General features: G+C 45.8%; 3 protein-coding genes across 9 annotated transcripts; 1 reads left to right on the forward strand and 2 right to left on the reverse strand.

The window, feature by feature from the left end:
• Nucleotides 1-17,436: 17,436 nt before the first annotated feature.
• On the reverse strand, nt 17,437-151,486 carry RECK (reversion inducing cysteine rich protein with kazal motifs). Its single transcript, XM_078594813.1, has 21 exons — nt 151,338-151,486; nt 126,799-126,857; nt 126,061-126,135; nt 108,463-108,499; nt 83,914-83,999; nt 70,120-70,167; nt 67,499-67,532; nt 66,034-66,231; nt 64,236-64,524; nt 61,693-61,872; nt 60,074-60,286; nt 58,388-58,524; nt 46,213-46,434; nt 45,062-45,247; nt 44,228-44,350; nt 43,831-44,002; nt 42,821-43,016; nt 24,890-25,103; nt 24,387-24,460; nt 23,496-23,651; nt 17,437-21,284 (listed from the first exon to the last, which is right to left on the reverse strand). The coding sequence occupies exons 1-21, from the start codon at nt 151,408-151,410 to the stop codon at nt 21,066-21,068; spliced, it is 2,991 nt and encodes a 996-aa protein (XP_078450939.1). The 5' UTR covers nt 151,411-151,486; the 3' UTR covers nt 17,437-21,065.
• A 12,653-nt stretch (nt 151,487-164,139) lies between these two features.
• On the forward strand, nt 164,140-170,847 carry LOC144719080 (beta-crystallin A2-like). The gene is made up of 4 exons (XM_078594897.1): nt 164,140-164,312; nt 166,379-166,520; nt 167,790-167,932; nt 169,043-170,847. Exons 1-4 carry the CDS (start codon nt 164,140-164,142, stop codon nt 169,188-169,190), a joined length of 606 nt encoding a protein of 201 aa, XP_078451023.1. The 3' UTR covers nt 169,191-170,847.
• Nucleotides 170,544-182,353, reverse strand: GALNT15 (polypeptide N-acetylgalactosaminyltransferase 15). Of its 7 annotated transcripts, none has more exons than XM_078594844.1 (12): nt 182,241-182,353; nt 178,854-178,936; nt 178,349-178,673; nt 176,575-176,744; nt 175,660-175,849; nt 174,830-175,015; nt 174,019-174,136; nt 173,662-173,838; nt 172,744-172,875; nt 172,180-172,293; nt 171,884-172,039; nt 170,544-171,665 (listed from the first exon to the last, which is right to left on the reverse strand). In XM_078594844.1, exons 2-12 carry the CDS (start codon nt 178,864-178,866, stop codon nt 171,531-171,533), a joined length of 1,716 nt encoding a protein of 571 aa, XP_078450970.1. In that variant the 5' UTR covers nt 178,867-178,936; nt 182,241-182,353; the 3' UTR covers nt 170,544-171,530. The 7 variants fall into 7 exon arrangements, with proteins under 7 accessions (XP_078450970.1, XP_078450997.1, XP_078451008.1 ...); XM_078594871.1 differs by having other exon boundaries at nt 178,897-178,936; nt 182,241-182,327; XM_078594882.1 differs by having other exon boundaries at nt 178,897-178,936; nt 182,226-182,309.
• Between the last annotated feature and the right edge of the window lie 20,464 nt (nt 182,354-202,817).

Raw genomic sequence — 202,817 nt, forward strand, 5'->3', positions numbered from 1 at the left:
CGGACTTGGATCTTATGTTTGTTTAGCCGAGAAAACAAGGTAATACCCATCGCTTTCACACTCACATCCGCTGCTGTGTCCTCACCGAACTCCAAACAGATCTTATTTAAAGCTAGCCTATCACTAATCTCGGAGAGAATAAGGTTACTCCGATCTGAACTCGATAATTTAGACAAGACTCTCTTACAAACACATTTAATGTTAACACAAAAAATGTCACCTTCTGATTGGAACCACGTTGATAACATGACTTCTGCTTCTGCTGACTCAATGTCAGCCAAATGCAAAGCTAACCTGATTTCTAAATTCAACCTCCTATCTAAGAAGAAACCAGAGCCACACATCGCAAAGCTGGATGTTAACAAGACCGTGATTAATCAGAGTAACATCCCAATTTCTGACACTCTAAAAACGGTACTGGCTAAAGGACTAAATTTCGACGTCACCCCTAAATATATACCAGTAGAGGATATGATTTCTCAGATTGATGTAGCCCTCAGAGGCATAGGACACATCCATGCGGATGTAGCAAGAGCTGAAATAGCTACTATTATTAAGAATGCTAAGAAACCCACTAGTAACATCAGCAAAAACGAACGCTCTGAACTCGCGGACCTAAAAAAGAGAGATGATATAGTAATCATCTCGGCAGACAAGGGCAATGCCACGGTCATCATGGATAAAGATTCATACAACAACAAAATCCTGGACCTTCTTGATGATGGGAGTTACTCCAAAATTAAAAACGATCCCACTAAAAGCCTAACGACGAAAACCAACAGTATCATCACGAGTTCGACTTCCCTAATCGAACCAAGCAAACGTCCCTCTCTAAAACCATCGGCTGCAAGACCTCCCAGACTCTATGGTCTTCCCAAAATCCATAAGGAAGGCACCCCGCTACGACCCATTGTGTCGACGATAAACTCTCCTACGTACAAACTAGCCCGTTTTCTATCAGATACTCTGCTCCCTTTCACAGGCAAGACCTCTTCGGCAGTACTCAACTCAACCCAATAAGTCTCTATGGTTAAGGACATGGTACTATCTCCTGATGACATCCTCGTCAGCTTTGATGTAGTATCTTTGTTTACCAAAGTCCCAGTACCGGACACCCTAACAATAATTGAGGACTTAGTCCAACATGGATTGAATTCTGATGCACCTGCGCTGGTTAGGCATTGCCTCACCAACACCTATTTTACCTGGAATGGCACCTTCTACAAACAGAATGAGGGTACCCCTATGGGCTCCCCTTTGTCACCAGTTATAGCCAACATGTTCATGTTCATGGAAAAGTTTGAATCAGACGCCATCCAGACATCCACCCTGCGTCCTTCCCTGTGGAAGAGGTATGTGGATGACACTTTCGTCATCTGGCCACATGGCCTCTCAGCATTGAACCACTTCTTGGACCACATCAATTCTAGACACCCATCCATCAGATTCACCATGGAAGTGGAGAAAGACGGTAAACTACCATTCTTGGATATTCTGTTTGAGAGGAGGCCTGACGGATCCTTGGGACATTCTGTCTACAGGAAAGCCACCCACACAGATTCCTACTTGAAACCGGATTCCCACCACCACCCATCTCAAAAGAATTCTCTCATCAAAACGCTATACCACAGAGCCCATGGCATTTCTGACAAACACCACCTGACCGGTGAATTAAGACATGTACATCGGGCCCTCAGGATGAACGGACACTCTGACCGTACTATCCGCCAAGCTGTCCCTCCCACCACACAGAAACAGCCACATGAAACTCCGACCAAAACCATCACGTTACCATACATAGCAGGCGTGACCAAAAAGATCTCCAAAATTCTAAACAAACATAAGATCCAAGTCCGATTCAGTACAGTGCATAAAATCCGTGATCTGATTCCATCTGTGAAGGATGTCGTTCCTGACTTACAGTATCCTGGAGTCTACAAATTGAGTTGCATTTGTGGTGATTGCTACATTGGAGAAACGAAACGTCATGTTTCTGATCGTGTCCGCGAGCACAAGTCAGATCTGAAACACGGCAGAACTGATTCTTCTGCCGTTGCCGATCATTGCTACAACTCGGTGGGCTCTCATGAAATTGTCTTTTCCGAGACCAAGGTTCTCTGCAAACCTCCCGGCTACCATCAAAGGTTTGTACACGAAGCCATACAAATATACAAACACAGACATAATTTCAACCGTGATGAGGGGAAAAAACTTAGTAATCATTGGAAAGATGTTATCAACCACGCAAAAAAGACTTAATTACACTTTTTTGGACCATCTTATCTGACAGGCACTATTTTACTTTACTTTACCGAGTGTTAACATCCCCAGTTATTTTTTAACAGTACTCTCTTCATTGTTCAGCCAGCATTGGTATAAACATGGGCATTTTCGTTCCTTTGTTCTATCATGTGTATCAGACCTCCCCTCCCCCTCTCTGTCCATTGTGTTGGCGTGTGCAGCAACCGCGTCCAAGCCGTCGTCCATTTTTTTTGCCCCCCCCCTCCCCCTCCCGCCCCCCTCCCTCCCGATACGTTCCATTCATTGGCTACCACATTCTGATGAGCTCCCCCCCCCCTCTCCTCCCCCCTTCAACTTGCTTATAAGGGATTACATCTTGAATCATTGCCTCACTTGATGCAGCTAATCTGGCTGTGATGGTCCCACCTGATGACGGAGACTTGTGTTGCCTCCGAAACGTCGTGATTTTTGTTTTATTTTATTTTATTTTCATTAATTTTGATGTTTTACCTACGTGACTTTACCGAAAAAACCTAAGAATATGATTCCTTGCAGTCACGAAAGCTTCAAATCTAGAATATATTCAAGAAGCGCTGCAATTGAACGGTTACAATGATGCACAAATCAAAAGGGCATTGAATGCCAAACCCAAATCAAATAACACGAGCATTGAAATTGCCAAAGTAATTAAAACCATTAAAATACTGTATATTGCAGGAGTAACTGAAAAACTATCCAGATGTATGGACAACAAAACATCCGAGTCTGATTTGGCACAGTACTTAAAATACAGACATTCATATCTGGTGCTATCAAGAGAAGGTGTGTACCGGATTAATTGCACTTGTGGCAAATGCTATGTTGAGCAAACAGGACAAATGATCACCACGAGACTAATAGAACACCAAATAACTATTAAATACTCCCAAATACAACTGTCAGAAGAAGAAGAACACGCGTGCCAACAAGGACTCTCAATTGATTTTGATAATGTTGAAGTTCTGTGCAAAACTAGTTACTACTGGCCAAGACTAATTAGAGAATCTATCGAAATTGAGAGAAATAAAAAATAGTTTTTACCGTTCGGATAACTACAAACTTAGTGCTGCTTGGAAGCGAATCATCAAATAATACATGGTTTCAATGCATGTCTATACAGGTCAGCATACTTCTGTAATAAAGGACTCTGTCAGGCGATGTTGGTCTCCGTTCGTCTTTTATTTAGGTTCTTCCCCGCACCCCACCGGTCTCCTCCACGGACCAGCGTCGTTTCTTCTCGCGTGCCACGCACGCTCTTCTCGCGTGCCCCGCACGCTCCTCTCGCGTGCCCCGCACGCTCTGCTAACCACTCCGCTAGCCCCGTGTGCCCCGCACACTCTGCTAGCTACTCCGCTAGCCCCGTGTGCCCCGCACACTCTGCTAACCACTCCGCTAGCTACGTGTGCCCCGCACAGTCTGGCCGACGTTGTGCCAAGCCCCATCAGCCACGTGGCTGATGGCACGGCGGCCACCCAACGTGGTCTCGCCTCTTCACTCCATCGACTGGCCCTGATCTCTTCCGGACTCCCTCCTATAACCTCTCTCCCACGTGACCCTGACTCCTCCCTTCCGGATCGTCACATCCGGCCTTCCCATTTACGCTCGCATTACATGACCCCCCCCCCCCCGATGAAAAATCCAGCCGTCCCGGCTGCAATAGGATAAAATAATGCGAGCGAAGGCATCACAATCAGGAATCACCCCAGACACAACGGAGAGTATAACAACAAACACAATTAACGAAAGGGAAGGGATCTGGATCCGGTACGGAACACCGGCCCGTCTTCCGCGCAACAAGCAAGAAAGAATTAAGGAATGGAAAGCAATACACAACAACGGTAACCGACATGCAAGAACGGCCAACGCGCATAAACCAGGAATGCGGTGTCTTAGAGCGTGTCCATGTTGCTGGTCCATCCGCCTGGCTCAAGTCCAACTTCAGAGAGCAACTGGTAGAACAGGAGTGACGAACAGACGCTCCACTCCCCCTTCAAGTCCACATCCGGTTAGCACAACCGGTAACACCCAGTGTGGCAGGCGCCGAAGATCTGTGACGAGAAGGAGAAGCCAACCCCCTGAGGCACAACACAACAAAACGCACATCCGCATGTCGTACACGACAGCCACCCGGCCCCAGGGTAGTGGAGATGATCGAAATCCGGCCCACGTAAAGAGAACCCCAATAAATACCCAAAAATAGACGCGATGGATGCCCCAGTATTTACATTTTAACTAAAATATTATTTACACGTGACAACAAAAAATGTCCTGCTCTTGCCCACCAGCAGTCTTCCCTTGAGGACCAGCACAGACATCTCACGTACACAGCATCTACCCACTGTCAATCTCAACAAAGCCCCCAGCCGCACACCCTCGCGTGGAGAGAGCCACGCTCCCCAGCGGTAACATTTAACTCGCCCTCACCCTCACCGTGGTCGTCAAACCACAGCAACGTCCACTGGCCATACACTCGGCCAGTGCAATTTCGGGGACGAGACAATGGCACATCGCAACAACTCAGCCACGCTCCATCCCGTACTATCCCATCACCAATGGACACACCCCAGCATCTTATAGTCTGACGCTTTACAGACAAGGGAAGGTTCATCCCTTGGCAAGGCCAGACCCCATCGACCCCCCACCCCCCCCCCCCCCCCCCCCCCCCCACGGGGCAATGTTCCCTTATACATTCAATAACGTCATAACCCAGAGTGGAACAAGTCCGCGGCCCTTCCCGCAGGAGGACCCGCAAGGGGAATCCCCGCCCCATGGTAGTCAGTCTATCCAAAATGCTAGTGCAATGACAGGCCCCCCCTTAGTCAGACACGGGCCACTATGCTCCTGTCACCCCGATGGGCGCCAACACGCCAGCATTGCGCACAACACGCAATGCACACACACAAGTTAGAGCGCAATACGAGAGTCAAGGGATGATATCCATAACCGCATTCCCGTGGCTCGACGTGTATACTCAAAATGGCGGCGGCACGCGCGAAGCACCCCACCGAGGTTTTCCCCCCGCACGCTCAAAATGGCGGCCCCCTGCGCCACGCGCATCCCCGCGATTTCCCGCGCGCGCACAAAATGGCGGCCCCATGCGCCGAGCGCATCCCCGCGGTTTCCCACGCGCGCTCAAAATGGCGGCCCCATGCGCCACGCGCATCCCCACGATTTCCCGTGCGCGCTCAAAATGGCGGCCCAACGTGCGACCATGTCGCCAATTTTTCCCGTGCGTGCACCCCAGCTGCCCCTCGCTGGGGGTCACAACACACATCCCCTGTCACGTTGTAACAACCCCCCCAACGATACGACGCATAGCCGCAGCTCGCTGCGCACAGCAGTCGTATCGGGGATATTTTTAACCCATAGTTGACCCAGACACATTGCTCACACACAACAACTCGCAATGCAACCCCTGGCCGCATGCAATCAACAGAAAGAGCGACGCCACTTGGCGGAAATTTACGGCCCCATCTCGCAACACTCGCAATTTGCTTTGAACACACACGCAATCTCGTGTGCATGAACACCCATACAACCAACATTTTTGGGTCCCCCACGAATTGACCAATTTCCGAACAGGTACGCACAACTAATAACAATCCCGAACCCAATGGTCAAACAATGCACCGCACTCCGTATTCGTACAGAAAACAGTCTATACAGTACATGCAGTCAGCATATCGCGATTACAAGCGTACATTATGCACAATCGCAAGCAGATCTGCAGGCAGACAACACACCGTTAACCCTGCCGCACCTTGCAGCAACAAATAAAAAATCATCAAATAACCACGTCACACACGGCAACCCACGGGATGGTAACAGCGTGGGACACTCGACGCAACCGAATAAAAAATTAACTTCGCCATCAAGATAACATCTCCATGCCGCAACGCAAAACCACTATTTGACACAGAGCAAAACAAACAGACAGCCCGTCCATACTCACACACACACACAGCCCAACCCGCGCTCCGCACTCTCGAGACATACAAACAATCGCACCCCGGCACAAGCAAGATGGGTGAGGTGTGTGTTAGGGCCGGGTGCATATCGTCACGACTCGCCCGGGGCTGCAGCGAGCAGAGGATGGCAGGGTGGTGACTTGAGACGCCTCGCAGAACTCGGACGGTGAGCGCGGCGTCCTCCCGCGCCTGCTCCGGTGTCTCGCACACGAGCCAGGACGGGGGTACTCCCGCCCCGGCAGCAGCAGCGTCGGCGTCCTCTCCTTGCGGCTCCTTCACGCAAAACAGCTGCTCAGCAGCAGGATGCACACCACGCGGCGCCTCCGAGATGTCAGCGCATGGCCGCCTCTATGCCGCGATGTTCAAGATGGCGGCGGCTTCCCGCCGCGGCGGCGACAAGATGGCGGCGTCCCGCCGTTCATTCCCGACCACACCCAAGATGGCGGCGTCCTGCCGCGTGTCGGAGAGGGCGGGAAGCGTGGGCCAGGCCCCAATGGCGGACGGCTCAGCCCCACTCGAAGGCTCACCGCTTGCAGGCCCGCCGCGTGGCCGATCCGGCATCGTTGCCGGCACCACCAGGGTGACAAAATCCAGCGATTCAAGCTGGACTGCCACGTGGTCGCTGGAGGACGTGCGTCGGTGGCCGTTTCTTCGTCGTCGGAAGACGTAACAAGTGGGTTACGCTTTTTCAAGTTCTCGGCCATCTTCCTCGATGTTATTTTGCCTTGAAAAAGTCCACTTCTGACTCCAATGTAATAAAGGACTCTGTCAGGCGATGTTGGTCTCTGTTCGTCCTTTATTTAGGTTCTTCCCCGCACCCCACCGGTCTCCTCCACGGACCAGCGTCGTCTCCTCTCGCGTGCCACGCACGCTCTTCTTGCGTGCCCCACACGCTCCTCTCGCGTGCCCCGCACGCTCTGCTAGCCACTCCACTAGCCCCGTGTGCCCCGCACACTCTGCTAGCTACTCCGCTAGCCCCGTGTGCCCCGCACACTCTGCAAGTCACTCACTAGCTACGTGTGCCCCGCACACTCTGGCCGACGTTGTGCCAAGCCCCATCAGCCACGTGGCTGATGGCGCGGCGGCCACCCAACGTGGTCCCGCCTCTTCACTCCATCGACTGGCCCTGATCTCTTCCGGGCTCCCTCCTATAACCTCTCTCCCACGTGACCCTGACTCCTCCCTTCCGGATCGTCACATCCGGCCTTCCCATTTACGCTCGCATTACACTTCAATAGCAATTACCGTTAGTACGGCTATTTTAGTACACACAATGGACAAGAAGTACAAGATCAATGGGCTCACATAATGCGCATGCATAATGTACGTTGATTCATTAATCCCCCCACTCCCACTTCGCGCAAGAAGAGCGCACAAGTGTTGTCATCACATCTACGCCTCTATTTAAGGAACGAAACAGGTGGACTTCACAAATCTGGCTATTGCCTGATGAAGCTAGTTGTAATGACTGGCGAAACGTCATACTCAGATTGTAAATGTTGTGGCTTAGCTCTCCAACGAATTTGCATGTTCTGTTTATGTGACAAACCTTGCTAATTGGCTGTGTCGGGTGGTGGCGGGTTTAATGACACATTTATATATTCATACGATCTAACCCAAAACACCTATATTATGAAAGCATACCTATATGAACCCTCTTCTCATTTTAACTACACGTTCACAATGAATATGGTAAATATTCTTATTTTACATAAATATACGTTTTAAGTTTTGTTTTATATTGGTGTAGTGGTATGGCGCTGGCTGCTGGCAGAAAATAGTAACTGCGGTATACGGCAGTACTCACGTCCGCAGGCCACGATATATACGAGAGGGGGACATCTAGGGGAAAGGTCACAGAAGGGGCCCAACGCTAGTAGGTTCCAGAAAGGGGGCGTGGATGAGGCGGAGCAAGGCCACACTGGGAGTATAAGAGGGGCTCCTGAGTGGGACCTTGGGGCTGTTGCTGGAAGTGGGATCCCCGTCGAGCTGCTCAAGATCATCGTCGTCACCATCTCCTCGTCGTCGTCTCTGTCTTCACCATCCCGGGGCGCTGTTAGTCAGACAGCCTACCAACTGTTCTAAGTAGTTCAGCCGACAATAGACGGTCTTAATAATAATACAAGTGTGCACCCACGTAGGGTGTGTGTTATCCCGATTGTGTTTGTTAAATAAAAGAAGTGCCTCCAGTTATTACCGTCTCCGAGTTGAGTCACTACATTGGTATACTCTGTAAAAGATCATCGTAGTGTATTATGTGCACATAACCATGTATATTAATAATAACAATAGCCGTGTTTAGATATACTTGCGTGCGTTTTTAAAAGGTAAGACCTCAAACCTCTGTGGTAGAGACTGTGGAAGTGGTTCTCAAAGTTGAATTCATAACATGGGAAGGTGTTAGCATTGGTTAATTTTTTTCTCAAATGAGGTGCATGGGGAGGAATAAAATGTGTACGAGGCGGCACAGTTTGCCTTCCGAGACCACAATCAAACCAGAACCGCTTAGGGCTTTCTCAACAGACACGCGATCGTATAACAACCATTACTGTGATAATATAATTGTGCTCTATACAATACTAGGATCTTGCACCTGGTAGTCTCCCCACAGGCGAGTTTAAACTTAAGTAGATTCCATGGGAACGATGCGGGGGGGGGGGTGCACTGCGACGCTTTCATTAATTTGTGGCGAGTTTTCTGTGATCATTATGTGGTGTGTGAAGTATGTACATCTATTACAGCCCCTTGTCAGGCCACTACTGGATGAGGTCAGGCCTACGTGGCAGATGCACCGGCTTGGTGGGGGGTCTATAAAATTGCTTGCCAGCGCTATAAGATATTACCCAAGCGATATATTGCTTGTGAATGGTGATTCAACAGCAAGACAGAGAAACTGCTCCAGGGCTGAGATACAGTATTTCTAGATTTGAAGCTTTCGTGACTGCAAGGATTCATATTCTTAGGGTTTTTCTGGTAAAGTCACGTAGGTAAAACATTAAAATTAATAAAAGTAAAATAAAATAAAAATCACGACGTTTCGGAGGCAACACAAGCTTCCGTCTTCAGGTGGAACCGTCACAGCCACGACAGCTGTATCAAGTAAATGAGAGATTGCAGGAGCTACCACTCCGTTTATATAATGGTTGGAGAGGGGGGGAAGGGCCAAGTACAGCACACTTTTTATTCATATGGTAAGGTGAGGCTTAAGAGGGTGAGCCTTTGTTATGGTTTGTGACAACTAAACATGGTAAACATGGTAAACCTGTAATAGTTGTCTGTCAAATAATAAATAAGATTGGTCAAATAAGTGTAGTTAAATCTTTTTTGCATGGTTAATCACATCTTTCCAATGATTACTCAGTTTGTAACCATCATCACGGTTGAAATTATGTCTGTGTTTGTATATTTGTATGGCTTCGTGTACAAACCTTTGATGGTAGCCAGGAGGTTTGCAGAGAACCTTGGTCTCGGAAAAGACAATTTCATGAGAGCCCACCGAGTTGTAGCAATGATCGGCAACGGCCGAAAAATCAGTTCTGCCGTGTTTCAGATCTGACTTGTGCTCGCGGACACGATCAGAAACATGACGTTTCGTTTCTCCAATGTAGCAATCACCACAAATGCAACTCAATTTGTAGACTCCAGGATACTGTAAGTCAGGAACGACATCCTTCACAGATGGAATCAGATCACGGATTTTATGCACTGTACTGAATCGGACTTGGATCTTATGTTTGTTTAGAATTTTGGAGATCTTTTTGGTCACGCCTGCTATGTATGGTAACGTGATAGTTTTGGTCGGAGTTTCATGTGGCTGTTTCTGTGTGGTGGGAGAAACAGCTTGGCGGATAGTGCCGTCAGAGTATCAGTTCATCCTGAAGGCCCGATGTACATGTCTTAATTCACCGGCCAGGTGGTGTTGGTCAGAAATGCCATGGGCTCTGTGGTATAGCGTTTTGATGAGAGAATTCTTTTGAGATGGGTGGTGGTGGGAATCCGGTTTCAAGTAAGAATCTGTGTGGGTGGCTTTCCTGTAGACAGAATGTCCCAAGGATCCGTCAGGCCTCCTCTCAGTTGCATTTGTGGTGATTGCTACATTGGAGAAACGAAACGTCATGTTTCTGATCGTGTCCGCGAGCACAAGTCAGATCTGAAACACGGCAGAACTGATTCTTCGGCCGTTGCCGATCATTGCTACAACTCGGTGGGCTCTCATGAAATTGTCTTTTCCGAGACCAAGGTTCTCTGCAAACCTCCTGGTTACCATCAAAGGTTTGTACACGAAGCCATACAAATATACAAACACAGACATAATTTCAACCGTGATGATGGTTACAAACTGAGTAATCATTGGAAAGATGTGATTAACCATGCAAAAAAGATTTAACTACACTTATTTGACCAATCTTATTTATTATTTGACAGACAACTATTACAGGTTTACCATGTTTACTATGTTTAGTTGTCACAAACCATAACAAAGGCTCACCCTCTTAAGCCTCACCTTACCATATGAATAAAAAGTGTGCTGTTCTTGGCCCTTCCCCCCCCTCTCCAACCATTATATAAACGGAGTGGTAGCTCCTGCAATCTCTCATTTACTTGATACAGCTGTCGTAGCTGTGACGGTTCCACCTGAAGACGGAAGCTTGTGTTGCCTCCGAAACGTCGTGATTTTTTTATTTTACTTTTATTAATTTAAATGTTTTACCTACGTGACTTTACCGACAAAACCTAAGAATATGAGATACAGTATGTCTTTTATAAGTAGCGCACAAACCTCTGGATAAAAGAGCTAAACAGCCCAACATTTTTATACCGCTTTTAAAAGGTATATTTTTTGTTCCTGAATCAAATGTCACAACACGTTACATTCAAACATCCAACTTACACAAATTACCCAATAAAGCAGCGCATTACCATCATCAGCAACAACCATGATCCACTGTTGGATGAGGGCCCACGCTTATCCATCGCCATCATCCCTACATTCTACAATTTTTTTTACACATTTGCCACGAATACAGTTTTATCACATAACATATATAATGAGCCGTAAGGAGAAATTTCCTGGACGTCAACGAATTGTATGCTTTTTTCTGTTAGAAATCGGAGTGGATAACAAATGTCGGTTCATCATTTTTAATAATACATAATTTGTCCTTGCGCATCATTTATAACTACTGTTTCATTACCTACAAGTGACAACACCAAAACACACATTTTTTTCCCTGTCGTTGACAAACATAAAAACAATATCTTAAAAAACCCGGACCTCTGTAATAATCATCTGGGTATTTACTCTTTGGTTCTTTCGGAAAGTCACGTAGAAAGAAAATGAATAAAATAATAGAATACGACGTTTCCATTGCAACACAAACAATCGTCATCAGATAGAACTAAATTTGAGAGAGAGACAAAACACAGACACGGAGACACACAGACAGACACACAAGCAGAGAGACACAACACAGAGACACACAGAGGGAGACACACAACATAGACACAGAGCTTCAAATCCAATCTGGGTATTTGTTTATGAAGCTGGTTTAAAACACAAACAAAATATGACCACACATGCCAATTAATCCGCTCATCCGCTGCCCCCACTCTCCATTCGTTGCCCCCCCCTCTCCCTATTGCTCCCATTGGGGGGATTAATACTGAGTCAATATTTGTTTGAAGCGGACAGACCGGTGGGCTCACAACAGCACACCTGTTTGGCAGGTGCACAGGTGCTGTTTGGCTGTGTCGAGAATGTCAACAATACAAGCAGGTTTCGGTCCCTAAACAAACTGCGGGCCAGATCTCGCCAGGCGTCAAGGGAGACATCAGATATGCTGAATTATTTCCCTTCCTTCCCGTTCAAGAGTGAACGCGTCTCCTGCTGAAATAGCAGTTAGATAACGCTTCTTTGTTTGACCGCGTCCTTGTCGCGCCCCAAGTGAGCTAATTAAATTACACCCTCTTATAATTAAATCCACTGGCCTTTTGTTGATCCACGGCTGAATGAAGGCATCTCCTCCACTATCTACGAAAGCACGCTGATCAGTGCGGAGAGATCGAGGAGAGGTTCAGGTATCACACGCTAATGATATTATTCTTGTCCGAGATTTGAACTCAATTGGTCATGTTCATAACGCAGCGAGTGACTAACTTACCCACTACGTCACCACTCCCTCCCAACTTATTTCATTAAACGCACAGAAATATATGATACAATGTATCCTGCGTTTAATGTGTCGCGGAAACCCGCTGCACGTACATGTGAACCCAATAAAGCGTTACGATTGCTTCCAGAATTCACTGAAGCCATAATTGTGAACTCGCATGGGAAGGCAAGAGGCGCGTTCTGTCCAGGCTGTGTGGATTCGCATCACCTATATTGCCGATTCCTTTCATCTTAGCGAACAAAAGCCACAAATGGAGGGCTTGATATATATTTTTTGTATTACTATTACATTAAGCCGCGTATGGATGATGGTCGATGGCCAAGACTAACGTCGGAGCTGCAGCCAAAAGAGTGGAACGCGCTCTGAGAGGAAGTACACCGCAGGAGATGGAGCGATGAATTCAGTTCCTGCTTATGACGCTTTAGATGTGGACCGTTATATATCGCACGACCGGGAGAGCCGGCGACGCCTTGTGGAGGCGCTTCGTCCAGCAGTGGATTGATCATGTGTGATAATGGTTGTGGTCACTTATGAAAGTTATAACTTAAGCATAGGTGATGTTGTTCTATAGCTCCATGACAGGAGAGGGCATATCTACTCACCGTGCGGGCGCCACGGTGGCGAGATGTTTACTCTCTCGCCTGGTATATAGGGTCATGGGTTTGATCCCGAGAACCTGACGCCTGTATATTTGGAGTTACATGTTCCCCCCGTGGTTGCGTGGATATTTATCCGGGTCCTCCGGTTTTCCCCTTGTCACCGATGTTATCCGCGGCCTTGAATATAACCCAGGTGACCGCGAGGTTTCTAGCCAGGTTTCTAGCGCAGCTGCGCTAACCACTGTCATATCACAGCTCCGCGTCATGAACATATGCATTCATTATTAAAGGCAGCAGTGGGGGGGGGGGGGCGGCAATAGTGGAGGTGGCTTTGTGCGGTTGGCGCAGGTACACGTGCGTCGTATTGATGTGCATGGCGACCTGGCTTAGGGGAGGCGTCACCGCTGCCGGAAGCAGCCAGAGCATCGCTCCGCCCTCCGCTATTTGATCAGAACCCGAACTTCCATTTGGTCATTCGCGTTCATCACCTGGGCGGCCAATGTAGGTTACACACAAAGCCCAGGCGACTTCCTCGCTCTTACATCCAGCCGGCATCGTTATATCACCGACAGTTCTACAGAAACGATGTTAGCTATATATGTATACGATACTTGCAACGGCGTACTTTTACGTCTCGGTTGTGCTGTGTAGCTAGCTGCTCTCCTTTGTGTTTTTCGGGGTTTAACGCATATTGTTCGGGCATGGTGTCCGTCGTTTCGCTCCACGTGTTTTCGCTCCAAGCCTTCACTTCAAATGCTTCTTCTAGCAATTGAAGCTCTCGAAAAATGTGAAACGAAACGTAGGGAAATTATTCCGAAAAAAAGAACAACACGAAAAACACATCGAAGAGAGTGTAGTGGTTCTAAGTTAAAGATTTGAAGAGTGAATGGGTGAGTTCTTCGGGCGCGTTGGGGCTTTTCCTTCCTCTCTCGGGTGGCTCAGAGCCGGTTCTCGCACTCAGATGGGTAAGACGCTTGCTGGTACTTTTACAGCTGCATTATTAGCTGCAACAGAAAGTCGTAGCACCTGCATGTCATCATCATAACCATGACAGTATCATAGATAAATTTGTGAACCGAGTCAGTGCGCACGCTGCTATGTTATTATATATAAAGTATTGTGATTACATTGATATTTACCATTAGACTGGAAAAAAAATCGCAGTGCAGAGTGGGCGAACGTAAGTGCTGAATTCGTTTACACTTTAAGTGTACCTTTAGTGACTTTGAACAGTTTAAAGTTACTCATAATCTCACATATTCGTTGGTCATTAGTTTAGCAGAAACACAATTTGTTTTCCAAGATTCAATGCCACAAACTGGTTTTCGCATCTTCATGTAGAACTCAGGCTATGGCTGGGTTTACTATACCATACGACAAAAGCAGCAGACCTACACATTTGAAATGTGGATTTATATAGCGTCAAAATTAGACATCTCAGGACCGCTGTACAGATATAGTGATCAACAATTCGTGGTGTGTATCTGGTGCTCTGTGTGAAAGTCAAGTGTAAAAGCATTCGCTAGATAAAACGAATTCTTGGAGAAAGAATCAGTCAGTCATAGGCATAAGGAAATACGAAGATCTTCAGTTTTTCCACTACTTATATATGTGTAAATACTTCATCATTGATCTCGGGCATTTGGGGGGGGGGTGAGGCGCCGGGTGGAAGGTGAGAAGCGTGGAACACGAGAGGCTCCCTTACACGGAGGGGGATGTACAGATGAGTAAGGTGACCCGCGGATGAGGTGACCCGCGGATGAGTTGACCCGAGCTGGAGGAGAGAACCTCACGCCTCGTCTGCGTCACGCCGAGCCCGACGCGCAATGCTGGCCGCCGCTGTGCGCGCTTTGTTCGTTCGGCTCGCGTTACGCAGGCGGGGGGGCTCTTCCTCTCTCAGGCTCTCTTCGCGGCCACGTTGGTCCCGAGACGGACGCGCGGACAAGAAAATCTTGCATTTTCCTCATCCTGGATTGAAAACTCATTTCTTTTTAACTGCTTTTTTGTGTTTAGTTTGTTGTCCTTGCCCCGCAACTCCGATTAGCACGGTTGACTACGCACGGCACGAAAGAAGTTCAACATACATATCTACACGACAACATGTACTCCTATCTTGTGACGGGCTGGGGACAGCCAGACATTCGCCTCCTACAATTAACGTGTCCGTGCTGATGAGTCCTGCTGATGAGTCTCTGAAAGGCGAAACCGGTTCGCGGAGTTTACCTCTTCTAAAAATTCTGCTTAACTATCTTCCACAAGGGCGACAGACGGGTGGACTCAAATATAAATTTTCTTTTCAGACGTTCAGATTTGTATTGTTGTTGTTGACCATAGTCCTCCACGATTGCGTATAAGGAATGAGTTGTACAAATTGGCTTGTCAGAGTAATCGTATTATTCATTAATGCACGCGATACATTATGCCGCAAGTTCACATGCAGTGCAGTAATGCATTGCTGCAGGTACATCTGCTAAACCCACATACTGTGTAAAACGTGACCAATCTATTTTCTGCGCACGGTAGTGATTGGGCTACCTTCATTATATTTTTGAAAGTAAATTGTATTTGTTACTGCTTAAAATTTTACGGACATTTCACGCACAAGCCACTCGTTTTTGGTGTTCTGTAACCAGTCATATCGTGGGTTATCTTTATTTAACCAGAGGACATGATACAAGACAAGTAATCTCTACTTTATATAGATAAAGAACACGACTGTTGCCGATTACTCACACACACAATAGCGTATAGGATATTCGCATTTTATACTTAGAAGAATAATCATAAAAGCAGGATTTAAAATTACTCCTCCACGAGGAGGAACACAGCGATGTCCACGTCCTGACACTTTATGGCACGTGAAATTTACTCGGCACTCATCAGCGTGGTGAAATATGCTCAACAACTCTCATGACCGACACCGTGAGGCAGTCCTTCATCCAGCAGTGGTCTCACAGAGATATATTAACCTGCTACACACAGAGTGCGACCTAGTCAGACACATCAGCCGCTGTTTGTTTTGGGGGGATCCTTATTGTGGTAATTTTATTGTGCTAATTTTATTGTGCTGATGATGTATAAACCCGTTTACGGCATACCTATTTTCAAAGCAAACACTGTATCAAAATTAAAAAAGAAATCCTTAATGTATGAAGGGTTATGATTATATTTTGCAATTAGTATGCGCCAAAAGAGTTTGAAATCGGCAGTCTACTTGCTTAAATAACATAATAAACAGCATCTTTGTGGAGAATATCATGTAACAGAATAGTTAAGCAGACAATATATCTTCACATATCCGTCCCTTCACATAAAACATAAACGTATATTTTTTTACACAACCTATTCGTCCCCACGACCTTCTGGGAGTGCATAATTTCAGCAGCACTTGATTCAGCGCAAGCAAACTGGAGCGGTTTTGACAACACAGTGTCTCATCAGCAGTCAGGCTTTCTGAAATCAAAACGATGAACTGCCAGCGTCCGAGTTCAACACAAAATTACATAATACTTCATACATCAATGCAATTTGTAGAGGAAAGTATCTAAATAAATGGCAGTCTCATGTGTCTGTTTTATACGCATGGAGAACGGGTTTGCACTTCAGAGAAAACGTGAAGATGTCACGTGGCTTATGTCATTTCACAAACAAATGCGGTCAAGTTCTTTGTTTTTATTATTTCAGGTCTGATCAAAATGTTGAAACTTAAAATGGAAATGTAACTTGAAGATCATCGTGCAATTCATTGTTTTACTTGCTTTCCACAATGCGTTGTCACCTACTGGACTTGTGTGAAAAAGAGCTTAATAGCTCATCGGATAACTCCAGTATAAAAAGAGATTCTTATTCTGAATTGCAACTTCGTATGCTTCCTTTAGGATTTATATAGTTATGACGTAGTGGGTTGTACACTGCGGTAAAACGGGAGAATTGAGTTTGATTCCTGGCGTCAGTGAAGAATGATAGATCCTGGCATACCACTTCCTCCCCTTTCGCCAACTCGCACTGACCAGCGTGGTGAAGTATGGTCAAACAACCACCACAACCAACAGGATGTGGGGAGGCCTCCATCCACCACCAGACTTGACAAAGGAGTGTACACTATTTTAAATACATTATGTACATGATTATAATTTAGTATACATTACCATGATGATATTTTTGTTTATCTCTGTATGCATACCCCATATCTACCATACAAACGCTTTTCTCATCAAAAATGTGGCTTCTGAAGACCAGTGTCACAGGCATGGAACGAGCAAATGAGCCTTGTATCAACCTATTTTCCAGACTAAGATGCCAATATTAATTATTTAATTTGTTGCAAATATGTGTGAGAAGAGTACAAAGACACGAGTCTCTGCAAGACCACGTTGGTAATATCATGTGAAATAATTATAGGCATGAGATATCAACCCAGCAATATGTTTGTATTTTATTGTGCAAAGTTGTATTAATAATATAAAACAATACAACTATCATTTTATTTAAATATATTGGCACACTTAACCGACGCGGGCTTATTGTGTATAGCACTTATACAACAGCATTTAAAACATCTGCACTTTATAGTGAAAATAACACATTATATTTTGACAAAATATATAAGCATGACAAAAATAAAACAATGCATCGAACACATAAACACAGTGAAGAGAACACAAACAGAACAAGGCATACAGAACTACAGGTAGACACGCGAAGTCCCTGACAAGTCAATAATACTGTGTTTAAGAGGACACGCACTTCACATGCCCCATGTTGCACATTGCTAGGCTTAATGCGCTGAAACAACGGATGCCAATTTGGCGCCGTGAGCCGAAAATAGAGAACCCGGCTTAAAAAGTGTTTGTCTTGGCTGATATCCATTCTCCTTCGTAGACATCTATAGAAACGACGCTATTTATTGTCACGAGTTCAACCAAAACATTTTATACAAATGGCATTTCATAAGCTTTGCTCTTTTGCACCAACACCACTTCAAACGTACGTTAAAGGCTAGTGTTAGTTATTATACAAGACCATTTATAAAGATTTTAAGGTAATTTAATAGATGTGAGCTGCAGTGTGCTTCTTCAAATAAGTATTTGAAAATAAATATTTGAATAAACAAAATGTTAATAAAAAATGCATTTATTTTATGTGGAGAGACAAATGGAGGTTTATTTTCGCTATTGTAGACCCTAATATAACTGTAAATTGAGATCAGCAGATTTAGCTGTTGTGTATATTTTTGTTTACAGTGCTGCTTTGAAAAATACAGCATCCTGAAAGTATACAGCTTTTGAAATAAACTGCCAATGTCTCCGTTACTAACCAAAGGGGGAAGTCGCCAGTTTCTCCACAAGATGTGAAAACTGGTTTTTTATCAACTAAAAATGAATTTGCTTTATGTTTTTTTTTTCCAGAATGCATTACTTCAACGACGGCGCCAATGAAAATGGGGCTTTATCTATATTAGACAGAACATTATTCATTCATTACACAGACCATGACAGTCGTCTCCTGTTCGCAATATTTACATTGACAAGGAAACTGGCGAATGCTCACCAAGCACAACTGCTCTCTTTGGTTCGCCTTGCTTGTCATGAGGTGCATAGATAACGTACTGCAATGCTACTGCGTAGCTTTTGCAATTGCGCTATACAGCTCTCTGATGTGTGGTAATGGGTGTTGTTTGGGATCAGATCCTAATCATCAAAAACCGCCAATATCGAGCGAAACATCAGACATCATACTGAGTAACACGTGGTACAACCCGAAAGCACATCGAAAAACGGACTGCATTGTTATTTCAATCAACATCATGGTGAAATGTGCCATTACACACGTACAATTTTGAAGATGATTGTCCCAAATTTGTCCACACACATGCCCGCTGCATATGTGATGTACATATGTAATGTACACTATATTTTTAAAAAATCAGCATTCGACAAGGGGCATTAACGTGGCGCCTTAATTGTACGACAGCCTGGTACCATGTATTACTTCAATACACGCTCGGTGCATCTCCGCTTACCGGAAAATTAAACCATCACACCTCGCTATGATTGTTTAAAGCGCAACATTCAATTATAGCACATTGGCCGGTGAACAGTGTGTCCAAATCTACTAAATATGCTGTAAAATAAGTTTTCTGGTAAAAAAAACTGGGGTTTAACAGGATACTTATCTACACACTGATTGTCACGCACCGCCTATCCTATGCATTTCAGGTGCTCGCCTTCATGGTGACATTTACAGATAATTGTCATTCACTGTTCAATTGGTGCAGAACAGCATCAATTGCCACACAGGGTTTACTGTCGACAACCAGAAATATAAGCACGTTTTACCACCAACGTGACTTTAGGAGACATTCAACATTCGTAATTTTATATGTTGTACTTTGGAAAACCGACACTGTACAGCCATCACTGCGCTGTCTGTCGTGTGTATGCAACACAAGGGCTAACATATTTTTGTTTTGTTTACATGTTTCGTGGAACTTCCGTCAGGGTCATTTGCAAGCGAGTGGCATTAACTTGTGAGAACAGCATCGCCAGTCTGAGCCGCTGTATTGCTGAATCTCCACTGTTCGTCGTATTACTTGGAATAGCCCTGTCATGCACGATACCCTTCATTAACACACCGTAATTTCCTTCACTGTCTCTTGTTATGCATAGCACGAGACTTAAAATACTAAAATGTTTAATAAAATGTCAAATGTACATTTGTATAGACGTGTAAGTATATAACCCTACATATATTATATGGGTTTTTTTTGGTATCTAAAATGTTTTAAACCGTTACAAAAAAAATAAAGCATTTATTATTGTACACTGCATCCAGTCATCAGAAACATCGTGTTTGTGTTTTCATATGCAAGTTATTGCATCATATATATAAGTAAAGTAAAAATAAAAAGACATTTTGAGAATTTTTGAAGTACAAACTTGAAGGACATCCACTTGGTTTAACCAACTTTACAGAATCAAGCATGAGGTGCCACCTGTATCAAACAAAACCATCAGTAAAAATGCTGTGATAATATTCTCCCTATCAAAGTAAATAATGGCCGATTGAAGAAAATAATGTGAAAAGACAAAATATAAAAATGCGTCAAATAATAAATGAAACATTTTCTTGATGGACTTTTTTTGTAAAATACTAATTTAATTTATTTATATCCTTTGATCATTTCTAAAGTAAGTGCAATGCACACCAAGTTTCATTTTAATTTGATTTGGCACAAATTCTTCTTAGCAACAAGTGCAAATTAGGTTAGCATTTTTTGATATCCCATAATCAGACACTGCAAATATTTTTATTAAGGTTGAATTGTAAATATGTACTGTAAGATAGGAGAAAGGAAATGCATATGAATAGACAAACCACAGGAAATGCAGCTTATTTTCGCTGATAAAGGAAAACACCATTTGCGTGGCAGATATATCAGGAATAACATTGCCTGGCCGATATGAAACTTATACCCAATTGCTCCCACGCTTGATTTAAAAGTGTATAGACATCCCAGATTCTATCCAATTATTGTCCTGTGTAGCTACAAAATAGAATGACCTTCAAAACTAAGTAGAACTGCATCTTGATCACAGAAGGTGTATCATGGGGGTAACGTTTGTTGTCAGAGAGGCCATGCTTTGGCACAATTCACGTATAAGAAAATATCCTTATCTTGTTGACAATAGCCTTTCGCAAGAAACAATTACAACATGATTTACTCACTGCATTTACAATGTCTATTCATCAGTGCTTCCTTATAAGCATGGTTGCATTACTAATAATCGCCACGATATGCCTACATTTATAACACTATTGTTATCTCTTTGAAAATGTTAGAAAGCGATCGACTTGGTGAGCAATATGTGCCATAATGGAATGGATCCATGTTGCCACATCCATATTGCGTACTGCTTAATACACGACAGAGTTAAACCTCGGAAAGAGAAGGTATGGGTGTGGTTCCCGAGGACCTCGGTAAGTTCATAAAAAAATAATGGTCCTCAGCATGATACATTTTTTTGCAACATTCTGCTACCAATTCAGGAGCACAACACCCTGTGACAAGTGACCATGAGCACACCCAGGAGGAGAACAAAGCTAGGGCCTGTGGGAGGAGGGGAGACGCCTGACACGCCACCTGTGGACACGTACACCTGGGCGTTGGTGAGAGCCGAGAGGGGCACATGAGACACCAGCACTGGACTGCCCGAGTTGATGAGCACTGCTATTTTCTCAGCCTCTTTGCTGCATGCTTCAATCTGGAAAGAAAAAATACATACATAGTATAGTTTACATTTTCTTATATAATCACAGTGTTGCAGCATAAAAAAACATTATCTTTCCAATGTAAAATGAAGTCTACATACTGAAACATCCATTCGCCTATGGTACTGTGCAACCACAATTGAACCCACTCTTGATGTAGGCCATGATTTAATCACTCCATCTCCCTCTTTACATCTACACTCTTGTTTTTCATCAGCTGTCTGACTCACTCCAACTAGTTGCGTGTAGGATGATGTCAAGTTCTAGCCTAGGCTTGCAGTGAAAATGCTGTGCTTATTATTGTACACATATATTATTCCAGCCAGGTGGTGCTGTAGTTAAGGTTCGAAGGTTGTGAATTAAAAATCAACAACTGCGGTTTACTCAGCCTGTCACTATGAGACCAATAAAATAAGTGCTGCTTGTGGGAGACCGGCAGTGGTTGCCTTAGAGAGGAACACAGTGCCCACCATATACAGTGAGGGAAAAAAGTATTTGATCCCCTGCTAATTTTGTGCGTTTGCCCACTGACAAATAAATAATCAGTCTATAATTTTAATGGTAGGTCTATTTGAACAGTGAGAAACAGAATAACAACAACAAAATCCAGAAAAACGCATGTCAAAAATGTTATAAATTGATTTGCATTTTAATGAGGGAAATAAGTATTTGACCCCTCTGCAAAACATGACTTAGTACTTGGTGGCAGAACCGTTGTTGGCAATCACAGAGGTCAGACGTTTCTTGTAGTTGGCCACCAGGTTTGCACACATCTCAGGAGGGATTTTGTCCCACTCCTCTTTGCAGATCTTCTCCAAGTCATTAAGGTTTCGAGGCTGACGTTTGGCAACTCGAACCTTCAGCTCCCTCCACAGATTTTCTATGGGATTAAGGTCTGGAGACTGGCTAGGCCACTCCAGGACCTTAATCTGCTTCTTCTTGACCCACTCCTTTGTTGCCTTGGCCGTGTGTTTTGGGGCATTGGCATGCTAGAATACCCATCCACGACCCAATTTCAATGCCCTGGCTGAGGGAAGGAGGTTCTCACCCAAGATTTGACGGTACATGGCCCCGTCCATCGTCCCTTTGATGCGGTGAAGTTGTCCTGTCCCCTTAGCAGAAAAACACGCCCAAAGCATAATGTTTCCACCTCCATGTTTGACGGTGGGGATGGTGTTCTTGGGGTCATAGGCAGCATTCCTCCTCCTCCAAACACGGCGAGTTGAGTTGATGCCAAAGAGCTCCATTTTGGTCTCATCTAACCACAACACTTTCACCCAGTTGTCCTCTGAATCATTCATATGTTCATTGTCAAACTTCAGACGGGCATGTATATGTGCTTTCTTGAGCAGGGGGACCTTGCGGGCGCTGCAGGACTTCAGTCCTTCACGGCGTAGTGTGTTACCAACTGTTTTCTTGGTGACTATGGTCCCAGCTGCCTTGAGATCATTGACAAGATCCTCCCGTGTTGTTCTGGGCTGATTCCTCACCGTTCTCATGATCATTGCAACTCCACGAGGTGAGATCTTGCATGGAGCCCCAAGCCGAGGGAGATTGACAGCACTTTTGTGTTTCTTCCATTTGCGAATAATCGCACCAACTGTTGTCACCTTCTCACAAAGCTGCTTGGCGATGGTCTTGTAGCCCATTGCAGCCTGGCGTAGGTCTACAATCTTGTCCCTGACATCCTTGGAGAGCTCTTTGGTCTTGGCCATGGTGGAGAGTTTGGAATCTGATTGATTGATTACTTCTGTGAACAGGTGTCTTTTATACATGTAACAAGCTGAGATTAGAAACACTCCCTTTAAGAGTGTGCTCCTAATCTCAGCTCGTTACCTGTATAAAAGACACCTGGGAGCCAGAAATCTTTCTGATTGAGAGGGGATCAAATACTTATTTCCCTCATTAAAATGCAAATCAATTTATAACATTTTTGACATGCGTTTTTCTGGATTTTGTTGTTATTATTCTGTCTCTCACTGTTCAAATAAACCTACCATTAAAATTATAGACTGATCATTTCTTTGTCAGTGGGCAAACGTACAAAATCAGCAGGGGATCAAATACTTTTTTCCCTCACTGTAAGTGTTGTATTTCCACCACAAGCTTAGGTGCCACCATTAGATGTAAGCACCGCCCCTATGCTTTGTTTTTTAACGGGGGGAAAAGGACGTGGCGACGTTTTAAAAACATGAGCATCTGACCTGCAAAGCGGTGGGCTTGAGGTCAACAGGAAGCACCAGGATGATGATGTCAGCCTCAATGCTCAGGTAACCGAAGACGTCACACTGTGGCACGGAGACGTGAAGCCGCAGCCCGTGCACGATGTCGCTCACCGTGATTGGGCCACGGTTGGCCGTCTACAAAAAAATGTAAATGCGAAAGACCCAGACACGACAGCTGCCGGTTGAAGTGAAGAAAAACAATGCTCTTTTAAATAAATATATTATGAGCTACAGATTGCACGAAACATTACAAAGAGATATACACATTCGAAGGATATGCTATGAAGAGCGCGTTTTACAAAATCCACTTCTCGTATTTTTCTTCTGCTCAAGACTTTTGTCTCTGCCAATCTATTTTATTTACCAGGTAAAGTCCATTGAGCTATTAGCTCTTTTTCAGCGGCGTCCTGACCACACGAGATAGTTCATCGAAGTGGGTTTTCATATGGGGGAATGTATACTCGCCAAAATAATCGTGAGATGTACGCATTGCATTTAATAACTGCGTTACGTATGAATGGGGTGGAGCGCTGGCATAGTTGTTCGCACACTGCGGTATGAACGCGGTGTCTTGAGTTTAATTCCCGGCCAGGGCAAACATCAGTGGCGAGTGATATCTGCACCAGCCCAGGGCCCCACACTTCACTAACTTGCAATATGTGTATGAGCAGTGTGGTGAAGTATGGTTAAAAAAAGACTTACAACTGACATAGCATGAAGAGCCCCTCATCCAAAAAGTTAATTGACAAGGGGCTGTAGATTTAGATGTTAAAGTGTGAAAGGTGATATATGGCATGACATGAAAAGGTAGACAGACCAGAGAGAAGAAAGTTATCATAAGAGGGAATCTGCGATGATGAAGTTGCTTACTCTGGCCAATATGTCAACCTGCTCCTTACTCCAAAGGATTCTCATCATCCCAGCACATATTGGACAGCAAGCCCCTGTGTGAAACATCGCACGGCATGTGTTACTGGCAAGTACATATCTCTTTCATTTTTCCATCCAGCCTCGCTTGGTCAACGAACCTCCGGCAGCATCAATGTTCACGAATAATGCAAAGATTAGACTTGGTATAATTTCCAGTATTAATCAACTCGATGACAAATAGGGTTGCCACTTGTCCTGGTTTTCCCAGATGTCCTCTTTTTAAGGCCACTGTTGTGAGAAATCCGTAAGTATTCCTGGGACATTGAAAGTCCCGTTTTTTTGTCAGTTACATAATAAATCACTCAAATCAACACATTTACACGTAATTCTGCCCCTGCAGCTGTATTGTAAAATATCTGCTTCTTCCCTTAAATATACCCTGGCTTTGTGCACCTCATAAGGGGTGGCAGCCCAAAGTGCGAGCGCCCACTTTTCCCGCGTACCTGGCGGGGTGATGGGCTTGCAGCTGGCGACGGGGAGAGCCGGGCAGGTGACAGTATCGCATTCGGGCGATGCGACGTGGTGCGACAGCAGCCCCACCGCCTGGCAGGGCCCCGCGTAGTCGACGGCCACGCGCTCCGAGTAGGCCGTGCACACACTCGCGTACGACTCGCCATCGTGCCCACACACCAGCCTTGAGGGCGGCCCACACATGCTCTGCATACGGCGTGCACACGGGCACAATGACAACAAAGGCGAAGGTCCCTGTTTAGCCTTGAACGGTCTGTTAGGGCAAGTGCTATGAAGGGGGTGGGTGGCCGAGACCACACCAGACAATGTCTGTCTCCCAGCGCTGATGTTTACACACCACACCAGGTACTCAATTACGGCTGAGACGACCTAGAGGAGGCCCTGGGACTGGTTCAGATATTCGCCGCTGATATTGGCCGTGGGCAGGAATTGAACTCGGGTCGCCGGGTTCACAGTGCAGCCCGCTAACCATTACACTACCACACGCAAGCACACACATTCATACACTGTACGTACTATTTAATAAGGGGCCGTCCATAAATGACGTCACGCGATTTTGGACGATTTTTGACCCCCCCCCCCCCCCCATTGTCACACGGCGTCACAAAAAGTCAGACCCCCCTCAAATATGACGTCACAAAGCTCTGCCCCCCCCCCACCCAAAAAAAATAAAACATGCTTCAAATCGCTTTAAACTGTTGTCATTGTAGTGCGTATGTCATGTGCCGCTGCACTCTGATGTAGAAGAAAACATTTATTAAAAAGTCTATTTAATTAAGTAGAACGTGTTGTCTATATTTATTTAAAGTTGCGCATTTTTATGTGACGTCACATTTCTCACCCCCCACCCCTCGTCGCACATCGTCACAAATGTCTAACCCCCCCCCCCCCCTAGGTGCGTGACATCATTTATGGACGGCCCCTAAGTGTACAATATGCCGATGACAAAATCGCGCCCAAGCTTGTCAGATCTCGGCAGCTAAATCGGATCATGCCCGGATATTTTCTCCAATGGGTGACCACCGCGAAAAATGTAAGTTGTATGTATGTTAAACTTCTTTCACACCATACGTAGCCAACCATGCTAATCGGAAGTACGGGGGAAGGACAACACACTAAACACAAAAAACAGTGGTAAAGAAATGAGTTTTAAATTTGAGATAGGGTTGTGGCTATGTGGTGGGCAGTAATGAGCAGTGCATCCAAATATATCGTTGTACTGTATGTCTATGTTCCCTCCTCTATGTTCCACCCTACGCGACCCCGAAATGACCAGTGTGGTGAAATAATATAACCTCCACGACCCAGAGAAGTGCATTGACAAAAGGTATGTACATGTGTACAATATGCGCATGCTATAGTGTTACATGTGAATTGTAGCACAAGTCGAAGACGAGGTAGTTGCAGGAGGCACCTTCTTTTATTGTTACACTTTTCCGGCCGTTTACACATAGGATCGTCGCCTCTCTCGCTCACGTTGCCTTACAGCCTGGCCGAGACACAACCCGAACCGCGTTGCACCGACGGCGTCAACAGAGACAGCCAGCAATTATCGAGTGAAGACGACAGCGACGACGAGATGAGTCCACTCCCAGAACCGGCAGCCCAGAGCTCTCGCTCTCTGCTACTTGTATTCTACTCGACATGGCCTGGCTCCGCCCTGGCCGCGCCTTCCTTCTTGAACACACTAGCGGGTTCCAGGGGCTTCCCGATGAGGTCTTCAATGACCCTTGCCCCAGTTCCTCCGCACTGCCGGCACACCCGTGTATACGCTCGACGACATGTACGCTAACTGTCCACTGCAGTTGCCGCGGCTGGACAGCAGTCGGCGCTGTGTCACTACATCACCCCCTTCCATTTAAAAAAAACAGCCGTCCCGGCTGCCAATACAGCAGCCGCAACCGGTGGACAGGCAGAGTAACCCCTAATACAGAGGAACACCCCTAGCATGAAGAAAAAGAGGAGAAAAACATTTTACAGCTGCGACAGAACCGCAGTGCCCCCCGCGAACCAACAGCACACACACAATGCGGCACCCACCCCACGAACCGACAGCACACATACACAACGCGGCACCGTCTCTGCGAACCGACAACACACTCACACACGTGGTGCCCCCCCCCCTACCCCCCCCCACGGACTGGCAACACACCCAACACAACGCGGCACCCCCCCGCGAACCGGCAACACACTCATACAATGGGGCGCCCCCCGCGAACCGACAACACACTCACACAACCCGGCGCCCCCCCCGCAAACCAGCAACACACCCAACACAACCCCTTACACAGGCCCTTACCACCTCCGAATCCCACCGTGCAAGGGAGAGTCTGTCATTACCGGGACATAGCTCGCGTGATCCGGTCGCTAGCACCAGTCACCCCCGTCTCAGCAGGGTCTTGCACTTCGGGGACTCCGAGGGTTGTGGAGAGATGAAGGAGGTCTGCCACACCTGTCCGGATCTGGTCCCCGAGACCTCGCACATGGCAGTCTCAAAAGGCCTCAGAGACCCGGTCTGGTGGGAATTGGGAAGACGATGCCGGTGGGTCGGAGGGCGTCTGTGACACTGCCAACGCCCCGCTGACACCCCGACACTCTATAGCAATGTGGCCCGACCGGCCACACATGAAACACTTGGCCGTGGGTTCCCTGGGCGGGAGGAACTTCCCCCGCCACCGGTCCACCTGCAGGGACCCTCTTGCGTGCGTCCCCCGGCTGCCCAACACCGTCATCATGTCCTCCATCCACCATGCCCAAGCCTCCATCCTTGACCAATGCTGGTGTTCCTCGCCGGCTTGTAATTTTCGGACCACCATTATGGACAAAATCTCTGCGCCGGCGGTGGGGGGCAGGGTGATCCTCAACTCCCGCGCCAGTTCCCTCAGCCTTTCCGCCACCCGAAAGAGGAGCACGCCCTCACCCAAGTGCGGGTATACCTCCCGTCCCAGCGCCAGCAGCGCCACCCGGATGGCGTAGGGTGTCTCGGCCTCCCCTTACTCTCTCTGGAGGAATCTTATGCGAACCTCCCGTGGCAGGTCAAGAGCGGCTCCTTGCAGCACCACCGACCTTCGTGACTTATCCGTGCGTTCCCGCGCTCGCCTCAAAATGGTGCCCGCTGGCTATGGTAGGTGCTCCAAGGGCAAAATGGCGCCCACCATGTGCACGGTCTCCTGTCCGGGCTCCCCCATTCCCACTCCAATGGAAGCTCCAGCCAGGGTTTCCCCATGACTCCTGTCCGCGCCATCGCCTGGGGTGCGCCCTCCGTGGCGGTCCTCCGCCATGCCACATGGTCGACGCGCAACTGCGGAAAATCGCGCCGCTCTCCTCGCAGATGCGTAGCTGCTGTCCCGCAGATGCGTAGCCGCTTTCCCGCAGATGCGTATCCACTCTCCCCGCAGATAAGTAGCCGCTATCCCCGTCCATGCGCAGCGGCTGTCACGCCAATTGGCGGCAGCTCTCCCGCTGCTCCCAAGGCTATAGGAGGGATGACCGCCTCACCGTCCTCATTCCGATGACACTATAGGTGGGTTCCTCTTCGGGGCCTCTTCGGGGCCACTTTGGAACCCCATTTATGACACCAGATGCAGTGTAGCACAAGTCGGAGACGAGGTAGTTGCAGGAGGTACCTTCTTTTATTGTAATACTTTTCTATTGTAACACCTTTCTGGCTGTTCACTCACAGGATCGCCTCCTCTCTCGCTCACGTTGCCATACAGCCCAGCCTAGACACAACCCTAACCGTGTTGCACCAATGGCATCAACCGAGACAGCCAACAACTGTCCGGCAGCACAATTATCGAGCGAAGGTGGCAGCGACGAAGGCGGTGAAGACGACAGCGATGGCGAGACGAGTCCACTGGCAGCCCGGAGCTCTCGCTCTCCGCTGATTTTATTCTACTCGGCGCGGCCAGGGGCTTCCCGATGAGGTCTTACATAACCCTTGCCCCAGTTCCTCCACCTTGCCGGCACACCCGTGATCGACGGTGTGTGCTAACTGTCCACCGCAGTTGCTGCTGCTGGACAGCAGTCGATGCTGTGTCACTACACATTGTACTGACGTAAAAATGTAAATGCATGTATTATATATTTCAGTGGGGGGGGGGGGGGAAATCGATGGTATTTAAACATGTAATACTGCACAGCACAGCTACCACCTTCATTCTATATTCAACTAAATGGAACAGTTTTTTTCATTTATATTACGTTGTATTAATGAAATTAAGATACATAAATAAATGTGTAATTTAAGTCATTAAATTAACATTTGGTGTAATACTTGATTATGATTCTCATGTATACCAAATTTATATGATTTTGAAATAAAATTTATCATTTAACTTCGGACATGCTTGCGGATAAATCAAACGTCTCATGTTGTCTTAACGCATCGTTTTCTCTCTCCTGGTGAAATGAAAATGCATACTTTGCCACAAATTCATTTTGAGGAAAGGGGTCTAAGATGGGTGAACAATTTTCACAATCGTGCACGAGCAAGAAAAACAAGTACAATACAGTAAAACCTTGGATTGCGAGTAACTTGGTCTGCGAGTGTTTAGCAAGACGAGCAAATTTTTTAAATAAATATTCGTTTGATTAACGAGCGAGGTCTTGCAATACGAGTAGTATGTATACGCTTTGTCTGCCGAGCGTCACGTGATCACAAGTGATATACGAGTGCTTTGGATTACAAACACGTTTCCGGAACGAATTATGCTCGCAATCGAAGGTTTTACTGTACGTCAGAATATGTATTAATACCATTTGTCTGGAATATGGTTGGAATAACTATATTGGCAGTGATGTAGGGGCATAAGATGAACATACTGCACCATTGTCACTAATGACAAAGCAAATATTTTTGCGATAACCCTTATTCCTCTGCTTTATCTGCTCTCAACAAAGGACATGAAAGACAGTTTTGTTAGTCATGACAGTGGTGAATTATTATTCCACATCTGAATATACCTTTATATTACACGGTGTGTTTCCAAGCGTATTGTACAATTCACAGAAACCTTTTTACTCGTCGAACTTTATTCACAAAAGTGCAGTCTGCAAGGCACTCCATTTGGCAAAAACAAGCCTTTGGATTTGCAATTAATGCAAGATACATTTTATCTCCAGGATTATTTGATCAAGCTGGCATTAGTAAAAGAGCAGGTGGTTAATTCAAACCCGTTGCCATGCCAGGCATTGGTATCAAGTTTCTTTTCTTTTACAGCTTTGTGTGCCTCTGCTATCTCTGTCACTTGGCAGCTAAGCCTGTCAGGAACACGGAGGGGATAAAAGTGAATTAGGTGCCAGTGGTGTTCTTTTCTGCTAATGTGCAGTCTCCTGTTGCTAAAATTGTAAGCAGCCGCGTTGGCCGTACGTGCACTTTGGTTAAATGAAACAATTGTTTTAAAATACAACCATAAATTGCGCATTCTTAATTGTCTTCACGACCACAATTTTCTACTTAGATTCTACAATTAATTGCTTTTAGTGCAGGAATCATCAATAGCCATGTTTGGTTAATTCAAGAAAAGGTCATTATCAATCCACTGTTGGATGATGGCCTTCCCAAGCAACCATGATATCTCATGGTCCTCATACTCACATAATTACTCAACCAGACAAAACAGAACGGACCTGTATTCTGTTTCTCATGTTTAAGCACTTACTCTTATATACACCTCCAGCAAACATGTTTGTTAGCATGTAGCAGAGGTGTGGACTCGAGTCATGTGACTTGGACTCGAGTCAGACTCGAGTCATGAATTTGATGACTTGCGACTCGACTTGGACTTGCATAACAATGACTTTGTCCCACCTATGAGATGTGGACTCGAGTCATGTGACTTGGACTCGAGTCAGACTCGAGTCATGAATTTGATGACTTGCGACTCGACTTGGACTTGCATAACAATGACTTTGTCCCACCTCTGGCATGTAGTATATATTTTATGTCTCCTCTAACTCCACAAGCAATTTAGAATTAAAAATGTAATTAATGCAATGCACTGTATTTAGAGATAGTATTGTTTAGTATATATTTAATATATGACATGGCAGGTGACCTGAGCACATGTTAAAATGTGCCAAGCAGTATTAATTCACACAACCAAAAGGGGTAAACTTAATTAAAATAAATAAATACATGCATAAGTGTTCGATATAAACTGGTGGAATCTGACCCTGGCACAGTTATGTAATTTGCGTATTTAAAATGACACGACACCATATTAAAATCAAACGGGTAAAGAAATGCAGTACTGTAATGAAATATGCCACAATATCTTTGGCAATTAATAAGTGCTGCACAGAGTTTAAACGCAGATGGACTCTTGTGAACATCATGTGTGGTCTTTATGACGTTTACAATGCAGGAAAATGTCAATCGACTTCATGATCATGTCATGGAAGATATTTCGATTTAAAGCTTTCGTGACTGCAGGGATTCATCTTCTTGGTTCTTTCGGTAAAGTCACGTAGAAGGGAAGTGGATGTCCTAATCAAAAGGAGACCTGATGGTTCAATGAGCCACTCTGTCTACAGGAAAGCCACCCACACGGATGCTTATCTAAAACCGGATTCCCACCACCATCCATCCCAGAAGAATTCCCTCATCAAGACTCTATATCATAGAGCCCAATGCATCTCCGACCATGAACACATTTCCAGTGAACTCAAACACGTACGCCAAGCTCTTAAGGCTAATGGTTACTCCGACTACACAATCCGCAAAGCCATCACTCCAACCATCAAGAAGGATCCTGTTGAGGAGCCTTTCAAGACCATCACCTTACCCTACATTGCTGGGGTCACAAAAAAGATCTCCAAAATCCTGATTAAACACAAGATCCAGGTCCGATTCAACACAGTACATAAAATCCGTGATCTGGTACCGTCTGTAAAAGATGTGATTCCAGACATACAGTACCCTGGCGTCTACAAACTAAGTTGCCTCTGTGGTAGCAGTTACATTGGGGAAACCAAACGACACGTCTCAGACCGCATTCGTGAACATAAAGCTGATCTAAAACACGGTAGGACAAACACCTCAGCCGTGGCAGACCACTGTTACAACTCAGTGGGCTCACATGACATTGACTTCTCCAAGACGGAGGTTCTCTGCAAGCCATCTGGCTATCATGAGAGATTCGTTCATGAGGCGATCCACATATACAAACACAGAGACAATTTTAACCGAGAAGATGGATTCAGGCTTAGCAATCATTGGAAGGACGTAATAAACCATTTCGATACACATTAGGGTGAGTTGAATAATACATAGTGGTTTACAGCAATACAGTATATAATTTAATGTTGGGTTTATCTATGGCAGTATATAGTACTGTATATGCTAAGAGAATAAAGTTTAGATGGAAGTATATTATATACTTCTTACGACGTAGAATTGTAATTTATTATTTGTTGTTAGTAACTCAGCTTATTGTAGAGTATAGTAAGTATCAGTTTATATTTTAGTTTTTTATGTAGTTTTTTACTTTGGTTTTCTACATGGTTGTTTGGTAAATGCAGCTACATATCATTAACATTCCTTTCCTTTATTAACGCTGTTCCTTGCGCCCCCCCGTGGTGCTGTTGATCCTGCATAATGCATGGGCATAATGGGACTTTGAAACCCCTCCGCCAACCTCCTACGCATTGCCCATTGGTATGCTAAATTCCTCTTCATATGCACATTCTTTTGTTAAGGCGCTCCTCCTCGCTACACCTATATAAGCTCCTAGCTTGATAATGTCTCATTCTTCGCCTGAGGACGGCTGCTTGCGTTGTGGCCGAAACGTCGTGAGAATTGTTTTATTATGTTTTATTTTTATTATTTTATTACTTCCCTTCTACGTGACTTTACCGAAAGAACCAAGAAGATCATGGAAGATAGATAAGCAGAACAATGTCTGTCTCCTTCACATATCAAAAAAATCAACACACTCTTCAACAACACTGACTCAAAATTCAAATATATATTATAACATAGGTGACGTTTTGGGAAATGGTCCTTCATAGCACTTCTTCACATTACTGCACATCATATATCAGTGTCTTCACGTAAAATAAAAGTATGTTTTACACAAAGCCTTCTGGGAGTGCAATAATTTCAGCAGCATTGATTCAATACAAGCACGTTTTAGATCAATTGTGACTGTGTCTCATCAGCAGTCAGGCTTGTTTGAAATAATCATATAATCACAACACTAATGATTATTTTGTGTTGTGTATTATATAGTTTACTTCGAACTAAGACTCATATCTTAAGGAGGGGGTCTTTGCATATAACATCTGGCAGTTCACCCACATTGATTTAAGCAAGCCTGCCTATGCTGAGGAGACACTTTGTTAAAACCAGTTCCGACATGCTGATGAGACACTTTATTTAAAAAATCCAAATCAGGTCTGTTTGCAATGAAGTGGTGCATGCTATGAACATGGGCTTTGAGGAACAAGACAAATAATTACACCTGTCAGGAATTAAAGATTTGGTAAACGGATGGACAAAGACTATTGCACTTCAAGGGGAGGATATACAAAAACATAACATGGGTGTTTATAAAACCATTTATGGTTGGGAAACATAATTGTGGAAAAATAATGTAATAAAAAATATATTGTTGAAAGATGCTTTTGAGTTCACTCATTTTGGACTGTCAGCAACTTATTTATATGTATAGGTTTCCAAGAATAATGTACTGGATTTCAGTTGCATAACATATATATACTCCACTTCCTGAACCATCATTGGCTGTTCCTCCCAGCGGCTGTGTCACCTATTAGAATTGCAGGTAAAAAGGACACCGAGCTGAAATACAATTCAAGTTGCTTACACCTTCTGGATTATTATCGAAATGTTTATATTGCTGCCCCCCATGCCTGTCCCACTGCTCAAAAACGTATGTGTGCCAAACAAACATTGGTGGAAGTAGAACTGGAAAACCAAAACCCATTGTTCGCCGCACATAACAAAAGCACATGGATAACTCTTTTTTTGCATGTCAGTTTTAATATTTCATTTACTAACATGACAAAGATGCTCCCGATCCCATCAGACCTCGGAAGCTAAGCAGGCTCTTGAGCCTGTATAACGCTTAGAAGGGCAACCACCATGTTAACAAAAAAACACATTGTAGTGGGCGTTGTGGGCAATAAAGGACAGCGCAGCAAAATTCATTGTTGGTCTGTATTTCCCCAAACTTTATTTGCTTTCTAAGGCCACTGTTGGCAGAAGGGCCTCCACGAGAGTGAACTCTAGAGTGGTATTTGATCTACTCTTCCACATTGACCAGAAATGTTGTAAAACAGGTGGGCGTACCCACACTTTACCCCACCACCACACTTAACTGCTGGGTAGACTCAGGCGGGGGCTGGGATTTGAGACACTTGATTCAACTAGATTGATTCAACAGTCACACCAGAAGGAGGTGGAAATGAACCAGCAACCTCTGTATTGCAAGTACAAGCAAGTATGCTAACTGCCACAACAACGCCATGTTCTAAGAGTACATCTCTAACAGCAACAATAACCATTACCTAATGCCTCCTCCAGTGTATACTCATGTGAGTGCTGCTGTTGCTCTGTGCATTAATTGTGACATCTGGAAACAAGCCTGGGCAGCAGTGTGGGGGCGCACACGTGGCCTTTATTGCTACCCCAACAAAAAAAAGTGTTCTGCCTGCAGGCTAGACGCCTCAACCCCAGCACAGCTGCTTGGCCCTGTGCATTTCCAACGGCTTCTTTTTGTTTAATTAGACATCTCTTGAATCATTTAACAGCTGCGATCATTGAGCAAAGTGGGGTTTCCCTTCAGTAATTATGAAACACACCAAAGTATAAAATTTTGCATTATATATATTTTACTCAAGAACTGCGAGCACATATATGTGGTGATTTGAAGCACTTCCGAATATTAAAACAGGCCAAGGGATTTCATATATTTATGGTTATCGTTGTGAATGGTTTTGATCCCTGACGCACACACCTTTAAAATAAGCATTATTTCATGGGACCTCCTTTGCCAGTACCAAAATATGAGAATAGGTTTTCCCCTTTTTTTCTGGCGACAAATCAGGTGTTAAGATGTTAAAACACCAAACTGAAACCTTTTACAAGGAATCATGTCTGCATTAACCACAATACTTGTGGTCAGAATGCAAACAAAAAAACATACTCTGATAATATATGCATTGTCTTTGAAACTGATTGGTCCACACCAGAGACAGCTTTCTTTTGAGCCTAGTCTCAATGGTGTTAGACCAGAGGATGCCAAAAGGCATACATCACAAAGACAAGCACTATCAGAGTAATGAGAGCTCGGGTTGAGCAGCTCTATCAGAGTAATGAGAGCTCGGGGTGAGCAGCTCACCCTATTCTCATAAGCATTATTGTTTATACAAAATTGAAGTAAATAAAAAATACTCAATATGTGTATTGTGAGCCACCCATTTCTTTGTCTGTTTCTCAGCATGTTTAAAGTACGAAGAAGGACATACATTTTACTCTTAAGTACCACATGGCATGTGCTTTTAAACTAGTCTGCTGTTATTCCATTTATCATTTACACAGAATTTTCGTGAACTATGGATCTGATTAAAGCTTTAGCCATTGATTATATGCCACAGTATACTTCCTTTATGAGCCTACCAGCTGGGTTTAGGAAGTGCAGAGTGGGAATACACTTTAATAAAATGCATGCAAGTCAATGGATTGCAAGTAATGAATTTTCTCATACTTGCAGGGAGAACATCTCAAACTGCACTGGAACTACCTTGAAATGTTCACACAATATCTAAGCTGAACATTACAGAGGTATGAGACCAAAAAATTGTATGTGTGACAACTCTGCAGCCATGATGTGAACCATATGTAGGGCTGTTACGGAGGGGCTGTATGTGTAGGGCTGTATGCATAGGATCACACGGGAAACAAGCACAGTGGGCGGGGCTCCGTGAGTGCACGGGGAGGTGCCCGCAACGACGTCCGCACCGGGCAGCCTGGGGGGTTGCCCGGAGTTGTGATCCTCCGGGGGGTATAAATGGGGATGAGCCGGAGAGCTCGGGGCTCAGTATTAGCTAAGGAGGGAAGACCGAAGATCGTCTAGCTAGAGCCCTGGACTCCCCTGGGACGCCGCCCTTGTCAGGGCCGCGCAGGACCGAGCCAGCGGCGTGGTCCCGAGAACCAGAGCTAGTGCTCTGGGACTCCGGGTACCGTAGCCCGACTTACCAGTGTCGGGACAGACAGCCTCCCCTAGCCCGTTAGTGGAGGACTAGGAGGTAGGTCAGGGGTAGCTAGCAGAGTATCCCCAGCTATCCGGGTGAGGGGGCCGATACACCCTCTAGTATTGTATGTCCACAGTTGTGACTACTTGTACGGAATAAATACGTGTGCCTCACCAACGGTGTCCAAGAGTCATCAACGGTACTTCATCTGGTGTCAGAACAACTACGAACATGGACACGCGCCGGACAGCTCGAGCCGGAGTACCGCAGGTGGAGGACACCGCTGAAATTGTTGAGCCCGAGACGGCTCAACAAGACATCGTGCAGCCGGGGCCGGACGCATTCTTACCGGGCATCAGGATGAAGAGGAGCCGCCATCAGAAGGGCTGAGGCTGGCTCACGCGAGGCTGGCGGAGCTGCTTTACGCCGCTGCCGCCACACTCGAACACATCACGCGGCTGGGGGCTGGTGGACCACCACGGGGCGAGGAGAACCGACGTCCGATGTGCCTTCCCGCCATCTCAACGGATTCAAACTTTGAATCTCCCGCCATCGCCGCAGCAGCTGCTGAGGGCGTGGCCGGCCTGAACCTCGGGTCCAACATCGCTCTCGCTGGGGCTGCCGCGTCACCGCCAGCGGAGGGAGCGTCATCACGGCTGCGACAGGCGATACCATCTGCCGTTCGCGCCGAAGCGCAGCCGAGTTACGGGGACAGCAGCCTGCGAGCTTCCATGGCGACCGCTGCGCTGCACCAACGGCTGCCTCCGCTCAAAGAGTTTGTTGGCGCGGAGGGCGACTGGGGCGGCTTCCAGCGACGCTTCCTCGCCCACCAAGAAATGGCACGCTGGTCGGATGCTGAGGCTCTCTGCGCGCTGCCGGCGCTCCTCGACAGCGATGCACTCGCCGCCCTTACATCGGCGCCGAGGGAGAAGCGCTCCACGCTACAGATGGCGCTGCAGTTGCTGGCCGGGGTCTACGGACCTTCAGCGGAATGCAGGCAGCAGTTTTACGATCGCCACCGGGGTGCAAAGGAGTCGCCCCTGGCGTACAGGACGAGTCTCCTGGCACTGGCGAAGACGGCCTTCCCTCGAATGGACGACGACGGCGTGGACGCCATGGTCACAGAAAAAATCCTCCTGCTGGCAGACGACCTGGACATCGCCGTCGTTGCACAGGAGGACACGGAGATGAGTTCCCTTCAGGCTGCGCGGCTCCTCCACGCCAACCTGCTGTCACAGCGTCGGAAAGCCAGCAGGGCAGCGGCCGGGCGTGTGGTGGCTGCAGCCACCCTCCCGGCGGAGGAGGTTTACGCCGTCGACCGTCGACGGCAGCAGGGGACGGGAGCACGGTCGGGCCAGGATGGGTCGAGCCGCTTCGACCGTCCGTCATCGCCGCCAGCGCTCCCGCGTTGCTTCAACTGCGGCGTCCGGGGCCATGTCGCCTCGGGGTGCCGCTCTCCTCGGCAGCGCGGGACGACGCCTCGACAGGACGCCGGCCCTCCTCCTCCCAAGCTCCATCAACATAATCCGGCGAGTCGCGGCACCCCTCATGTTTGGCCCAAGCACACACTCGTCACACACTCGCACATCGCAACGAACGGGGGGCCGACATTGCGCTGCGACGGGCCAACACGCACCACTATGGGGACTCAAATCGAACCCACGCAGTGGTCCATGTTGGCCCATCGCGTTGTGGCCACGTCGTCGGGGTCGTCGGCCGTGGTGGGACACATTGACGGGGTGGAGGTACGCATCCTGGTCGATACGGGGGCATCGGCGACCATCATTTCCGAACTCATTTACAATATTCTACCTGTCCAGAGCCGTCCTTTACTGCCGGTTAACGTCCCATTCTATGCTGCTAACGGGGGCTCTCTTGGCATCATTGGACAGATTCGAGCGCAAATTTGTATCGGGGATATCAAATTGTCGGGCCCGATTTTTGTTTCCTCCTCGCTGGCGGTTCCGTGCCTGCTGGGGACGGACTTCTTGGGCAAAATGCCGATTCGTATTTTAATAGACCAGGGATGCATTGAGCTCCCGTCGGGACGACGCATGGCGTTCCTGCCTTCCCCTACTGCGGCTCGGACGGCGTTCGTAACAGTACCAACGTTCGTCGTTAAAACAGTTCGTGTGCCGCCGGGAGCTCAAATGTTGGTGCCTCTAAAACTTCGTCGGCCCTTCGCTGAGGGCATTGGGGACCAGGGAATTCTGCTGGGACCATCTAGGGCCGGGGTTAGTGGACCTCATTTGATTCCGGCCCAGACCGTCGTAAGAGGGGACGGGGACCCTTTCATCGCGGTCCTCAATGTGGGGTCGCAGACAGTGGTAGTTCCTCAAGGGACGGTGCTTGCTCACACGACGCCGGTGCCCTGCGAGGAACCTGTTGCGAATCACGTCGGCACTGCTCCCCGGCCGCACCCACATTCGGACAGCGATGGAGGGTGGCTCGATGCGCTTTGTGCGGGATCGACGGACCTGTCAAATTCAGAGCGCCAACAGCTTAGAACGCTACTGCGGGAATTTTCCGACTTTTTCAGTCGGGACAAATACGATTTGGGTTGCACTCATCTGCTGCGTCACCATATTGACACGGGTGACAGTGCGCCAATACGCCAGAATCCGTTTCGGTTAAGTCCCGCCGAAAAGGACCATGTCAAATCGGCTATTGATGACATGTTAGCCGCCGACATCATTTCTCCTTCCACCAGCCCTTGGGGAGCGCCGATCGTCCTGGATAAAAAGCAGGACGGCTCGTTGCGGTTTTGCGTTGATTTTCGGCGCCTTAACAAAATTTCCGTTGCCGACGCATACCCGCTCCCACGGATGGACGAATCGCTGGACGCCTTGGCGGGAGCGCGATTCTTCTCCACACTGGATTTACTTTCGGGATTCTGGCAGCTTCCTCTGGACGATGATTCAAAGCCTAAAACTGCTTTCCGTACACCGCACGGCCTGTTCCAATTCAACCGGTTGCCGATGGGCTTACGCTCAGCGCCGGCAACTTTCCAGCGTTTGATGGAATTGGTTTTGGCTGGATTGCAATGGGAGTCGTGCCTGATTTATTTGGATGACGTTATCGTCTTTAGTAAAACTTTTGACGAACATCTCCAGAGGTTGCGGGCGGTTTTCCTAAAGATGCGGGCTGCCAATTTGAAATTCAAACCCCAAAAATGTCATTTGTTACGCGATTCGGTGCGTTATTTGGGGCACATCGTGGGGCGCTCAGGTATTGCTACCTATCCCGCCAAAACGCAGTGTGTCAGCTTCTGGCCGACTCCCACCTCGGTGGGAGAGGTCAGGAGTTTAATTGGCTTCGCGTCGTATTACCGACGGTTCGTCGCTGATTTTGCGACGATTGCCAAACCCCTACACGCTTTAACATCAAAAGGGGTTCGGTTCCACTGGGGTCAGGAGGAGGAGGCTGCTTTCTGCTCCCTTCGGGACGCCCTGGTAAAAGCTCCTCCCTTGATTTACCCCGATTTTTCGGAACCATTTTTGCTCGACACCGATGCGAGCAACACGGGTATTGGGGGCGTGCTTTCCCAGGTGGTTGACGGCGTGGAACGGGTGGTTGCGTACGGCAGTCGGGTGTTGTCTCCAGCGGAGCAAAGATATTGTGTCACCCGTAGGGAACTGTTGGCAATTGTCTATTTCATCCAACAGTATCGCCCATATCTGTACGGTCGGCATTTCACCGTCCGCACAGATCATGCGGCACTGCAGTACGCCCTGCGAGTTCAACAGCCATCGGGACAATTGTCCCGATGGTTGGAGATCCTCCAGGATTTTGATTTCGAAACCACCTACCGTAAGGGCGTTCGCCACACCAACGCGGACGCTCTGTCGCGCATGCCAACCACCTCCGAATGTGCATGCCTCCTGGGGTCGGGACGTTGCAAGCCAGCAGGGGACATGCCGGTTCCGGTCCTGGCGGCCGCCGCCGATGACGAAACATTGCTTCCAAATTCTATCACACAACAGGGAAAAGATTCCCTGCTGGGTTTGCCCGTTAATGAATGGGGGCGCCTCCAGATGGAGGATACCTCCCTCCTCGCGTCGCGTCGTCGCGCCGGGGAGGCGGGGCGGGGGACAGGTGATGCCAACGCATGGGAAATGCACGCGGGGTTGCTGATGCATTGGGACGGGAAATCCCATCGACACCGGCTGGTGGTCCCTTCTGGGTTACGGGGTAGGGTGGTGTGGGCTGCTCATGAGCGCCTCCTCCACCTGGGTACCCAAAAGACCCTCGCATTGCTCCAGCTTGATTTTTTTTGGCCAGGCATGACGAGGGATGTCGCAGATCTGTTGGCATCATGCCCTCGGTGTGCGCAGCGAAAACCACCAGCACGGGAGTCAAACCCGCCTTTGCAGTCTATCAGAGTCTCCAGAGTGAACGAACTTGTCGCGCTGGATATTCTGGGGCCATTTCCCGCCACCCCTAGGGGCAATAGATATTTGTTGACCGGGGTGGAATACTTTACGCGCTGGCCTATGGCCTGGCCCCTGGCCAACCAGTCGGCAGCAGCCATCGTGGAGGCCTTTGTCCAAGGTTACGTCATGGACAAAGGTGCTCCGGAGCGGCTGCTGACCGACCAGGGAAAACATTTTTCCGGCAAACTCCTCCAACAGGTCTGTGAGCTCCTGGGAACGAAAAAAATTCGTACCTCTCCCTATCACCCGCAAACTGACGGGATGGTCGAGCGTCTGCATCGAACCATCACGTCTATGTTGTCGCAGCAGGTTTCGGACTCACAGACCGATTGGGACTTGCAAATTCAAGGGGTCCTGGCAGCATACAGATTGGCCCCCCATGCTGCGACGGGATTTTCACCCTTCTTCCTCATGTATGGCCGTGAACCTGACCCACCTGTTCGGGCACAGCTGCAGATCCCCGCGCCGCTGGGAAAAACTAAATTGGCCGACCATGTTAAATTTAACCTTGCGAAATTGACTGAGGCACGGGATGCTGCCATGCTGAATTCCGACAGGCGTCAGAAAGCGAATGAGCGCCTCAGACTGGATCGCGCGCACGTGCTACAGTGGAAGCCGGGGGACAGGGCATGGCTGCACTGTCCCCAGGTACCACTCGCGACCTCCTCAAAACTGGTGCGGCCGTGGCGGGGCCCCGTCGAGGTGGTCGAGGTTTTGCGGCCTCAGTGCGTTCGCATCAAATGGGGGAAGCGCCGGTGGTTTGTGCACCCCTCTAGACTGAAACCCTTCGTTGCGGTGCGAGGCCCCACTCCACACACGCGTGGCCAAACATGTGGGGGGTCGGCCGACTCAAAGGGTCCGTCTCTGCTGCTCTCGCCTGACGTGTTGCCGGCTGTCCCGCCCCCAGGTGCACCAGGAATGACGGGCTCCCGCCCAACAACCCCTACGGGGGATGCCGAGGGTCTCGCGACATCAAGCGCAGACTCACTTCGAAATGGACAGCTGCCACCGGATGGTCCGTGTGACGGGCCTGCGGCAAGGACGCGCGCAAGAATGCGCAGACTCTTGTGATGCACAAAAAGACATATTTTTTTTTTCACGTGCATGGTTACTGTGCGCTGCGTCGGTGGTGTGCTCCTGGCACATTGTGCTGTGTTGTGTGTGTGTTGGGGGTTCCTTGCGATTTGTATATACGTTGCTTTTACGGAATTCGTATTTATTTGGGGGGGGTGCGTCGGGTTATTTTCCCTTCGGGGTTTTCTGGTTCTTGTTGTTGTTCTCTTCGCGTTATGGTTGAAAAAATTGAGGCACACGCGGGGCTCAAGGGGTAAATAAACCTTTATTGGAATTGTTGCAGCCGGGACGGCTGCGAGCTGTGCAGGGGGGGTGATGTAGGGCTGTTACGGAGGGGCTGTATGTGTAGGGCTGTATGCATAGGATCACACGGGAAACAAGCACAGTGGGCGGGGCTCCGTGAGTGCACGGGGAGGTGCCCGCAACGACGTCCGCACCGGGCAGCCTGGGGGGTTGCCCGGAGTTGTGATCCTCCGGGGGGTATAAATGGGGATGAGCCGGAGAGCTCGGGGCTCAGTATTAGCTAAGGAGGGAAGACCGAAGATCGTCTAGCTAGAGCCCTGGACTCCCCTGGGACGCCGCCCTTGTCAGGGCCGCGCAGGACTGAGCCAGCGGCGTGGTCCCGTGAACCAGAGATAGTACTCTGGGACTCCGGGTACCGTAGCCCGACTGACCAGTGTCGGGCCAGGAAGCCTCCCCTAGCCCGTTAGTGGAGGACTAGGAGGTAGGTCAGGGGTAGCTAGCAGAGTATCCCCAGCTATCCGGGTGAGGGGGCCGATACCCCCTCTAGTATTGTATGTCCACAGTTGTGACTACTTGTACGGAATAAATACGTGTGCCTCACCAACGGTGTCCAAGAGTCATCGACGGTACTTCACATACACTAATCTGGTCAGGCATGTGAACAATCACTTAATTTAGTTACCATTTTTTTCATCAATTTTATTTTACTAATCCGATTCCAATAGTATTTTGAGTGCCATTGCGCAGAAACCACGTTTTACAAACTACCATTACATCGGCTCACAACCATTTAAAAGTAGACTGGGTGAAAAAGTATCATTCACTCCCAGAAAAATGCGTGTAATTCCTGACACAAGCAACCTGGGAACGTTAGGTCTTGTGTATGCTTTGTGTAAACACGCTGAGGATTCAAACCTGCCAGCGATGGACACTCACTTGGCACGGTCCGGTGTAGGCCAGGGAACGCCCTCGTACGTAGAGGGCACACAGGGACGGGTGCTCCGTGTTGGTGGTGTCGCACGCAGGCTCCTGGGGTTGCCCCTCACAGGCCGGTTGCCGGGAGAGACACTCAAACTGCTCGCAGCTGAACTGCTCTAGCGAGCTCAGGCACACCCTGCGCGTGGGCACGCACCTACAGCGCAAACGTCATACCGGGGAAGCGAAAGGGGACTGATGAAGAAAAGCACCAAGCGCCGCAGTGCAACAATTGACACCAGGATTGTTATGACCTGGTCGATTCAGTCCACCATACTGTGTTCAGCCACAAAACTTCTGGTCCAAGCACCCCTCTGCGTATTCCTCACACTGCTCAACCTTGGAAAATTCCCTCCAATCATCTCTAGTCCAAATCTTATAACCGTGTTCAATTCAACAAACGTGTAGTGGCATAGCACTGGCTGCTGGCAGGAAAGGGGATCTGTGGCGTACGGCAGTCCTGACGTCAGCAGGCCAGGATAGACACGAGAGGTGGATCTAGGAGAATGGTCACAGAAGGGGCACACCAGGAACCCGCTCGTAGGTTCCAGAAAGGGGGCGTGGTCCGGGGCTGACAGTATAAGAGGGGCTCCTGTAGGGGACCTCGGGGCTGTTGTTGGAGTGGGATTCCCATCGTGCTGCTGAAGCCTTCGTCACCGTTCTTCTCATCATCTTCACCATTCTTCTCGTCGTCTTCACCATTCTTCTCGTCGTCATCTCCATCTTCACCATCTCGGGGCGCCGCTAGTCAGGCAACCTACCAACTGTCCTGGCTGAGTAGCGTCGCCGACAATAGATGGACTAATTATTAAGAGTGTTAACCCCGATGGTGCTTGTTAATAAAGAAGTGCCTCCAAGTCTTATCGTCTCCGAGTTTGTTGGCGGTGGCCGCATGGCGATTTTGGGCCTTTAGACCCTTGTGCTTAGCAACTACCAGAGATAGATAGATAAGTAAACAACAAACTTCTCACCGCTGGCCGGACGGGCAGGGGCTGGGGCTGCAGGGGTCGCGGGTAGCACACGTGCCATACTCGATCTCACTGTCCTGAAGGCCGGTGCAGCGGGCAATGCATGCATTGGGGTACGTGCGTCCATTGATGGCGCACACGGGCACAAACTGGTCGGCGCAGTTACACGGCAGGCCTGGGGTGGGGCGGTGGGATGATCGATCACATATTTTACTTGTGCGTGTGCATGTGTGTGTACACCCAACAATCTTTTGTAGGTGAAAAGCACAGGCCTAATTGTATAAAACTGAACTGCAGCATCGCCCCCTACTGGTGATTACATCCGTTTGCCAAACATAGCTCCTTCATGATGAGAATAGCGTGACTAACCGAATGTAGTAGTTATTGTTATTACTGGAACCTGTGAAGCGCCGGCGATCCTCCTCACTGCTCTCTCCACTTAGGCACTGGCGCACGGAACAGCTCAGCTCGCCAGCGAAGCAGGAGCAGACGTTGCAGTCCACTCGGAAGTGTGTGCCGTGGCCTGTGGGGATGCGCGCATGCAGGCAAAAGTCAAGGTCTGGCATATACACACAAAGTTTGCCAATTTATCCTTATAGACCAAAGGGACGAGTGTTTGTTAGCGAGCCCCTCTAAAGATCAGCACAGCACAGAAGATATATGGCCCCTCACAACACCCCGCCCATCCAACTATGCCTCTCAAAATCTGATGCTTCATCAGTATTTTGACCAAATAACCTGGAGAGCACCACATTTAATCAGATCTCAGATGCTAAGCAATGTTTAATATCGTATTTGGATGGATGACCATTTTGCATAACAGGTCTAAAATGATGTGGGGCAGCAGTGGGCATTGCATCAAAATGTATTGTTATTCTGTACTTCTATGCTCTAACATCTACACTACACACCGTCACCAATACAAACTAACCAGACATTATAAAGTATGTTAAAATAACCCTCACAATCCAATGGCACAGGGAGGCAGTTGAATGATAAAAAAGGGCTATAAATTTAGACAAAGGGAGGCCTTGGACAGCTTCAGAAACTACTTGCCACTGAAGTACATAGTGGGAAATCAAACCCAGGCTGCTGTATTTACCACTGTGACATCAAGAAAGTGCTAGGGGAAGCCTTCATCTAGCAGTGGATTGATCATGGTTGATAATGATGATCGTGATGACCAAGGCAGTGTCTCCGTCATGGCAGAGTTCGTTTTGGGGGTCCTGCGTACTCTTGCGCTGTCCCCCGACGATGCAGGAGCGAGTGTCGAGGCAGGGCGTCTCGGCGCAGTCCTCGAGTCGCCCGCTTGTCCCGCACGAGCATAGGCGGTAGCAACCGACCTCACCCGAGGCCACCGGCACCCGCACCATGCTGTCCTTCCGTACAAGGAAGTCAGATGCCTCTCCTAGCTTGCAGCCTATGCACAGGTAGAGGGGGTTGGGGGAGGGGGTTAGACGTGATGAAATGTTTAAATAGGCGGTTAGTGGAGATCACCTTCTGACAAGGAGCTCAGGAACCTATGGTCTATATCAATGGGCCCCAACATTGTGTACAAATGGCATTCGATGACAGATTAAAAAATTACCACTCATTATTTATACGCAATGCCGGTGAAAATTGAGATTCATTTTTGTATTCTGATAAATAATAATTTAGTCATATTATTTGTTTTTTTTACAGGTAAATCTCCGTTCTTTGTCGGCAAATTAACCAGGAGGTGGTTTAACCATGTGTAAAGACAGTACAGGGGACTAGCGGTCACAGGGGATAATGACAGGGGAATTAGCAAAGGAAGAGACTAGGGGCCACAAGGGGTAATGACAGGTTAATTGACATAGTAGGCACGGGGGTAATGACAGGGGAATTAGCATGGGGAGAGACTAGGGGCCATAGGGGGTAATGACAGGTTAAGCGACAGACAGGTGAACGATCTGGAGTCTACGAGAAGGATCGAGAATAGGGGTTGTGGCCAAGTGATAGAAGGGGGCAGGTGGAGATCAGGGACTGAGAGCAATTGAGAGGGTTCGAAAGAAGGGACGTGGCCAAGGGTCAAGGGATGGCCATGCTGGGAATAAAAGGGGTCGAGAGGAGAGGCTCGAGGCTGGTGTTGGAGTCAGGGTCTTCACCTGTCAAGTGAACGTGTCTTCAATAAAGAATGTCTCCTGGAGTCGTTACACGTTTGCGAAAATAAGCATTGAAAATGTGCACGCACAATAGTTGAATTATTTGCTGTTCTTTACTCGTCAAGGGCTCATGACTCAGGTGCCCACTTGACCACAAATGCCTGCAAGTAAACCATTTACTTAATCTTCATTTTATGTAGATTAAAACTGAATCAACCACTCACAGGCCTCATCAGCCACTGTGTCCACAGCCTCTCACCTGGTACGCACAGGTAGGGCAGACAGTCCTGACCCGGCGTGCAGCCCTTGCGGTTCACCTCACACAGGTGACTCGTGGGACACGGGTTGGGGTTGCACGGGTGGACCACCTCCTCAGAGCTGACTCCAGACAAGACCCCACCACTGCCAGACCCCCCCGGCCCCCAACCTTTGCCCCCACCACCACTGCTGCCGCCACCACCGTTGTTGATGGATCCTGGGGCTGCGTGACCACAGCACAAGAAAGCGCACACACGTGCAAAACCACACACACGCACACCGGGCTCACTTGAGACAAGCTTAATTGCAACACACACATCTGGGACACTGTTGTGATGCCACCATGCAAATTATGTATTGCATTGCATTATGTATTGCATTGCTTTCACTACAACACTGCATACAGACCGTGTTGGTACCTGCTTTCACTACAACAGTGCATACCGACTGTGGTGGTACCTGCTATGATTACATCAGTGCATACTGCTGTGGTGGTACCTGCTTTACATACAGCAGTGCATACTGACTATAGTTTACCTGCTATCACTACAGCAGTGCATACCGACTGTGGTGGTACCTACTATGATTACAGCAGTGCATACTGCTGTGGTAGTACCTGCTATGATTACAGCAATGCATACTGACTGTGGTGGTACCTATTCTGTTTACAGCAGTGAATACTGACTGTGGTGGTGCCTGCTGTGATTACAGCAGTGCATACTGACTGGAGTGGTACCTGCTATGATTACAGCAGTGCATAATGACTGTGGTGGAACCTACTTTCACTACGGCAGTGCATACTGACTGGTGATTACCTGCTTTCACTATAACAGTGCATACTGACTGAGGTGGTATCCTGCTATGACTACAGCAGTGCATACTGACTGTGGTAGTACCTGCTTTCACTACAGCAGTGCATACTGAATGTGGTGGCATCCTGCTATGAATACAGCAGTGCATACTGGCTGTGGTGGTACCTGCTAAGAGTACAGCAGTGCATACCGACTTTGGTGGTACCTGCTTTCACTACAGCAGTGTACACTGACTCTATTCTTAGGTTTGTGCGGTAAAGTCACGTAGGTAAAAACATTAAAATTAATAAATGTAAAATAAAATAAAAATCACGACGTTTCGGAGGCAACACAAGCTTCCGTCTTCAGGTGGAACCGTCACAGCCACGACAGCTGTTTACTTGATACAGCTGTCGTGGCTGTGACGGTTCCACCTGAAGACGGAAGCTTGTGTTGCCTCCGAAACGTCGTGATTTTTATTTTATTTTACTTTTCATAATTTTAATGTTTTTACCTACGTGACTTTACCGAAAAAACCTAAGAATATGAATCCTTGCAGTCACGAAAGCTTCAAATCTAGAATTACACTGACTCTGGTGGTACCTGCTTTAACTTCAGCAGTGCATACCGACTGTGGTGGTTCCTGCTATCACTACAGCAGTGCCTACTGACTGTGGTGGTACCTGCTATCACTCTAGCAGTGCATACTGTGGTGGTGTCTGCTATGATTACAGCAGTGCATACAGACTGTGGTGGTACCTGCTATGATTACAGCAGTGAATACTGCTGTTGTGGTACCTACTTTCAATACAGCAGTGAATACTGACTGTGGTGGTACTTGCTATGATTACAGGAGTGCAAACTGACTGTGGTGGTACCTGCTATGATTACAGCGGTGAATGATGACTGCGTTGGTGCCTGCTATGATTACAGCAGTGCATACCGACTGTGGTGGTACCTGCTATGATTACAGCAGTGCACACTGACTGTGGCGGTGCCTGCTATAATTACAGCAGTGCATACTGACTGTGGTGGTACCTGCTTTCATTACAGCAGTGCATACCGACTGTGGTGGTACGTGCTAATACTACAGCAGTGCATTTCAACTGTGGTGGTACCTGCTTTCCCTACAGCAGTACATACCGACTTTGGTGGTCCCTTCTTTCACTACAGCAGTGCATACTGACTGTGGTGGTACCTGCTATGACTACAGCAGTGCATACTGACTGTAGTGGTACCTGCTAAGACTACAGCAGTGCATACCGACTTTGGTGGGACCTGCTTTCACTACAGCAGTGCACACTGACTGTGGTGGAACCTGCTTTAACTTCAGCAGTGCATACCGACTGTGGTGATTACCGTTGTCACTACAGCAGTGCCTACTGTGGTGGTACCTGCTATCACTCCAGCAGTACATACTGTGGTGGTACCTGCTATAATTACAGCAGTGAATACTGACTGCGGTGGTGCCTGCTATGATTGCAGCAGTGAATAATGACTGCGTTGGTGCCTGCTATGATTACAGCAGTGCATACCGACTGTGGTGGTACCTGCTATGATTACAGCAATGCATATCGACTGTGGTGGTACCTGTATGATTGCAGCAGTGCATACTGACTGTGGTGATACCTGCTATCACTACAACAGTGCATACCAACTGTGGTGGTACCTGCTTTCACTACAGCAGTGCATACCGACTATGGTGATCGCTGCTATCACCACAGCAGTGCATACCAACTGTGGTGGTACCAGCTTTCTCTACAGCAGCGTATACAGACTTTGGTGGTACGTGCTTTCACGACAGCAGTGCATTCTGACTGTGGTGAAACCTGCTTTCACTACAGCAGTCCATACTGACTGTGGTGGTACCTGCTATGATTACAGCAGTGCATACTGACTGTGGTGGGACCTGCTATGATTACATCAGTGAAAACAGACTGTGGTGGTACCTGCTATGATTACAGCAGTGCATACCTACTATGGTAGTACCTGCTATGATTACAGCAGTGCATACTGACTGTGGTGGGACCTGCTATGATTACAGCAGTGCATACTGACTGTGGTGGTGCCTGCTATGATTACAGCAGTGCATAGCGACTTTGGTGGTACCTGCTTTCACTACAGCAGTGCATACTGACTGTGGTGGTAATTGATTTTACTACAGCAGTGCATATCCACTGTGATGGTACCTGCTTTCACTACAGCAGTGCATACTGACTGCGGTGGTACCTGCTATGATTACAGCAGTTCATAATGACTGCGGTGGCACCTGCTATGATTACAGCAGTACATACTGACTGTGGTGGTGCTTGCTATGATTACAGCAGTGCATAGCGACTTTGGTGGTATCTGCTTTCACTACAGCAGTGCATATTGACTGTGGTGGTAATTGATTTTACTACAGCAGTGCATATCCACTGTGATGGTACCTGCTTTCACTACAGCAGTGCATACTGACTGCGGTGGTACCTGTTATGATTACAGCAGTGCATACTGACTGTGGTGGTACCTGCTATGATTACAGCAGTGAATACTGATGGTGGTGATACCTGCTATCACTACAACAGTGCATACTGACTGTGGTGGTACCTGATTTCACTACAGCAGTGCATAATGACTGTGGTGAAACCTGCTATCACAAAAGCAGTGCATACCGAATTGGTCGAACCTGCTTTCACGACAGCAGTGCATACCGACTGTGGTGGTGCCTGCTATCACTACAGCAATGCATACTGACCGTGGTGGTACCTGCCATCACCACAGCAGTGCATACCAACTGTGGTAATACCAGCTTTCACTATAGCAGTGCATACCGACTTTGGTGTTACCTGCTATGATTACAGCAGTGCATACTGCTGTTGTGGTACCTACTTTCAATACAGCAGTGAATACTGACTGTGGTGGTACTTGCTATGATTACAGCAGTGCATACTGACTGTGGTGGTACCTGCTATGATTACAGCAGTGAATGATGACTGCGTTGGTGCCTGCTATGATTACAGCAGTGCATACCGACTGTGGTGGTACCTGCTATGATTACAGCAGTGCACACTGACTGTGGCGGTGCCTGCTATGATTACAGCAGTGCATACTGACTGTGGTGGTACCTGCTTTCATTACAGCAGTGCATACCGACTGTGGTGGTACGTGCTAATACTACAGCAGTGCATTTCAACTGTGGTGGTACCTGCTTTCCCTACAGCAGTACATACCGACTTTGGTGGTCCCTTCTTTCACTACAGCAGTGCATACTGACTGTGGTGGTACCTGCTATGACTACAGCAGTGCATACTGACTGTAGTGGTACCTGCTAAGACTACAGCAGTGCATACCGACTTTGGTGGGACCTGCTTTCACTACAGCAGTGCACACTGACTGTGGTGGAACCTGCTTTAACTTCAGCAGTGCATACCGACTGTGGTGATTACCGTTGTCACTACAGCAGTGCCTACTGTGGTGGTACCTGCTATCACTCCAGCAGTACATACTGTGGTGGTACCTGCTATAATTACAGCAGTGAATACTGACTGCGGTGGTGCCTGCTATGATTGCAGCAGTGAATAATGACTGCGTTGGTGCCTGCTATGATTACAGCAGTGCATACCGACTGTGGTGGTACCTGCTATGATTACAGCAATGCATATCGACTGTGGTGGTACCTGTATGATTGCAGCAGTGCATACTGACTGTGGTGATACCTGCTATCACTACAACAGTGCATACCAACTGTGGTGGTACCTGCTTTCACTACAGCAGTGCATACCGACTATGGTGATCGCTGCTATCACCACAGCAGTGCATACCAACTGTGGTGGTACCAGCTTTCTCTACAGCAGCGTATACAGACTTTGGTGGTACGTGCTTTCACGACAGCAGTGCATTCTGACTGTGGTGAAACCTGCTTTCACTACAGCAGTCCATACTGACTGTGGTGGTACCTGCTATGATTACAGCAGTGCATACTGACTGTGGTGGGACCTGCTATGATTACATCAGTGAAAACAGACTGTGGTGGTACCTGCTATGATTACAGCAGTGCATACTGACTATGGTGGCACCTTCTATGATTAAAGCAGTGCATACCTACTATGGTAGTACCTGCTATGATTACAGCAGTGCATACTGACTGTGGTGGGACCTGCTATGATTACAGCAGTGCATACTGACTGTGGTGGTGCCTGCTATGATTACAGCAGTGCATAGCGACTTTGGTGGTACCTGCTTTCACTACAGCAGTGCATACTGACTGTGGTGGTAATTGATTTTACTACAGCAGTGCATATCCACTGTGATGGTACCTGCTTTCACTACAGCAGTGCATACTGACTGCGGTGGTACCTGCTATGATTACAGCAGTTCATAATGACTGCGGTGGCACCTGCTATGATTACAGCAGTACATACTGACTGTGGTGGTGCTTGCTATGATTACAGCAGTGCATAGCGACTTTGGTGGTATCTGCTTTCACTACAGCAGTGCATATTGACTGTGGTGGTAATTGATTTTACTACAGCAGTGCATATCCACTGTGATGGTACCTGCTTTCACTACAGCAGTGCATACTGACTGCGGTGGTACCTGTTATGATTACAGCAGTGCATACTGACTGTGGTGGTAATTGATTTTACTACAGCAGTGCATATCCACTGTGATGGTACCTGCTTTCACTACAGCAGTGCATACTGACTGCGGTGGTACCTGCTATGATAACAGCAGTGCATACTGACTATGGTGGCACCTTCTATGATTAAAGCAGTGCATACCTACTATGGTAGTACCTGCTATGATTACAGCAGTGCATACTGACTGTGGTGGGACCTGCTATGATTACAGCAGTGCATACTGACTGTGGTGGTGCCTGCTATGATTACAGCAGTGCATAGCGACTTTGGTGGTACCTGCTTTCACTACAGCAGTGCATACTGACTGTGGTGGTAATTGATTTTACTACAGCAGTGCATATCCACTGTGATGGTACCTGCTTTCACTACAGCAGTGCATACTGACTGCGGTGGTACCTGCTATGATTACAGCAGTTCATAATGACTGCGGTGGCACCTGCTATGATTACAGCAGTACATACTGACTGTGGTGGTGCTTGCTATGATTACAGCAGTGCATAGCGACTTTGGTGGTATCTGCTTTCACTACAGCAGTGCATATTGACTGTGGTGGTAATTGATTTTACTACAGCAGTGCATATCCACTGTGATGGTACCTGCTTTCACTACAGCAGTGCATACTGACTGCGGTGGTACCTGTTATGATTACAGCAGTGCATACTGACTGTGGTGGTAATTGATTTTACTACAGCAGTGCATATCCACTGTGATGGTACCTGCTTTCACTACAGCAGTGCATACTGACTGCGGTGGTACCTGCTATGATTACAGCAGTGCATACTGACTGTGGTGGCACCTGCTATGATTACAGCAGTACATACTGACTGTGGTGGTGCCTGCTATGATTACAGCAGTGCATAGCGACTTTGGTGGTACTTACTTTCACTACAGCAGTGCATACTGACTGTGGTGGTAATTGATTTTACTACAGCAGTGCATATCCACTGTGATGGTACCTGCTTTCACTACAGCAGTGCATACTGACTGTGGTGGTACCTGCTATGATTACAGCAGTGCATACTGACTGCGGTGGCACCTGCTATGATTACAGCAGTACATACTGACTGTGCTGGTACCTGCTATCACTACAGTAGTACATACTGACTCTATAGCAGTATATATCAAATCTATAGCACAAAGTACTCACCTGGCAGAGTGGCGTGGTGAGGCCTAGTCCCGTGCAGAGCCCCCGGCTTCACCTAGATTGCCCAGCCGGCCGAGGTGGCACCTTGGTAGGCTGGAGGCTGGGCCGCTAACCCCCCCCCCTCCCCCCCCCACGATCCCCCCTGCCCGCGCTACAATAATACTATCTAAGCGCTATAATATTAGTATCTACCGACCCTAAAATAGTAAGTTCACATATTGGGTGGGATGGGGGGGGGGGGAGAAAAGGACATGACACTTTGATGAATTTACCTCAGCGTTGTGTGTATTTTATTGGCATTTTGAACGTGAATGATAAATCCCCCCCCCCCCCCTCCACCGATGACGTGTGTGCATTGCTAGGGGCAACCCCCGGGCAGCTTTAGCGGTGTGAGGAAATAATAAATAAATAAATTTCACTACATTCTTTATTTAACTGCTTTAAAGTTGATGGATGGGAAAACGGAATAGCGCTGGCTCACCACGGGGCTTACGGCGTGGTACCCGGCTACTTTTTCAAAACGTCAACCCCACGGTTTGCCAGCCAAATCCTTCGCAAGTGTGCGTTCACAGACAGACGGACAGACAAAAAATTACGTTGATAGGTAAGATAGTGTGCACCCACGTAGGGTGCGTACAGTCCCCATTGTGTGCAAGAATAAAGAAAGGTGCCTCAAATTATTCCTGTCTCTGAACTGCGTCACTACATATACATAAGTGTCATGAGATGTGGGTTAGGCATATACACCTGATAACGTATTATGGAAGTTTTGTATTGAAGTATTGAATCGAAGGATCATTCATAAGATATACATAATACGAATTATGTAAATTCTCCACGACCAAAATAACATGTTTGTTAAGTACATTTTTTATAATGAAAAATCATTTGGTTAGTGAGGTGAAAATCAGTTTCCATGCAGACTCCATTAACAAGCTATTTCTACGTCTATCGAGTTCCCACACCATCTTGTTGCCAGTGTTATGTAAGGTAACATCGCCACGACCATATGAACCTTATGGCGGTACCCCGGGGTACCATAGCACCCCGGCTCTCGCATAATGTCCGTGATGCAGTCATTTTTAGTCTGTTGATGGTCGGGGATGCAGCAATCGACTCATCTCGAGCTGTACACGATGCACTGGTGCATACGAGCGCTCAGAGTTTCGGCACAATCGTCCTCGCTGCGTTTCGACATCGCGAAGTGGCACTGATTTTGGGTTGATTGGTACCCCAGTCGCGGAGTTAAGTACACCCCTGGAAAAAATAGTGTCCCAGAAATAAAATATTTAATTGCCTCGGCCATTTTGTATTATTTGGTAACCCGGGTTACCGCCAAAAGGATCAAATATCAACCTATCTACGTGATTTTACCGAAAGACCCAAAGAATAAGAAGAGTAAGATCTCCGTCTTTCTCAGTCTCACAATAAAGAATGTTTCCTTGTTTAATGTCGTTCCATTTAAATCGTGTAAAACATTTTTTGTATAGAATGATTCCAGGATATTGTGTACATCCATATGGAGAACAATAGGATGCACGAACACCTGCAAAACTTCATTGTTGGCCTCAATGTCAGGAGTATAACCAGAGCCTGCCCAACCACCTTTGTTTTCCCAGTGGCTCTAATTGCATACTGCAGCAGGAATCCATTTTAAGGATGAGCCGACCTAAAGAAGGCTGTTTCAAAATAATCAAGGCTACAGACGCACATTACACCGGGGGAAATTAAGAATATCTGCGTTCACACAATCTTGAGATGACCTCCGGAGGGAAGGGAGTTTTATATGGGTTATGACATTAGGTGTCAGGATGTCCAGGCAGCCAGAACAAAGGTGCAATTAGGCTGACCAGATCAATGCAAGGGGCGTGATGGGAGGAGGAGCTTTGGGCTTTTGACGTGTCTTAGGGAAGAAGTCCCTATGTACCAATATACGAAAATCATACAAGTTAGTCTTGCTGAGGGGAAACTCCGGGGTATGGTCCTCGCAAACAACCAGAGAGTCGAGTCTTGCTGAGGCAAAGGCTCTGTATTGCTAAGTGTTGAGTTCTGCACTGACAGACTCTGAGTATTGCTGAAAGTTGTATTCTATGTTTTTCCTTATGTTTTGAGCCACTTGCAGAGTCAAGGACTTCGAGAAGTTGTACTGTACTAAACTAAGAGTAGTGAGAAGCTAAGAGGTGTGAGAATGCATTTTCATATAATACTGTGGTCAGCTTAGATATGTGAGACGTTAAGTGGATATTTTAGTTAAATACTAATATCGAGTGTGCATTAAATGTTGTCCAATCTATAGGCTGGGAAAGTTATGTTGTCCAAGTGACTGATATTCTGATAATAAGAGTTTTCTGGAGAGTGAGCGAGGAGCAGTGAGACAACGGCGCACAGCAGGAGACCTCCCGAGAGAGGGGGGGGGGCACCAAGGGTGCTCGCTCGAAGCAGGCAGCTGACAAGGAATAAGAATATGAATCCTTGCAGTCACGAAAGCTTCAAATCTAGAAGGAATAAGGAGCAGCGTGACCACAGAGTACTCCAACTGCTGATCGAGTATGATGCACAGACAACAGTGCGAAGGAGCAACGAGCAGCAGGGCCGCGAGCGCACTACAACTGTGGACCAAGCCTGCCGTTCTACATACACATCGTTGTGGAACTTGAGGTATTGTTCATAAAGGAGAAACATTAACTTTACACTCACTCACTATTGTTAACTGTACCTTTTACAGGTTGTGGGCCAAGAAAAATCTCAGCTTGCATGCCTCACACACCATAACAAGGGCATTGTGCATGGTCGCGTTACCATGAGACAGCCTATTGTTTATTTTCATCACGTGATTGTGAGATCCGATGGTTGACGTTTTCTAACTATTTTATACGCATTTGATGAGAACGCATTCTACGCGAATATTGCCATTTTGAGGTGTTGCCTATTGTCCTGGTTAACCCCGGGATCGTGAAATTTGACCACTGATGCTTTTATGATCATCCAGTACGGATTGATGAGTACGTATATTTTCATGGGCACTGTTGTCGGTATTCTGATGGTAAGAATTTGGTGTTAGAGTAAGTAATATTAAAGTTGCTTAGATTAAAAACAGGTTTCCAAGTGCTTCTTTCCTAGATTCGTGCATTATTGTCGTAACGACCACCATCAATTCCATAGACCCAGCAATCAAATTCACCATGGAAGTAGAAAAGGATGGCATGCTACCCTTCTTGGATGTCTTAATCAAAAAGAGACCAGATGGCTCAATGAGCCACTCTGTCTACAGGAAAGTAACCCATACTGACGCCTACCTAAAACCTGATTCCCACCATCGTCCATCCCAAAAGAATCCCCTCATAAAACGCTACACCAAAAAGCTCAATGTATCTCCGACCATGAACACCTGACCAGTGAACTCAAACACGTACACCAGGCTCTCAAGGCGAATGGATATTTTGACTACACAATCCGCAAAGCCACCACTCCAACCGTGAGGAAGGAGCCATCTGAAGATCCAATCAAAACCGTCACCTTACCTTACATAGCAGGGATAACCAAAAATATTTCCTAAATCTTGAACAAACACAAGATCCAGGTCCGATTTAACACAGTGCATAAAATTCGTGATCTGATCCCATCTGTGAAGGACAAGATTCCTGACATGCAATATCCCGGCGTCTACAAACTAAGTTGTATCTGCGGCAGCAGTTACATTGGGGAAACCAAACAACATGTCTCAGACCGTGTTCGTAAACATAAGGCAAATCTGAAACACGGCAGGACCAATACTTCTGCCGTGGCTGATCATTACTTTAATACGGCTGGCTCACCTAAAATTTATTTCTCTAAGACGATGGTACTTTGCAAGCCGACTGGCTATCAAAAAAGATTCGTTCACAAAGCCATCCATATATACAGACACAGACACAATTTAAACCGAGACGATGGTTTTAAACTCAGCAATCATTGGAAAGATGTCATCAACCACTTTGGGTCATGACATGATTTGTGTTTTCTTGTCCACCTCCACCGTCAGCAGTGTGGGTATGTGGAGTGAGGTGCAATGCTTTGATTGGTGTAGACCTACTGCCAGGGTCGGGGCCCTCTCCTACATTAACATTAGATACCCCGCCCAACTCTAAACCTTTATAAACAGCTTGCCCTCAGAGGCTAACCTCCCTGTTCCTAATGACGACCGCTTGTGTTGCGATCGAGACGTCGTGATATTTTATTATTTTTGTATTCACTTTATTTTAATTTTTATTATTTTGTTATTATTTTTCTATCTATGTGACTTCACCAAAAGAACCATAGAATATACATTTTTATATTTAATTTTAGAAAAAATCACAATATATACAACCGTTAACTGGCTATTTGCCTGGCAATCCGGTCGTCTCTCTTTGTCGAGCCATCATACAATCAGTTGAACTTATATCTGAATTCCAATCATCTGATAAATTATTTACGTTGGGCCACAGTTGCAGAGGTAGAAGGGCTCACAGGTGTCAGAATCATATCGAGCTCCAGCCCACCATGCAGTTCCAGGCAAGAAGAAGGTTGCATGAGGCACTTGGCCTCCCATACTTCACAAATCTGCCACAGCGCTCTCGACATATTTACTAGTGGCTCTAAAGTAATCACCGTTTTCTACAAACATGTATCTCTGGGTTATAGAATAGTCCTTGTGAACTCTTGATCACAATTAACGTGTTGAGAATGGGAGCAACGCAACCCAGACTACATAAAGATGCCTATCTCGATCCTGACAAGATGGCGTCCCCCACCTCTCATGGCCTCTTTCATAACTCCTCTTCTCAAAGACCTCCTCCTGAAAATGCGTTCTACCACTGAAAGATCTCTACCATGTTTGTTTGGAAAATTTCTTCTGAGAGATTTTTTTTTATATATATAACTACCAATATGAACCTAATTCTGAACGCTATGAAATTAAATTGGGCACTACAGATAGAATCAAAGTGAGAAAGACAGGCATACTCGGTGCATTGATCGCGGCATGATAGAATGAATGAGCTATTCGCGTCTCAATGAACGCACACATACAATCACATGCGGCACAGCACATCTGCAGTGCTGTGTTGCATGTGATTGTATGTGTGTTGTTGGTTATGTACGGTACAAAAGAAGTTGAACATACATTCACAGCACGTTTTTATAGACTGCAGGGCTACATAGTACAGCAAAATTCACTGTTGTACTACTCTATGCTCCCACATCTATGCTCCACACCTTCACCAAACTGCATGAATCAGCATACAGAAATATTGGCAGTATGGTGAAATATCCCAAATGATCCGCATGCAATTGGGGACCCTCATCCAGCAGTAGACTAACAAAATGGTACATTTACATATCTTTTATAAAAGTAGGCCACTGGTACCTATTCCCAGTGACACAGCTATTGAATGCATGGGCAGTATAACTTCTGGGATACAGCATGTCAGGGGAAATTTGACAGAAGGGCCAGATTTATTCCTTACACCTAAGCCTATGCCAACACACGCTACGTCACTGCCTATTCTGACCAGTTTATCTTAAGCTTGGTGGTGTAATCGCTGCCCCGTACAAAGAATGCAAGCCACTCGTGACAAGATGCATGCATGTGAAACTTACTAAGGTAGCGTGAGAGAGGGATACATTGTTCCGGCTCATCTGTGGGCGAGAGGATGTCGCAGATTGTGTCAGCCGAGTGTCCGGCAGGAAAGCGGTCCATGTCCCCACACTGCTCCAAGATGTCCACACAGTCAGACCTGTCCATGATCATACACATTTTGCACCTCCGATTAGCATGGTTGACTATGTACGGTGCAAAAGAAGTTCAACATACATACACATAATGACCACATCAGCTACCAGCATGAACATCAATGACAGTACAATGACCAAACACTCAAGATTCTTTTTCTGAAATTGCATCATCATATTTACGTGGCATCTTTAATGACAGAATTGTTTGGAATGTACTACTATAATGAGCCAATAATGTCTGTGTGTCTCGCGTGTGACGTAACTCCATGTCGGCCAGCCCCCCTCCTTAATAATCATGAACAGGTGACGTCCTATAAATAGACCCCCCCCCCCTCATTAATAATCATGAGCGGGTGACGTCACTCCACATGCAGCACCCCCCCCCCCTCATTAATAATCATGAGCAGGTGACGTCACTACACATCGAAGAGCCCCGCTCATTAATAATCATGAAGAGATGACGTCTTCCAAATGGACACCCCCCCCCCGTCATTAATAATAGTTAGCGGGTGACGTCACTCCACATGGGGGGGGCGAGGCGCCTCCTCCCCCTCCTCAGCGTCAACTTACAACCCTCACTATAAAGATAGAACCCTCACTTCACGCGATCTCAATAACGCCATTGAGACAGAGAAGTAAAAAGGACGTCATGATGAACAAGGGATTATCACTTTTAAATGATATAAGTCTGTGTCACCGCGGCCTTACAAATTGTACACAAATTGATGCAATGAATATCACGTCGTGATCTGATTTTCACTTGCAAGTTTCAGATTTACTGAAATACGCCCGTCCTTGGACGGGCAAAAGGCTAGTTTCTAATAACAGTTTAATGTTCGGTGTGTAATCATTCACTCCCCCCAGAGATTCGATGAATTATAAAAATCTGGGGTCATGATTATATCCTAACATTATTATTGTTTAACTCGCTGTCTCTTTGATATTGTTTATCATTTGTTCTGTTTCATTTGCAGTGTCCCGTTTACGATATTAGCAAAAACTAAATGTTTCCATAAACTTGACATTGCATAATTTCTTACATGCACAATTCGACACATGTTTCATGAACATAGAGAACAGATATACATATGTAATGACTTAACACACATTTCTTGAGATGGCACTTTATTAAAGACAAGTTCACTTGACATCAGGCGGAGACCCCACTGCAACGACCCTGCGTCTCCCGCGCATTTCCCTTATATACCAACACGAGGCCACGCCCCCCTTCCCTAACCTTCTCGCTGACTCTGGACACTCGCTCCACTGGCAGACTCTACCGTCCTCTTCCGTTACCTGACTACGCTCCCTTCTCAAACATTCCCGTAGCCATCAGTCTCTTAACACTCACAACTCATACCCCTGTCATTACCTCCCGTGGCCACTAGTACATTCGCACTGTAGTCTGACTCCCCTGTCATTACTTCCCGTGGCCACTAGTCCACTCACACCGCATTACACACATATAAATGAACCAGACAGCTCATCACATTGTTTATTTGGGAAGGAGTGCGTGGCGGTGCTTCCTGTGCCGCCGCAAGAGTTCCCCACCTGCATATGATGGCAACAGGAGAGCTACCGAGGCACGGCTTGACCTGCAACACGCATGCGATGGCCTTCCACGTTTCGGGCTGGCAGCGGCGAATGTCTTTGACGGGAATGATGAGGAAGGGCATCTGGATGGTGCCGCGCTCCCACAGGCGGATGTCATTGAGTGCACCCTGGTCAGCCTGCGCGTTGCATCCACGGAACAGCTCCGTCGGCCTGCCAGGGTCGCACGCCTTTTTCGTGAGAATAATGTATTGCATAGCATGGCTTTTATCTGTAAACCAGTGAGTCAACTAGTTGTCATTTTTTCAGATTATTGCCGATTGGCCTTTGATCAAGTCACCTAGAAGATGCCTGACCTTTTCAAATCTTGAAAGATCAGCAAGGGATTATTTCAGCTGGGAAAGCCTCACTGAAGCTCTTCACTTTTTTCAGGAGGGTCCCGCCAAGTTTTTCACAGTAGGGGGCGATATTTGCTATGTGCAATGCCAATTGAGCAATTTGCAGGTACGTTTTCAAAGTTTACAAATTTGGACCATGATGCCAGGTCACAATGGCCTTCTCTTGCGAATGATATCATGGGATTTTTGAATCAGATGGTATGTATATTTTATGGTTAATGCATCTGCAATAATAACCAGGGTGGCCGCTGCATCCAAACCATTAACCTCTACAACAAGCGGTGAATGCTTTACTGCTGGATCACGTCAGGATGTTTCTTAGGTGGGTGACCAACAGGCACAGCGAGTTGTTATGAGGTCAGAAATTTAGACAATGACAAAATGGAGCGAAAGCGTACAAAATAAGCGTGGAGTGGTAAATGCTTGATACTACACTGAGAGGCAGAGTGGAACAAATTGTTCGGAGAACATACGTGAGTCAGAGACATGACGTTGAGAGATTTAGCCAAAGGAGGCAACACACCGAAAATGACGCACACTACAAACTTTGCAACCTGAGCACGATTGAACCTGGATAGCGCTCGGATATGATGCACGTGCAAAATGTTGCATGTAATGTGCTGAAACTGGATGTATGACAGGTGGAAAAGGGTAATGGTGCAGCCCTGCAATCGCTCGCTCTAGTCGCTACTGGTGGAAGGGCCTCCTTTAGATGGAGCTCGAGAAAGCTCCTGTAGAAGGTATTTTGGCCTACTTTTCCAAACTGACCAGATGTCTTGGAAGAGGTCAAAATGAATACCACTGCATCGCCCCACCACACAACGATCTGCCAATCGACTAACTGTGGTGTATCCATGTATACTATACGTATGACATATATAAATGTAAATGAAAAATTAGGTCCAATTTTGGGAAGCTACAATCAACTTCAAAGTGGATGATAATTACGCACCAGCAATGAATGCACAAGTACTGGGCGTCTGGGAAGCTGCATGGACTGTACGTGCTTATTTAGCAAAGCAAGCACATAAGCCATTGCTAAATCCACCTGTGCATGCCACCTGAGACTGTAAAAATCCGAGATGAAGCTTGTAGCCCCCACAAACAGAAATCATGAACTGCCACTGCCTGCAGTGGTCATATTCCTAGATATAGATCCCACACACAAAAACAACTAACCATTGGGCTGTCTCAGGATTTGCTTTAAGCACACACACACACCTGTTGTTAAAGTTGGTGCAGTAGTTGAGGTCCCGACAGCCCAGCTGGCACGGCTCTCGCACGTCCGCAAGGCAGCCCATCATGGATGGCTCCTGGAGTCGGTACTCACACTCCCGCTCAAACTCCTGCCAGCTCTGGGCACTACCCCAGCTCATGCTGAAGAGTCCAACGCATAGATCCCTGAACCACAGCAAGAGCGACGGGGGGGGGGGGGGTGAGGCGACACACGAATATGCCAGTAGGCAAGGGAGAATGGGCGATCGGCTCAAATATCAAGGCCTTAATTTTTCCGGTATCAGAGGAGAGAACTAGACTGTCTTATACTACTGCTCATTCCCATATTTTTCTCTCCACGTAGAAAATACGCATTTTTTTACGCATTCTATCAGCCACGTGGCCTTCTGCTTTTGTGTTATATGCTACCACGTAGGTTTTTGCGGTTGTGATGTGTAGCTCCCATGTGTTTTCAGGTTGTACCGTGTGTTGTTCGGCACGATGTCCAACAATTCCCTGCACATTCTGGAAACACCTATAAAAGGCTCACAACTCAAAAAACACATTAGAGAGAAAACTGGTCCCATATGCCACTTGGGGTTCAATAATGTGATCTACTGCTGCATTGAGGCGTTGACATGTTTCATAGAATTGGTGGTTGTTGTCATAAACAATGTCACAGAAAGTCAATGTTTTCAATACAGTATTTGTGGAAAGTCAACAGTGCGTGCACCATGAATAAAATTGTTCCTTCTTACAGGATTTTGAAATTTCCACTACTTTGTCAGGACTATCGCTGGAAATAGCAAGCATCTCCATAATGATTTTAGCAGAGCCACCGAAAGGTTTTTGGACGGTCTGAGCAAAATGCCAGATGAGGTGCCCTTTGAGGCTCCCTCTGCCCTAATTGACCCCCCTTGGATTTGAGGCCAAGGTACTAATTTTATTGACCTCCGAAGGATGATGTGCTGATTGAACCCCTAGCTTGTTGGTGCTCTCCCACAGCACGAATCAGCCAGATCATACATCAACGCAGCACTGCACAGAAAAACAAACATTGGTCATGTTCAGTGTGCTGACTAAAAAAGGAAAACCAAACACAAAGAGCAAACAATACGAACTGTACCAGACCACTCTACTGGCTTTCTCTTCCCTTTGCTGTGGGGAAATGGTGCCACCTATTGCCCCAATGTAGAACAAAAACAACAATAACTGCGATATTATCTTCATCAGGTTTACTTTACTGTAGTATAACGCAGTTTTTCCTCATTGCAAGGCTCGCGGGCCACTGGCGACACCCTGGTGACCTTTAGTGCGGCCCCTGACGTGCAGCCCCCCGACAATACACGAATGGTGAAAACACCCCCTTGGCAGGCGGGTGTGGTGACACTCACACTGATGATGTTTTATCGGCGAAGGTGTCCCCCCCTCTCATAAATTAGTGAACAGCACTGGTATAAACGTGTCGAATAATCGCAACGATGCACGTAGCGACTCGTGCTCCTCCCTATTAGAGTGTCACAATTCGGCGGCCGCAATTCAATTCAAGAAGCAATTCCATATATACAACATTGTGGAATTCGTAGCTCTTTTGGTGGCTGCGATGGCCTATCATGTGCAACATATACAGTACGAATAAAACAAAAGAAATTGATTATCACGCACTTTATGCGTAATATATTGTCATATATAAATGGATGCATCGTTACGTACTGTGGGGGGAAATTGTATATCACAAGGAAAACATTGGAAACCCAAAGCAACCCACTTTTCCAATAACCAACATTTGTCACTCCAAATAGAAACGTCTTGAGGTAGTGTTGGTTTTCTCATACGACCAAAATTACCTTCTGATCTCATCAGATATTGGAAGCTAAGTTGGATTGAGCCTGGAGAATCTCTTGGATGGGTAACCACCTTTCAAAAGCAGGTTCCCATCGGCCTGCGGAGCTGCATGGTGGACAGTAGAGGGCAGTGGAAGTCAAATGCCCACTTTCACTAACCTACACTGGCCAGCATGGCACGGTTGACTACGTATGGTGCGAAAGAAGTTCAACATACACACAAAGTGTGGTCTAGACCAAGGGTCGGCAACCTGCAGCTCGGGGGCCACGTGCGGCTCTTTACGGACTGCTTCGTGACGTAATGTAAGAATGTATTCACATGCATTGTGGCTCTTGAAATATTGAGTTTTGTACCGAATTCGATGTTTTTGTTAAATGGCTCTGTTTGATATTTTAGTGGCCGACCCCTGGTATAAACCCACGTGAGCAGCATGGCAAGGAGAGGCCCCATTCACGCAGTGGATTGACAAACGGTGTTGCCGATCACCTTGCACCAAACGGGAACAGCTGCCACGAGGTAGTTGTGGGGGGGGGGGTCCACCTTAACAACCCCACTGCAGGGCATTGGAACGGTTGAGATGAAAAGCGGTGATGCGAGACGCATTGCGTCACTGCCGAGACGCTTTGCGTCACTGCCGAGGCGCTTCGGCGAGCGCTTTTTAGGAACGCAAGTCGGCCCTCGTGAGCTTCACGCGAGCCAACCACCTGCAGTGCGGGGAATTGGCTCGCGAGCAGCACTGCAGCTTGGCTCCATCCAGGCCCGTGGGTGAAGAGGCCGCGTCCTGCGCACCGCCGCCGCCTGAACGCCGCCGGCCGCCCCCCGTGTCGGCGCCCTCCAGAAAGCACTGCCAGAGCGGGTCCTGTGGCAGAGGCTGCCGGCCGCAGCCCTCGATGAGGCCCTCCACCATCTCCTGCTCCGACGCGATGGTGACGAGCACGCGGCGGCATGCCGCCTCGCACTTCGAGTCAGCCGCGCGCTCGCAGCAGTGGAGGCCTTCGTGCGCGCGCACAGTCAACAGCGGTCGTTCGTCATTTACGTTTGTTTAAACACGTAGTAGGCTTTCACGACCAATATCATCCATAATAGTTTTTTTTTGGTGGGGGGGTTAGATCGCATATGTCGCTAAACCCGTCACCACCCGACACAGCCAATTCGTAAGGTTTGTCACGTGAACAGAACTTGCAAATTCGTTACTAGTACAGCACACTGGTGTCTTGGGGAAAAGAACCTTCATTACGGATAATTTACGATTGTGAAGAGGTGCCTTTCGTCCGTAGATGCCCGATGCGCCACTGCGCATGGAAAGCGGGGCATAACCAGAACCTGCAGGGTCAACGGAAATAACTAGGCGGGAGCGGGGGGGGGAGTAAGGCCAATTTTAAAGAAGTGAGTTTTCAAAACCGACTTAAATAGGTCTAAACGACTCTGAATATCTTCTTGGTACATGAAAAGCATTCCAAAGCCTGGGAGCTGCACTGGCAAAAGGGGTGATTACTCCAGGACACGAGCCTTGACCTCGGCATAATTAAAAGGTGATCTTAAAATCTCTGGAGAATAAATATGGATCCGTTTCTGCAAATATTACGGGGCTAACCCATGGGGTGCCTTGTAGGTCAGTAGCAGGATCTTATCGTTCACTTGATACTTGACGGGTAGCCAATACAAAGACCAAGGACCCCCGTAGAGCCGTAGACTGTGGGGGCAAGTGTTGTTAGCGAGCACCTGTGAAGGTCGGCACCAGCACACAAGGGGGTGGGTGACCAGCAACAAACCCGCCCACCTTTGTTTCCACCAGTACTGATGTTTCATATACACGCACCGCATCGGGTACTGAGTTAAGGCTCAATAGACCTAGGGGAGACCCAGGACCGGTTCAGATAATCATCACCGGTGTTGGCCGGGACTGTGAATTGGACTCGTGTTTCCGGGTTCGTAATGCAGCAATTCGACAACACGATGTGTTGGATATTTAACAGGAACTTACTGGCAGAGCTAAATGAGCTGGTTACGCACCCAATGAATGCTTTTCATCGCGGTGTTTTGCTTGCAAAGATAATGCTGTATCACACCGGGCAATCAGGCATTCGTTCGTTATATTCTTCCGTGTGGAAATATGCTCAGGAGCTAAATGGCAATGTCGAGGTCTGATAAGCCACGCGACGAGAGGGCTTCAGGCAGGAGTTAGAGTTCATGTAGTTTTGTTACTCCTCTGAAGGAGCACAGACTGCAGCGGGTCATTATATGGGCCATCGTTTGGGTTACATGGCCACAATCGCACTGTGGCTTGCGTCTTAAATGTTTAATTTTATAAAAGAGACGTGCGCATCGGTCTAATTGTGTTTTGATACGGTTGATGACACACCAGCATCTTTAAGGGATGTCAGAGCCAGTAAGTGTGACGTTTGAAACCCGAATGAGTTGTTTATTCTGGACGTCCGAATTGTTCAATCCCTTTTGCCGGCGTTCATTCATTCCAGGTGGACGGAAGCCATGCGTACTCACTGTCGAGGGGGTTGCGCGCGGGGTAGGACTGTGTGTAGTTGTCGAAGCAGCGCACGACCGCGGGGCTCGCGACACTGCAGTAGTTCTCGACCGTACGGATCTGGTTGGGAGTTGGTGCCGAGTCTGTGCGGAAGATGGCCTGGCAGTACTCCCGGCAGTTGGTGTGGCGCCCCGCGTGGCTGCAGCACAAGGAGCCCACTGCACGCGGAGGAAGCGGCACGCGCGTTTCTTTTATCATAAATCAGAACTGGAGGAATCCGATGAGCTCTGAAGCTCTTTTTTCATAGATGTTTAACTTACGTCTCGTGCAGAATAAGGCTTTACAATTGGCATTGATGTTTCTTGCAGCTGTTTTCTAATGCCGTATGTGTTTTTTTTTTACATAACGCAGGTTTTCCTGGAATAAGATTTGTGGTCTCAATGTGCACAAAGATGGAATGCATCCATATACAATATATTTTATGTACACTACTCATGTTGGGCTACCCTGATTGTGTCTATTGAAATGTGTGTACAGTACTTTCAGTTCTGTGAATTTTACTTTTTCAATTCATTTCCAATCATAGTAATGGATGGAAGTGTTCCTTACACCATATCGGTAAATGGGGTTGTTTAACTATACTTCATTCTGGTGAGTGTGGGTTGGACCGGTTCAAATATCACTCACCACTGATGTTAGCCATGGCGGACAATTGAACTTGAGGTCACGTTCATAGCGCAGTGCATTAACAGCAACAGTAGAACCCCTCTTAACGACCACCGATGTTAATGACTAATCGCTTAACGACGGTCCTCTATAGAGCCCAATGTGTTGTGCCTCAATCGAGCTCAATGTATTCGCTTACCAACCATTCCCCTGTTAACGATGGGCTGTTGTAGGTCCAGTACATATTAATTAATGCATTGATTTACCATGTTTCTTTTAATAATGTGTTTATAATGTTGTTCGTATATTTATGTTGTAATATCCATTGTTTAAATATTATAAAGAACGTTTTTTTGGGTGAAAAGCGTCAATTTCTATGCTATCGGAACGAATTAATCCTTTGACATGTTTTTCCTATACTCGCTTAACGACAAAATCAATTAACGACCGGTTTCGTGGAACCAATTACCGTCGTTAAGATTGATTATTTTCTGTACCTCGCTAATTACTGATTACACTACAAGTATAGTTTTCAATATAATGCTACACTCCTATAATTGCAATATAATCAGTAATCACTGTCAGTTTAGCAATTTTGAAACAATATGCATCTTAAGTTAAGCTTTTTTATAAGGCTTACCCACGATTTTACAGCATTCCCCTAACTTGTCCAGATTCTAACCGCAGGTAATTCATGGAGGATGGGAATGGAAATCTTCCACATACAAAATATAAGAGTATGGTTGATGATGTACATGCATTTACTGCTGCGTTTAAAAGTGAAGAGACATACTCAGATATGTGGTTAGCAGCACTTACTCTCATTGCGATTGACACAGTTGTACAAAGCAGTCTGAAAAAATGAAAAAAGAACATTTTATCAATACAATTATTGCCATTCTAACAATGCTCTGCAACTAAGGAATGTATTGCCCGCTGTATTCCCTAATTTCCAGCTATATTAATAAACTAGTGATACATGCAACTTATCATTAAAATATAACAATTTAAATTATGTTTAACAATAATTGCAGCGTAATTTATGTGATTGGTGTCTTATTATTATAAATGTAACATTCGTTGCAGTGATTATGCATGTTTAATCAAGGTTGTGTCACCTGTCAGAATAAAATGTGTGAAAATACTGGCATGGCGCTCAGAAGTTTAAAAGTGTGTACACTCTTCTTTATGGAAGGTTAACTAATAAACTCCCACAGGCTTTTACGACCAATATTATGATCATGATTGTGTTTTTTTGGGTTAGGCCTTTTAAAGTTGTGTGTCGATCTGAGCTCTTGTTAACCTGATAATGCTGAACATAATCTCCAGCGAAACGTCGTAGCCATTTAAATGTTGTGGTGTTGCTGAAGCAGCAATACATTTGGTACTTTTTTTCATCACGTGACACTTCTATCAGTTGAAAATGTCGGGTGGGGGAGGGCTTACGACACATTTTACACGATCTAATTCAAAAGAAACCAATGATGAATCAAACTCACACAACTTTGATAATTTAACTATTCAGCACTAGTTCTCACCACGAGGTGGCGATACAGCACCAAGACAACCCACAACGTTTTACTTTTGAATGACAAACCGCAATTGTATTGAATCGGCAAGACAATGCCAGCGCTCTACGCTGAATGTCAACATAAATGGCAGAATTTATGTTGACATTATATACAGTACAGTACTTCATGTATATTTATGTATTTTTTTCACTGATAAATGCATTCCAGGATTTCGTCTAAGTAAGCTACAAACATGCGCCTTACATGCAGTACATATGTCTGCCGAAGGCTGTGGTGGAAGGTCCACATTTCTATGGTGGGGTCAAGTCCACACACGAGATGACCTATGTTCACTTCCCACAATGTGGTATCTGTTTCATAATCCTCGAAGTGATTAATGGTCGCCTTGATTCCAAAGGAAATGTTTTGCCACTTCATAAATACATATAAAAAGACATACAATATCTTTCCTTTTTACTGATGCAATACTACAGCATCTCGTATTTTCTTCTTATTCAGGAAAGCTGCTACTGTAAAGCTTAGTGATCCGTTTGCAATTTCCCATGTAATTATTTTCATTATTAAATGCGCGAATAATTAAATTGCAGCAACGACTTAATAGAATACCGAAACAACAGTGACCTTTAAATCAGACGTGCTTATCTGTCACGTGAACCTTATGGCGGGACCCCGGGTCCCATAAGCCCCCGGCTCTCGCATATACATTATATTACAATGGAAACAGAAACTTTGCTCTTTTTCACCAATGGGTTTGAAGGATGGTGGCAAGTGTTGTTAAACTATTCCTTTAAAAGTGAAAACTACTTACCTGCAGTACCTCTATTTAAATACACTATCGAAAAAATAATTCACACCCCTCTGTCAATCATCGTGTTTCTCAGTGTGGATTTGTGAACACACTTTGTAAGCAGTACATAAAATAGTACGCGTTTTCAATGCGCTGTTCATATTCTAACAAGCGTTTATACCAATGTTACTCTACAGAGTAGTGGGTCTCCGCTCCTCTTATCCGCATTGATATGAGCGGTATGTGGGGACTATGGCTTAACCGCAAAAAAAAATATCTGGACAGATGCATACAGACAAGAAAAGTATTTTCAAACAGGAGGAATTAACGGTGCAACACATCTCATCTGTTAAATATCTGCAGGTAATAGGATTGTCATCGATTGATCCTGCTGCAGACATTGGTAGGTCACAAATAATAATGAAGATAAGAGAGCAGTTTTACTGTATTATGCATACAAATAAAGGACTTAAGTCGTGTAGGCAGTTTGAGCAGCTTTGGATACGACTTATGATCCTGCCCATACCCGAGCATGGAGTGCATTCGCTTGTTCAGCTCTTCTGCGCATTCGTCCTCTATGCGCTTGGACGACATTACAACAAAATGATCCGCACCTGGTGGGTCGCGGCGTTTATGTGCGCGGTGGGTCGGAGTCGCCAAAAATAAATAAATTAATTACGATTTTTATTTCCGTTTATTCGGGACCCCGGGGTCCCGCGTTAAGGTTCATATATTAGGGTGCATGTTTATAAAATTCCAAATGCGACAATGCGGTTTGCATTTGTTCGTGCACTCATCGGCGCCAATGGCAAGAGAGAAAACATTGACCTGGAAATTGAGGACATGCATGTGACGTGCACATGCAGCCCTACTGGGAGGAAGGCCAGCTGCACACGATTCAGCCATGGCTTGAATTGGCTGAAAGCAGCAAGAGGGAAATGTTTAGGCTGCAGCTTCCAAATCTGCCATCATCCTCAGTCTACCTCCAGTGTTTTTTAGTCGATGGTCCCTTTGTACTCTGGGCCTTAGGGCCTCGCCTTCACAAATGCAATTAAATAACCTCCTCCCCCCCAGCCCTGGTGCTGACTCTCTACATGCGTTCCCACAGCCTGTATGCACACCTCATACTCTTTCCTGCACTGCGAGCTGATGCCGCTTTTGGCTGATGCCTGCAAGAGACAAAGGGGTCGTGGGTGAGAGACAGCAAAACACTGGCTGATCCATTTATAGACACCCCACTAAAATAACTATGAGACATTGCAGAAAAAATACCGAAAACGTCTCCCACCAATCGAAATACATATTTTAACGCTCTCCTTTAAGATATGGAGCAATCACTTGCACAATATTCAATCAATTGTTGAGAAGAAATTCAGAGGATCGTAAGAAATCAGTGGGGTTTCTATAAATGGTTCAGTCTGTACTTTACCACGAGACAATGCACAATGCAGCACACCCTGCACGTCACATGTAATCACGCGGTACGCAAACACAATTCAATAGTGTCATCTGCACAACACAACAGCAAAACTCTCAATATACCACAGGTAACACGTTTCGCGTCATAATGGACTCAGAAATAAGTGGAGCTTAATGCAATTTTCTAAAGTAGCCATACAAAACACCACAATACATCACTCAGTGGAGCATATCACGGTAATCCACATTTCTACAATACAATACCGCAACGTGCCACAGTATCGCACACCTCACGTGAGAATACCCCAGGCTGGCAGCCAGCACCATTACTGCGCCGTAATTACTTTCCCAACCATATAATGAAAGAGGCAGCCTCATTTATGTATGAGCACATGCATTCGCAGATGTAAGATTGTACCATTGTGCACGTGTCCTTGTTTGAAACCGCATTATTCTAATTGTGTGCAACTGTCTATGTATGCAAATGAAATATAGAAAATGCATAAGTCCCTGAATATAAGCATGTGATTCCCCCACCCCCATATTCCAAAGTATCAATATATTGACCGCTATATTATTATGCTTATTTATACAGGGCAAATCAACTGCACCTGAATTGTGCTCTACTTGAAAGGGTTTATCTGCATTCAGAGGCACACCCAGGGGGGAGAGAATGTTTAGATGGCTGTTGAATGCCATTTACCTTTGTTGTAGATTTCTCGTATATGTGAAATTGTACGTAAATAATGAATAATTGTTCACAATTGGCTGGGTGTGCCACCGTCAACATTGGTTTGTATTCACAATGAATTGACCAGTTTATTGGCATATCTGGTTAATGTGTGCTATCCTTGAAGGTGGAATTTAGGACAAACTGAAACCAGCGGAAAATTACATACACGCTGTGTGCGTGTGTGTGCATGATCCAAATATGTAAATCAGCATTGACAGCCTGAGGCTGCCAGCTTTTTTACACCCAATTCCCACACTCGAACCTAACAAACTGCACACGTCCAAACATTTAAAACACATTTCGCTTAAATGTCCTAATGTGCTAACCATGCGAGTGAGTGAATTCAGGGAACAGCGTCTGCGGGGAGGCGTGACTGCTACCTTCCGGTATCATCTGATGTTTTCCAACCAGCACTTCACTCATGTGAGATAGCACGAGCACATCCGCTGTACACCTTTATAATGGGTGGTGCAAATTATGAATGACACATTGGCCAAATCATGCGCCAAAAGTTAAACATACTCAAGAGTGTGGTTCATTAAATTAATGTCTTGTCTACATACTCTTTGGTTCTTTCGGTAAAGTCACCTAGATAGAAAATTAATAGATCACGACGTTTCGATCACAACACAAGTGACCGTCTTCAGGTGACGTTACCGAAAGAACCAAAGAATATGGATTCCTGCAGTCACGAAAACTTCAAATTAAGTATTGTCTACCTTTGTCACAATGATGAGAATTGTCATGTATTTTCTGGTGTCCATAGCATAGCCTCCACTCCCTTCATTTGTACTTTTGTCAGCACAATTTATATAAACACATGGATACATATTCATGTGGATGAGCATGACGATAAATTAATAATGTATGACACACGCATGGAATAATACAGTCCTGAGTGAAGGATGCATCATAACAAGTATCACTGTCAGGACTAATGAGTATTCAATTAATTACTGATATAATTTGCTTGGATTGTATAAGGATTGTTTCGAAAATTTAGAGGCATCGATTGCACCACATGCCAAAATAAGTTGGTAACATTTAACTGGTATCCTCTGTATCTTTAAAATAATATCTCTCTGTCTAATCTCTTCCAGCTATTTGTCCTTTATTTATTTCCTACCTCTATCATTCTTGTGCGTACTGGTTCTTCCCTCTTAGTATGTCTATATATGTGTCACTGTTTCAAAAACACACACACACACACGTGCGCACACACACAGAAGCTTCAAAGCCTCCCAGGTCCCGGCTTTATCTCAGCAGGATACCCAGGTCTAAAGCGCATACGGGCCCGCTGAGATGTGCGCCGCACCACGGGGGGCCTTTAAACATCCTTCCTTGATGTGCCTCGCTCTCACATGGGCTGCGAGATAATCATGCCGCTCGGCTGCCTCGTACTAGCGCACTATTTAGCAACTGTGAGCCCCTTTCTGTAGCTACTCACCAAGGCATCCTAAATAACACAATGCAACACAATTTGGAATGATATAGTGTCTAAAAACACGGAACATAAACCAGTGGGTATAATATAGATTGAGGCAGCCAATCATAGGCTGAGGGGAAAAACGGGAATTAATAGTAACGGGGAGTCGACAGCATGGATGTTAGGGGGAAGGGAGTTCCAGACTATTGGGGAAGCAGAGTAGAGTGAGCGACCTGCCACTGAGCGAATGTTGACTGGGGGCTTCAACAGAGGCCGTGGCTGCTGGAGCGGAGAGTGTGTGCAGTGGAGCAGAGTGAGATGAGCAGGGTAGAGATGCGCAGGGCTGAGTCGTTGGAGTATCTTGAAGATAGTGACATCTGAAATTTGATCCAAGATTGAATTTGAAGCCATTGGAGGGATTGAAGTATTGGAGGGATGTGGTCTCACTCACAGGTGCGGGTGGAGATCCTAGCAAATGGATTATGCATAATCTTGAGTTTGGAAATGAGGAATTTGTGGAGGCCATAGAGAAGAGAGTTGAGTTACAGTAAGGGAAAAAAGTATTTGATCCCCTGCTGATTTTGTACGTTTACCCACTGACAAAGAAATGATCAGTCTATAATTTTAAGGGTAGGTTTATTTGAACAGTGAGAGACATAATAACAACAACACAATCCAGAAAAACGCATGTAAAAAATGTTATACATTGATTTGCATTTTAAGAGGGAAATAAGTATTTGATCGCCTCTCAATCAAAAAGATTTCTGGCTCCCAGGTGTCTTTTATACAGGTAACGAGCTGAGATTAGGAGCACACTCTTAAAGGGAGTGCTCCTAATCTCAGCTTGTTACCTGGATAAAAGACACCTGTTCACAGAAGCAATCAATCAATCAGATTCCAAACTCTCCACCATGGCCAAGACCAAAGAGCTATCCAAGGATGTCAGAGACAAGATTGTAGACCTACACAAGGCTGGAATGGGCTACAAGACCATCGCCAAGCAGCTTGGTGAGAAGGTGACAACAGTTGGTGCGATTATTCGCAAATAGTAGAAACACAAAAGAACTGTCAATCTCCCTCGGCCTGAGGCTCCATGCAAGATCTCACCTCGTGGAGTTGCAATGATTATGAGAACGGTGAGGAATCAGCCAGGAACTACACGGAAGGATCTTGTCAATGATCTCAAGGCAGCTGGGACCATAGTCACCAAGAAAACAGTTGGTAACACATTACGCCGTGAAGAACTGAAATCCTGCAGCGCCCAAAAGGTCCCCCTGTTCAAGAAAGCACATATACATGCCCATCTGAAGTTTGCCAATGAACATCTGAATGATTCAGAGGACAACTGGGTGAAAGTGTTGTGGTCAGATGAGACCAAAATGGAGCTCTTTGGCATCAACTCGACTCGCCGTGTTTGGAGGAGAAATGCTGCCTATGACCCCAAGAACACCATCCCCACCGTCAAACATGGAGGTGGAAACATTATGCTTTGGGGGTGTTTTTCTGCTAAGGGGACAGGACAACTTCACCACATCAAAGGGACGATGGACGGGGCCATGTACCGTCAAATCTTGGGTGAGAACCTCCTTCCCTCAGCCAGGGCATTGAAAATGGGTCGTGGATGGGTATTCCAGCATGACAATGACCTAAAATACACGGCCAAGGCAACAAAGGAGTGGCTCAAGAAGAAGCACATTAAGGTCCTGGAGTGGCCTAGCCAGTCTCCAGACCTTAATCCCATAAAAAATCTGTGGAGGGAGCTGAAGGTTCGAGTTGCCAAACGTCAGCCTCGAAACCTTAATGACTTGGAGAAGATCTGCAAAGAGGAGTGGGACAAAATCCCTCCTGAGATGTGCGCAAACCTGGTGGCCAACTACAAGAAACGTCTGACCTCTGTGATTGCCAACGAGGGTTTTGCCACCAAGTACTAAGTCATGTTTTGCAGAGTGGTCAAATACTTATTTCCCTCATTAAAATGCAAATCAATTTATAAAATTTTTGACATGCGTTTTTCTGGATTTTGTGTTGTTATTTTATCTCTCACTGTTCAAATAAACCTACCATTAAAATTATAGACTGATAATTTATTTGTCAGTGGGCAAACATACAAAATCAGCAGGGGATCAAATACTTTTTTCCCTCACTGTATAATGTGTTGAAAGCATTCATACGCTTCTCAGGGTCAGTTGGGGTAATGAAATGAAAGAAGTGAAAGTTGTTGCACAGATGGAGGTCCGAGATCCTGTTGATATGTTGACACGTGGAGGAAAATAAACGACAACTCAGGATCAATGATAACACCAAAGTTGTCAGAATTTAAGAGGCTTAGGCTCAAACTGGAGTCTTTCCTGAGAGTGTATTTTTTTCCAATGAGGAGTGCGTCAGTTTTGGCAACATCTAGCTGAAAAAAGTTAGAAGGAAACAAAGATGATATTGTATCAAGGCAGAATGTGCGAGAGGACAGTGAGGTTGAATCCATGTAGTCAGCCGTGATGTAGAGCTGCCTGGGTGTCAGTGGCATATAAATTATGATTAAGAATAAGACTGGAGATGTTGCCAATAGGGAGTAGATTCATTGAGAAGGGCAGGGGCAGAGGATGGAGTGATGTGGGGGTTTTGATAGGAAGACAGTTCTTGCATGGGAAACAGAAGAAGCAGGTTTGAGAAGTAGGTGTGGAACCAGGATAAGTATGTATGTTGAACTTTTTTGCGCCGTACATAACCAACCGTGCCAATCGGAGGATAGAAGTATGCTGGAGAGTATAAGTCTGATTTGGACCTTGCCAGAACTGACTCATCTGATCTTATGTCAGTCTTCCAAAGTGTATTTCAAGTGCAAATGTATTGCATTGTCTCTCATTTCTACAACCAAATAATGTTTTGCTCATTCCAGGGGATGGGGAGATTCTAGAAGAGGTTCCACTCTTCAAGGAAGCGAGATTATTCACAGCGTTGGGGGAGGGGGTGGTGCGGTGAGAACTATAGTGGTAGTGAGATTGCGAGGCCCCATTTTTCGGCACACTTTGATATATTTAATTGGAATGTGGTACGGTCATTGCTACAAATGTTTATTAATTCAGCAGTGCTAATGTTGAGTATTCACACATGTCACTGCATTTTTGTTTAATTGGCTAAATATGCTTTGGAAACATGCGTGATTATGTCCATGCAGTTCAATGAGGCTAATTGAACACTGGAGCCGAAATGTTAACATCAAATAGATACTGTATCTAATGGCGCACAAAGCATGCAACTTTCACATTAAAAAGTGTGAAAAATGTAATATAATTAGCAGTACACAAGTCCATTTGGGTGTTTCAAGTTTGTACACTGCTTAAAGCAAAGTGAACACATGACACAAATACCAATATCTTGATTGTTTTCTTTTTTGGCGTGATATAGCGGTTCGTATGACCATCATGATCCTGCGAAGCACTGTTCGCTTGCCACTTGTCGCAGTTTGGAGGCGGCGCGCTCTATGCACGTGCTGCTAACATTGCGGCCGCTCGTGTGACATGCGCAATTGTGTGGTTTCCAGCCAGCCACCACCAGAAGGCAGACACGTGCGTTACGACATCAAAACAAATTAAAGTTTTCTTGATAAAAAAAAACACATTTAAAATAACGCCGCATTTAAATATATTTCACTGAAATTATGTTCTGTGAAGCTGACTAACATGGATTTCAGTCACCAAGCTACGATCTGGGTGCTCTTTATCAAGACAAGCCAGAGCCAGATGTAAATGGTTGGGAATTTTCAAAAGGCAGGCACCCCTCTTACATTGACAGAGTATAACACTTGAGATGTATAACTTGCCAGAGAAATCACTACAAATTGTGTGTTTCTTCCTTCCTGAACCTGGCACTGTGCCCTCTTCCCCCCACCCTTGACCCACCCCTCATCTTAATCCGACATCACTGAGCCAAAACAAAATCAATGGAAATAAATTCTGTAAATGAGGAGGCAAGAACTTTGTGGGCATCATTAACACTATTTTCATGTCGGATTTTGTGTCATTGTCCATTCATTTGAAGCAAATTAACTCTGAGTAAACCATATCGAATAACACGGCCTGCAACCAAATACATTTCTCAGGGACAAATTAGGAAGAAGGGTATAAAGGTGGAATTTTTGGCATGAGATCAATATGAAAACCTCCCGGCCAGACGGGATGACAAAGGTGCAGGATCTTACATGGGCACACGCACTGGTAAGGGCGGTTGTGCGCATAATTAGAGAGTATTGTCGCTCACATAACAAGGAAACGATTAGTCCCACCTGCGCCAGGCTGCGTATCAGGTTGTAGAGAGGGGTGTAAGGAACCTTGGACCAGAGCCCGGATTAGGGAGCGTGGAAAGTGTGTCCCACACAAAGGACATGTCCAGACAGTGCTAACACCATGACACGAGGAGACAGCATGCAGTGGGACATATTAACTGGTACTGTATAACATTGCTCGTGTAATACGCCTTCGTGGCCTGCTGCTAATAAAGCATGTCTCGGACAGTGCCAGGACGGAAAGCAGGATTTCGTGTTATTGCTCCTTGCTTGATGAAACATTCAGTACTTTACCACTGACGATGTGCAGCAAGTTTTGTGGAATACTATGTGGAACAAGTTATATTATGTTTGCTGTGTTGTCTTGACAATTGACACCACAAATGTGCCTCTCACATCAACATTCGCTGCAGAGATATTGTAGATTGTCTGACCTATAAAAGGCATGTTTTGTCTGTCTGTCTGTCCGTCTATCTGTATGTGTGTCCGCACACTTGCAAAGGATTTAGCTCTCAAACGGTGGGGTTTACATGAAAAAAAATTGCCAGGTATCACGCCGTAAGCCCCGCGGTGGGCAAGCGATAATCGTTTTTCACGTCCCTCAACGTTTAATTAGTTCAATTAGCGATTTGGTGCGATTTTTCTTTAATTCATTATTTATTACGAGCGCTCGACCATACCAACTCACACGCCTTCCGTGGGAGGAACGGCCCCTGCCAAGTCGCACGCGTTCGGTGGTGGTGATGGGGAAATTTTATTTCTCGTTAAAAATGCTATAAAAAAGACAAAACTCTGAGGTCAATCCTTCACAGTGTGATGTCCCCCCCCCCCACGCCGATGCGTGCAGTTACTACTATAGAGTCCGTACATATTAATAGTATAGCGCTTAGATAGTATTATTGTAGCGCGGGTGAGGGGATGGTGGGGGGTTAGCAGCCCAGCCCCCAGCCTGCCAAGGTGCCACCTCGGCCGACTGGGCAATCTAGGCGAGGCCTGGGGCTCTGCACAGGACTAGGCCTCACCATGGCAATGTTAAGTACAATTTTCCTGCTTCTTTCGCTAAACTCACGTTGATAGAAACCTATTATTTAAATAATCACTTTGCAAATATTACATTAATAATGTTTGTGTGTATGCGGACAACTCATATTTATATTCCTTGCTTTTGTTTCGATAAACTCACGTACATAGAAACCTATATTTTTACTTATCACCATGGAAATATTACAATATTTTAGTTTGTGTGCTGACAACTAATATTTCTAAATTTACTTGGTGAATATAAATCTATTTATTATTGTGTAAGTCCTGGTGTGCATATGTGAGTCCATGTGCGTGTCTGCCACGATGTGTGTGTGTACAGTGTGGGAAAAAAGTAATTGATCCCCTGCTGATTTTGAACGTTTGCCCACTGACAAAGAAATGATCAGTCTATAATTTTAATGGTAGGTGTATTTGAACAGTGAGAGACAGAATAACAACAACAAAATAAAAAAAACGCATGTAAAAAATATTATAAATTGATTTGCATTTTAATGAGGGAAATAAGTATTTGACCCCTCTGCAAAACATGACTTAGTACTCGGTGGCAAAACCCTTGTTGGCAATCACAGAGGTCAGACGTTTCTTATAGTTGGCCACCAGGTTTGCACACATCTCAGGAGGGATTTTGTCCCACTCCTCTTTGCAGATCTTCTCCAAGTCATTAAGGTTTCGAGGCTGACGTTTGGCAACTCGAACTTTCAGCTCCCTCCACAGATTTTCTATGGGATTAAGGTCTGGAGACTGGCTAGGCCACTCCAGGACCTTAATGTGCTTCTTCTTGAGCCACTCCTTTGTTGCCTTGGCCGTGTGTTTTGGGTCATTGTCATGCTGGAATACCCATCCACGACCCATTTTCAATGCCCTGACTTAGGGAAGGAGGTTCTCACCCAAGATTTGACGGTACATGGCCCCGCCCATCGACCCTTTGATGTGGTGAAGTTGTCCTGTCCCCTTAGCAGAAAAACACCCCCAAAGCATAATGTTTCCACCTCCATGTTTGACGGTGGGGATGGTGTTCTTGGGATCATAGGCAGCATTCCTCCTCCTCCAAACACGGCGAGTTGAGTTGATCCCAAAGATATCCATTTTGGTCTCATCTGACCACAACACTTTCACCCAGTTGTCCTCTGAATCATTCAGATGTTCATTGGCAAACTTCAGACGGGCATGTATATGTGCTTTCTTGAGCAGGGGGACCTTGCAGGCGCTGCAGGATTTCAGTCCTTCACGGCGTAGTGTGTTACCAACTGTTTTCTTGGTGACTATGGTCCCAGCTGCCTTGAGATCATTGACAAGATCCTCCCGTGTATTTCTCGGCTGATTCCTCACCGTTCTCATGATCATTGCAACTCCACGAGGTGAGATATTGCATGGAGCCCCAGGCTGAGGGAGATTGACAGTTATTTTGTGTTTCTACTATTTGCGAATAATCGCACCAACTGTTGTCACCTTCTCACCAAGCTGCTTGGCGATGGTCTTGTAGCCCATTCCAGCCTTGTGTAGGTCTACAATCTGTCCCTGACATCCTTGGAGAGCTCTTTGGTCTTGGCCATGGTGGAGAGTTTGGAATCTGATTGATTGATTGCTTCTGTGAACAGGTGTCTTTTATATAGGTAACAAGCTGAGATTAGGAGCACTCCCTTTAAGAGTGTGCTCCTAATCTCAGCTCATTACCTGTATAAAAGACACCTGGGAGCCAGAAAACTTTCTGATTGAGAGGGGGTCAAATACTTATTTCCCTCATTAAAATGCAAATCAATTTATAACATTTTTGACATGCGTTTTTCTGGATTTTTGTTGTTGTTATTCTGTCTCTCACTGTTCACATACACCTACCATTAAAATTATAGTCTGATCATTTCTTTGTCAGTGGGCAAACGTACAAAATCAGCAGGGGATCAAATACGTTTTTCCCTCACTGTACGTCCGTGTGTGTGGGGCAGTTGTGGAGAGAGTGGAGAGTTTCCCATACCTGGGCAGTGTGCTCATGACCGGCTCCGGTTTAACAGCAGAGGTCTCACTCCGAATCAGTCAAGCGTCAATATCTTTTCATCGGTTGCGTAACGCTGTGTGGAAGCTACCTGGTCTGTCGCTTCACATGAAGCTTCAGGTCTTCTCGGCCACGGTCATTCCCTCCCTTCTCTACGCTTGCGAAACGGGGACCCCCCTGATGGAGCATCTTCGCCGGTTAGAAACATTTAAGCTGGCCTGCCTAAGATCCATCCTGGGTTTAACCAGGCTGGATTGTGTGAGGAGCTCATACATTCTTGAAAGATCTGGGCAAAGTCCCATCGGTGAGCTCCTCCGGCAGGCAAGGCTGCGTTGACTGGGTCATGTAGCCCGCATGCCCAGCCACCGCATGCCTAAACAGCTTTTGTTTGGCCGGATCGAGGGGGCTAAACGGGTGCGGCACGGGCTAGAGAAAAAATGGAGTGATGTGGTACAAGAGGACGTGGAGCTGAGTGGACTTTCCGACGACTGGTACCAGCGGTGTCAAGATCGGCCTCTGTGGAGGAGGCTCGTGAAGGACGCTCTTTGGGCAATTGGAGGCAGTCGCCCTCCAACAACAACGGAGGGCGGAGGAGCGACACTCACAACAACGAGCAGAGCGCCGGGTGGCTAAAGCACAGCAAGTTGGCACAGTAGGGGGCACAGGTGGTGCATCAGCCAGTCATCTCAGTCATCTCAGTCAGTCGACCCGTGGCACCTGGGTCTGCCCCATGACCTCCTGCCAGCGGGCGTTCAACACTTCACGTGGCCACAAGGTGCACATGGCCTGGCACAAGCGTCGTGGTGACGTCACCTCCACTTAGTGGCGAATGGCGGTTGCTGTTGTTGTGTGTACCAGTCGATGTGTGTGCGAGTCGATGTGTGTGTGCGTGAGTTGATATGTCTGTGTGTCAGTCGATGTGTGTGTGTTAGTCAATGTGTGTGCGTGGTGTGTGTGCGTACACAACTAATATTGAACAAATACGTTACAACTTTTTTAAAATCATAATGTGTGTGTCTAAGTCCATGTGTGCGTGTGAGTCGATGTGCGTGTCTGCGTGGATGTGTGTGTGTGAGTCGATGTGTTTGTGTGTGTGAGTCGATGTGTGTGTGAGAGTCGATGTGTGTGTGCGTGAGTCGATATATGTGTGTGTCAGTCGATGTGTGTGTTTGCGTCAATGTGTGTGTGTGTGTGTGGGGAGCGATAGTGTAGTGTACTCTTTGGTACACTACACTATCGGTAAAGTCACGTAAGTATAAAATAAAATAAATTAAATCACGACGTTTCGATCGCAACACAAGGAATCATCATCAGGTGGGAAAACCACGTGACTTTACCGAAAGAACCAAAGAGTATGGATCCCTGCAGTCACGAAAACTTCAAATCTAGATTGATAGTGTAGCGGTTAGCGCGCTGCGCTATGAAACCGGAAACACGGGTGCGATTCCCGCTCACGGCCAACACCAGTGACGATTATCTGAACCGGTCCTGGGCCTCCCCTAAGTCGACTCAGCCTCAAATGAGTACCTGGTGTGGTGTGTAAACATCACCACTAGGGAGACAAAGGCGATCGGGCGTGGTGCTGGCCACCCACCCACTCGTATACCATTGCGACCTTCATAGGTGCTTGCTACCAGCACTTGCCCCTACAGTCTCTTAAGGCTATGTGGGGGATCTTTGTCTTTTTTTGTGTGTGTGTAAGTGAAATTAAAAAAATTGTGTGTGCGTCTAAATCGATGTGTGTGAGTCGATGTATGTGTGTGTGTGAAAGTCCATGTGTGTGTGTTAGTCCATATGTGTGTGTGTAAGCCCATATGTGTGTGTGATTCGATGTGTGGGTGTGTAAGTATATGTGTGTGAGTCCATGTGTGTGTGAAACTCCATTTGTGTGTATCTCAAGTCGATGTCTGTGTGTGAGTCCATATGTGTGTGTGTGTAGGGCGTTGTGTGTGTAAGTCTATGTATATGTGTGTGAGTCGATGTTGGTGTGTGTAAGTCGATGTGCGTGCGTGGGTCCATGTGTGTGTAAGTCCATGCGTGTGTGTCTTAGCTGATATGTGTGTGTCTACGACCATGTGTGCGAGTGAGTCAATGTGCGTGTCGTTTTAAGTCGATGTGTGTGTGTGAGTCGATGTGTGTGTGTGAGTTGATGTACGTGTGTGTGTAAGTCGATGTGTGTGTGTACGTCCATGTGTGTGTGCAAGTCTATGTGTGTGTGTGGGGGGGGGGGGGGTCTATGTGAGTGTGTGAGTCGATGTGTGTGTGTAAGTCCATATATATATGTGTGTGTGTGTAAGTCTGTGTGTGTGAGTCGCTGTGTGTGTGTGTGTGTGTGCAAGTCGATGTGTGTGTGGGCCGATGTATGTCTGTGTGTAAGTCAATGTGTTTGTGTGTGTCAGTCCATATGTGTGTAGGATGTTGTGTGTGTGAGTCTATGTATGTGTGTGTGAGTCGATGTGTGTGTGTAAGTCGATGTGTGTGCGTGGGTCCATGTGTGTGTGTAAGTACATGTGTGTGTGTCTTAGTCGATATGTGTGTGTATGTCCATATGTGTGTGTAGGTCGTTGTGTGTGTAAACCCATATGTGTGTGTGTGAGTCGATGTGTGTGTGTGTGAGTCACTGTATGTGTGGACGTCGATATGGGTGTGTAACTCCATGTGTGTGTATCTAAAGTCGATGTCTGTGTGTGTGAGTCCATATGTGTGTGTGTAGGGTGTTGTGTGAGTGATTATATGTACGTGTGTGTGTGATGTTTGTGTTGATAAGTCGATGTGTGTGCGTGGGTCCATGTATGTGTGTAAGTCCATGTGTGTGTGTCTTAGTCGATATGTGTGTGTGTAAGTCCATATATGTGTGCAGGTCGATGTGTCGCTGTATGTGTATACGTCGATATGTGTGTGTAACTCCATGTGTGTGTATCTAAAGTAGATGTCAATGTGTGTAAGTCCATATGTGTGTGTAAGTCTATGTGTTTTTGTGTGTGGGTCAATGTCTGTAAGTGTGTGTAAGTCGATGTGTCTGTCTGTCTTTTTCGCCCAGGCAACGCCGGGTACTTCCCGCTAGTTACCAATATAATTGTTTTCAAGAACACAGCATCTGTGTATATATGCTTATTGCATAATTACATGTATGCACAGAAGCTCCAAACTTTTTACACACGTTTGTGTTGTTTAAATGTATGGTTTTCTGGCCTGAATTTGGCTTTGTTAATATTGTTCTGTGGTCGTCCATTAACATGCTAATCTCTCACATTAACATCACCACCTCAGGGCGCTGGCCGTGGAGGCTGCTCAACGATCTTACTTTAACATGCTAATTTTTACTTGGCAGCCCTTTGATTGGTGGAATACCCACCACCGTCGCGGTCGCTGCCCACCACTTACATTGACATTGACTGCTGACATAGGACTACGCCCATTTCAAAACTTTATAAACAGTTTGCCTTTAGAAGCTAACCCCCTCTTCCTGATGACGAACGCTTGTGTTGCGATCGAAACATCGTAGTTTTTTGTTATTTTCTTTGAACCTATCTACGTGACTTTACCGAAAGACCCAAAGAATCTGATACTTTACAATTCATGCAGGTTAAACTATTCAACAATTTTTTTTATTTTACCAGGTAAGGCCTGCTGAGCTATAAAGGTCTTTTTCAGAAGCGACCTGGGCACAAATGATAGCTCAACAAAGTGGCTTATCAAGTGGAAATTGATAGCAGCCAAATACTCTAAGCGCATGTTTCTAAATGGGGTGGGGATCGAACCCACGGCCTCCTGTATACCAGGCGAGGTAGTTAACATTTTGCCACCGTAGTGCCCATTAGCTTATCATCAAATATGAAACTTATTATTTTATTTTACCAAGTAAGGCAAAATGCTGGCGTTACTGGCAATAATCAAGATTTGATTGGTATATTTGGCCTCCTGCATGTTTGGCGATCGAGCTGCGCTGAGGGGGCGCGGTATGAATAATGAATGATCACGACGTAATGATGATGTCGATGTGCATCGTGGGATCCCTTCTTACCTGGCGGCAGGCTCGCCTGCACTCATTAGCGATGGCCAACTCGCAGCATCCTAGCCCCACCCAGCCCTCCGGCTTCCTCTGCACTCCTGGGGGGGAGGCGGCGAGATGGGTGAGGTGGGTGCTGAGCGGTCAGTGGCGAAAAAGGTGATGCGGTAAAACTGTCAAATTCACAAAGTTGATATTTCAGTAAAAGTTTGAGACCATGCCACCCTAATTTCAAGCGATCATGAGAACCAAAACAATGCAATAATTGAACATAATATTGACATATTTTAACATAAATTCACAGCTGGATGGGGGTTGTTTGATCATACTTCACCAAACTGGTTAGTGCAGGCTGTTGAAATGGCTACCTAGGACAAGTTCAGATATAATTTCCCACTATTGTAAATGACTGGGAATCAAACTCAGATTTCCGGGTTCACAGTACAACACGCTAACCACTTCACCACCGCTCACTCCACCCTATACTTTTAAATATATATTTAAATATATTAAGTCATAAAATGCAATTCTATTTAATTTTCACCATAAACATTGATGTATTCAACACGTAAAAGTTTAATGTGCCACATTTTTCCATTAAATTCCCTCAGCAGTCCTAGAATGGCAGATTTTGGCATTCGGGTTTACTGTACGGCATACAATCAAATCACAGAGCAGTGGGAATAGGCAGCATTTCTACCATCTTCAATTTCACACATCAGGATGCTTCCAGGCATTCTTCACACCAAAAAAACCCCATCTCATTTGCGAGGGGTTTCCATCGGTCGTGGAACCCAGCGGGGTCCCTATCCGCTTTAATGGAGGGAGCACATTTTTTAAATGCCAGGCTGCTTGCTGTCTCAGGCAGAACCATATGGCAGGAAGAAATATCATCACTAACAAGGACTCATAATGAGGACATTAATTGGGTTTGAAATCAATTAACAGGCCCTCGGTTCTCACTGCAGGGGCCGCCACTGGGTGCACGCATGCACACCACATAACAATAGGGAAGGTGAAATATAATGGAAATGTGGGTTTTAGGGGGAGCGAATCAGTGCTGGTTCGTAGCAGAAAACCTCCTCCTCCTCTTCATGCGAGGCACATTGGCGTCAACCTCGGTTGTAGTTCGTGCACAATAACAGACTTGGCAACACTGCCGAATTAGGCATCTTGGGAGAGGGGAAAATCATTTAGAAATCGGCACGCGGTGAAAGTGTTTAAAAATCGATAGCCTGCCGCTTGCATCGGTAGGGTGGGCGAGTGTGCATTAATGATTTGCTACGGGCAAGTGTCACCCCTCCATCCCATGCTATCCTGTGTTCCACCAGGTGTAAGTTATCGAATGCATCTAATTGAGTGTGACTTGTCATATTAAGTAGTAAAAGGATATTAAGAAGATACAGAATGCTGAGTGTGTCTTGTCATATTAAGTAGCCAAAGAATATTACGTATCGAATTATGCAGACACACGTCAGTACACTCAGTGTCAATGTAGAGTAAATGCCAGGTATGACAGCGATACAAACTGGCTCACAAACTGAAGTTATTTATAACTGGCCAAATATACCACAGTAATAATCATAATACTAATAACACTGTAATGCGTGCATGTTAGTGCACTCGACTATGTATACCGAGACCTACACTTGATTCCCAGCCACGGATAACATAGGTGGTGAGTGGTATCAACATTTGCATTGGGCCACCCCTTAAAATGCATACCTGGTGTGGGTGTGTAAACATCAGCGCTGGGGAGACAAAGGGTGTTGTGTAGGCCATGCCATCCCCTTATGTGCAGGCCTCAATAGGTAACAGCACTTGCCCCACACGTTTATGAAGGCTGTATGGCCTTGACAAAGCCAGTGCAGACAGGTTTCTCATCTTCTGAGGTCCACCACAGTAATGACAACCATACTGACACCACCAGTGCCCGATACAGCATAACTGTGCTTACTTGTGCATCACATATGGCAGCGTGAAATGTCTTACTTTTCCAGCACCCTTTGTTTCCAAGGTGACAGCTTTCAAACAAAACTGCACATTTTACATTTCCTTGGAAACCAAGTTGAGGAGTAATGAGCCAAGTGGAGCCTATCCAATGGGGAACTTCATTGTGACTTGAGTAGGCGAGCACAGATGGGTGCCGTCTCTTACGCCAGCCCTCATTGCCCTGGTCCCAACGATGCTAATAGCACACACTCTCGCTTTGAATGTCTCAAAGCTTCGGTTATCAACAGCTGCTCTTTCACAACAATGAACAGGTCATACTGGTCGTCAGTTCATTTCAACCTGCGATGTAGAGTGACCTGTGTTAATCCGAAATTAGATTTTCAGATTAAATATTGATTTGCTTCTCAGAGAAACGAATCCAAGTCGATGTGAAACACGGGGAGCTTTCAATTAATTTATAATCATGGATGGAGAATGTCTAATTGCACAGACAAATACCCGACTACAATGATACATGCATTAACGGTCTCGTACAATTGTATCTACTTTGGTGGACTGCTACGACATATATGACTGCTCTGAAATTATATTTTAAAATGTCAACACATTCCAGGGGGGTTGCTTTGACACTTAAAACAAAATATATATTTTTTGCTTTTAATAAGCCATGCTTGAGAGGTTAAAACATTTGGAAGCAATTTTAGTCATCGGGTGCAGAGTGTCAAGATGGTGAACCTTCCCGTGTCACTCTGACTGTAACCCCAGCAGTGCCCTTCCTTTCTGAGAATAAAGCGATACTTTCCGCAGAAAAGTACGAGTGAAAATAGTTTTTGCAAAGTCAACCAGGATGTGCCTGACATCGACTCAAAGCTCGCCTCACACACCCTCTCCTTAGAGCTGTATATCACCCCGATCTCCTCCAGCAAAATTATCAATTCACTTTCCACAGAAACAAGTTAATGTCAATGTGAAATGTGCTCATGATTTGTATTAATTTATAATCACATGGCTAAGTTTGTAACAGCACAGACAAGGAAATGCGCAATAAGCAACACAATGCAATCCTTGGCCAATTCATTTCAAATGGAATTTACTCAACATTACACACGCGAATATATTTGCATCATAATTAAATATCACAACCTCTTCTCAAAAGCTTAAATAAAATACCACACATCCGTGTTCCAGTAAATTATTATTCAAGGATTTAGATCAATCATTAATCAATATTATCTATTAATACATCAATATACTGTGAATTAAAGCATTTCCGTGACAAGATAATCGGTAGAGCTGTGGTTATTTAGTTTTTTTTTAAGTACACTTATTCTTTAACGTTCGCATTTTAGCGTTTCATGTTCAGTTCATGTTTTAGGAACGTTTATTAAAATAATACAGTATAAATCAAAGGACAAAAAAAAATCATTGTACTTGTGCTCCAAATGTTTTTCGGTGCAACCCAACCCAACATCTTTTACTGCTCTAAGTGCTGCATTTACACAAGGGAAAGGGTAACAATGATGTGACATTTGACGAAGACGTGATTGGTATGTGTGCTGCATACAATAGCCATTCGAAAAGGTTATATGCACTTATGTTTGTATGAAGAGTGAAAAAAGAATGGGGTAAAGATCAGTGGCCTGGATAAGCTAAATAGTTATACCCTTACACCACGCACGCTAAATGGCACAATTTCCCCAAAGCGTGCATTTTTTTCGCCTCTGCGTAAATGCATGCCGCATTTGTTGTGGAAAGTAATACATTTTATTATTATTATTATGCTTGTTTACTCAGGAAAGCCTCGCTTAGTCTTATGACTCTTTTTCGGAGGGACCTGTCTAGTTTTTGCAATGGGGGGCGATGTTGCTATGTGTCATTCCAATTTTAGTAATTTGCAGACATTTTTTTCAGAATTTGGATGTTTGGCCAATACCAGTTACATTGTCTGTTTTTTTTTAGCTGTGGAAGGAAAGTGGGGAAACCTGAGGAAAGAAAACACATGCAGAACAGGGTAGAACATGCAAACTCCACACAGAAAGGCACTCGAGTCGGCAACCAAAACCAGGTGTTTATTGCTGTGAGGCACAAGTGTTACCACTGCACCACCCTGCCGCCCATTTATAAAGCATGTATGTAAAATAAACAAAGAAAACCTTTTTTTATTTGAATGATCTGTGTTTTTTTAGTCATAAAAATGTAAACAACAACGTTTAACGAAACCGATCAAAATGGCTTATGGTCCAAGCCTGTTCACCTTAGGACTCAAGGTAACGGAGATCAAATTGAACATTCACCTCTCTACGTCATATATAACTCTTATGTTATAAACAAACGTATGTATACAAGAAACACCATTTTGAGACAGCATAACAGTATTTTGAGAGCTGTTTAACACAGGGCATAGTTTCAGTAGAACCGAAAACACATGGCCCTTTTGGGATACTTGGCAACAATTAACCCAATTGTTAAAAAAAAAACTGAATTGGACACCGACTTTGGGTACCTTTTGGGGCACTTAGCAGCAATTAATCTCATTGTTCAAAACAAAACTGGACACTCAGATTTCAAAGATACGTATGCATTTGTGCTGAGCAACATAAAGTTTTATCCTCCACAAGCAATAAATACGGTCGCTACATCATCACAAACTGACCCTATTTCCTTTCTGACCATGTGGTGGCTAAACATTAAGTATTCATCACTCTGGGCCACCTAACACGTTGACACACTTGAGGCTGCGAATTTATTGGCAAAAGGCCCTGCCGTGCACGGAGGAAGTTTTACCAAGGAGTAACGGATGGCAACAGTAAGGGATGCAATAAGGATTATTTGATGAGATTTTAACTTTCACCATAACCATCATTAGTCTTGATTCGAAGCTTTCGTGACTGCAGCAATTACTCTTTGGTTCTTTCGGTAAAGTCACATAGAAATAAATGTAATAATAATAGAATACGACGTTTCGATTGCAACACAAGCAACCATCATCAGGTACAAATGAATGAGAAAACACACGTAGTAAACTTGGAAATATAATGCAATATAACACAGAGAGTCGGTCAACACAACAGTCAACACCCCACCTGGTTGATTACGTTCTTCCAAAGATTGCTAAATTTGAGAGAGAGAGAAAACATAGACACGGAGACACACAGACAGACACACAAGCAGAGAGAGATTCACACAGAGACAAAGAGAGAGACACACACATTAATTTATTTCTACGTGACTTTACCGAAAGAACCAAAGAGTAATCATCAGTCTCTATAAATCCACTGCGTAATGAAGGCCTCCCCAAGTCATTGCCATATCTCACGATCCTGGAATGTGATACTCCATCGAGCACCTGCATTTCCTTTACAAATGTAAAAATGGTTGACGTCACTAATGCAAGAAGAAAACAGTGACACGACATATACTGTATATTTTACAGTGTGTGTGTGCCCCTTGCGAATATTTATGATGCCAATAAAATACCCATTATATATTTTGAATATTAAAATATACGATAAAAATTGTTATTATGAACCATACAACATTATACTACACAGCATAACAATGATGTTTCTCGTAAAAGCTGCATATATTTAGGATTCCTATATTTTATCCATTATATTACAAAGGAGAGGCCTCTGTATATAAACAGACGTTGTGTGGGAGGCACACTGCTTAAAATTAATCCAGCAGTATTGTTCTGGGTATCCACAAATCACTGACAATTGCAGCTTCTTAGCCACTATCCTGGCAGCCCCGAGGGCTCAGACATAACTTGATGCACCAGTCTTTGGCAGAAGGAACTCGCATGTCATAAGCGGGAGTGTTCACTCCGTTTGAAAGAGGTGAGCTTTGTTGTTATTATTCGTAATTGCAGGTGTGATTCACATGTTACAAACTGGGCAGTTACGCCTGGCGAAGCCGATTTAAACTCCTCTGCCCACAGCACATCACCAGGCAAGACGCATGAAGTGTGAATCTTGCCATATGGGTTCAATCATTTTTTAGCTTATGCTACTTTTAATGCTCACAACGCTTATTTTGTGTTTATTCTTGGGCTCTGGATATTGGGTGAGATTTACATCTTCGCGAAAGGATCTAAACACGTCACCTCGGCGATTTGTCCCCTTTTTCGGTGACAAAGATACCGGCGCATTTTTTTCTTCCAAAATTAGGAAGGAGAGTAACATTGGTACAGCAGCACGTGAAACCAGCCCTTTTGTATCGCACTCCTCAAGCTGAGACTGCCGCTCGCTGAGAGGGAGTTCACTCCAGGGCTCACATTCCCGAAAGAGCACAGCCGGCAGGGATGTGTGGTGTAAGGGATGTGTGTGCAATTCACAATCGCCCCTCCCAGTGATGAGGTGAATGGGCAGCTGAGAGAAAAAGAGAAGTATAACATAGAACATTTTGAATGTGTACTACTGCATAGGTTTTCGCAGTTATGATTTATAACTTTACGATGTGTTTTCAGGTTGTACCGTGTGTTGTTGAGTGATCCTCTCAATGTTTAGGGGGCTTCTTTAGGAAGTGGATTGAGGAGCTCACTTTCTCAATTCAGTTCCTCAAGAATCTCCCAGTGCATGGAGTGAAACGTTAGACATCATGCCAAACAGAGTGCGGTACAACAGGAAAATGCACAGGAGAGTAATTTTTGTATGTCATCAGATGTCCATCAAATAATGTGTTATGGGCAATTGTGCCCAAGTTTTCTACACACACATAAACACAATACTTGAATATAAGTATGTATGGTGCTTACTTTTACAAACAATTGTCGTGGTCCATGATCTAACTGGCAGCCACCATGCCCATATTTGTGGCACTTGAAAATAATTGCGCAAATAAATTAGCAAATGACGCACGCTCGTGCTGCAGCGGCAAAACACTTGCAAAATGTCAATCGTGTGTAATCGTGAGGGAAAAGACAGAGATAAGATATACACATGCAGCAATTTCTACTTTATTGCACGTCAATTGCAGAAAATGGCACTTCTGAATTTGACAATGAAACAGCCCAAGAGATGGGCCCAATACGGGACTCAGCCAGCCACGCTGCCATATCTGCGTGACCTTTCCTGGCCCACTCTCTCCAGGCGGCCCGGGATAAACCCATCAAACATAACCAATAACTCCTTTCCTCTGCTGTGGCGCGCAGCTGGCCTCTTTGTGATCTCTCTCGTACAGCGAGGGATCCGTGGCCTTGCCCCCTCCTCTGCTCCTGCAACCCTCCCCATGACAATCGGTGGCGCTTTATTTGGCCGCTGTCACAAATGCGGTCTAGGTGCGGGGTGCTGAGACGGCGGGCACACACGCAGGGGTCACTCTTATCAGCCTGGGGCCAGACGCGTCGCCGGTTGGCAATCACTGCACGGCATATACCCGGCACCACCGGGCCAGCCTTGAATTATGTATTTTCCACACTGTGTTTTTAGCTGGCACTGTGTTTTCATTTGAGAAGTGTTTTGTGTACAGTTTTTTTGTATCACCTTTATGGCTTAAGATGGCTTGATAATAATTATTTCTTGAATTGATTAAAATGTAAGTAATGTGGCACTTAATGAGTAAATATGTATAGGTTATGCATTTCATTGTTAACAGCAATGTCGAGGCCACAAAATCACGAGAGCATATTGCTGTCCTTTTTGTCAATTTCACAAGTTCTGCACAAAGGAAGGATTCAGTTGAAACAACGGTGCAGGTATATTCAATCTCCTTATCCTCCGCACCTCTGTCCAACCAGAAGTATAAATGGTACAGTGTAGTTATTTGATTGGCGGATTGAGTGTGATGAGATAAACTGTGGATACCCTTTCTTCTTCCAACAAGTCTAACCATCGTAGAAGTTTAGGCCAAAATATGCCCTTCCATAAGCTGCCTCGACAAGATGGGCTCTCTAGAGCTTCATCTAGTGGAGGCCCTTCCATCAGCTGCGACGAGAGCAAATAATATCAGTGCTACACTTTTGTACAAAATACCACAGGTTTATGTAAAAATAACACACAGCACTAGGCCCTTAGTGGTTCCTATCAGCACCCCTTCGTGAGCCTCCCAATTTCATAAGAGTGAACTGTCTGTACTCTAGCTTTGCCATGGAGCATTATTTATTGGAAACAGTAGACTACCCGTGGTGCCAAGTCCCATCGCCAAACTATTTTGATTTAAATTACCGCAGAATGTATCTGCTGCGTGACAGATGGAATCATATCCTCTGACTTGGAAAAAACTTTATTTTTAAAGATCTTGGCAGCATGAAGGGACAGGCACTGTGCGGAAAAAAAGGCTTAACAAAAATAAATAACAAACACGTGTTGGGCGAGATAAACAAAGCAGGACAGTCGTCTAATGTTACGTGCCCTTGCGCACATCACCTTGCGCACAAAGCAGCTGCGCGTGGACTCTAGCGTTATCCATTCGGCTCAAGTTATCACTTCACGATACTTTTTTCTTGTTGCTGGGGACTCCTGAAACGGGACACCGAGGCGGCTGCTGCGATGACTTTTCCGCCCCTGTGGGGACGCCCAGTGAGACTACGTAAGTCATTAGACAAAGTTACTGCATTACTGTGTTATTTACATTCGTTCTGGTAGTCTGCCATTCAAAGTGGGATGACGTTTATTCAAAGTCAAAAGGTGAAAGAGTTCCCTTTACCAAACTGCTGGCGGGTGGCACCAATGTCAATTTAGTAGCCCTGAGCCACTAGATGAGATTTCACATTTCTATGGATGAGGCCAGTCTCTCTAAAGGGCAATCAAGCTTGATATCCATCATAGAGGTTGTTTGGGTAAGATCGCATAGATATAAATGTGTCGTTAAACCCGCCCCCACCTCACACAGCCAATTAGTAAACAAAACATGCCAATTGTCACTAGTTCAGCACACCAGTGTGTTGGAGAGTAAACCCACAACACTAGCATGGTACATAAAGAGAGTAAACCGACAACATTGGCATGGTACATAAAATACAAAAACTAAGATCCCGGTACTAAATATGTTTTACTGAAGATATCAATAGAATGTGTGTGCCGGATTAATTGCTTTTGTGGCAAATGCTATGTTGGTCAGACAGGACGAATGAGCAGCATGGGACAAAAATAACACCAAAGACTGTAATATTTTTGATATTCAGTCAAGAACATCATCTCATGCAGAATTTACTTTTGTCGTCAAGCCAGGAAGTGAATCTAAGGGGCGACTTTTACACAATGTTTTCATTGTTTGATATTCGCAGTACAAACTGTATTTTAATTGGAACTTGTGGATCAGATATCCACATCGCCCGTGGGAAGTCCTGATGCAGTTTATGATCAACTACTGTCACTGGGATAGTCTGAATCCAGAAGGTTCTTCAATCAGGCTCCTGTTTTTGACATCTGAACTGTCCCCATTTGTGTTACAATTTTTTCTTTGGCGTGATTTTAGCCTGGGTGGTGGCAAGCAGTCACCATCTCCGTGGATGGATAGCATCGTATTTTCTCACACCACGATAAAGTGGATCAGTCTCGTGGGCGATCCTCTTCTGACAGAAATGCAGTGAGCGTTTGGTTAGCTTTGAATTGCTAAGATGGAAAGTGCCAGTGTTGAAAATGTTCTTACATCCTTCTTTAAGTTGGTGGTGAGGCTGTCCTCCGTTTCTATGAGTGTTGTTACCTGCGCCACCAACCCAGCTTGCCCGGCGATAAGCCATGGTGTCGAGATGTTAATACCTCGCCTGGCAAACAGGTCATGAGTTCGATCCTGGCTGTGACGCCTGTATATTTGGAGTTTACATGTTCTCCCCGTGGCCGCGTAGATTTTTCTCCGGGTCCTCCGGCTTTTCCCTCAACATTTAGAAATATGCGTGTAGAGTGTTTGGCTGTGATACATTTCCACATGATAAGCCACTTTGTTGAGTTATAATTATTCCAGGCCCAGGGAAATGGCATGCGAACACCCCGCGCTAGGCAGTATCCACGAGGGATTGTCATCGTGAAATGAAGCGCACTTAGCTGGAACACACATACACACATGTATGGACGTCCGCACTGGAAACGTTTCAAAACATGAACGGTTGGAAGTTACAGTTTTCCTGGTAGATTATAAAAATAATCGTAGACATTATGCAGGGACTTCATTGCAGTGGAATTTGTAAGCTATTTGGCATATACAACACGCAAAAACAACAATCCCCCGTATAGCATGTAACAGACTGTTGGGGCACGTTCTGTTAGCGAGCACTTATGAAGGCCGGAACGGTACACGAGGGGGTGGGTGGCGATGTTTACACACCCCACCAGGTACTCATTTGAGGCTGAGTCGACCTCGGGAATGCCCAGCGTCGGTTCATATAAACGTCACTGGTGTTGGCCGTGAGCTGGAATCTAACTGGGGTCGCCGGGTTCGTAGCGCAACGTGATAACCGCTACACTACCACTCCCCCTACGTATACGACCTGCACACACACGCGCTCACATTTATACACGAACGAACACAAATCCGACTGATGTACAGCCAAAGGCCAAGCAGCAAGTATCATTGTGCCGACTCGCTGGTTTTGACTGTTGCCCCGACTTAGGAGCAGACGTTTCCTGCGGGCTGCTCGCAGCTGCCTCGGGCAGCCGAGTGACGCGACCAATCCTCCCTCGGGGCCCTCTGGCACGTGGACACGCAGGCGCCCTATGATGTCAACACCCCGTGACAGCCACCGAGCTAAACCTGAGACAAAGTGTAACCAGATGTGTGTATCATTTATGTTCTGGATTGCAAGTGCAGCGTGCAAACTATTACATTACGGCAGCATTCCGTGAAATGTGTTCATTGATATTAACTTGGGGACTCCTAAATTCTCCAAAATCAAACACGCTGTGTCCGTTTTTTGACTGTAATATTAGATACTGCGCTGACTAAGAGAGTATACAACAACCAATTACATTATAGGTGGCTATATTTTAGAAACACTGGTATCAGTGTGTTAGGTAGCAAATGCATTAGCATATGGAAGTGAGCTTTCAAAATGTCGACACAAAAGTGCGAGGAAACATGAAGGCAAGATATCATTTGGCATGCATACCATGACAAGGCACGTGTGTTCATAAGAAACTGTAGTAAAGGTCATTTCCCCGAGGTCAACCCTGACCAAAGCCAGACTGCGACCACAACTCAAAGTGATGCTGCTTAAATGTAGTATTTATTTGTAAATCTATACCACCGTGCATACCTTTTTTAGCTTTTTACAAGGAGTGAAATGGTGAGTTCTGTGTAACCAAACCCAGGCCACAATCAAATCCCTGTAAGCCCTTTGAGGCTGCGGGGTGCATTCCTCGGGGTGTGTAAATCACGCCTCAAGCCTCACATCTTAGGAGCACACCAGTATCAACGTTTGTGACGAAGCACATATGAGTTCCACATCCCAAAAGGCAGAGGATAAAGGTGCTCACGCCGCTGCTGTCAGAAGGGGCTGCACGAAAGGGAACTCCAGTGAGCCCCTAGATGGTATTTGGCCTACTCTTGCACACTGGCCAGGCCTCTTGTAAGAGGCAGGAGCACTCACACTGTCCTCCACCACACTCGACATGCCAAATTAACTGATTGTGGTGCACCCATTTATACTGCCGGGTGGACAGAGCTCGAAGGGGGCTGGGACCTAAGCAACTCGCCCATTATTTCGACTCCCTTGCCGACAAAACAGACCGGTGCCCTCGATTTCAAATCCAGAGCGCTAACCATTATACCATGGCAGTATCCCACCGGCATGCCCAAGGAGAGTGGGAAATGTCACGAAGATGGCATGGTGCCAGCACGCAGCACCTCACTACAAGCCGGCCCATCGCTCGTCTGTCTAATCGGCAGCGATTGCGGCTATCGACACTCAACCCTTGACAGCTGTCGATTCACACACAGCTATCCAGCCCCGAAAAACTCCATCCTTCCAGTCCTAAAAACACACTCCCTCCAGCTTTCATTTATCCCTGCAGCTGATATTCTTGTTGTCCTTCCCCTGCACCTCCGATTAGCACATTTGACTATGTACGGTGCGAAAGAAGTCCCACATACATACATAAGTGTTACTGTGACTTGGTATACCACCAAATCACCCTGAATGCTCCCTATATTGTTGAATGAATCTCAGAAGCTCAGCAAGTATGATCGTGGTTAATGCTTGGATGAGTGTCTACCAGAGATGCATGAATGGAATTGGCCAAACATCTAAATGCAGGACACCTTCTGGGAAAGAGCCTTGAATCTCAGTGATGCTTTCTTGGGTAAACAATTGTGATGGTGATTATTATTATTTGTTATATTTCATTAAATATCTTGCTAAAAAACTATACTTACTCACACAAGCATGGGATGGCGCACTTCTCCATTAGCACCTGTGAGCCAGCGGTGTACATTCCACATTACTATGGGGAGGGTTAATCTTTGCACAAGATTTCCTACAAAACAGCCCTCATTTTATCAACTCAAAAGAGATTATGGACCAAGTTGAGAACTCAATACCGTAAATGAATTACAGTACTCCATTTCACACCTCCGACTAGCAGCACGATTGGCTACGTACGGTGCAATTGAAGTTCAACATACATATGTAATGAGTCTCGGACAACTTCTTTATCGCCGTTATTTATTTATTAAGGCGCGTCGTGCAGAAAACGTAGTCTCGTATCCTACAGATATTTGGGCTAGGATTAACATACAAATACTTGGGCTAGGATAACAACAGATACTTGGGCTAGGATAAAACACTTGGGCTAGGACAGCACCCAAGTAGCGACGACGCAAAGACAGCGACGGCCCGAAAACAATGACGCCGTGGAGACAGTCCATCCCGATCCCTCGGCATCCCCGAGCTCCCTCGTCTGCCACCTTATATCCCCCCGGCGTGGCCTCGCTCCGCCCCCGGCCACGCCCCCTTTCTCAAATTGTCTCGGCCAATCCCAAACTTCCCCGATAGCTCCCTCCTGTAATTATCCCTCGTGACCACTTGGCCACGCACTTTCCCTGCACCCGCACTGTCTCCACACACGCACTACCTGTCTTTCTCCGCACTGTCCCTACACATACATACATGATGAGGTGGATGGATATGCAGCCATTCACAGGCTGTGGGGATGCACTGGTTCAAACTTGTGCAAATCCATTTGGTCAAGATAATTCCATTAGATTTATTTTTACTCCATTACTGTCAGAGTTGCATTACCTTCTTAAATTGATGCCAATTGCCTTCTTCTTTGGTGGGGAAAAACATCCAGATCTTACCTTGAGACAAATAATGTCTGTTCTACAAGTAAGCACATAAACATATTCATAAGAAAATGCACCTGCTGCTCACAGTTTATTTAGTGAGCGAATGCTTTTACACGTGACTTTTGCACACTGAGAGCACCAGATGCACAAATAAGGGTATCCCAAGGAAAAAACACCTTAGAGACTGGTCAGCAAAATAATCATGCCACCTGATCTGGCCCATGCTTTAGAATCACTCCCACCTAATTTCTAGTGCCATGACCCACTCCTGCATTAAAGTCACCCAATAAAATGGAGCTGTAACCAACACAAGGCAGAGGTCACAGAAGGCTTCCGAATCTACACGAATGTTTATATTCAATAGGGGCATAGGCCACCACCACAATTCCTCATCTCCTGTCGATGGGTAGGCAACCCACAATAGCTTCAGAGCATACTACACCTCCCTCGCAACCATGCTCACACATCCAATTTATTATTTTAATCATAACAAGAATCTTTCCCTACTGTCTGGTATTATCTTGCCCAAGTAGACGACTGTTCACCCTCATGGTGACATCAGCCAGGACCAGTACACCGGATTTTCGGTGTTCTATCGAAGTCCAGGCAGTATTGGTCCAGCTCTGCAGAGAGGAATCGCAGCCTCTCCTCCACATAAAGCATCTTGACATTCCATGTGGCCAGCTGTAGTAAATTTCTGTTGTTTCTGGAGGCCCCCTGAGGGTTGGGTTCAATGGCGGAGCCAGGATTTTCAGGTAGGGGGGCAACCCCTCCAGCAATGAAAAATGATAGAGGAGTTGTTAGTAAGTAAGGACTTGTCCCTTGCTACTTATTCGACGCGTGTGCGGCGATGGCGCAGCCATCGATGAGGGTCGAATTCGAACCGCGTGTGATCGGCATCGCGCTCGCTGAAGGTATGCCTTCAGGGAAGTCGTGTACTGTATACACAACTGCGCACAATTATGTGAGTCACTTATAACTGCTTTGCCGTTACTTATTGCCAATTATGGACTCAGACTATTGACCTATCATCTCATAGAGTCCCTGTCACGTAATAATATGCTACACAGTGGCAGTGGGGCTCGCAAAATGCCGATTTATTACTAATAAACCCCAATATGATCCGATCGAAATTCGGGATTTCAACCTGACGGGATAAGTACATGGGCAGGAGGGGAATTAAATACTAGGGCCACGTGCAGACACAGGGTGGAACATGAAGGTGGAAGTAGAGTCAGGGGTGGCTATTGACCCCACTACTGGCTCAGCCGTGCAAAATGTCATGCAGCCTGGCTGTGGCGGCGCTCTAGCACTAAGCACCAGCGTGCTACTTTGGCAGTATACATATGATGCTCACTGGAGCGCCATATTCCACCAGCATGTTTTATTAATGTACATGAATAACATATGCTGTTGTGTCACCCTCCCGTCTGAGTGTATAGTATTTTTGGTGCCTTTCCCACCCCACGAGACCGTACGAGAATGGAAATGTGCCATGCCAGGATGGCACTCCTGCGCACTGCATCGAATGGCCGGTCAATGAAGAATGTTGCAATATTGTGACTGCATGAGGAGTAAACTTCGAGACAGTTTTCCCCATAGGCGAGACAGTTAGCTTGATGCTAAAGACACGAAGCCAACCACACCTTGGAAAAGCATGCGGCATCCACTGTTTAGTTTTCCTACCCCACTAATGCAAAAAGGCCCTTTGTGGCAAGCTTTCAGCTATTATCTTTTTGTTATCGCCAGTGTTAGCCGTGCTCTCACTGCTACTGGAATTCAGTCCACTTCACAGCTGTGTAAATATCCTGGGAAATTTCTGAGATGGCTTTGGATAATAGTTTAATTTTGCATGCCTGCACGTGCAGTGATCGTCTATTTGAAACATTAGAAATGTTGTTTGTTCCATTTAACAAACTTCTGATTCTGATGCAGAAAGTAGTTATTTCGTTTAAAGTGGGTCAAACCCGCTACAGATAGTAACAGATGTTTTTTTTATGATGTTGCAAAATAATATGTTTTTGTCTCCTATAAACATTTCTGGCATGGCGAAGAAGACATGTGTGTCATGTTTATACTCCTAGCTATGCTTAACTAAATAAGCCAACGTTTTTTTTTTTCTCAGAGCAATTAGGTTAGCAGAAAGTGCCACTAGAAATACAATACTGCAGTACTTTCATTCGCAAGAGTGACATTGTGCAGATTTTATCCACCAAATTTCTTAAAGTCACATGCTTCTATGGTCAGAGAAAAAAATATTTATTTCACACACCTATGTAGGATAATGAAAAGGTGAATATCAACAAATGAACTTTTGTAATGAGGGAATTATTGTACTTTATTCCCATACTTGAGGAAGGTTAACACTGGTTATACGACACACAGCTGTTATGGAATTGCTGCCTCTGGCTGTGTTTGAGGATTTCAAATCACATCTTTGTCAGAGACTCAATTTAATAGTTGTCTAAACCTCTTTTTACCAACCACATGCTTACAAACTGCTCATTCACGCACCACAATCCTTCTGAACATATACCAATGGTTTATACATCTATATTTTTATATGTATATGTTTCAGGGCAAAAAGGCTGGAGTTGAGTGATTTGTAGAAAAGCATCATTTTGAAGAGCAAGCTGGAAGTGCTGAAGAACTCGCAATTGAACAGTAAGTCACACTCAGACTTTTAAATGCACGCATTAAATAAACACTGATGAACGACATCAAGACTACATACGCACTTGCACAATAGATGACGCACGTTAATGTTACAATACTAATTTGATTACCCAAATCGTAACGATGTCCTAATAATTCACTTATCGCCAAGAAAACACCCAACTTTGTTTGTCCGCCACTTTTACGTCTCAGAACAGATTGCGTCAATGTTCATTCCCTATTCATGATAAGCGTCACGGCCGCTCAGCAGAGACGTAGCTAGGATATTTTGCGCCCGGGGACGAACTATAAAATTGGCGCCCCCCCCCCCCCCCCGTTTAATCACATTTTCCTATTACATCGAATAAGGAATAGCAATTAAAATTTTAATGAAACATTGTCTTTAAAGAAGCAAATTTATAGAAATTATATTACATGGCTCACTCAGTCACTGTCGTAGACATAGTCTACAAAAGATTAAATTTTCCTGATTTCACTGTCGCAAACTGTTTTATTCCAATGTTTCTCTTTCAACGCTAAGAAGAGCAAGATCGCTGAGACGATCTTGTCCCATTGAAGCACGCAAATACGACAAAATAAGTTTCAATTTGCTAAACGACCGCTCACAGCTTGCAATTGAAACTGCTATTGTTAATAAAATTTGCAGTGAAATTCGCAAATTCGGAAATATGTCGTCTCCATAAAACACAATAAAACAAAGAAGATCCAAAGGAGTTTCTGGTAGAACTTCATTCCGGTTACTGAACAGCATTTTGCTATCTCCAATTTCTGGAAAAGTTCGTGGCCATTGATGTCGGTGTCATAGAAATTTCCAAAATCTGTGCAATTTCGACGAATTGCATCGACATCTGTGTTGGATAGAAGAGTTTTGACGTCCAGCAGAAATCCTAATTTTGTGTTCAGGCCTTTTAGTCGTAAAAACCGTGTTGACATCTCCTGTTGAAGTCGATAAAATACGCTCTTTATAATGCGCACAATTTCTTCTTCTACCTGCATCTCTTGCCAGTTCTCCTGGCATCTTCCGACGTCGCCTAATTCTTCTGTCCACATCGATCCCTCAGGCTGTGCATCTTGTTTTGGCGTTTTCTACAGCAACTTGGCTCAAATCATCACGAAGCTTGACAAATTCATGCTCCAAAGATTCAATATCAGTTGCTGCTTCCTTGAAATTCATAGTAGGATCCTGTAAGCGCTTCTGAACACGATCAATTTTTTCAAGAATGACATTCCAGAAATGTAATAAAACTATGAAGTTAAAATGTAATACACATGCCTGTAACTGTTCTGCATCACTTCTGGTTTCAGGCGTCATAGTTACGTCCTCCGATAATTTGTCTAGCAGCCCTACTAGTTCATCCAGTCCTTCATAGATAGCTTTAACAGCTTCTGATCGTGCACTCCAGCGTGTTTCAGACTCCCGCTTTACTGTGATGGGCACAGCTTTTTTTAACTCTTCCCAACGAATTGTTGAACGAGAGGAAAACAAATATATACTTTCAACTGTTCCAAAAAATGTGACGACAAGTGGATCCTGTTTAGCTGAGTGTACTCCTGCTAAGTTTAAGCTGTGGTTGTCACAGTTGACAAACAATGCTCTGTGATTTTTGTCACATATTCGTTGTTGACTAAGGCTGAAAGACTGCGCCTGTCTGTTGTTTGGGACGTTCTTCCATGTAAGTTATTAATAGGCGCGCGTACCAAAATCTAATTACATGACATGTAGGCTGTGTGTGGCGGGATATATAAACTTTTAGGTTGAGGTGTAGATTTGCGCAGTAGTTTCAGGCTGCCGCGCCCGCCGCAATAAGTTATAATGTAACGTTGTAAGCCTCATTTTGGCGCCCCTATACCTTGGCGCCCGGGGACATATGTACCCCCCTGCCCCCCCCCTAGCTACGCCTCTGCCGCTCAGAGAACCCCCAAGGCTCCTAGAGACGACGTAACCCTCGTCGAACCACAGTGAAGCAACTGTGACGATCTTCATAATTCACCCGCAACGCTTCTTAAAGTTACGTACTTATCGGGTCTGAAAAAAACTAATTATTACACAACTATGTAGTTGTGTAATAATACTTTTTTTTTGCACGCTTTACTACGATGTTTGTTAAAAATAGGAAAACAATAAATACTTGTTTATGTGACAGTATGATCGGTAATGGGTTGGCTTGATAAGATTAATACTCTTGTTGTTTCTTTAATATTTTCCAGGAGAGAAATAGCTGTTAGCGTGGTTTTTTTTTACAGAGGAACAACTCTGCAGTCATAACTTTGTTTTCAAAAGATGTTTTTGTTGAAAGACGCAAGGACGCAATTAGGCGGAGAAGGAGCAACAGCCGCACCCAAGTAAGCCCCCCCCCCCAACCCGCGCGCACATCTTTGTTTGTGCACGGCCTTGGCAGTTTTTTTTTGTTAAACTGAACTCATTCACAGCTTTTGAGAGTCAGCTCAGGTCTGTGAGGCCACTACTTTTGTCGTAGGCTTGCTTGCGCAGTGCCGTAAGCTTGTTTCCTCTGAACATTTCCTGTAAGGCACTCAGGAGGGATTAAAGGCGCTGCTTTGCTTACTGTCGGAGAGGCCGCAAAAAACACTTTTCCTTTGTTACAACAAAATCTCCAAAAAAGTATCACAGAATGCCGTAAGCAAGCGGAGAATGAGACGCAAGATTGGGAGTAAATGACTTCTCAATATTTATTATGACTCTTCAAGCCAGATTAATTTTAAAATTTCAAGGTGGCCGTTGTGTGTGCGTGGAACGCGTGGGAAAGTTTACAATCACGCTTCCTCTATGAACACCAACGAACCAAAACAAATATTGTTTATATGCGCACGCTTCTTGCTCAGCCTCGCTTTTCAGGAAAGGATAACCGCTAGCACGCAGCAGGCAATCTGGTCTCATTAAAAAAAATGATATTAAAATGTAATACCCACCAGAGGCAGGGGATGCACTAAAGCTGATTTTCTGGCTAAACAACCCATACAATCATAGATTTCCTGTACACTTACATACATTGTTAATTAATAGGGACTGCTCAGCTCCATAGCTCCCAATTAATCTCGAAGATAACCGAGCTGAAACTTCGCATACATTTGTATGTTTTTCACAATTTTATTCAGAATGTGATGTTGGCGTCTTGTCATATGCACAGTGTAGACCTGTGTGTTATGGAATGGCCTGCAGAAAATGACTTCACGAAATTATTTCTGAATCCCATTCAAACGACCCTTTTTCATACGTACAATTGGGGACACACTTTCCGCCATATCCTACTCCACAGAAATATTTGTCATGGCAGTCAAACCAATTTTAAGTTCTTCTCAAAACTCGAATTGAGCAAAATTAAGTGAAAAAACTAATATTACTTTAATGGATTTTTTTGCGTGCAATCTTCGGTGACCAGGCTGAGACGATAAGCTCACAACACTTGAGACCCCAATATTACTCAGGATCTTAGCAGTGCGGCTCAGTGCTCTGATCAATAAGCTATCCCCAACACATCCTGCAACTCTCCTAAGTTTTACAAAAAACACAGTCGCTGCCCGTGCTGTGCAAAAAACTGCGCGAATTCGAGCCACCATCGACGGGTTCTCGATATCGAGCCACTTTCAAGTTTGTGCTCTCCACCTCTCAAGCACAGGAACCTGGCAGCGAGGTCAACAGCCTTTTAATGAAGTGTTGATGCAGCCTCCTCGTAATGGTTTCTCAAAAGAGTCACTATTAAATAAATCGTCCATTGGAAATTCAGTCAGTGTAAGCGAGTGGGTGGAAGAGCACGGAGCGCCAGCAAGGATGCCTCCTTTATCTAATTGCATTCATATGGCCTGTAGCAGATATCCAGATCTTTCTTCACACTTACTGGTGCATATGTACCATGTGCTTTTAGCCTTGGAACTACTTTAAGATAATTCCTTCCTTATAAATTGAACTAATTGTGCATTTATATAGAAACTGTAATGTTTCAGATGATGAATTTTTTTAGGCTTTCAAAAAAATGTTCTCGTCAATTAATAGGTCATCGACAATCAGACCTAGGATCAATGATAACCATAGTTATAACAACATTGTTACATGAATTACAATTTTTATTGGAGCCCAGGTCTATCGGCAGTGACATGTTTTATGAAAATAACTCTCAGAGCACACACTCAACCAAATCTATAAATATGCGTATAAAGAATAATAATGCAATTTCTAACGTGCACATAATTATGCGGATAGAACTGCCCATGGCTCTGAGGCATGGAACCAAGCTGAGTGTCACGTGAAAGCCTGACAAAAGATATGGGGCCTTTAAGTGTCTTGTAAAATTCGGTATAAATTTAATACTGCGAATGTGGAACGGTACAGTGTTCCAGACGGATGGAATTGCCATGGAAAAACGGCGCCTGACAGTCCTGGTCCTTGATACATTGAGGAGGTTGTGTCTCATGTTGCGGAGCATTCTGAATAAACACTGTATAGTAGTTGTTTTTCAGATTCATAGAATTTCTCTGAGACTTATTAAAAAACAAGCTTCATAATGCTGGTCCACAACACGCCTCTCTCCAGTTCTCATATCCTTTTTTTATGCAAAGAAGAGCAAGGCCTACAAAAGGGGGAAGTGCCCCTGACAGAGAGGGCCCGAACGCAACAGGCATCTGCCGCGTTCTTCCTCAAAAGCTTTCTCCGCAAATCCCCGAGGAATATTGTACAATGCCTGGAAAGAGGCTCTGTACAGGCCGCACAGATTTAAGCCAAAGCCAGATGAAAATCACCAGCCACCATTCTAATTCACAGAAACAAAAACAGCTCATTCAAAATATGCCGACAGTACCAGTCAACCCGATTATATTCAAGTAAAAACCAAAACAGTGCATGCTTTGTGTATTATATATATACTCTTACGTTTGATGGAATCAAAAACTATTATTTTGCTAGGTTAAACATCATCTCACAAAAAAACAGAGACAAGCGGTTGAAAGCAGTGGAAAGCTAAAAGCACCCAGGAGAGAGGAGAATTAAGAATTTAACATCAGCAACTCTTGACACCAGGGTCCCCCCCCCCACCTCACACACAGGGGTGGAAGCACACACATTCCCGTCATGCTCCAAACCTTTGCCTGACCCCGCAATTAGAGCAGTGGTCTGTACGTATGTGTTGAACTTCATTCGCACCGTACGTAGCCAAGCGTCCGGTGAGAAAAGAAGTTCAACACACATGGTCTGCCCAACAGCCAGAACAGCAGACAGCAGCAGCAACACATCACGTGCCGTGACTGCTCGCTGTGTTCTGCGAGGAACAGCGCCGACAGAAGATTTTTATCTGTGTGCACAATCAGCACGGCACTGTCTTCAACAATGCGTTCTAATTTGATTCTCTTCGTGTTTTGTTCCCAGAAAAAAACAACGTTCAAGATCTTTTGAAACCAATTGCCTTTTATTTAAGGAATGCATCTCTTTGCAACATCACGGCCACTGTTCGTAGTAACCTTCCTTCTAAGTTATCCAAATAAATAAATAAACGTACACAAAGCCTTGTACAAGATAATAATTTGCGCCAAGAGATGTTTTAAAAACAAAAGGTCAAGCCCCAAAACTTTTTTTAACAGCGTCACCGCTTGAGATTTCCTCAGCCGGCGTTTTGTTATCATCGCCAGTTCTCAATGCCGAATGCCACAAGGTTTGGCTGTCAACACATGCCTCTGGACTCCTGTTTAATTATAGAACAGCAGCGGGCACACACACACACAAGCCCACGGGGATATGACAGGGGTCCGACTAGCCTTGAGAAGCCCTCTGTGGGTCCACTCAGCGGCCTGCAGAAATCTTCAAAAGACTCAATCCATCCCAGCGAAGCCTTTAACACCGACCCCCATAGTCCTCTCCCCCCACCCCCACGCCAACTCTCACTTCATTCCCTGAGTTCCCCAGTCTCCCCACCCCACCTCTCCTCTACTATCACCGTGAACCCACACTCACACCCCCTACTGCCCCCCTTTCTCCAGGCCTCAAAACATTCTCGCCCACAGCCGTCGCTCACTCCCCCGCACGCCCCATCGCAGCTCCCACCCAACCACTGCAATTTGTTCCCCTTTGTGCGGGGCCGGCGGGGGCTGGCAGCCAGGAGCGGGCGACAGGAGACGACGGGATTGTGTGGCACGCCGCGGCGTGACCAATGCACGCCAATTGGCCCCGTGCGCCGCGAGGAGGGCACGCTCTCATTACTCCCATTCGCGTACTGCATACAAGGAATGGAACTCTTTTCTTGAATGACAGTTTTTGGGTTCTAAATAAAAAAAATTGGTCGAGATTTTTCTGTAGAGGTTTGGGGAGGGAGGGATGGATGGAGGGGTCCATTTTTTAAAAAGGCATCCTTTTGAAAGAAATAACGTGCAACTAATTCTGCTTCCTTTCCGTGGCTTCGGCTTATTGCTGGCAGCTGCGTGCATTCCATTTTTTTTAAGTCAGACCAATTCAATTTAGATTCATGTACAATATTGTTTTTACGATGCCTAGAAAATCAATAAGCGCACGAAAAAATCAAACATTTAACTGATTATTAAGGAAAGTTTTGCCAAATATATGATCCAGATTTGAAGCTTTCGTGACTGCAAGGAAATACTCTTAGTTCTTTCGGTAAAGTCACGTAGGTAAAAAATGAAATTGAAATTAATAAAATAAAACAATGAAATCACGACGTTTCGGAGGCAACACAAGTCTCCGTCATCAGGTGGGACCGTCACAGCCAGATTTGCTTCATCAAGTGAGGCCGGGATTCAAGATGCAAGCTCTTAAATACAAGTTAAGGGGGGAGGAGAGGGGGGAAGGAGCTTATCAGAATGTGGTAGCCAATGAATGGAAGGTATCGGGAGGGGGGGGGCGGGGCTAAAAGAAGGATCGAGGTACTCGTGGGCGTCCTCGACGTGGACGTGTTTGTGCGCAAGTCACTGTGGATGCACATGATAGAAAAGAAACGAAAATGCCCATGTTTATACCAGTGTTGGCTGACAATAAAGAGAGTACTGTTAAACGCTGGGGATGTTAACACTCGGTAAAGTAAAATAGTGCCTGTCAGATAAGATGGTCCAAAAATGTGTAGTTAAATCTTTTTTGCATGGTTTATAACATCTTCCCAATGATTACTAAGTTTGTACCCATCATCACGGTTGAAATTATGTCTGTGTTTGTATATCTGAATGGCTTCGTGTACAAACCTTTGATGGTAGCCAGAGGGTTTGCAGAGCACCTTAGTCTCGGAAAAAACAATATCATGAGAGCCCACCACGTTGTAGCAATGATCGGTAACGGCGGAAGACTCAATTTTGCCGTGTTTCAAATCTGACTTGTGCTCGCGGACATGATCAGAGACATGACGTTTCGTTTCCCCAATGTAACAGTCACCACAGCTGCAACTCAGTTTATAGACTCCAGGGTATTGCAAGTCAGGGATGACATCCTTCACAGATGGAATTAGATCACGGATTTTATGTACTGTACTGAATCGGACTTGGATCTTATGTTTGTTTAGAATTTTGGAGATCTTTTTGGTCACGCCTGCTATATATGGTAACGTGATAGTTTTGATCGGAGTTTCAAGTGGCTGTTTCTGTATGGTGGGAGAAACAGCACCATCCGCCAAGCTGTTTATTGTTTTATTTTATTAATTTTAATTTCATTTTTTACCTACGTGACTTTACCGAAAGAACTAAGAGTATATATGATCCAGAAGCAATCGATGCCAGAGACATCGATTTATTTCATTCATGTAGAGATAATTCTTGACAACAGCCGTATGCAATTCAATGGCCATTCTCAGAGGAGGTGACCCATCGGTGTGTACGCTCCTTACTAATAATAAAAGCAAGGCAGTTCCAAGTCTATTAAATGATTGCACAAATATGTTTTGCTCAGTGAATATTTTTTCCACACTGAATTAACACAGCAAACCCCAAGTCGGAGAATCTAGGAGTGGTTTACAATTACTGCAGTGGCTTGTCACATCTAAGTGCTGCTCCTGCAACTTGAATTACAACTTCGAATGGCCCTGAAATGTGGAGGCATTAGCTGCCGCTCACCCACAGTAACGTCTGTGGCAGCACCAGACTGTAAGAAGCTGATCCCTCCGGATTATTGGCTTCACAAAACGTAACATCCTGTCACAAACACTGGGCAACAAATAAACCACGGCAATGGCTAATTCCCACAGGGTAGAGTCATGCACTTGAAGTTTTGCCTGCCCATCTGCTTTGCCTAAGCCCTGCTCTTGGTGTGTGAACTGTGCATGAGCGCATCGTCTCCATTGCGGGTCTCGCGCTCACGCGTCCACCCAGAGCGACCTGTCCATTGGTTTGTGAAATCCGGGGGCTGACAGGTGTAAAATTAACAACGTTACGTTAATTTGAAGTTTATATTTCATGAGACAGAGCTCGTATGCTGTAGCTGTGAGGGTGGGGGGGAAATAGAGAGAAGTGTGACTTACTACTGCGTTAGGTTTTCACGGTGATGCTGTATAGCCGGCTCTGCGATGTGTTTTCAGGTTGTTCTGTCTTGTTGTTTGACAATCTCTTAGAAATTGTCAGATTCATTTCCTGAATAAGCTCTCATCACGTAGAGTGAAATGTAAAATAGAATAGCTGAACTACTTTGAGTGCTTTCAGGGGCATTGGATGAAATTAATTGCCCTCTTGGATAGCTGCGTATGTATGAATATTTTTTTTTATTTCCCAGAAAAAACTCACCAGGCAGCGTGGAATTAATGCAGTCCCAGAATCCAATCTGAAAGAGAACAAAGCACATCAAATCCGTCAATATCAAACCTGTGGTTCTCGGAAAAAAACACTTCACCTTGTTTACAGTACACTTTATCATCATTAAAAATATGCATACAAATGTAGATGCTTAATTTATGCATAGGGAATTTAAGTCTGGCTTAATTGTACAACTCAAACGAGGGTAAATTATATTCACTTAAAACCAAGCTTTGAAATGTTTTAGGCCAATCGACCCATTGCCAATGTAAGATAAACACGAACTGATTGTGTGTTACAATATATCGGGCATACATATCCTGCACCGACACAGGGCTCATGATTAATTGCCATTGCCAACAGACAACGAATGTAGCCACATTCACAATTCACCATTCTGCTGCGGTGATGTACTTCAAGCAATAAAATATCCAGTCGACACTTTTCCGCTGAACTCACTCCCTGGATTAAACCTCCGATGTTTAATCTGCATCTCCCAAAGCTCTTGACTGGATATCAAAACTTCACGTCATGTTGTACAACATTGCTTTTCCTGAGGTAGGTGGGGTGACTCAGACGTCAGAATGCTGAGCTGGCAACGCTGAGACTCTGGGTTCAAATCCAAGCAATCGCCTGTGATTAAACCAGTTTCTCATGTGCAATGAGTTGCAGCCTGGTCATCAATGGCTCCACCAAAAAAAACATGATTCTAAATTTGGTTCTGTGTTTAATTTGGCTAAATTCTAGATCTAGAGATGTATAATATTTGTTTGAATGTTACGTGACAAATATTAGAGAGCAGGTGCTTTCCTCTAAGGTGTCAACCAGAGGTCACTTGAAGGGATCTCAGAGGTAGCTCTGTGATATTCATTTCCTTTGTAAACTTCTAACTTGAAGGGTTGCACTGGTTGGCAAGAGACCCAAATGAGTACTTCATCTAATGACATGACGGCGATAGCGCAATCATGATCAAATGTGGCATATTTTTCAGCGATAAATACCCACATTCCTCCAAACTATTGCACAGAGCTCCCTGTCCTTGGTCACAGAGTCTGCAGGAAAGTCGAAGGCTTGTGGTGCCAACTTAATTTACTGAGGTTCAAAAAGGCAGTGGATTCTGAGCTTGGGAAAGTCATCAAAAGAGAGGTCAAGAGATCACAATGTTCCTCCCGGCCAGTGGGACCCCTTTGATATTGTAAATGCTGTAATGTGTGATACATAGTGCATACTGGCAAAGCCACCAGCCTCTCTTCGTTCTAATGTTCACGAGTTTTGTTTGGCAATGCATGATTCTGCAACGGACTTTTTGTGCGGTAGTGGCTCCTGCATGGGAGGAACAAAGGATCGGTGGAGCCGTGCCTCCGTGAGACTGTACAAACAAAATATAAGCCGTGTTACCACTAGAAAGCTTATTCTGTACAAATTCCCACTTGTTCAAAACACTATGAAAGTGGAGCTAGATTAAACGGACATAGACTCAGATAATAACTTGAGTTCAGGACAAGTAGAGATGCACATTAAGGAAGTTCAACTGGGTGTGACCAGAGCTTGCAACACTGACAAAGTGTACGTATGTGTATTGAACTTGTTTCGCACTGTACGTAGCCGACCGTGATAATCGGAGGTGCAGGACAGGTGTGGAACAAGCAGTGAAGCATGGGCGCATGCATGCTTGGAAATACACTGAGACAAAAAGACAAGGGCATGGATCAAAAAACAAACATTTGTGGCAGTATATTTACTGTTAAGAAACGTAAGTGGGCTTGGGCAGGACACATAACACGAAGGGATGATGACCAATGGGTGGCAACCAAGAGGAGCGAACAAGCCAGAGAGAAGATTCCCACCACAGAGGTGGCATGATGAGATTAGCTCATGTGCAGGGGTGAGATGGATTGTCACATCGCAAGACCACACGATATGGCGATGGTGCGTTGAGGCCTTCATCCAGCAGTGGATTGTCTAATGGCTGAGGATGATGGTGATAAATATAACATGTGACGAATGCCTACTAAACATATCCAATACCCACATTTGCAGCTTCACATGGGAGCCGGGGAAGCGATTTATGATTTGTGACCTTTCACAACCAGTCGCGATAACTTTAGTGTAACAGATTCTTAAAACGTATAATCATTTTATATCGCAGCACAGAGAATACTTCCTTTAAAAAAATGTTGTCCAAACTTTCACCCAAGGCTCTATCGTCGACAAATGTGGTAATGAACCATAGTTTGTGCAGCAGGTGTAGTGATACTAAAAACAATAACTAAAAAAAGTTCAAATGTATTCATTCAACACTAAGAATTTATATATTGTTTTATGTTAAATCATGTAATGGTCATCTGTAAAGTGCAGCTCATTCGTTTTTGTTAATCATATTTGCTGAGCACACACCTACATATCTATAATACAAAGCAACCAGCATTTCAGACCACTAATTATAACACGTGTGTCCCCAATGGCGTGTAAGCCTTTGGGTTATTTGACCATACTTGGGCAGCATAAACGTGAGCTTAAAAACTACAGCACTGGATTAGAGGCCGACCGAAACTAATTTTCTGGTTTCGGCCAAAACCGAAACCAGACCGAAAGTAAAAAAATGACTTTCGGCCGAAACCGAAGCCGAAACCGAAAGTTTAACTACACTTTCGGCCGAGACCGAAACAGAAAGGTATATAACCGAAGTTACCGAACACAAGATATATGAAATATGTCATGATGCAATGCTACTTTAATTAAAAAGATATCTAGAACGAATCATTCAAAGCCTGCAGTAAGAGTCGCTAAATATAAAATCTTTAGGTGTTACTTACTTAGTAATTATATCCAAACAAACGAATGTTGTAGTTAAGAAACAACCGTTTTTCCGCATTCAGCCAGAAAGGCTGCCATCTCTTGACCGGTCGTATATACATTAGCGGACCATGGTTGCGGCTGTAACCTCGCTCCCAAGCTGCTGCTGCTGACGTGTGTGTGTTTGCAGCCTATCGCATAGGATTGCCTAGCGCCGACTGACCGGCCGATAGGCAGAGTGATAGACGTAGCACTTGCGTTATATTCTAAAAAATAGATCTTTGGTTAATGAATGACGACCAAAAGTCAATATCAGTTTCGGCGGAAACCGAAACCAAACCGAAAGTAAAAAATTTACTTTCAGCCGAAACCGAAAGTATGCCGAAAGAGCCCATTTGCCAACTTTCGGCGCCGAAACCGAAACCGAATTTCAGTCGGCCTCTACACTGGATGTTGCCTCTCAATACACATATCTCCGCAGCTGCCGACAACAACCTGGCGTCAGGGGCGGTTTCTTCATTAGGGCGATTGGGCGACGCACCACCAATGTCATTCAACCACAGAGTCACGCTAGCCGTCACTGTGCCTCTGGATATAGTCCAATCAGCGTCATGCTACGTTCTGTGGAGTACCGCCTCTTTTTAGGCGATTTCCCTCCAGCTGAGAATCGCCCCGAGTGGTCCCATAGACTTACATTCAAAGATGTTTTTTTTCGAACGGGGGCGCTGCAATGCATTCTCTATGGCTTCTGGGAGGGCTCGCCCTAACGTGCTTACGTCATCATACGTGCTTACGTCATCATACGTAAGCACGTTTCATCCAACAATAATATTTGTCGCCACCTAGTGGAATCTTTAATAAAAGAAACTTGAGTGGTTTGTTTTAATAGTGAGTTTAGAAACAAACAAGATGTATTGTAAGAGTCACTTTATTTTTCATTAATATTAAAGAAGTGAAGTTGCCTTTACATGCTTAAGCTGTTAATTTATCCATTGCATGGGTGGACCTTATCCTTATCAATCATCCAGACATTTTCCCCCCCTGAGAGATTTTGCAGGAGCCGCCACTGCCTGGCGTGTATGGTGGTCGCCCATTCAAGCACTATCCAGGCTCAACACTGCTTAGCTTACTAGATCTGACGATAACCAGGAGCATTCTGGGTGACTTGGTCATCGAAAATTGTAGCATCGTGTAGAATAAATATTATTTCGGAAGATAGGAAGGTCATAAGAGCTTGCATCAAGCAACAATGGGAATGATTCCAAAGTCGAGCAACACAAGGGAAGGAGAAAAATAAATGTATCCTGCAATACGAATTTAAATTTCGATTTGAAGCTTTCGTGACTGCAGGGATTCATCTTCTTGGTTATTTCGGTAAAGTCACGTAGAAGGGAAGTAATAAAATAATAAAAATAAAACATAATAAAATGAAATAATTCTCACGACGTTTCGGCTACAACGCAAGCAGCCGTCTTCAGGTGAAGAATGAGACACTACCAAGCTAGGAGCTTATATATAAACTGGGTTGGAGGTGGAAGAGCGCCTTAACAAAAAAGAATGTGCATATGAAGAGGAATTTAGCATATTCATGGAAAATGCGTAGGAGGTGGGCGGGGGGGGGGGTTTCAAAGGCATATTATGCCCATGCATTATGCAGGATCAACAGCACCAAGGGGGGGTGCAGGGAGTAGCATTAACAAAGGAAAGGAATGTTATTGATATGTAGCTGCAGTTACTAAACAACCACGTAGAAAACTAAAGTATAAACTACATAAAAACTAAAGTATAAACTGCATAGCACCATCAGTATACTTACTATACTCTACAATAAGCTGAGTTACTAACAGCAAGTAATACATTACAATTCTACGTCGTAAAAATTATATAATATGCTTCCATCTAAACTTTATTCTCTTACATCACACGAGCATATACCGTACTATATACTGCCATAGATAAACCCAACATTAAATTATATACTGTATTACTATAAACCACCCTATACCTTATACATTTCAACATAACACTATGTATTATTCTACCCACCCTAATGTGTATCTGGCTATCATGAGAGATTCGTTCATGAGGCGATCCACATATACAAACACAGAGACAATTTTAACAGAGAAGATGGATTCTGGCTTAGCAATCATTGGAAGGACGTAATAAACCATTTCGATACACATTAGGGTGGGTAGAATAATACATTTACCGAAAGAACCAAGAAGATGAATACGAATTTATTCAACCTGAACAAAGCGCAGCAACTAATATCTTACCTATAAACGTCATTTTTTGTCTGTGTGTCCATCTGTCTGTCTGTCCATCTGTCTGTCTGCGCACACGCGCTTGCGAGGGATTTCGCTCTCAAACGGTGGGGTTTATGTCAAAAAAATGTTGCCAGGCAGTACGCCGTAAGCCCCGCGGTGGGCAAGCGACATGCCGTTTTCCCGTCACTCACAATAAAAATAGTTAAAACTAAGTTTTTTGGCGATTTTCTTTATTTATTTAGTTTTGCCACCTGCCACGGGACAAAGCACGCAATTGCGCATGCGGGAAACACTGACAGGAGTTGCCCCTAGCAACGCACACACGATCGCTAAAAAATATACACACAATGCTGAGGTTCATTCTTCACAGTCTTATGTCCTCTCCCCCCCACCCCAATGTGTGCAGTTACTGATATAAAGTCCGTAGATATTAATATTATAGCGCTTACTTAGCATTATTGCAGCGCGAGTGGGGAAAGCAGCCCAGCCCCCAGCCTGGCAATGTGTCACCTCCTCCGGCTGGGCAATCTAGGTGAGGCCGCGGGCTCTGCACGGGACTAGGCCCCACCACGGCAATGTAAAGTACAATTTTATTTAATCTTTCACTTAGAACTCAGGTTCATTGTTTATTATTATGAAACTAGTAAGTTGGCAAATATTACAATATTAATGTTTGTGTGCAGAAAACGAATGTCATTATGAGGTTGCTAAATATTTCCTTTTTTAGGTGTGTTTTTATGACGCTGCGGCAGTGTACTGCCAGTCTGTGCTGTGGCCTGCTACCTGCTGATAATTAACGTCAGTGCACTGGCACTCTATTATCTACACTGCTGCTTTTGCCCATTATGAGTGTATGCCAGTCTATAATCTGTTGCCTGCTTCTTTATCTCACTCAGTGTACTGACAGCCTTTCATGTCGACTGTATCCTGCTTTTTCAGCTGCTGACCATATTGCCAGCTTTTCATGTGGACTGTAGCAATGTTTATGTCATTGAGTCGGCGTACTGGCAGTCTATAATCTAGACCGTAGCCTGCTTCTCAACTTACCTGTGCGTATTGCTGCTCTTTAATGTACACTTATTTCAGCTTATTTCTTCGATTGCTCACGTCACGCTATTTACTGATACGTAGTACTGCGATGCTGATTAATATGTTATACTGCTAAATACGTTGGACTTTCTTAGCTACAGCCCATTGCATTTCGTCTATTGTTTTGTTACATTCGTGAGAACATCACCCATTTAAATTTTGCTTTACCGCACCTTTACTTTCCACCAAAGCGGGGAGCACGCAGGGAGGTTCAATGCCCCAAATATTGTTGACCTTGCTTTCTTACAGTGGGTGAGGAACATTGTGAGTGAGACATTGTTCTTCCATACCAAGAAAACACCATCGTACAATTTCCTGACACTAACAGAGCATATGATGCCCTACAATAACACATTTTCCTGTCACAAGGCCAAGATGGGTACCACGTCAAGATTCCTCCAATTACAAAGCTGCAGGACAAAGACATCCTCACAAAAGTGTCTCCTCTAAAAAAACTTCTATTCCTTCGTGATCATGGATAGAGGAGGAAACCACATATTACGGTGTGCCAACCTCTTTCACCAGTATATTGTCGATGAGTATGCCAACATTGAGAGTGAGCGCCTTCTTTACATTCAACTGAATCAAAACCGCCTGCGTGTGAACAGTATGCTCATCTCTGGGACACCATCAATGCCAAAGGAGATGCAAACGGTCACAATGTGGGCTGATTAGTTATTTTGTCTTCATCCTTCACAGCTCCACCTAGATACATGCATGAGAAGACTCAGGATGCCATGATTTACATCAGCCAATATGGCACGCCCCATCTCTTCATCACCTTTACTTGCAATACCAAATGAAAGGAGATGCAGGTTTACCTTTATCCAAACCAAAAGCCACCAGACAGACATTACATCTTAGCGAGGGTCTTAAAACTCAAAGTTTATGATCTGATGATGATTATTACGACCAACGAAGGTGGCATCTTTGGATAGACAAGCAGTAATTTGCACACCATTGGGTGGCAAAAACGTCGTCTTCCTCATGCTCACATTTCGCTATGGATGAGGGAAACAATTCGTGCAAGTCACATTGACTCATTTATCAGTGCTGAGCTACCTCACCCCCATCAAGACCCTGCCATTTTTCTATGTGGTCTGCAACCAAATGGTCCATGGCCGATGTGGCCAGTTCTATCCAAATGCGCCATGTATGCAAGACCACAGGTGTACCAAGAGGTATCCACGGAACTACTTGAAAGACACTCAGTCGGCCCATGATGGCTTTCCTCTATATTGTCACAGAAACACTGAGCATGGTGGATTTCAAACAACGCTCAGACCTGCCACTTACTCGCTAATTAAGGTTCACATCCGGTGGATCATTCCCTATTGCCCTCTTCTGTTCAAGATCTTCCAGGCCCACTTGAATGTGAAATTCTGCTATTCTAAAAAAAGCCAACAAATAGATTTGCCAATACATCAACAAAGGCTCTGACATGGCTGTCTTTGCCTTACAAAACAAAGGGGCAAAGTGTGCATGAGCTCAAACTTTTTTTCCAAGGAACATACATCGGCAACAATGAGGCCATTTGCAGAATTATTGGCTTCCCCATCCATGACCATTCCCCACAATCTATTTGGCACTTCACCTCCAAAATGGTCAACGCATCTACGTCACCAATGGAAATGCCCAACAACAGGCCCTGGCTCCACAAGATACTACCCTTATGGCGTTCTTTGTTTTGTGCTCAAGTAACCCATTTGCTGCCAACCTGCTCTACCATTAAGTTCCCTCCTACTATACATGGACTGCTAAAAAAATGGAAGCGACGTGCTGCTGACGGTGAAGCTGATGCCTGAGGACGAGTCTACAGTTCATACCAACAATCAGCAGTGCTACTTTCTCCCAATGCTTCTCCATGTTGCCAAAGGGCACAACTCTTGCCAAGACCTCTAAACAGTGGAAGGAGTTGTCTGTCAAACATACAGGCAAGCTTGCAATCTTCGTGCAATTCTTGTGCATGATCACCATCTTCATGAAGCTATGAAAGAAGCTTCTGTTGGTCAGTCCCCTTTCCAACTAACATTGCTCTTCTGCATTAATCTTTAAGTTTGCAGCCCATCTAACCCCATGAGTGAGGACATCCTCCACGGATCTCAATGACAAAATACAAACCTCGTCGTCAACTTTTCTGATGTCATCTTCAAACAGGCCCTCATCCTCCTTCAGGACAAACTGCACTCCATTGGTGGAAAATACCTCACGTCTATGGGACTACCAACACCCTACAGGGACAACCTGCATGCCCTTGCTCAAGAGATCCTACGTTAAATATGATATTATGCTTTACAGCTTCGTAAATTTATTTAGTAAAATTAACCAAAGCTGATGGATGCACAAATAGAAACCTACACGAAAATCTTGGAACACATTGAGACTACAAATCGAGTCTTTTTTGTCCTTGATGCACCTGCCAGTACTGGGAAGACCTTTGTTTTCAAACTGCTCCTCGCTAAGGCTCACCAGAGAGAGAAAATTGCTCTAGCTGTGGCATCATCGGGGATTGCTGTGTAAGTCGATGTGTGTGTGTTTGAGTCCATATGTGTGTGCGTTTAGGTCCATGTGTGTGTGTAAGTCGATGTGTGTCTGTCTCTTTTTTGCCCGGGCAACCCCAGAAAAGAGATTGGCTCCTGTCATAGGAATGTGGATTTATCACCACAGACTCAGAGGCACTAACAGTGATGACTATCATTCATTGCTCATTTGAGCATAGAAGCACAGACTTCGACTTCACTATTGCAGATAACTCACTATTCTGTAATAACAATTTATTTTAGTTCATAGCAATAGAGGGGCTACAGACGAAGGCATTGTGGAATAGTCGAGTTGCAATTCGGACAATGTAAAATTTTCTCAGGACTGCTGGATTTTGGCTCAGAGCAGACATGTAACGTGTGTAAAAAAAATAAAAGTAGCAACTTTAGAAACTTCCGCACTTTATTATTTCAAGGAACAAAGCATTGGAGCATTTGTTTTTATTCACTGTATATGCCTACGTCCTGTAGTAGGCATGTGAACTCTGCAGCACTGGCTCCAGTGGAAACAAATGGACATGGACACTGCCCACTCCATACGTGACTGACGAGGACAGTTTTGACTTGAGGCATTTTATTAAATTCAAAACAATAATAATAAAAACTCGTGTATCGGTTAATTTCACGCGTATGACTGAAATGTTTTAAAACTCATGACATTTTTAAGTGTCGGGTTGTTCAAAACTGCCCGAAAAAGATCGCGTCCAAATTATTTGAACAACAGCACATCTTCAATTGCCTAACGATGACAACAGCGCTGTTTTTTTATACTTAGAATCCTGCGCTGCCAATCCAATCACTGAGCCAGAGCCAAGAGTAAGTGACTGACTTCACTCGGGCCGGCCCGTCCAAAAATAGCAAGCAGAGTGAAATCCTCCACATTCTAAATGGCCACATGCACAAACAAACAGTGTTTTCTTAAAGAGACCACTGCTCCCAGCTCACCCAGCAGCCTCTCACAGACAGTGGTGGGGGGGGGGTGAAGCAGCCAAAGGAATAGAGAGATGGCCTCACGAGTTCCATCCAGTGCACTGTAGCCAACAGAGGAAAGGTTCTACAGGCAAAGGCTGTAAGCTAAAGTGCTACTATTCTAGCATCAGCCTCATTGATATTTCGTTTGCCCGCAATAGCAAGCGGTCTCCTCTATGAGGGGACCCTTCATGGGGGCGCCGGTGGCACAACGCTCGCCTGCAGGAGGGGCAGAGGCTGGCAACGTTTGTGGCCATTTCATCGCCACGCGTGTAAATGACCCGCGTGACGATTGTGCCGCCACAGGAAACACCGCCGCGTTTAACCGAGAGGTAAAAGTTCAACGAACGTGAACAACAGCTTTTAAGCGTCAACAAAAGGGTTCATATGTACCTGTGTCGTTTGGAGCTATGCAAATCTCAAGGCGAGAAAACTAACCTTTGTTATCACGTGACCACAATCTCACGAGCCAGCATTATGCCCGGTCGGGTTGAATGAAAACTGGATGCAACACATCAAACGAGACGTTTCGGTGCATTTGAACGCGCGGGTGGCTGCCATCTGTAAGGCACGTGTGCCTTATGAAACACGCGCGCTGACATTGCAACGCGCGTGAAAGATTGTTATTGCGAGCGTGGCATCTGCCACTTGCACGTCCCGCAGCGTTCGCGCGTGATTCACCGCGGCGTTTGGCATACGCTGAATGCAAATCCCCAAGCGAGAAAGCGGAAAAGTGCACACGGAGGCGACCCAGCTAAGACGACACCAGCACTGAGTGATTGGCAGCACAATGGCGGCTATTATGTCGAGCCAACAATGGCTGGTAAGAACAAAAATAACAGCACGACTGCACAATGGTTCAATTCTCTCCACCATCTCCCTTCACGTCTCCCCCCCCGTCCCCACCTCCATTCGAATGCCTCTTTCGAGCTATTTTTGAACGCCTTCCATAATCTCGCGATGCCAGGGAATGGGGAACTCTTGCATGGCCCGGATATCGCAAACAGCTCAGGGAACAAAAATCCGCAAACAATAACGCAGCTCATGGTTTGCTAATGATGTTCCTTTTTGCTGAATTATTGCACATTACCAGACTTGCATTCATAAAGTCATCCGTGCGTGGTCATTGTATACAAACTCAAGATTCCCTCAATTAGGCGTGTAAGAAAACTATTTTATGTTTCATTACGAATAAATGTTTGTCGTTGAGTGCATATGCACTCATGCATGTGCTGAAGACACACAATCCACCGTTGTTATCACTGTGTTTATCAAATACAATGGGGAATTGATCATTATTCTGTGCAGCGATGTATGTAACCTATACATATAGTATTTATATATTCACATTCTTGGAAAATGTTCACTGTAAGAACGGTTTACAGATGGTTATGTAAATTTTCACTTACCCCGGGCATGGAGTGTGACTATGAATTAAATATATCCCTGTAGGGTCACCAATGTATCTTTAGCCAAAGTAAGATTACACTCAGACTCTATTAACTGTAGCAAATGCAGGAAACTATGAAACATTCCAGAGTATGTCAATGTAGAGTACTGTGAACAAAACATTCTAGACTGCACGAATACCTCCAAGTAAGAATTATCCAATTGAAAACGTGCTCTTATTATTAGAGTATGAAATGATACATTTGGGGGGGGGGGGGGTTGGTGATAAAATGGCTAGTAACGCACTAAAAACAATGATTTACAGGTCATTGTCAATCCACTGCTGGATGAATACCTCCCACACCGTGTCGGCCATGGGGCCGTGGTCAGTGGGGGCCTGGTGGAGGCGGTGGGGGTCGCAGAACCGCTTCAGATTTCACTCGCCACTTTCCAGGTTCCAACCAGTACGATTCGTGGCAAAATGTATCGAGTAGCATTGTTACAAGGAATGAAACAGCCTCAGAAACGGTTGTAACAATTGCTCATTTAACTTGCATCAATTTCTCAAATTTGACGCGAACCAAACACCTTAGCTCCTCAATGTTGTTCCGGTAAGTTACTCAAACGCTCGTACACGCTACGGGTTATCAACATGCAACCTTCTGGAGGGGCTCTCTGCAGCTCCTGCTCACGGAGATCCTAAAACCAAGAGTGTCATGAAACCAGCAGATTGCAGGGTTGCACTCTTTATCTTTTTCACACCAATGTGCTTCTTCTGCCTTAGTTGTTCCCGTTTGTCCCCTGCAGCTGTGTAACAGCTGAAATATAAACAGTGATGATGTTCAAGGCTGCGAGGTGGAGATAGGGGTTGGTGGTCCGCGCAGAGATCAGTTTGTGTTTATCTGACACTCATCGTCTGCTCATCTGCTGGACTAAGAGGTGGTCAGCAAGATGGCAGCATATCAAAGTGGACCCATGAGTCTGTCTGTATGTAGTTTTGAGTATTATCCTCTTATACGTGCGATGCTTTTGGATAAAAGGAGTCTTACGACTCAGTGAGGCTAAACAAGGGGCATTATTTTATTAAATGAATTCAAACACCACTGTGAAGAGAGTACAGGGGATTGAGTCCCCAGCCAGTGAATGCTGCATTCATAATTCTGCTCGAGTGAGGTGCTGCAGCACACACACACACGGAGGGATACATGTGTAAAGGAGAGCCAACACAAGGTTGCAGGGGGTTCGTCTTTTAATCCTTTTCTCCCATCCACACCTGTCCCCAGCCGTCTCAATCTCGTTGCTGCCAAAGCTTCCCTTCTTTCCGCCCGTTATCACCCTTATATCTGCTCGCTTACTCCTCCCCCTTCTCCTGTCACCGTCCCACTAACCCTCCTATTGGTGGGAATCCTTCCTCTGACACCCCTACACATGTATCTTCCTCGGAGGGTGCTAATTACAGCGCACATATCTGTTTAGCACAATATCCACGGGGAGCTAATCATTCCTCAAATTACGCATCACATTAAACATGACAAGGACATTCTTAAGAGAAACATGATGGTGTTTTGCTGCTGCGGAATTCTGCTATTGCTGCATGAGTTACCATAAGGTATAATGAGATATATCTCAATCCGCTTGTTTTGGCACACTCGGTTTGATTGGAACAAGAGACGACTTGTAAATGTACAATTAAAAGGTTATGTTTAATTGAAATGCAGAATTCTAAAAATATTTCACAAGTATCTACTTATCTTCACACTTCATGGGGTATCTTCCAATTATCCAGAAGAAGAAGAAAAAACAATCCTTAAATCTTAGCCATGGGTCATATTGTCCATCCGTCCTTCGCTATATCCACACACACAGCCAATATTCGCCATTGAATGCCGGTGACATCACCACAGCGCTGTACCAGGCTAGGTGCTAGGTACACTTTGAGGCCACGTGATGTGGCAAATTCAGACTTGCGAGATATTAAGGACAGACCGAGGTGGTATGGATTCTCTTAAAATGTAGCCTGCAAAGACCTCTGGGGAAAGCGATGCGAGTGAACACCTATTAGGGCTGCAATGACACACGAGGGAGTGTGGGGTCAGCACCACACCTGGCCTCCTCTGCCTCCCAAACTCAGTCGAACTAGGAGTGGCCCACAAACCTGTTCAGATACCACCACCACTGTTAGCCGTGACTGAGAATCAAACTCAGGTCATGGGATCAGTGACGCAGTGCAGAATCCATTGCGCCACCCACCACCTCCCACACACACACGCTCACGTGCTTGCACAGCACTTCAAACATATATATCAAACACCTGCATAAGAACACGGAGCCAGCATGTGTGTGTGTGTGGAGAGCGGTAACGTAACGGTTAGCGCATTGCGCTACGAACCTGACAACCCGAGTTCGATTCCCGAGTGACGATTATCTGAACCGGTCCTGGACTTCGACGAGGTCGACTCAGTCTCAAATAGCTACCTTGTGCGGTGTGTAAACATCGGCACTAGGGAGACAAAGGCAGCCAGGCATGGTCCTGGCAACGCACCACCTCGTGTGCTGTTCAGGCCTTCATAGGTGCTCGCTAACCGCACTTGCCGCAACCGTCTGTGAAGGCTATTGGGGGAATCTTTATATTTGTATGTAAAGCGGGCAGCTCCTGTGTGCAGTTTTTTTGTGGCCGTTACCTGATACATGTCGGGGCCAATTTGAACCAACCGTCGGGATACCGACCTCAGGTTGTCTGCTTATGCGATTGGACTGTGGACCCCCTCCCACCACTGATGAACGGGGAAGGACAATTTTCTTACGAAGCGCACGCACCCATCCGTGTCGATGAGCGCACGTGTGGAGAGCATGCACGGGATGTGCGCGTGGCCGCACAGCGCAGGGTGAGCAACAACAGCGCAACACGGTGAGCGGTGAACACCTCCTCCTTGTATAGCCTCCCTCTTCCTCCCTAAGCCTGACCCCAGCCCACCCTGTCACCCCCACCTCAGGCCCCCACCCCCCATCCCTGCTACACTGAACCCCTCACCTTCCGTAACAGGATCCAGGCTCGTGACGGCCCTAGGGGCTCCAAGCAGTCACCAGCAAGGCCTCTCGTTAAACTCCCGAGGCCTGAATGTGCTATTGATGAGGCAAATAGAAAGATCAAGGGACAACCATCCAAGCCTGCCCCCTTTTATTTAGGGCACAAAACCAATGCCAGGTTCAAGAGCTTCAAATCAACATTTTTTCCCTCCTCCTTTCTGCACAATAACTTCTTGAAAACTACAATAGTCACTTTCAACTTTGAAGACAAGCCATTCTCAACTTGCTCATTAATTAAGGGGATTTGTCGAGCACAAGTAGACTATTTTTAGAATAAATAATAGAAGCAAAATAAAAAAAACTACGAGTATTTTAACCAACTTTTACACTGCAAGTTCAGTGGCTATTGAAATAGCATACAACCAAATTTAATTGCCAAACATATGTGGAATGATTTAGGCACAAAATGCTTCCATAATCCTGTGGTCTACAACTACAAAGGCAACTGTTATATAATTATATACTAGCTTTACTACCCGGCTTCGCCCGGGACTTGGATTCTTGTCTTGGATTAATACACGGCCTACGCGGAGGGTGGGGGGGGATGCGTGACGTGAGCAGGCACACTGCGTAACGCTGCCGCATGCGGGTTACATCACAGATATGACGTCACCGCTCACTTGTCGTGCAAAATATATCCATTATTCCGCCCCCCCCCCCCCCCAAATACAAAAGTCTATTTTTATACTTTTTACATTGTGTACAGTCTGGAAGCTACCCACATGCCAAATGTTAAGTTTGTTGTATGTCGGGAAGTATGCTAAACCTTTCGAACAGACACGCATCGTCGCTTTAAGATGTTCTCTGTTCATATTTTGTTTGTTGCGGTTGCACCCGACTCAAGAGCCGTATGGCTCACAGGGCTATACCTAATAAATTAAACTTAAAACATTCACAACTTTCCCTTTTATATATATAGATAAGTACAAATATGAGAGCCATGAGGCTGATGGGCTTCTAAAATATATATGGTTTTATTTGTGGAGACAGACCATAATGCTGCATATCAACACAATCACGAGGTTGTCTACAAGGTCAATTATATAAAAACAATATTATTAAAATAAGCCTGACTTGTAGCCACTCTCAATCAGTGTGATTTTTCAACAATTTCCAAACAACGTCTTTCTCAAAGACACTTTTATGTGGGCACTGGCAAAGCACCAGGGATAAGGGACCACAAGCGAGATATAAAAACACCACTGGCATTTTTAAAAAACCCGACCAAGGCTTCTCTGCTCTTAGCGAAGGAGGCGCCCAGATGGTAACAATTATACACTTTCCAGTGCAACCTTCAAAGGAATCTGGTAAATCTGAACTAAAGTGACCGTGACATGCAAGGACACAGAGGAAAAACACCGATGTCAACAATACGCACAGAGTCGACGGTTACGATACCAAAGGAATCTCTCGGAACAACTGCCAAAAAAGAAAGGAGGAACCAACGCGTGTGTGTGTAGCTCACTCACATGCATATTTTGCAGCAGCTATGCCAATATCAACGTCTTCATGCCAGGCAGACTGGCCATATATATACTTTTAGTTTTGTGTCACTGTTGTAAAATGCACATTACGAGCACGAGTTATTTAAAGACATTTAAAGTATGGTAACAGTAAAAGTGTACATACATTCCTGGCAGCTTGCAAAACAGTCGAAATTCCTGTGACAGTGTTTTGATTTGGAATTTGCAATAAGAAATTTTATTTTGTAAGGGCTCGTAGATATGATTAGATAAATACGGTTGCTGTATATTGCCACTTGAGCTGGCTAGGTGGTCTCACAGTGGTGAACTGACCCTTGAGACGAGGATTCCTCTCTTAACATTGCCAAATTGGTTCATAGTCGTCTCTGGACGGCATTTCAAATGAGATCACCAGTATATTTTTACGTCTATGGCTTGTAACGTCTCATTTAAGTGGAGGATTAAGATAGAGAGCAATGACATGACCTAAGCTTGAAAGCAAACATAATTTAGTAACTGGTACAGTAATATTAATCACAATTATTACATGTCACATGTTCTACATCATCGGTGGTCTCGTTAAATATACATAGTTCTGAAGTGCCTGATTTACTATTTGTAATGAGATATTTGTGTACCCCAAATGTCGTCAGTTTTAACACCCGTCTCATCATCATAATCATCATTAACCTTGATGTGTCCACTGCCACATGAACATCTCCCCAACTCAGTCACCATTTACAACAATCCATCTGGATCGGGGGTTGGCAAACTAAACAACAACAAGAGCCATTTTTTTCGAATTCGGTAAAACACTCAACATTTCAAGAGCCGGAATGCACGCAAATACGAGACGGTGGTGCTTAATAAATGACGTCACGAAGCAGTCCTTAAAGAGCCACATGCTGTTCCGGAGCCACAGGTTGCAAACTTCTGCCCATGGTAAACTGGACTTCTATGGTGAACTAGACTCTCATGGTAAAATGGACTCCCGTAGTAAACTGGACTCCCGTGGTCAGGGGTCGGCAACCAAAATAACAAGAAGAGGCATTTTTTTTCTAATTCGGTAAAAAAACTATCAATTTCAAGAACCACAATGCAGTCCTTAAAGAGCCTCATGCGGTTGCAGAGCCGCAGGTTGTCGACCTCTGCTCTAGCTCCTGCACTCGAGCTGACCTCATTGCTCCATCTCCATGGAAGGTGACCTTCTCTGGCATGTTCCCTCCTTTGGCTAGGCACCCATCTGGACTTCAAGTATTATTGTGTATCTTGTAAATTCAAGCACAGGAAGTCTATGATAAAAAAAAAATCTAACTTGGCCTTTAAAAAGAACTAACAAGAGCGACACATTTATAGTTTTTTAGCATCACATGCCATGCCATTACAGGCAATTATTGAATAAGTGAATAAAAAATATAATGTATTGATTAATTGACATCCTATCTAGCTGCAAATGTGGCCATGGCTAAATTGAAATGCTATTTAACTGAAAAACAAAGTCCATCCATGCATGCTGTAGTGTCTACCATGGTCTAGGGTTAATATAAATTAATCCAACAGCAACCAAGGATCCATAGGATAAAGCAGGCATCATCAACGTATTGTGAACGCTAATAACACTTTATATTCGTCATGGTCAACAGTAGCATCATAACATACAATTCAAATCGAACAAGTGCCTGGCTTTTTCACAGTGGTGATTACTTCCAGTATAGCCATTACACGTTTACGAGGCTGCTTGCATTATAGCTGTCGTGCCACCACATATAACTAATTCATATGTGCATATCGGACACTATGGGTAGTCGAAAAAATATGGTCTGGTTTATTTTCTGTCATTTTGTTTTTGGGATGGGGTGGGGAATGGGGGGGGGGGAAATAGTGGAACCCTGAATTTTAGTAAGAAACAACAAACACTGGATGTGCTAAAAAGGCTGCAGTGACAAAGCCAGGCAGAGGATTGGAGGCATCATATGCGGCACGCACCATGGAGTCAGGGCAGTAGCCTGGCAGCCGGTGCAGCAGATGCCTCAGCCTGGAGTCGCTCTTGGTTGATGTGAGCTGTTGAAAAAAAATTGGGCAATATAATTCATTGTAAAGAACATAATCAGATTCAGAGCAATAGACATACTGCGGCAAAGCCCAACGATGAGACATCACCTTGGCATTTTACGACGATGCCCAATAAAGCGGCACAGTATTTTGTGAACAAAGTTGGAAAATAACAAAGTCAAATGCTTCAAATAAAAAAAACGTGTTCATGGCCAGCGATCACATACCATTGCGTCACAACGGAGGTTTGCACATTTGTCGTCAATTAAGAGCTAGTGTGGGTTAGGGAGAGAGGCAGGATGTATCATCCTAATGAGCCAAAGTAATGTTAACTATACGGGCTCCCACATGGCCGCACACAGGAAAGCCATTAAACGGAGCCGGCCTGCAGGATGCTCTAATTGGAGAATGGGTCAGAGTGCATGTGATGAGCATATTGGCATGAGCAAAATACCGGTTCAGTATGGAAAATGATGAAGTGACATAAAAGCTATTTCTGCAATGTTTTTATGGTCACAGGAGGAATGACCTTGCGTGAACACAGGCACACACAAATGGGAAACGTAGGACAAAACCGGCTTCAGTCATTGCTTTTTGTGAAGGGGCAGCAGAACATAGTAACAAAGGGTAGTGGCAGCGTGTGCGGTTGTGCGTGTACTAGGACAAGCTGACCTGTTCACATGCCTCCCGGCAGATGGGATACTCCCGGGCCTGGTAACAGCAAGCGGCATCTGACAGAGATTTGGAAATGGGATTAGATCCAGATAATCAATCTTCTAAATCACCAGAAATTAAAACATTGGCTGTGGACAAACCAAACCAACCATTCACAGTTATTTCAATGCTGAAGATTAATGAACACATTTTTATTATAACAACTCGTATTTTCAAAAATTGTGAACAAAATATGTCATTTTATTTCATGATCTCTTGTCCCCCACTCTCCCACTGTTGCCATTTTATTTCCCCATCTCATCAATCGCCGTTGCCTTCCAAATCACTCCTAAATTTACAACATTTTTTCAATAAAATGTTACTACATTCAAGCTGCCAGCAGCATTCATGAGTTAGCAAAAAGACCACATTGTGGTTAAACAAAAAAATATACGTTATTTGATGGTAAGAAAGTTGATAATATTGACCAATTTCGAGCGTGGGATAAGTGTAGCACATTTTGAGATTTATAGAAGAAAAGCACAGCAGGAATGATGGCCGATGATCAGGAATAGTGTGGTGTGGCAGCCAAGGAATGAAAAATGCTGGAGAGGACATTTACCATGGAGATGGATCAATGAAATATGCTCGTGTGCAGGTGCTAGGTTAATTGTTACATTGTAGAACCGTGAGAGATGGCAACAGCATGGGGAGGCCTTCATCCAGCAATAGATTGATGATCATGGCTGATTAGGATGAGCAGCAGGAGGAGATGGACAATTTGAGATGAAATGAAGATTATAGCACTTCCATTCTAATGTCTGGCCCTGACTGTGCCCTCTGTATCATGGTGACAGTCTCTCTCTCTCGGCTCTGGCTGGCTCAGAAGCACTGGGGGAAAGAGACTGGGCCTCGCGCCAGTCACCGTCAGCGTCGGGAGCCAGGTCAAGAAACAAGTGCACACTCGAGGCACCTGCCTCCTCGATCCATAAAGATTTTCAACACACAGTCCTTTATCTACATAACAAAATAAATAATATGTAAAGGTACCGCCCTGAAATCCTTTTATCATGCCACAGCTGGCAGAAGTCTTCTACTCAGGGGAGCTGTAAAGCCCCCTGCAGATGGCTTGTATTGGTGGGAGGAGAAGTGGTCAGCAGCGGCCTGCAACTCGAGTTTAAGAAGGCAATGGACTCGCCTTCTGATTATAATTGGTGATTTAAATTCACTGGTAGTGGTCTGAATACAGATTATCTGAGTGAGACATGCTGATGAGACGCAGATGGTAAAAAGTTATCCATAGTTGGCCTGCCTAAACAAATGCTGGTGGAAAAATCATCATCACGATCAATTGGGCAAATAGCCCGTAGGTATCCATTGCACATTTAGTCACATGTCTCCACTTTCCTCTGTTTTATGCCAATATGCTCAAGTAGTGCCACATCTTTCTGGCACCCATCTCTGATGTCGTCAAGCCATACTCTGTTAGGTCTTCCTGTCTTTCCTGTTCCTTCCATTTTTCCGAACAACACAGTTATCATTTTCCTGTTGTTGTTCATCCTACATGTGTCCATCACTGCCTGCAGTTGAAACATATATACGCACAATGTTGAGAGATTGTTCCATTTAGGTTAATGGAGTGAACAAAACAGCACGAATGAGACGGTAAAATTAAACAAAATATTGACTCTTGAATTGCATTGAGACCCTAAAATGTACTTAATTTGGAGCTTTCGTGACTGCAGGAATTACCCTAAAATGTGACAATGCATCGATGCATACCTACAGGTAAGACAGCTACTACGCAGCCACAACCTCCACCCTGAATCATAATCTAGACTCTTATCCACTGAACACCCGTAAACCTACTGTGACCACGTGTAAGGCCGTCATGCAAGTGATGTGGCGGCAGCATACACCTGTAATTCAACACTGGAGGCGAGGGTTGGTGGATCACACACAAATGTCAAACTCCCGTCCTGTGGCGGGAGTCGATGTGCCATACCCTAAGGCAATACAGCAAGCTGACTAATATCCATCTATTTCCATCTGTATGGGGATACAGATAGAAATAGAGTGTGGATTTACTCAGGGGACTCCGGTTTCCTACCACTTGTATAAACGATCATAAAATGGCTGAAAATGTTTCATATAAAATGTCAATGCTGCAGGATCCTCCTGAAAAGGAGTCATTGGACTCCTCGTGGTTTTCCTTGATAAATTAGTAATTATTCTAAACAGTAGTATTATTATTGTGTGCATAAACAGAGCAATGCACTGCATCCCTTATACGAATTTGTGCGAGTGTACACTTCACGCATTTGCGTAGACGTTTGGGCCCACGGGGCTTATACATTCTGTGATTTATCACGTGAAAATCTAAATACTTCCTAAGTTTAAAGAGTACATTTTAAGGACATCTGTAAAAGCAGATGGCTTCCTTGAATTGTGTTATTTAACAGAATATTTCGGTAGCAGGAATTTAAGATTTTTCAGCAGCAGGTGTGCACACATCTTGCTACTGAATCAATATTTACATAAGAATTTGGTAAACAATACCTCTATATATATGCACAACATAGCTGTGCTCTTTGCACAAAAAATATTGTTTAACTTCGGTGTCTATATGAACAAATGAGCCATAGGTCTACGCACTCATCTCCTGGTAGGTTCTGACAGACAAGTTAAAACTCAACAGTCTGAAGGCAAAGACCAAGTCGGACATTCCACAACCCTGTCGACTTGTTTCTACGAGGGATGGGCTCGTGACTTAAGTATTAATCTGAACAAAAATAAATCAGGCCTAGTTATGACATTTTTAGGTGACCCGAATTTTTATTACGAATTATTCTGAGAATAAAAGTTACATCACGAATATGGTGTCACGTACACCGTGACATCGATTGATGTCACTTTTGTGAACACATAAATATTTAGCAATGTAAACGATCCGTAAATCCTAAAAAGATCAGAAATTTTCCGTAGAAATTCAAGAACTCCAAATATTAACTTTTTATTAAAAACTCATCCCTAGTCTTTATCAGGTAATGCAGCTAACCAGATGGGACCCCAGCCAAATGATGAGGAAATGTGTTGTGTGACTATTTCACTCTGTGCAAATGCATTTTCACTATATGCTGCAGCTTTAATCACAGTTTGGAAAGTCTGTGGGTGGTGCTATTACGATACCAAGTAAAAAATGTAATACGCGAGGCCAGAGCCGATAAATGGCAGGTTACTATAAAATTAAACACATATACGCTACTTACAGTTAATCCCTTTGGGGGGTTTTGTAAATATTCAACGATGGCCATGACAGCAGTCTAATGGTCTCTGTCAAGTGTGAATGTCAAACGTGACGTATATTTATGGTTCATCACTGCCCTAGAACTGCATGAGAGGAGACTGACATTTGCTATGGTTTTTTTGCAGGAGCAATCTGAATAACTAACAAACATTTTTGTTAGAATGTTTATGCCATTTAAAATTGGAATTGCATGTCAATGGCATGACTAAAATCCCACATTTTCACGACTTCCTTGGAAAAAGACACTTGTAGCTTGAATGGACTCTCCACTTGGTCATACAAGTGCTGGTTGACTGAAATTTGGGATTTTGGTCATGCCAATGACACAATAATCCATACCTTTTACACACAACATCCAGACAAAACAATTCAACTCAAAGTATCTCCCCAATTTACCATGCAGGACATTGTCTCATCCCTATTTGCCCAAAGCAGGGAAAACTTTCACACTTCTATGGCAGATACCAGTCTCTCCAAAAGTATGGGAGCTGGCTGCGATAAACCGGCACTACTATAAGGACAACTGCTTTTAATCGCCTGACCCATAAACTTCAGGCCATTTATCCCAGCTGAGCTGCCCAAGGTGGCACGTGGAGGGCCTTCACCTAGCAGTGGATTGACAAAAGGGATGTGCATGTACATGAGCAGCCTAGCACTTAGCATCAAATTCTAATTAGCATTTAGCAAGGGAAAGCAATGGCCGCTCACCCCGAGCGAGGAGACCGTTCCAGCCACACCTCCATGCCCCTGCATGATTAATTGCCTTCTCGTGGGCTACAAAGACAAATATCCCCCGTATAGCCTGAACAGAATTTTGGCAAAGTGCTGTTAGAGTAGCGAGCACCTATGAAGGCTGGCACGGCACATGAGGGGGTGAGTGGCCAGCACCACGCTTTACCCCCTTTGTCTCACGAGTGGTGAGTTGACCTAGGGGAGGCCCAGGACCGGTTCAGATAATTGTCACTGGTGTTGGCCATGAGCGGGAATCGAACTCGGGTTGCCGGGCTCGTAGCGGAGCGCGCTAACCGCTACACACACATACACACACAGCATGCATGCTATACAGCACGTGCTGCTAGCAGGCCTGTACCAGAACAATAATAACTAAGGATGCGCGTGCTCATATGCTGGGTGGCTAAAAAAGAATCATCAAATTTTTGTGCATTACCATAAATATTTAACTACATAAAATACGTGTAAAATATTGCTAAATGTGTAAAATAAATGTCTTCACCCAGCAGTGGATTGAACATGTCTAATAATGATGGAGATCATAATAGACTAATGTATATATCATTGTATACAAAAATAAAAATTGTAAGTGATTTAACAATGTAATATTCAAAATTATTTGCATATTATAATATACAGCATTTGATTCATGATTCACTGCAAATATGCCATCGCATCGCACATACATGGTACAGAAATGTGTTATTTCAATTGTAGCAACAGCCTTACATCATTTCGATTTAAAGATTTCGTGACTGCAGGGATTCATCTTCTTGGTTCTTTCGGTAAAGTCACGTAGAAGGGAAGTAATAAAATAATAAAAATAAAACATAATAAAATAAAATAGCCTTACAACAATGATTTATTTTTTCGTCGGTCTATGCACTGTAGTGCCCGCTTGCGTCATGCGTTCGTGTAGACCCGTAAAACAAGCGTAGGAAAGAGCTTAAATATTAGCCTGACAATTCGCCTTAACATTTGCCCTGACAATTATCCCAAAAACATTAGCCTGACCACCCATCGTGTGCACGAGTCATTATGCATGTAGCACAGATCATTGTCCTTACATGTGAGGAATTCGCTACGGCATCTGGAAACGGTCTTGGAAAATGTACTATCGGCCTATTTTCCATCGAAAATAAAACGGCACGCGTTTCTCCGGAGTAATTTACAATTCACAGAGAAGTCCGTGAGCATCCATGTACCTATAAACTGAACTATTACGCATTTTTTGTTTATTTTACTAGGTAAAGCCCACTAAACTATATAGCTCGTTTTCTAGAAGCGATCTGGCCACAAAGGATAGCAACCACATACTCGAAACCAATTTCGGCAAAGGAAAAATTGTGCTTTTTGTTTCTGCAGTGAGCCAGTTCTCAATGCTTTTCACTGAGTTGAAGAGCATTAATGTGTAATTCACCGACGGTCGCCGATCGGTGGGATAGGCTCCGCCGCCTGGGCCATCAACCAATCAGAGGGATGAGCCGAAGTTCAAGGGCGGAGCTTAAAGGCTCTGGGGAGTAACCATCTAGAACGGTCGTGAGGGGGCGTGGCTGTAGGCGGGGCTTGGTTACGTAGGTCAAGGGATATAAGGGAAAGCCGGAAGGGGCTCGGGGTCAGTGCGTGGAGTCAGGGAGCGAGACCATGTCTCGCGCCTCCGGAACGCCAGCGGCCACGTGGCGGGCCGGAGGCTTCCTCCTTGCGAGCCGCCTGCCAGCGGCGCGCAGGAGCGGGGAAGGTATGAGCGAGCCGGTGCGAGCGACAACATCTAACCGCGCGGAATGGGAGTGGAGCCATGTCAGAGTGAAGAGCGCGGAGCTGTCCAGCTGTCGAGGAATACATGTAATAAAGAAGACACAATTCACAGATCGTCGTCGCAGTGGTTTATTACAAATGCATTAGCTCTGTCCGTCTGTCTGTCCGCCCATCTGTCTGTAACATTGGGTAGCTAAAACTTGCAAAATATGATTTCAATACGAATAAAACGTTCGTATAAAGCTGTGTTGCTGTAGGGACTTATCCTAATCGGTAAAATTGATTAACAAAAACATTGTCCACAATTTGGAAACCCAATAGAAATACGGGATGACAGTATTCGCAAATATCAAAACGCATTTTCCCTGATAGCTGTCTGCTACTAATTCAATACTTCAGAAGACACAAGCTTGTTGGAAAGCATTACAGAATACATGCGTACGCATTATTTTCCCAAATTTGTGATTAATTAAATACATTTTCCACATCTTCCCAAAAGAGGTCGAGCCACCTAGACCACATATAGCCTACGTTTGTACAGAAGATTTGAGCTTCTCAAACAGTGCAATACAACTTGGATTTACAAAACGTCTCAATACTGTAACCGAGCCTCGCTATAGTCAGGCGATGCTGCCGTGGTAGAATGGTTTACACACTGGACTTTCAAGTCAGAGGTCGCCAGTTCAATCTCCCGGTGTGGCAGGTCAGACAATGAGCACATTTCGAAATACCCGGCCTTCTGTTCACCCAGCAGTATAAATGGGTGTTCCACAGTTAGTCACGTGTAGTAGGATAAAGTGTGGGTACTCCCACCTCTGCCAAGACGTCTGATAATCGTGGAAGAGTAGGCAAAAATAGCTCGTAAAGTGGCTCTGTAGAATCTAATCTAGATTTGAAGTTTTCGTGATAGGGATGAATACTCTCTGGTTCTTTCGGTAAAGTCACGTAGGTATTAGATCCAGGTCCGATTCAGTACAGTACACAAAATCCGTGATCTAATCCCATCTGTGAAGGATGTCATTCCTGACATGCAATATTCTGGAGTCTACAAACTAAGTTGCACCTGTGGTGGGTGTTACATTGGGGAAGCGAAATGGCATATCTCGGACCGTGTTCGCGAGCACAAGTCAGATCTGAAACATGGCAGAACTAATAAGTCCGCCGTGGCTGACCATTGCTATAACTCTATGGGCTCTCATGATATTATTATTTTTTTCTGAGACCAAGGTACTCTGCAAACCTTCGGGCTTGTTCATGAAGCCATCCAGATATATAAACATAGACATAACTTCAACCGAGAAGATGGATACAAATTGAGCAATCATTGGAAGGACGTTATTAACCAGGTAAAACCTTAACTGCTTTATGGTGTTGCCTTTATTTTCCGCATCTCCAGCTTCTTCAGCTTCCCACTCCCAACCCCGCTCACTTCAGCACTCCCCCCCCTCTCTATCTCTCCCCCCTTGCTTCTCCCCCCCCCCTCTCTTCTTCTTCAGCTTCCCACTCCCAGCCCCGCTCACTTCAGCACCCCCCCCCCTCTCTATCTCTCCCCCCTTGCTCCTCCCCCCCTCTTTGACCTATATAGCCTCCTGTTACAGCAGCCCTTTTGCCCAATTCAGCAATTGTTTCTTGCTGTGGTTGTCCCACCTGATGACGGACGCTTGTGTTGCACCCGAATCGTCGTGATTTAACTTATTTTATACCTACGTGACTTTACCGAAAGAACCAAAGAGTATGGGTCTGTAGAAGTCCCTCTTCTGGAGGCCCAAATGCCAGCAGTGGCGTAACTACATTATCAGCTCAGGGGGTGCGGCAATCGGTCAGGTGAGACCCCAATATTGTTGAAAACAGATCTCATGGTGGTTGTCAAGGGGGCCCAAACCCGCAGCTTTGGCCACCAGTGGGGGCCAAGGCACCCCTTTTTGCGGCAAATGTTTTCACCAAAATGGCGGAACACCCTTGCAGTCGCTCCTAATTACTTACTTATTATACACGCGTGCATTTCCCCTCTCCATTGTTTATTTCGCTAAAGTCGCGTACATAGAAAAGTATTATATACAAACTTATTTACTCTATATAAAAGTTATAGTGTGCGTGTGAGTCCATATATGTGTGTGCGTTGTGTCTGTGCGAGTCCGTGTGTGTGTGCATCAATGTGTGTGCGAGTCAATGTGTGTTTGTGACAGTTGCTGTGTTTGTTTGTGTACGTCCATGTGTGTGCGGTGTGTGTTTAAGCCGATGTGTGTGTTTCAGTCGATGTGTGTGTGTGTAAGTCCATGGGTGTGTCTTAGTCGATGTGTGTGTAAGTCCATATGTGTGTGTAGTTCGATGTGCGTGTGAGTCTATGTATGTGTGTGTTTAAGTCAATGTGTGTGTCAGTCGATGTGTGTGTGTACGTCGAAATGTGTGTCTGGGTCAGTGCATGTGCATGTGTAAGTCGATGTGTGTGTGTGTAAGTCGATGTGTTTGTGTGTGGGTCAATGTGTGTCAGTCGATGTGTGTGTGTGTGAGTCCGTGTGTGTGTGTGTTAGTCGATATGTGTGTTTGTGTAAGTCCATATGTGTGTGTGTGTGTAGGTCCATGTGTGTGTGACTCTATATATGTGTGTGTTTAAGTCCATGTGTGTGTGTGTAAGTCGATGTGTGTGTGTGAGTCGCTGTGTGTCTGTACGTTGAAATATGCGTGTGTAAGTCCATGTGTGATTCCTCGATATGTGTGTAAGTCCATATGTGTGTAGGTCGATGTGTGTGTGAGTCTATGTATGTGTGTATGTGAGTCGATGTGTGTGTGTGTGTGTATAAGTCGATGTGTGTGTGTGCAAGTCGATGTGTGTGTGCGTCAGTCGATATGTGTGTGTCAGTAGATGTGTAGTCCGGCAAAACAACTCCCTACCTCCTCGCGGTGCCGGATGGGCAACGATGTGGTGGACAGTGCTGTGGGGGGGAGGGCCAATACCGATTGGCCTTTCCCCTCATGGCGTCTGTGACCACCGCAGCGGCTAAATGGGGGCTCTGGATGGGTGGGAGGGGCTAATAACCCCTCCACCTTCAATTAACTACCACTAAACTACGACCAAAAATTTTAATTAACAAGCTTGTGCCGGAGGCCCTGGGGGGACAGGGGTCGATGAAGTCTCCTGGCCAAACCCCATTTGGCGAAGCCAGGAGATTGAATCTTTACCCTCGGGGCTTGTTCTGTCTCACGGCAGGAGTTTTTTCGCACGGCAGATGGGGGGGGGGCGTATGTACACAGGAGTTTCCTGTTTTTTATGCTAATTTTGGTCACGTGACCAGGAAGTTACGATTTTAGATTTCCACTGAACCACGCGGGCGTCGGCCATTACACAGATAAGTCAAGATGGCGGCACACATCGCGTCTTAGTGAAGCCAGACGCAGTTGTCCATCGTGGGACTTTGAGAAGCATTGTCTGTAAGTTTGTTTATATTCTTATAATATTGGCAATGTCGTTGTAATGTTGGAATGACCGTTATAGTGATGTAAATGCCTTTATGGTGCCGTTAAGTTGTTGTGGTAAATACGAGGCCTAGTTAGCAACGAAGCCTGCAACTTTCCTTATTGTGGATGTTACTTGTGATTTAGTAGGTCGAGTCAGACTTGTGCCCAGGTGGTTATGTTGCGATCCTGAGAGCAAAGATGACAAAGTATCTCATCCTCAGTTTAGTGTTATGTGTAATGCTGTACATTTGGGGTGCAGTGGGATGGATACACGATGTGCCTTTATGCAACGCACCGGCTTGTACTTTTGTGTAGTTGTTCAGTGGTAATGTAGGGGCCTGGTCCGTCCAGGATCTATTGTTATCTAAGACAATGTTCTGATGCTGTGGTGTTCATTGTGTTGGTGTTTCCGGGTTATAACAGATGCTGTATCTGTGTTTTCTCACCAGTTTTACCTTGTTAAAATCAATAAATGACGATTGGAGTTGGACGTTCATCCTGGCTCCGAGGGTTTATTGAATGCAAGGTTATCTACTCGACTAGCGGTGCAGCGCAGCACACAGCGAGGCCGAGATAGTAAAAAGACACTCTTCTTGAAGCTCCCAACCAGCTCAAGCAAGGTGCTCTCAAGCAGTCAGCCTGCAGCAAGCAAGGAGCTCTCAAGCAGTCAGCCTGCAGCAAGCAAGGAGCTCTCAAGCAGTCAGCCTGCAGCAAGCAAGGAGCTCTCAAGCAGTCAGCCTGCAGCAAGCAAGGAGCTCTCAAGCAGTCAGCCTGCAGCAAGCAAGGAGCTCCCAAGCAGTCAGCCTGCAGCAAGCAAGGAGCTCTCAAGCAGTCAGCCTGCAGCAAGCAAGGAGCTCTGCAACAAGTCTACATTAAAAATTGTGTTGCAAGCATCACAGCATGGAAAGCCACAGTTCAGCAGGGAGAGATGCTGAAGAAGGTGATTTAAGCAATCCAGGACCTCCCATCCTGCCTCAAGAGGACCAAGGGAGTTCAAGGCCCCAAAGAGAGGTCAGGTTGACACAACGGGCCTTGGAAAGCTATGATGCTGAGAAACAGGACCTTGATGCCAGGATACAACAGGCATGGGACCGGGTTGAAGCAGATTTATCTGAAGCTTCAAACGCCTCAGACACAGTGGCCTCAATTCAGCGGGCCATCCAGCGAGTGAAGGTGAGCAGCTCAAGCTACAAGCTCCTGGCAAATAAATATATCTCCCTCCTGATGAAGGTGAAAACAGATGAGGGCATTGAGGGAGTGCGCATGCAAGAGGACTTTCTCGAACTGCTCGATGATAATGTGCAGGCAGTGATACAAGATGCAATGGACCTTGTGGAGGGCTTAAGAGAGACACGATCTCAGCACTCTGTCTCATCCAGGTCCACCACAAGATCTAAAGCCTCAGCACACTCAAAGACATCATCTACTAGTATGGCAGCAGCTCAGGCACGCGCAGCAGCAGAAGCAGCAAACGCCCGTATTGCCTACATGGCTGAAGAGGAAGCTATGCTAATTGAAAAGGCCCACATACAAGAAGAAGCAAGCATAGCAACTGCTGCCGCACGGAGGAAAGCAGAGCAGGAAGAAACAAGCATAGCAATTGCTGCTGCACGGAAGAAAGCAGAGCTTGAAGAGCAAGAGAGTACATTAGCGGCTACTGCTGCACGGAAGAAAGCAGAGCTTGAAGAGCAAGAAAGTATATTAGTGGCTACTGCCACAAGGAAGAGAATTGAGCTGGATGCTAAGTTAAGCACCCTACAACTCAAAAAGGAAGCAGCTGCTGCAAGGGCCCAGGCAGAGGTGATCGAGGCAGCAGCCAACCTGGATAAGGAAGAGAATTGGAGTGAGTTGGCACTCAGATACCTGTCAAGGACCGTGATCAACTCACCAGAAAAAAATATTTTGGACTGGTCAGAACAATGCATCAATGCTCCTCCACCAAACGATACTGAACAAAGGGTGGACGTTCAGGCATCGCCATCTCCACACCGAATGAACATGAACGCTGTCTACGGGAATGGTGGAAATGCATATCCTGCCCTAGCAGTTAGTCGCCGACTCAGCGTCGCACACGAGGGGTCAGACGTGGATGCATCAGGTCAGACCCACATTCCAGACAGTCACATAAAGGGATCAAACCAACGTGATCGCAACTCTTTTGGCCCACAGTCCAACGCCATCGCAAATGACGGCATGCAAGGCAATACAGCCAATAATGCCACCTCACAAGCGCCAGTATGGACACACCCTGGATCAGCAGGATTAGGGGACTTTGATAGGTACCTGGCTCACCGTGAACTAATCAACACAGGACTCGTTAAGTTTGATGACCACTCTGAGAACTATCGAGCCTGGAGATCTACCTTCAGGAATGCAATCCGAAATGCAAACATCTCTGCAAGTGAAGAACTCGACCTGTTGGTGAAATGGTTAGGAAATGAATCTGCAGAGTACGCAAAGAGGATCCGGTCAGCAAACATTGACGACCCCGCCTCAAGCCTGCATGCGGTTTGGGAGAGGCTCGAGGAGTGCTATGGTAGCCCAGAAACTATTGAGAAGGCTCTCTTCAAGAAGTTGCAGAACTTTCCAAAAATCTCTGGTAGGGACAATAAAAGGTTACGAGAGCTTGGAGATCTTTTGATGGAGCTTGAATCAGCCAAGGCTGACCCCTACTTACCAGGTCTCATTTTCTTGAATACCTACCATGGCGTGAACCCCATCATAGAGAAATTGCCATTTGACGTTCAGGAAAAATGGAGAACAGCGGGTTCAAGATACAAGTCAGAGCATCAGGTTGCATTCCCCCCATTCTTTTTTTTATCCGCAACCTGGCTAAGACCAGAAATGACTCGAGTTTCATGTTTGGCACCACGGGGATTTCCAGTCCAGATCTCCCAAAAATGGAAAGAGCAATGGCAAAACGAGGAATAGCGAGAGTGCCAATTTCCGTACACAAGACTGAGGTCTCTCCTACGACATTCGCAAACTCCGTCCAGGCAACCACCACAAATAAAAAGTTAGAGGATTCAGAGAAGCAATGCCTATTGCATGATGAACCTCACTCCCTCCAGAAATGCCGTGAGTTCAGGAGGAAGGCATTGGAAGAGCGGAAGAACATGCTGAAAGAATTTGGAGTGTGCTTCAAATGCTGTGCTTCTACAAACCACCTTGCAAGGAATTGCAAGGCAGATATCAAGTGCGAGGAATGTGGCAGCGACAAACACACAACTGTTCTGCACACATTTTACTCCAAACCCAGTGGCACTAAGGCTTCCGATCCCGAAGCAGAGCACAGCGGGGAGCAATGCGAGACCGCCGCACTCACTTCGTCAATCACAACCAAATGCACAGAAGTCTGTGGAGGAGGCTTCAAAGGAAGATCTTGCTGAAAGATATGCCTCGTCCGAGTGTATCCCAAATGACATCCTGAAAGGGCAGTAAGGATGTACGCCATAATGGATGACAAGAGCAACAGGTCTTTGGCAAGGTCAGAGTTCTTTGATCAGCTAAGCGTAGGTGGGAATTCCTTTCCATACACGCTCAGAACATGCTCAGGACTGATGGAGACAGCGGGAAGAAGAGCGAGCGGCCTCATGGTGGAAACCATGGATAGCACCATGAAGCTAGCCCTTCCTACGGTGACAGAGTGCAATGAGATACCGGACGACAGGAGTGAGATTCCCACGCCCGAAGTTGCACGTCACCACCCACACCTGAAACCCATAGCAGAGTTCATCCCGCCATTGGATCACGCGGCACAGATTTTACTTCTGCTAGGCAGGGACATGCTGAGAGTCCACAAGGTTCGTGATCAACGCAATGGACCTCACGACACTCCCTACGCCCAGAGACTCGACCTAGGATGGGTCATCGTAGGTGATGTTTGTCTCGATGGAACACACAAACCAGACCGCATTAGCACATTCAGAACAAGTGTGCTCACGAATGGGCGCACGTCGCTCTTCAAACCGTGCCCCAACCACTTCACGCTGAAAGAGAAACTCGGCGAGAAAAGTCAAGGCTGTACCGTGCAGACTTACGAAGAAACCACCACGACTTCGCTTGTACATCCACCGTCTTCGCTGGAGTTTGTTCTTCCACGTTTCTCCAAGCCAGTCCTGACTGACAAGAGGAAGCCAAAGACGAAGCTACTGCTCGTCGCTCTGCTGGTGGTCGTGGCAGTGGTCGCTGCGGCCGTGGCCTCTCCGTTCCTAGACCCGGAGCTGTCATCCGAGTGGGAATCCTGGGAGGAGTTCCACGGCAAGGCCCCACAACCAGAACATACCATCCCAAGGCTCGAGCTGCGTGGAGATGTTCTAGCTACAGAAGTGGCGGAACTGATCTTAGACGAATTGGACGTCAAACTGGACGTGGTCAAGTTCTACACAGACAGTAAGGTCGTACTAGGCTACATAAACAACCAAACCAGAAGGTTCTACACCTACATCAGCAACCGGGTGGAACGCATCAGGAGATCGACGCAGCCGGAGCAATGGAATTACGTTCCAACTGACCAGAATCCAGCAGATCTCACAACTAGGTTCGTCCCTGCATCTCTGCTGAAGCAAACCATCTGGCTGACGGGTCCAGCGTTCCTTTTACGACGTGACAGTGGCCCATGTACTACCAAGGAGACCTTTGGACTCATAGAGCCCGAGTCAGACAAGGAGATTCGTCCTCAAGTGAAAATTTTCGTAACGAATGTGCGACCAAGCAGTCCACTGAGTCCGCACCATTTTGAACATTTCTCGAAATGGACGACGCTTGTGCGAGCGATAGCACATTTAACCATATCGCAGACTGCTTCCATCGCCCGATGAGAGGCACCACTGGTAGCTGCAATGGATGGCATCACTGCACAGTACCACGCACTGAAGACGGGCTTTCCAGAGCAAGGAAATCAATCTTCCGCTGTGTGCAACAGGCAGCTTATGCAAGTGAGATCAAGGCCATCAACAAGGGAGAAGACCTTCCTAGGGTCAGCACCCTCAGGAAGCTAAACCCCAGAATGGACAAAGACGACTTGCTCAGGATCGGTGGTCGGCTAGGGAATGCAAAATTAGATGAGAATGAACGAAACCCCCTCATAATCCCAAGCCAGAGCCACATCGCAATCTTACTTGTGCGCCACTACCACGAGAAGGTCAAGCACCAAGGTTGGCACTTCACAGAAGGAGCAATCCGATCTGCAGGGCTGTGGATCGTTGGAGCAAAGAGGTGCATCGCCAGTACAATCCACAAGTGTATCAGGTGTCGTAAGCTACGTGGAAAACAGGAAGAACAGAAAATGGCAGACCTCCCAGCCGATCGACTCAGTGTGGAACCTCCCTTCACCTCTATAGGGATCGACGTGTTCGGACCATGGACAGTCATCTCCCGCCGCACCAGAGGAGGGCTCGCGAACAGCAAACGTTGGGCAGTGCTGTTCACCTGTATGAGTACACGAGCAGTGCACATCGAAGTCATCGAGTCCATGGACTCTTCGAGCTTTATAAATGCACTCCGGAGATTCTTCGCCATCAGAGGGCCAGCCAAGCAACTCCATTCTGATTGTGGAACCAATTTCATAGGAGCATGTAAAGAGCTTAAGATCAATACAGAGAATGTTGAAGATGATTCTATCAGGAAATACCTTAGTGACCAAGGCTGCACATGGATCTTCAATCCTCCCCACTCTTCGCATATGGGTGGAGCCTGGGAACGCATGATCGGGATTGCTCGACGCATTCTCGACTCCATGCTATGTGATGTTGGGTGCACACGGCTCTGTCATGAGGTCTTGACCACTCTCATGGCCAAGGTCTCAGCCATAATTAACTCAAGACCCCTGATCCCCGTCTCAACCGACCCGGAGTCACCATTCATCTTGACTCCTGCTACACTTCTTACCCAGAAGGCAGACGTGCTCACAGCACCTACCGAGGAGGCCAGCACTGCAGACCTCTACAGACGTCAATGGAGACAAGTGCAGAGCTTCGCGAACACATTCTGGCGTCGCTGGAAAAACGAGTACCTGACGACACTCCAAGTGCGCAACAAGTGGCAGTCTAACAGACCAGACATCCAAGAAGGCAACCTCGTCCTACTGAAGGACAACCAAGCCAAACGGAATGAGTGGCCAATGGGCCGCATCCTCAAGTCGATTCCAAGTGCCGATGGAAAAGTTCGAAAAGTCGAGGTTATGATTGCGAAGCAAGGTGTCGCAAGAACTTTCGTCAGGCCCATAGTCGAGACAGTACTACTTCTCTCCCGCAAAGATATGGACAAATAAGTTGACCCGTCGAAGTTGTTATACATTTGTTTAGATAGGAAATAAATGGTGGTATCTCTTAGATTCCAGACGGGGAGTGTTCTGTCTCACGGCTGGAGTTTTGCCGCACGGCAGATGGGGGGGGGCGTATGCACACAGGAGTTTCCTGTTTTTGATGCTAATTTTTGTCACGTGACCAGGAAGTTATGATTTTAGATTTCCACTGAACCACGCGGGCGTCGGCCATTACACAGATAAGTCAAGATGGCGGCACACATCGCGTCTTAGTGAAGCCAAACGCAGTTGTCCATCGTGGGACTTTGAGAAGCATTGTCTGTAAGTTTGTTTATATTCTTATAATATTGACAATGCTGTTGTAATGTTGGAATGACCGTTATAGTGATGTAAATGCCTTTATGGTGCCGTTAAGTTGTTGTGGTAAATACGAGGCCTAGTTAGCAACGAAGCCTGCAACTTTCCTTATTGTGGATGTTACTTGTGATTTAGTAGGTCGAGTCAGACTTGTGCCCAGGTGGCTCTGTTGCGATCCTGAGAGCAAAGATGACGAAGTATCTCATCCTCAGTTTAGTGTTTTGTGTAATGCTGTACATTTGGGGTGCAGTGGGATGAATACACAATGTGCCTTTATGCAACGCACCGGCTTGTACTTTTGTGTAGTTGTTCAGTGGTAATGTAGGGGCCTGGTCCGTCCAGGATCTATTGTTATCTAAGACAATGTTCTGATGCTGTGGTGTTCATTGTGTTGGTGTTTCCGGGTTATAACAGATGCTGTATCTGTGTTTTCTCACCAGTTTTACCTTGTTAAAATCAATAAATGATGATTGGAGTTGGACGTTCATCCTGGCTCCGAGGGTTTATTGAACACAAGGTTATCTACTCGACTAGCGGTGCAATGCAGCGCACAGCGAGGCCGAGATAGGGCTCCTCCAGAAACAACAAAAAGCCACTATGGATGGCCACGTGGAATGTTCGAACGCTCACTGCGGAGGAAAGGCTTCCACTCCTCTGTCGGGAGCTGGACCGGTACCGCCTGGATCTCTGTGGTATTCAGGAGGTCCGACGGACCGGCCCTGGCTCCTGCCACCATGAGGGGTGGACAGTCCCATACTCGGGGCAGGAGACTGCCAAACAACAGGGAATGGCTTTTCTTCTGAACAAAAGAATGAAGGGGGCGTGGGAGCGTGGTGGTGAGGTGTGGGAAGCTGTAAGCCCCAGGCTACGTTGGGCTCGCCTTCCCATCAACCGGAGGTGAGGAGTGATGCGGTTATGGTTACTTATGCCCCCACCGAAGACGAACATCCGTGGAGGGATGCAGGCAAGGCCGATGAGTTAGATGCCTTCTATGACCTCCTGTCACAGGTGCTAGCTAAAGTGGCCCCTCGGGACAGAGTCATCTTGTTGGGTGACTTTAATGCCCGAGTTGGTCATGATGCTGGCACCTGGTCTGAAGTGATTGGAATGCATGGGCCAGATCAGCTCAATAATCACGGTAGGAGGCTGCTAGATGTTTGTGTAGCCCATGGGCTTGCAATTACCAACATTCTGTTCTGGGATCGGCGCATCCATACAACAGCATGGATGCATGCTGGGTCCAAGGCTGGACTACATAGTGAAGGAACAGCGGATGCGGGCCCATGTGCTTGACACCAGGACCTACCGTGGAGCTGATCTGCCCTCTCACAATCGACTAGTCATCTGTAAGATGCGCCTGCCATTCTTCCACTCCGGTGGTGGGTGTACACCCAGGACCCTATTCAAACCTAAGGTGGCCTGGTCTCAGCTAGCTGATGAAAGTTGCAAGCGAGAATTTCATCATCGCTTGCGGCTGGGGTTGGCATCGTCCCCCACTCCTCCAGATGTTGAGGGTCAAATGGTGAGGTTTAGGACTATGACTAAGGCAGCTGCAATGGCTGCTTTGGGTACGTGGTCCAGACACCCCCAGAGACTCTAGCTGACAGAGGAGGTGTTCAAGCTGGCTGAGAAAAAGCGACAGGCCCACTCTCATCGGCTACAGCATCCCACGTCGGAGAATGAGGAGGCTTGCCGCAGCCTTCGCTCCGAGGTTCGGAGAGCTGTGAGGCGCTGCAAGGAAGGATGGTGGTCGCGGGTTGCTGAGGAGATGGAGTTTGCCTCAATGGCCCGCGACCACAAATCCCTATTTAATTCCATCAAAAAAGTAACCTGCAGCGCCACACCTATTACCATCATTAGGACTGGAAGGATGCCCTGGTGGTCCCCATCTTTAAGAAGGGAGACCGCACAGAGTGTAACAACTACAGGGGCATCTCACTCCTCAGTGTGCCGGGAAAGGTTCTGGCAAGGATTATTCAACACCGCCTTGCTAGGCACGCTGAGGAGAGGCTTACGGAGCCCCAATGTGGTTTCAGGAAAGGGCGGTCCTGCACAGATGCCATATTTTCTGTCCGTTTGCTACAGCAGAGATGTAGGGAATTCCAACAAGACCTACATCTCTGCTTTACCTGACCTGGTCAAGGCTTATGATACCATCAGTAGGCCTGGGCTCTGGGTTATTCTTCGTGCTTTCGTAGTCCCTGACCCACTGCTCACAATCATTAAGGACATTCATGATGGTGAGCGGGTCCAGGTAATACTACGTGGCCGAGAGTCGGAGCCATTCGCTATTCACCTTGGGGTGCAACAGGGATCTCCTCTGGCTCCAACATTATTTAACATCTATTTCGACCACGTAGTTCGTGAAGCCTTCAGTAGCTGTACCGGAGGAATTTCCATCTGCTACAGATACAATGGGAGGCTGATCGATGCCTGGGTGCCGTCAAATGATGGCTCTCTATTGGTCAACCACGTTATGTATGCCGATGACCTGGTAATTGCGGCTCACTCAAAGGAGGAGTTGGAGGCGCTGCTGCTGAAACTGGAGTGTGCCACTAAGAAGTGGGGCCTTACCGTCATCCCCACAAAAACGAAGCACCTGCCTGGGTATTTTGTACCATCGGGCACTCCCCCCCCCCCCCACAACTCCAAATCGGTGATGGGGCAGTTGTGGAGAAAGTGGAGAGTTTCCCATACCTGGGCAGTATGCTCATGACCGGCTCCGGTTTAACAGCAGACGTCTCACTCCGAATCAGTCGAGCGGCATTATCTTTTCATCAGTTGCGTAACGCTGTGTGGAAGCTACCTGGTCTGTTGCTCCGCACAAAGCTTCGGGTCTTCTCGGCCACAGTCATTCCCTCCCTTCTCTACGCTTGCGAAACGTGGACCCCCCTAATGGAACATCTTCACCGATTAGAAACATTTAGGCTGGCCTGCCTACGATCAATCCTGGGTTTATCCCGGCTGGATTGTGTGAGGAGCTCACAAATCCTTGAAAGATCTGGACAAAGTTCCATCGGTGAGCTCCTCTGGCAGGCAAGGCTGCATTGGCTGGGCCATGTAGCCCGCATGCCCAATCACCGCATGCCCAAACAGCTTTTGTTCGGCTGGGTCGAGGGGGCTAAACGGGCGTGGCACGGGCTAGAAAAGAGATGGAGTGATGTGGTACAGGAGGATGTGGAGCTGAGTGGACTTGCCGATGACTGGTACCAGCGGTGTCAAGATCGGCCTCTGTGGAGGAGGCTTGTGAAGGACGCTACTGGGCAGTTGGAGGAAGTCGCCCTCCAACAACAAGGGAGGACAGAGGAGCAACACTCACAACAATGAGCAGAGCGCCAGGTGGCTAAAGCAAAGCAAGTTGGCACAGTAACGGGCACAGGTGGTCCATCAGCCAGTCATCTCAGTCAGCCGACCCGTGGCACCTGGGTCTGCCCTGTGACCTACTGCCAGTGGGAGTTCGACACTTCACGTGGCCTCAAGGTGCACATAGCCTGGCACAAGCGTCGTGGTGACGTCACCGCCACTTAGTGGCGAATGGCGATTGTTGTTGTGTGTATACGTCGATGTGTGTGTGTGCAAATCGCTGTGTGTGTGTCAGTCGATGTGTGTGTGTTAGTCAATGTGTGTGCATGGTGTGTGTGTGTGTAGTAATTTTTACAATAATGTGTGTCTAATTACATGTGTGCGTGTGAGTCAATGTGCGTGTCTGCGTCGATGTGTGTGTGTAAGTCGATGTGTGTGTGTGAGTCGATGTCTGTGTGTAAGTCGATGTGTGTGCGTGGGTTCATGTGTGTGTTTAAATCCATGTGTTTGTGTCTTAGTCGATGTGTGTGTGTGGGTGTAAGTCCATATGTGTGTGTGTAGGTCGATGTGTGTGTGACTCTATGTATGTGTGTGTGTGAGTCGATGTGTGTGTGTAATTCTACGTGTGTGTGTGAGAGTCGATGTGTTTGTGTAACTCCATGTGTGTGTCTAAAGTCAATGTCTGTGTGTTACTCCTTGTGCGTGTGTGTAAGTAGATGTCTGTGTGTTTGATTCCATGTGTGTGTGTGGAAGTCGATGTGTTTGTGTGTGTGGGTCGATGTCTGTGTGTGTGTAATTCGATGTGTGTGTGTGTCTTTTTCGCCCGGGCAACGCCGGGTACTTCCCGCTAGTACATTATATAACGTGGCTAAATTGGTGCAAAGCAATACTATAATTAGCATTGGCAGAAGCCCTACCACCTGCTGTAGAATATTCACCACAAGTGTGCACGAGCGATTGCGTATTTGTAGACAACGCAATTTTCTCGGATCTGTTTGTCCACATGTGTAAGAACGCACTCGGTTTACAGCGTCATGCTGAGGTGTGGCTGCGCATGGACGTTTTGCGAATTCCACTTCACACTGGGCATAGGTGTGTAGTGACTGTGCTTGTCACTGTATGGTGCCGGGGCTTACGAAGCCACGGCGGGTAAGGTGTTGTCATTATGGGCAGCCCGGGTTATGGGATGTAGTACCAGCCCTAGCGGGGCTTGTGTGAGTGCTGGTTAGCGCGGGGGCACCACGAGCAGTGTGCAGTGCGGGTTCCCGGTGAGGGAGCGAGAGGGAGCGTCTGCCAGCCAGGGTCTCCTTGTGGGCATGATACTCTGGTTGACCTGCTATCACGTGAACGGATGATATTTGAGGGGGGGCACCGGTGGACGGGAGCCGTGGGGCGGTCACGTGGTCCAAAGGAGCTCTCGGGAATCTTCGAGAAGGAGTTCGAGAGACCTGGAAGGTGGGCGGGGCGAAGGGTGGAGCCAGCCCCAGTCCAGGGGCATATAACGAGGACCCCGTGAGGAGCTCGAGGTTCTTCGTGTGCTGATGTTACGAAGATCCACGTCGGGGAGAAGACGCCTCTAGCCACGCGTTCCGGGACCCAGCTTGTGGTCCGGACTGGGATAGCGAACCATGTCTAGTTCTGCCGTAGCGTGGTTAGATCGGCATTCGAGACCCGAGTGTAGATTGTGCTTTGTTACGTACTGTTGTGTAAATAAATAGTGTTGCTCCTAAGATAACGTATGTGACTCAGTTGGACTCACTCCAGGTGTATACTGTGTATGCTCTGTTGCGGAGCGCCATGTCATTGGTCACCTCCGTTCTGTCTCCACATACAAATAAAACTAATTTTTAGTCCGTAGGTTCGCTTTTCACACCAATATTATCCAGCATTATTCTTCATGGAGAACAATAACGGAGTGGCAGCCAAGGAATGGAACGCGTCCCAGAGTAAGGCCACCGATGAGATGGAACGACCGAATCAGCGCGTGCCTAGGTGTTACGTGGATTGTTGCATCGCAGAATGGATTTGGGAGGCATTCATCCAGCAGTGGATAGTCCATGGTTGATAATATAGAATGCTTATTCAGCATTATCTGTTTAAGCAAGATAATCCTGGCCCAGATTTCAAAATTATAGGCGATCCAAGTTCGATTCCCGCTCACGGCCAACACAAGTGACGAATATCTGAACCAGTCTTGGGCCTCCCCTAGGTCTACTCAGACTCAAACGAGTATCTAGTACGATGTCTAAACATCGCCACTCGGGAGACAAAGGCGGCCGGGCGTGGTGCTGGCCACCCACCCCCCTCGCGTGCCGTGGCCCAAAAATCGGTTAAGGCTATGCAGGGGATCTTTGCTTTTTCAAAGGGTGGGGGGGGCGATGCCGCACAGCACACAACTCGAGTGAGTTATCTTGGCCACGAAACCCAAGACCGATCTAATCCCCCACTCATTTCCTTCAGCATCGCGGTCAAGCCAAGAAGATGACGGCTGTGCCGGCTCCCCTCGCGAGCGCAGGCACGCGGGAGGCGTGCGCGGGGGGCAGCCAGCCCTTCCGCCGAAATTATTCCGCGTAAATCTCATAATAGGTTGTCCGGGCTCACTCATGCATATAATCACAACGCCGTGCGCTGCAATTACATGCCCATATTAATGCTGGCCCCGCATTAATCACCTTTCAGGACATACTCAAGCTGTTGGTTGTGTAATAGCCGGCTTGTTTTGAACGAATAAATAAGGCGAGAGGATAAATTATTATGAAAGCATGTAGGAAATCTCATCGTATGATTTACGCGTTAGGATAAAAGTAACGTGGCTGGTAGTATATGTAGGGGTGTTAGAGAGAGAGCCGTTATGCATGGCAGCTTATGGGAAACAAACACAGTGGGCGGGGCTACGTGAGTGCATGGGGGGGGTGCTCTCAACGACGTCCGCACCAGGCAGCCCGGGGCCCCACCCCTCAGCGGGGGTGGAGTATAAAGGGGGATGTGTCAGAGGGCTCGGGGCAGAATGTTAAAGCTAAACTAGTGAAGACCGAAGATCGTCTAGCTAGAGCCCTGGACTCCCCTGGGACGCCGCCCTTGTCAGGGCCGCGCAGAACCGAGCCAGCGGCGTGGTCCCGAGAACCAGAGCTAGTGCTCTGGGACTCCGGGTACCGTAGCCCGACTTACCAGTGTCGGGCCAGACAGCCTCCCCTTGCCCGTTAGTGGAGGACTAGGAGGTAGGTCAGAGATAGCTAGCAGTGTATTCCCAGCTAGCCGGGTGAGGGGGCCGATACCCCCTCTAGTATTGTATGTCCACAGTTGTGACTACTTGTACGGAATAAATACGTGTGCCTCACCAACGGTGTCCAAGAGTCATCAACGGTACTTCATATATATAACGCACAAAGACAAAGATCACCCGTATAGACATAACATAATTTCGGGGCAAGTGCTGTTAGAGAGCACCTATGAAGGCCGGCACGGCACAAGACTGCGTGGATGGCCAGCACCACGTCCGGCCGCCTTTGTCTCCCCAGCGGCGATGTATATACATCGCACAAGGTAATCCTTTGGGCTGAGTCGACATTGGGAGGACCCAGAACAGGTTCAGACAATTGTCTCTGGTGTCTGACCGTGAGCGGGAATCGAACTCGTGTCGCCGGGTCCGTAGTCCAGTGCGCTAAACCACTACGCCATCGCTCGCCACTGGCAGTATAACGCACACGCGCGCACAATGAACGATGCTTAGCGGTAGTTACGCGCACGATTGCAGACATGATGATACCGGAGTCTCTGTACAGCAGAGCACGTACATAAACACACACTCACACACTGATTTACAGACACATACAGTTACACACAAGACAGAGACACACACACTCAGGCACGCAAAGACAAAAAAAAGATGCACATATAAAATTATACAAATACAGAGACACCCACACATCGACACGCGTTTATACATACAAGACACCAAGGCCGTAGCCATGGAGTCAACATTGGGGGGGACCAAATCTTCCAGGGGGTCTAGGGGTCCCCCCCCCCCAAGAAAAAAAATCTAAATTTGAAAACTAATTTCCTGCCTAAAATAAAAAAAATCACTAACACATAGGATGGACTTTTTTTTTACAATAATGTCTAATAGTGTATTGTATTACATTGCTCTGTTTTTTCTTTTTTACCTTTTCTTGTTTCATTGTATGTAATGGCAGAGATTAGGGGTTAATAAAGTACAACCATAGCCACAATCATATAAACATAAATCTATGCATTGTTATATGAAGACAAGTCCAGATATTATGGCCAAGGTTTAGCAAATTGTTATTTTTATTTACAAAGCATAGCAATTATTTGTTTATATTGTTTATAGCAAAATATTGGGGGGGGACATTTTGAGCATATTTGAATATTGGGGGGGGGGGGAATCTGTCCCCCCCCCCCCCCAATATATAGTATAATTACGGCCTTGAGACACACACACACATACAAAGACATACATGTACAAAGACACATACAGCAAGTAAACTCCAGTGCATTTGTTTAACTAGGCGAGAACTCAAGAGACCAGGGTCGTGAGAGGCATTGGCAAATGACCTGGGAGTGACATACAAAAAATCCCCCGTATAACCTTAACATACTTTTGGGACAAGTGCTGTTAGCGAGCACCTTTGAAGGCCCGTACGGTACACAAGGGGGTGGGGTGGCCAGCACCCACGCCCGACCGCCTTTGTCTCTCCAGTGGCTATGTTTACACACCGCACCAGGTACTCGTTTGAGGCTGAGTCGACATAGGGGAGGCCCAGGACCGGTTCAGATGACTGTCACTGTTGGTCGCGCAGCGCGTTAACAGCTACACTGCTGCTCCTCGTACACACAGACACGTGCACAGACGGCGAGATAAAAACGTCGCTCAATTCTTCTCGAAACCAGCGCAGCGCAATAACAATGCAGCACGTGTAGCCAAGGACGGCAATACGGTTATACGGGGACGGGGGCACGCAATCATCCAGACGGGAGTAGCGGGACACAGGAGTTACGGGTGTGCATGGAAACACGAAGGGGGGCACAGTCACAGGGGGCTAGCGGACAGACGTACACAGATAGGTACGAGAGTAGGCTTGGGTCCACGTGTTAAGGGCGTATCAACAAGTGCGAGCGAGCGAGCAAAGGAACCCTGGATTCAGTGCTCTTTAATCGATCACACCTCGCTGTCCACGCACACACGTACATACACACACAGCATACACTCACCACGGACGTAGACACACACATACACGGGCAGGTAGATTTGATGCGCATCGCTGCATCATCACCACCACGCCGCGTGGCGACCCGACCATCGCAGGGTCGCGCGCACGCACGCGCGCGCGCGCGCGCTCTTCGCCGTGACGGCTACCTTACCTTGGCAGCGCACCGCGGCGATCCTGGAGTACACGAGGAGGAAGACCGCGATCATTCCAGGGTAGGCGCCCATCGCCGGAGCCGTGAATACATGATGGATGTGCCGGCCCCGCAACAAACATCCCCCCCCCCCCAAGAGCGAACGTCAGAGTCGGGAAGGAGGAGGAGTAGGAGAAGAAGGAGGAGGCTGTGGCGGAGAGAGGAGGGGAGGGAGGAGGGGAGGGTGGAGGAGGCTGGGCTGCAGCGATTCTCAGTTCCCGTCTTTCCACGCGCCTTGCAACTGTTTGCAAGAAGCGCCGCTTGCATAGCGCGTGCAGTACGCTCTTTAAACTATACTCCGTGATTCGTTTTAGCCGGATCGGTCCGGAACGCTGTTCTGGGAATTATTTCAGCCACTCCACAATAATCTCGCCCAATTAGATCCTAGACCTGTTTCTATGATTGTAGGAATATGGGGTACAATAATATAGGGTTACTATAGATGAGTTAACCTTGTACTCGAGTGAAAGTACCTTACGCCGATAATCCCTACTCCAAGCCAGACTAGGAGCATTACAAAACATATCTAGTGAGAATCGAAGCCCCGTGTATACCTTATGTCTGCAAAGCACATGCAGTATACAGACACCGTAAAGTGGGTAGAGTGGATAGTATTTACAGGGGGTGTGAGCCCTCGTTAGTTGACTTGGCGTAACGTAATCCTATTGCTGTAACCGTGCATGCGTCTATCCATGTATGTTACATGTAGAACCACGAACGCTGCATGACTTTGTAGTCCTGTGTATTATACCGTGTGTGTACGTTCCAATGGAGGCTTTTATTCAGCAGTGGATTGACCATGCCTGATGATGATGATTAATGGGGGTGATGTCATATGGTGTATGGAATGTGCGCGGGTTGTATTACAGTATCTATGATTCATCATCGATGTATGTTTTTGGTCATCGCGTGAGTACAATGCAATGTGTGTCGTACACCCTCATCCACCCGCACAGTCAAATACATAGACTTGTCACGTGAACAAACAGACCAATTTATTATTGCACACCGATATGTTGAAGATCAATTCACAACAAATAACAATTAAGATCGACGTTTCTCGCTGGTAATTACATCCGGCATCATCAGGCGATTTCCAGAGTTTTAACTCCTACACTGCAGGAGTGTTAAAGTTGCAGTATCTCTCAGATACTGACATAAATGTTATGACTGCTTACATCTCATGCGCTCATTTCCGTCTCAATGAACCGGGGATGCTATATGTATGTTGTACTTCTTTCGCACCGTATGTAGCCAACCGTGGTCATCGGAGGTGCCATGTTAACCGTTTCGTTTTAATGAGCAGTTGGTTCAGCATATAAAGATGTTCACCAACATTAAATCAGCGCGCTTCACAGGTGAATAAATGCACGACATAACGATCCAAACGCTCATTCATTCATGCGCTTCATTGATAAAAAAAAAACCTGCAGGTGAGAGCGCGCATTGAGACAAACCAGCTCCGGTTCAACAAAAGAGACCTGGGGACAAAGTAACACAGTACACGCCGACTCCACATCCTCCCCCTCCCATTCAACGACGGGAAGTGCACATCGTCAGCAGCAGTCATTGTCAATCCACTGCTGCATGAATGCCTCTCTCCCAAGCCATCTTATGTCATCTCTCAGCTTCCTGTGATGTAACAATCCATCTAGTTCCTGGACGCGAGCTGCGTGTTATCCACCGATCGCTGACCACTGCACGTGTACGTATCTCTCTTGAAAGGGAAATTTTTTTGGTCTCAACTTGGCGTTGTATTCATGTTTAGCAGTGGTCTTCAATGCAAGGCCTGCGGGCCACTGATGGCCTTTAGTGCGGCTCCTGACGTGTGGTCCCCGACAATACACAATATGTGAAAACACCCCCTCAGTGCCGGATTAAGCTAGTGCGGGGCCTGTAGCATATGCTATAAAGGGGCCCTAAATAAAAAAACACGTAAATATTAAAAGACATAATTGTTTAACTTGCATAGTAAAGTGATTGTATTATTTAATTTGCTATACAGCCAGATAATACAACAAATCGCTAACCTTAAACACCCAGTCGTTCATAAAAGTTGAAGGCAGTATAGTACTATAGTAATAGAGCAAGTGCAGAATCACTGAACCAGAATTGATAGCTTGAAAGCATTTAGCGCGGTGCCCTTGAAAGTGCGGGGCCCGTAGCATATGCTACTTTTGTCACTAAAATAATCCGGCACTGCCCCCCCCCATCAACATCATGCTGTCAAACCCCAATGGTTTGAAATGTGTGGCGGCCCTCAGACTGATGATGTCTTATCAGCGAAAGTGGCCCCCCTCTGTAAATTAGTGAAGAACACCGATGTTAAGTATAGTGAAATCTATACGTGTACAGAAATACATGCATTTGCGTATTGTGCATTAATAGTTACAAATTAAATCATTCCCACTAATTTGTAAATCCAACATTGCATGGGTATGATTGCTTGACCATATTTCACTACGCTGGTCAGTGCCAGGTTGGGGAACGAAGATGCCCAGGAAGCGGCTCAGACTTCACTCGCCGCCACTAATGTTGGCCGCGTCTGGGAATCAAACTCGGGTAGAGAGGTTCATAGCAAACCCACTGCGCCACTGCACCACCCCCGTATTATCACTTGTCGACTGTTCAATGGATTTTCAATCAACATTTGTCATCACACGCGCTAGTTCTGCTTCACGAAGCGTTCTCTCTCATCACATTTCGAATCCAAATAGCTCTTCTCAGTGGGATAAATGATACAATTGAGAGCTCTTACAGTAAGTCTCGCACAAATCAGAGCACCCGAATAACATGTTATTACAAATCCCAATAAACGACACAATAGTTCAATAAGCGTCACGTCACGCGATGAATTACGTTCAGAACTGTATCTTCAGAAGTAGTTATTTATCATCAGCCCCTGAGTTTGCGAGCGGTCTGTGCTAAATAATATCACAAAACTGCTTTTGAGATCCATTCAATTGCCTATATTATCCACACTAGATGTCTTGGCATTGTTGTGCGCTGCTTTGCACCACTATCCGAGTAGTTAACCTCGCATTCAATAAACCTTCAGAGCCAGGGTGAACATCCGACTCCAACGTATTTAATGAATAGAATGAGGTAAAACTGATGGAAAAACACAGCACGAAATACAGCATCTGTTAATAATTGCAATAGCAATACAATGAACACTGGAGCATCATAACATTGTCTCAGATAACATGAATCTCAACAATAGGTCCTGGATGGACCAGGCACCTGCATTAGCACTGAAACAAGATAATAAGCTAATGTGTTAAATAAGGTCACTTTGTGTAATCACCATACTGCAGCCTAAATGTACAGTGCTGCTCAAGAACGCATTAAAGTTACATGGGCACAAGTCTGGCTCGACTTATCCAACTACAAGTAACATTCACAATAATGCAAGTGGCAGGCTTCGTTGTTAACTAGACCTCATATTTGTCATAACAATTTAAAAGCATAAAGGCATTTACAGCATAATAACGGCAATCCTAACATTATAACAACATTCCCAGTATTATAAGAACATAAACGAACATACAGACAATGCTTCTTAAAGTCCCACAATGAACCGATGCACCTGTCTTATCTGAGACAATATTTGTGCCTCCATTTTGTACTCTGTGGGATGGCTGAAACGCCTACCTCGTGGCTTAGAGAACCTTAAATCATAACTTCCTGGCCACGTGACCAAACTCAACACCATATCAGAAAGTTCCTGTGTAAACACACCCCCACATCTGCCGTGAGGCAGAACACTAGAACTGGGATAAACCGACTTCAATGTAACCATATACATTTTACATGTAGCTAATATATGTCGTGCTGTCATAGGTGACCTGTCTGAGACCATCAACTCGCTCTACACGAGAACCACGCAAGAATGACAAGTGCATGAACCCCATGGAGCCTGCCTCGCCACGGGTCGATGGAACCCGGATTCGAACCCCTTGCCCTTAGTGATGCCGGTTCAAAGGTTCTCGTTTAGACCGATCCTGCACGCATGACCAGGCAGGTTGCCTCCTGGCGGCATTGATGCGAACCGAGTGCCAAAACAAAAAGCGTCCAATTATATTACCTTACGTCTTATCCCTTGCCAACAGACAACCAGCCACTATTACTACCCCTACCTCTAACTTTAACCAACTAACCAATCAGCCACCACTAGTACGAGCTCTACACTAAACCAGAACCAACTAGCCAATCATCCCACTAATGTCTTGTAATCCTAACCACCATGGTGGCGAGATGTTAACTACCTCGCCTGGTATGGAAAAGGTCGTGGGCTCGATCCCGACCCTGATAGCTGTATATGTGGAGTTTGCTTATTCTCCCAAGTCGCGTCTAAAAAAGCTCAGTGGGCCTTACCTGGTAAAATAAAAAATATTCTTTGGATCTCTCGGTAAAGCCACGTAGATAAAAAAAAAAATTTGATTTTTTAATTCTACGTGACTTTACCGAAAGATCCAAAGAATATGAATTCCTGCAGTCATTAAAGTTTTAAGTAAAAAATATGAATAGTTTGTAGTTTATAAAAAAAATATATAAAGTTTCTAGTTTAATTAATACAAAACCCTATAGTATTATCCCTCTGATGCCCTGTAACCCTAACCAATTAACACTCGCCCTGTCACCGCCTCAATCCCCACCTCTAACCCCAATCCTGCCCCTTCACTCCGCGCACCTATTATTTTATTAGTTTTTGTCCGCGTTTCTATTTTGATTTTCGCTATGCCCTGCGCGCCTCGGAATGGGGGGGGGTTGTGTTCGGTGCAGGAGCGCAGCGCCACCCCACGCGGCCGCTCGGGATCGCAACTCAACTCAGCCCGGCGCATCACATTGCGTCGAGGCATTGCAGACGCTGCCCGTGGTACTTGCCCAAGAAGACATAAACAAAACAACTCAACGCAATCGTCAATAACACCGCCTTAAAAAAGTGAACGGTGTATAACAGGCGACGTTTCGGACAATGGCCCTTCTTGGCTCAGGCTGGCGAAGTGAGCGAGTTTATTTCATTGATTCATGCATTTTATTAATTATTCATTCAGCAATCCGTCCATTCATTAATGAGCTAAATCGAATCCGTACATAGACAGATTATGTGGTGGTGTGACCCAGGTCACTCTTGCAAATAGAACCAGGTATGGTGGCCTCTGGTGTTCTCACATGGTTAACAGCGTGAACTTGACGCGGCACCGATGTCATTTTAGCGACATGCAGTTAGGGTTGGTGGATCACGCAGAGATTGATCACATGCGTAAGCCCCTAACGTGAGTAAGCCCCTAACGTGCGGCACAAGGAGGACAGCCACTGGCAAGGCGGAGCTGGTTGTACACGTGGATTTTTGTCTCGGGCAATCACAGACACAATCCCCAGGCTCCCCTCCACACTCGCCTGTACACCATTCGAGACCACGAATCGAGGTCATTATTCTGGGTCGGGCGTCGCGATGGAATTCAAACATCAAGTACAATTACCATCCTGGCGCGTATAGACTTTGTTGCCGCTTTTGTATCGCGGGTGTCGTAGGGATTACGTAAACCAATTACCTACAAATCGAAAATAATGTTTTCTTAAACGCGCAATTGCATGTATAGTGTTCAAATATTGACGAATAAACTTCTTTATGAGGCATACTATATTTATTGTCTTTCTTTGCGTCACGGTCCCTAACACACAAGGGGTATGACGGTCCTCCTTACCCGATACCTAGGGAGGTATGGCCTCTGGACTCAGAGGGACCTATCACTGGTGACCCGCTAGCCTAACGTCTTCCGACTGGGACCTAGGGGAGGCTAACTTACCCGACCACTCGGTCTGTGGGTCTGGACCACTGGTTTCACTGAGCCCCAGCCCTTAGAAGGGCTGTAGAGCTTGGATCCAGGGTCCTGTCTATCTGGGACCTATTCTCCCCCTGACCACTGGCCTCACTGAGCTCCAGCCCTTAGAAGGACTGTAGAGCTTGGGGTCCAGGGTCCTATCTTCAGCCCGGGCTTCAGTCTTCATGTGGAGATAACTGAGCCAGAGCTCTCAGCGCTCTGGCTTTTATACCGGTTCTAAGCTGGCTTCGCCCAAGCCACGCCCCCTTTCTGGAACCTTCTGGTTTATCCCCTCAGGATCCGTCGTTTGGATCCGCTCTCGCCTCTATTTGACCCCGGGTATTTCCCCAGTAGGATCTGTCGTTTGGATCCGCTCTCACCTCTGTTTAACCCATGGCATTTCCCCAGTAAGGTAATACTGCTGCACCCTGTTGACACCCAGTGGTACTGCAAGTTACTGAATGGTGAGTGGCGATCACCTCTACACATGCATATATCTTGTGCCGATCCAGAGTATACTGCCGGATATCGCTGTAGATGGGAACCCTTCACTCATCTAAAGTTTGTGAGTTCAAATCCCGATCGTGAGGTCGACTCAGCAATTAGTCTGTCCCTCTAGAGTTGGCAACGTGAAACAACTTTGAGGAAAATCTTAATTTTAGAACTTTCGTGACTGCAGGAATTATTATTTGGTTCTTTCGGTTAAGTCACGTCTAAAGATAAAATAATAAATTAAATTAAATAATAGAATGCGACGTTTCGATTGCAACACATGCAATCATCATCAGGTATAATGAAATAGCGACATAAAATCTAACCAGAAAACTATAAACAGACATATTAGCAGACAGATATCACCAAGATACATAGAGAGAGCAACACAGGTAACAGAGAGAGGTGATCGTCTCTGTGGGGTGGCCTTAAATAGACAGAGGAGGGCGGACGCAGAGAGAGGGAGGGGGGTTAGAGAAACAATTAGCATATCAATGAGTGGACAACAAAACGTGGTGCTGCAAGTGCGATGACACGGCAAGCAAGCCTGAAAATCAGGAGAAGGACACACTGTTTTCTCTGCCTGTGTCCTCTCTTTGGAATGTTCACACTTAAATTCTAACTTAGCAATCTTTGAAATACGTAATCAACCAGGCTATGCGTTAATTGTGTGTTGACCGACCCTCTGTGTTGTATTACATTATATTTCGATATTTTGCTCGGTTATTTAATTTTAGTGTGTCCTCCTGATTTTCAGGCTTGCTTGCCGTGTCATCGCACTTGCAGCACCACGTTTTGTTGTCCACTCATTGATATGCTAATTTTTTCTCTAACCCCCCTCCCTCTCTCTGCGTCCGCCCTCCTCTGTCTATTTAAGGCCACTCCACAGAGACGATCACCTCTCTCTGTTACCTGTGTTGCTCTCTCTATGTATCTTGGTGATATCTGTCTGCTAATATGTCTGTTTATAGTTTTCTGGTTAGATTTTATGTCGCTATTTCATTATACCTGATGATGATTGCTTGTGTTGCAATCGAAACGTCGTATTCTATTATTTAATTTAATTTATTATTTTATCTTTAGACGTGACTTAACCGAAAGAGCCAAATAATAATTCCTGCAGTCACGAAAGTTCTAAAATTAAGATTGAACCACTTCTACGGGGAAGTTTTAAACTTATCTTCTTTTTTCTCTCTCTGACTACTTGTTTTCTCTGCCTGTGTCCTCTCTTTGGAATGTTCACACTTAAATTCTAACTTAGCAATCTTTGAAATACGTAATCAACCAGGCTATGCGTTAATTGTGTGTTGACCGACCCTCTGTGTTGTATTACATTACATTTCGATATTTTGCTAGGTTATTTAATTTTCGTGTGTCCTTCTCCTGATTTTCAGGCTTGCTTGCCGTGTCATCGCACTTGCAGCACCACGTTTTGTTGTCCACTCATTGATATGCTAATTTTTTCTCTAACCCCCCTCCCTCTCTCTGCGTCCGTCCTCCTCTGTCTATTTAAGGCCACCCCACAGAGACGATCACCTCTCTCTGTTACCTGTGTTGCTCTCTCTATGTATCTTGGTGATATCTGTCTGCTAATATGTCTGTTTATAGTTTTCTGGTTAGATTTTATGTCGCTATTTCATTATACCTGATGATGATTGCTTGTGTTGCAATCGAAACGTCGTATTCTATTATTTAATTTAATTTATTATTTTATCTTTAGACGTGACTTAACCGAAAGAACCAAATAATAACTTTGAGGAATTTCCACCTCACGGCCATAAAAGTACGGTATTGCTCATTAGACACGTCCATCCTTGGCTCCAGACACTTCCCAGACGTATTCATATCCAGAAAAATTTTGCTCAATATCGCAAGTAACTCAACATAATCTTATGAGCCTCGGGTCGCATCTCACTTGGGCAAGTTAAACATTAGTCCGGAAGGCCCTCGGGCTGATTGACTGAAGGGACGAAAAACATTTCATTGTTTTCTTTGGAGACACCGACTTTAGTTTATTTATTTGTTTTACGCAATCAACGGGTTAGCTTGCCCGCCGCATGTGCAGTCTCGTGTCTCACGCTCCTGACCGACAGTTCCAGCTGCTGTTATCACAGCTGCTGTCAGATGAAATCACCTCGAGAGCAGCTGTAATTTGTTAGACACGTTACGCGACGCAATACTGTGTGTAACATTGAAAGGATAACGCTAATGATAATACTGTATAAATTTACAGCTCGATAAAGGACTCCCCACGCTGATCTGGCAGTGAGGGTCCTTTGACCATACTTCACCACGCTGGTCTTTTTGAGTTGGTTATAATCGGTCTTAGGTTGGGCGTGTGGGCATGCAGAACCGACTGAGATATCGCTTGTGGCTGGGAATGGAACTCAGGGTTCGTCGCGTTGCGCACTAACCAATGCACTTCCCCGCCCCCTCCAAACAATAACCATATAATACCATGACAATTATTTACACTGAAACACCTCACTGACTGCTTGTTCAGGAGGGTCCTGTGTATCAGAGGGGAGCGAGCGAGAGAGACCCTGCGGTGATCACACCCCTTCGTCCACTCCAGTCAGGTGCGGTGGGGATCGCGCGCAGCGACGGAGATAAATGAGCACAGCAAAGAGCCTGCAGGAGACAGCATGGCGAGCATGATGCGGACATCAGCTGTGGAGCAGTGGCGTAGATATCAAGTGTGCAGACTGCACTACTGCATCGAGGCGCACGGGCCGGAGAGGGACAGGCCTTATAGGGGGAGAGGAATTGAAGAGGACAGGAGGTCCCATTTCATTCCTGGCACCGGGAAGTCCATGGCAACCCGCTAAGGCACTGCTGTGGAGTGTGAGTGGGGTTTATTCCAGGAACTCCGGTCTACAAACCCAGACTACAACAAAACATTCCATTGCCATTCGAGTGTTTCCAGCCACATGCACTCTCTGTAGTTTAGTGTGAGCCAGAACTGTGATCATCTCTTGCGAATGAGTCCAGGTGCATGGCAATAATGTGGTAATCATACGGAGAAGCTAAGGGAGTGAGCGGCACTGCATCTGACTTGCCCTTCCGGTACCCTGCCTAAAGAGTGAGGGGCAGCTGCCACTTCTATCCCTATTGCTCCCACGCCCGACTTGTGTGGCCACGTAGATCGTAAACTTCGTCAGAATTTGGAAATGTTTTTTTAGAAACCTGTGAGCAATTCACTGGAATGCGACTGAAGTTTAGCCTGGATAGTGCTTGAATTGGTGGTCACCATATAAAAAGAAAACTGATCTTATAGGCTGCCGTATGGTTACATTGTGGGCAGCAGTGGGCAGTCCCAAAAGTTACTTGTTGTACTATATTATATGCACCCACGTTTATGCTCCCGGAATTGACATATCCATATTAAGCAGTGTATGGTTCAGAGCATCACTGCAACATGCACGGCGTGGGGAGGCCCTCGTCCAGCAGTGTTTTGGCAACAGAGCCTGTACACAGTGTGCATTGTCGATGTACATACCCCTCTGGAGGGAACTCTCCAGAGCTCTTTCTAGGGCAGACCTTTCCACCAGCAGTGGCGTGTGCAAGAAATTGCAGGACAACACCTTTACCTTTTACGTTGTCAACTAAAGTTTATCCCTCCTGAAACATGTAACACGTCTGACACATTCAACAGTGACGTGCACTGACGTATCGTGAGGGGAGTCGTTCGATATATTCAATACCAGACGCATTCTTGTGCAAGTTACAAAAGATGAAACTTTTAAACATCGTTAACAGCTGGGCGCGCAGATAAGCCAACGCATGGCGGTTATCCAAGCGAGCAAAGCATGGCAACTCTGCGGTTGATACATCAGCCAGACAACGGCTCTCTTCGCGAGCTGAGTTCAAATCCACGACGCTAAACCGGGGGAAACAATGGGCGATCATCACCCTACGCAGCGCTATAATTATACATATCCATTGGTGTTAGATACAAGGTGGGTTTTTTTATGAAGACAATATGTGCTGCCTTGTTTCGGCGTTGATGCTATCCGGGAAAGCACCGGTGCCTCTACTACTATGATGATGATGATCATCATCATAGTCGTAGAGGCACCGGTGATGATGATGATGATGAGCCGTGGTCTATCCACGGCTGGACGAATGCCTCTCCCAACTGCCGCCACCCCTTTATGATCCTGCGATGAAACAATCCATCTAGCACCTGCACACGTGCTGATTTCAACGTTCCATCTCCGTAGGAGACCGACGGCCTCTCAATCGCGTTCCCTCCTTTGGCTTGTCTCAAACATCGACCATCACCGCTTCTGTCGACGTGTCCTGCCAAAGCCCACTTGTTTTCCTAAAAGTAAAACGTATATACGCAATCCATGTGCTCTTATTCTTAATTCCAAAAAGGTCAGGCGCAACTTACAAAAAGAGATGACACCTTAGCAATGCGTGATGCGGCAGTACGTACAGATAACTCCATAGTTGTACTATACTGCTATGCTCCCACATTTATGCTCCCCGCCTTCACCAACCCTCACTAATCGATGTGGTGAAATATGTTCGAATAATCCCCACGACCCGTGCGTGGCGTGGGGAAGGCCCCTTAATCCAGCAGCGAATTGACAAAAACACTGCCGTACACAGGCATAGTCATCGCAACTTCAGTTTATGATCTGATGGCCGATTTTGAAATCTCTGATCTGAACGTCGCTCACTTGAGCCGTACCCTAATGTGCATCCGAGGAATTTTTTATTTAAAAAAAACTGTCTGTCCTGCAGCTAAAGCAGTTTTACGCCCCAGCTACCCCCCCCGCCTACCCCCCACAAATGCGCACAATGCAACTTTGTTAGCCACGAAAAAAAACGCAACAATTCTCATCGGCCCCGCTTTCAGATGGACGCGCATATTCATCAAAGCCCTGATGCACGCAGTTCTCCGTAATCGCGTTGTCATCCCGTTACAAATGCGACGACGTGAAGTTACACGTGAAATGTGCTGCCCTTGGAAAATCGAAGCCTACAAAAGGCGAGGGCTGCGATTGCAGCACCACAGTCTGCGTTGAACTCGTAAGGAACATACCACGGTGAGTGTCATGTAATTACCGTTCATCAACCATCGTTATGTTTCTGGCCATTGTGTTTCCAACACTGGGACGTAAGGCGGAGCTTCGGGTGTGTGTAGCATAGTGTGTGGGGAGCGGTATTGTAGCGGTTAGCGCGCTGCGCTCCGAACCTGGCGACCCAGGTTCGCCGATCGCTCACGGCCAACACCAGTGACTATTATCTGAACCGGTCCTGGTTGATTCAGCCTCAAATGAGTACCTGGTACGGAGTGTTAATATCGCCACTGGGGAGACAAAGGCGGTCGGGTGTGATACTCGACATCCACCGCTTTGTGCGCCATTCTGGTGCTCGCTAAAAGCATTTGCCCCAACAGTTTGTTAAGGCTATATGGGGGTCTTTGTCTTTGGAGCGGTAGCGTGGTGGTTAGCGAAGTGCGCTGTGAACCTGGCATAACTGGCCACTCGAGTTCGATTCCTGCCCTCGGCTAACACAAATTGAAAATAATATCAGATTCAGTATTGAACCCTGCTGTGAGCTAGACTCAGCCGTAAATGAGTACCCGGCGCAGTGTGTGAACATCAGCACACTGTTGCTGGATGAGGTTAGTTCACCGCGCTGGTCAGTGCGGGTGGGTGAAGACGACTGAATGACTAAAAATCGAATTATGTTTTGAAAGGGTGTAAAAGTTGAAACGTGGCACACATTAATTCCATGCATAAATTATAAACATTCCTAAAACCTAATATTTCGAAAAATGAAGGTTCGGAGTTTGATTGTTTTCACAAAAAGACAAAGTCAGATTTACGTTCTAAATAGCGTTAACTCTCGTGTTAAAACACCACCCTCATCGTCCATGAAGCAGATAATTACACTCTTCTTTCGTGGAGTGTGACGCTACAATAGATAGAAAGTCGGGAAAGCTCACTTCCCAGTATCAATTGCCTACATGGATTGTTGGGGCAAGTGCTGTTTGCGAGCAGTTAATTTAAGGCTGATTCGACCGAGGGGGAAGCTCAGAAGCGGTTCAGATATTAACAACTGATGTTAGCCATGAGCTGCCCACGGTTACTCGTATCAGACACTGGCACAAAGACAAAGATCCCCTGTATAGCCTTCACAGACTGAAGGCCAGGATGGCACAAGATTGGTTGATGGCCAGCACCACGATCTAGGGGAGACCAGTTAAGATAATCGTCACTGTTGGCCGTGAGCGGCAATCAAATTCGGGTTGCCAGGTTTCTTAGCGCTAACCGCTACATTACCGCTCCCCACTGGCACACTCACATGAGATCTCAGATATATAACTCTGTGAATTCCACTTCTGTAGGCCGTTCTCAACCGTTGTAAGTCGCTGTCACAGCCTCGAAAATTGTAACTGTTCTGGTTCTGCCCCACCTCTCCCAGTCATGTCAAGCCAGACCAGTGCTGTGGGGGCCCTGCTGCCCGGTGGTCAGTTCAAGCTCACACTGTGGGAGCAGGAGAACTTCCAGGGCAAGCGATGCGAGCTCACGACCGAGTGCCCCGGGGTGACTGAGCGCCCCATCGAGCACGTGCGCTCCATCAAGGTGGAGTGCGGAGCGTACGTATCACACCCATCACCGCCCCGCCGCTCACTTGGGAACATCGTGTTATCAGTGTTATTTTGCTACTACGATTATTTACCTCGCAAAAACCTCACAGAGTCGCGCGATCTCCGCACCTCCGATTAGCACTGGTGGCTACGTACGGTGTGAAAGAAGTTCAACATCCTTACATAACAGCTGAGCTGTTTTTAGCACCTGAAAACGCTGAATGTAATCTCCAGCGGAAACGCCACGCTAAATTGTCAACATTTTATATTGCTTTTCAACATTTCTCCGAATTGATGAGAAAAAATAAATTTGGCAAACTTGTATTTGCCCACGTGGCAACTGAATTCGATTGACCCTGTCGAGTGGAGGAGGGTTATAGTTCAAGATTGCCATGACACCTACTACACGATCTAACCCGAAGGCACTAATTATAAATCCTGCCAAGTTGTCGCAGTTGGGGGGGGGGAGCAATGATTGTCATCTATAATCCCAATTGAGTAATTTGCGGGCAAATATTTGGGCAAATTTGGCCAAGATGCCAGCATGGCTGAGAGCAACGGTTTCTCTCTCAAGGGAAACCCGAGCCACAAAATCATATGGTTAATAAAACTACATTTTTTGGTGATACAGTAAATATGTAAACGTCTAATATCATCCAAATTTACAAACCCTTGTAAATCGACTTCTGGATGACGGCCTCCCCATGCCGTTTTGGTTCAGGCATGACTTTTGATGTCTGTGTTTCCCCTGACCAGGAATTGAAGTAAAGTCACATGGTAGGAATTTTAATAGAGCTTTGAAGAGGAGTGGGATTTTTAGTTTTCAATATACCTATGTATTAAAAATGTGCTGAAAGCATTTTATGAGGGTACTCGATGTTTTTAAAGGGGCTCTTATACCCTATGTAAAAACGTGTTGAACCGCCATCCAAATACCTCAAAGTGAGGACTATTTGAAGTGAGCTGAGGGTGCCGCATCTGTTATGCACCTTCTAAGATGTATGGACATAACATTAAACAGCGCCTCCCGTTCAAACCAATTCCCAATTGACTTCGTCACAAAGCATGGAAAACACTAGTGCTATGCGATAAACAAATCCCAGGTGTGCGTGTATACATATATTGAGATTGACCCGGTTACTTGAGTTAGTTCAATTGCTGCCCACGGCTAACATGAGTGGTTGGTGAGTGATATCTGAACCTACCCTAGGTTTACCCCCCTCAGCAACCCGTATTGACCAACATGGTGAAGCATGGTCAAACAAACCCCATTACTGACACGGAATGGATAGGCTTTCATCCAGCCGTGGATGAAAAATGACACAACGATGTGAACAGCCATTGCCCTAAATGTCGCCTATTATATATATAGTTTTTGCCTTTAAGGCAATGTTATTGACGAATGTGTTGAGATTTAATGGAAAGGGGGCTGGCCACGTGCGCCGAGAGCCGAGGAATGTGACCGTTATTATGCTTAGCAAGATGAGACAACTCACATACAAACCTGTTAATCCGCTTTCCTGCAATTGCCGACAATAGCAAAAAAAGTTTTCTGATGTTCTATCCCGGCCAACGTCTGCAGGTCAAAACACGCGTGTGTTTCTGAAAATACATTGCATTAGAAAAGGCTAAGAAATAAATGCTCATGAAAATAAATTAAATAGATCAAGTCTCAAGCATTTACTTGAACCTATAACCCAACATATCATGTTTACGTTTAATATGGGCTCGCTAACAAAAGTCGCAGTATATGAGGATGGTCAAGAATAATGAGTGGCAGCCAAGTAGCGCGTCCGATTTCCACTGAAGCTATGGGACGATGAAATCGGCTCGCGTGCAGTACATGGCGCTATGTGGATTGTTCAACCATCGCAGAACCTTGATTTGAAGCTTTCGTGACTGCAGGAATCCATACTCTTTGGTTCTTTCGATAAAGTCACGTAGGTAGAAATAAAATAAAATCAATCATGACGTGTCGATCGCAACACAAGCGACCAAAGAGCATCACAGGACCGTGAGAGATGGCGATGGCTTGGGGAGGCCTTCATCCAGGCACTGATGGTGTGTGTGTGCAGATGGGTGGGATTCGAGCACCCGGAGTTCCAGGGCCAGCAGTTTGTGCTGGAGAAGGGCGACTACCCCATGTGGCAGTCATGGAGTGGTAGCTGCGCTTACCGCACGGAGCGCATCCAGTCATTCCGTCCCATCAAGTCCGCGGTACGATATCTCTCTCTCTCCATATCTCCCCTCATTACCCACCCCATAACTCCCCCTCTATCTATCTCCTCCTTCCTCACTATTACATGCGCATAAAATATAACGCTGGACCTGTTAGTGTGAAACGTGGAACTGCTAAGCGTTCGGACAGGCGTCTAAATTATTTGTGTAGTCCTGTCTCGTCTTATCGAGAATGATAAGTTGGGTTGAGGCTGGGTATAGTGCTTGGATTGGCGATCCCGGTGTGAAACAGGTTGCTATAGGCTGCTGCGGGCTGTTGAAGAGATGGGATAAAACTATTGCGCAGTGGCCGAGACTCCTGAACACACGGAAGAAACCGGGATTGCGTCTGGGGTAAAGGCACTGAAAGTAACGGCTGTTCAATGAAATCCTGCTTAGACGACGGATGTAAATAAAACATATTTATAAGATAACAGAACTCGCCAGACCAGACGAAAATGATTATATACCCTCGTTTACCTAGGAAAATGCACTGAACGTCCATGCTCTTTTCAGGAGGGTTGTGTTTCGGTGTTTGACTTTGTATGAGCTTAAACCGGAGAGCCCAGAATAAAAACCCGCAACGCATAGCAAGTGAAAAACACACTCGGCACTGCCATCTCCTGGTCACACCTCGTAGGCTCACGCAAAACAACAACACCTGACCAGCCCTGATGGTCACCCATCCAAGCAGGCGTATGCATCGGGTGCATGCATTTCTGCTTAGATTCAGAGGTGCAAGGAGGTCAAGCTCAAAGGAGACGGGCACATGGTTACATCGTATGACTTGTGATTTCCTTGCTTTTCGTGGATAAATTACAATAAAAACAGCAAACATTTATAACGTAGCTCGACACGGCGCGGTTTGGTTTGAATTGTAGGATGGGAATTTTAACGCTTCCCTTTATTACCTCCCCTTCCCCCCTCCAAATGCCTACCATTCCACTCCCACCGAGGCCTCAGCACCTTGGAAAGCGGCGCTGGGGAAGGGGGAGGGTTGGGGGGGTATGTAGGTTCTGCCATTGATACCGGTGTAGTCAGTGGAATTGCGTATTTACTGACATATTCTTTGGGTCTTTCGGCAAAGCCACGTAGATAGAACAAATAATAAAATGATTAAAAAAATAGCAATATCGTTATGAATTCCTGCAGTCACGAAAGCTTTTAGTCAAGATTGATTTACTGACAGTTGAATTTGGCCTCCCCTCCCGTTGGTTTTTTCTCGTGCTTTTCTCAATGCCTCCCCCTTTCCGTGCCGCGCAAATGCAGGCCCACGGGGAAAGCAAGGTGGTCCTGTTTGAGGGAGAAAACCTGCAGGGTCGAAAGACGGAGCTCTGTGACGACTGCCCTTCGATGCAGGCCATGGGCTGGAGCACGCGGGAGATCCAATCCGTCAAGGTCAACAGTGGCGCGTAAGCATCTCCACCGCACCCACTTGTGTGTCCACCCACAGGGACAGCGCACAGACATCACTCTTACTGCAAATGAGGTCATTCTAGCATACGAGGCTATCCTGGTCTCTTTGAGTTATCATCCGGTTAAACAAAATACACTTGGCGCATCGATTCATCTGTTAATATGTAAAATAAAGTTTTATTTTTCAAATCCTAAGTACCCGTCTCGCTCATAGGTCAGAGCGCTGATCTGGACCCGAGTTCTGATTCATGCAGCCGTCCCTAATTAAACCAGGTGTACGAGTTGATGGGCTCAGTCTCGCCAAAAATGATTGCCCACACGTAGAGCATTAAATACCAATAGGCTGTGCACTAAAATTTACTAAATACCATCTCTGAATTATAATTATTGGTGTGACGATCATTACACTCTGGCAGAGCGGTGGGAACATACTGCAGCGACGACATGGACCAATAGTAACGTGAAAGGATCTCAAGAGCTAATGTTTAGCTTCCGCCAAACTCAAGAGGTTGGGCGCATTCCAGGTCATTCGATCAAAGGCGCTAATGATTCATCATTGCCGTGAAATTATTTCGAAGCGCTGCTGCATTTGGATGCTTTACACATTGAGATTGATCGTGTTTACATGAGAGTTATCGCGTTAAACAAGGAAATTAACGCAATCAAGCGATAAGCAAGAGACAAGCAGTAAACAAGCAGTAAAAATAAGGAGTAAACTGGAAGTAAACAAACATCAATAAACTAGAGGCCGCGTTCTTTGTTATTGTGCCTACGCGTGTTTTCCAGATGTTACTCAAAGCATCAACTCAAATGAAGCTTGCTCATGCTGTTCGGGTCGATCCAGATACAAGCACTGATTGTATCTGCATGCTCTCACACTCTCCTCTGCGTCCGGACCTCTCTTCCTTCAAACTCTGACCCTTAACTCCTAAACAAACTTCGCCTACCCCCACCTCATACTACGGCCGAAATCTCTTCACTTGTAACCACCCTGGCCCACCCAATTCGATCAACGCTACTGCACACCCCCTCCACCCACTACACCACCCACGCACCACGCCCACCACCCACATTGATCCACCCACTCTATTCACCCACCCCGACAGATGGGTTGCGTACCAGTACCCGGGATACCGTGGATACCAGTTCGTGTTGGAGCGCGACCGCCACAGTGGGGAGTACAAGAGCTACAGCGAGTTCGGCAGCCAAGCGCACTCTGGCAACATCCAGTCCATCCGCCGCATTCAGCATTGAATCGGACTGGACAGCCCCGCCAGTTGCACTCACCCCTGTGCCCTCTACCTACACCTGCCCGCATGGGGTGGGTGGTGATCTTCCCGAGTTCAAGGCACCCTGCCGATACACCTGCCAGGGTTTGTGGGTGATCACCTCCCTGAGTCCTGCCTGCCCGCTATTACTGCTTACATATCGCGACTTAAAGCATGCGGTCACGCGAGTTCAGTTCAGCCCCCTTAATTTAATTTGGACCAGAGCCGACAGAGGCGCAGTTATCTTTTGCGAGATCTGGAATAAAGAGCACACGAGGCTTAGACAGCCTACAGGTCGACTTCTCATCCGCAAATGATTTGCATTCCGCACAATACGAGATCAAACAAAAAACATTATTCTCTCCATGGACTAGAACTATCAATATCTACACCTTCATTATCCGGAGTACACCGGCATCGCCAACTGCCTGCCTATCTCCCACGTGGGGGTATCTTGAATGTCAAATCAGATTCACTTGAAACACCAAACGTGCCTAATTATGGTGCAATTGCCTCATTAGTTTGAATCTCAGTTGCATCTCTCGTACACAAATAACACAACAGAACACTCCACGTAGCATGGATGGAATGTCTTAACGCCATCATACGTAAGGTGCTTATTGACTGTTACGTGGTTTGCATTTGTTCCTTTGGATGATGAATGTCAAGATATTAATGCGTTCGTGAAGTTCAGGCGTTTTAACTCCCTGCAGAACATAACTCGCTGTGCGGATGGCATCTCATTATCTTAAACTTGAACGATCAAAAGCACCCACCCCCAATGCACGCAAAGCTTAAGAGCACAGCGAACCTTATTTATAAACACTCCTGGTGCAAATGCAGAAATGCAATGAATAGCGGCGAATTTTTGCACGGCGCCAATTAAGCAAATAGAACGCTTCAACGTAATTGGTAGCGGGCGATAGTACGAACTGCTGTGTCAAGACACTAAAAACGTGCAAGAAATCCCGTCAGTGTTGCATGTCACGCGTTAGTACCATGCTTGAGTGCTGCTTGCAATATATTTCTGTTATAACACGTGATGCTTAATAAAGTTTTATCAACTCACAGTGGATGAGCTTCACATCATTTTAAATGTTTAAGTGTACATTTGCTAAAAATCATGTGTTGTTGGTTGCAGATGGGAAATCCTTTTTGCACAGAACAATTTGTTTAATCATAGTGTAAACATTCTGGTATTTCAGGACAAGTGCTTCCAGACAATATCCAATTATTGTGCCATAATACGGACCACACCTGATCATTGATCCACGAGGAACATTTTCAGTGGCAGGCCACAATAAAAATGTGGGTTTAGCACATCCTATATACATCCCTGGAGTGTGCAATGTTTTTATTAAACCCGACAGAATCCAAAAATAGTCAAACCCATGTCAACAATGTTATAAAACAGAACATTATTCAAGCTTCAACATCTTTCCACCTTATTTCATGCACACTTGACAATTGTGTCCGATAGTGCAGCCGAAAATGTCAACAATCTGTTTTGTCAAAAGTGTAAACATTCTGCATCTCTTGCATCAATTGAGTGGTTATGTCACGTAGGAAGGTGTCTCAGGCTTTATAACCTCCGACACTCAACGGACTATGTTCCAAGGGCATTGCAGATGGACATACGCTACTTAAGTCGCGAAAACATGTATGCAAGCATACAATCCCATCACGAAGGAGAAATAGTTAATTTTTTGCTTTCTTTTGCCACTCTGCTGAAAATAAATTGCAGAATAATGTGCTCGTTCCAAATTACAACCACTTCTTGCACTGACAGAGCATCTCCACTCCTGACTTTCACAACCCCACCAAAGCCCTTTACACTGTAGAAACACATTTTTGACATCTTTCTAGAACTTTATGGTTCCATCCTAATCCCACGACTTGGTTTCTGCAGCGATATTCTGCCATGCAAAGAGGTAATATGGTTTTATTATGCTAGGTAGGCAGTGGCTAATTCAACCAGACATCCAATTACTGCCAGGGTTTTTTAGGGTAGGACTATCAATTTGGTTATGAATGTAAAACGTCTTTTAGAACCATATGCCTTGATCCACATTTTTGGTGTCACATTAACAATACGGCTATATACAAGTATGATTGTCTGAGCCCATCAAATACTTCCACTAACCAGTTCCCAAAAATCATCAAATGTGTTACCACAGTCACAGCTTATGTGCCACTACCGCTACTTTCTTTGGTCCGGATAATATTACAGTTAACGACTGTGTTTTAGACAGCTTAAGTGCCGGGAGCTTTGCATAGAATTAAAACAGCACTAATGAGGACATCATTGAGAGTGCATCACAACGCTCTAGGTCCTCTCCTTGAAGAGCCAGCGCTGGCGGGTGTTGCCGTCACAGGTCCGCAACAGCGGCAAGGGTCCAGAGTTGGGCTGTTCCACTGCCTCCAGGCACTTCTGGGTCAATATGTGAAAGATGGAGCCATCCTGATACAAAAAAGACAAATATGAAAAAATGCACATCGTCAAGTATTTTTTTTTCTGCTGAAACCTTTTAAATATATTACAGCCCATTCGGTTAACTGAAAGTAAATAATCTATTTAAAATGTGCATAATGCCAGCAATACAACTTTTAAACAATACTACCACCCCAGCCAAGTATAATACAAATATAATTAAAGCTTTACAACACAGATGATCTTACCTCCCTGAAGTCAAACTTCTGGTTTTCTGTAACAGGACTGTTCTTGGAGTGACAATAATACATGGTAAGGTAGTCCATTCCATTGTCAACGGCTGCACATGCTTCAGGCTGCCGTGTGTTGTACCGGATCTCTTGCTCAGACGTGTATTCGAAAAACTATACACCAGAAACAGACACAGCAACTCACTTATAAATGTCAAGCGTAATCCCTTACAAAACATATAGCTTATGCTGTGTAAAGAGTTATTCTGTCTTTTGGAAAGTTGCAGAGAATAACAGATTAAAAATAAACTTGCCTGGTTTTGGCCCATGCCATGGCATCCGTATAAGATGATCCTTTGTCCTGTCACCTGATTCTCATCTGGAGGGTTGTAGTCAAAGCAATAGTTGCTCAGACCCCGGTTTTTCAGCTGGTGAAAATAAAAAAAAAATTGGGTGGGTTACTAAGCTTTAATACAAGTGAGAACATTACTTTATGATACATTAAGGCAATTTTCTTCTTAGGTTTTTTCGGTAAAGTCACGTAGGTAAAACATCAAAATGAATGAAAATAAAATAAAATAAAATCAAAAATCACGACGTTTCGGAGGCAACACAAGTCTCCGTCATCAGGCAGCTAATCTGGCTATCATGCAGCTAATCTGGCTGTGACGGTCCCACCTGATGACGGAGACTTGTGTTGCCTCCGAAACGTCGTGATTTTTTATTTTATTTTATTTTATTTTCATTCATTTTGATGTTTTACCTACGTGACTTTACCGAAAAAACCTAAGAAGATGATTCCTTGCAGTCACGAAAGCTTCAAATCTAGAATTAAGGCAATTCACAACAATAACTTGGAAAATAAAAGTTCGCCCTACCATGCCAAATTTCCCTGGCCGGTCCTCTGGCACGTGAATGTCAGGGTAAACGTTCTCCAGGAACCACTTGAAAGATTTACACTGCAGCCGCTCCCGCAGGTTCCTCCGTTCTGTCACATCGCCAAATGGCTCCTATCAATGACAAAGACAAACTGTGAAGCAACAGGAGGCCATGGACAAGTGCATCGCTATGCAGATGGTAGGTTTTAAGGCTATTTCAAACCTTATCTAAAGTAGCTCAAACATGATATTATCTAACACAACTGATTGTAGTCATGCAAATGAATAGCGAGTTGTTTGTTTTATTTCCTTCCACCCGAATAACACAGAGGAGTTTTAACACGTAGGCTTTCGCGACCAATATCATCCATAATAGAGGTTTTTGGGTTAGATCGCGTAAATATATAAATGTGTCGGAAAGACTTCTCCATAGATCTGGCTGTCGCCTGATGAAGCTAGTTGTAATTACTGGCGAAACGTCGTACTCAGATTGTAAATGCTGTGGCTTGGCTCTTCAACACACCAGTGTGCTGTACTAGTGACAAATTGGCATGTTCTGTTTACACGACAACCCTTACTAGTTGGCTGTGTCGGGTGGTGGCGGGTTTTAATAACACATTTATATATTTACGCGATCTCACCCAAAAACCTTTATTATGGACAGAGGAGCTTTTCTTCAGCTTTACGTACAACCTGAGGCACAAAGTGCAAAACTTAATTAAGCCATGTTAGGCTTTAAGAATCTCTGCAGTATGAGCACGTTTTATGCAAGCACAAATAACCAAGTCAAAGCAGTGTGCTTTTCATACATTGGATACCGCCATTCAAAATAAATTAAAAGGTGATCAAGTAATCCCACTGCACAATGTGTCTCGTATAAAAAAAACACAAACATTATTGCATTTGGCACAACGTTACCATTCTGGCATGTGGGTTTCTGTGGTAGTACAACTCCTTGTAGCCATCCATCCAGACCTCAGCGGCACGTACACTGTTGGCCAGTGCTTTGCTGCGCGAGTATGGCGCCTGCTTAGGGAATACGTGTCCCACATGGGAGCAAGGGTGGACCTCCAGGGTGCCACCGCACTGCCAGATCTGCAGGCAAAAAAAGCAGCATGGCGAGGTATGGTCAAACAGCCCCTATGACCCGCAGGGCATGGGGGAGGCCCTCATCCAGGAGTGGTTCGATAAAGGGCCAGGCATTGACACGCGTTCACAACTGCATGCGCAATTGATTAAATAAAACACAGGATGAATGGCCCGTGCATGTTTTACCCGGAATGAAAACTCCAAGTTCTCTCCACCCCAGACTTCCATTCCAGTGTCGTATGTTCCCAGGTAATCAAAATATTTCTTGCTCACAGCAAACAGCCCACCCGCCATCGTCGGGGAGCTGCATCAGAAAACATATGGAGAGATTCGATGGCTTTTGCTTCAAATTACGACACTGATCAAACATCAGTTACTCAAAAAATGATATCAAAACTTAAAATAATTTTGAAACGTAGTGTTTACAAGATCCGGACCTCCACAAGTGCATAATTTCCATTTCACAGATATTTCAAGAGAAATGTTGTTTGAAATCCCTCGCTATTCCCTTTTTGCCGATACTTCTAGTAAGGCAAATCTCAATAATAAACAAAAACAGCACATTAGATTCTAGAATTATTTTCAGACTCAGAATCATACTTTTTACTGTCTTGGTGGACTTCAGGCTATACAATTATATATACAGTATAGTTATACTGCCAGGGAAGACATTTAACTCATTACTGTATTGTGGATGTGAGGTGTGGCCAGGAGATGGCAGTGTTGATTATCACCCCTCTTGTAAGTGTGAGTTTTCTCCCACGTTAAACATCCCAATGCAGGGCGCACGAGACAATATAATACTGAGACTCAGTGAGCCTTTTCTGAGTAATTGATGGTCATTATTATCATGCTGAGGAAATACTTATTTATACTGCTGAGCAAACTTAAACAGTAAAGTTTGCATACGTTTCAAGATTAACCTAGGTGAAAACTCAAGAGACTCGGGACAGCATTGTTTACATCCGGCTTAGTGACAGGGCAGCTTGCGCCATACCGTATGACATCGATGGGCGATTTTCGCCGTTTCTGCTCGTGTCCCGGCACCGTGTGCCACGTGAACACGAGACGCCAGTCGAAGCCACCAATCTGCGGCTCGCCCGCATTTCCCATGTACTCAAATGTATTCCACTCGATGACGTCGATCACCGGGCACACCACAGCCGACTCCTCCTCGGCTATCCTGCGTCGCGGCAACATCAGGCAAAATCAGAATGTGTCATGTCACGGGGTACAACACCACTGTAGGCGCAAAAATCAAAAATGCCCGTTAAGCATACTTATTTGAAACATTGTCTGCTCAGATACCTGCACAGCAGAGAAAGCAAACGCAGGAGTAGATACCAATATATTTAGATTCTTGGTCACTCGCATCTATGGACAATCATTTTAATGTCAACATTCTTCATAAGGCATGCTCCTAATAAAGTTAAAGTGTTATCTAATGAGTGCTAACTTTAACTGCAACGTCTATTTCTGAATCAGCCCTCGTTAGGGTTTATAGAGCAACAGAATAAACTACTTACTAGAAACAATTAAAGTACTTTATAAGTGAGAAACATGCATTGGAAGTGAGAGGACCAAGTGGCTTTTGCTGAGCAAACACCAGGCAACGCATAGAAAAAAAACCTTCAGTCGTACCAATGTATTTATAGGGCTAATGTAAATACATTATTTATTAACCCACTCATTTCACGCACTTATCACAAAATTCGCTGTTATTGGCCACACAACGAAACTGGAACCGTGAAAGCTACGCGGTACCGGCAAATGAAACACTGTACCGGTATCTAGTCTGGGGCTCATGTGACCAGCAGTTACACGCACCTCTCCAGCAGGGGCTCCAGCCAGCCAACGTGGCATTCGCAGTGGCAGTCGAGGAAAGTGAGCACGTCGCCCGTGGCCACGCCGGCGCCCAGGAGGCGCGCCCGCACCAGCCCTTCCCGCTTGCGCGCTCGCACGAGCCGCACCTTGCGCAACGTGGCAATGTACTGCTCCAAGCGATCGCGCAGATGCTCTGCACAGCCAATGACGGACAGAGGAACAGGCGTAAACACCTCGCACAACGATGGCACGATCGCAACGCCACCGTAAAACTTCCACACCCATTCCCGGTTGTATTTTTGTTGTTGTCTTTGTCATTTACAACCATTAAGTAAAATCTCTGAAACAAAAACCCCTACACTGTTTTGTACGCGACCAAGTAGCCTGGCAGTACTGGTTTGCAAAGCACACATAAACCTGTTTAAAGTTTTCATCAGCATTGTGCAATCTACTTTTATGAACGCCAACCTGGCTACGTTATTTGATGACAGCACGCTCCGTAATGACGTCGACATCAACAACCCTATTTTCGAAATTAAGTTATCCGATAGAAAACGTGTACATGCTTTGTTCCACAGTCAACATGTAGAGAGCTTTATAAATCCACTGCTGGATGACAGCTTCCCCACAACGTGTAAGTCATGTGGGTTATTTAACCATACTTCACCGTGCAGGATAGTAAGGGTTGGTAAAGCTGGGAAGCATAAACCTGGGACCATAGAAGTACAGTACAACACTTGATTCTTCTGCACAGCCCTCTGCTGCCAACAACATAGCCTCGCAGCACGGTGGTCGCCTATCCAAGCACTATCCAGGTTGACTCCTGCTTAGCTCCTGAGATCTGATAAGACTGGGGACATTTTGGATGATTTTATAAAACGCACAGCCATCATGGGTTCTCGTAAGTAACGAGCTCACCGCGATCGCTGTAGTCATCCACCAAGATGATCTCATTGAGCAGCGCGTCTGGGGAGGTCTCCAGAACGCTGTGCACGGTTCGCAGAAGTGTTGACCACGCCTCATTGTAAAAGGCAATCACCACCGAGGTAGTGGGCAGCTGCCGGTAGTTGTACTTCTTTTCTCTGCACCTGCAGTGGCATACGGACAGCACATTCCACTTGTTTGAGAGCGATGGCCCATTTTCAGGACAATCTAAGCAAAATGCTGACTACCATTCCAGTAACTCTTGGCAAGGACGATTTCTTAATTAACTAATGCAAAACCGTATCAAGTCTTACACATGTTTTTTAAAGGGGGGGGGGGCGTGAAACGTGCATCTGGATTGTTTGCAGAAGAATATATGTTTGAGGATTTTTTTATTCTTACAAGATTAGAAGTTTGGCAGTGGTTTTCTGGACTATTTGGTGTTTTGAGGTGAAAGATTTGGGAAGATCTAGAGGAGAAAGTCGCAGTTGTCTTGTGGAGATGTGAAGATACGAATGAGGGTCGCAGCAGCATATTCAGAAGGTAAATGGCAAATGTGAAAGATGTTGCATGGGTGTAGGTAGGTCCTGAATGGTTGAGTACTAAGGAATGATGACTCTTAAAATTTCAATGCTCTATGCTAGCATAATGTGAAGAATTTAGGAGGAGCACACTTAATATAGAATATAAACGGAGTTCAGACTTGTCGTCCGCATTAAAATTGGATGAGAGGATTAAGATGCAATCAGGATGTCAAGCATTTCCAAGGATGTCATATGTTTCTGTACACATATCTAGCGGAAGGGCAGTTAAGCACACAAATACAAGCATGTCAATTGTGAGAATTAGATTAATATAAATTCTGTAGCAAATTGTATACTATAAGATGCTATCCAAAATGTCCTTTAGGATAGAAATGCTGACACACCACATAATTTCCATAAAAAGGGGGAACTATATGCATACAAATATATGCATTTGAAATATATTTAGCATCCAACTTGCAATAAAAAAATTACAGTTATGCATTCATCACATAATTTTACTTAAAGATGGTTTCCTGCTTAAACGTGTGAAACATAATTCTGGATGCATTACACAAGCAAACCAGAAATGCATGTAACGATTCATACAAGCCACATTGAGTTGATCAACTGTCACTGTTAAGGGTCTTTCTTATCAACCATTAGCATAATAGTGTATTTGCATTAAATTTACATACGTATTTTTGTTTTCCAAAAAAAATCGTATTTAACAAATTTCTTCCAATTGTACTATAGATATCATGTCATAAGTTTAAGTTATAAGTATAGAACTCTCCTAGAGCAGTACATCAACCCATTTTAGTGAATATAATGCATAAGGAGATATCACAGAAATACTTGCGATATTTCTTAGCTTTACCTCTTTTGTCAACACTGCGCTTTTCGCACACCTTTCTACGGAGAAATAATTGCCACACGGCAGTCAAACCAAGATTCTTCATTCACAGCGCAGTCATTCGTGATATGGCTCTGCCCATCAACTACACTTGAGAACCTGGTTAAATCACAGGTTGTTACTCAGGATATCAGTGGGAGCAGCTGAGTAGTCTGACCATTAATCCACCTAAAGTAGTATATTCTTGCACTATACAATCAATTGTAATCAATGAATCATGACAATGCCTCTCTTAACAAAAAATACAATCCCCAATGCACACACGTGAAGTATGCCCTGTGCGATGAATGAAAACTCGCGGCCGTCACACAGACACCACCGCACTTACAGTGGGTTCCACTTCTCGGGCAGCTGTCGGTGCAGCGAGATGCGGTCGCTCACGTAGATGTTAATCTGATGCTTGTTGATGCTCTCCTCCTCCTTGCGCTTCTCCTCGCCCTCCAAGTTCAGGCGGACGGCTATCCCCATCTCCCCCAGGGCATTCGAGTCCAGTGGTGGCTTCTCGTACACTGGCCTCTTCAGCAACTCATAGTCCACCTCCGGGTTCGCGATCTCATCCTGCTTTTGGATTTCATTCTGAACCTCCACGGGCAAAACCACTCCTCGTTCCTCGCGCGCTCTGCCCTCCCCGGCATCCGTTTTCCCCCCGTGGCCTGACGCGAGGAGGTAGAACACAAACAGGGCGCCCGCTGAGCACAGCAGCGCCACGTACCGAGCAGAGCGGCGCCGCCCGAAGACCGCCATAAATGAATGCAACCTCGAGTCTGTCCGGTTCCTCCACTAGGCTAGGTGGCGCGCTCGCGGTATGCAGTGTACGCACAGTGCAAACGCACAGCTGCGGGGCATCACCACCAGCGGCAGTGCAAAACGGCAGACCTGCTGTCATAGGGGGCGTCTGTCCACGTGTTTGGTCATTCTGCAGAGAAACAGCGGAGAACGTACGTTAAAAATAAGGCGTACTATTGCATAAATAACCATACTTAAATAACCTTACAGCATTTAAAGACACACACACACACCATTGTATGACTAAGATAAGCAGTCAAGTTAAAGGGTCTTCAAATTTAACAAAGCACCCGGACGTTGATATTTTTCACTGGCAAATGCCAGTCTATCGAAATGACAAATTGCGTGCTTTATAAACAACAGCAAAAAAACACAATCCTTACGCACAAACTCGGCAGAGCGCAAAATGCAACGCTCCCGAATGAGCCGTATAGAAAGGATCGTCTGCACTTAAGAAAAGCAATTCAGTGGCAGAAGTACACGGATACAAGGCTCTTCGGGAGTTCTGTATTTGCAACACCCTTACCAATCTGCAGGCCAACAACCCACTTCACACGCACCGCCGCAGCAGATGGGTCCACTTCACGTTACCACGACCGCCTGGTGACTGAAGCCCTCAAAAGTGTTGAGAACACCTCTATTGAACCAGGCCGAGCAGCAACAATCAATGGCCGTCCATTTTTCCTCCGTTATAATCTCAATAGTTACGCAAACAGGAGTGCGGGAAAATGTTGTCCAGCAAAGAAGCGTGTGCATGTTATTGCCAAGTAGTCGCAGATGAACAATGGTCGCGATTGACTGTAACCGGCTCTAACTTACATTATTGTTGGACTGCGCATCCCAAATGATAAGCGCGAAAAAAGGTCATATAGCTCGAGTGACATCGGCCACGACTAATGCTGGATTCCTCCAAACCATGACTGAGGAGGTAACAAACCGGCTTAGCCCCTCCACTGTAAAACTGTGGGCTTTAACAAAAAAAAGTGCGGCTGGAGTCCAAACTCTCTATTCTTGCCGTGAGCTGTGACTCTTAATCATGAGCTGAATAAACTAGAAATTGAACTGCAGACTCCAATTGATTCGCGGGAAGCCAACTTCGAGCTGGAGACTCGAGGATAGTGTCGGAGACTCCAAACAATGAGCAGCAACATCCTGGTGACTCTTGGGATGTCTGAGCAGTCCATTCCAGCATTGATCCGGAGGTTCAGCCAACACGGCATGTGCGGCGTCTATGCCATTTCCGCGTTAAAGCCCTCACCCATGGCACAGCTGTCAACCCCGTACCAGTGCGCTGCCTTATTACAGACCAATTCAAACCTTATTGCCCCCCCCCCCGTGCCCTTATAAATCTCAACGTTCATCCTACAAAATCCCATTACCGTATGGACCTGAAAACGAAATCTCCCTGTACAAGAAAGACGTGTAAACCTGCATGGGTTGACACGGCATGTCATGGAGGCAGGAAGACACGCGTCAGCACGCCACGTTGTTCCACACCACGCCAAACTACCCCTCACCACCACGCCAAACTACCCCTCACCACCACGTTAAACTACCCCTCACAACCACGTTAAACTACCCCTCACCACCACGTTAAACTACCCCTCACCACCACGTTAAACTACCCCTCACCACCACGTTAAACTACCCCTCACCACCACGTCAAACTACCCCTCACCACCACGTCAAACTACCCCTCACCACCACGCCAAACTACCCCTCACCACCACGTTAAACTACCCCTCACCACCACGTTAAACTACCCCTCACCACCACGTTAAACTACCCCTCACCACCACGTTAAACTACCCCTCACCACCACGTCAAACTACCCCTCACCACCACGTCAAACTACCCCTCACCACCACGTTAAACTACCCCTCACCACCACGTTAAACTACCCCTCACCACCACGTTAAACTACCCCTTCAAACCCACGCCGTGCCAGCACTGATTTAACACCACGCAAAACGCTTACACCACGCAAGTTCCATACCTCACCACACCCTCACTACAACCTCACCACACTCTCACAACAACCTCACCACAACCACACACCACCTCACCACAACCGCACACCACCTCACCCCACACCCTCACCCCACACCCTCACCACAACCACACACCACCTCACCACAATCTCACCCCACCTCACCACAACCACACACCACCTCACCACAACCACACACCACCTCACCACAACCACACACCACCTCACCACAACCACACACCACCTCACCACAACCACACACCCTCACCACAACCTCACCGCCACCTCACCACAACCACACACCACCTCACCACAATCTCACCCCACCTCACCACAACCTCACCCCCACCTCACCACAACCACACACCACCTCAACACAACCACACACCCTCACCACAACCTCACCCCCACCTCACCACAACCACACACCCTCACCACAACCTCACCGCCACCTCACCACAACCACACACCACCTCACCACAACCACACACCCTCACCACAACCTCACCCCCACCTCACCACAACCACACACCACCTCAACACAACCACACACCCTCACCACAACCTCACCCCCACCTCACCACAACCACACACCACCTCACCATAATCTCACCCCACCTCACCACAACCACACACCACCTCACCACAACCACACACCCTCACCACAACCTCACCCCCACCTCACCACAACCACACACCCTCACCACAACCTCACCGCCACCTCACCACAACCACACACCACCTCACCACAACCACACACCCTCACCACCTCACCCCCACCTCACCACAACCACACACCACCTCAACACAACCACACACCCTCACCACAACCTCACCCCCACCTCACCACAACCACACACCACCTCACCACAATCTCACCCCACCTCACCACAACCTCACCGCCACCTCACCACAACCACACACCACCTCACCACAACCACACACCCTCACCACAACCTCACCCCCACCTCACCACAACCACACACCCTCACCACAACCTCACCGCCACCTCACCACAACCACACACCACCTCACCACAACCACACACCCTCACCACCTCACCCCCACCTCACCACAACCACACACCACCTCAACACAACCACACACCCTCACCACAACCTCACCCCCACCTCACCACAACCACACACCACCTCACCACAATCTCACCCCACCTCACCACAACCACACACCACCTCACCACAACCACACACCACCTCACCACAACCACACACCCTCACCACAACCTCACCCCCACCTCACCACAACCACACACCCTCACCACAACCTCACCGCCACCTCACCACAACCACACACCACCTCACCACAACCACACACCACCTCACCACAACCTCACCCCCACCTCACCACGACCACACACCACCTCACCACAACCACACACCACCTCACCACAACCTCACCCCCACCTCACCACAAGGCCCCTCACCTCGCCGCGTCCCCTCTCTGGCAACAGTCGCGAGAGACGGCGGCGGCGGCACTTCCGGGGTTTGCGCGCGATGACGTCGCGGTGACGTCACAGCGAGACGTCGCAACACTCGCGGCCGTTTGAGCGGTGCCACGCGGTGAGCGGAAAAAAAACCTTTCGCGTCACCCACACCTCGGGCTTTGTTTGTGCGGTTGTTTGTGGTTGTTTTGTTGTTATTTACGGACCAATTCAGGCCCCGTTGGTTACCCCGTGCCCGTATGAAACACAACGGTCATCCTACAAAGACCCATCACAAGGGGAGAAACACAAATAGACAACAAACACATTTATTTGCCCGTATTGAAACGGCTGTCCGCCGTATGGACCTGAAAACTAAATCTCCCTGTACAAGAATACGGGTAAACCGTATGGGTAGACAGGTATGGTGTTGTTGTATCGCGATGCCCTTCGTTGTTAACCATTTGGTTGAGATACTTTCGTTTGTGATAGCCAGGTAGCATTCTGAAAAAAGAAGCTAATATGCTCGGTGGGCTTTACCTGATAAGATAAAAACTAAACAACGTTTATTTAACAAGTTTAAGTCATTTGTTTACCTTTCCTATACTTTACACTCCTATTGTGTTTTTGTATAGTTAGTTGTGACGTGATCCCTTGTCAAATCTTGATCAATCGAAGTTATATAATTAAATTATGTATTATTTCTTTACATTTAGTGACTTGCTTACCATTTTCTCTATTTTGCACTTCTATCGATTTTTTTATATTGTTTGTTCTTGTAACTTGCTTGACCCGCCCATACTGCAAAAAAGAGCTTCATAGCTCATCGGATTCCAGCTCATCGGATTCCACCATTATATCGTTGTGGTCATCAATGATTGTCACCTGTCCCGGTTTTACCCGAACAATCCGGAAGTTGGTATGTGTTCTTATTTTACGTGCGATATGAAGGAAGGCCATCGTCCTAAACATCGCCCATTACATATATATATTTTTAAGGCAATGTTGTTGACGAATGTTGTTCAGTATTGTTGTGTTTGGGTGGCAATAATTTATTTGGAGCGAGATCTGGTGGATACATATTTCCCGATTTGGTCAGCGGAGGTGGCAACGTTATTCCAATCAGACAGCAGATTATATCTGTAGAAGCAGCCCTCCGTCTTGTGTCTCCCACACATTGAGTAAAAGCTATCGTGCTGTGACGGTTCCACCTGAAGACGGAAGCTTGTGTTGCCTCCGAAACGTCGTGATTTTTATTTTATTTTACTTTTATTAATTTAAATTGTTTTACCTACGTGACTTTACCGAAAAAATCCTAAGAATATGAATCTTTGCAGTCACGAAAGCTTCAAATCTAGAAAAAGATAGAGTTTTACTCAGAAATTGTAAACCTAGGTCTGTTCATGTGTTTATGTTAGCCTTACATGATAACATGTCACCTGTCCTGTTCATGTAACACTGAAAATAGCAGCAGAAGCATTATATAAATATAATTTATTATTAAACAAAAGGCAAAAATCTATTATGTTATATAAGTACATAGTTTAGTCGTTATTCAGTGTCTACTCGGCGCTGCTTGGCTTGTCTGTTGCATTCATTAAATGGTGAATCTCTTGTCACTGTCCAGCAATAGTCTGCAAGCATTGATGGGCTCAATTTGCCCTGATAGCGTTTCTCCATTGTTGCAATGTCCTGGTGAAATCGCTCGTCATGCTCGTCGCTCACTGCTCTGCAGTTCGGTGGGAAAAAATCTAGATGAGAGTCCAAAAAATGTATCTTTAGTGATATGTTGCAACCAGGCTTTTGTATGCCTTGTGGATGTTTTCCACCAACTCCCTGTAGTTGTCTTTCCATGCCGTATTTTCCTTGCCACGCAGTGCACTGTCAAATGCATCATCTCGAAGAAGTTCACGAATCTGAGGACCAACAAAGGCACCTTCCTTTATCTTAGCTTCATTTAACCATGGAAAATTTCCCTGGAAGTACTTGAAAGCTGCTTGTGTTTTGTCCATGGCTTTGACGACGTTCTTCATCAGTGGTAACAAAATCTTTCTTGATTCAACAAGTTGTGGATGCTGAACACTTTTCCTCCCAGGCTCCAATGACTGTCGGAGTGGCCAATATATCTTGATGTAGTGGGAATCTCTCGCACGACTATCTCATTCGCAGAGAAAACAGAAGTACTTTGTGTATCCAGTCTGCAGACCAAGCAAGAGAGCAACAACCCTTCAAATCGCCACAAAGCTGCCACTGATATTGTTCATAGTTTACGCACCTCAAAAGTTGTTTCATGTTGTCATAGGTTTCCTTCATATGGACTGCATGGCCAATGGAATTGATGGAAAAACATTGTCATTATGCAGCAAAACAGCTTTAAGACTCATCTTCGATGAATCAATGAACAGTCTCCATTCATCTGGATCATGAACGATGTTGAGGGCTGCCATCACACCATCGATGTTGTTGCAGGCTACAAGATCACATTCCATGAAGAAGAATGGGACAAGATCCTTTTGGCGGTCACGGAACATGGAAACTCTAACATCACCTGGCAGGAGATTCCACTGCTGCAGTCTGGAGCCCAAAAGCTCTGCCTTACTCTTGGGTAGTTCCAAATCCCAGACAAGGTCTTTCAGTTCACCTTGTGTTATGAGGTGTGGTTCAGAGGAGGATGGGAGAAAATCTGGGTCATGTGACCTTGATGGTTCAGGACCAGAAGTGTAATCCTCTTCCTCGTCTGACTCAAGTGAGAATGATTCTGGTGCATCAGGAACCGGCAGTCCTTCTCCGTGGGGTACTGGGCATATAGCTGATGGAATGTTTGGATAATGCACAGTGCACTTTTTCTTATTTGACACACCTTTCCCAACTGGAGACGCCATGCAGAAGTATCAATTGCTGATATGATCTCTTAGCTCTCTCCAAATAATTGTCTCTGAAAAAGGCATAGATTTCCTTTTCCTGTTCAACCACTGGTGAAGATTTGTTGCACAAGTGTTGTAGCATGTGTGGGGCCCACATCTTGTCCTGATCTTTAATTTTGCAGCCAAAATAAAGGTGATAGGCTTTCTTAACCATAGTGGTTATACTACGTTTTTGTGATGCAAAAGTCACTTCACAAAAATAGCAGAAGTTATCTGCTTTGTTCACACAAGTACGAGGCATCTCTGCTCACGTTTGCTAAACAGAAATGTGTCCCTTTGCAACATCAAACACTGACAAATAAGAGAGCACGACACTGATTTCTAGAGCTGATATAGGGCAATTTGTTCAGCAGAGGGATGTACCGTATTTTCCCGCATATAGCCCGCATACGCATATAACCCACAGACGCATATACCCCGCAAAAATAGCGTTTTGTGTAAAACTAATTTCAGATAGCCCGCACCTCCATATACCCCGCATGCATTCATATATTTAACGTCGTTACCGCAGCTTAATTCCATCATTAATACATAGTTTACATTTGTAATACATTCCACTATCAATTGTTAACATTAAAATCATAACGTGCACAAAGAAAACAAACTAACCGGAAATGAGTGAACTTAAAACTGTAAATAAGTAACAAAAGTAAATATCCAATAAATAAGTAACACATAACTGGCAGATAAGTAAGTAAGCGTACTGTTAGGCTTACCAGCATTCGACCTCATCATATTACAGCTACTAGACGGGTAGTTACCCCTGTACAGTTTTATCACCGGAAGATTGCTGGAGGCATATTATATTTTTTGCGACGTAGAATTGTAATGTATGACTTACTGTTAGTAGCTCAGCTTATTGTAGAGTATACTTAGTATATTGATGATATTGATGTAGTTTATATTTTAGTTTTTTACGTGGTGGTTTGGCTGCTGCAGCTCCTTACTATTAAAATTCCTTCCCTTTATTACTGCTAACCCTACTTCCTCTCTTTATTACTGCTAATCCTACATAATACACGAGCATAATATGACTTTGAGACCCCCCACCTCCTACACATTCCACAAGTAGTGACTAATCCCATATCTGCCACGCTGCAAAGCTTGGTGGTGTTCATTCAGACGCTGTCTTTCCGACAGACCTGTTCTTCACCTGAGGACGGCTGCTTGCTTTGTGGCCGAAACGTCGTGAGAATTGTATTTTATTATGTTTTATTTTTATAATTTTATTATTTCCCTTCTACGTGACTTTACCGAAAGAACCAAGAAGACAAACAATTCTAATCATTTAAAACGTGATAACATGTGCAATTTTAGTGTGAGTGGTTTATTCAGCAGTTCTTTAGTCAAAGGTAAGTGTTGCATAGTGGATAGTCCACTATGTCACACGTGTAAAATATTTTTGGGATAGCCCGCACCTCCATATACCCCGCAGAGTCTTGTTTTGTTTGTAAAAAGTGGTATACCCCGCGGGTTATATGCAGGAAAATATGGTAAGCTTAGTTATGATTGCATCATCCATGACTTCTAGGAATAACATGATGTAATTCATATCATGTATGATGCAATAACAGGTTCAGATTGCATCATTAATTGGTTTGCTCAAAAAACAAGTACCGTCCAAACCCAGTCATAGATGTATTCATAGATCCAGTCGAAATTGTATTTTAGTCATATTTGGTTTAAATTGAGATCCCTTCACTTTATAACTCACGTATCCTCCACCATTCCCAAGTCAAGGGTCGTATATACTGACCCAGTAGCATATCTTGAAAACTAGAGCCAATCAACAATTTTAAGCATCATTTTCATTCTCAGTGACCCAGAATTAGTAAAGTTGGACTACATTTGTTTCGGAAGCATTTTGGCTGTAGAACAGTGTTATCGAAAACTTACTATTTGTTATAACAGAAATAAATATGCAAATGAACAAATATATTAGGGGTTAATTAATTGGAGGGTCACGATACATCTGGACCACCCTGTACTTATGCGATGTAATCCAAACTCCAATTGTGAATCACAATGATCGCCAAACCCCATGTGTTACATTAAGCGATTTCACGTATACATCGGATAAAGTACCGCTGTGGAGTCTACAGGCGTCCCCGTATACAAATCTCCCCGTTAATTATTCAGTAAATTTTACTCCACTCCAGGCGTGATCCTTCAAAGATAAGCTAGTGTTCTGAGATAAGTGAAATGTAATGGTATTTAGCACAATCCCACATGTCCACTTTAGCGACACATCGCACGGAGCAGTTTAAATGTAAATATTATGAAGCACTGATGTGAAAATTACATCGTAAACAGCTGAATATTGCCTCTCTGAGGCGTACACAAAGACAAAGATCCCCCGTATAGCCTGGACAGACTTGGGGCAGGTGCTGTTAGTGAGCACCTATGAAGGTCGAAACGACACAAGATTGGGTGGGTGGCCAGCACCACGTCCGGCCGCCTTGTCTCCCCAGTGGAGAAGTTTACACACCACACCAGTTACTAATTTGAGGCTGAGTCGACCTAGAGGAGGCCCAGATAATCGTCACTGGTGGTGGCCGTGAGCGGGAATTTAACTGGGGTTCTCAGAGTGCTAACCGCGACACTACCGCTCCCCACGTTAACACCTACTCACACACGAAGACATTATCACTGTATACTACCCACGTACTAGGTGAATTCAGATATATCCGGGCCCCTCCCTATGCCGTGTTGGTTATATGTGGGATAGTTTTTCCGAAGTTCACAAAGCTCGCTGGTGCCGGCTGGTGAAAAAGAAAAACCGGTTCAGATGTCACTCGCCACTGATGTTAGCCGTGGCTGAGAATCAAACACCGCTCGCCGGATTCATAACCACTGCACCACCTCTCCCCGCGAATAAGATGTGTTCAAATAAGTTACGTGATTATTTAATTTTGCCCAATAACGCAGCTCATGAGCAGCAGTTGCCACTAATTCTAGATTTGAAGCTTTCGTGACTGCAAGGATTCATACTCTTTGGTTGTTTCGGTAAAGTCACGTAGGTAAAACAATCAATAAAATAAATTAAAACAACTAAATTAAATCACGACGTTTCCGAGGCAACACAAGCTTCCTTCATCAGGTGTAAAAAAGGCACAGCAAAATAACTGTAGTGAGAGTTATTTGTGATGAGACATTGTTATATAGGGTAAGAGGAGGGGGAGGAGCCAAGGAGGACGGGCGCAGGATGGGGGGGGGGCAGGAAGGTGAAGCTGATACAACACGACGGAGCCACGGATGGGGGAGGGGGGACGCAGAGCGGGGGGGGGAGTAGCGGTTGAGATTTAACATGGTTAATCACATCTTTCCAATGATTGCTCAATTTGAATCCAGCTTTTCGGTTGAAGTTATGTCTATGTTTGTATATCTGTATGGCCTCATGGACAAATCTTTGGTGGTATCCAGACGGCTTGCAGAGTACCTTGGTATCGGAGAAAACAATAGCATGATCACCCACAGCGTTGTAACAATGATCAGCAGTTGCCACTACATACACGTACTTGTACAGCCAGTACTTTCGTCAATATACTGCTGGATGAAGGCCTCCCCAAGCTACTGAAGAGCTTCGCTAAATCCCACTCTTCGTTTGATCCCAAACGCAACACAAACCTTATTCGAGTTTGGCTACAGTCTTTTCAGAGTACAAAGAGGCGTGACCGTAAGCAGGCACGCCCGTTTAGCACTATATGTACACCATTGTGCATTGGAACGACCAAAATAAATACATTTTAACACACCATTAGCTGGTCACAAAAGAGCAGCAGCACACCCCCATCTGTATACATTTACACACAATGAGTGACAACACGAGTCGTCAGTTAAAATGTTTTGGTTGAAAAACCCGTGACGTGGCGGGTCTATACTCTACAATGTTTCGGAGCGCTTTCTCTCGCGATGACATTTTGGAAGAGGTGGGAATGGTTTAACGTTACAGACAGCCAAAGGCATGTTTTATCACAAGGCGTGACCATCTGCCAACACGTGGTGATTTCGTAAAAAAAAACGGCCGTGGTAGCGTGGATGCCACGTTCGTTATCAATGCCACGGGGCACCCACTTCACATTTTGCGGGAAATAGCTCAAAATACACCCACCTCGCCCCGTTTCTTCCACGGCAGCAGATACGCTAACGGGCATGCCCCGCTTAAGGTCAAGTCCAGGTACGCTGTGTTGCATTATTTACAATGGCATACAGCCCTTTGTTAATTGACTGCTGGATGGATCAATCGAGGCCTCCCCTACGCGGTGTTCGAAAATGGGGGTTGTTTGACCATACTTCGCCATGCTGAACAGTGCGGGTTGGTGAATCTGGAGGCAAAGGGAGGCAGGACTAGTTCAGATAGCGACTGGCCGCCACTGATGTTAACCGTGGGCGGGAATCGACGAACTCGGGCGGCGAGCAGGTGCGTTGCGCAATGCGCAGGATATTCCTTGCACAATGTTCTTCCCCCTCAACAAGAACACGCGGACCCAAAAATAAGAACTACAAGTTGTGCTTCCTGTAATGCTGCCATGGCAATGAGTGCGTGGTGGTTTTTGTGCATGGATTGCTGACGATCGCAAGTATCACTTTTTTGTTATTGTAATGTACTCGTGCACCACGGATCTCCCTCGCAAACGAGCTCGGTAACTGGCTCAACGAGTTTTTTTTCCGTGTAACAAATAAGCCACTGTGCCACGACTCCTATACAACCCCGTTCTATTGCAGGGGTAGGGGAAGATTGGCAAATAAGATGCATAAGTCTCTTTAATCGACTTATGCGTCTTGCTCATTATATGCAGTATCAATACTAATTGACTATCCTTACATTGTGCCAGTTCGCAGATGTGGACGTCCTGTTTATACATTGTTTTCCTTTCCTGAATAACTCGATGCCACACGTGAGATGGGCAGCAGGGGTCAGTGTAGCAAAATCGCTTGTTTTACTAAAGTGTACTTACATGCTTCCACGCCTAAGCTCCCACCCAGCCTTCAAGTTTCATTTATTAGGTATAGCCCTGTGAGCCCTGTGAGCCATGCGGCTCTTGAGTCGGGTGCAACCGCAACAAACAAAATATGAACAGAGAACATCTTAAAGCGACAACGCGCAACAGAAACATCCTGGATAAACCAGCAAATCTTCCAGAAAAAAACCACCGTATTACAACGCTGTGTGCAAAAATCCCAGTGTGATGCAAGACAAACAATAAAAACCATAAGACAATTTAGATTCAAGTTATCAGGCCAACTCCGCACTTTCCGCAAGAAACATGGCTTAACCATGTTTTCGAAATCACCAAAATAAAGCTATAAAATACAATGTAACAACAGTAATCATAGGAACTTAGATTCAAATTTAACAATACATGATATACATAACACGTACGACCAACCTTGCAGCCATATCTGGCAGCATGACACTCCCAGTGTATGATGTGTGAGTGAGTCAGTGGTAGTGTGAGTGAGTGTATGATGTGTGAGTCAGCGTATGATGAGTGAGTCAGTGTATGATGTGTGAGTGAGTCAGTAGTAGTGTGAGTGAATGTATGATGAGTGAGTATGATGTGTGAGTCAGTATATGATGTGTGAGTCAGTGGTAGTGTGAGTGAGTGTATGATGTGTGAGTGAGTCAATGGTAGTGTGAGTGAGTGTATGATGTGTGAGTCCGTGTATGATGTGTGAGTCAGTGGTAGATGTGAGTGAGTGTATGATGTGTGAGTGAGTCAGTGTATGATGTGTGAGTGAGTCAGTGTAAGATTAGTGCTTGTATCACGGCATCCTCCACGCCATCGCGGCCTCCTTCACTAACCCGCACTGACCAGCGTGGTGAAGTATGGCCAAAAAAAAACCCTCGCGACACACACGAGGGATGCTGCTGTGATGTCATGGCGAGCACAGTAGACTTACAATGCAAGGTTGGCTGGTTCAATCCCTCGAGCCAGAGGCTTGAAACCGTGGGCACGTTTGTGAAATCTCCCCTCTCCATTCACCCAGCAGGATAAATTGGGTGCACAGTCCACCGACAGGTAGCGTTTGGTGAAGTAAAATCTGGGCACTGCCACCTCTTCCAATACGTCTGGTCAGCGTGGAAGGGTAGGCCAAAATATGATTTCGATGGGTTCTCTCGAATGCCTTTTCGTGTATGTATGTTGAACGTCTTTAGCACCATACGTACCACTCGTGCTAATCGGAGGTGCGGGGGAAGGGCAACAAATTAAACATGAAAAGCAGAATTGAGTTTTCAATCTAGATTTAAACGTGCATAGCTCCAGTGGCTTCCTAATATCGGAAGAGCGTTCCAGACGGCCGCAGAAGCGCATCTGAAAGCGCGCGATGCGGTGACCCTCTTTGTTTGATGGTTTGCCGAAAGCCGCTGCGAGGGTGACCAGAGTTCGCGTGACGGTTTATGCTCCTTGACGAGATCAGCGAGCGATTGTGGTTCATTTGTGACCATTTCGCCAGCAGTGGTGTGAACAGCAAATGTATGTCTACCTTTTGCATGTCCTGTCCACGAATCAAAAGTTATATGCGAGTAAGTGCTGATGCCCGAGATGTGGCGGCATCGTTGATACGACCAGCACGCTTAGCTCACCGGCCACAATCTCTTCAGTACATCATTCGCATTCGTATTCACCGGCATGTTTCGGTAAAATGATCCACACACCATGTGTATGACCCTGTATGCAAATGTACTGAGGTTAGAACTCCGTCTACACGAATCCTATACCGCATGGGGTGCATGGGGAATGCCAACTTGAGGTTTCACATGTAGGGTGGCTGACGGTGTCTCACGTTATATATTTTTTACGGGCAGCATGATCCTTCGTGGTCTTTAGTTCCACGTATGCATGAGATGCATTGATGTGGAACCCTTGAACCCAAGAGCCGCTGTTAAACTGAGCGTAACAAAGGCGCCTTGAGCCGAGCATCCGCATTCTCAAAACAAAACCAACTGCGTGGGGGAGGCGATGCTAATCACCTTTCAGAGGCTTGGACAGTGCTAGGGATGGATGGATGGGTGATCAGCATAGGCTATTGCGCGGCTGTGCAACGTTGTGGTCGGCAAGAGAGCTGTCCTGCTTGCACGTCTATGCTCCTCGCCTTCACCAACCTACACTGACCGGCGTGGTGAAGTATGGTCAAAGAATCCTTTACGACCAGCACGGGGTGGTTGAGGCCCTCATCCAGCAGTGGATTGACAAAAGGGCTGGCTGTAACGCGAACGTGTGTGCCGCTATCATCACGGGCGATTATGAAGGTCGTGGAAGTGTAACCATTATATTTTCCAGAATTCAGTCCCATGCATTTGCCCCTTGCGAAGGGCCAAAAGCGGACTTTGGCCCCTGCAGCCAGTACATTATTACCACCCTTCTGTCAACAGACCAATAAAAGACACACCTTAAACGCGCTCACGGCACATGTGCATATATCTCTAATGTATAGACTACTTACACTAGAAACAGGCGTGAAGATAGACACGTGCATAAATACACGTTCTCCCTATCGCAATACATTTACGATAAACAGCAATAAAAAAAAACTCGTACACAGCCATGCTGTGTCCACGCGTTTTTACCGTATTTACCGGAAAGTAAGACGCACCCCAATCGTGTGCCCGGTATCAATGAAGTCACACGAATGGCATCGCATGGTCATAAGACGCACCACCAAGATTGTCTTGAAAACACAGAGGGAGATAGTGCGTCTTATAATCCAGAGAAAACATAAGCAGGTTGTTTGGCAAACCATGGTCCACGCCTGCACCGCGCGATTAAAGGAAATTGCCACGTTTCAACCGATGACAATGCGATTTAACAAGAGATATGTTGATGTTGCGTTTCGTCTTTTGCGCATGCATGTAATTTGAATACATCACCGACGTACCGTAATGCACGGTGTGACTGCACACCTGGGGAATATGTTGATGTTTTGTATAGTGGATGGGACAACGAACAGAGGTCGACAGATTACAGACGGTCAGGGAGGATTGTAAATGTGCCTGGAAGGGCAGTTTTAAAGAAACAGATGAGCGCAGAAGCTTCAGAGGTTCATTTCAGCGAGAGCTGTCCAGGGCCGAGATCCGGAAAATTCCCGCCCCGGGGTCTATTGGAAGAGGGGCGGACGGTTCAGAGGCGCCTATAAACGACGAACACAATCAATTATATTCATACACTCTCATTTCAATGCATGCGTGTTGATCGTAATAATCAAATGTGTGTGTTTTATGATGCATTTCTACATGGCTGGCGGTTAAGCTGGCACACGAGGGGGCATGTGTGTCCTGGATCTGAGGAGGCTTACTGACCAATTGTGACACGGCAGGTGTTGCACGTTGTTCGCGTGGCGCTCCCGTGCAGCCACTGACACAGAGCCACGTTGTTGCTGTTACGAGGTGGGGGTGGGGTCCTGGATCGCGGCCAAGGCACCCTCAGCCACCCGTGCCTCTACCTTCTCAAGTTGTGTCCCAACATCCCACGGGTCGATAAAATAAGTATCCATACCTGTCAACCCATACGCTTTTGCCCGTATTATTGTACAGGGAAATTAAGTTTTCAGGTCAATACGGCGTACAGCCGTTTCAATACGGGCAAAAACACTTGTTTTGTTTATTTGTTTTGTTTATTTGTTTGTGTTTGTCCCTTGTGATGAGACTTTGTAGGATGAACGTTGAGATTTATAAAGGCACGGGATGACCAATACGGTCTGAATTTGTCTGTAATAAAGTAGGCACTGATAAGGGACTGACAGGTATGAGTACCACCTGGCGGGAATTTAACAGAGCAGTCCCACAGTATCATGGCTGCACTCATAGTCACACACACAAATGCTGATACAATATTTAACACCGGTGGTGACTTCAAAGTTCGAAGAACACCCATGATGGTTAAAACATGTGCCCGTGCGCGTGTGCTTCAGTTCAGTGAATATAAGATTAGTCTATAATTGTTTAAACTATAAAACACTATAATCTCTTTTTATTTTAGCAGGTAAAGCCCAGCGAGTTAAATAGCTCTTTTTTAGAAGCGACCTGGCCACAAATGATAGCTGTGGAAATGTATAGCAGTCAAATACTCTTAACGCACGTTTCAAAATGTGGAGAGAAAAACTCGGAGAAAAATGCACGCGACCACTGGGAGAACATGCAAACTTCAAATATATAGGCGTCAGGGTCGGGATCGAACCCACGACCTCCTGTATACCAGTTTAGGTAGTTAACATCTCGCTACCGTGACGCCCCTTCATGAAAGACTGTGTCGTTCCCCTTCCCTTGAGTTCTTGTATGGGCCCCTTTCGAACAAGGTCAAACTACACACGGGATTGCAAACAGTGGCCGTTGTACAGGAGGACTCTAACTCGAACATGGGAATGTGGAATTTCTGCTACTAGATCGGGACTGTCGCCTGTCACTGCTGCTTTGTGTAGGAATGTATTAATGCACTGTTAGCATCACGTTGCTCCATAATACAAAACAAAGCCCAACAAATACATCAATATCACTGTGGCCTTAAAAAGAAACATAATATGACACGTATCAGTCAATGGCCCGTTTTAGCATTTGCTGCACTCAGCGTTTGAATCTTTGTTTTAGTGTTCGTCTAAAGACAGCTATACCTGCTGCCCTACGTGTTTTATGATAACGTGTTCTTGCCCGTACTGTACTTAGCTTGGTTCACACTTAAGTGTGTTGAAGAGCGACTTTAAACTCATAAACGTCTGATTAAGAGCAAGGAAACACTTTGACTTGCGCGTTGGAAAGAATGCGGTTGTAATAAAATAAAGTTTAAGGAAAAAAGTAATCGTTCTTGGAAATGTTTTCCTGCCTTTTGCTGTATAGCGGAGGAAACTGCTTATACCAACACAGGAATCAGTGGCAGATCATGAGCACACAGTTTTTACAAATGTAGGCTTAATCATGTACTTCCTACGTAAGATAGTGCGTGCATGTAAATACTATTTACCCCCACAATTAGATATGGCTAGGCATTATATGCAATATGCAAGAATGGCAATTGCATATCTTTTCAACCTGATTACTGATTTCGTCGTTATCATACCAACTACCTTAGCAATAACCCGCATCTGGTATAACCAATGTGGTTTAGCTCCTCTGCGTCCTTTTTTGATGGGATGCTTTGTGAATTCATGTTAAGAAAAAATAAATAATGTAATATGCCCATCATGTATGTGTTAAACTTCTTTCGCACCGCGCATAGCCAACCGCGTTAATTGGAGGTGCTGAAGGACAACAAATTGAGCACAAAAAGCAGTTCTAAATGAGCATTCAAGAAAGATTATTTAAAAGTGCATATATCCAGTGGCTTCCTAATATCGGAAGGAAGATCGTTCCAGACGGCCGCAGGAACATCAGTATTATACCGCTCGTGATTCATTGAAAGATGTTTGTCATTCCACTCAAACTCGAAAAATCTAAAGCAGTAGGTTTGCATCCAAAATGTAATATTAAAATTCCCCTTCCAAATGCCTGTTTGTTTTTGAGAGCGTGACCTGACCCGAGGAGCGGGCAAAATGTTCAATGCAGTTATTTGTTGTGTGTGGTTGCTCGCTCGAGATACACCAATTGAGAGATGGCTGGATTACAATGTTGTTGTAACTTTCTGGCCTGCCCCCACTGGACATGTGAAAAAGAGCTTTATAGCTCATCGGATTCCTCCAATATAAATACAGATTCTAAATAAATATTACAAACATAATCATAATAGTATAATTATTTATACATTTAGATACCTTTCATTCAGTATCATCATCAACAAAATCATAACACAATACTGCCATTACGATTATTGTATTGAAATGTGTTTGTTGGTCATTCCTAACTCGAGAACTAAATATTGTACAAGTACATGGTCGCATTCCTATGTATACAGTGTTCAGTATACGCTAGTAGCTTGTACATACGATACGTATATGTAAAATGCATACCTGTCAATCCCTTCTCAGTGCTTATCTTATTACAGACCATTTCAGACCTAATTGGTCACCCCGTTCCCATTATAAATCTCAACTTTCATCCTACAAAGTCCCATCACAAGGGAGACACACAAACAAATAGACCAAAATTTTATCTGTGCAGTATGCAGTCAACACACTCAGTACTACAACGGCATTCCTCCTCACGCCTACACCATGTGTCATGCCCGACTTCACTTTCAGTCTCAGTCGGTGACCAAAACTAGTGACCACAACTAGCGGCGGGACCCAGCGAGGAGTTCGAATCCCGGCTATGGTCTGACATCCGCAGTCATCCTTGAACAGGTGAACCGCACCTGTCCTTCCCCACCTCCTCCCGTACCTTCACCAACACGTACTGACCAGCGTGGTGAAGTATGCACCCCCCCCCCCCCATCATGACCAACGCCCCATCTAGCAGTGAAAAATAAATCATACGAAACATTCTACGTTATTGCCCATCGCACGGCAATTCGCCGCATTGTGTGGACGTGCGTGAAAGGCTGCGCTAAAGCAGACCAACCGGTTGGCTATGGAGGCGAGAGGTGTGCCCTTCGCCTCACCCTGCCACGCAGCAAACACGGACACATAGCCCCTCTCGTGTTTCGCAGAACCGACAAAGACAAAGACCCCTCCCCCCCCCAGTATAGCCATAACAGACTGTTGGGGCACGTCCTGTTAGCCAGCACCTATGCAGGCCGGAACGGCACACGAGGGGGTGGGTGGCCAGAAACCACGCCCGGCCGCCTTTGTCTCCCTAGTGGCGATGTTTACTGCACACCGCACCAGGTACTCATTTGAGGCTGAGAGGCCCAGGACCAGTCCCGATAATCGTCACTGATGTTGGCCGTGAGCAGAAATCCAACTCGGGTCTCCAGGTTCGTAGCGCAGCGCTCCCCCCACGCACATGCACACAGACAGGCAGCCCACATGCACACACACACATCATGATCCCACACAGGCATATGCATCATTATCACTCACACACATGGTCACACTCACGCACACATCATACACACACCAATGACGACACACGTTGTGAGCAAACACACCATGACCACACACTAGCGCTGAACGATGAATCGATTTCAAATCGAAATCGCAATTTGAAACAATGCGATTAACATTTTGACTTTAAACTTTCGTGACTGCAGAAATTCATATTCCTTGGTTCTTTCGGTAAAGTCACGTAGATAGAAAATAAAAATAATAAAACTAATAAAAATAATAAATAAAAATACCCCCCCCCTTTTTTTCTCTCCGCCTGATAACGACCGCTTGTGTTGCGATCGAAACGTTGTGAGTTTTTTTTAAATTAATTTTATTTTCTATCTACGTATGCATGTGCATGGGGAGAGCGCTGAGCTTCTTTCTTTACCGAAAGAACCAAAGAAAAATGCGATTATCAAATCGCAAAGGCTGCGATTTTTTGCGATTTGAAAAGTCCTTTTACTTTCTTATTGGAATTGTTTGATTTATTATTGTTATTATTATTTTATTTATTTAACTTGTTTAACTTGTTCAATTTCAATTAAAACATTTTAATAAATACATGTTGGAAGCAATTCATATCTTTTAAGTTCTCATCCATGCATTAGAATATACAGAGCAGTTCATATTTTGATGGTATCATGTGGTAATGCTCCATCACATGTTTTAAATCTATTACATAGTGAATATTGAACTGAAGCTTGACTTAATACATTTTAATCGCAAATCAAATCGCAATATCTGTCAGAAAAATCGCAATTAGATATTTTCCCCAAATCGTTCAGCCCTACCACACACACACTACTAATAACCACATGCACGTGAACCTGAGATCAAAGCTCACAGAGCCTTGTCCGTGCTACGGCCCCCCGCTGCTTGCAGATCATTCTGTGCGACGAAACTTTAACCATGAGGCCAGTGAGCGACACACAATAAAGCAAAGTGGAAACCAACATTTTACGGTACTACAATTTGCTCGTAATTGTGTAATTTGCGCGTTTACAGCTGGCCTGTTGGCCGATGTGGTTAGAGTGCTTGACTCACAATCCATCAGTAGCAGATCGCGCATTCTCCTCTGCTGACTCCATATTCTGGAACTCCCTTCCACAAGCAAACCCATGCTGTAGACCGTCTGGCCCTGTTCAAGTCCAGGCGGCCCGAGATTGTTATTTTTTCCTCTCTATCTATGACTGCTTCTCTCTACAGAATATTATACCCACCCTTTCTATACAGCGCCTTGAGATGCGGTCGCGTTTAAATGCTGTATAAATCCAAGTTGTAGAGGACAATCGACACATTGCAAGTTTAAGCCCTCTTGTCGGGAGTCCTCACCCAAAGACTCAAGTTGTCCTAGATATTTCTACATTATACAAAACTACTCCCTATTCTCATCTTAAAAATCATAGGTATGGAAATTACGTTGATACATTGAAAAACCCCGTAAGATTAGCTTGATTAAATATTTGTCCCATCTTTTTACCTAGGTCAAAAGTCATACGTCCTCCGTACACCATCAATACTATATATAGACCCCTCGTTCATTCTGATCAGAATGATCTCTTATTCGATTTTGTACTCAAAAGAAGGTTGAGATTGACATTAACTCTAGATTGAAAACTCATTTCTTTATCACTGTTTTTTGTGTTTAGTTTGTTGTCCTTTCCCACACCTCCGATTAGCATGGTTGGCTACTTACGTTGCGCGGTGCGAAAGAAGTTTAACATACCTACAAACAACTCACAGACGGTCAAATAGAGTTTATTTGGAATACACATACTGTCCTTTTATTATTCTTACGTAAATAAGTTTTTTTCCCGTTGCGTTATTTATTAATAATGTCATACCCTCTTCTACCTTATCGGACGTTTCGAGTGCCTTCTAAAAGCTACGTTCAGCACAGAGACGTGTGAGCCATTTTCACAGTTAATCATTAATCAGAGCCAGCCACAAGAGTTCAGTATCAACGGAACACGTGGGAATATATTGTCCTCAACTTCTGATCCAATAAAGCGACTGCAATAAGCGGCATGAAACAAATACCAAAACTTAGGTAAACACAGATTATCCCCCCACATCGCCGTCCAAACTAAATGGAGTGTATGCACTGTGTTGTATACAACATAAAATATCGCAACAGTATACAACGTTGTGTATACCAAAAGATTACCCAACATAAGTGAGGTAGGTTGATCCCTTCGACTTAGTAGATTATCGGTATTTGCAGATGAAAACAACTGCAAGAAAATATATGTGGAGTTGTTTAAACACGGACTGTTTGAAAACGCCTCGTGTGCAAATATTGAAGAAACTTCTCCGAACGATTATGTTTCCAATGGCATAATCTTTGGCGACTATTCATGCCCCCGAGGCGGGTCTGGTTTGTGCCTGAATGCACTTAGCTCACCCACAGAAACGCCCAACTCCGGGAACATTGCATCACGCACCCGGTGACAGCTGACGGTTTAGCTCTCCGAATGCTTTCCAAATATAATATTTAAAGCGTGAACAACGAATTCGCCCTGTCCGCCTCTCTCTCTCTGTCAGTCTGCGCAAATAATATTTTAGTATAGAGTTGTGTTACCACGAGGGACTTACCTTATATCAAACCTCGATTTAAAGCTTTCGTGACGGCAGGGATTCATATTCTTGCTTCTTTCGGTAAAGTCACGTAGGGAAATAATGAAATAATAATTTTATTGCTATGGTTTTCACACCTGATGATGATTGCTTGTGTTGCAATTATTATTTCCCTCCTACGTGACTTTACCGAAAGAACCAAGAATATTATATCAAACCGGCGAGAATTTATCAAAATGGTTGTGACCGATTCTCGTTGTGCGACTCAGAAGGTAACGTTATTACGGCTCATGAACTGATTCCAAGAGGACAGACGCACGTTGTTGGAAAGTACTGCAGAATACATGCGTTGACACGATTTTTCTTTCTTGTTCCTGAATGGCCACTCAGTGTATCGTCGGTATCTGTTAACACACCTCAATCATCACCGAGCAGTTTTCACCATGCATGCGATACACTGCTCTGCATACGCAGCCACAACCGCGTTTGTTTTAATCACAGCCGCTGAGCGCAGGACATAAGGCCGCAAACGCCAAGCTGGTGACAACAAACGGCACTATTTAAGGTACAATAGATAAGAGTTAGTAAGGTTATAAGCACTTGGGAAGAAAGACGGCTGGAGGAAATCAGCAGTAATAGAAGTGTTTTTTTACAGTGCAGTCTGGTGGTTTGACTTTCTGATATTTATTGTGAATAAAAGCTTGGCGTTCCGTTTGTCCTTCAACTAAATGATGAGAGTCTTTCAGACGGCCTGAATCAAAACGTTATAGAAAGTGGACCCCCCCCCAGATTTGGGGGTAAAAAGTTGATACAACAGGTTTACAACAATTGTCGACCCCCCACCCTCCAAAAAAATATTTTGTAGACATTTGCCTACACACCCTTCATACAAGTCTAGTATCTACACACATTTCGGCTTTTAAAAACATGTACTGTAATGGTATATACACCCTATTGATAGGCATACATAAATATAAATATTACATAACGTATACTATCAGACATTATGCCAAGAGATGCTTTAAACTTTTTGCAACTTTTCGGCCAGTAGTAAAGGGTAGGGGGGGGGGAAAGTTGTTCGCCTATACTTCACCACGCTGGTCATGTGGGTTAGTGAAGCAGTAGGGAGAGGTGGGGACTCAGAAGATAGCACTCGCCACTGATGTTAACCGTGGGTGTGAATCGAACCCAAGTTGCCAGCAGTTGCGTTGTGCAACGCGCAGACCATTCCGAGCACAATGGCGCTAACCATTCAAACACATTCATAGACAAAATCTATATTGAAAACACAAATTGTGTTTAATTACTGTAATGCTGCCCACACAATAAGTGCGTGGTGATTTGTGTGCGTGCCTTTCCCATTATTATCTCACGCAGTCAATTCAAACCCAAAATTGTTTGTTACGCGGATTCGTGCACGCGTGGGAACAATGCGGTGCGCGCACCCAAATTCCAGCACTTTTAACTCCACGTCAACAGCCGCATTGTGTTTGCACATCGCATTTCACGGCCAATGCTCTCGGCTCAAGCGAGCATGTTTGAATAGCTTCTGCCATTTGAACTCGCGTGCAGCGGCAACCGGGATGGTGCTGATGATGACGACGATACATTCGAAATGCAAACGACCCACGGTGGCGCAGGTAAAACTCCAAACCCGGACAGGTGAGGGTGAGGGAGGGGGGCAGACACACAGCCACGCGGGCACATCCGGGTCTACCCCCCTCTGCCTCCTCCTCCTCCGCCCTCCCCACGTGCACTTAACAAGGGCCCACCTGGCTGGGCACAGAGCACTCCCAAGGGGGCTGGCGAGGAGGCTGCGGTGCTACCGCGACATCTCCTCCTGCTCCTCCTTCTCGTGTCATCTCTCCCTTCTCTCACCTCGCCTAGCCTCTCTCCACGTTGTGCGAGAGTCGAGCTGACTGCAGGTGAATGAGGAAGAGACTGGTGCTGCTCACTGTTGGTGGGCTCGAGTAGAAGCAGTGGTCAGAGTCCTGTGATCTGTGTGTCTCAATGCTGTAGGAGCAGGGCACGGATGTAAACTTTTATGAATCAGCTGTTGTCGTTAATGGTCATTGCCTAAGACGGGACAATGCGTAGCCGACGAGTGTCCTTGTGATCATCCTTATTTGGAGCAATCCCGTCTTGAACATTAACTCAGCGTATGTTGACATACTAACCATATTGACACCGACGTGCGGTACCTTGTATACATTTGTCGGTTTTGCGCAGGGTTTGTGAATGCTGATTGTGATGCGGTATATATATTATAACCTTACGATTAACGTTCATTTAAATCGTACGCGGTCGGATAACTGAAACGTTTTAAATCGTATAGCCTGGAGTCGCGCGTTCGTGCGTATGTGCCTATACACTCCACGTGGAATCACGTGCTGCTTTGTGATGCGCATGCACATTTATTCGGCGTGTCGGTGCACGCGATCGAAGCAAGCATGACCAGCGCATGTGAACGATACAGCAACGTACACCAAAAAGGGCGCTGTCCATGTGCAGTTCAATGAAGAAGCGGTGTTCGTTCGGGTGAACGAATCGGTTTGAATACAGCGAAGGAAGCAATGTCCCGTGGTTTATTGCTCCGCTCGCAAGTTTTCCCAATGGGCCGCTCGGTAGAAATCACTGCGACTCATGCCGGAGGTTGTACAACGAAGAGACGGCGGTGTGCTCACGGCAATGACCTCCGTCCGTCTGTCCGGGGTTGCGTTCACTTTCTCTACTTTGCAGCGTAACGCGAGCGCTGCCCGCACCTCGGCACTGAACAATCATTGAGCCACAGCTGACGTGGCTCCACGATTCTCGATGCGCCACGATTTGCGATTGTTTTACTCAGCAAGGCGGCTTGACGTGTGGTCTGGGTGGTGGTGGTCGGGGGGGCTGCGTCCGAGCTCTATCAATTGCTGTCCTCAATATTTGCCACGTCAACGTGTGGGACTTGAAGGAGCCTTCGTGGGAAGCCACCCATCTGCCTCGGGCTTGTTTTACCTTGCCTGTGGCTCGCAGCGATGACACACAGGCAGCTGAAGCAAGCCTGAGGCGGAGATGGGAAGAGACGTCTTTCTGTTAAAACTAATATAATGTATGTATAATCATGGGTGTATGTGATGGGGGG

The sequence above is a fragment of the Lampetra planeri genome, chromosome 1, assembly GCF_965212315.1.
Source record: "Lampetra planeri chromosome 1, kcLamPlan1.2.h2, whole genome shotgun sequence".
NCBI classification, from domain to species: Eukaryota; Metazoa; Chordata; class Hyperoartia; order Petromyzontiformes; family Petromyzontidae; genus Lampetra; species Lampetra planeri.

Excerpts from the sequence above, each read along its gene's own strand:
- GALNT15 (XM_078594834.1), bottom strand. The coding sequence starts at position 178,764 with ATGGCGGTCTTCGGGCGGCGCCGCTCTGCTCGGTACGTGGCGCTGCTG. Across the intron at positions 173,839-174,018 it reads ACTTGGAGTTTTCATTCCGG|ATCTGGCAGTGCGGTGGCAC; the intron begins GTAAAACATGCA and ends TTTTGCCTGCAG. Across the intron at positions 172,876-173,661 it reads GAAACCCACATGCCAGAATG|GAGCCATTTGGCGATGTGAC; the intron begins GTAACGTTGTGC and ends TGTCATTGATAG.
- RECK (XM_078594813.1), bottom strand. The coding sequence starts at position 151,410 with ATGGGCGCCTACCCTGGAATGATCGCGGTCTTCCTCCTCGTGTACTCC. Across the intron at positions 64,525-66,033 it reads CGCGCGCAACCCCCTCGACA|GCCTCCACTGCTGCGAGCGC; the intron begins GTGAGTACGCAT and ends GCGCGCACGAAG. Across the intron at positions 45,248-46,212 it reads GCCCTACCTGTGCGTACCAG|GCTGCAAGCTAGGAGAGGCA; the intron begins GTGAGAGGCTGT and ends ACCTGTGCATAG.
- LOC144719080 (XM_078594897.1), top strand. The coding sequence starts at position 164,140 with ATGTCAAGCCAGACCAGTGCTGTGGGGGCCCTGCTGCCCGGTGGTCAG. Across the intron at positions 164,313-166,378 it reads ATCAAGGTGGAGTGCGGAGC|ATGGGTGGGATTCGAGCACC; the intron begins GTACGTATCACA and ends GTGTGTGTGCAG. Across the intron at positions 167,933-169,042 it reads GTCAAGGTCAACAGTGGCGC|ATGGGTTGCGTACCAGTACC; the intron begins GTAAGCATCTCC and ends CCACCCCGACAG.